Source organism: Myodes glareolus, chromosome 16, assembly GCF_982192425.1.
Source record: "Myodes glareolus chromosome 16, mMyoGla1.1, whole genome shotgun sequence".
In the NCBI taxonomy this organism is placed as follows: Eukaryota; Metazoa; Chordata; class Mammalia; order Rodentia; family Cricetidae; genus Myodes; species Myodes glareolus.
In genome coordinates, this window is record NC_142041.1 from 1507457 (window position 1) to 1795814 (window position 288358).

At 35.9% G+C, this 288358-nt stretch overlaps 1 protein-coding gene across 1 annotated transcript; it reads right to left on the minus strand.

Moving 5' to 3' along the window:
• Window positions 1-2210: 2210 nt before the first annotated feature.
• On the minus strand, window positions 2211-240606 carry Mmp16 (matrix metallopeptidase 16). Its single transcript, XM_048420470.3, has 10 exons — window positions 239854-240606; window positions 129938-130086; window positions 122906-123028; window positions 113368-113672; window positions 76537-76698; window positions 74421-74632; window positions 40206-40344; window positions 22164-22314; window positions 15109-15224; window positions 2211-11715 (listed from the first exon to the last, which is right to left on the minus strand). The coding sequence occupies exons 1-10, from the start codon at window positions 239983-239985 to the stop codon at window positions 11381-11383; spliced, it is 1824 nt and encodes a 607-aa protein (XP_048276427.1). The 5' UTR covers window positions 239986-240606; the 3' UTR covers window positions 2211-11380.
• Window positions 240607-288358: the final 47752 nt, after the last annotated feature.

Below are 288358 nucleotides of genomic sequence, written 5' to 3' on the forward strand. Positions count from 1 at the left end.
TGAACACCTTCCCACGCTCAACCAAATACTTTCAAGTATTTAAAAGAATATTTATTTTTGGTAGTGCAGTTCAATAACCTTGTTAGGGAAGATGCTTGTGCCAGGAATCAAGGGGAGTTGTAAAAGAAAAACTGAGATAGGCAAGAAGATGCAAGATAAAAAACATCTAAGAGAAATAGGAAAATAGAAATTTTCCACAGAAATGCTGTGGAAGTATATTGTAGTGCTCGTAAGAACTTATGAAGACAGGTGTGACCAGGGGTAAAGGAAGACCCAAGATAAACAAGATTTGATGGACAGGTACCTAAAAACATCTAATACCACAAATAAAATATAAAATTCAAGAAATACATCTCTTTTGAAAGAAAGAGAAAGATAGCGGTGAACTATTCCACAGTTGATTTCAGAAAACGGACAAATGAATCTTAATTAGTTCACAAGTGTGGAAATTTTTAATATGAATTTCACCACTCATTATAAACCTACAGCCCAGGAGATAGTGTAAAATAAAGATCAAGAACATTGTATAGACTTGAATAAACTCATAATATTTAGTGTCAAAAGTCGCCCATAATGGTAAGATTGGATTCTAATGTCTAGAATCCAATATCTGATGTTCGCTGACTATGAACCAGTAGAGCAGCGAGTTCTGAGGGTAGAAGAGGTAAGTAATATTTGTAGACTTACACAACTATCCAGGAGCTATCTGGAAAAAGTACTTACTAGTGGTTATGTAACTATTAGCCTTAAATACTATGAGTAAGTCAAACGGGGTGGGAAATAACAAGTAGTTATTTAATGTATTTAAACACTACAAGTAGTATTTAATGATAGAAATCTCACATACTTTAGAAGAAATTGATGCAATGGAGAGCTGAAGAAAACAGAAAGATTAACAGAAGAAAATAATTAAATACACAATTTATTTCTAGGATTAAGATAAGGAAAGAGAAAAAAAATGGAATGGAAGGGAAGTGGTAGGAGAGGTGGAGTCAGTTGTAAGGAGCTTCTGGTAACTAAAGTAACTAATATCTGAATGTAGCAGAAGATATCAACGTGACTTGAATCACGCAATTTAGTCTTTAAAAAATAGGTTTAGAAGATGAAAACATGTAAGTCATCTCAATAAACGCATTCTTACAATGTGCCAGGCACTTTACTAGATTCTTTATAGCATTATCAGGGTGTTACTTCTTCAAGAAGAATCCTTGTCACATGTGGATTAAAAGCATATAATTAGGTCGGTCATGGTGATAAATGAACATAAGCCCAGCAGCAGGAGGCTACAGCTGGAGGATTGAGAGGACAAGGTCAGTCTTGGAGTCGTTCTCCCTCTGCTCTCACCTCTCATTTTCTCCCTACGGGCTTGTACGTGCACATATAATTAATTTTTGGTATACAGATGGACAGTGAATGTCTTTTTACTTTACTCCCATTAAAATTATTATTCTTTGTAAAATTCAGATGGCCTTTATGATTTGGAGATAACTGATACATGCAAGAACTGGTTTTCAGAAAATGCTTAGTTCAGAAATTTTAAGGACTACTATTGACTGTTTCCCGAAGTCTATTTAGCTTATTTTTAATTTATTCAAATGTTTAATTCAAAAGAGCTTATTCTTAGTTTTATTTCAGGGAGTTGGTTGCCTGCCTTTCTTTAATATAATAAGATGACTAAAAGAAAGAGGACTGAGATAATTCTAGTCATGTGCTCAGCCCTGGGTTCAGACCACAGCACCAACAAAAAAAGAGAGAGTTCCACAAATGAATTTCTGCAAAAGACTTGGTATAAGACATAAAACAAAATTTAATTCAATTCACCTAGCCCGGGTGGGCATACAACGTTACGTAATAGCTCACACTTACTTCTTCAAATAGTTATTTTTCATACTTCTTGAGTCTCATAAAAAGTCATGTCTGTGCTCATGACCACTTGCCTGAAGTGTGTGTGGCACAGCAGTACTTTAGCGCTTCTCCTTGATCACAACTGTTTGCCTTCCACTAGTTGTATGGCAATCCTACAACTGATAGGGCCGCTTAAAGAAACTTGCTAATTCAGAAAAACATGCAAGAAACATTTTTCTAAATTACCTAAGCATTTTCAATTACCTTTTCTTAATTAGGAAGCCAAGGACCGTAAAGACTAAGGCTATTGATCAGATTCTACATGCTGGTCACAAATGAAAGCAAATCATGACTAAAACCACATGTCTATGAACGATTTTTCGGTTTTCTTATTTATTGACATTTTTTTTAAAATTACAGCACAATGAATTGATGGTCAATACAGAAGATGCAACAGTATAAAAAGCCTTTAAACCTTTCCTTAGGTTAAGACACTTACAGCAGACAAACACTGCCCCATCCAAACCCCTTCTGGAATGGAAACGAAATAAATATAAATTAATAAATACAAAACAAATAACTGCACAGCCCTTAACTCTTTGATTGCCATGGCACAAACCATGCTGATGATTCTAGCTTGTGACATTTGTATGGTTAAGGTTGCCGCAGCAGTCAAAGGGTTATAGCATTGTAAACATAAGTACATGGTGAAAATACTCAGTCATGTTACTGATCTATAGAAGGAGATTAATAGCATGACCCTTGACCTTTAATGAGGCCTCATTATAAGGAGTCAAGGAGATAATAGCTTGATGTGCTATTACACAAACTAGGCAATCGTTTTATTAACAATGTGCTATGAAGCTTTAATTGTACTAATAAAAGACAATTTGTGAAGAAACACTGTTCAATACACTGGTCAATAAAATCAATGAAAAAAATAATTGAAGCACCACAAAATTTTGCCTGATTATATCTGACAGTCATAATACACTTTAGCACCATTTATTTAGCCTTTTATTTGCACACAAACAAGCTTTGTGTTTGTCAGTAGAAGCAATCAGAAAAAAAAAATATGCCAAGGTTAAGATGGAATAAATGTGTATAATTCTGTGTGGGCAAAACCATAACATTCAACCCTGAAAATCCACTGAGAAAATAAATGTGTCATTCCATGCCTTGTACACAGAAACGTACATGTTATCAAAACTTTAGTGAGATAATGTAGAGTACAATGTAAGAAACTCAGAGTTATATTTTCATACTCCCTCGGTAACTGAAAACATTTTAGGCATTAAATAAAGGCTAAGACACAGTCAACCACAAGACAACTGTCTAAAATCCTAATTTCCTGGCCTTTCTCTCTGCTTCGTAGTCTAACGTTGTCTTATAAATTCTGTTTTACCTTTAATGTTTGATTCCTAATATCCACACTATACAAATGAGAGGTGATTTTCATAGGAAGCTATACAATGCTAGGTGTTTACCTATAAGACAATTTTCCTCTGCAATTGCTTATATTTCATTTGGACTCTGAAGGTTAAATGCCTGTGTAATATTTTAAAAAAATATGGTATTTATTTGATAAGTGATGAGTGCTTCTTTCTCTTAACCTGTCTAGTGAATATATATGTATAAATACAGACACATATATATCGTACACTATATATTTCCCAAAATACGTTACCAGATAGCTTATATAGATATCACATATCTATACTCATTGTCAGTTATATTGATTCACTATTGGAATCAAGATAACAACATGTATTGAATTCTAAAAACATCTTAAAGATAAATACCACACTGGTGAAGCAGGCAAATTTCTCAATGTCAACAATATTTGATTTGTTTAAAAAATTAGACTATGAACTGATTATATTTTATGTTTTTATTAAAAATTAATCTTGTTAAAAGTTTATATTAGCACAAAATTAAACCAGTAAACTCCAGCCATTTAATTTCCATAATATAAAACCAAAAAATATTTTATTAAAATTAGATACATGTTAGAAAAAAATTTTTAAAGATTTTTATGATTGAAGCAAATTTTTATGGGCAAGTCTCTAAATCCCCTGAAAACAGAGGTCCACCATAGAAATGCTGATATAGTCAAAAGCAATGCAGCAGAAGCCACTGCTATGACATACATTATTCTTTATTCTATCTATCTCTTTCTTATATATGCAATTTACCTCTAATGGGAAATAAAGATTCAAGGCTGTAAGCATGCGTTTCCTCCTAATGTACTTAAACACTACATCGTGATATTTACCATACTGTATATTTATATTTCATACATTCTCCCAAAATAAATTTTCATTGCTGTCTTTTCAACAGATAACAGCAATTATACTCAGCATTTCACTTCTTTTCAGGGGAAGAGCTCTATAAAAATATAAACCAATGCAGAAGTTTGGGATGCTATAAGGACTATGTTTTCCATGTAATTTATGATGGAAAATTCTGAGGAACAAAGACACATCTCCAGGGTTTCACCTTTATGTTCCTAAATTCTGGTTTTCACAAAGAGAACGAAAATAAAATCTAATTAAAAAACAATAAAATTGGGGAGAAAACAATGGTGACTGAAAGGAATCAAATAATGATCACAGAAAGGTGTGTGGAAAATGCTGACAATCATCCACTCTTGATTAGAATCCATGGTTGGTTGACTTTGAAATTTGTATCCATGACTATAGAAAGGAATAATATCATATATAATGAATATAGAATAGAATTTATATCATATGTAAAAGAAGAAAATGACTATGCAACATAAATTCCTAATTTAACACAGAAAGTCGAATTCACAAGAAGCAAGAAGTGAGGTGGTAATATTATGTCAGTGTAGTAAAAAAATTATATTAGATAACCCTTGCATTACTACTGAAACTATTCATTCGAAGTATGTTTTATACTAACAAGTGGGCTATTGGTATATAGAAAGGGAATGAGATCCAATTGGTATCACATGACAGCAAACATGCATTCTAGTGACTTCAAATAGACAGGGTACACAAGGCTCTATTCATCAGTATACTGCCAAGACAGCAACACACATTCATCCAACTCTTGCAAGTACAAGCAGCACCACAGCCTATCCCTTCCTGTCACACCTCACCACAGCATGTATCAAAGGCCTGTGCTGAAAACACTACGCTTGCAATCCAGTCTAGGTGCACAGCAAACGCTAGAAAGAGGTCCATATGCAACTCATATATATGGAAAAAAATGTTTTTTTTTTATATGAACAAATGCAGGTGAAAGAAACTGTAGAGAATGTCTTTGTAAGGTACAGCTTTGTTTTGTTTGTTTGCTTTATTCTAGCCCACCATCCTTCCTTTTCATTTTCTCAGTGAAATAATAGTGATATCTTACTTTGAAGCTAAGTGGCATAGTGGGAAAGTGTTATATTTATATTTTTCTTCCCTTCTTAAGGGCATAAATATCCAGCTCTGTGGCAGAGCGCATGGCAATGTCATGTGAGTCAGCACAACACTCCAACTCGTGATAGGTTTTCCTTCATAGCCCAGCGTGCCCTTTCATAGAAGGACACATAGAGCACACATCTGAATAATATAATTAGCTCTATGTTAATATAAGAAAATTACAAGACACACTCCTTTTTCCATTGAAAGACATAGAATCTCAGATCTCTCCACATATAAATGTTCTCCACATATAGCTTCTTCTGGTTATGATGTACTGATCCCAAGTACTGATTTTTTGCTCCATTTTCTTAAAAAAAAATCCCTACAAATGCCTGTGAAACCTTTGTTATGTCACTAAACTTTTTGTAGTCTTCTATCACTACCTACTATTTACTCTCAAGTAATGATGTATGTCATGTTCTGTCATTAGTTCATAGCCATGCTCAAACACGGAAAACTGCCACTTCTGGTTACTACCAGCAAATAGGTGGGAATTATGAAATATCACCAGGGATTTTCAGTGAATTTCTGTGACTATGTCAAGTCAGTCATCGTTCTAGGTTTTCTATACTATTGAATTCTATTTCAGAGTAGACATGTTGAAGGAGATATATAGTTAGATGTTATTAATCTGACCTCAAATATCTCAAAATCAACTCAAATGTAGACCAATAGCCAGACAAGAGAAATGGTGTGAGTGGTGCATTATAGACATGTAGATCAGACTAGAAACACTAAGGCAACTTTTGCTACTATGCCAAGTGTTCTGCGTTTTATGATTATTGAGGTAAGTTTCTATCCTAGAGAAATGGCTTTTCTCACAGGGTTCTAATGTCTTTCTGACTGGGGTTGCTTTTAACATTTTGGGTCTATGAGGCAATGGGTGAGTATCAGACACATTTACACAGTGACATCTACTGAGCACTGACTAAGTATATACATTGATACCACACTCATCAGTGGGGTAGGAGCTTGAAGTTTCATTTTTTTCTCTATTATTTTGATCTTGCTAAAATAAAACTTCCAGTTGTAATGTTACAGAGTGCTAAAGTATGACTTTATATTTAACAAAAGACTGGTTTTGACCTTCTTCACTGCCCACTCTACTTATAAAATGGAGTTTTCACATGAATGATGTGGTGCTATCCTTGGTTGTTAGTTTCTTTATTCTACTGAGTTTAGCCTTTAAAGGGTACTTGTTTAAACTTTATGGCATAGCTCTCCTTTCTTCTTAGACAACAAGAAACTCATTACTAGACTCTGACACTTATTTCCTGTGGTTCTTTTACATCTATTATGGAGGTGAATGCCACTGGACAGAAGGATAAGACTCTACCACATGAGTGGCTTGACCCCTTCTATGGTATCATAGCTTAGTAGATACTGTATTTGTACCTCTTTTCTATAGATCATCTGAATGTCAAACTGTGGTCTCAATGGTAGATTGTGCCTATGATAGCTTGGAATATGCTCTTAAAGTATCAAAAATTAAACATTTTGCTGTGATTACTGTAAACACTTCCTCACCATCCCCAGGCTTATTTCATTATATACTACAAGCTCACAGACTCAAAACTATCAGCAAATCACTGCCTTTATTTGTTTCTGGAAATAAATTCAAAATACCTAAAAATCTGATTATTTGTATGACTTTTGTGTAACATATCTATTCAAGTATAACAGCTATTCTTCTTCAGAGAGCACATTGAGTTCAATTAATATGGGCACACCAGTTACTCAGCTATAAGGTCCACATGACAGGAGTCAGAATTTGTGCCATATTAGAGATATTAACACAATATGGAGAACTTGAGAATATTACATTACTCTTCCTAGAATCCAGTATATACACCCTCTTTCAGATCTCAGCGGGCAGTAGAATCCAGGCAATGTTCTTTTAGCCACTACATTACATTGTAATCATTCACAGAAATGAAATACAAATAAATGTACAGTATGTGAAAAGCCAAATTATGTGTTGATAAAAGAGATTGTAGGCGGCTCAAGTAACAAAGGTAACATTTTCTTATTTCAGTAAAGCTGTCTCTATTTTTGAATACTTAGTAATTGTTTTTGGTGATTATTACTTACGAATTTATTACATTTGTTTGAGATAAGCCTAGCTCTCTGGTTAGGAACAGAGACTCTATTTGCTAGTAGAGTTCTACTACTACTGTTCTCTAATTGAGCTCTGTAGCCTTTGTCATGTCGGCGAACATCTGTCCTCACCTGTTGTGGTGGCCGTCTGCAGAAAACTTTGTTCTCAGATGGGTTAGCAGTTATCTAAAATTACAGCTTTCTTTACACACTGATGCAGAACTACTGCTTTATAAAACATTCCAACTGGCCACCTATCTTAATATTTTACTTCGTCTGATTAATAATGTATAGAGAAACAATATTTATCTGAAATTTTAAACTACAAATTCATTTTATGTAAAACCAGTACCATGTTTACAATTGTCTTCAATATTTGGTAAAGTAATAAAAATAATGAAGCAGATGAATTATTTATGAACATGAATATGTTTTCATTTCAGTTTTGGAAATAGTAGGTTTGAGCTGTTCATGTTACTCATTTAGAAATGACAGAAAAAGACTTGATTGATTGCATGTCTTCACTGATATTGAGCTGACATTATGTTTTTTATGCAGAGAACGTCCTTTTTAAAATTTCTAATTGCTATTTTCATATACTAGATTAATTCATCATTTTCATTTTCCTGCTTTCTTTAGCATTGCCACATTTCTCTTTTCTTTTCTTTTATTTCATTTTTTTTTGAAAACAAAACAAAACAAATCCCAAGTGTAAGAAAAGTCAGCAACCATATGGATATAGTGCCTGGCACACAATGAACAAAGGAACCCCAGTGTTTTTTTTTTTATTACATCATACTTAGTTCTTATCATTTATCATCTTATAAATGTCCTAGTCAAGATAGTAGACATATAAACCTGTTTTAAAAGTACATAGACTTCTCATATTCAAGGCAACACAACCCAAATCATATTCATAATGTTTGCCATAACTCAAGCAAAATGAAGATTCCTTCCTTTTCAACACTGTGATTGTTTTCGAGCCCTTAGGTACTTACAGTCTTGTGACGAATCAGGGTACTGTGGTGAATGAGTAAAGAGGCAAGAGATTGCTTATTCGACTTCTTTTTGATTTTAGAGAGAAAAAAAGGTTCAATGTACGTTGATGGAGTTTCTCAATGATTTGCACATGTCCCGAAATGTTACAGTTCCTCACTTCTATCATTAGAAAAAAGCATCCAGTCATTTTTTTTTTCTTGACATCAAGATCCTGAAAGGATTAAACCCTCTAACAAGCAAACACTGTATCAACAGGTTTATGTATACGGTCCGCCATGCTCTGCAGAAACTAACTATAATATTAGCATTATCTAGAAAGGAAGTTCTGAAGTAAAGATACAGGGCTGATCCTGGCCCTCCCCTTTCTTATTGACCCTTACATTCAAATCTTTGATGTCCTGTTGAAGTCCAAACTGCATTTCATAAGTGATACTACAAAGCCATTCCTCTTTTCAAACTGTTCTTTTTGTCTTAGCCTTACAGGATATATGCTCAGATTGTAGGAAACACCAGCTTGCAAGGCTTTTCAGCATGCCACCCATGATTAAAAAATATTTTCCCCAACCAAATCATAAACATGTAGTTTAACCAAAACGCATTCTAATTTTCATGCTATGTTGAGTATAAATATAAATTCAAGGCAGCCAAACTATCCATTTCCAAATAAGAATGTATACCTACACTCATTAAAAATCATCTGGAAATGTGTATTATTAGCAAATGAGTAAGAAATTTTCACTAGTATAAAATTCCTGCTTTATATAAAAGCCACACTGGCCATTCAAGTATTTGAGGTTTTTTTTTCCTATTTTTTTTTGTAATTTTTACTAAAATGATGAAATTAAGCTTGAAATTAAAGAAAAAAATTAAAAAAAATACCTCTACCTATAGGGCATATTCAGAGTGTGCATGTAGAGAGCAAAGTGTCCAACTGCAGATCCAATACCCAAACTCTCTCCACGTTAAGGAAACAGCTCTTGCTTACTAGGTCTTAGAGAGTAACAATCCAATGGAGAAGCGACACCAAATTTCCTTCAGTTTGTGCCAGTTTGCAAGTTAAAGGTCAAAGGGCAAAGACACAGAACAGGACTCTTCAGGGAAAATTTTCACAGAAGACAATGTTTAAGTTGTTGTTAATGACAGTCAACAGATCAATATCAAGTTCAAGGCAAGCTGTTCATTGTTTCAAAAGCTAATCCCCTCCAAAGCTGGCTTTCACACAAAGCCAATTGTCTGACTTGTGGGGTGCTTTCCTTCTGACCATCTCTAATAAGTTCACAGCCCAGTGGCTGCAAAGACTTTCACTGCAAGAAGCAGCTCCTAAAATCAATAGAGGTCTGTCAGTTGCTGACTTTTCTCTAGGAAAAAAATATTGATACAAACCTGCTCTGCAGGTCACATTAAAATGACAATACTGCTGTTAGGACAAATTACACTCAACAATGGAATGCTTTGGTGTCTCTTGGCTCTGTCAGTGATCAAATGGATGGCTAAATGCCAGAAGCCACACCAACCCTTTGAGAACTATGGCTGACATGCAATTGGTAATGCATTGGAAAGTATTCATGCAAACTCAGAGTCATTGTTTTAATTCTTTTTTAACCCCACAATGCTAACTGGATATTTTATGGCAAATTGAATTTTCATGCAATGGATTTTAAATAAAAAAATTCAGTGTGTCTGAAGAAGAAAAGGCTTAGTTTCTTCTAACCAATTATTCAAATAAAATTTCACTCTCATAAGATATAGTTAACAAAATATCTTTTTTTATTTGCCAGAAAAATTTTGGCAAGTCACATCACTGTTGTTTGTTATAAAAGTATTTATGGGCTGCTGTCAGTCATTAAAGAATTACATAGGGTTTAAGGTATGCTTTACACATCTGAACTTGTTGAACCTGTGATGGCTTCCACTGTTGGCCAGTTCTACCAATGTGACCAGACTGCAAGACTGATCCACATGACTCTTGAGCCTGGTCTGATAGTTCTCAAAGGGTTACACCGATGTACGACCAGAGTCGCATGTCTTTAAATAATAACCATCACTTAATGACGTCAGAGACACACTTGTTCCTGCTCTGCTTTCTGCTGAGTATTGCTGACAGACCAATGGAAGGCCTGGAACAAAGGCCTGACACAACGAAGAAGAACATCACAATGATGTTGGGTCAGGAGGCAAGAGGGGGTTCAGAAAGATTTCAAAACAATCAAAAGGTCCTGTTGGAAAACAGCTATGAGGGTGGCGGTGATGAAACGTTGTGGACATAGCTGAGGACAGCTGTAGAAAACGAAAAATGCATGTATTATTAAGGCTGTTACTATATTGCAGATATTTTGGCCCCTTGTTTGTTGGAAAATGGCTGTCCCAACAGTCTAGAGTCCTGCATGTCTGTTCCAGATCTCCCACCTGAAAAAAACGATGTGCAGGAGACTATCCATAGTGGTCACAGAGCTATCTTCTTTGGAGACAAAGCTGTTTTGGGTCTTCACACTTTCCTGAAAGTTCATTTATGAATTTTGTGTTGTTTTAAAACTCTTTCTTCTTTTGCTTTAAAGCAAGAACCTAATGGGTTTTCTGATTTGCTCTTTTTTTCTCTCTCTCGCTCTCTCTCTTTCTCTCTCTCTCTCTCTCCCAGAAATGGGCTCAGATTTCAGAAGGAAAAGTATTTTTTAAAAATTAAGAAGAAACTTTTCTTCTATATTTCCTCTTCTTCAGTTAATCCTGAAATTTTACTGGGCATTGAGCGTGCAGAGGAAAGGCCTACAACTGAATGACAAAGAAAGACAGAGGACTGAAGAACAGCGGATACTGTGCCTCATGGAAGCTTCTCCATGAATGTATTTCCACTCATGTGCAGGACCAGGAACCCTCTAGGTTTGGAAGGTCAGCCCCGAATCAGGCTGCCACAAGCCTGCTCCTAACTAGGAAACAGCATAACAGCTCTTGTCTTGAATCTCAAGTTACCACAAACTCCTGGAAAAGAAAGAGAAAAAGAAATCCCTACATCACACCCACTCTTGCATAGAGCGTTTACAGTACAGTATGTGGCGGGGTGTTCCTTTCCTCTTGAACTGGAACACAGTGTAAACCAATACAAGAAGGCATAAGGCCAAGATGCAGGGAATGACAATAGCTATGGCTTTCACAGTGCTGGCTGTGTTGTCCAGTTTGATGACAATGTCTACATCATCTGGTGGACTGAGTCCTTCTTTATCTCTGTCTGCTGGTCCATCACAGCCCATAAAATCTTTGAGGATGGATCTTGGATACCCAGGTTCTACTTTGAGTATCTGGTTGTTGAATTTCCAATACTCCTTTCCTTTGTAGAAATAGGTAAAGCCTGGGGAGAAAACATAGATACACAGATACTTCTTATTTGTGATTGTGTATATGCACATGTTAATGAAAGAGACTACTTCCTAAAATATGTGTTTTAAATCTTAAGTCCTTTCAATTTCTAAAGAAAAAAAAATAACAAAACCCCCAACCCTTAGTTCAACTGTATTACAAAGGCTCTAGGTGCTGCATTCCAGGAATTATACCTTTTCTCTCTATTTCTTTCTTTCATTCCTTCGTTCATTCCTTCTGTCCTTCTCCCCTTTCTCCCCTTCTTCCATGTGACTCTTTACACTTGAGAAAGGGTCTAAGTATGGCCTCCAAGCTGGGCTAGAACTCTCTATAGAGAGCATGATGACCTCAAATGTAGGGCAATTATTTCTCTTGCTCAGGCTTCCCAACACTTGCGTTGCAATTGTAAGCCATCAATCCTGGCTAGTATGTTGTAAAGTCTAAGAAATCTGTGCCTAAAATACATGGGTGGCAGGTTATCTATACTCATTCCTTATTGTGGACTGTAAAGAGGGTGTCATCCTTTTTTTTTTTTGGCTTATAGAAGTATTATCATGTAATTCACATTAGAATCATGATATAAACTTTTATCATGGAATTTTGAACTGCTTGAAAAATTAAACCATTGCTGATCCTCAAACTAAAACCGAGGAGGCTGTTTGATGTATAATAAACAAGATTCTTACCTATTCACACCTCAGGGCACGTTCTCAACATCTTTGTATAGGCATATTTTGTGCTCTTCCTAAACAAGAGGTTCCCCTTTGTTATTTGTAGAACTCATATCAAATGAGTGGATTGTAGGTATTTTATTTTGTCTATTGCAAGTTTAACAAGCAAGCATGTATTTGTAGCATGTATGCACTAACCTCATTTCTGGCTATAATTCATTTCTCCTTTGTCTTTTCTCCATTTGCTATTTTTATTTGTCATACCTACTTATCCTAAATTTGTGCTCCTAAGTACACCTTATGGAATTTTAAAATTTATTATTATTTTTTTAAGGAATAATGGGCAAATATATCACTATTTTATCTTAAAACAACTGAGTAATAATTCTAGTTCATCTATGAAGAGTTAAATAAGTTTCAAATAATTCAGTAATCTATGATGCAAAATATTGTGGTTAAAAAAATAGATGTTTTAAGTTCCTAACATACCTTGTGAATTTTCTTAAAAATGTTTTTCAATATTTTAAGATGTGTACCCAGTGAAGTTTCTGATTGTGCTACTTGGATTTGGTTCTTGTTTTTAGGTAAAACTAAAAACTAAAACAAACAAACAAACAAGCAAAAACACAAAACAGCAACAAGAACAACAACAAAAACTCCATAAAAATGCTGAAGTAATTTAAAAATATATTTAAAGAGTTACCTATTTTGAACAGGATGTTACAGCTTAAGCGTTCAAAATTATGATTGTTATTGTATGTTATTATTATGGAAGAGTCAAATTGTTAAAAGCACTGTTTTTATCTTTCTTAACTATTCCACTACTAAGAAGAATTAATCTCCTGATTTTATTTTTTGACAGATACTGAGGTTAAGAGGCAAATACATATGACTAGAACCAAATAAGACTTAAGCACTTTCCCACAGCTAGAGCTACAACACATGACTTTGCTTTGTAAACACCCCTGGGCAGATGGGGGTCAGTCCTGAGATAAAGTATTCTGCAAACTCAGGAAATTTTAGGTAGGACGTATAGGTCATCATTGGTTACTTCATATTGGAAATTATTTGGTTCAGTGCTGTAAAAGTTTGTAGTGGCTTTTAACTTGGAAGTAGAGTTATTCAGTCATAGCGACTGGCCAATGAAAGCAGGAGCATACAGACTCAATTTATCCTGCAAGGGAGCTAGTATCACTCTATTCAGCACGTATGGAGGAGAAGTGCTGAGGAACTGTCAAATAGCAGACTACGAGATGACCACATATGAATAATGCCAATGATTCATAATTAGATCTTCAAATTTGGTGATAGTATTGCTTATGGCTATAAATAGTAGAGTAATACCTACAAGTATCCTCATCTCTAGTTTTTAGCAAAGACTAATTACTATAAAGGGAATGAACAGCACAGCAGAGGTTGGAAGAGGCCTCCTTCCATAATGACCAGTCCAAAATTTTAATTTTACATTAACAAACTACAAACATGGGAATAGAGTTTACATTTCATGAATATATTATTAGGATAATAAAATTTCTCAGTAGAACTAAAAGAAGTAGTGTGAAATCTTTGTAACAGATATATGCCACATTTTGTTTGTGTTCTAATCATCTGTAATAATTTAGGTTTTTTATCTCCATTTATGAAATATCAGTTTAATAAATTTTCAAATGTTTCACTCACGTTTTAGCATTGCTGTTATATTCCTGTGTTATGCTTATGAGGAAAACTTTTAAGAAAGAAATCAATGAGAGTGCAATATAATTTTATATTGTTTTCATTTATATTTGTTTTGATTTTATTGGATCATTTTCTATTGTTTTATCCTCACAAAATAACAAGACATTTATAACAACAACTTACAAAGTAACTTGGAACATTTCTAGGTTAGACCCTCTGTTGCATTTTCTCCTCTTTCTTGTTTTCTTACATGATATTAATTAGTGTTAAAATAAGTTAATGGATAGACTGAATCTTTTGGTAGGACAATTAAAGAGATTTATGAAATATACTTGATTCATATAGCATCAGTCATATTTCATGGCTGATTAAAGGAAGAATTAAAATTAATACTTAGATATTAGATGTAACATGTTTCATCTAGTAACAAAATGAGAAAAACATTAAATTTGAAACACATATAAATTTATGGATTAAAATAAATGGAAGAAGATTTTTAGCAGCAGATTTTGAAAATGGTTAGTAAACTAGAGAAGTCATTTAATATCCTGTCTTCTTTGATTTATGAGTATCAAACATATATAAGGCTTATATGTTGTTTCTTATGATGACAGCCATGGTCTGACAGTGTTGAGGGGAGTCTTCAGCTAAGCATGGATTAGCAGAGAGTGCCATTGAAATTGGCTGAACTCAGGACATAGTCATTGGGACAAATTCCTGTCTCGCACACACTTGATGTATTTTCATTAATTTTCATAGCTATATATTTCACATTATTAAATAATAAACATTCCTCAGTAGTAAAGTACTACTTATACTTTCTTCTAGTTAACTTAAATAAATATAAATAAATTAAATTTGAAATTGCCCAGAGAGTAATATTAGACGTAAATTCTTAAGAAGAAAAAATATAAATAGAAATTATATAAATATATATAATTCATAGCTCTAGCATAATAATTTCAAATTATTTGATTTAACATAAAACAATGTGATATTAAAAAAGGAAACTCAGGAGATGAGTCTGTGCTGTGTACCATTTTCTTTGTGGACAAAAGCTCCCTGGGGTGATTCAGGGATTCCCTTCCAGATGGTGATGGGCTTGGGATAGCCCGGGTCCATGGTTTTCATTTCTTCACTATATCTCCAATATCTAAAATTGAACAAAAATAATAATACATATATGAAAAAATCACTCATGGAAGTATACATTTTCATAAACGTTTGCTGTATGTTTATATAGCTCTTATTAACTTAAAAACAGATTAAAATCACTGGAATACAATTTAACATAAAAATTATTCTCTGTCTTCTGCATTGTATTATTATCTATATCCTTCATATGGTAAAAGGAGTATTCAATCTTTTAAAGTTATTAATCATAGTAAGTGCATAAAGCTATTTAAGTAGACTTTTAATCCATAAGGTTGCAACCAACCATCATGTATGCACCTATACGTGTACAGATGGACACATATACATGCTGACTCTTGATGGTCCTAAAGATATAATCCTGACCAAAACAGACAAGATCTTGCTTTTATTAACACTGGAGTTTTAGACATATGATTATATATACAACAAATGAAATCACCAATGAAGACGTAAAATTGATAGCAGCTATTAACTGCCACGAATAGAACAAGGTATAAAATGTTACAAATATATAAAACATTAGAAAAACAAGTCCTTTGTGGAAAAAATTGATAGATGAGGCAAGAAATGCAAGGGGCAGCAACTATGGGAGGAACCAGTGAGGAAGCAGAAGAAAGAGGGAGCAGGAGTGAGGGAGCAGAAGAGAGGGGTCAGGTGAGAGGGGGCAAGAGAGGGGGAGCAGGAGAGGGGGAGAAAAAGAGAGGGAGCAGGAGAGGGGGAGAAAGAGAGAGGGAGCAGCAGTGAGGGAGCAGGAGAGGGGGGGGCAGGGAGGGAGCAAGCCTCAGTAGTGATCAGAGACTGTCTAGGAGTGAGTGATAAGATAGGAACTACTTAGGACTCTCTAATGGTTAACGTTAATTCTCAACTTGACAGACACTCTAACTAGATCTCTGGGCATTCTTAAGGGATGTAAATTTTTTAATCACTGTAATTGTTGTTGGTGTGTGTGAGTATTCTCTGAGGAGGGGACCCTGGGCAATATAAAATAAAGAATACAAGTTAAGAATTGCAGAGGTTGGCTCTCTTTTCTTTACCAGCAATGCAACGTGACCAGTTGCTTCAGCCACACAGCGCTTTTACTTTGCCTACACAGTGAATGAGTGAATTGTTAGACAAAATAAATCCCCTACTGAATTACTTCTGCCAGAGTGTTTTTTAATCACAGCAACAGGAAATGAAACTAGACATAATCTAAAGATCACCTTGAGTAAACATTTCATAGAATTTAAACTCATACACAATTGTTTTCTGCATTGAACCAAGAATAATTTGGGACATGGAAAATAAGGCACTAACTAATAGTGTGGATGTGAAGAACATATTTTTCCCCACATAATCAACATATAGATGGAAGAACATACCTTGCAATTGGTATAGGATTAAACTTTATTTAAGATTTTCATTTGCATGATGAATAATGGACCATCACACATGCGCTCATTTGCAGATGATATAAATGTAATTTAAAAGTGAATTGTAAAGGACTAAATTAGAGTTATGGGGATAATTTAAAGTCCTACAGACAAAACGATTACTTAATAACATCACTAAATGCTTAGAAATCAGATTAGTTTCCTGACAACCCTCAATATAACTATAGCTGCACTTTATACAAGGTATTATGCCTATAGAGTGAATTCCACAATGCATTACTTTATTACACTTAAATCCTTCAATGATCTCTCTTTATATTGTTCATTAAGTTCTCTGTGATAAAGTTCAAACTATGATCACAGCAACTATGGTGTCCAGTTGAATCAGTGGCACAGCACTGGCACCCAAGTCATCTTCCGTTGTTTTAATAACATAAAATTTAAATTTAAACTAACTCTTCAGTTTATAGCTCAGTAGGGTGTTGAGTCATGCTCTTGCTAGTACTTTTTTATACACCGCATGCCAATGACAATGATGCTGGCCACTCTTACTCTGTAATTTTCTTCAAATATTGGTGTTCATTTGTTTTAGTATAATTTTTCTTTCTCCTAAGTATTCCTAGAATGCTAATCCATGAATATTCATCCAAGCACCTATATCACAAGCCATGGAACATTCCTAGCAATTATATTTCCAAAAATTATTTAAGGAGTGCAAATTTTTATGACAAACTACATATAAGAATATAATTCTGGGTGAACTTGTCAAAATAAATAAACTTGGCTTCTCCTGGCAACGAATGGAAAATAGAATTGGAGATCATTTTGCAATTTGAAGAAGTGAATTTAGGATTAAATCCCTAGGTTGTCTGTTGTATGTCAGCTTTGATATATAGCTCACAATCTTGAATGGGATAGAACTGTTCAACCCTATCCACGATATCTTGCAAAAATTATGGCACTGATTAACACAGGTGCCCATTCTATTTTCATAGATATTTCTAACATCAGCAAAAAAGTCAAGCATTATTTTTTTTCTCATGAAAGCTAAACTTATGGGTTCATTAACAACTAAAAAGCATATTCAGACATTAATACTGTAAGTAAAACAGGTTAAGGGACTTTTTCCCAGCAAATTTTTTTTATTTTTGTTAAAAATTTCCACCTCAAAAGCTAGGTCTTTTCATAGAGAAATCTTGTTACCGTGTGAAAGTAACCTTTTGGACAGTTATTATAAAGATTATAAAGGTCATTATAGCCTTTTCATCTGCTCTGATAGTTATCTCTACTGCATAATACTGATTTTCATTAGACAAATAATTTTAAGAATTATTTATATTTATTTGTTTGTGTTTGTGTGACTGTATCTCTACTGCATCTCTACTGCAGTATTATGCAGTTATCTCTACTGCATAATACTGATTTTCATTAGACAAATAATTTTAAGAATTATTTATATTTATTTGTTTGTGTTTGTGTGACTGTATGTCGCATGTGTGTAGGGATCTGTGTAGTCCAAAAGGGGCATGAGGAACCCAGGAGATGGAGTTACAAGTACTTATGAACCATCTAATGTATACACTGAGAGCTAAGGTTAGAACTTTGAAATAGAAGAAAGCACCCTTCACCTCTGCACCATCTCCTCAGACTAACTAGGACATTAATCGAGAAAAGCATACTTAGTTAATACTTCAAAATGATTATTAACAGAAATCTTAATCAGTTTTCAGGCAACTTGTTGATCACACCCAAAGAAATAAGCTTTGCATGCAACACCATATAAAATTTATATTAAAAAATCCTTTCTATGCTAAGAAAAAGGAAAAAATACAAACTTTTGGAGAAATTTTATTTTCAATGATAAATTATGTGTTGCTGAAGTCCAAACTGAAATCCAGTTTTATCCAGATGTCATTTCACATGACAGTGACATTTCATCATCTCAGCATTCATGAATTTTGGTCTCAATGCAGGGAACAATTAACTATGAGTTTAAATTCTACTGAAATAATTAGTAAATAACTCAAGGTGATCTTTGGATTATAGATTTTCACTTTATATATAAATATTATCATTTTCCAATAATTTTATTTTATTAACAGTTCTGCAAAGTAGTAATAAGAAAGAAAGCATTATAAAAATGGATTCTGTTTCTTAAGAAGTAGTGTCTTAAGATACCTGCATGCAGATACTGTGAAATATTAATAACTCATCAATGGAAGGATAACGTTCCCTCCCAGTTTTCTTATTTAGTCTTTTCTCTTTTCCATAGCATTGTTAATGAGGTCCATATAATGCAAGTAAATTGTTCTACCTATAACATGAGTTGGAACTCTGTGCTGTATAGATAAAATAAGAAGTTGAATTTGTATTAATCTAATGTGAACTAAAAAAATTAATAGAAATGAAAATTCTAATTTCAGCTGAAAAATTAGTAGCTGGGCCAAAGTATGAGTCTCTGTTTTCACTGTCTATAAAGGGCCATAATATGAAAACAATCAAGGTTATTGGATTGTTTATAGCTTAATATTCACATCTTCCAAAGGAATATACATGTCATGGTTTAAAATAGAAGCGTTAGGTTAAAATAGGAACCTTATGGTCTTCCCTACTTTGATGTTTTATTATTTAGAATCCATCATTTATTATGTGTTAAAATTAATTTGGAACAAACTAATAGTGACTTGGTTAGGACCAATATGGTGGTCTTAGAGATGGTGGCATTAAATTTATTAAAAATGAATGGGCTGCCTCATATTTATGTCATCTCCACTGACATTTTAATTAGGTTAAGTAGTTGTATTGGCTTATGCCAATAATTCTTGCAATTAGGGAGCTGACCTGACAGGGTCATAGGTGTGTGTCTATTCTACATTGACTGAAGGTCAGAGTTGGAACTTCTGTTTCTTGAAGTTTATTGTCAACAGGTGTGGCTAATATTCAGACCTAGTATTTCAGGTTTTAAGAAGTAGATCTGTTTCTACTTCAAACAAAGGTCCCACCTTGATTTAGACCAGAGAGTTCTGCTCTCTCAAGTTAGTTGTCAACAGGTGTGGCTAATATTCAGACCTGGTATTTCAGGTATTAAGAAGTAGATCTGCTTACACCTCCAAGGAAAGGATAAGGATCCAACTTAGTTCTCACTGCCTTAAGGGAGTAGGAATAACAATGGATTCCACACAGGGAGTGGTTTGCCTAAAGAGTGTTTTGGTCTTGGCTGTGAGTGTTACTTGTCTTGTTCTGGTAACAGAATGTTTAACTATGAATGCAGCCCATAATCCTTTAACTGGTCTCTTCACTCCTTGTATCATGTTGATGCAATTTTATCTTACTCCTACCTTTTAGGGTGGGGGGGGTATTTAAGCTAATGGAAATTAAATGTAGGCAATTTTTAATATTCACTGGCACTCCCTCCAGATAATATCCTATGCTTCCGTTTGTTATTTTTCACTTGACTCTTCCTTTTCTTTACTTATTTTTCTAATTCCCATGCCTCTACTCAGTTAAGTGACATCTTTGTGGAAGCTGGTCTCTAACACTGATCAAAGATTTCAAGTTCAAAGTCAACCTAGGCCAATAGGGAGAACCTTTTTCAAACAAAAACAACAAAATAAAAAACTATGCTGTCAATCTGCAGATTCACTGTTATAATTATTCTATTCCAACAAAGTTCCTCATCTATTTCATTCACATCAGCTTTTGCTCTGTGGAGTGCTATCTACTTTCTTTGACTGTAGTTTACATATCTTTGACGGATCATTTTGTTAGTGAAAGACTCTAAATGCATTTCTGAGGCCTCTCAGCTCTAAAGACATTTTTTGAAGCCTTTTAACATTTGGAAATGGGACAGTCACCCACACACACATGCTGGACTGCTCATCCTCCTGTGTCCTTGTGAATAATCTTCAAATATAACTCCATTCTGGGAATTGAGGCAAAGACAATCCATAGATGTTGACTCAGTTCCTGATGTATTGATTTAGTCCCTGAAACAAGGTCAGGATGGCCCACAGTTGCTCCCCCTTATCTAATCTGATCATGCAGCTATTCTCCTGCCCTGGAATAGACCAATCACTGCTAGTAACCCTTTGAATAAGCCAATCCAATAAGTTGAATAACAATCTTCAGGTTCCCCCCTTGTGTCTGTGGCTTTTTGCTTTAAAAGATGGGCTGTAACAACTATTGGACATCCTTCATATCCTGAACCTGAAGGGTCCTGTCATGACAGAATAAAAATCCTCTTGCTTTTGCATCAATTGTGGTTATGTGAGTGGTATCTGGAGCAATTCCTCCCTGATGTTTGGACTTCTAGTCCAACATTAGTGATTCATTTAGAAATATTTTAGGAAAGCCCTGAATTTATTATAGTGAATTGTAAAGTAGGATATTTTGCAACAAAAATTAATCCATATGAAAGTTAAAAACACAATGCATCTATAAATGGACATTTTTATCCATAGAAACCAAATATCAAATCTTATCTTTTTTCAAGTAAAGTTAAATGTTTAAACTCTCTTTCAAGTAAAGTTTGTAAATTTTAAAATAAAATTTATAGTCTAAGTTATTTTTCTCCTAAAGTAGTGGACATACTCTAGGATTATTTTATGTAATAACAGTAAAGTAAATTTTGATGCTGAGATGGAATTTCAAGTCCTATTTCTATATCTGTGTATATTTAATAAATTTACTTATAAAAAATGTACAATGGCATATTATGGTCCTTTATAGACAGTGAAAACAGAGACTCACATTTTGGCCAAGCTACTAATAATTCAGCTGAAATTAGAATTTTCATTTCTATTAATTTTTTTGTAGCTAACATTAGATTAATACAAATTCAACTTCTTATTTTATCTATACAGCATAGAGTACCAACTCATGTCATAGGTAGAACAATTTACTTGCATCCTATGGACCTCATTAACAATGCTATGGAAAAGAAAAAAAGACTAAATAAGAAAACTGGGAGGGAATGTTATACTTCCATTGACGAGTTATTAATATTTCACAGTATCTGCATGTGGGTATCTTAAGACATTACTTCTTAAAAAAACAGAACCCATTTTTTATAACATCTCATTCTTATTTCTACTTTGCAGCACTGCTAATAAAATAAAATTATTGAAAAATGTTAATATTTATATGTAAAGCGAAAAAATACTCTGAATGTAAAACTAAACTAATTTGTGTTAATAATTATTCCTTCTAAAAAATAAGTAGCTACAGAAAATCTATATCAAGGATATATGATGCATGTATTTATGTGTTTACACATATATTTATTTAGAGCTTACATAGCATGTTAGAATCACGGGTAAAGGAACAATGTAGTTTATTGGACATGTCTATATTCATAAGTGAGTTATATTAGATGAATGTAGCCAATGAAAATTCATCTTAAAAATATTATATAAAATACACTGTCAATCTTTCTGGATAACTCATGTGTTCACGCACATACGTGTCTTTATTTATAGCAATATCAATCATTGAGTGTAGACCTGACTTTACAAATCACTAAGTACTGCTAATGTGTGTGTCTGCAGTGTGTCACACATACTGACCTGTCGCCTTTGAAGAAATAGGTTTTGCCAACATCTTCCCACCAAATGGCAGAATCAATACCGTGAGGGGGAATTCCATTCCCAAGGGTAACCAAATCATGAGGGTAACCTGGTTGAAGAGTTGTATCCTTGAACACCCAGTATTTGTTACCTGTATGAAATAAGTGTAGGTACAGAATGTGTTAGTGAAACATCAATTGCAAGGTACTTGTCAGCATAATGCATGTAAGCTACTATGCAAGAGATCCTGGAAATAAGTCAATCATAGTCACACCCAGAATATTGACATTCTTGCTTAAATATCAATGGCATGAACAAATATAATGAATAAGTACCTAAATAATCTAAATACACAAGTTAATCTAAACATAAAATAGAACAGCTAATTAATAATACAAATTTGTGAGTTAATTTAAAATTAAATTATATTGTAGCCATAAAGAAACAGTTCTAAGTCAAAGATTCTTCCCCTGGGTTCTCAAAAGCCTTACTTATATGGCCTGCTAGCTCTTTCCTGTGGTTTGAACATACTGTAGGACTAATTGAGTTTTGGTGATACCATCTACTCTTTGTGAACATTTCCTTTTAATTTGTAATTTAATACAGATTTATTTAGTCTAATGAAGTCTTACACGCGTTTATGTGAACTATAAAACTTATAAGGGCACCTAAGTGGAGGGGAATTTTAACCCTAAACTGTTCAAAATTGTTGAGTATAATCACACACACACAAAGCAGGCAGAGTTCAATCAATTGCATTGGTGTTTGGAAATTGTCTATAGACAGCACATATCTAATACATCACTGCTCTTGGCACACTGCACACATCACTTACTCCCCAGGATGCCATACCCTGTAACCATTACTTCACAAAAAGTTGATTTCAACCTGACATTTAACTGAAAGTTTCACTTTGAGGGTCATCGATAATTCCAGTTAAATGATTCCTCAGTGTGGTGATTTGAATGAGAATAGCTTCCATAGACTAATATATTTGTTTGTTTAGTCCCCAGGGGGTAGATTTTTGGAAAAAGTATTATCAGGATTAGGAGGTGTGACCTTGTAGGAGTAACTGTGGCCTTTTTGGAGGAAGTATGTCAGTTGGGTGGACTTTAAGTTTTAAAAACCCTTGTCAGACCCAGTAGCTCTCTACATTTTGCTGGAGGATCAGAATTTAAAGCTCTCAGCTATTTCTCCAGCCTGCCTGAATGCTACCATGCTCCCTGTCATGATGATAACGAAGGAAGGCCCTGAAAGTGCAAGGCCCCAGTTAAATGCTTTCCTTTATAAGATTTGCATTGTTGATGGGGTCTTTGCATTACAATAGAACATAACTAATATATTCAATCTTATCTGTAGATTAAATTCACCAACTAAAGTAGCTTCTTCCTGAAGCAATTAGGACGCCATTTTATCTTGTTCCTTTTTCCTCTCTAGCTGTTATTTTCTGAACTCGATTTATTTTGTATTTCTTTTGTACTCATCAGTACATTAATTATTTCTCTTTTCTTACTATAATTCTGGCTTATGCTTTCAACACCGGGATCTAGGTTTGCTATTTTGAAGGTTTTGAGGTCTTTGGGAGATAGGGTCTGGTTGGCTGAAATAGGTCACTAAAGGCAGCCCTGCTAGTCTGATCACATCCACAATTAAGAAGAGCAGAGAGAGAGATGAATGCATACGTCCTCTCCTGTACTCAGCCTTCTCTCTATCCTTATGCAGTCCTAAATCAAAACCCAGACAATAGTGTTTCAGGGGAATCCAGGTTGGGTAAACTTGACAATTAATATTGACCACTATCTTCTTATTAATCTTATTCAGACAGCTGTCATGAAGCTTATTCAGATGATCACAACATAACTGTGTTCACTATCTTTTCATATTGATTGTGTCATTACAGTCAACTGATTTCTCAGTCACTAAAATTTATCCCTTGAAGGCCACTCTAATTATCAGTAACACAAAGCCTTGCTTTTGTTTCTTCTAAAAAAGCCTTGCTTTTGTCTTTTTTTTTTTTTCATATGCTCCCTCTACACTAAAACAAGGATGAGGAGGAGGCAAAGACTCAGGAACGCAGCTGAACTGAAAGAGAAAAAATGACAGAGTAAAGCAGAGCTGAGCCGCGAATGAATGCAATACCAGGTGCTCACTAGAGAGAGGTTGAGCAAATGCAGTTCCTGGTTGTGAGTTATCACATCTTCTCCCTCTTAAACTCAGTTAATCCATTTCACCTTTACTTTTAACTGAACGAGACATCTCTTTATGAACTTTGTGCCTCCAAATTCTATATGAAGTATGACATGCATTTGAGCCTCCAAATCTTGGAATCAGAGTCCTGGCTTTTAGCCAACATACCATGCTGTCTTCTAGCCAGATTCCTTAGTGACTTGACGACAACTTTGTAGCTTGTTCTATTTCAAATCTCTTTCCTTTCCAGTTTGCCTCTAGCTTGTCTTCCTTCCGTTCATTTTTCTTAAGGCAATTGGAAAAATTCTTCTAGACTTTATTACCCAGTTTTGTGTCTTTAAAATTTTTACCTGTTTCTTTTTTCTAATTGCTCACAAGGTAGAATTCTAATGCACATATGTGACATTTCAAGGCTCCTTTCAGCATCATTTGCTTACTTCACCTGCATTCAATTTATTCACCATTGAGATAAAGTGAGGTAATCCCTTCAGTATATATTTGGGTTATTTATGTTGAAGCACCCTTCCTCCATAGCATGGTTTGCTTATATTGCCCGAGTGTCTAGGCCTTATCCTTACCATGATACTACCTAAATGATATGTTTGCTATTAGCTTTGCGTCTTGTTAGCAAACCTGGAAGATGGATCTTATCACCAATAGCATGTCTGAGCAAACAGTCATGGCTCACTACTATGATAAAAGACTATGCAGATGCTATATTTAATGGTGTGTTGGGAAATGTCATCATAGAATCCATGCTTTTTCCAGGTTCTTTTATGTCTGGAAATTTTAACGTAGGTGCTTTGCTAATGTCCAGATCAAATCTTTGACAGAGTAATGAGGTTAAAAATGGAAAGAACTGTTTCAAAGCTCAAGTCTTCTTTAATCCACATCTCTTTCACCACTAAAACAGAACATGTTAAAACAAAAGAGGAAAACTTTTAAAAGGTCCAGCCTCCTCACCTATGTGTAGCACTTCCTACGTCCTTTCCCTTCATCCTGATTCTAATTAGGAGCGGACATGTGGCTACAGTGCCCTCCGTGTCAGCTACCGAGAGTGTCTTTGGTCAACTGAGCGCTACTGTGACTTTCTAGTAGAACATTCTATACTTTATAATGTATATCTCGGCAGTTTTGAACTTTACTCCTTTCATGACACTTCTTCACTGTTTTCCCATATTCACAGTGGTTGATCACACAGAATGACGTGTTCAGAGAAGCTTAAGAAAGCTTACATGTTGGCTGTATGTCTCAAGAGAGAATAACAAAATGTTGATGATTTTATATAAAATTCTTACTATTCTACTAGAATCTTTCTTGTATTTTGTGATTACATGTGATATATATGTATATTTATATGTATGTAAGATGTGTGTGCATGCACATGTGATTACTTATTCAAATATGTGATTTTGGTGGCCACATTCTAAGACCCATAGGACAACCTCAGGTGTTGGTGGAATTATTCAGCCACAGATAAGGCTGCACTTTCGAGCTCTAAAGGCAGGCACCTGAGGACAGGCCCTCAGGCACAAAGCGTCCTGCGTGGCCTACATGCGCACATACATGGTTACATCCACATGACTTAGCTAAACCCTTGCGCGCATGCGTGAGTCGTCCGCTATCTGCATCATCAGTGTGATGTAGTCACGCCAAACCCTGTGTGCATGTGCTAGGCAGCTTTTAAAAGCTCGGTGTGCCATCTTTGCGCACTGCACACTGCACACACTGTTTCCCAGGCCTGTACGTACCCACCTCTAATAAACTCCTAAGTGGGTTTGTTGGTGTTCTCTGTCTCCTTCTCACTTGCGCCAGGTAATTTCAGTTGGTCCCACCTTTCACCTTGTCTGAGACAGTCTCTGTGTGCCTCTGTGTATGCTCAGTTATTTAGCCTGTGAAATTTCAGGGTTTTCCTGATCTCCTTTCCCGTCCCTCTCAGAGCATTTGTGTTACAGGTCTCTGCTTATAGCAGCAGGTTTTGCATGGATTCCGAGGATCAAAATTCAGGTCCTTACACAATGGACTTTTGAGACTGGGGAAGACAGCTCAGTGAGCAACGTTTCTAAATCTACATGATGGAAATGCTTTTTGATTGGACCAATAGTTTCCATCATACATATGGAAATAACCAGTCCTTCACTTTGAATGGGTAAGACTTTATATAGAAGATCATGACTCAGTTTTTCTGTTAGGAAAAACCAAGGAATGAATAAAGTAAAACAAAAACCTTAACAGCACTTGTCAGGTTACAGGATGAAATCCCAGGAGTTATACACCAAAAACATTATGGGGATACCATGACTTTGCCTGCTAGGTATTGTGATCTAGAATCAAGGAAATATCAATTGACAATGAGTGGCAGTACTTACATTTTCTGTGTGTTTATTAAGGATTTACAACACAATTCCTTCTGCATCTTAATGAGTTAGGATTTTCACATGACAAAACCTAAGTGACTTGGTCTATTTTATAGTTTGTATTTGATGATTTATATTCAACTCTCTTTGTTTTATAGACAAGAGGAGTAGCTTTTTGCTTATGCTGTCATCAGGGGGCCCTACTTTCAGAGACACTATCACCTAGGATGCAGAATCAAAGCTTTTGCTGGATTTGAAATGAAAGTGGCAGGTTCTGGTAGAAGTGGAAAAAGTGTTCTTAGTGACACTGTATTAGAGGAATGCAGATGAGAATATCAAGTCAGAATAAAGACAGAGAGGTTTGGTAAGTAAAAACGATAACCAGAAATAAGGGGAGAGAAGACCTTACAGATTAGAACCCGTTACGATCTGCTAGTTAACAGTCTGTGATAGTCACTGACATAGCAGATGCAGGTTTGCTGTAGAAGCAACACACAAGGTTCCAACCCCTATCGTGCCTATAGACTACATACATGCATGCAATAATAATAACAACTTGAGAGTAGAGGGAACATGGGGCAAGATTGAGAGAAGGTAACTATCAGAGGGTGCAGGGAGGAAAGGGAAGGATGGTAATGCAATTCTATTTTACTTGACAACATATTTAAAAACAAGACCAAATCTAAAAGAGACAAGTAACCACTGGAATCATAGGATCCATTAAGAAGAAAGCAGACAGGATGTAGTATCATCGTTGAAGCAGAGATAAGAATACAAATTGAGGAGTGACTTGTTTCCATAACACAAAAGTCTTAAAGCCGACACGGTCAAATGTGTCTTTAGTTACAGCATTCTGGAGACAGAGACGGGTTGATTTCTGAAAGTCTGACGCCAGTCTGCTCTTTCTAGTGAGTTCTAGGAGAGCCAAGGTTACTTAGTGAAATTCTGTTTTCAAAAATTAAAAATAGAACAAACAGGACATTACACATTTGTGAATCATTTAATAAATATTATATATTAGGTTTAGCATATATATATATTAATTGAAAAAATGTTAAAGGGTTAAAATGTTGTCAATAAGGCTTTTTTTTTTTGGTTTAGTAGGTGTAGGCTTGGTTAGTGAAGCATTTAGCAGGTTTGAAGTAGATGAGGACAGTGACAGATCCACCAAATACAAGCTGTGAGATCATGGGTAAGTCACTATGTATAATTAACCATAACACATAATATAATATATATAATATAATATAAACCATAAACTGATACTTCTTATTCAGAGTTTTGTAAATAATTAGATTTTTTTCTTTTTTTAAATTGATTTTATTGAGCTATACATTATTCTCCGTTCCCCTCTCTTCCTCTCCCCTCCCCTTCAACCTTCTCCGACAGTCCCATGCTCCCAATTTACTCAGGAGATCTTGTCTTTTTCTACTTCCCCTGTAGATTAGATCCATGTATGTCTATCTTAGGGTCCTCATTTTGACTAAGTTCTCTGGGATTGTGAATTGTAGGTTAGTTTTCTTTGCTTTATGTCAAAAAGTCACTTATGACTGAGTACATATGATATTTGTCTTTCTGGGTCTGGGTTACCTCACTCAATATGATGTTCCTAGATCCATCAATATATATGTTATTGCTTATTATTTAGGATATGGTTTAATTTTATTTTTCTCAACAATATGTCAGAAGTTCATGAGTAAACAACTAAACTTTGAAAGTCAAAAAATTCTTTAAAGGATTTATTTTTAATCCTTTAAATTTTTTTTTGTAGATTCTATATATTTTAAAATTCTAGGTCATTGTGTTAGCCACTGGAGTGAGAAGCTCAGGTCTTTCTTGAGGAGAACTTTTCCTACCAGATGAGCAGGTCCCTCATGGATGCTTAATATGCTTTTTTGACAATCCTTCTGACCTCCTAATCCAGTGTTATTCATAGGAAATGTAAATAAAAGGATGCGATGAAAGTTTTTGAAAGTGAGGAAAGATTTTAGACAAGCAGGTAATACTGATGTTAGAACACTGCACTTTGAGTTATAAATAAAATTAACAATAATTTAAAATTATAGATTTTTGAAAAATAATAAGGTTAAATACATAATATCACTGGAAAGTTTAAGTTATCAACTATCAAATTTTATTGTACACATGTTCCTGAGAAAGGCCAATAAAACAAGGAGATTTAAAATATTAGTATGATATGCGTCATTGTATTTTAGACTAAGGTCAGAAAATTGTTATTGTGTATTTTTATTATAGTCACCATTTAAATGAAAATTTGTCACAAAATAAAAAATTCTAGAATTCAGCTCATATTTATCATTAAAATAATGCTATTCACATGCTTGACATGTGTTTTTCACGTAGCAAGGCTCCTGAAAACATAGTGCAACTTTGTTTCTCATTATCTCTCGTAGACAAATAAATGGTGACTGCAGCCAAATACTTGCTTATAGTAGATTTCTTTTATTCACTGTATGTGTAAGAAACAGGTCACTTTGATCTCAAATGAACTTCATTAGAATTTTTAAAACTCCCAAGAACAATAATTTTTGAGTACCATTAAAAAAGTGTTGGTTCATTCGAAAAAAAGTAAATATGCGAAGAACAGAAACTATTCTGAAATAAGCAAGCTTGGGCCATTTTCTGGTTTGGTCTATTTTAGAAATTTCTATATCTTCTCATTTGCTACAAATCTTTTTAATGTTATTCTTCTCAAATGTTATGAGCCTCTTTTTGTCTTGTTTCATTCTGTAAATGCTATTTTTCTGCCTTTGGAAATGAAATTGTCAAACACAGTAGGAAATACTGCTTATAGATATAAAGTGATAGCAAAATTGGAAATCGAGACAAATTTTTAAATTCTTGAGTTTGACAATGGCTTGTTCCTCATTTAAAAATTTACTTTCTTCTTGGGGGATATTTTACCAGTTCTATTTTCTACATAGATTATTTTTCATATTATTATCTCATAACCACTCAGTCAAGCTGCCTTGTAATTGAATGTAAACATCTGCCATGATTATGTTCCTCAAATGAGATCCTATGAGATCAGATGTATCAGCGGATAGTGACACACACAAATTTCTAGAATCACAACAGGGGAAAGTACTGCACACTTCATGGCACATTTCGTTTCTTATATTTTTGGACTAAAGAAGCCTTCTTATGAGCCCAGCGAAGGAGAAGAACTCACATTAACTGCCAAATGTAAGGTAAAGGAATAAGGTGAGGACATTGATCTAGACCCAACAATTACACATGTAACCCAGTCATTGCGCATATAACAAATACCTGCTGAGAACAGCGTGTTATACATCCACCCTCATACCCAGCTCACACTCACTTGTAGTTTACCGTGTGAAGCATAACGGCAAGTTGAGTGAGACTTTATGCAATGACTTCCTTTTATTTTATTTACTTTTAGCTATGTATATGAATGTGTGAGGGTCTGTGAATGAGGCAGACAGTACAGCAGAGTGACCAGGACAGCTGAGGGGATCGTGAGCTTCCTGATATGAGCACTAGGAAATAAGCTCTGGTCCTCTGCTAAAACAAGCACTCCACCATGGAGCTCTCTCTAATCTCTGAAATGACTTCATTTTTGTAAAGGGAGAGAACATCTATACATTTAGTAGATTTTAAGTACTAAATTTTAAATCATTTAAATTTAAATCAATCATACAAATTTTAAATCACTTAAAGTGTCATCAACTTCTGTGTTCCTTCATTTCACATAGTCTTAAGGATTCTTATTAAAAATAAGCAAAACTAAGCTAGGTGTGGAGGGCCGCAACCACATTCTCCATTGCTTCAAGGGACAAAGGTAGAGATTGACCTCTGTGACCTCAAGGTGTGGTGGTACACGCCTTTAGTCCTGATGCCTGGGAGGCAGAGGCAGATTGACCTCTGTGACCTCAAGGTGTGGTAGTACACGCCTTTGGTCCCAATGCCTGGGAGGCAGAGACAGGCAGATCTCTGTGAGTTCAAGGTGTTGTAGCACACGCCTTTAATCCCAGCGCATGTGCTTGGTAACTTACTACTACTGCTGCGTCCCTGCCTACTTCCGAGGCATCATCTGGGATAATGGGCAGTGGACCAATCCAAGAGTGACATGTCAGAAGCGAGGACTGTTTTCTTTATAAGGGCTGGGTTCCCCTCATTCTGGGTCTCCGCCATGTAAGCTTATGCTCTCCCTCTCAAGACGCATTAAAGCTTTACTGCAGAAGAATCCTAAGTGCCCCGCGTCGTTCTTGCGGGCGAGATGGTAGGGCGGGGCAACTGGTGCCGAAGCCCGGGACACCGGGGGACCCTGACAACTGCTCGCACCGCCGGAGACCCCTTGGGCACAAGGAGGATTCAGAACTGCAGGTTGTTTGCTCAGAGAGGTATGACTATTCTTGGACTTTTCGGTTTTGGGCTTGACTTGTCTCCACCTTGGAAAGGTTTCGTAGAGGCCTTGGTACTTCTTAGCAGTTCTCTTATCACTTTGAAATTGCTTAGAAGATAAATCCTGCCAGGCAGTTGTTGCAGACGGACAAAATGTATTGGAGGAAGTCCAGGATAGCATATCAGAAACTGAGTGCAGTGAGAGGTTAGGCGCGCACGCAAGTAAAGAAAATCAGGAAAAAGGACCCCCCAGTGGTTCTAAGAATGGGGGAGATTGAAAAGAAAATAAGGAAAAAGGACCCCCCGGTGGTTCAAAGAATGGGGGAGACTGATTTACAAGGTCAAAAGCTTTCTGATACCAACAATAAGAAAAAAGGACAGATATATGTTATGTTGTTTGTGTTGTCTCTTGTGTACTGGACAGGAGAAAGATATTTAAATTTAGGAACTGGTAAGGAAATAATGTTTTGGAAAAGAGGTTCTGTTTTCGTTTCCACAGAAAATGAGAGCCTAAGGGTGTACTTGGGATTTATGTGGTTTGAATCACCGAGACCTCCTGAAATGTTGTAGTAAATACCCCTAAGAATGCAACGGCCCAATTCAGCAGGAAGTAGCCAGAGAGACTAACAACGCCCAAATTCCCTAAAAGATTGTTTAAGTGAGGTCCTTTCAATGGTTGCAGAGCAGCAAGCCTGCTTTTCTGAGTTCTGCTTTACTCCGTGCACCAGTTTGGACTCGGAATGAATGCAGCTGCGGCTGGAGGTCGGCTGGAGCGGAGCTTTGCTAGGTGGCTATGGTGGGGGGCACGTTGCACTGGCTCAGTCGGTGCCTGGCCTGGAGGGTGTCAAAGAAGTACCGAGAATGAGAGAGGTGCCACAAGCTGCCAAGCCAGAAGGCTTGCAATGTGCCTGAAACTGTGAGGGGCTCTGAGGCTGGAGTGGCTTCTGTTCTGCTTGGCTGAGCTGAGCTGTGCTGATCCTAGGTAACAAAGGCAGACCAATAGCCTGGGGCAATGGGCGGGGTGAACAATGCCAGCTACTAGCCCGAGAGATTTTCCATCTGAATAAGGAGCTGAAGAGATAGCTTAGGGGTTAAGAATGCTGTGTGCTCTTCCAAGGGTTGTGAGTTCAATTCCCCAGCGACCACATGGCAGCTTACAACTATTTGGTTTTAAATCTAATGTTTCAGGATCCACAGGGAGGTAGATGCAAAAAGCTCTTAGATTTTTAAGGTGATTGGGTCATTGGCTAAATCTGTGACTGTGGCAAAAAAGCCCATAGTTTCCAACACGCCTCTGGTAGACTTCTTGATGCAGCTGGAGAATTGCGCCCCTGCGATCCCAGATGCAATGACTGATTATTAAGCAATTGTCTAGTTATCTTCTAGGTAATTGGACTGGAAAACTTGATGAGAAAGTAGCAAGGATGACCCTCTAAACAATGACAAGGGCATGGCCTATACCGATACCAGTTCTTGTTAAAAACAAAAAAGGGGGAATAATAAAGGAGTTGCCTCCAACGCCAAAAATGGCCATTGCCATGGCTCTGTTCACTATAAATTTTTTTAAATTTGGATGATAATGGCCAAAATGCTGCAACACGACATTGTTCGGATCCGCAGCGGCCCAAAGATTTGGTTAAGTGGAAAGACGTCCTTTCTAATGAATAGAAAGGCCCGGATCCCATTTTATTGAGATCCAGGGGAGCTGTTTGTGTCTTCCCACAGGATCAAGAAAGCCCATTCTGGCTGCCAGAGCGATTGACCCAAACAGTGAAGAGTGATCCACAACACACGGATTCGCCTGAGGATCTGGCTGCTGTTCCTCCTGCCATTTTGCGGATGGATGACAGAGTACCGATGGAAGACACTCAGCTTTCCCGAAGCTGTTACCAGTCAGCCATAGGATGGCGGTGTTTCCTCGATTTTTTACAACCAATAAGACTCTGCACCCCCCCACCCCGTACCGTCCTAGAGATGATTTATAAGCTTGGCCGTAGGATTCCAGTCCTGGGTCGTGTCTTTCATTCCCCTACTTCAAAGAATGGGTGAGGGTGGAAATGTTTTTGAAACAGTCCTATGCTATGGAATAGTGTTTCTCCTCTGGATGGTCTGCTGACTCAAATCCCAAAGTCTTAGGGACAAAGTGGTTATTGCACAAGCGCTGGCTGCCCTGGAACAGGAGCCTCTACTGATGTGTGGTTATCCATGCTGAAGCAGTAAGGTTTATGCCAACCAGCTCCTGCACCCCTAGGACAGTGGTCCATTGCACAGGGTGGAGTGCTTGGCTTAGCTAGCCCTGAAGGTTGTCGAGCTGAAGAGCATTGCACAGAGAATGGCCCTCTCTGAGAGATATGTCGTCCTGCATAAGGGTTTCCTGTCGTATATTCCCTTTCCCAGAAAAATGGCAGAGGGCAGGCCGGATAGGTTCCAGGTGTCATGAACCTAGGGGCAGATTCCGTGCAAGCCCATTGTAATGTTTTCGCTCTGGGAAGTGTGACCTCTATCTTTGCCTTCTGAGGGAGTTGCCTTTCTGCAAAGAAGTAAAAAAAGGGGGATATGTGGAGGGTCGCAACCACATTCTCCATTGCTTCAAGGGACAAAGGTAGAGATTGACCTCTGTGACCTCAAGGTGTGGTGGTACACGCCTTTAGTCCTGATGCCTGGGAGGCAGAGGCAGATTGACCTCTGTGACCTCAAGGTGTGGTGGTACACGCCTTTAGTCCTGATGCCTGGGAGGCAGAGGCAGATTGACCTCTGTGACCTCAAGGTGTGGTAGTACACGCCTTTGGTCCCAATGCCTGGGAGGCAGAGACAGGCAGATCTCTGTGAGTTCAAGGTGTTGTAGCACACGCCTTTAATCCCAGCGCATGTGCTTGGTAACTTACTACTACTGCTGCGTCCCTGCCTACTTCCGAGGCATCATCTGGGATAATGGGCAGTGGACCAATCCAAGAGTGACACGTCAGAAGCGAGGACTGTTTTCTTTATAAGGGCTGGGTTCCCCTCATTCTGGGTCTCCGCCATGTAAGCTTATGCTCTCCCTCTCAAGACGCATTAAAGCTTTACTGCAGAAGAATCCTAAGTGCCCCGCGTCATTCTTGCTGGCGAGGCCGAGCGCGGGACAGCTAGGGAAAGTAGTAAAAATAGGATAGCAATAACAATGAAATACAACCTGGAGAGATTGTGAAAAATGAGGTTGCTGACATATTTAATAATGATTACCAATACAGATTATTATTAGCAAACACATTAAAATCATTTCAAGAGAGTAATACATAACATTAAATTATGATTATACATTGGTTTTAATATAGCTTTGGTATATTAATTCCTCACTGTAAAAAGAGTCTTGATACGAGGATGCAAGTCAACACAGGAAGTTGCTAAGATAGAAGAAACTGCTGTGAGCAGCGCTTACTTGGTTATCATTACCAAGTAATCACTCCTTATCCAGTAGTGAACTATAAGGAGAAATGCATTATGTTGATGTTTACATTTAACATGTTCTAGAATAATAAAGGAATTAATTCTAATACCTGTGACCCAGCATATGTGAATCTATGGAACAAATAAAGTGATAGTTTTGCTCCTTTACAGAATAATATAGTATATGTTATATCACAACATAATAAATTACAAGTAATAGCGTGCATCTAAAGTACATAATTTGTTATATATATTATATATAACATAATATAATATATTATATTTATATATATATATATATATATATATATATATATCAAAATATCAAATAACTAAAATACTAATCATTTTATCCTCCTGGACTTCCACAGGCTTGCCTGCGTTCTGCCCCACTTCCACCGAATCTCATCTGTAATCCATGTATTGATCTTGATGGAAGTTTTGCCCACGGTCTGTTAGTTTTTATTGAGCTTTATAAAATTAAATTGTCAGAATTCTTTGTATGTTCTGGGAACACAGAAGAAATATACACACGAGGCACACTGTTTTCTTTTGTACTTTAAGCTGTCTTTAAAAGAAAAAAAAATGAAATTCTTTGTGGATTATGACTTAGTCATTCTGTCAAATTCCTAAACTAAAGTCACAGGTGTCTCCAATACTTGTCTAGAACATTCAGAGAGTCCCCTGGTTTCAGCATGGGGTGAGGCCATTGTGACTCCAGATATGTTCAAGGTATATATCAGAGTTTATCTGATTTGTGCATAGCTTGGCACGGTTTAGGCAGTGTTTGTTGGAAGGTCCTTTTTTATCCCGTACTGCAATTTTTCTGTATCTTTCAAAGAAATCTCTGAAGAAAAAGATTACTTTTAGATATATATTTGGGCCTGTTTTCTGAACTAGCTGTTCTCTTTTAGTGGTATCTACTTTTTTTTTTCTTCATACTGGTGATTTACTGTCTTCAACTGTTGTTGTAAAATATGACTCAAATTGAAGTAATAATCTCACAGACTCTTTGTATAACGAGTCTTTTGTGTATGGATTTTAGAGTTAGCTCAACCCACTAGTACATATAATACAATGAAGCCTGTACAAGTTTAAGTGGAACAGCAATGGACCTGTAGCAAAATGTGATTAGACTTCACACCACAACAATATTGATTATTTCACCATGAATAAACATACCTAAAATTTCTGTACTTTTGTTTAGTAGAGTTTTGTAATATTTATGTGCTACATGTTTTGCAATCAACACAGAAATATTTAAACTTTTAGATGATAAGGCCTTTTTTCTTTGCTAATGTGTAGTAGAAAACAATTTCTTGCTTTGCACTACTTTTTTTTAAATGACTGCCTTTACTGTAAAACACATTTGCAAAGGCATTTGCATACTAGATCTTCTCTGATCATAGTGCAGTAACTCATCATCCTAGCAAAGAGGCTTATCTACTGTTTACCTTCAGTTGCTTCCTGTTTAGTTTTCCTGTTCCTTTTAGCCATGAGATGGATTATATGAAGAGCAGGTGTCTGACCTTCTTCGTATCACACCACGGGAGTTGGGTTGTAGGCTACTGAGCTTTTACCTAGCCTTTCCCCTCTTTTTTAGGATTTTCCTGCCCTCATCCCAAATACCATGAGACTAAGATAGACTAGGTTGTTAGTTTAAAAATATTAGAGTCTCAGTCGTTTCATTATTATTCAAGATATATAAACAAAATTGACACGTCTGCATTCTTGCCGTCTTACAATATTCACTCACCAATTTGAGAAACTTTTGGTTGCCTGCGTCTTACATCTACATAGGCACAAACAGGTCTTTGAATAAAGTTTTCTTTGTTTTGCTGCAATATGATTGTTTTTTATTTGCAACCCTTGCCATTTACACTAGATAGAGGTTTTAAGAACATGATATGTAGGAGGTGGGCATTGTTATTTACTATATTTTATGCTCCATATTTTTGTACCTGTAACTATTATTGAATTTTATTTCAGATCAATTTCATGGTAAATCTTGATCACTTCAGGTCCTATCTTAAATACTGATAAGGCAGAAACAGCTCAGTGATTAATTTTAGCAATTAACCCTCCAAATCACCACATCCCCCTCAACCAGGCAATTATTGGATATCTTCTTGAGTATGAATATGTGGCCAGAGGCAGAAGGTACTGTCAGTCTTTATCACTGCCACCCTTCTTTGAATTTCTACTGGACTTTAATTAAGACTTAAAGGCATTATTTTATTTAAATGTTGATTGACCAGTGACTATGCAACCAGTACTGTTACATGAACAGAAAATCCAAGGGTGATAAAATATAAACAGAATTCATCTTCATGCAATTTATGTTTGAAAGTTTTAGAGTTTTAGGTTACTTAATCTTTACAAGTACAATGTGTTGTCTAGAAGGTAATTCAAATATGCATTGTGATAGACTACAACTTCTTCACCAAGATTTTTTTAATGTTTGATTGTTTTACTTAAATTTTATTTTCTTTTATTTGGGAGTGAAGTTTGCAAGGGCAGAGGGTGGATATAAAGGGACAGGGAGATGAAAGGGATCCAGACGCATATTGTGAAATCCATAAACAATAAAACATTGAATAAAATGATGGTGGTTGCAAGAGCAGTCTGGGGGTGTGCTTTTTATATGTAAGGAGAAAGAAAAGGGGTGAACCCTTCCACAGGAAAGTGAAGAAAGGCAAAGTGAACAGAAGCGACACAGCCTGAGCTGTGGTTCTCACACTACTGTTTAAGAGGTAGCTTCCCCTTAGGCAGTGTAGTAATTAACTTCATCATTACCAAAAGCTATACTTTGATCCTGAGGATAATCACTTGCTTATTAAGGTAAGGACAAAGTAGAGTGTGAGAGAGGAAAGTTTCCCTCTAGGAACTATGCCTTCAATATTTACAACCTCCAGGTCCTGTTTGGGTGATCTCAGAGGTCACTGAGCCTTTCAATTCCACCTCCTATTTTACTGAAAACACTGAAAAAAAATCAACTTTGCAACACCTTAGGCTTTAAAAATGCCAAATGGCAAAGTAGAGCTATCAGGGAAGGTGTTGAGGCACAATAAGATTGGAACCTAATTCTGGTCTGAGTGGAGACATGACCTTCTGATAAATTCCAAATATTAGAACATTGTACAATATTGTCTGCTCTCTTAAGAGTTAATCCGGGTAAACCTGCCTGTCAATCACCGGGCCAAGCCACCACCTTTCTGGAGGGATGATTCACGTAAAATCATGCAACGAGATGGGAGGAATAATTATCCAGTTAATGAAATAATGCACTTGCTCTTCCTGGAACACTTTCCCATGCATCCCGGGAAGAGATTTCACAGACAGAAATGTGATCCATCTGTTTTTCTGAGTACCCTGTTTTTTCCAGAGTTACTCAGAAAAAAATAACTTTTCCTTTACAAAGTTTCTTTTTCTTTTTCTTTTTCTTTTTGATACTGGCCAAAGCCTCCAATGCTTTCCCGATGATACCCCGTGCCTTCTTACTCTTTTTGTCTAAAAACTACTGCTTCTGCTTCAATCATTTTACTCTGTGACCTGCTTTCTGACATGTGGTTGCTCAATGGTCTCCATTGCTTTGCTCCTCTCAGTGTCTAACAAAATTTGCTTAAGCTTCCTTCTCAGTATCTCTCTAAGCTATTTTATTAACAAGACTTAGAACTCCATCAGGAACACCAAGTTAACTGGTAACAGTGGTGTGCGTCGTTGGTTCACAGTGGGATAATGCATGCATATTTCAGGTACACCTGCTATCAACTAGCAGGAGGGCAATGATATTAAAAATAATCACAGCAGTGGCAGAAGCTATAACAAGCATATACTGACAACGTTCATGTGCCAAGTACTTCATATGAGGTAATAATTTAGCAGTCTTAATAATCCTGAGATAGGGAATAGAATGCATTCTATTCACCGATAAGTAAGTGAAGTAAGCTGAGACAAGGTATACTTCCAAGTTCATGAAGTTAATAGAAATGTATAAAGAGCAGCATAATACCAGACCCCCCCATCACTGTATAACTTTCCTACCATTCTTTCTATTTTAATCAGGAGATGATCCGCAAAGGAAAAGAATTCAAGCATACATGTTGGAGGGAAGGGACTACTTGTTGGTTCCCAGCCGCTTAGCCCCAAAATAATCACACAGAAACTGTATTAATTAAATTACTGCTTGGCCCATTAGCTCTAGATTCTTATTGACTAACTCTTGCATCTTAGTTTAACCCATTTCTGTTAATCTGTGTATTGCCATGTGGCTGTGGCTTACTGGCTAAAATTCTATCTGTCTTCAGAGAGGGCTACATGGCTTCTCTCTCACTCCACCTCCTTTCTCTCAGAATTCAGTTTACTCTTCCCTACCTAGCTCTGTTCTATTCTATCAGGCCAAATCAGTTTCTTTATTCGTTAACCAATAAAAGCAACACATAGACAGAAGGACCTCCCACACCACATACACTAATTTTATAGAGTGTATAAAATGCACATATTGCTATCAGACTTTTCACTATGCTCTTCATTAAATCAAAGTTCATTTCAACCCTTAAAATAATTCCAGTTTCTCCTTAAGATTCTCTTTGGTCTCTCAAGCTGCATCCTGTTTTTAGTTTACGTTCAGCTCTTGCAGACCCATGGATCACACACCAATTATGATTTTTCCAGAGTCCAGGGTTCACCTATAGTTCAGATGGGTCCTCTTAAATCTGTCAGTTCTCCAGCAGTCTGTCTTATCTCTGTGCCCCTGACCTAAACTTAAAGTTATCCATTCTTGAGTTTTAAAGATACTTGAACTATTCACTTTGAAGAGAATCTAGTTTTGCATGGTAGATACTTGACCATATTTGTGAGATTAAACACTCAACAGTGAGATAAACAATTAACAATTAAGTCAATACCAGAATACTGATCTTTGGTTGAATTTCCTAGTCATGACCTTTTCTCACCCTTATGGTTAATTTCTTAGTTTGTTATTTACATAAACACAGTAAAACATCAAAGATTATATACTCTGAGTTATAAAACACACTTCACCACAAAACGCAGTAAGCAACTTCAAATACTGCAGAAATAAATGAACAGGGGAGGCATAGTTATTTCATTTCCTTCCACTTTTCCCTTCCTTCCTTCCTCCCTCCCTTCCTTCTTTCCTTCCTTCTTTTCATCCTTTCTTTCTTTCCTTCCTACCTTTCATCTTTCTTTCACTTATTCATTCTTTCTCCCTCCCCTTTATCCCTCCTTCCCTTTCTTCCCTTCTTCCTTTCTTTGACAAGGTCTTACTATGATTCTCAGCCTACATTAGTCACAAACCACTGAGTTCCAACCATTCTTTGGCTTCAACCCCAGTCTCCCAAGTAGCTGGGGTCATAGGCATGTACTAGTCCTGCCCTACCCCTTACTTTTAGTTTGTGTTATATATAATCAAAATCTAAATTCCTACAGAGAAGGATATCACTAAATTTCAACTTGCACATCAACATTCAGCAAATGAAAGTATAAATTACAAAATTAAACATTATACTTATTTTGTTTCACATATATTTTATTTTATATACATTGTACTTCATGAAATCAGTTATATAATCTTAACCTTCATTTATTTTCTTCCTTTTACTTCATAGGGCCCTGATCAAGCTGATCAATATGAAACAGAACCCATCTGAGAAAACATGCTTACCTTTAAAAAAGACAAAATTTCCATCACTGTTTTCATAAACTGCATCAATACTGGGGGGTAAGCCCCGCCAGAAGTAAGTAATTTGCATGGGGTATCCATCCATCACCCTGTTGTTTCTCACTCGCCAAAACCACTGGTCCTGCAAAGCAAATAAAAGCAATGCTCAGCATTTCCACAGGCCTGGCAGCACTGGAGGGGCAATCATGCATTGCAGAGTTTTAAAGCTAAGTATAGGATTCTTATTTTCTTTCACCATGGAAAGCTAGCTAGGAAATCCCACCATCTTTAAACAATAGTGTGTGAATAAATACAGTGTCACAATACTCCAGGTTTTTCATTTGTCATTATCTTAGGACTTTCAAGATGGAGAATAAGGAGGACAGATAATATGCTGCTTGGTGGTGGGAGGTGGGCTATGATTACAGCTAATGCATGTGCATTTGATATGCATAGTTGCACTTCTACCCACACACAGAATCTCCATGCTCTAGATACTGAGACTTGAATAGAAGGGTCGTATCTCTTTGGATGCCCATGTTATAGTTGCTGTCTGTGTAATGATTGATCATCGAATGTGTCTCAAATTGGTCAGTAATGGTAGTTCTACATAAGCAAATTTATCTTGAAAATAATTACCACAGAAGATTCTACTTAGGCTAATTTTCTCTTCTACCTGCTTTTGCAAAGTGCTTAACTTGACTCAGTTTTAAATCAGGTCTCATATCTATTCTTAGTTTCGTGAATAACAGGACTTGGCTTGCCATAGCTGTTTATGAAGTTAATGAGTTATTAATTAGACTGAGCACAATGTATTTTCATATAAATCATTAATACTGGACATAAAAAGCAAAATGTAACAGAAATCTATGAAAAGTGATATATCTAGTGGTACTGAATTATTTCCAATTGAACATTTCAGAAAAAGATTATTCAAAGAGTTTTGATAGTAGAAAACGGTTATAATTTGAAAATTGTTTTCAATTCAAGAATATTTTACCTTATTTTACATTTCATTATATTTCAAATACCCACACATATAACAGAAACTATTTCACTTGAAATCAAATATGTTTACTATACAGACAAGTGCATATCACAAGTTATCTTTGATTTCAATTTCTGCCCCTCTCCCATCTGAGACACCTGTGAATCGCTTGGTAGAATGTTCACCAAACATCTGGATGAAAACAGCACAGTCTCTCTGTGCTTCTTAGGATGGATTCAGGTGTTGGCACACATTTCAGGGGGAATTATTTGACACCATGCACTATGATAATATGATGCTTGTCTCATTGCAACTTTTTCTTGTTCTAGCTATTATTGGTTATTTTCTCTACAGATGAATTATTTAGAAGCAAACAGCAAAATCATTTCTGACTCTCAATTCACATCCTATTGTTTTCCTGTCTTTTAATAAGTTTGTTACCTTGGTTAAGACACTAGTCCTCGAGTGACTTACCAACTGGTATCTAAACGTCAGTATGATTAACTTACTAGATACAGAGGGATACCTGAGGCATGGGGACACACCAACTCTCATATTGATGGTTTAAATTGTTATTTCCTCCAAATCAAAACTTTCTATAATAAAGATAAAAGGGAAGCTTTATAGACTGAAGAAGTTGTGTGTCTTTCCCCAAGGTTATATAATCATAAACACATTCTGAGGAGGAGGAAAATCTTCAGTAGAGCTGGCTGAAAATGGGAGGGAGCTCTAGGGAAGTAGCTTTTGTTCAATGTCAATCACATGGGTGATACACCTGTCTCTGAGCCACCTGTGTTTCTGTAAGTAACCACAATAAACTCATTGGTTTTCTGAACTAGAATTACGTAAAACAAATTTGTTGCTCCTGTTTTTGTGTTTTAACCTGCTGTTGGTACTTTATTTGGGATGAATGGATATTTATTTACATATACCAGGAAAAGTTACACAGCAATCTAACCTACTCCAAGAGGCCATGGTATACATAATAGACAAACTTCTCAGTATTTTTCTTTTACCAAATCACCATGAAAATGATACAAGCCATTGGCATAGTAAAAGTTTGTGATAAACAAGGAGAAAATGTTTTCTTTAGGATCCTAATGGATTAATGTAGCAAAAATTTATTTGAGAAACAGGATTTTAAAAAAACATAAGGATTATAAATAGTATGTAAAAGAAAAAGAGAGAAAGAGAGTGAGCGCGCGCGAGAGAGAGGCAGAGAGAGAGAGAAAGAAAGAAAGGAAACGATAAGAAGAGGTTTGTGAATATAGGAAAAGAAATGCAACCTGACATAATCAATGAAGCAGAAGCTGGAACTTTCCTGTGATACTATCTATCTTAGTTGAAAAGCTCTGATTTTATGATTTGTAGAAATAGTGTTTTTCATATATCCCTAGTTGGAGTATAACATTGCACAACATCTATGAAATCAACACAATTGCATATGTCAACATTATATATGTATTGTTTGTTTTATCCCGAGTGTCTTCTCTAGAAATTTACCTGAAATCAAGATAGAGTTTCTCCAATGGACAACTATAGTGCAATATGACACAATATAAATTCATACAACAGAGTTTGATTTTTAGGATCTGTTATTGAATTTCATCTGTGATATGAAAGTATGTGTGAAGGATGATAATAAAAGATCCTCATGTGTATTTACACAGTACATAGAATTATATGTTCATATATATAAAATATAGATATTGCTTATATTTGCTTTTATATACAAATGCATCTAAAGAAAATAGACACTAATTGATTAAGTGTAGATTATTAGGTGTCTTCGTTCTTTGTGATTTTTGGAAATTTCCATAAACACATCTTAAAAACACTTCATCACTAAAAATCTGAAAAGTTATAGGCAATACACAGGCCATGAAATGACACAATGTTTGCAAATGAATGTAATGGATAACCATTGTAACGAGTAAACAGAAGTTTATCAAATCTCCATTAACTTGATTTAGTAATTGGATGCTATAACTAATGTCACTGCCGACATCTTTGTTCATAAAAAGACATACACGTTATATACATATTTGTGGGGTGGTTGGGTCTTGTGTGGTCTCAGTATGCTAACTATGTAACCATGGGTGACTAGAATTCATTATACATACCAGGCTGATGTCAAAGACGCTGCTTGGCCAAGGACAAATATATTTTATACCATATAATTAAATTAGTACATATCCCATTTGATCTTAATAAATAAATGCTAGAAACAAAATCACACATAGTGATAGTGCACAAGTAAGAGCATGAGATTTCACATTAGTTTGTTCTGTTTAGGTTACTGCCTGTAGAGAAGTCTACAGGGTATTGCAGTGTTTAAAGAAAGAGAAGAAATCTACAACGAGTTAGTTAGATATATTGGTCTTCAATATTGGAAGGAAAAATTAAGATGATAACTTGGTGAAGAAAAAGAAAGCTGTAAGGGATGTATAATTATACGTGCCTTGCAAAAGCAATGGACTTCTGGGAAGTTTGTGCTATTATGTCCTGGTAGCTGACATAAGCTGCCTTTTGGTATATAAACATTAGGGGACAGCCTAATGTCAAAAAAAAAATAACATTAGTACAGGCTTCCTACTAAGACAGTCGTGAACGTATGCAATGATTTTGCTATTTAGAATTTAACACCTCACCAATGCAAGATCAACCAGAGGAAATTCTGGGATAAAGATGCAGCGGTCCATCTCTCCTGGGTAAGCTCTTTGCATAGTGACTACACTGTTGAAAAATGATCACAGTAAAGACCCACTATAGTAGCAGAAGGAAATGACATGTCATTGAGGTAATTGTCAAAACATGTTTAAATCAATAATTCTTAAATTTTTCTAAAGACCTTGGAAGAGGTCAGATTTTAGAGTTGATATTTAAATTTAGAAGGTGAAATTCTTCAATAAATAAAATGCATATAGGTATTTGTAAGTAAAGGAGGTAAGATTTCCGAATATTTTGCTTACTACTTTTTCAAAATGATGTAGTAACTTGTGCAGCTGGAAAATGTTTCAAAAATCCTTTGGTTTTATTTTAGTTTATTCTGGACACTTAAAGGTTAAATGACCTTGAGAGAACAATAATCAAGTTTATATGGCAAAACAAAAAACCCAGGATAGCCAAAACAATCCTATACAATAAAAGTACTTCTGGAGGTATTACCATCCCTGACTTCAAACTCTGTTACAGAGCTACAGTAATGAAAACTGCTTGGTATTGGCACAAAAAACAGAGAAGCTGACCAATGGAATCGAATCAAAGACCCAGATATTAATCCACAAACTTATGAACACACGATTTTCGACAAACAGGGTAAATACACTCTTTAAAATATATATTCAATTTGAAAGACCAAAGTTAATTTCAAAATATCCTACACTTGTCTGTATAAACATGGGGGCTACTTTGTTTATTTATATGATGGATTAGACACTAAAACTCTAATTAACCCAATTAAAAAATGGGGTACTGAACTGAACAGAGAATTCACAACAGATGAACTTTGAATGACCAAAAGGCACTTAAGGTCATGCTCTACCTCCTTAGCGATCAGGCAAATGCAAATCAAAACAACTATGAGATACCATCTTACACCTGTCAGAATAGCCAAACTCAAAAACACCAATGATAGCCTATGCTGGAGAGAATGTGGAGTGAGGGGAACACTCATCCATTGTTGTTGGGAATACAAACTTGTGCAGCCACTGTGGAAATCAGTGTGGCAGTTTCTCAGGAAACTGGGAGTCAACCTCCCCCAGGACCCAGCAATTCCACTCTTGGGAATATACCCAAGAGATGCCCTATCATACTACAAAAGTATTTGTTCAACTATGTTCATAGCTGTACTATTTGTAATAGCCAGAACAAGGAAACAACCTAGGTGTCCCTCAATAGAAGAATGGTTAAAAACGGTGTGGAACATATACACATTAGAGTTTTACTCAGCGATAAAAAACAATGACATCTTGAATTTTGCATGCAAATGGATGGAAATAGAAAACGCTTTACTGAGTGAGGTAACCCAGACCCAAAAAGAGGAATATGGTATGTACTCACTCATAAGTGGATTTAGCCATAGTTAAAGGTCTTTGAGCCTATAATTCGTGATCCTAGAAACGCTAAATAAAAAGGTGAACCTGAAGAAAATCATATGGTTATCCTCCTGGATATTGGAAGTAGACAAGATTGCCAGGCAAACTTGGGTGCACGGGGGTTGGGGGGTCGAAGTAAGGGGAGAATGTTAGAGAGAAGGGAGAGGGGGAGGATTGGGGATGGCTTGGGGGAATGGGATGGGGGGAGAGAATGGATATGGGAGCAGGGAAGTATATATCTCAACTAAGGGAGCCATTTTAGGGTTTGCAAGAGACTTGATTCTGGAGGGGTTCCCAGGCCCAAGGAGAGGTCCCCAGATTGTTCCCTGGGCAGCAGAGAAGAGGGTGTCTCTACTGGCCTTGGCCCATAACCATACTGATGAATATTTTGCATATCATCATAGAACCTTCATCTGGCGATGGATGGAGATAGAGACAGAGATACATATTGGAACACTGGACTTAACTCCCTAGGTCCAAATGAGAAGCAGAAGGAGGGAGAACATGAGCAAGACAGGCAGGACCAGAGGGAACCTTCATCTGATAATAGATGGAGATAGAGACGAAGACCCACATTGGAGCCTTGGACCCCCAAGGTCCAAATGAGGAGCAGAAGGAGGGAGACCATGAAAAAGGAAATCAGGACAGCGAGGGGTGCATTCACCCTCTGATACAAGGGGACTGATCTAATGAGAGCTCACCAAGGCCAGCTGGACTGGGACTGAACGAGCATGTAAGCAAACCCGAGTCTCTGAATGTGACTGACATGGGGGCTGACTGAGAAGTCATTGACAATGGCACTGGGTCTTGTTTTGTCTGCATGTACTGGCCTTTTGGGATCCTAGTCTGGTTGGATGCTCACCTTCCTAGACCTGGAGGGAGAGGGGAGGAACGTGAACTTCCCACAGGGCAGGAAACCCTGACTGCTCTTAGGACTGGAAAGGGAGGAGGAGAGGGAGTGGGGGAGGAGGCAGAGAGGAAGTGGGGGGAATGGGAGGGTATGGGGAGGAGGGGAGGAAGTGGAAATTTTTATAAACAAATAAATAAATAAATTGGAAAAAAATATAAAAAAATAACAAAAAAATGGGGGCTGCTTCCCACTGAATATAAGATGCCACAAACAGTTGTTATTAGAAGAGAATTATAGCTCTTTCATTTTTTTACCTAAAGAAAAAATTTACATTTTTCACAAATACTGTTTAGTATGTACCTATTTTTCAAGGTATGCAAGACAATGGGTTCTAAGTAAAACTTTTTAAATTAATTCATTTACTTATTTTACATCCTGGTCACTGTTTCCTCTCTCTCCTCTTCTCCCAGTCCCTCACCCCATCTCCCTTCTGCCAACCCACACCTTCTGTTTCACAGAAACGTCTGTCAGCTATTCTAGGACTGTAGGCTGAAGACAGATGCCTATACATTGCATTGGAACCTTGTTTACTGTCCAGGTAGCCAGTTATCTTTGTTATTTTTATAGTTTTTGAAGTTGTTTGCTTTGAAGTTTCTGCTTATTCAGATAATACTATATCCTTCTCAGGTCTTTGATAGAGTTGAAGATTAGATAGTTGTACTTATAGTTTACCTTGTTATCAAATTCAAAACATTAATAAGAGATGCAAAATTTTAATGTTGTGAAATATAAAGGATTCAATGTTTTGTCTATGAAAATGTTTTAAAGTCTAAAAAGGTATTTTAGGATGGCAATACAAATATGAGAGAGAGTAGTTTAGGTATAAAACTTTGTACTCACTAAGATAGCATAGAAAATGCAGTACTTTCTCCAAATTTGTCAAGTGCAAATGGACTGAACATTGTGAATGTAATTCTTAGCTGATAATTGTCCCTATTGCATATGAATTTACTATGTTAGAGTTAGACTTTTCTTTTCTCTTTAGACAATACATGATAGTTGTTCTTATTGTAAATGGCCTTACTGTGTTTCAGTTAAAATCCTTTCTTTTATTTATAAAAAACAGGGAGGGGATGTTTTGGATATTTGTTTAGACTGTGAAGATTTGTATTTGCCATGGTGCCTTCTGATTGGTTTAATAAACAGTTGAATGGCCAATAGCCAGGCAGGAAGAAGTTAAGAAGCACTTCTGGGCAGAGAGAAAGAAGCAGGGAGGAGAAATCTAGACCTGTGATCTCACCAGTAGTTTCAGAGCATGTCAGATGCATTGTACTAAGGAGAGGTAACAAAGGCACACGGCAGAATGTAGATTAAAAAACAATGGGTTGAGGCTGGAGAGATGGCTCAGTGGTTAAGAGCACTAAGCTGCTCTTCCAGAGGACCTGGATTCAATTTCCAGCACCTATGTGACAGTTCAAAGCTACCTGTAACTTCAGTTTCAGGCATCTAACAACCTCACAGATACATACGCAGGGAAATAAATAGATAAATATCATTTAAAAATATGGGTTAATTAAGTTATAAGAGATAGTTGGGAAAAAGCTAAGTAGAAACTTTCCTAATTAACATTGAGTATCATGGTTATTATCTGTGAGCTATGTATCTGTACTAGAAAGACTCATTACAATACCCCAACCCTGCAGCCTGATCACTCATGTCCTATCCCGACCCGCCCTTAGTCCACTCATTTCCCCTTCTCCCTCACCCTCCTTGTTACCTAGTCTTTCTTGGTTTTTAGATTGTTGAATAGTTATCTTTTATTTTATAGCTAATATCAACTCACGAGTGAGTACACATCATGTTTGTCTTTCTCAGTCTAGGTTATGTTCAGAACAATTTTGTCTAGTTCCATCCATTTGCCTACAAATTTCCTAGTGTTCTTCCTTTTTTAAACAGCTGTGTAAATAGACCACATTTTCTTTATCCATTCCTCAGTTGAGGGACATCTAGGTTATTTCTAGCCTTGAGTTAATGGGTCCTTTGGTAGATTGACTCTCAGCTTTCTGAGAAATTGCCACAGTGACTTCCAAAGTAGCTGTACAAGTTTGTACCCTCAGCAGGAGGGGAGGAGTGTTCTCCTTGCTCCACATTCTTTCCATCATGAGCGGTCACTTGTGTTTTTGATTTTAACCATTTTGACAGGTTTAAGATGGGATCTCAGAGTGGAGCATAGGCACTAAGATCAACAATTAATAAATGGGAACTTGTGAAATTGAGAAGCTTCTGTAAGCTAAAGAACACAGTCAAAAGCTAACCAGGACTATAGCAAGAGACTGTCTCAAAAGCTCTACAATGTAAGATAGAATTTCGGAGTCATTTTGATTTGCATTTCTTAGATGATGAAGGATGCTGAACATCTTCTTAAATATTTCTCAGCCCTTTGAGATAGCTATTGATAATTCTGTATTTAGGTCTGTACCTCCCTCTCTATTGGATTATTTTGTTTGTTGATACATTGTTTCTGTGTTCTTTACATATTTTTTGAAAGCAGCCCTTTGTCAGATTAGATGTTGAACAAGACTTTTCCCATCCTATAGGCTGCTGTTTTGTCCTTACTCCCATTAGCATCCTCTAGTTCTTACCATTCTGGGCAAAGTGCCAAGACCCTGTCATGTTGTGGGGGTTGCAGATGTTAAAAGACTCATCACAGAACATAGGAAGCATCTGAGGCATGAGACAACACTAGAGAGTTTATTTTCACTTTGGCCATGAACCGGTCATATTCTTCCTCTACAGACCTCACTGTAACACAGGAAGAACTACTCTGAGTTGGAAGTTTTCAAAATGAAAGAGAACATGTGCTTTGAGAACAATATATTCAACAGAAATAAAGGGTCAAGTCTCCACTTCATTGAGATAGTGCAGAGGCAAAGAGGAGAGAAGTTGATAGGGGGTGGGCAAGCAGGAATGGCCCTGGGAAAGAGTTTATATTTTCAGTGAAAGAAATGCAAAGTTACTTGTCAACAACTGATGTGTTAAAGGGTTATGTCGAATTAGAAATTTGTTCCCAAGAGATATGGGCAGCTGGGGCAGAGAATTCCCCAGAAGAGCAATACAAGACACCCTGAAAGATTCCTAAGTGAGGTTGTTTCAGAGGCCACTGGCAGTTGTTACCATAACAGCAAAGACTACCTCTTATTACCATTGTCTAATTGCTTTATGCTAATATGCTCTTGAGAACATTCCTTCAGCTCCTACTGTTCCACTCAGCTTTGTTTACTTAAAAACAGAGTTCAAAAGGTAATTGCCCTCCCTTACACTCCAAGGGAGTCTTCAACAAACAGCTTGATGGCAAAGCTGTTTCTACCATGATGCCTGTGGGAAATCAGATGACCTCAGTGTTGGAAAATGGAAAGTCCTGTGATACCTCTTCACAAACAATAATGAGTTGGAACCACTATTTCCTACTGCTGTAGGAGAATCATTCTAATTCTAATCATTCTGCTCAGTAATGGAACCTTGGGTCATCATGGTGGGGCAAGGAGATGGTAACTCACTATGTAGCAGCCAAGCTGCTATTGACTGTACGGCTGTGGCCCAAGCTGCCACACACTCCTGCCATCATCTTAAATCAGACGTTAAAGTACACCTCTACACTTGGCAATTTTTGGAAATTGTTTGAGAGACTAGTAATCTAATGACTGAAAAATGAATGAAGTAAGAATGAAGAATGAAGAAATGAATGAAGTACAGAGAAGCTGAGCACACCAACAGGAATCATTTGTATGTAAAACAGATACTTGGCTAGAATATTTATAGATTATGAGAAACATTAGCAACCGGTGATAATGAGGAAGGATGGTATTGGCTTGACTTTCATTGGTAAAATTTTTAAAAAATAAACCTTTCAATTTTTGAATTATAATATAATTATATTATTTGTCTATTCTCTTTTCTTCCTACAAAACCTTCCATTAATCTCCTAATTCCTTGTTCTCTCTCAAATTCAAGGCCGCATTGTTATATTTGTTGTTACACATGTACATATGTGTTCCCATACACACACACACACATATATTCATAAACACACAAACACAAACAGCTCAGTTTGTATAGTGTTGTTTATATGTATTGCCAGGGACCACAGATGTGACTCCATTCTATCAAGGTCAGAAAGCTTGAGCTTTTCTGCTGTTTCAAAATTGTTGACAACAGGTGTGGCTACAAACAAGAGATCCTGCCCTCGGGTGTGGTTAATTAGTATTTTGAGTATAGAGGTGGATCATCTACAGATTGACCAAAAGCCTGAGAATTCAGGTCTATTCTTGCTCCTTCAAAGAGAATGGCAAGAAGTTTCAGGGAGTGGCTGCCTGCAGGATACTTTGTCTAAGGGTGTGGTCATTACATGTCCTGTCCAAACAACAGAGAACTTGACTTAGGATACTTTGTGTATTCTTTATATCATGCTAATGAAGCCTGTTGCTTCCACCCTCCCCTTTTGGAGTGGGGTATATAAGCAGGTGGAAAATAAACTCACGTAATTTCAGTATTCACACAACTTCCCTCCCGGTGCTGTTCTGTGTTTCTGTCCTTTATTTCTATCATATCTCTGTCCTTTTGTTTAATAATTCTAATCTTCACACTCCTATCCTGGAATGTGTGAATCCCGTCAAGGTTGGGCCCCAACAATGTATATATCTTCAGGGATGAGTATTGGTTCTGGATAACCAACTGCCTTGATCTTCCCTGGGGAAGACTCCTTCTCCCACTTGTAGTATTCCTTATTTGCCTCTAGTCTTTTCTCTAAAGTGGAGACCCCCTGAGCTGTCTCCCTTCAGTATTATCATTGTTTCCTTCTATTGATTTCATTCTTCTAAGGGTATTAGAGAAAATAAAATTGGCATGTATTATACATCAGACAGATAGAGATGAGGAACAATAACAACAACCACAAAAATTCTCTCAGGATGATGGTGAATATACTTTCCCAGGAAAGAAAAATATGACATGAAGGCTGGATGAAATCAAGCACGTATAGTAGGGGAGTGTGTGCTAGGGCAGTGCAGGTAAGTGAGAAGTCAGAACAATTGTAGAAGCAATGGTGGCACATAAATGGGAGGTAGAACAGAAAGCAGGTAGCTTGATGGGGCATGGGCCAGTGGCATAATCAATATACCAGAACAGCTAATGAAACATGTATTGAAATAAGGTAGGGAAGAGGAGAAGAAAGGTAAAAAGCACAGTGAAGACAGCTGTAGAATAAGAACCATCCAGGAGAACTATACAAGAAGGCATCTAAGTCTAAAGATGGAAACAGAAAACTCTAGGTTTAGGAGGAAAAGAGTCTGTTAAGTACTGAAGGAGAAAAACACTTGGGTTAGGTTACGTTTTAAATGGTCAATAATGAAAGACATGTGTGCTCTAAAATGAAAGTTAAGTTATCCAAATATTTCAGATAATAAAGAATATGTCAAATTATGCTCCAGTTGCTAGAAAGGAAATGAGTTCTTGCAACACCTTTATATAGGTGGGAAAATTTCTCCTTGCTTAATCATGTACATAATTTCAAATGCCTAACTATGCTTATTTGTAACTTTCATATTTGAAGTTATGATTAGAAGTTTGGGTCTAATTGTGCATATAAAATCTGTCTGTATTTTTGTGACAGTTAAAATTTACATAGAAATGTTAGTATGGTAAACTACTTCTTACTTTGCTTATATACAGAGAAATGGAATCCAAACCCACTTTCTTGGCAAGAAGCAGCCAGAGATCTTCTATGCTGAACCATCTCTTTAGTCATGAAAAGAACTACTTTCCTTTAATTTTCTGAGTATTCCTTCCACACAAAATTAAATAAATCAATGTAAAAACCATTCTGCGTTCAGACAATGGCTTTTCCCATTCAATATCTAAGGCTCAAGTTTCTTTAGCTTCAGGTTACAATTAGATCATTACTTTTGTAAGAGAACTGAATTTGAGGTTACTGATGCATGGCATGAGTGAATTAATGATTCATGTTCTTGTCTATTAGCCTTCTAACGTGTTCAAACTCATTAGTATCTCTCTCTCTCTCCCTTTCTCTCTCTCTCCTTTTCTCTCTCTCTCTCTCTCTCTCTCTCTCTCTCTCTCTGCCCAGAGTGTTGGTTGGTTGCTAATTTGTACTTTGTTTGAGATAGTGTTTCTCTCTCTTTATGTCTCTGCTGTGTGCATCAGATCAGCTGATCTATGAGGCTTTAGATATTCTCCTGCCTCTTCCTACCTCCAAGGAGAGGCGCTGGGATTACAGATATACTGCTATTTTTGGCTCTTACATGGGATTGAAAAAGCAAAATTAACATCTTCATGCAAGAACTTTAAGCACTGAATCAATCATTTAAAAATTCATAGTTCACAATTAAAAATTACTTTCACAGTAAGTACATGTTGCCATCTTAATGTTTGGTGGAACTTTCCAAAATGTGAATTATAATGTTTAAATCCAAAGTTGAAAACAACATATGAGTGAATGAATGTAAAGAAAGTACAAGGTAATATTGAAATAGATATATGAGCTAAATATATATTATATGATTTGATCTTATGCAAAATTAACTTTGTTACCAAATATTATTCTCATTAATTTATGAATGTGTGTCTGAATTCAGTCGGACAGACTATACTACAGAAAAACAATAGCGTGTCTAGAAAATGCCACAATTAGAAGCTTCTCCCTCTCTTTCCTTTGTTGAATGCATTCTTTATTCTAGCATCTTCATAAAGGACACAGTGAACATTATTGTCCTAGCTGTTTTCTACTATACTTAAAAATTATTTTAAAAGCATGTCTTCAGAAATTTTAAGAAACATTATTTAATCCCAGTCTCTAGATCTGTACCTTTTAAATGATGTCTACTAGCCACACGTGTCTACTACTTGTAAAGAAACTGCATGTCGTGGGAATGCCATCTCTCATTTCTACCAGACACACCGCAAATGCTAAACACACAAAGGCGTTTGTGGGAAGAACACCACTGCAGCAGTTCTATTAAACAATACTGCTCTAGAAAATTGTATTCTCTTATCCATTGAGTCATATTATGCCACCCTCTTTTTAAGTTCCAATATTACTAAAATGCAATAATTCATAAATGGACTAGTGATCAAGATGTGTGGGAAAACATTGAATGAGACACATCTTTGCGCTACTATTTGTAGAATCTTTGGCAGTACATGAGTGAACAGGAGTTTGTGCCATTGTTACAAAACTCTGCTACTACAGTCTGCCTAAATGAATATGGTGGTAACAGTCTCTACTACAGGCTTAGGCAACACAGTTTTAATTCCCAGAGGCTTTGTTTGTTTGTTTGTTCTCCTAAGGGTTGGGAGCTAAATATTCCAGGTCATTTCAGCTAAATGTCTACCTGGAGTGTTTTCCACAACAATTCTGAAACACTGCTTCCAACATGTGGTTTATAAGATATCATTTCTTCTACCATGATCTCCCTGAACCACTAATATTCAATTAGTTTTTATTTAGGTAAATGTTCCTCCAGGTTAAAGGCTTGGATCCTAGATATTGCCTTTATTTGAAATGTTTTAAAGATGAGAATCAGTGTAAAATCTTTGATCATTATTGATATGCCTTAGAAGAAAACATTGGGACCCTATGCTTTTCCTCTTATTTCACTTTTTCCAGCATGGATCTTAATGTCCAGGACCAATAAGACATATAGTGACATCTCCAAAATACTGAGTCAAAATTAGTCTTTCCCCTCATAAGCTGATTGTTAGATGTAGGTAACATTATCACAATAATAGAAAGTTGACTGCTATAAGATCCTTTTTCATGCATATCTACTTTTAGTTTTTATCAGATCACCCTGCATTATTAAAACTATTGCATTCATTATTGTCTTACTTAGCAATATTTAATTTCTGACTGTATCCTTTCCCTGAATAAAGCTAATTTAGAAGAGCTCACTACAATAGCAAAGGCAAGCACCTTATAAATATGTTTTGTAGAAATAAATCAATAAATGCAGTGTGTACAAAAATGGAAATTAAAGCTATTCACAGCAGAAATCTGCCTTTTTTGAAATACAAAACCATTTTAAATTAAAAACATACTTTCTTCAGTTTTTAAATTTGATCTTTGCCATTTATTTTTACCCAACTTAAAGTTGGAAATAAAATGAATACAAAATTATGGGTTATAAAACAAGTTTTCTTTGATGAATGCTAAATGAAAGGCTAGTCTATGCCTGAGTAGACTGGCTTTCTACAGCAATAACTCATACACGTGGTAGGAGGCATTTGATGGTGAGACTGGGGATTCATTTTGATCTACTGAAGAGTAAGAGAATGTTTGTATCATAAGTGAAAATGGATATTTTGGAAATGATCAAGTTAGATTGCACACTATCAAGAAAAAAAGCATTAAAATAGATTTGGGGCAGAGGAATTCTTTAATAATTAATGGAGTGAATGCATTGAAACGTTTGCACATGATAGCAAGTGTGCTATTTGACTCTATGCAAACTGTAACAGTTGAATAGGGTTATCAAAAAGCTGATGGTTTTCAGGATTAAATTAACAATGTCTATTCAGAAGAAGCGTTCTTATTAAAATTTTCCTTATAATACAGATTCTTCTTGAGGATACATAACACATTTTCATACTTTAGAGATAATTGAGCTTCTGTGAATTGACATCACAGTTTTAGCTTTGCCCCATAATCTTCTGTGAGTTTGGACTGTTGGCTGATTGCTTTTAAGGCAGAATGAATTACAACAATTTAGTCTATAAACTCTGGGATCAAACATTGGCACATTCTGCTTTCCACTACAGGGAAGGAGAGCTCTTCTGAACCACCCTCTGCTTCCTACCTTCCACCCCATCTTCTGACATCCCCTCCTTTGACATAATCTCTTCTTTTGCTTATTTTTCATTATTTTTAGTTCAAATGCAAACACATGTAATTGCTTTAAAGTGGTATCTCATATACAAATGATTTTATGAAAGAATAGGAAGAAGTAAATTTAAAAGAAATGAAAAAGCATTCACACTGTGATAACACTGGTAAGAAGCGAAATGACTGTTCTATCAGTCAGCATTTCAACTGTAAAGTGCTCATGGTGTGCAATAAGCTACAACTAAGCAAAACAAATTATTCGAGCCTGCTGGACACTCAGCAATGAGTAAACTAAAGAGAGTGATTTGCCCTCCTCAAGTATCAGCCAATAGCCAACAGTTCAGAGGTAAAGGATAAGGCCTATTGGGCATCTCCTTCCTTCATGTCTATTGCTGATGGCCTTTCTTGTGTGGGACCAGTGCAGGAAACACGTTTAGTGAATTAATTATTGTAATATGTTATGGAATCCAGAGAAGGACATTAAAGTCCCTCACTTTATATTTCTCATCCACTCTTCCAGAAAACTCTGCGAGCCATAAAGAGGGTGGTATAAAGGTCTGGTTAGGTATGAACTTCTCTGCAACATAGGAAGCTCTGACCCTCTGCACTAACTACTACAACTGTTCCTTGTAAGGAGAGACTTCTTTAATTAAGGCTGGGAGTGGTTTCTTTTATGACTATAAGCATATAAAAATACAAAAATGAGACTTACAGAGTTTATCATGAATGATTAGATAGTGGGTCTCATTATAGATGGTTGTGAGTCACTGTGTGGTTGTTGGGAATTGAACTCAGAACCTCTGAGCAGCCAGTGCTCTCAACCACTGAGCTATCTCTTCAGGCCCTCTCTGCACGTCTTCCTGTGGACATTGCTGTGCTTGGATTTTCTTGCTTCCTGTTTCATGAATTTTCCCCTTATAATAAATAAAATACAATTGTTTTAACCTTAGATAGCCTGTTTATTTCAACCAGCGGGTTACTGAACAAAGTTTCCAGTACCATATATGAGATATGTTCTTATGAGTTGGCCAGAGAGGGTACAAGAGCAACTCCACACACAGACACAATAATACGAGTTCTTGTCCATTCTTTTGCTGCTCACCAGAACTAGAGAATACGACTATATTATGGAAGACACCTCACACCATGCTTGTAAGATACAGAGATCAAAAACTGTAACAGAGCTGGGAAATCCCTTCCCTGTTAGCTAGCACTGAAATGTTATGCAGTGTTGAGTGAACTGTTGAGGGAGAAAAGACATCATTTGTCTTCTCCAGCCGTGAACCCTATGAAGCAGAAGACCTACCTGCCAGGAAAGATAAGCCTAGCTGTGCAGCATGAGGTGGTCCATGCTTATCTTCCTCTTGTTTTTATTTTTTTTCTTTTAAGAATCGAATTTAGTCTTGCACATGCCAAGCATAGACTCTGCCAGTGACCCTCATCATAATCTCTGTCTGAACTAACATCTTGAAATGCAACACAATTATGATTTGCAGTAAATTAATATCCTTTGGTATCCATATTTTGTAATTTTCCTTGTTTATAAATTAAATTTAATGCAAATATTTTAAAAACAATTAAGTTTGAATGTTCATGTAATTGTTGCTTTACAATAGTCCAACTACACATTTTAAGGTACAGATCAATTGAACCCTTACATGGATAGGAAGTGTACACATGTTGTGGGTTCAAGCCTTGTTTAAGGATTGACTGGATTAGAGCTGGAAATGAAATACAAAATTAAAATGCATTTTAACTTTTTCTTTTTATGTATATATTAAGAATTTCAACAAGAGTACAAATGTTTCCTGTTTGAAATGTGTAAAGGCTTTTATGAAAACAAACTTTACAGGCTATTGCAGAGTTTTCACCAAGTGACTCACATTAATATGAGGTGCTATAACACATATTTAGTATAAGGCTTGGTTGGAGATGAAAGCAGAGCAGATTACTGGCAATAACAGAAAGGACTCATCATTTCACATGTAAAATAACCACATAGCGTGGGTTCTTGGGGGAAGCACCATGGTAATATTTTTATGTAGGATGCTCATGTGTGAGCCCAGAAATAACTCCATTATAGCAGCATTTCCTACATATTTCAACAGTCTTTGAAAACAGAAAGTGAGTGCTAGATTATGGAAGATTCACTCATGAATATTGCTACTGAAGAAATTGATCGAAGGTATTTTTGTGTTGTTCATTTGCAGGCTAATTCATAAAATAGTTAACTATAATCACACAAACTTATTGGAAGGAATTACAAGAGTGAAACCCAGTAATTATGGCTGCTGTTAACCCTTCACCATTCTTTGAAGAGTCAAGGCAACCTACAGCTTTGTTTTCAAAAGCATTTACTGACTAGAATTACAAAATTCAAGGCAAGGAAAAAATACTGCACTTTTTCTTCTCTTGCTAAATTCTAGCCACTATTTAGTTTATATGGAATAGTTCTAAGCAGATCTCATTTATGGAAACATAAAATAGCCGACAAAGTATTTCTGGTCCTGTAATTTGCAGCTTCCAGAGAAATGAGAGTTAGCTATTGATGATCAGCACATCTCAGAAGTAGCATGGTTTTGTTTCCTCAAGCAAACACTTTACAAACATGATTCCAAGCTGATAGGTCAGCAATAGGGAAGTGTGTGCACTGATTTTCTTGGTCTCTTGAAAGTCCATTAGAGTCCCTCAAACTGTAATGGCCATTAATCAGTTTTACTTGGTTGCTATGCTAAGCTTTTGCGGGTGCCAAGAAGAAAAAGGCCTTTAAGGAATGTCAGTTCCTCCAGAATCTGCTTGTCAAGGGATTTCAGTTTTCTTCCTATGGCTTTCCAAACACTTATAAAGGTTTACTTTTCCTTACTGGTAATTTCCACATTATGAATTCATACAGTTTATAACGGTAACTCAGGGTGGAGTGTGCGGTTAGGAAGTTAGAGGCAGAGTTGATTGGGTATCAGAATAAAAGATTTTACAGTACATTCATGCTTTCCCACTGCTGATTTCAGTGTTGTGAAAAAAGGATGCAATTTTCTAAAAGTCATTTTTAAAGCTCTATTATTTTTGCTTTGAAAATATACTGAAAAAATTCAATTTTATTGCTATAATGTCCATAGATAAACTGAAATATACAGATGGATTTCTTAAAATATCTGGTCCCTACTAACAATAGATATCAAAAAACAAGGTAAGGATCCCTAGGAGCCTTGAATTCTTAGTGTTGAAACTGGGCTCTAGCATTGAGCTTACGTGATGAGGTCATGTTCTTCACATCTGAGGCTCCAATTGCTGAGACATCAGAGAGTGAAAGGGTATTTGAGAGCTTCTTTCATTCCATTCACACAATTACAGTGAACATGGGCATGCTATAGTTAGGCTGCGGCTTGCTCTTGTAGTCCCCAGTAAAGCTAGTTAAGAGAGTCATGTCGTGATGGAGACTTTAACTGGGATGAATGTATTTCAAGGCAGTGGAGTTGATTCTTGCAAGAGTAGGTTCGTCCCTCTCCCTGGATCATGTCTGCTTACCCAGTGACAGCTTATCAGAGGAAGCTACCCTACCCTGAACTACCTGGACTAGACCACATTAAATAAAACTATTTTATTTAAAAATTGTGATTTCAGGTGTTCATTAATGCTATAAAACACAGACTCAGGTGAGAATAGTTACAGATTTTCCAAACTGTTAAAATATCCAGAAAATTCAAAGTATCTATCCAATTTAAAAATATTTGAATGGCATTTAACAACAGAGAATCTCTCTTGACTAATTATTGAATATTGTTTTCTGAAGTGACTTTGTCCTCTCATAAATGACATTCTCCAAGCTGAAGGACATCTCTGAAACTTGAATCTCTGCCTGATTATCTAATGAGCAAGTAATGGTGTCCCTGAGAATGTCTTCCTGAATACCCTCATCAGGTTGCTAGCTGAGCTCTCAAAAGACTTCAAAACCCATGGTTATTGAAATGTTGTTATTAAATAATCACCTCTTCTCCACTGTCAAACCTAGGTTGCCTGGAAGGAGTAGAAACTAGAGTGGACTGTAAGCATGAACATGACAAGACCAAGCAGAATGGGCTTAAGCTTTAAGTATACAACAATGCTTTACTATCTGCACCTCTCAATAAAAATGATGCTTGCTTACCCTGATGCGCAATGCTCACTTAAAAGGCCAACAACACATTATCTACATTTCTTAAATAGAATCAGTTTTAAGAAAGAAAACTGTTCCGTGAGTTTGGTGCAAACTTATTTGACAGACAACTTCACTTGAATTTATATGAGGAATTTTATGATTGACTCATATATTTGCATATTTTATTTACTTTAAACATATTGTACCTATTAATATTTCACTACATATCATACACAGTATATAAATATATATACATACTTATCTATTAAAATATATATTTTTTGTATTCATGTGATATATTGTTTGTATTTATATAATACACATCATGCTATACAATACTATTGTATTACAAATACACATGAGATTTTATGAAGAGGTACTAATGAGGGGTAACAGCCCTGACTGTGGGCTGTTTCTCTAGACCCTAGGATGCTATTGTAGAAGAAATTTTCTATGAACTGAATTGTCATGCTGAAATTGAAAACAAAAACAAAATCTGAAAAATAAAATAAGCTGAAAAAACTTTAAGTTTGGGTGATACATGTACAGATCTGTGATAATAATCTGTAAAACCAGTTTTCTAAAATCTACTTCAAATTTTTTTCTTGATTTTATTATATTATAAACACCAGTACATCGGCAGTCAAATTTTTAATTTGAGCATTAATAGCAATTGCATTACTTCCACAAACTCTAGCATGATATTTCTGCTCCTTTGATTCCCTAGAAAATTATTGCTATTTTTAGTTTCTGTCTTTAGGGGTTTTAAGAACAAGCACAAGAAACAGACATAGGCCCTAGGTTTCTGGGCATTACCTGAGTGCTTGGGTGTGTAACGTGCATCAGCGTAAGTGTTGTTTACAGACACAGCTGCTGTCAGAGAGGATCCTGGCCTGGAATATGGATACCCAAGTGATTCCTAAACACGCAGCCCTTATGTGGAAGTCACATGCCTTCAAGAGAGCTGTCTAAATATAGCTATCTTCATGGTGTGATTTCCTTTTGCTTTCAGGCATTAGGTTTCCTCTCCAGACTCATCCATCAGTGGGAATTCGAGAAAATCTTCTAATGCTGTAAGTTCTGATAGTTAACACTGGAAGGAATCTTACTTAACTGTATCTAGTGAAGAGAGAGGATGCCTTGGACATTTGAATGTGAAGATGCTGCCTCTGTAGAATAAATTCCAATCAAAGTCAGACCTATCCATGCCCAGCTCTGCTTTCTTAATATGTTTCTAATTCTACTCTGCACATACACAGAAGGCATCCCTTACAGTGGAAGACTCAGGAATGTGATGTCACCTGATGTAGCCTTTGTGGTGATTCCTTGTGCAAAGACAATCTTTTAATAACTTTTTGGGAAAATGTTTATAAGGAATCAGAAAAAAACCATTATTTCCATTGAAACAAAATTATTAAAATGAAAAATAATGTATGTTAAATAAGAATGTTGATCCTGTTAATAATTTGACAAAAATTAAAAAGCCTCCTCCTCCCTTTGCATCTCCTCCATGTCATTATCCTCTTCCTCTTCTTCCTCTTTCTCCTTCTTCTCCCTGCTTCCTTTTCTCTATCCCTTTCCACTCCTTGTTTGATGAGGTATATTTATGCCATTTACTCTAAATTCAAAATCAATATTCTTTTGTCTTATCCTGTTTAGTAGCTGGCACTACAAACATTAACAAACACAAAGAAAGATCCTTTCTGTCTATAGATTCATGCTATTTCACATTTTTGCTCTTCCATAAAACCACAGTTTAGCTAATATCAGACTGGGGAAATTATAACCTTCTGTAACACCTGTCCTCTCTTGTCTCTACAGGCACATACACTTATAAATACACACACACACACACACACACACACACATACACACATACCACATACATGTGTGTGTTTGCACACACAAACACATAAACATAATTAAAAATAAAATAAATCTAAAAGTTAATAAATACATTTGGTACATGGACCCAATTTCTCTGGTTCCCCAGCACACAGCTGATAAAAAATGGTAAACAGATCTGAAAGTCTCCAGAACTCAGTGCTGTTCAGACTCAAAGAGCCAATATTAGTATTATAACATATTAATATATATTAATGACATAGATATTAAAAATAAGTTTCAAAGGTAGAATGTAGATCTGACACTGAGCTGAAAAACACTGGTAACCTGGATTATGACTAGTGTTTAGACCTAACCAAATTATGAGAAGAAGGGTACAGGATTCTAGAATCCCAATCATGTCATTACTGATGAAAGGCATTAGGGTCCTGCTACAACGAAGGGGGTGTTTCTGAGATTATTACCAATTCTGACACCAAAAGCAAATTTGAGGAATTCAGAACCTTCCTAGGTTTGATATTTTCCTAGGATTGAACCAAGAACTCACTGAACTCTGCTGCATCCATGTTTTATTAAAGTATACATATTTTTTAAAAAGGAAGGGACACAGCCTTCAACAGAGGCAATTCCTCGCATCCTTATTGAATGGGTTTTAAAAACACACCCAGAATGGCTGGGTGGTGGTGCACACCTTTAATCCCAGCACTTGGGAGGAAGAGGCAGGCAGATCTCTGTGAGTTTGAGGCCAGCCTGGTCTACAGAGCTAGTTCCAGGACAGTCAGGACAGTTAGGGTTTTTACACACACACACACACACACACACACACACACACACACACACACACACAATAAATAAATAAATAAATAAATAAATAAACAAACACACACACAGAGCAATAACTTTTGGGTTCTTATTCATCAAGGTCACATTTTGTTTCTATTCAACCTACATCATTTGCTTTCAAATGTACCATTAGTGCTTATTTGTCCCATGAAAACGGAAACACTTTAAAGGAAAGAGTCCTGAGATGGAGGTCATTGAAATCCTCCTTTGAGGACTCACAGGCTGACTCTTTGTCACATATTTGTTCAGTATCCAGAACTATTCACTCCTATTGTCACCCACCTACCTAAGCACAGCAGTGACTCAAGACTAATCAAACAGATAAATGAATGTAACAACGAACAAGGGACTATGTTCATATACACTGAAATCCCAAGTTTTCAGCTTGTAAAAACATGTTTTTTTTGTTTGTTTTTGTTTTTTCTCAGTCCATTCTAAGTTAGATTATTGTTTTGATTGCCTGCTCTCTGGTTCACCTTATTGATTCAGGTTCATGAACTACATAAAGACAAGGCCCATAGAAAACTTCAGATTTAGCTAAAGAGTTGAAATGGATCAACTCATAACCCTGGTTCAAAGCCTCGGTAGTTGCAGATTTTGTCACCTGGCTAGCTTTCCCCAATCCTTACCACCAGGGTCAGTTCTCCAACACTATCCTTGCTAGTTCACCCTTTACAGTGATGAGCAAGGGGCAGTTCTCTTGTTTTCAAGCCCTCAGATTTGGCTCCTCCACACCTATAACAGCAGGGCCAGCTCTATTGTGTTGCCCAGCCAAACTACAGGGGCCTCTCTCCTGAGTGCTGCAGCTGGTGAGGGGCAGGGACAGCTCTTCCACTCATATGACCTCCTGGCCAGCTTTCCCATCTGCCACAGGCAGTGAAGGGCATAAAGCGGGGAGGGAATCTCTCCTTGATCACACCACTATATGGCTGATGAGGAGTGGGACCCGATTTCCCATGTTCACATTCTCATTCTCATTCTCTGGGCTGGTTCCCCTATGCCTTGATCAGATATCAGTAGATGTCAATAGAGTCAGCTCTACTGGGCTGCCCAGGTAAAGTGTAGGGCCCATTTCCCAAGTGTCGTAGCGAGTAAGGGAGAGGATCAACTTCTTTTCCCATCACAGGAGGTATGGGTAAGAGGGGAAGGGTAATTTCTCCCCTTGCACCACATGGTGGATGAGGGGGTGTGGCCAACTATCCCACTCTCATACCCTCAGGACCAGCTTACCCATGCCTTAGCAAATAGTTAGCTCTACTACATTGCCCATGAGAAGAGCAGGGCCTCCTTTCTTCAGTGCTTCAGCTAGCTGGTACAGGGGAGGATCAGTTTCTTTGTCTGTTTCAGGTGATGAGGGACAAGGAATAGGGGTTATCTCTCCCTTGCCATGCCACTGTATGAAAGACAGGTACTGGAGACAGCTCTCCCATGATCACAACTTTGGAGTTGGCTCACCAACACCTCCACGAAGACTGTCTGATTTACTGTTCTGCCCAGGTGAGGTGCAGGGCCTGCTCTCCTGCTCTTATGACCTTAGGGCTAGTACTCTGAACAGCCTCAGGCATGCCAACATATAGTAGATGAAGGGAAGGCTCAGATCTCTCACCCTCAAGCTCTAGGGGCAGCTCATCTCATCCAGCTAGCTGTGTCCTATTCCCTGCCAATAGTGTCAGCTCTGCTGTGCTGCTCAGACAAGGTACATGGCCTGTTCTGTGTGTTGTGGCTAGTAAAGGGAAGGGTGAGCTCCCTCATCAGCTGGAGACTTTAGAGGAAAGTGGGGAGTGCTTCTTTCCCTCACCCATGCCACCACATGGTAGATGAAAGTGGAGCAACCTGATCTCCCATTCTCATACCCTCAGGGCCAGCATGCCCATTACCCTGTGCACAGGGTCAGTTCTATTGTGCTGCCCAAGTGAGTGGTCTGACCCTTTCTCCTGAGTGCTTCAGCCTGTGAGGGGCAAGACCAGTTCTCCCTAGTGTTGCAGTCAATGAGTGGACGGCGCCAATTCTGTACAGCCCTATCCTCTGTCTTTGGTGGTATCAGAAGCCATGGACATCAACAAGACCATGAACCTAGACATGGGCCCCCACAGTAGCTCAGATTCAGACATCTCCATGGTCCCGGGTGGCAATAAAGCCACTCTCCCTGCCTGCTCCTTACTGCTTTCACCTCTTCAGATATGCCTCTGTCTACAGGACATTTTGTCGCTCCCATATCACACCATACATTTGCTCACCATAATAGTGCATGCCTGCCAAGCATCACAAAGCACCAAGTAGGTCCATGTTTTCTCTCTGAGCTAGAGATAGACGAACCCATACCTGCATATGGGTCCTTTTGTCCAACTCAGTCTGTCTTGGTCCTGGGAAGGGCCATGCTTCCTCCCAGACCTGCATGTGGGTCCCTTTGTCCCACTCAGTCCACCATTTTCATCACTCTTTCTACTAACGTCTAGTAACTTCTGACATGTAGAATAAAGCCTTAAGTTTTCAACATGGTATGCAAGATCATTTATGAAGCACTCTTGGCTTCACTTTTCAGTTCCAGTGAATTGGACTCTACAGAATACCATACTGTCTTCTCAATGTACCATCACTTCTTAACCTCAGCTTGACTGATGCTAACTGTTCTGACAGGTGCAGATAAAATAGCCTCCACAGACACATTTCTTGATGTATGTCCTTCTGTTGTACATTGTACCTTAGCTATTGACATACTGTCAACTGGGCTGTTATCTACCCCAGGGACAGAACAGGTATTAACAAGGATAAAAAGAGCAGCTCCAAGTCTCTAATGATTATTTCATGGACAGCCAACACTTTCTTGAAAAAAAAAAAGAGTGAAAAATCAAATTCATAATAGTGCATAGTAATCATGAGCTTCGGGAGGTCATGTGAAGTTGTCAGAGAATCATTTCAGACAGTTTAAGTTTAATATTGTGTTTTACCCTAGATTAAAACTGGTATTGATTAGAATCACAGTGCCACCATAAATAGCTACAATAACAGCAATTGTAGCAACTACTTGAGCATTTGATATATTAGATATGTAGGTGGTGTACCGTGTGCTACTTTTTGATGAGCTAACAAACTGCATGTAAGCCCTTCTTACATTGCAGAGTTTAATGGTACTCTTTGGATATATTTTCAAATTATCTTTTCATCCTGCATGATATTACAACACCATGCTGTAAACAGAATAAATTCTTACCTTGGTTTTGAAAACAACAGAAAGACTGATTATACCAAAATATTTGGTTAGATTGAGACACAGAAAGCTATTGTCAATTTTGACTGAACTTGAGTGGGTATAAAATCAAATTTACTTGGAATTTTTCCTAAATTGTATTATTGAAATACATCACCATGATTTTGTCCAAGGTAACTTAGTCATAGTCTAAGGGAAAAATGACAATAAATAGATTAATAGCTTCTGCCTTTTGATACTATTTGGAAAATCACATCACTTTATCATTATTTAACCTATTACAACTCTCAAGGTTATTAAGCTGTTTTATATCACTAAATTTTGGGTCATTATATATGCAAAATATTCTGAAACAGTATATATGTAAAATGGTTTCACAATCCCATGATGCTAAGATTTGCCTTTCTCTTTCTGAAATCTTTCATGTGCCTTGAAAAGGCATGCATTTTAAATAATGAGATATGTAACAGTTTCTGTTTTACCATTTCATCATATTGTAAGTGAATCTCATTATTTGATACTTTTTTTATAATTACCCTTACCGCTAAGACTCACATATATTCCCACCTGTTGATGTATTAAAATTTCCTGTGCTGTTACTGTGCTACTATATAATGCAGGTTTTCTTGTAAGTTTATTCTACCAAGAAAGCATTAATGAATATTATTATCCAAAATATAAGGAAATGTATCCACTTTTATTATTTTCCAGGTGAATTATCACATTGTTGGTTATTAATTTGAAAATATACAAATTCTTCTGTCTGTTAAAACACATACTATCACATATCATACTACATGACTGCTACTGTCATTTCTTAGTTAGAAATTGAGGTTCCTTATTTAAGAAAACACTTTACAATTTATTTTTCTTAGGTGCAGTATCTAATTTTCAAATTGTACAATAAGGTTCAGCTAACTCCAAAACTGGGTATTAGTCTTGAGATATATAAAACCACAAATAAATCCTTAAAATAATTCTATTTTCAAAATAGGATAAAATAATACATTTTTTTCTTGAAAAAGTATGTAGGACAGAGAAAAATACAAACTAAAAGGAATAAAACCCTGAAAAAAATTGCTATTGTTTTTTTCTTTCATGTTTAGGAATTGAACACAAATTCTTTTGTGTTCAGCAAGCATGATACCACTAAGCTTGTTCTGAGCCTCCACAGCTCCAATTTTGTAATCAGGAGATAACTGTTCTCATTTGGTTATAATATTTAGGCATTGTACTTTATTGCTTTTGCTTTTGGTATGGTCTTGCACATATAAAAGAACTAATGCACATGCATATATGTGTATTTACAACACAGATGTATAAACACCTAAGGTGCAGGTTTGAACTTTCATATTCCTGACAATCTAATTTTCCTCCCTAAATATTGTGTTTAGTCTATGCTCTATCCATTTCAGTTATTGCCTTCCTATATATCCAGGTAACTATAGTGCATCTCAATGTTTTGTTCTGAAACAGCAGAGTTAAAATATTGATCTATAACACACACACACATATATATATGATCTCTATATTTATATGTATGATCTATAACTCATATATACATACATATCTATCTATCTATCTATCCTCAATATTTAAAATTACACTGCATTAATCTAATTAGAATTCCCAGTGATGGTCATTTGGATAGTGTCCAGTATGTCATCACTTCAGACAATGCAGTAGCAAATTATATGGGTTTAGCCATGAAGTACTCATGAGTGAAATAACGAAAAAACACGGATGGCTGGTTTTATTTGTTAAAAATTTGTTTGGGGTTATTTTTACATAATAAACTTTCACTTGTATTCTTAGAAAGGTGTGTATACTCATCAATAAATTTATTTCTAGATATTTTCTTTTACTACCATTAAAAATATTGATTTGTCTTAAACATCCTTGATTTCAAACCACACAATAAAAGAAATGTACCCAGGGCTGACAAGTTGGTTTCCTAGTATGGGTGCTTGCCATCAAGTTTTATGACCAAAGCCAGATCTTCTGGACCCATGTAGTGGAAGGAGAGAACTGAGCCCACAAGTTATTATGTGTCCTCTACATGCACATCATGACCTACTGGTGACTACACATACACACACATATAAATATACCCACATACACATCACACAATGAATTCAATAAAAAGTAGTAAACCCTGTAGTATTTGTTGAGTATAAAAGAAAAGTAATAAGAATGTAAATAGTACCTTCAATGGTGAGCTCTTTAGAGTTCTAAGAGTATGTATTGAAACAACCTTCTGAGGCCTTTTGTTCTTATATAAGGTGTTGTATATGTATGAGAACACATGTAAAACACTGAAGAAAGTATCTAGTGACTCATGGGTACTAAATGGGTGTAACATATATTAGTATTTCATTATGGGAGGTGTATGACGTTTTTATAAATAAAAGAAACTTAGAAAAACCTGTGAGAATCAATTGGGCTAAAATATTATTTTCTTTTATTCATTTTGAGTTTTATAATTTACCTAAATTACCTGACCATAAAAACCTAGAGTTCAGGAATTTTACAAAATCATGGACATTTAGAAAGAGCGGTAGAAACTGCCAGTTACCCACTAAGTATCTAGTCCTTCTCTTTCAATCTACTGACATCTGAATCTTATTTGAGAGAACAATTTGCAGAATTTTCAAATCTTGCTTATGAGGCATCTCTATATAAGTAGCAACATAACAGCTGTAGCCATGGAAAGAAAGCTGAGCATTTCTGTCTCCCCGCCCCCCGTACAGTTGCTACATATTCATCTGACATTTTCTTGTTCTGTTTAAAACATGAAATATCTGTGGGCAAAGCGTTCATCCTGACACATTGAGAGCTAAAAACCATCAATCATGATGTGTAGGGAATTGATGATTGATAGCGCTTGGAATGAAAGTTTGGCAGAAGACTTATACAATTTAAATTACCTTGTCTACATATCAATTAAAAATTTGAAGAGTAAGGACTCCCCTTCTCCTATCCCATTAGAATTACAATTATTACTTGCAAAATAATGTGGGAGAGTAATTATTTTCCAATATTGTCTTTCCATGCCAGCACATTGTAATCTTTCTCTTATTTAATTCATTTTAATTTACATAATAAAAGTTTTTTTTAATATCCCACATAATAATCTCATTTAAAGAAAAAATATGATGTGCTAATTGCAAAAACTATTCTAAGTATCGGGAATAGAATAATGAATAAGAATATTGAGAACCCTCCTCATGGAATTCAAATTCAGGGAACACAGTAATAAGCAAAACTGCCATTCAGTAAATAAATATTTAGTGAATGCCACAATTATTTCAGGCATTTCTACTTAAATTGAATTTTATGACTGTTTTAATTATGCTAAGGATAGTTTCCTATTTATTCAGTCTAAGTGGTAGTATGGTATTCATATAAAGCTACTATGTTTCTAGCTGTCTTTCTAAATTTTGTGTATTTAAATGAATTTCCATTGATTTTCATAGAAATTTTTAGGAAGCTACATAATTTAGCGATGATTATAGCTTTATTCATACTGGATTCTAAATAAGTATCTACATGACCACCTCATTAAGATTAAAAAAATATACTCTAAAATTTTTTAAAAGATCTGATTGAATTTTTTAAAATAACTGAACAGTTGCAATGATGATTACAACACAGTTAATTTACATTTAAAGTGGACACAAAACAGTAAAATGTAACTCTTGCTTTCCAGAAATATAAGTAATTTTGTTGAGCATTTCTTTTTCTTTTAATCATGGTGACAGATTACCTGAGAGCAAAATAGGAAGGAAGCTTAATCTGAGGTCACAGTGTCCCAACCATGTTGACAAAACCAAGTCTTTTTACATTAATGATGTGGCATGTTTTTCATCTTCCAGCTTCAAACATTACCTCTACTCTTTCATTTTTTAAACATAATTTAATATTTAATAATTGAAATTTGCTTCATATAACATCATCCAATTCTTCCTGATAGTTTCTTTCCCACTAAAATAAAGACAAATCATTCAATATTTTCCTGTTAAAGCCTAGGGCATAAGTCATTTTCACTGAACAACTAGGTCTCGCTATTTTTACCTCAGTAATGGTACCTAGCATCATCAGTGATCAGGCCCAGGGAATGACAATGCTTTACATGGTATTATTTTTTTTCTTCATTTTTCAGTGTTTTTGTCTGATCTTCACTGCTTACCTTATGTAACTTCATAGTTCTCAAAGATTATAAAGCTGCAGGTTTAACTTTCTGAAGCAAGTATCAATATAGAATACATGTGCACACACATACACACATTAGTATGGAATCCACATGCACACACATGTATACACATATATGCACTACCTAGTTGAACCATGGTTCTAGCATTATTCACTGTCAATGAGAAGATGACATTGAATCCTATGAGAGTAGCAAACAGAAAAAACCACACCTATTGCAATGGAAGAACTCTTTCTATCAAGAAACATATTTACCTAAAGTTACTACCTTTTGTACAAATCTAGATCTTCCATTTTTTAATTAAAAATATACATATAAAATTTAAGAATATTAATGCCCATTAAGATCTTTAAAACAACATGAAAAATAGGACAGCAGAAACACCTGCATGTAATCTAGAGAACCACCTGAGTGTGATCCCTGGAATAAGCACGAATCATATTATTTTATTGTTTTTCATACCTATGGTATGAATTGCCTTCAGCTTGATTAAGTTGCTACACTGAGATTCCTGCTTGTTAGTGGTGACCATTGCGGTATGAATTAACTAACTGTGACTCTGAGCAAGGCTATCATCTACTTAAAAGTATGCAACAAAGACAAATCATTAGAGACAATGCACTATAAAGATGCACAGAATAGGCATACAAGCAATTCGAACAATCTTAGCAGAGCAGTCAGGATCTGAGTTTTCTGCAGAGACATTGGGTTAGAAAAAGAATAGAAGCTGGGGCTTCACGGGACAAATCTCCAGACACTGAAACTAAGGGAGTAGATAGGAGACGTTAATAGATATTGTGGTCTTTGATTTGTTTAGATGCTTTATTAAATAAAAGTAAAATATCATGCTACTTAAGAGTAGGATCGAACAATAATATATTTCTAAATATATTTTACAGGACAATAAACAGGGTAGAATATGAAAAAGCATGTGCTTACAGAGAGAATATTTATTTACTTATTTGAAAATTTATTTTATTCAGTGTACATTGGTGTGAGGGTGTCAGATCCCTTGGAACTAGAGTTGCAGACAGTTGTGAGGTGACAGGTGGGTGCTGGGAATTGAACCGGATCCTCAGGAAGAACAGTCAGTGCTTTTAACTGCTGAACCATTTCTCAGGAAATGGTTTAAACAGGAGTTTTAAAGAGACTGGAAGAGACTTTCAAGCACAGATGCTAGGTATAAAGAGGACAAAGACACTGATGTAAAGATGAAGGTCATCTAGATTAAATAGGCAAAGCGTAGAGGGAGAAATTAACAGACCAGCTATCACTCACAAAGCAGAATTTGGCTGCCATGGGTACCCACAACACCCCTTCAAAGAGTTACAGCCCTCTCTATTTGTTGCTCTTCTTATCACTATGGGAGACAGCTGACGGAAGCAACTGGAGGGAGGAAGGCAAATTTTGGCTTGCGGCTTCAGGGAACGCAATCCATCATGGTGAGATGAAATGCCACTGCGGCTTTCTTCATGGCTGTGAGAGATTCACAGTAGTAGACGATAGCTCATTCACTTTATGACTGACCAGGAGGAAATTACATAGTTGGAACCAGAAGCGAATACTACCTTCCAGGTTCACCTCTACTCATATTTGGCTAGCTAGACCACAGCCATAAGGTGTACACAACCTCCCAAAGCAATATGTCACCTGGCAACACATTGAAACTCAAGAGCCTGTTCAGGGGACATTTCACCTGCACACCATAGTACCCTCTCACCTGACTCTTCCCCTCAGAAACTTGAATGCAAGCTCTATGAAATAAGAATCTAACCTCTTTTATGTACTGTTAAATTGTCAGCACCGAAAACAACACAAACTGGCATCACAAAAAATTCCCGTCAACATTTATCACTTCAAAATATAAATGTAAAATTGAAATATAAAGTTCAATTTTGTATCGGAACATTTGCTGGTCATCCAGATAACAGAATTGAAAAGCTGAGTTGGATGCACAATGGTTTGAAATCAAATACACCTAGTTCAACAGCTCTTTACAGTTACTGAATGAGAATAAATGGCTCAAGTTTTCTGGATTTCTGTCTCTAGTTAGAAAGAATGCTATTCAGTTGTTTCTGTAGGGTTTAGATATGGTGGATATGTACCAGTATCCACCCAGGCACATATGGATTACCCAATCTATAATCTGTAATGGCCATTAACTAAGAATGGGTAATCTTCCATCGTGTCTTCAACTAAATCTGTTCACACCTGAATTATAATACTAAGGACGGGACATTATATTAGATAATAATATAAAATGCCCAATTTTTTCAGTGGATAGAGCTGTCTGCTATCTGCTTATTCAATATCTTGGAAAATTCTGCTATTAAAACTAACTCAAAATGCTAAGTGAGTAAAATTTCCATTTGTATTAAACTCTAGTACTATCTCTTAGTATCGATGTTGTAAATGCAGTGTTTGTTTTAATGGTATTTACATTAACATTTACCTTCTTTTTCAGTTATACAATCTGTGAACAGATGAGAAAGTTTGTTTGTATGCACATATTTTTGGTATCTAATAGACTATCTTAAGCATACATGCTTGTCCTATGACAAAGCAAAAAATATGGAAGCTATAATGTGTGTAGTATTAGGAAAGTTGTTATTAAGAAGAATATAATGCCTTTCATATAATGTTATATTTAAGAAAATTCCAGATTTATATTAGGAACTGTTTCGTTAAGTAGTTTGATAAGTTTGATATATATTAAATTAGGAAAGAAAGTTGAGCTATAACTTTTATGATATCAAAAGTAGTTACTACTGCCTTGCATTATAGAGTCTAAACTATGAGTTTTTCCTTATACTCCTGATTCCAGACACAAGTATCCATAGGACTTTTTTTTTTTTTTTTTTTTTTTGCTAGTCCACTGCACTCTCTGCGTAGCACAGTGTGCAGGACAAAGAAGAGGTTGATTTGATTGCAGATAAGTAGGTATCACACTCTTCTGCAAATACTAGTCTGTTTATACAGACAGAAATAATAAAGAATGCAGCCAGGGTGGATTTCACAGTATATTCTTAGATAATAGTGACACTACGAAAATTTAATTTTATCAAGGTATCATATTGCAATGTGGAAACTTTGCAATAAAGTTTCCTAAGGCAGTAAAATCAAAATCCTAGTCATATAAAATAAACAAATTGCTGTATTTTGTTTTCATTTTCTTCCCAATTGGTTGCTGTGACTCAGCTGCAGAGCAATTGTGAATTATGAAGAGTAACTTTGGGATTCATCACCCAAGAGCAATGGTAGACACACACACACATACAGATGCATGCATACATACATAATAAAGTAAATCTTTTCTTTACCAATTGCATCAAGATTATTAACATACTTGAACTTGAATAGAGGCATCTAGTTAAGTAGCACAAGACATTTATAGAATGTACAATTATTCATGTTAGAGAAAATGATATTTTTAGAGAAAGCATGCCTGCCTTATGCATATAATAACAAACCCTGATTCTATTTTCAAATATAGGAAATAAAATGTTTTGTCTTCTAAAATTATATAAAAGCTATATTTTTAAAATATATCTTTCTTTACCAATTAAGAGAGTCTGTATAAGCAGGATACTATTTCACTAAGTATTAATTCATGTCCACCAAAAATAAGAACACATTATTCTATTTTATTAGATAATGTTGGTCAAACATAGCTATTTTAAAATTCCAATATAACACTGAAATTTTAGCAAAGGCAGTAACAGCAAAATATTAGTCATAAAGAATGAATAAATTGTTACATTTTCTTTTTAATTGGTTGCTACAGTTTAGACTCAGAGGAACTGTGAATGGGAAGCAGGAAGTCCCTCCACCACTCCTGCGCAGACCACCGAAGCAGCAACATGTAAGCTGACATCTGAAAAAGGTACCAAGCCATATGGCTAACACAGACAAGAATTATGGGTTACCGTGAGATGTAAGAATTAGTTAATAAGAAGGCTAAGCTAATGGGTCAATCAGTTTATAATCTTATGGAGTCCTGTGTGTGATTTTCTTTGTGGCTTGCCGGTTGTGGGGTACCGGGCAGGAACAGATACCCCAACAAGACGGCCCTCAAGCTACAGAATTATGGAGAGCAACTTTGGGAATCATCGACCAATAGCCATGGCAGACATACACACAAATGTGTGCATGAACACATGATTAAACTTTTTCATTACCAACTGAATCTAAACTCATTAACATACTTAAAATTATAGTCATTCATAAATATTGGTATTGCAGTATTATAATAACTTTATAACTTTGTATTCCAGGATTGTCTTATTCTTTTCCTTCTGAATTTATTTTTATTTAATATATATTATTACTTACAGTTGTGCAAAATAAATCACATAATTCTGAGATTTTCATGCATATATAAATTCACTTTTTTTAAGTAGTATAAATTTACTACTTATTTTCTCTTCATGAACGGTTCATTGGTGTTATTGAGAATAGAAGTACTTGATCGAGTACATTTTTTAATTCTCAATAAGTAATTTTATAGCTTATAACCAAAGATATAAATTAAGTAGTCTGCTAAGGAAAAACAACAAGTGCCATCAAGTGGAAACCATGGGGCTATAGTGATTTAACTAAGGTGGATGACAGTAGACCCCAAACAAAATGACAAAAGGAATAAAAACAAATGAAAACAATGACAACCCCACCCTCTCACAACAACAACAACAACAACAACAACAAGAAAACAAAGCAACCAAGCAAAGTAGTAATTGTCAGCTGAAATTCCAGAGACATTTTAAGATTTGTATAGTAAGACATCCCAGCAACAGCACGCTGGGAAGTAGCTGAGCGGGCAAGCAAATCACCGCTATTAGATCCCATTCATGATTTAAATTCTGCTATTTTATCTCTTCATAACATGCAGTACTTTTTCAACCTCACATTTCCAGGCATTTCAGCTCCTGCTGACATAAGTGCTTTCCCAAAATAGAATGCCACAGCAATCTTCTGTGAGACATCGACGCCCATTTGTGCACGTACTTTTTAGGATACATTTTTTTTTTTTGAACCTCTTAACTGTGAGAGGGCCTGGAAGGTAGGCTCAGAATGAATGAGACCTTGTTTTCTGAAACGACACTAGACATTTTATCTCTGCTTAAAAAAAATAAACATAGTCTCCTACCTTAAAAACAAACATCTCCCGTCGAAGAATAGCTAGAGTGTTGAAGTTCCCATCACAGATGTTGGGTTTGGCTCCTGGATAGGAAGGCCTGCCAGTGGGAGGCCGGGGAGGTTTTGGCCTGTCATTTTTCCTTGGGTCAACCGGAGGAACAGATCGGTGAGGGGGCACTGTCGGCAGAGGTCTTGTAGGTGGAGGGATCTTGTCAGGAGGACCTTTTGAAAACATGAGGACAGGGCTTGGCTCACTTAAAACTGGAATAGCGCTGAAAGGTACACTACAGAGAACAAGTGCTGATCAGCAGAGGGCACAAACTAAGAGGTCGTTGAGATCGTATATCTTTGAAAACCCAAACTCTCAAATCCTCCCAAGCGCCAGCAAGAGTGTCTCAGTCATGAGGCTGGAGTCCAGCTCCTAGTACTATGATTTCTTTGTTAATTTTTAGTTAGTTTTATTTTAACCCAGTCACTGTTGGAATGTTGCTCTCAAAACCAGTACGGAAGTAGGTTTTTCATGAAGAAAAAAAAAATACAAGTATGAGAATAAATACTGAACTAATAACTAGGAGCTTCATTCAAGGGGAAACTGGACTTTGACAGATGCTGATTCTACGAAAATATTTCCAAAGATAAACACTAGCAAATCAAAGGTTATTCTACCGTATGTCGCCAGCTACCTATTATAAATTTTTACTGATTTCACTATTTTATTTTAATGAAATGTCTTGAAAAATAGTTTAGTGTTTCATTTAAATACTGAATCTAAAGTGTCCATTGATTAACATACAACAGGTGAAATATTAATGTAAGGTATTTCTGAATAAAGGCTTCCAAATCAAGCCAAAGTTTACTCATGTAATTTGCAACAGATGTTAGCCATCATTCCTCAAGGGACTGATGTGTTTTCTCTTTAATAAATAGAGTTGTTCACACTTAATATTTAGATATGGGATGGATAATCTTTCACAGCCATTCAGTCTAGACTACTAATTCTTGAAGTAATGGGAAAGAGACGTCTTTGATTTAACCACGTGGGAGGAATTTCTGATGACAGACACAGGCAATGGATAACTCTGTCAATATCAAAACTCTTTGGATTTGTGTCTCTGACACATATCAGTATATCCAATCCAATCTCAAATTTACTTTAATCCTAAAAGAATGTTTATGACTACATTATTAAAATTGAAAACTAATGTATGCAAAACAAATTAATGCTCATGAATTACACTGTTTAAAATGTAAATCATCCCTTCTGGATAGAGACTGTTGACAGACTGATAGCACACACTTACCGTCGTGAAAATGAAAGTTTTCTTTCCTTAGTCTTGCAAAGAATACCTGCTATCGGTAAATTATGAATGTCAAAATCTTAATAATATGTGAAATGAATGTCTTTACAAAGGTCATGGGTTGTACTCAGGAAGATATGGTCACAGTAAATATGCATGATAACCTCCCCTTTTTCTTAATTTGCATTTTCTGAATAAACCCTATAAGTAAAAATGCTACCAAACCAGAAGTGCAGTTTAGAATATTAGAAATGTAATCCATGCAATCTGTTGATAAAAACTTAGCAACTTATTTGCTTTCCTTCCCTTGTTGCTGACTTTCATCCTGACTAAATAATTATACCTTTGAGTTAAATACATTTTTATGTTGAATAACTTATTTTCTTGATCTTCAAAGTTAACTTGTCTTAGAATTAACAGGAATTTTAAACACTAATTCCAGTTGTCAGTAGATACGAAAGTTTCCTTATATTATGTGTATTATGTGACATTTTATACTTTTAACTACTTTTATGAGTTTATATATTTATTTTAATGTAATGCTACCTAAATTTTACATGTTTATATTATTAGAGACTTATATGAGTTTCCACTAAACACAACAAGAAAGCTCCATCAGTGATTAAGTCTTTCTAGCAATCTATATATTAAGATTTGGGGGACTTGCCAATACAACTTGACTTGTGGAATTTTGCCACTACAACAGAACACTTTTCTTCTATCTTTCTCTGTGTTATATGCTTAAAGACTCTACCTCCAAGGAAAACAAAATGCACATGACTTCCTGTTGCCACATACAATGAGGAATGCAGGAACAGTTGAACCTACCATATATTTTCTGGATGCCCTGCAAATCATCATTAGGAAGCTTGAAGTTGTCCGTTTCCATGTACTGGTAAAATGGCGCCATGATAGCAGTGGGGTCATTGGAATGCTCCAGCCCGAGAGCATGACCCAGCTCATGAACTGCTACCAGGAACAAATCATTTCCTGCCAAATGAGGAGAAGAGAGGTTAAGACTATTGCAAGTGATAGCCAAGGAATGGAAAACGGCAACTTAGTGTTTTCAGTACATTAACCCAGAAAAATAAAAGGACCTTTACTCCAATGGTCAGTTTGATTTTTAACACTGGCTTTTCTACTGGCAAGTATTTGCTTTAAAATATTGAGATGGATGATAGTCATGGTGAAATTACAGATGCTTAGAGAGTAGAATTTTTAAAAAAAGGACCAGCAATATCAAACCCCAGTATCTCTGGTGTTAAAGGATCTTTCCAATTATAAGGTAAAATACATAACTTTTCATGTTCTAACCACTACATTTAACACAATTTTTGCAATAATACCAAGTAGAGCAAATGTACAAACCCCACTTTACATAAGAAACCAACAAGGAACAGAGGATTTGCTTGTCTGGAACAGAAGACCCGGCAGATATATTGTTATAAATTAGACCCATGTTATTGTGACTCCTTTATGAGTTCTAATATCTTGCTACCCAAGAATAAAGTAACACTGTAACTTAAAACATCAATTTATTAGCCAGCACACTGATTACAGTTGTAGCATTAGTTTAATAAATACTAATTCTAATCAATGCATAGATTATCTGAACAAAATGCATTTACTTTGCAACTTTGATCTCTCACTGAGAATTTTCACTTAGGTGAACTTGTATAATTTATTCCATAAAATGTAAATTCAAGAGAAGTAATATTCTGGTCATTCGACTTTCTCCTACTTTCTTTCATTTTCCTCCTTTGTCCTCTTCATTTTCATCCTTCTTTAATTTTTTTATTTTATGTTTAAAGACAGATCTCACTATGTATCCCACGGCCCACTCTCAACTCATGGGCTTCCTGTCTCAGTCTCTAAAGTGCTAGGATTCATATATGTAACTTGGCTTTCCAAGGATTGCATTTACCATGGAACTGATTAAAGATATTGGAGAGGAAGAGCAACACTTTCCTTGGAGGACTTGTTTTGAATGAAGAAAATTTCAATAAACATAACTTTCAGAAAAAAACCTTAAAAACTCTTTTACACAATTTAAAACAATTTATTGAGCCCCCTCTGAGAATTATATATTTTTGACACAAGTAGGAAAATAAGAAGAATATTTGCATTCCAGAGTAGTGTGTCTCAGAATGAAAGAGGTCAAGTGGCCAATTCTCATTTAGTATTGCCACACTGAGGAAGAAGGAGCCACTGAATGGTTTTTAATAAAACATCAGTTTATTTCTAAAAGTATTGAATAGAGACTGGTGTCAAAATTTCAAGGCGTTTTTAAAACAAAAACGATAATGAATGTTTTCAAACTTAAGGAACTTATCTTCTTTTCTTATAAAATTAACTAATAATAAAAATTAAGTTATGAGAGAAAAAATTAACTACATAGTAACTACAATGGAAAAATACTATATATCTTTACTAGATGCTTAGTCTTCCGTAGATTTTTCAAAGAGTTTACCCACACTTTCTTATTTCATTTAGTAAACTTTACGTGATTTGATCACTTATTGTTATTTCCATTTTAGTAAATATGAAAAGGACTAGTGATAGTTTATAAGAATTTCAGTGTCATACAGTAAAATAAGCATGCAGATGTCTCTCAGGCCACTTGCTGAGTGCTTACTTTGAATCACTAAAGTAAACCACATGCATACAGCCATATCAGCATTCCTAAGCTTTACAATGTGGCAATGTGAAGGCAGCCTCATTCACAAAGTGATTAATTATTGCACAATGGTTTAGTTATATTTCCTGTGTGTTAGGTTCTTTCGTAGGCTTTGACAATGAATACTGAACAAAATAGACAAGAAACAAACCAGCAAACAAACTATTTACTTCGCAGCATTTATGTTGAGGTGGAGAAGAGTAGATTGAAATAAGGTAAACAAGGAAAGAATATAGGACAAGAATGACACGAACAATATCAAAGCACAGAAATAATGAGGTTAAAGAGAAAAATTTAGAGCAAATATGGCATTGTAGATAACAATAGTGGAATGCCTGCTAGTCTAAAGAAGATGGCACTGAACATTTCTGGGCAGACAAGGAACACGATTTCATTTCAATTGGACAGAGTCACTCTGTGAATTACTCTATAGCATCAGTTGCAAGACACAAGAAACAGTGTGGGAGCTGTTGCAGAGCAATCACCTCTAAGATAAAACATTTCATAGGAAAGTTCTTTCAGATTCAGAATCTTCTTAAAGCAAGTTGAAGCATCCAGCTCGCAAGCAATTTCATTAAGACTCAGGAATTTAGCAACTCAATGTTTTCAGGAAATCCTTGGTCAGATTCATTAGTCCTTTCTCTCCCCAAGCTTATATAGTAGTGAGAATTGCTTAGAGACACTTAGACTAGGAGAACTACCTAGAAGATGCTCAGACCAGCTGAGATACCTGCAACAAACAGAGTAACCAAGCTGCCTAGAAAAGACTATGACCAACCAAACTGCCCGAAAGAGACACCCTTCAATCTGTCAACGTGCCTGAAAGTTATGGAATGAAGTCTTGTTTACAGCCTCCAAGGGTCATGACCTATGCTGGGATGGTCTTTTGTCAATGCTACTGTTTTAAAGTTATTTCTTCTTTTCTAAGAAACTTCCTCAAAATCACTGGTTCACCAAACTACACTTTGGGAATATTGTTCCTTTGATCTGTAGTCGACTTCCTTTCTGGAATGAGTAGCTTTTGTTCAAGTCTCACAAGGGTCTATTCACACAACAGAAAGTGATACGGAGATAAAAACAGAAAGAAAAGAGGATGACACATACCACGATTCTAGTACTTCTAGAGGAACATGGAGGAGAAAACTGACATTGTGGCCAAAAAAAAAAGAATATAGAGATTAAGACAGTTTTAAGGACTGTAAAAGAAAGTACAGTACAGTTAAACTCCATTCTCTGTTGTTAATCAAAATTAACATGTAGATAATGTTGACTAGCAAGGGAATATTAATGACGGTTTATTCATAATTTCTCTGATAAAATTTTCAGAAAAGATGAGAGAAGGAGTGAGGGAAAGAAAGACACACACAGAGAGAGAGATAGAGAGATAGATAGATAGAGAGAGAGAGAGAGCAATTTATGTAATCAGAGGACAGGCAGAAAGGAGTGTCCTGTAATACAACAGGAGTGTGGAGAGGTGAGAGGTTTGGATGAGTAGTCTTCAAATATAGACATTATAATCAGTTTATAGAAAGTTAAAGAAAAAACAAAGAACTTGACTGATGACAATGACAAAGAATTAATGCAAGGGATACAGAGATAAAAATATGGGCTGTGGCAGAATAGATAACTTTTCTTATCTGCTTTTATTTAAGTCTACCATTTAATACCATTTAATACTATTTAAGTCATTTCCCCATTGTCTACCAGTAAATCCCGGATCCTTGGAGATAAAACCAAGAATACTGGCACACAAGTCTCTGTCCTGACATTCCAAAAATACCTCTTCTCTTCTTTGAACGTTTTCAAGTTAGAGAAATATAAGCTTGTTCTTGTTTGGTTGAAAGTGAGACCCCAGCCCCCTGACACCCCTATATCCAAGGAGTCTGGGATGATTGGAAGTGTCACTCCAGTCCCTGGCATCCATCCTTGGGGCGCCAATGGAGCACCAATGGAGCAGAAAGCTCCATCTCGGGCCCCCTCTCCTGTCAGTTGCCTTGGGCTGGACTCCAGAAAGCCTGCCAAGCCCTGACCCATCACCAGGGAGGGTCAGGACCACTCCCACAGGCTATTTAGGCTCGTGCATGAAATAGGAAGACTTGGTTTCAGGTTTTGCATGTGCCCTCCCTCTCTGTTTTTTCTCCAACATGCTCCCAGTCACCTGAGAGCATGGCGTTTATTAAACTTGGGCATTTTTGATTTGGTCTTATCCAGCTTAACTGGAGTTATTTTGCATTGGTGGCAAGGCTCTTCTTATAATTTTTTCTTAACAGATGGAGGTTTCCCACCGAAAAGGTCTGTTTTTCCCACGGGCCCAGGGCTCAGAGCCGCATGCTGGAAAATGTCCTTCCCGCATGTCCTCAATGCCAGGCAAGATCATCTTCACTCAGTGAGTTCCCCTTTTTTGCTTATGGCAGAGGGTTCCGGGGGTAACTTATTCGCTTTGCAGGTTCGCTGAAGTCGTGGTCTGCGCCAAAAGCTTGACCCATGTGGCGAAAACCTGGGGCTTTCGATGAGGTGAAGATTGCATGGCCAGGGACGTCTGCCATTCAATTTTCACAGCCCCAGTTTCGGCTCAAGGATTGTCCTGGCGGATAAGCTGTGATAGACTTGAGCCACACAATTGGCATAGATTTTAAAATGGGTTTCTTGAAATTCCAAGCCAATTCCTGAACCGCCCTTTGGCGGCCTTTTACAAAAAAACAAAACAAAACAACAACAACAACAAAAAACTTTTAAATTGGGGCTATCTAATGTAAATTGACAATTCTCCAAAAGCCCGCTTTCCTAAATGCACACTTCCTCAGCCTTGCTCGCTCCCTTCTCCCTGCTTCTCTAAGCTATTCGCCATTGGTCTCACTCTGGGCCCCTCCCCCTCTAGTTGTTTGTTCTGCTTCCCTGACAGGATTAACAACATGGGGATTTTAAATTGGTCAGCTGACACAGGTTTCTAAAAGTGCTTTATTTGTCTGTCTGTTAGAATAATGTTGCCACAGTATGTCTGTATGAATGTGTAAACATGTTTTCGCGATGAACTTGATTTATATTTCTGTGTGCATGTGTGCTTGTTTAAGATCAATAAAACTTCAATCTCCAGATTACAGCAGCTCTCGAAAAATACAAACACACGGGTAGTAGCCATTTTAATTTCTCCTCCATCTTTGGTAATGGTACCCACATGTGCTAGTCTGCCACCTTTGGTAAGGGTACCCTCATGTGCTAGTCTGCCATCTTTGGTAAGGGTACCCACGTGCGCTAACATTCTTTGACTTATTAAACTTTTACTTTTAATCTTCTTACATTTACTAGCATTGATAAACTGTAACTTATCGGATCAAACACATGCCTAAATTTAGCTTATATGCCCAGTTTAAATACAGCTAATGGTATCTAGTTCTCAAGTGCGTTTTCAGATCTGAGGGTATGGCATTTTAACAAAAGACCTAACACAGACATGCCAGCGTCCACAGCACCCTTTAGCTCCTTCAAGAAGACAGAAGACCTTCTGCCTCCAGGCAAAGCCTTTGGGTTTGGAAAAGCAACACACACAGCAAAAAGTGGCCTTTCACCTCTTCAGCTTCCTGGATGCTTCACTCAGGGAATTGATCTTCTCATCTGGCCAAGACAGGCAGATTAATATTCCCCCCACAGAAAAACTATTTGGGCCTCTTGTACTCAGCAGCTAACAGCAAGCACTGCTTCTAAGGCTGGTGTTCTCCAAAGGCCAAAGAGAGGACTTAGGATTGCCTGCACAGCTAAAAAAGCTGTATCATATATTTTTTTTTTTTGCACATTTATCCCTTCCAAATCTGTCTAATGGCATTTGAAGGTACTCATAGCTCATTACTTTATTTGTGAAGTGTCCTGCTAAAATACAGACAGGTAGGCCTCTTTTTAAGATTTTTCTAACAATTCTGTCTTTAGGGTCTCTGTTAAACTGTCTCCTTTCTGGAATGTCCTTTCCCCTATAAGGTGTTGAATCCTCATTTCTTTAGAATTGCTCTCTATCGCAGAATAAATTTTCCTTTTCTATGAAGTTTTGCTCTCAGGTCAGAGAGCCTTATGGTCTGCTGTTTCCGTCACACTCCCACAGCACCAATGCAACGCTCCACACACTCTATGATGGTTATAGTTTATTTTTACTGTCTGCTCACATATTTTCTGCATATTTCGAGTAAAGACTGATATTGAGTATGACTTATCTGAGTTTCGATAATTCCGAAGGCATTGGCTGCCCCAAAGCAGATATTTGATATCTGAGTCAGTTTAAAAGAACAGAACACATCTGGCAGTAGAAAACTAATTTGTAATATAGTATTAAAAATAGGGATATAAATTTCACCTAACTGTGGTTTGAAATCCTCTAGATATTCTGCAAAGAACTAGTAGGTAAAAATAACTCTAGGATCCTTCCCCCTCCATCCAGGCTTAGGAAGGTGAGCATCCAAACAGACCAGGCTTCCACAAATTCAGTTCATGCAGTAGAATCAAAACCCAGTGCCTTTGTCCTTGGCTTCTCAGTCAGCCTTCATTGCCAGCCACATTCAGAGTGTCCAGTTTGATCATCTGCAGGGAACCCTGACGGCTCTTAGGACTAGAGATGGACGGGGAGGTGGGCAGGGGGAGGGAAAAGGGAGGCGGGGAGGAGGTGGAAATTTTTAATAAATAAATAAATAAATTATAAAAAATAAAATTAGGTTTCAACCCTTCAAAAAATAACTCTATGAGAAAATAAGAAAGCATTTCTTAGAGAAAGCTTAAGACAGTAGAACAATAGTACCTACTATTTCTTTTTTCTCAGTGAATAGCAGTAAAAGTTTATGTTTCCAGATAACATATAGGAGACACAGAAGAACAGACAACTATATGTTATGGACAGGTTACATTTCTTGATAGGAGTCACAAAGATGACAGAGAACAAGGAATGAGAGAAAAATGTCTGCATGGTCAGGAAAGAGGAAATCACGTAGACTTTAAAAACGGAAATCACGTAGACTGGGAAAGTATTGGAACCCTTCAGAGGGTGTTAGAGTTCAAGAAGCAGAAAGAAAAACAGAGAGACATTCCTGAAGTGGATGGGAGTGTGTTTGCAAGTATGCAGTTTTGAGAAACTCTGAAAAATTATGCCATCAATAAATATGTCCAGGCAAGAAAAAGGCATTGAAGAAAAAAACCCATAATTTTTAGACGGAAAATATCTAACTTCAACTGCAAACACCTTTATAATTAAAAAAAAATCACAAAATCTGAAAACAAAGTTGTTTCTCCAAATAACATTTTCTGGCCAGTGGTAGACCGGGTTCCAAGCATACCTAACCAGGGCAAAATAGAGGAATTTTGGCTTGAATGCTCTATTAGTGGGCTGAAAGTCAAAGAAAACTCTCCCCATGGGTGTAACTTTTAAGTAAACGAAGATAAAAGAAAAACAAAAAACATAAGAGCAGCAAAAATCAAGGCAGCCAATCTACGAGCAGAAATCCCAAAAGATGACAATAACTCTTCCAGCAAACAGCTGGTTAAATGTGAGCCCAGGGATAGGACAGTGAGGTCCATGTGGCTTTGGATTCTCTGTCTTCATGTGGCAAGACAGACACAGCCTCTTAGGCAGAAGTCCCAATACCTGCCTTGTCTTTTTTTTTTTCTCTAAAAGGAAAAAAAAATATTCAATCTTCAGTGGTTTTCACCTTGTGTATCAACTTTCCTTCAGTAGAAAAAGCAATACCAGGAGCCTGGTGCCTAAGTAAACATGTGGGACCCAACCATTCTGTACTTGGGTGGATGAAAACTGCTTTCAGCCATCCACTAAGCTGTTGACTACTGGCCTAGCTAAATTATAAAAAAGACTTCAGATCTCACAGGGAAAGAGTCTCCTGGTCACTTTTTTTTTCTTAGCTTGTAAAAGGAATAAAATAAAATAAAACAACTACACTAAACAGCAAATAGGTCATAATGGCCAAAATGAAGTGATTTCAGGAATAGGTCATGAAGTTATTCAGGTTTTCCGCCAGCCTGATTTTTAGGGATAGAACTAGAGGAATTCCTCACAGAATGAGGAAATAAGGTTTTAGAAGAAAGTTAACAGAATTATGATATGAACTTCTGACCTGCTCTACAAGCATGATGCTTTAATCAGAAACATTGGCCAAGTCTACCCAGTCATTACCATTCTGCTGATGATTGACAATAATGTAATTAAACATCACTGGCAGCTTCACAATCATCTAAAAGGGAAAGTTGTTAACTACAGTACCACCCTGTGATTTGAGTTCTGCGAGGAACAAAAGTTGTTGGCACATAATGAGGTTTAGGTAATCAGAATGCAGCAGACCTCTTCTTCGGCAGTGTCCCATTCTCTCACGTTATTTAGGCTTTTCAATTGTAACATATCTTATCGTATCAACAAACAGGCAACAAAGGAGAAATCAGCCTTTCTGTTCTCAGTTCAGAAATAGCACTTGCTGCTCTTGCGAGATTTTGAGTTTTGTGTGTGTCTTTCAATTGTGTCTCTAATTCCTTTCCTTTTGTGTATTCCAACACCATATGGAATGCTAAACTGAGTATTATAAGGGATCATGCATTGTTTGTAATTTTCCTGTCATAATTATGTCTATATTTTATCCTAAGTTATTGTAAAACTTCATGCATTTTTAGAAGTTGTTTTCACCAATGACATGTCCTGGATATAAGTGACTGATTATAAAGAACTTCATCCATACAAATTCGTGGAAAACGCACATCTATAAGCTTTATTAAACATTGTAGTACCAGCATCATCGGACCTCTTTTTCTGTTTTATTCCATTACTTGATGCTGCATTCTCTTCAATTGTAAGCAAGAACCTGAGGTTTAAATTTCTCATTTCCTAGCTTATACTTTTGCGTTTTGATCACCTATGTGCAGTTTAATAAACATAATATCTCTGGTACTTGAGTTTCATACATTTGGCATGTTTTTGCATATTTTTATAAAATACGGAAACTCAGAACTTCTTCTTTATACTATTTTACATATCTTTTTAAAAATATTTATTTGTTTGCTTGTTTATTCTATATGCAGTATTCTGTCTGCTTGTATGCCTGCAGACCAGAAGCGGGCGCCAGACCTCATTACAGATGGTTATGAGCCACCATGTGGTTGCTGAGAATTGAACTCAGGACCGTTGGAAGAGCAGGCAGTGCTCTTAACCACTGAGCCATCTCTCCAGCCCGCTATTTTACATATCTTATTTGTCCATTTGTGGTTATTTGTCTTTAAAAGCAAATTCCAGCTATCTTCTCTGTGAGGCCTTCTCCGAAACCCAGCTCAGTTCTCCTGCTCTGCTTCTCTGTTTCTCTCATGTTTGTAAAAAATGTAACAACTTTGTTATAAAACTTTGATACTTCCTGATGTTTTAATATTTACCTGTGACTTAAATGACTTATGGACAGGAATAGATTGAATTTTTTTTAAATATTTACGTTTAAAATACTAAATTACATTTAAGATACTGAACGGAAGTTTAAAAGCTCATCACTGCGTTTTGATAAACAGAACATTTCTCAGTGCTTAGCGTACGGATATGACAGAATGTGTTTCTTAATCTTGAGTGACTACATTCACAGCTAGTTTCTTCAGTCAAAAGCTAAAATTAGTAATTATTTGTTCAAGGTAGAGTACCAAACACTCTATTTGTATTTTCTCATCTATTTGCCAACATAGTATATCTTATGACTAGGAATTTAAAATAAAGAAACTGAGGTTTTAGTAGATTGTTAGTTACAAAAATTACATCAAGTAATAGAAACATGAATTTCTCATGCAGACATGCATCACGATTATGAGTTTGGAATGTTGGAAATATGTATTTCATTTTTTTTCCTAGGTCCTACAAAAAGAAAAAACAAAGAGCCAGACTATCATATCATCTACTTAGAGAATACTGCTGGCATGTAATAGCTCCTTCTAAAAGTCTGTAGTAATAGTATTTGTTTCCTTTATTTAATCAAAGCTAAATTATTTTCAAATTTAACATGTATTTCAGACTGCCTACTCTCCTATGACAGAAGGCTAGAAACTGGACAGTTTGAAAATTAGAGGCTTGTTTTTTTTTTTTTTAACAGATTGTGAGTGATAAATATGAGATTAGAGAGGTGGCATGATTGGTTGTGGACAGGGCGCTCCTCCTGGCTTATGCACTGTGACCTTCTCTCTGAGTCAGCACAGCTTGGGGAACCAGGCAAACAAAAGCTTAATATGTTATCAATCAAAGACACTCACCTCAACAAGTAGATCCTGTACTTAACTTCTCATCTAATGCCATCTACTTTCCAGGGTTTCTAGATACAACTTAGACATTGGGAGCTATAGCTTCATCATGTGAATTTTGTTAGTGAAGCTTTCACTACTATGACATAATACATCACAGAGTCATATAATAGAAACAGGATTTAATTTGGCTCATGGTTTCAGTGCAGAGTTCTCTACCTGGTTGATTCAGGGCCTTTAGTGATGCAGAACATTGTGGTAATGGAGAAATATGGCAGAGGTTATTCCTTTCATAAAGGAAGAAGTAGAGGAGGACAAGTAGGAGGACGGTGAGGAGGAAGAGGACGAGAAGGGTGGGAGGGTGAGGTGAAAGTACAGTGGGTGGAGGGTATGTTGCTTTCTCTTTTCATTAAGTCTACAAGTCTGGTTGCAATGAGATTTTTTTTTTCTACAGTAATGGAACCCATTAACAGGAATAAAGGGTCAGTGTATGGGTTTTACTTAAAAAATATTTCGGAGCATTTTCTAAAAAAAAAGGCGCCATCTGAATGACATTTTTTTTCAAAATCTGCTACAAGTATGTACTAATTAGGCAAAATTGAACATTGAGCATTAAGATACGAGGTAAACAAATCACCACCTAATAAATCTTCTTCCAAAAATCAGTAAAAAGGTTTAAAAACTTATACAAATAATAAAACTGAAGGTATTAAGATTTTTTATTTTCTTTTTTCCCCTTTTTTATTACTTAAAAAAAAACTAATCCAAATTCCCACTCTCTCCCCTTCTCCCAGTCCTCTCCCTCTCCCTCCACAGACCTCCCCCCTCCAACCCGAAGGGAGTGCCATGGCCATGCACCCCGCCCTGTGGAAAGACCAAGGCCCAGCCAGTGTAATGTAAAGCAATATAATTAGAGCAACTAAGGTCTAAGTTGGGTTTTTTTTTAGTGGAAAGCTTATGAAACATTTGGATAATGAAGGCTAAATTAGGATAATTATTCATTTAGGCTACAGTATGGTTATGAAGTTTGTAGTCAATTATCTCTGTATTGTCTTAGTTCAGAAAAATCTTGCTAGAAAAGAAGAAAGATATTGTTAATTGGAGCTCAGTACTGAAATAAACACAGGTTGTGTTTTTCCCCTCAGCTGAGTTTAGGTAAGCTTCTAGGAACAGTCTCAGTTAAATGTGCCATCTTATTTATTCATGGCAGGTTATTTGTGCTTGTCTTTCCCCAGGGCAAAAAAAAATTTTGTCTGATTGGCAAAGACCATCATAAAGGCTTACTCACCACTTCTCTGTGGCTAGTACAAAGAAAATCAATATTCATAGTTATGCAGACAACAATAATCATATAATAACTCACAAAAGCTACTTCTCAGGAACTGATTTGCATTATTTTATATATCATTACTTGAATAATACAAAGTATTATCTGATTAGCAATCCTGCTAATGTGTACTATAACTTCCAAAACAGCAACCACAAAATAACACGGTTTAAAAGCTATTAATGACCTAGCATACACAAGGAAATGTTTATATTAGCAAACTCTTAATAAGCAATTTATTATAATACATGAATGATTTTTATGTGTTGCAGAAAATATGGGTGTCATAGATGCCAAAGAGAATGATAGGATTTTTGTTTTCCCCTTAGTCTATCTATCTATCTATCTATCTATCTATCTATCTATCTATCTATCTATCTATCTAGGACCTTTCTATGTAGTTCAACTGGCTTTGAAGTCACTTTGTTAAGGAGACTGGCCTCAAACTTGCATTAAACATTCTGCCTCTACTTTCTCAATTCTAGGATTCCAGGCACATACTCTCATGCCTAGCTGAGGACTTTTATTCTTAGTTAAGGAACTGAGAGATTAGTTCAATGAGTAATGACTTCTTAGGAGCACATTAGACTCTCAGAGAAACTGACACTCTGGAAATTCTCACACGACACTTAAACACATTTGCACCCAATGATTAGAGTTATTTGACCCTCTCTTGGTCCAGTGACAAATCAGACATGAAGTTCTTTAACTTCTTTTTGTTACAATTATTTATTTGTGTGTGTGTGCAAGTACACATAAATGCTACAATGCACATTTAAAGGTTAGAGTAGTCAGTTCTCTCTTTCATTCCCATAAATCTCAGGATTAAACACATTTTATTGAACCTGGCAACAAACAACTTTACTGATTAGCTATCTTGACAGTCAAAAGGTGTAACTTTTTAAAGCATACATTATTTTATGGGTATGTGATGTGGGATTCTCCTCTGTATGCCATGAATATATTTTATTACCATTGGTTAATAAAGAAGCTGTTTGGGCCAGTGGCTTAGCAGAGTAAAGCCAGGCAGGAAATCTGAACAGAGATATATAGAGAGAGTAGATGGAGTTAGTCAGACATCGATCAGCCACCAAAGAAACAAGACATGGAGAAAAATGAGGTAATGCCATGGCCACGTGGCAATTCCACAGACTAATAAAATGGGTTAATTTAAGATGTTAGAACTAGCTAGAAATATGCCTGAGTCATCGGCCAAAGAGTGTTATAATTAATAAAGTTTTTGTGTGATTATTCAGGTTTGAGTGGTTGGGAAATGAAAAAGCAGTCTCCACTTACAGGCATAAGTGTTTCACCTGGAAGGGTGTCTATGCAGTCCAGGTGTGCGGTGCCCAGAGACATCATAAGAGGGCACTGCATCCTCGAGAGTTGTAGTTTTAGATAGTTGTGAGTCATTATGTGGTAACAAGAAATTGAACCTCTGGAAAGCAACCACTGATCTGAATCTCTAAGACTCTCTTCAGGCCCAAACATTTAGCTTTTGAGATGAAAAAGCAAGTAAAAAAAAAAAAAAAAGAAAAAGTAATTTCCACAGTACTTCTCAGATCATAGTAAATATTGAGAAAATATCTGAGAGTCAAATGGTAATACTGCACTGTAATTGAACCTCAGTATAAGATACGGTTAGAGAGTTTATACAGCTAAAGGCATTAGAAACTCACAGCTTCTAAGAAAGAGAGAGTCAGTTTTCTTCAAAGATGTGGTCTCTAGGAAGTTTCCTATGCTACGCTGGATGGTTCCATACCCAAGCACATATAGGGACTGAATGGTATCAAAATGTGTTGCATACATGTATAAGATTCTCGAAGATCAAATTTTGTCTCAGTAAGTCAAAATTCTTAAGGAATAAGGACTGAAATGAAGAAGGGAACAATAAAAGCAAAAATAATTAAGTGACAGAATAATGAAAACATTTAAAAAAAACTTTCACATTTAAAATGACTTACTGAAAACTCCTTATTGACCAAACTTCATGTAGAATTGTCTCATTTCACACTTGTTATTGCCAAAAACCGCAAAATGTCACTTAGATTTTTCAATAACTTTTCAAAAATAAACATACTTGATTTTTGAAAGTCATTTGAAGAATTACAGAATTATGGTATAGTGACAATTGGAAAATTCTGCCCACTTAAGAAGTGAACATTTCAGTCAGGTAGCACACCTTAATTAAACACCAAATTAAAGGTGCACACCTTTAATTCCGGTATCAGACCCATATACCTTTCTTTTGTGTAAAAAGCTCATGAGTCAAGAAAGAGGTACTTAATGTAACAAAGTATATGTGAGAACTAATTTTCTATCTATAGATATAAGCAAGTGAATGAAACAGCATATAACCTTCTTTCTGTTATTTCCTTATCTCCAGCCATAATTCAGCTAAGCATAAATTGGTGCAGAAATGCCAATTTCAGATACTATGTGAAGATGATGTGATATATTCATTTTTGTTTGTTTTTGTTTTTCAAGACAGGGTTTCTCTGTAGCTTTGGAGCCTGTACTGGAATTAGCTCTTGTAGACCAGGCTGTCCTCAAACTCATAAAGATCTGTCTTTTCCTCCTGAATGCCGGAATTAATTCACTGAGAAAATTTTGCACACTATTTCTGGATTTTGGAATAGGATGTGGTGTCACTAAGTGCCTCCCTTATCTGTCTTTAGAACATTGAAACTGAAACAGCAGGATAAAAATGGAAATGAAAGATTTCTTTTTAAAAAATAATAGATGTACTTAAACTTTAAGTTGTGATTTATACAACAAATTATGTACCTAAATCTCCAAATAAAATAACAAAATACCTTGCTCGTTCCTAAATAAACAAGCATGAAAAGCCAAAATTGTAGCTTGGGATTTGGCAGAATATTCTCTTGGCAGCACAGTTAAGGATTTCAAGTGTTCTGAATAATGTTTACTTTCTAGGATTCATGACTTGGAAGGAAAGTATAGCTTAAATGTCTATATATGTGTGTGTGTGTGTGTATAGATGTATGTATATCTATATCTACATATTGTCAATTTTTGAGTGATGTTCATGTGCATTTTAAGTAATAAATGAAGCATCTATGTTTCATGATTTTCACAGACTTTATTAAAATATCTCTCTAATATAATAACATTACTGTAAACTTGAACATTTTCTCCTACAACGTAATAAATTAAAAATCCATTTGAGAAGTACTGACTAAGAAATAAAAAAGTCATAGACACCAGGACTTAATGGTTTCTCTTCACCTTTACCAGTTCAATTTCAAGAGACCTGATGTTGGGAAGCAGTTTTCTCATTTGGACAAAATGGAATAAAATTAGCATGCATGGGTTTCTCACTATGCCTCAGAAATGAATTCTCACAAAAATCTCTTCATGTAGCTATGTTTACCCATGTACAATACTCAAATGAATATAAGTTTAGAGTAAATAACTCAAGCTGAAAAATAATATATCGAGATGTTTTTGCCCACCCTGGTGTCATTGAAAATACAGATTTTCATTTTCCTTTGTACATGACTCAATTTATTATAGGTAGTACACACAACACAGAAAGTAGGGTAAGGTCTATCATATAAACTCAACTTGAAGTCATAAATGTAACCACATAAGGAAGGAAAACTTGCTGATGCTCAATGCAATAGTACTTTCTTTAATACTTGCTCCTGGATCATTGGTTTCCATGAGTTTTCATAACACGGAGCAAAGGTGTGTGTTCTACAGCATCCCTACCAAGAATGCAACACGGTTAGTGGATAGGTGTTTGATTACAGACAATATCTGCAGCCCATTTTGGAGGGACAGCTGACAAAGCAGCATATTCATTAACATAGACATTTATACAAAACCTTCAGAGTGTTTCTTACTAGTTTTAAAAAGCCACTAAAATTAGCCATAGTCTAGTTCAAATTCTGCTCTCCAAACCACCTTCTAGTATCTCTGAACATGTAACTTACTTCTCAACAGTTCTTCTAAGACAAAAATCTTAATTTTTATCTGTTTCTTCATGTTTACACCATAATATAGTAAGACTATTATGCATGTAGCTCCACATGTCTATATATACGTTTTAGTATCTGTTGTGTGATCAAAGATGGTCCAGTCCCCTTTAAAGAAGAAAAAGTGAACTACATGTATTTATTATGTAACAGCATGTTGGTGCTTTTGAGACATCTGTATTTCTCAGAGGGAGAATTTCCCTCTGAAACATCCTTGAAAATTTTAAAATGCTCCTTCTGTCCTTTCCCTGTTTTATTTTCTTAGTTAACTTGATAGCAAAATGCTACTTACCAGAAGCTACCTGTAGAGAAACAGGGTGTTTGTCTGTGTGTGTGTGTGTGTGTGTGTGTGTGTGTGTGTGACTAAATCATACAAACTGATTTTTTTAATGTGGAAAATAACAGATTTTGTTTGTAATGGAATTGAGTTTTTGTGCTTGAGAAGGTGGGAACTATTTTAGGTATAAGTTTTCATTCATTTTTTGTATAAACTACAATGGTAATGAATTTATTTCTAAATATGAAATCAGTTTAAATGAAATGTCATTATTTCATAATTTCAAGGATTAGAAATATGAGGGAAGCTTAAAATGTGCTGCTTACATTAATAATCTATGGATATTTTAGTGATATCTGTAGGGCAGAGTTATCAAAATATTTGAGTAGTTCCATTAAGCCCCAGTCAGGATTCTGATGAGACTTGTTCCTGGAAGACCTCTGCCCTAGCTCATTCTTTGATATGTTGCTTAGGCAACCTTTACCATGATATAGGACTCCGTCCACAGAGATTGATTTAAAAAAAGATTGCCTAAGTCGGAAATTGTCATTTGTGGCTTTATTTAATAGAGTGAATTACTATTGTCTCTTTTATTTTCTTTAGAGAGGAACGATGTTATCCAGTGTACAGTGAGGCAGAGGAAATTACCTAGGGTGCCATGACTAAGGTTTGAACACGGGTGGTCATCTTTGAGGATGGTTCATTGGGTATCAATAATATCGAATGGAGTATTAACGGAGACGTTTCTTTGTTTTATGAAGACACTAGGTGTCCACACTAATTACATTACAATTCAAAGTTGCTGTTCTCTCAACATTTGATCTAAAAGAAAGATGATAAACTAGCCTTAGGGAAGAAGGCTAATTTTTCAGTACCAAGTATAATTTTCCTCCCTATGAGTGTGCCTCAAGTACTACTGGAAAACAGTTATACTTCATAATTAGTTGTTCAATTCAGTCTTCATTCATGAAACCATATACACCCAAAAACAAAAAAAATGGTCTCAGTAAGTTCTATCATCTATCTATCTATCTATCTATCTATCTATCTATCTATCTATGTATATCTATCTATCTAAAATCTATATATCCATCTATCATCTGTCTATCTATATATCCATGTATCATCTGTCTATCTATCTATATATCTATCTATCATCTATCTATCTCTATATACAGATATAGATACTTGTGCATACACATGTATATGGATATATGTGTATGTATATATCAAAAGAAGAGGCAATTAGCATGAGGGCAGAAAGACATGAGTAGGATCTCAAGAAAAGCTGATTGGGGTTGAAGGTAGAAAATAGGAGGGGTAATGCGATATACATGTATTTCAATTTAAAATGTTTTAAAAGCAAAAGAAACAAGCACAAAGATATTAAATAAGTAACAAAAACTCTTGTTAATAAGGAACAAACCAAGAATACAAATGCTACTGCATTTTCTTTGAAATCAGTGTTTCCCTCTCTCATTCAGTACTTTAATTTTTAACATGTTCTACAATAATCTATAATTATCTAAGCTGATTCCCCATAATTCTGGAAAATTTTCAATGCCTTTGCACAGAAGAAAGACTCTTACTGAGCTATCTTGCTGTTAAATTTAATATTTTTTTTCAAGTATAAAATCATAACATTCAGAATCTGAAACTTTTCAACATAACTTAGAAAAAAGTTAGGGAACATCTGATTTGCTCAGTTCTGAAGTAAAATATTTCTTTTCTTAGAGTTGCTTTCCTGAGAACAGTGCAGAGACACAGAAAACCAATTAGCTTTGTCTGGCACCATGGGAATCTACATGGACCTAGCCTGTCACTTTTCTCACAGAGACGGAAGAAAGAGGAACTAGGAATAACCAAGAAGCAGAGACAAGATAGCCCAGGACCTCAGCAAAATACCATAAGCTACTTTCCTAAAATATGTAAGATATATACAAATATATATGTGATCATATATAAAATTTGTGTTATATTATATATAATCAAATATGTGTTATATATAATCAATAAACTATGCCTAGTAACATATTTCTATATGCATATATCAGTACCTGGATTAGTCATAATCATAGGAGTTTCCTCCGGCAGCAAATGGGAAAGGATACAGAGATCCATAGCTAGACATTATGCAGAGACTGTAAGATTTGGGACACTCCACCCTAAATGGAATGTCTCCATCAAATCTGTCCTCTCAGGCACAAGAAACTCCACAGTTGAGGAGGCACAAAAACAGTAGAGCCAGAGTGTACGGAGGAGACTAAGAATACAAGGTCCTCTAAATCAACAAGATCAAGGCATATATAAACTTACAGAGATTGGGGCAGCATGCATAGTGTCTCTAAGGGCCTTAGAGCTGAAAGAAGAGGACAGGGGCCACTGTCCCTAACGTAGGCGTTACCTACAATTGACAACCACTTCCAAATGAAAATTTAGTTTCCTCTAAGGTAATCTGACTGAGGAAACAAATAATGGCCGTAATTTTACTCAAATTTTGTTACATAATGGTAACATTTACAAAAAAATAAAAAGTAAACATACCTCATATCAAATAAAATCCTCCAGGGAGTCAAACTGACAAGAAATTTGATGATGTTAGCTATGTCTTGTTTGGGAGGTTATGAAAGATGCAATTTCTAATTTTATTGTATTAACAAAATATTGAAAGGAAAAATACTGACATTTTACTTGCATGGCTATAAAAATTGTTCTATTCCTCAGTTCAATATAAGGGGAAAGTATAAGAGCTGAATATCCACTTTTTAAATGGTTGTGAGAATTAAATAAAATTTGAAGTAGCTCTAAAAATAATGCTGGCAAGGATAGGGAAAAATGGAACAGTTATTCACTGCTAGTGGGAGTGCAAACTGGTGAAGCCTTTATGCAAATCATTACCGAAGTTCTCCCCAAACAGAGAAGCAGACACATCACAAAATCCAGCAATACCAATCAGTCATATTCCCAAAGGGCTCTATATTCTACCTGGAGATATTTGGCATTCACGTTCACTGTTGTTCTATTTACAATATTCAGGAAATTAAAAGTTTTGATCAGGTGATAAGTTGAAAATGAAAACATAGTACATATGCACAATCCTGTGTTATGGATCTGTAAAGGAATAGAATTTATGAAATCCACAGGTAAGGAGCTGGAGCTGGAAACAACTATTTTGAGTTCATTAATATAGACCCAGAATGACAGATAATACATGCTTTCTCCTTTCTCTCTCTCTCTCTCTCTCTCTCTCTCTCTCTCTCTCTCTCTCTCTCATGTGTGAATTACAGCTTTGAATCTTTAGATAGGTGTTTTGAAATCATCTTTTCACTTCTTTTGCAGAGAAGACAGCAAACTATTGAAGACTCTAACAATCTAAACAAACTATTCAATCATTTCCTCTACATCTTCTTAAGTGCACTCTTAACAAATTCTAATAATTACTCAGACATTATTCTCTCGAGAGACAATATTACTCTTTATGAAGTAATATATGTCATAAAAAATATTCTTGACACTCACCCTTCTTTTCATTCTACCAAGTTTCCTAGCTAAATATGTCATCCTGTAAATGCTTTATCACCCACACTACAGACATCTAGATCTAATGCTGATAATGTATGTAGTCTTATTCTGATGACTTGTCATGAAATATTAATATTGACAGCTTTATTACGGGTTAATCTTTAGTCTGCTCATATCTGGATGATTATATGAATAGGATTTTCCCAAAGTAAGCTTTTCTATCATAAAAAGAAATAAAGGTTTTCCTTTTCAACAATGAGTGTACAGCTTATCGCACCATGATTTCACTGATTCTTTATACAAGTCTCTCTTCCTTTGAATCCTTTTAAAGTTCTTTTATTAATCTTTATTGTCCCTTACAAATTTCTAATCAGAGTGCATTTCAATCAACTGAATTCCACTACATGCATTTATTCATCAAACAAAAGTCTACTGAGAATCGGATTCAACACACAGCCCTGATTATCAATGAGCTTAGTCTGACACAGCAGAGTTATAAACAGGAAAAAAAAAGCACGAAGAGCTAAAACAGAGATGCCAACCCCATTATCATAAAGAAGCACAATGTCCTCAGTCAGCTAAGTTCCAGGATCAGTCTACAGTTCTCAGAACAAGAGGGTGCAAGAAAATTATGAGACAATTGCACCGCCTAAGATAAAGACTTAAATGAACCAGTGAGGTCTCAGATGAGGAAACAAATCATTTTTCATGACTTTGTAGAAGGACGGAGTCTTGTCATTTGAAATTAGTAGCAGGTTGACCAGAGACAACCTAATGAACATACCAACTTAAGAAATACTGAGACTGATTGCAGAATGCCATGGTGCCAAATGTACAAACTAGCAAAGACAGAGGGGGGGAGAGCTATAAGAACAATTAATTGTGAAAAAAAAGACCATAGAAATATGCCAAATGCAATTTAACAGCTTTGGTTGAGACCTAGTTTCTGCTCTGGACAATGAGGTGGACATTGATAGATTAAAAGATGACAACTATCACGTACAGGAACACAGTAAATTTTCTTTTGAAATTATACTCTGAGAATCCTATGGGGGCAGTAAATGGAATCTGGATTTGAAGCTCAAAAGAAAAACTAAAACAAATGTAGGCTTTTTAAAATTATTATTATAGGAGTCATTTAGGTCATAGCAATAGATAAAAAGATAACCAAAGGGGGAAATAATAGAGAAAAGCATTTGGGAGAATGATAAATAATATGAAAGACCTTCAAAGAAGTCAGATGGAAACTTCATACAGTGTAAGCTCCAGTGTATTTGAGTGTGTGTGTGTGTGTGTGTGTGTGTGTGTGTGTGTAGAAAGTTGCGTAATGCCATGCCTTAAAGATGGCGCTGGTTTCCGCCTTCCACCTTCCCGTCGGTGAGTGCTCTTGGTTGTGAACAACTCCATATATAGCTAATGCTAAGGATCTGGCTTGCTTCCGCGTTTCTGGACCTATCTGCATTTCCCACGTAGTTTGCTGGGGTTGGCTACCCAGAGGTTATTTAAGCTATGGGCTGGCTTTTCCCGGGGCGAGAGGTCAGAAGATTGTTCAAAGGTCCTGAATAAACTGCAGTTAGAAGAGTCCGGTGTTGCGTCTTCCTTGCTGGCAAGGTAGGCGTGACATGTGTGAAATAAGTCAAGCCCAGAGTCACAAATCCAAATGTTTTACAGTATTGACCAGTGAGGACCCACAGAGTTCCAAACCATTAGAAGCTATTGCCAGGACTATCGGTTATCCTCGAGGACTTAGGCATAAGACCCAAAGGATGGAGATAGAATAAACTAGAGTCATTTAACATAAAGATGTTAAACTCATACTGTCTTCCTCAATAGCCTTTATAGTACTGGAAAATGCTAGGCATGCTACTGGAGAAGATCAATCATCGATGTTTACCCAGATGTGCACCCTTTGGCCTACAGTAATGACTGCCCTGGTAAAATATACTCATTGGTGAAACTATGGCATGTTTATTGTGGGAGTAAGTACCCATGTTCTGATTGTATTTAAATCCATCGATATAAAATGAAACCCATTCTTGGCACCTTTACCAGGCCAAGAACTTATGGCTAAACAAGTCATAAGGTCTAGGAGAAACCTACTACTATGCTTTTAAGTGGATATAGTATGAAGCTAAAATGCAATTACTTATACTTATACACTTAGCTTCATACATCTCTCAACAGTCTGCAGAGAAATTTACTCTGTAGTAGATGACAATTAAGACAGAGACAACTTGTCATGAGAAAAATAGACTGGAATGTTCAGCCCAGAAGAGAACCTTTCCTTTCCCAAGGTTCAAGAATTATTGCAGAATAGGAGGATAAGTGTAAGAGTTGTTGACATTAGAAGACTACAAGGAAATAGTGTCTTTGACGTCTAGAAACTGTTGGGCAGCTGCACATACAAACTCAGAGTGACAGAATTTTAAAGACCTGGGGAAGCTAAAGGAAGAAAAATGTCTCAGATTGAAGAGGTGAGGTAGGTATAAAGTTCCATTCCTAGCTGAGGAGTTATTGGCAGTTCATAGCAGCTGGAGAAGCAAAGTCAGTTTTCTCTAAGTTTGTAAGTTCCTTGTAAGTCAGGGATGATAAAGGAGAAGGCCACGTTGTGTAGGTAGTGTAGAAAAGTAAATGTGGGAGGAATTTGGAGAGTGGATGAGTATAATCAAAACACACTGTATAAAACTAACTTAGAACTACTATATGAACAAAAACAAGAAAGGGGAAAGTATAAAAGAAAGAAAACAGATCCAGTCAGTCATTATTTAGAGGAGTATGGAAGGCGTTTCTCTTATTTTTCTATGGCTATCACAAAGTACCGTGACCAAGGCAACTAACTTATCAAAGACAGCATTTACTTTGGGCAATCATGGCTCTAAAGGGGAGTAGAATCCATTGCCATCAAAGATGTTCATTACCTGAATGATGTCTGAGTAATAGCTGAAAGCTTACATGCTGAAAGAACAAACACAAGACAGAGAGAAATCCAATATGAATGGCATGGGTTTTGAGATCCCAAATTCTATGCTCACTAACACACATTCAATAATGTCACATGTAAGAATTTTTCCCAAACAATTCTACAAACTGTGGGAGAAAAATTCAATATATTAGCCTAGGAGAGACATTTAAACAAGGGGAAGAGTTCATGAAAAACCATGTACAGCAGTTGAAATAGCAGAACAGTGTATCATTAGACTGCAGGGAATTTACAAAGAACTACACATTTGAGAACGAAATCCAAGAAAAATATAATATCAAGAAAAAAATGTCCTTGAAAATGTTTTGAGTGATAATCACAATTACTGACAAAGGAGAGAAAGATTTCAGTTGAAGGAGGGAGGGAGGCACAGTCACATATATATGGGTCCTACTAACTGGATGAGTTCGCTATAAAAAACAGACTCAAAATTTGGAGAAAGTGGGAGATGTGTTGGGCAGGGTAGGGGCAACTTGAGGAGGACAGTCCAGGATATTCATGATGAAGAAACACTATAATTATGTATGAAATTAAAAATAATAATAAAATTACAAGAGACATAGAGGTAGGCCATTAGAGAATGGCCTCTTGTTACTGCCATACCCACTAATCTTTGTATTGTACTAAACATTCTCTGTCTTTTCAGAAAACAAAAATGAGGGATAAATTAGGAGAGTTCAAGCATCTTAAGGTGTGGCTGCCTTATTTATTTGTTTCCATGTTTTTTAATTGGATTTCATGAATAATTTTAATTAAGCTATATCATCATTGTAAAATATATATGAAATATATTGTATATTCTTGAAAATACATATCTGCTGACTATTACATAATGAAAGTATATTCAAGTATCCCTTGGTTAAAAATGTAGTAAGACGGCTAGGAAGATGGTTCAATAGCTAAGAGAAATCGCTGCTCTTCCAGAGGTCATGAGTTGGATTCCCAGCACCCATGTGATTTCTAGCAATGGTATATAGCTACTGTTCCATTGAGATCTAGTGACCTCTTGTGGCCACTATGGGCACTACATATATATGATGCACGAATGTGCAGGCAACACACACACACATTTAATTACATACATGGATACATACATGGATACATACATACATAAGCTTAACAGAAGCAATGATGATTGTAATTCAGCTACTTTGGATCCTTTGTGGTGACTATGCCTGTAGAGGAGCTGTTATCATTCTACTCTAAACAAACAATAGGATGCTTATTGCTAAACATGAAACAGAAATCTGTATGTTCTATTTGTTCAGAAGATTTAAACAAATATGTTGAAGTTTTCATCTATAGTTTTTCAAAAGACTTGTTCAACATCAGTGTAGTGTATAATTTTATTTTATTATTTATTCTTCTCCCATACATCTACATCACAGTCTAATAGCAACAAACTATTTTCTTATTGAAACACATTGGACCCTTGCAAGGTTGTCAAGCAGAATGACACTATGAACTATTGCTCTACATTTTTGTATCAAGCAAGTACACATAGTGTGCATGTGTGTGTGCACAAACACACACACACAAGTGAAATGACTGTAAAATTGTAAAATAGGATTAGAAAAGCTCATAGTATTTCATCTACACGATGTCCAGTAATGCAAAAACTCTATGAAGAATTATTACGAATAGCAGCCAAGAGGCCCATTAAGGAAGATCAAACCCAGGATAGGCCACACGGTGAGTAATGGGAATGCCTGAACTATAGAGGGAGACCTTGTTGCAAAAGATTTTTTTCAAGTCTTTAAACAATACATTATGTGATTTTGTTCAGATATTAAAAACATTTATCCCAGAAGACAAATGGTGTTTCTTTTTCACACTTTCAATAAGTCTTTAACAATGAATTACAATTTCTTCTTGTTGTTTTGCTTCATCTTAGCATATCTTTCCATATTTATTTATCAAAAATATTTAATTTCAAGGCAAATTAAATACAAAGAAAATACTGATGGAATAACATACCAAATCTAGTAAAATCTAAGGATGATATAAATTGTGTAATTTGCTTAAACAAAGAGATTAATATTAGTATATTATTTTTCAAAGTTAATACTGGAAATAAGAAGACTAATATTTAGCATCGTTAATAAATTTAAAGAAAATTGCAACCATACTTACGCTCTTCCAATAAAAATTTCCTTTAGAAAACAGTGCAATGTAAAATAACTTTACACATAAAGAGAATCTAAAGTTATATATTTTATGTATTTAATTTTTTAAAGAAAAGCACACTTTTATTGAGGTAAGACACATGCCTATATAATATGCCATTGTTAGAGTAAATACTTTGACCATGAGACTTCTAAGGCAGTTGACTTCTAGAGAATTGAAAGGCAAAGGGAAAGGAAAGCATTACAAGCTGTTTTCTGTTACAGAAGATACATTCGCTCTTGACAGAAACACTGAAGTCAGAGTACTGGATACTGGATCTTTCCCACCCTCTGAGGGGAATAATCAAGTACTTTTGTCACAAAAATAGAAACTATTTTTGTATAGAAACAAGTACCAAATAGTTTGGTACTTGGTACTTTGTTATTATGGTGTAACCTGTGAAAATTGGATAAATAGAGAATCCTACCTCAATAGCCCATGGGACAATAAAAGACCTGGTGTTGTATCTGATGTTCCCCCAAAGTCACACCTTCCCTGGAGAGCCGGTGTTATGCTTTGAGAATGGACTGGGTAAGGTGCATTTTAGACTAATCCTAGGCGTTAGCCCATATTGTTGACAACTGACGAGGGGTCTCTCCTGTTAGTTTAAGACTCTGTCATTTAATTCCTTTGTAGACACTATCAAATCAAGTGGATTTTGTTTGTTTGTATGTTTTTCACTACAACAAACATCTGCTTTTAGTAGTCTGATTTCAGAAAGCACTGGAGCTGAGATGATGTGAGAAACTCATTGCCCATAGTAAGGCCGAGGGCTGGGGCGTCTTTCTATTTCAGTCAAGTCTGCAGTGGACCTGGGAGTGCTGGGCACGGCAGCTTCAACCTTGAAGGGGCTCAGTTTTTAAACAAACCAGCCAACTGACTTCTGATTCTCATCTTGAGTGTTCCCCCATCCCACCACCTCCTAAAACCAGCCTTCTGTCTTTGTGATAAAATAAGTTATTAATAAAAACTGCACACAGATTAAACCTGTCTGTCTTAAGAAACGCTCCTTTTAACCGTCTTTGACATGATTAGTTTTGCTATATTATTCTTGAATATTTTCTATTTTCATCACTAATTGGATTTTTTTAGGTTGCAAAAATAGCAAAAAAATGAATGCAAAGAGACAAGAAGATCATTGAAGGACACATTGGGAGTGATCTATGGGGACCTAGAAGAGGAAAATGAGGGAAAATATATCATATTTCATTGTATGCATGTAAGAAATTCTCAAAGAATAAGTTTTCAAATTCAGTAGATACCTGAATATAGACACAGATATAATTTAAATATATTATTGGGAAATCAAAAAAGTTATGTGTCTTAATGCTAATTAAAGTTTATTAAATTATAGACACTTGGAAGGTCAAATAAATCTAACCTCTGCTTCTACTATGAATGTAATTTTATCGGATTAGTTTTGTGAAACATTGAATGTATATCTAAAGTCTTTGAAATATTTAAATATATTTTTCAAACTTCTTAACTTTCTAAGCATACTTCATAACATTTTGATGGGAAAGATTTGTTGCTACAAGAACTCAGAAATCCAATTATCTCACATCAAAGAATTTTAAGAAATAAAATAGATGAATTATAATCTGTTACACCAGGCTCTTGACATAAAAAAATTTAGGATTTTGTTCTATATACTAAAATAGGGAAAACCGAGAACTTTGAATGTGCAGGAAGATATGCCCTTTGAAAAGTCACCAAAGTAAATGAACACATGAATGAAACCTGGCTACTAGCTCCTCCTAACTTTTTAAAAAACAATCATTAACAACACAGAATAAATGCACTGCAACTCTGAAGAACTAATAACTGGCAACAGAGTTCCACAGAGAGTGGAAGAGGAGATTCCTGAGAGCCCAGGGACAGGGAAGCATCCTCCAGACCCTTCCTTGTCAAAGACAACAGTCTGTTTTCTTCCTGCTTGCAAATGATTCCAGGAGAAAATGGAGATCCACAATTCATATTCATATCTGCTTGATGATTTCTTTCCACCTACTAAAAATAATCCAGAATAACTTTCCAAAAGAAGCAAAGGCAGAAAACAGCTGATATTAAAAGAGTATATAAAACAATTTTAGACACAAATTATATGCCTTTCAAAGTAACACATTATGAAATAGAAAAAAATATATTTTTATATAATCAGGTTGCTCAAGGTGAAAAATAGAAAAACTTATTTTAATATGCAACTGACTAGTTTTGAATGGTTAACATTCTGTGCTCTGCTTCCATGTTGGAGTAATAACAATCCTTATACCATGGAAGCATGAATTTCATCACAGTACCTCGCTGTAGCATTTGTCAAGGAATCTAACAGTCCTTGGCATTCAGCAGTACTGTGAATATGGTGACTTCTTACTCTTGCTAAAACTCACAGTCATTAATATCAAGATCAATGAATTTGATACTCATACATAGTGGGGAAGTGTAAACTGGTCACCTATTTATTATACCTTCTCTAGCAACATGTGAATATAAAATATTGAATAATGTGAATATTAAAAGATCCACATTAATTAGTCAAATAATTTTATGATTCTGTTTAAAAGAAATAGCATCAAACAGCATTCTATGCACAAATAAATTAATTATAGAAAACAGTGATTTGCTAATAATAATAATAATTAAATATAGTGGGAAAATAATTTATTCTACACTTAAAGATGTTCCCATAGTAAGTGTGGTGGTACATACCTATAGTTTTAACTATTTGGAAGCTGAGTTAGGAAGACAAAAATTTTAAAGCCAACTTGATTTCAACCGTGAAGTCAAAAAAACACATTTTCTCAAAAGTAAACAAGCAAGAAAAAAACAAAACAAAATTTATTTCTCGATGGGATAGGAAATTGTGGGAAATGTATTCAGAGAAATGGGTTGGCATTTTAAAACCAAAAACAATACACTAAGAATTACATATATACCCAGAAATACATCACTAATGAGTTATTCAGTACTATATTAATATCACAGCACTTAAGGTAATGAACATATACAGAAAGTTTTGGCTCACTGTTTTGGATGTGGAAGTTTTCAGTACAATCATCCCATTGCTTTGGAATGTTCTCGTGGAAACATGTGAAAGAAAAAATCACTCATTTCCTTTTTGGGTAAAAACAGAGGAAAGGGCACTAATGTTCTAAGACACCATCCATGACCTTATTCACAAGGAACTGAAGGCCAAACACCAATACCTACGCCTTAAAGGACGCATCATCTTTCAATACATTTTCCCTGCTGAGCAAGTTTTAAACACATGGACATTGGAAGGTATGGACTTCACTAGTAATTAAGATATCACTAGAGGATATTGGTCAAACATATTAGAACTTGTGGTGGCTAACACAAAGTGGAAGTATTCAAAATAATTTCAAAGTTAAGTTCTAATTTCCCAGATATTTGGAAGGAAAATGTATCCTTCTCATATTATTAAAATGAAAGAAACTATATTTCAGTTAAATATTTGCTCTAAATGGGTTCAAATATTTTAAAAATATTTTTCAAATATTTCAAAAATTTTCAAATATTTTAAAAATTAGCTCTCTATACTACTATACATTAGTATGTGTTTTAACATAGCAACTCAAAAGGAAAAAAAAAACTAAAGTTAGGTAAGAATCACTAGGGCAATCTGGGCAGCCATGGTGAGAAGGACAATTAAAACAAAGAATTTGAAGTTGCTTAGAGTAATGAAAGTTCATTATTTTTTAAATGTTGTTTAGAAAAATTCAATAGTATTATTCATACTGTAATAAGAAATGCAGATTTTACAATGAATGATAAAAATGAAATTTATTTAAAACGTTGAACAAAATGCTAAGAGAAATATAAAGAATAGTGAATTTCCAAATTCTACAACGTGAAGTACCAAAGATGTCATTCACTACCAAATGAATTATAATAGTATTGACTATTTAGGCATGCCATTTTGCAAAGGTGACCTCCACAAGACAGCAAATCAGTGAGCTAAAACTTGTTTGACTATTCAAAACTATACTGACTAATATATCTAAAAATAAAAATATGATCAAGAAGGGTTTATTCATGGTGAAATTGTATTAATTCCACTTCATGGTAGGAAGAGTAACAATTATATCTTTGTAACATGTGAAATTCTTAAGTTTGTCATTGGTATTATGTCTCTAAAATTAAATCTCAAATTATATCTTACATAGTTTTAATTCTAAATTTTCTCATATGTAAACTTAGCATTTTATGTACTTTAACAGATATTTTTAATTTCATAGTATTACAATTATTTCAAGTCCAATATTATGCTGAAAAATATCAAAATTAGGAATTATTCAAATTTTCCTTTTTATTAGAATTGACATTTCACTAAAATTCCAACTGTGCTATTTGTAATAAGAACTGGCATTAGAAAAAAACCAAAAACTTAATGTCTAAGAAAAATTTATGAAAATGAAACATGAGATCTCTCTTCACACCAAAGTAAAGATACATATCAACTTTTAATGCAAAATTCTTTCTTTTTATTATATTGTATATGTCACTTGAGAATTTACTCATTCATTCTAAAATATATACCTTTCAAACAGAAACTTATTCATTAATTAAACATATTTATTTATTAAGCAGTTTAACTGCAGTTTCTCCTTCCTCCTCTTTTCTATCCCTGCTGCAGGAGTACATTCTGCTCCTTCATCCCATCTCCTCACCTCTCTCACACCCTGAAATCCACTCCTCCTCTGTGTCTGGTTAGACACAGTCTGGATACTGTATGTTATTGTGTTGTATTTAAATTGTTTGATGGCTGAGGAAGGAGAAAAACTGCTAAAATATATTCGATTATAAATGCTGATATATATTGAAAACGCCTTTTCAAATTTAAAGTCAAAAGGTAGTTACACTTTGGAGAAGAGGTTTTTCTTTTGTTTCCACAGATAATGAGAAGCTCTAGATTCATTCTGGGTTAAGAAAAATCAGGTTTGATCAAGAAAGACTCTCAGAGAAATCTCTGACAGGAGCAGATGGCCCAGATGTCTGAGTTCTACATCCAGAACAGATTCAAGACTGCTGCATGAGATGATCAAGCCTCACAGAATACTCCAGTCAGGACTATATCATAATTCTAAGTTTTCTTTAGGTCCCCATAAGATTATTAGTGCTCCCAATCAGCAGGAAGTAGTCTGGAAAACTATGCCCACATTCCTCAAAAAATGGATTATGGATGTTTGCCTTTGTTTAGAATGTTGGTTACAAGTTGTTATGAATAATGGTCAGAAAAAAAGCTCAACAAAGGAGATTCAATCCAGAGTTCTTGTTTAAAAAAAATGTGTGTGGGGGGGTGTGGAGTGCTGTGGGCCAATGGTCTGTAGCCTGTCATTTGTATTTTAAATAAACTCTGAGTAGATTCTGAATTTCTGAATAGAAAATTTCTGAACAGAAAAGGTCAGGCTTCCCATAGGTATCAACAAAGCATGGAATACCAAGTTCAAGTAGGACTAGGTTCCTCCCCTTGTGTTAAGCCTGGGTAACCCAGCCCTGTATGAGGATTACGTTCCAGAAGCCAGTTAAAGGGTTGGGGACAGGCTCTGCTTCAATCACTAGAAGTCCTACAAGTAAATTAAACTCCACAACTGTCACATATATGTAGAGAGCCTAGTTTGGTCCCATGCATGCTCAGAGGTCCAGAGTCTGTGAGCTCCTATGAGTCTAGGTTAGTATTTTCACGACATATAATTTGATACTATGAAAAATATAAGCAAGTACAAATACAAAACTTTACATTTTCCCCATTTTTTCAAAGCTTTTATGTTAGAACATAATTTCATAGCTTTAATGTTAGATCATTGTATTAGAACAATGATTACTATCACGTGAGTTGAGATATGGTTTTTGACTTAGTGTTAAATATATACTGGGGATCTCCTTTTTTAAGACTCAGTTTCTTTTCTTTCATGTTTCTGCTTCTCTATTTTGGGAACGATGTGTGAACCTCAAGCCAGCCAGACATCATATCCACCTGAAGCCAAGATCATCTACATGACTGCTTAAGTTTTATGTTAATCAGGTTAAATTTTCTGTTATACCATTTATGGGTTACTCTGATTACTGTTAGCATGTTTTTTTTCTCCCCCTCTAGGCATAACTTCTGTGTGAAAGGCCTTTCCCCGGGTCTTAAGATACATGGTCCCCTTCCTGTATTCTTTTCATCATTTCAATTTTACCATTTTGCTATTGTTAACTATACAAATCTTGGCAAGTTAACACACTTTTAAAGCCTGAGTTACTTTACAAAATAGAAGTAATAATATTATTTTATGAATTTATTATAAAAATTAATGTACACAATTCATTGAGAATAATATTTGAAACATGAAATACAAAAATTAAGTTAATCATTACTTTTGAATAACTATTTTCTTCTTTAAGAATCTTTAACTAAGATTGTTGATAACTAGCAAAAAGGGTACATTATCACTTTTTTATTTCTCTTTTTTGTTTTGTGTCTGTATGATTCTGTGTGCCACATTCATCATGGAAAAAGAACAATTATTTGGAATTTGTCATTTCTCTCTAGTGTGTGAGTCTTGACATTCAAATTTGAGTACACATAAGCCTGGGGGTAAGCACCGTCATCAGCTAAGCTATATTTCTAGCTTTACCCATACACCTGATTTTTGAAAGCACGTATCTCACTGGCTTAGAACATGGCAGGTACTTTAAGTTGACCAGCTTGGGACAAGCAGAGATTTAACTGTCTGCATTCCTAGATCTGGTAGTTTCTGTTTGTGCTTTCAAGACAAGAGTTTTACTGACTGAACTGTCTCCTTAGTCTGACAGTTTTGTTCTCTGCTTTATCAAAAGCAAAAATAAGTCTCTCTATAGATTAAAACTAGGTCTATTTCTGTCACTTTCCAGATATATACATATAGATATAAGTATCTATCTATCTATCTGTCTGTCTGTCTGTCTGTCTGTCTGTCTGTCTGTCTATCTGTCTGTCTGTCTATCTGTCTATCTATCTATCTATCTATCTATCTATCTATCTATCTATCTATCTATCTATCCAATCAGGATGGTACTTATGGCAATACATTTTTAATGTCAACTGAAGAAGAGGGATAGATATCAGTAAAAGGAATATTGGGGCAAGATCCATTTTGTTTAAACTTGATATGTTTTACTAAAACAAAAGTTCATAAGATACATAATGCTGTGAAAATAAAGGTCAAAATTGTGGTAGAAGTTTACTTGCATTCTTGATGTTTTTGAAAGTATTGGGAACAAACCTGGAGTCTTATGTTTGCTGACCAAGTGTGTTCGATGGAGCTATCAGTTTTGGTCTTTTATCAATAAGAACATAAACTATTAAGTTATTGTAGTAAGGAAACTTTTTGTTACTTTAGTCATGATACATGGCTAAATTGAATAAATACTTTGTTTTCTTGATGATTACCTAGATTTAAGGATAATGATCCAGTTGAATTTCATGGAAGTAAATTATGTGTTAAAATGATAGTATTTAAATGAAGATTTATTATAATTTAGTAATTTAGTCATATAATCAGAGTGTATCTAAAAATTCAACTTTTCTGTACATAGATCATTAAATGTCTGTTTCTGAACATATGAGCTTTCTGAAATGATCTGAAATGCCAAGGCCCTAGGATTGAAATGTAGTTCATTGAACTTGCACAGAAATATTAAATATGATATTTAAAGCTCCTCATGAAGAAATGTATCTTTCCCAACTCTTGAATTAATGATGGTATCCACGTCAACTTTGGAAGATATATTGATGTTGCTTGATTCTCTGTGTTTCTCTATCTTTGATGAAATGTTTGCACAGAGCATTTGTGCCTTATCTTGCAAACACAATGTAAAATTCTTTGTTTATGCATGGACATCTCAGTTTTATTTGCCTCAATTATTGATTGTCATCTTGCCTGTCTTAATGTTCAAGATCCATTCCTATACCTTATTAATGTTGACAGGAATTAAAATTTTTCAAATATAATTGTTTCAATTCATCTGTTATTCTGATTTTTATGAAGACCTAAATATAAAAAATCACCTCAATACTGCATGATTATCATATAATGCAACATAATTGAATGGTTTTTAAAAACTAATGTTTGGTGTGGGAAGTCCTTCTGTACATGTGTGGCTTTTATTGGCTAATGAATAAATAAGCTGGCTTGGCCTGTGATAGGGCAGAATAGAGCTTGTTTGGAAAAATTAGGCTGAATGCTGGAGAAAAAAAGGCGAGGTCATGAGATGCCATGGAGTCGTCAGAGCAGAAAGATGCAAGTTGCCAGCCAGAGCCTTACTGATAGGTCACAAGCCTCATGGTAAAATATAAAGTAATAGAAATGAGTTAATTTAAGATGAGTGAACTAGAAATATGCATAAGCTAATAGGCCAAGCAGGGTTGTAATTAATACATTTTCTATGTGATTATTTTGGTTCTAGGTGGCCAGGAACAAGCAAGCGACCTTCCTACAACAAACATTTATTTAACTTTGCTTTAGATCTAGTAAGATGAAGTAAACATAATAAAATGAGTTATATTCTAGGAATGAAGAAGCCACTCTAGTAAATAAAGATACAACGTCCTTCTTGAATATGATGCCTAATTACTTTAAAGATAGACTCCTCGTGTTTTACTAAAAGCATGTTTAAAATGTATGTGGTAGTAAGTTAATTTAAGAATTTTGCATCTCAGTAAGTTCAGTAAGTACTCCGGTGTTAGGATTCGTTAAGGTCGTTTAGCATATAGTCACAGCAATTCTTTTTGTAATAAACAGAAACCAAAGGACAGACAACATAAATAATAATCACTCAGACTGTGGACTGAATAGTAAGCATCTTCAGATGTACTCTCTTGTCACCTGACACTTTCTTCATTAAAGATCAGCGTGGAAAAACATCCAGTCTCCTGAGAAACCCTATGTAGCAGCAGTCGCTGCAAGGTAAACATAAAGGCTGATACAGCACAAGAAAATTTAATGTTTTGGTTTGCCTCTGGTAAGAAACATGTGTCTCTGTGCCCCATTATACCATTCAATGGCTCTCTGTGGTCAATATGAAGATCCATATGGAGACACCCACATAGGTATTCTCATACAAGAAGGTAAACTCATGAGAGTGTAGGTCTGAAGGTGAAGTTATTCATTTCATATTTAATAACAATATATTTAAAATGTTTGGTTTTCAGTGAAATTATCATATCTTTTCCACTTCATATTTGTTAGATAGTGCTGATCATCTTATGCATGTCTCTTCACACTAGACAGTGAACTTACAAACAATAATCTATTACTGTTACACACACTCCTGCACACATACACACAGTGATGGACATCATCTCAGGCTTTTTTAATGTCAGACAAGTATTTCATCCTTGACGCTTGAAATGTACTTTCATGTTAACAGTATTATAACATAGATCACAATGAAATTCTTCCTGTTTCAGGATAATTTTCTGAATATACTTATATATCATTTTATAGAAATGGCTATTTTTCTCTCGTAGGTGACCGATTCAAAATCTTATTGTGCTAGACACCTGCTTATACAGAAGCAATTGGTATGATGTTTTTTAACGTGGACAATTCTACCTAAACTTTTATTATTGTATCATGTCTTAGAGAAGAATAAGTTGTTATTACTCAAAATAGACTTTAACATTCTGCTAAAGTTAAATTTTCTCACTTACACCAAGGCAATAAATGCTTTTAAAAATCTTGCCTAGCAAAATATTTTCTGTTTAGAATTACTATGTCCGTACTCAACATTTTCACGAATGAAAACTCAATATAAATTTAAAAATGACAACATGTTTTATTAAAGATGCATTCATATGTAAATGTCCTTTTATGCTTTAATAAAATTATTGTATAATTCCATTAGTGTTAATTAGCTTGACCTTTAAAAGGCATTGTGACAATAAGCAAATTGGTCAAGGAGTAGGCAACAATAATCTGTAGTTACTGGCAGTCTGCGACAGTCTTTATCTCTTCTCAGGTAGACAGAATTCAAATTGCCTTCATTAGAGGGGCAATATGCCGTGCAAAATGAGCAAGGCACTTATCAAGAGGCTCTTTCATTTGCATATTTTTGCTGCAAAACCAAGCAACAGTGTTTTCTAGCTGCTCAAGAGCTGTGAATGCAAGGAAGAAAACCACCCAGGTAAACAAGCCAGGACCAGATTAAAGGAAAGACAAAGTTTATCAATAGGGATGTCAGAATTGTGCCTTTTGTTAATCTGTGCTGCAAAGGACAACCTTGTTGGCTTTTAGAAACTAGGATGTAAACTGGATGAATGCTTCTCACATCTACCAATACCACGAGCAAAGTTGGAGGCTGTTCTTATAAGAAACGATCAATACTTCAGACTGACACTGCCTAGCTTCTAGCTTTTGCTGCTTAAGATTCTGAATTTCAATTAAGCAGTAAATCGTTATGGAATTATATTTTCAGATGCCAATTAACATGCCCTTAATCCCTAGCAATTCTGAAACACTGTTATTTTGCAGAATTTTTCCTATAGCATTCTTTCCAGAGCAAGAGTCTTAACTGACCGGTAGAGATATTTTTTTCTAAATTTATGACCAGATATCAAATAATTATATTGCTTAAGATTACAGCTGGAGCTTTATATTACAAGAATATTATGATTATACTTTAAGTTACAATCCACAGTACAAATCAAGAAAAATAGATTGTATTCTTGAAAACATCTGGTCAAACATGTCTTGACCTAGCTATAACTATTAGGTAATGCTGTATTTGAGATTTTTTTTCCACTGACACATTTCTTGGAAAACTTTTTAAATCAAATGAAACACTTAAGCATTTATATTACTGGTCCCAGTTAGGTCAGTGTAAACATTTTTCTTTCCTGTATAATCAAATCCTCATTTTTTTTTTGTCAGTAAACTTGTTTATTTATAGATGTCTGTCTGCTACCTAGTAGAGCAGAGACCTAAAGCTAAGTGCTGCTTTTATTGAGGATCTCAGTAATTTAAGAGAAAATATAGACAGCTTGAAAGACATAATCTTTATGCAATATTTACATAATTTAAATTTATGAGGACACAAACTAAATAAATGCAACTGGTAACATTCAACTGTGACTGCCAATGTTTCGGTATTAGAAATGGAGTGCTATAAATAAGTAAAACATATTCTACACACAGCATACATTGAAAACATTTCGACTTCCAGTGTTCACAGTCTACAACATAAATTTCATAGTACAAATTGAAACAAATTTGTTTCAGGCTATTTGAGATAATGATAAGTTAACCAACATTTAAATACAAATATGTTTGACTCTAAAGCTTTGACTTTCCATCCTCCATAAAAGTTCTATGACTTTCACTCATTAGCTTCAGAAAACTTACTAATAAGGTAAGACTAATTTAGCAATAAAATACAGAACTATTAACTTGAAAGTTCGAGTTAGTATCACATATTTTATTTTGGTAAGCATTAAGATTAATTTGTACTTTGAAACTGATGATTCGTTTTACATTTAGCTTTACAAAATTTACACTATTCATGACTTTACTAACCTCTATGTATCATAAAAAGAGCAAGGTAATTAACAAAATCCATCTTCTAAATGTTCTCATGAACTAACAAAACTTAATTTTATGATTAAGATTAATTCATCAAAGAGAATTAAGAGTTTTATTAGTCAATCAATTAGTTGTTATCAAAGCAATACACATTGTAGTGAGCACCATTTACAAGAGCAAGGAAGGAAAATTATTTAGGGTTAAATTATAAGAATGAAGAATTTGAACACTAAGGTTATGTGTCTGAAAATGCACATTTGTGTACAAGGAGAACTCATTCTTGGATTGGATTTTCTAGCAGTTACACTGCTGTTGGGCATCAGAACATAATGACGGCAATTAGACAACGAAGAGACATGTTTTGAAAGAATACAAGAAGTTAGCTTATGAGAAAATATAGATAGTATTAAGATAATTAATTACATTGTCATGTCAGAGCCTAATTAAATAGATGAAAGACAAAAGAGGAGGAAAAAGGGTTATAAACAAGAAGGGTGATAGTGTAATTGTGATAATAGGACTGAAGATAATACAAAATACACAGTGTAGCATACTATGTATGTTAGAGTATATTTCACGAGGGAAAACGACAAAAGGTATATATGATGACTATCTCAGGAATTTAAGGATAAACTATAAATTATTTTTAAAAAGTAATGATTTACAAAAGCAATGCAATTTTGTGTTTACACTTATACCTATTACTTCAAGAATACATACATAACTAAACAAAGTAGTAATTTTGATCAATTATTCTCTCAATATAAAAAAGCCTTAAACACTAATTTTATACTTTTGTAAGCAATATATAGACTCTCTGCCTTAAGTTTATCAATTAAAAATTATTTAAGCATCTTCAAATAAAACAGAGATCATTAATCTTGGAAAGAAATGATGCACTCACCATCATGATTGGGATTTCCCAGTGTCCATGGCTCATCAGAATCAAAATGAGTATCTCCTCCAATTCCTGGTCCCGGGAAATAGGCATGTGCCAAAAATCCTCCCTCCCCATCAAAGGGGGAACTGTCTCCATGAAAACCAGATGCAAAAATGATGGTTATATCCACATCACGTTTGCCATTTTCTAGTTCACTGTAGGGAACTTCTTCAAATGTTAATGGAGTTACATTCTGCCACACATCAAAGGCACGGCGAATTGCTCTCCTGGTCTCAGGGTCTCCAACTTTTGGAGTTACGTTCTTTATACTGAAAATGGAAAAGACAATGATCAGTGTGGCTTCTTGGGTGCAATTTAAAATACTGTAATTTTTTCACCTCTTTAGGTCAAAATTATCAATGAAAATGACTGTATTATAGAGCAATGGAATTCATTCACTTTTAGTGACTTTATAGACATTGTTCATTACACAAGGCTATTTCATTATCATCAAGGGGGCATTCATGTGCCAAGGCTATTAGGGAGAAGATCTGCGTAGGATGGCTAGTGGGAAGCAGGATGACAGATCAACCAGCTTTCCAAGTGATCAAACGGGTGCAGGAGCTTTGAGCTGACACAAAAATACCAATTTCCTTTTTATTTCCCTCATTGAAGATGTATATCACTGTAATTAGCCAATCAAATACTATCTTTATCCTTTGATCTGTGAAAACAAACACAGCATGAAGCAAGTTTTAATTTTTTTTTAACAAAGGCCCATTTATTGTGGTATCTGATATTCTTCTCTGCTTAACTGAGCCTTTTTAGTTAAAAAGTAAAGTAACTAAAATAGCTACTTACAACAAAGGTTTACAAATTTTGTGAATTTAAATGGAACCAGGAGTAAATGAAAATTTTATCTAGACATTATCAGCTTCACCCTCATCTAACATTAATATAAGTTGATGAAGCAAATTACTATTTTTGATTCATTTAACCCTACTCATATATATATAATATTTTATATATATGATATATATGTAATTTCCTGATATTTTCTATCAAATACAATATAAATGAACTGAGAACATATAATTTTATGGTACAGAATGCGGCTACAGTTTAAAATTAACAGATGAATGCTACAGGGTTCAAAGGTTTGAAAATTTTTCAATCAGTAATATTCTCCACATAAAATTACATAAAATAAAAGCTTTAATATAAAAAGTGCTATGGTGGTCAATAGAATATAGCTTCCTTTACAGTCATCAGAGGTGATTGGCAGAGCTGCAATCTACAATGACAGTGATGTAGCCAAAATATGCCATTTAAACTGCATGCCTTTGTTAATATCGGACTAAAATTTACTGTTCTTTTTCAGATTTATTTTTCAACATTAAAAACTTTTCACAATGTACTTTCTTGTAGAAAAAGTAACATTCTGATTATATATAACTAACTTGTTTATAATCATTACAAATGCCATAATAATAATGACCTTATTTGGGCATTGTGAGTGTGAGAAATACTCAATAAACCTTATTTGATCCCACCAACAATACATGGAGATGAGTATTAATACATACCTCACAAAAATGTTACAATTTGCATGAATTTAAAGGAACCTTCCTCGTGAGAGAGATGAGAATATTCTGACAAGCTTTTTCCTAAATACCCTGAGAGTCTATTGTTGTGAAATCCGTATACCCCATACATCTAAAACTAAGCATTTTTCCTTTATAATACATAGTCCAGGCCTTACTGGACTGGACTTACTGGACTTACTGGACTTACTGGACTATTAATTTACATTTTAATATGTCGATGAATATTATTTTTTCTATACAAAAAAGCAGAGCAAAGTTGGGAAGCAAGGAGTGATCCAGGAAGCCACAAGTCGTAAAAGGCCTTGGAGTGCAGATCTTCTAGCAGATTCCAAAAGTCAAAAAGTAGCTGGCATAGTCTGGGCAGCAAAAAAGTTAGTATCAGAGGAGTTATTTTTTTATTTTGATTTCAATTTTATTAATTATTCTCATAACTGAGGTGAATGCTTAACTTTCAGAACAAATCTCTAGCATGAACTATTGACAGAACCTTTGTTATGTAGCATTAAAATCATTTTGCTCATAATTTTTAAAAATGCTCTCTCCCTTCACATCTTATATGTTGCTTTGAGTGGAGGAAGAACAAATGGACATTAGGAATGACTCTTGATGTTGGTCTTCTGCCACAAATAAATGACTTGATTCACAACAAGGAACATATACAGTGGCAGAGAAAATGCTAAAATGGAAGATTGTAAGAACTTTTGCAAACCCACAGATGGAAGATAGTGGAGCTAAGATCAGCTGGTGTGAGTAGAGACGGGATGCATTTTTGAGGGGAAACACACAACTAGATTTCACATTAGTGAAAGGATGGGTAGAAGAAACTGTTTTCTGCCTGCTCAAGGATGGTAGTGTGTTGGTTTGAGCAAGTCTTGTCCGCCATTCAGCATACTGTCCTATGTTACATTGTAAGAAGGAGGAAGTATTTCCTCGGAAGCATCAGAGTCTTCACAGCTTGTTAGAACTCATTTCCCATCTTGATGCAGCAGAGGCATGCCAAGTGAAGGCATCATTCTTAATCTTGTGCAAATTAAATTACTAGTAACCATTTATCCTCTTTATACACCATGAAACTGCAAAACTGCTAAAGGCAGGCTATTTGGAAGGATTTCCTGCAGAATGAGTCCTTATCTAGATTCTAGACTATATTCCAAGAGCGCTTGTATGTCTTTGTAGTAAGACATAGGAAACTGAAAGAACCAAAACAATCATAACCTCAGGTAATAAGTGAGTGAGTAAGGAGGCCAACAAAAGATGCTAAATGATGCTCTACTGACAGGAGGAACCAAAGACAGTTAGCACTTCGTATCTAGACAGAGAAACAATCAGTAGCAGGTCAAATTAAATTTGCTCATTTAAAAAATAGAGCTGAAGTGAGGTGTCATAAAATGAACAGAAAAGAGAAGGTCATAAAATCAGAGAGGACTGACAGGGAGGTAATATTCTATAGAAGGAAAATCCTGGAAAGCCGTAAACATAGAAGCCTCTGATCGATTACAAATCTGATTATATCTTATGGAAAGTGGATGATAGGGCAACAGTGACAGGAAAAAATTCTTTTCCCGACTCACACAGAGGACAGACAGGAGCATGAGAAGACTGATGGTCTTGGAGATATAGAGAGTGTGTGTTACCACATATTCTGACAGAACTGTGAGTGGAGATTGGTGATTTAATGCGCAATGAAGACATGAATTTTATTTCAAGTAAATGGCAATCTTAAATGATGAAAACAAATGAAGTTATATTCATACGACTTTTAGGTAAGCATTCAGTGACAAAGCCGTGAGGACAATACAGACTAACACACACAGTCCATGCTTTAATTTGGAATATGTCAGTCACTGATCTCTAAAGCCACACACTGACGAGCTTCCAAAATAAGCTTCACCATCATATATGTGGAATTATTCATGAATAAATTTAAACCGTAGATGTGTACTTGAGAGCCATGTTGGGAGTTCAATATTGGAGACTCAAAAAGCAAGGCGTCACTGCAAGATTTTCTTCTTAATCACCCTTTATTTAGTTGATAAGTGAGATAACAGAGGCACAGAGAGATCATTGGGTTATGGCAGAAAAATACAGTGTGTAGCCTTAAAATGTTATATGTAATGCACAAATAACCAAATGTATATTTCATAAAATGAGGAATACTAAAAATTTTGACAACTGTGATGAAGCTAATTTAATTAAAATGCATTACTTGCCTATTTCCTTTTATAGATAAAGAGAACAATCATTTATTTAGAATGGATTTTATTTGCTCAAATACTTATCTGGCTATTTCATAGAGAATTTACCCTCTTCTCCAAATTTTATTTCTGATAACATTTGGAACTTTAATCTAAAAATTACACCAAGCCCAAGACAACCTTAAATGAATTAAAGTAAAATAATGTATAGATTTATAGCTATCAGAATAATTAGCACTGGTATCAAAATGGGTGAGCTAGCTTTGTTAACTATGAGGATTTAGGATTTCTACTTTTAGCATCATTATATATTGTGCCAGTTGATGTGATGATAATGACACATAGGAAATCGCTACTTTATTTTTTCTTATGGTGGCAAATCATTTTCAGATTTAGACTGCACTTTTACCATTGATATTGGAGGTAAGAACAAAGATAGATGTCTTGAAATTTAATTAAGATACAAAAACATTGTAATATTCTTTCCTCAAGATCATTTCAGTTGTGGGAATGTTAACTCATTATTGTGAGAGAAAGGACTTTTTTGACATAAACTATCAATAAATAGTCATTGTTTTCTAGGCTTATAGATAACTTCCAGGCTGTTTATTTATTGCATATAGTCTGTAGTCAAGAACTTTGTCATTACATGATCTCCATATTGGAGAATATACAGTCAAAAGGGAAAAAGTCAGCCATAGGAAAACATTCATACAACTTAAACTCTGGAATTATCAAACTAGTTATTCAAAACTCCTCATCAATATATCAGAATCTTAATAGAAATGTAGTTAACATAAAAATATATGAAATGTATGTGTGTGTGTGTGTGTGTGTGTGAACCAAGTGAAAGAAACTCTAAGAAATGAAGTAAAGGACAGGATAGAAATGAAATTATAAATAAAACAAATGAAGAATGCCTCTGATATTTTCATTATGGCCAAGAAAAAAATCCATGAATTAAATATTGCAGGAACTTTCTAACCTGCAAGGTACTGCAAATAAATAATAAAATCCAGAATATATAATCTGGGAACTATGTAAAAATATGTAAAGATTAAACCCAAAGGAAGAAGGGCAGATATAAAAATGTCAGAGAGTATTTTAGTATTAACAACAGAAATCAAGTGACAGATACATGAAACTCAGAGAGCATTTCTGTAGAGGAACAAAACAAACAATAATAGATTTCTCTTTATTAAAAAATGCAAGAAGAAAGTAGTACAGATGTTTAAAATGGTCAGACAATAAATAATAAAGTCACCAACCTAGAAATCAGCATCCAGTGAAATTAGCATTCAAAAGTGAAAAAATAAGTTGTTCAAAGAAAAACTAAGAAACTCTTGTCAGTGGGCTTTCCTGACAAGAAATTTAAGACTTCTTCAGAGATAAGATTAGAAATTCAGATCTACATAAAGAAAGGTACATCTTTTTTTAAATACCACAAAGCAAAAAAAAATTTTGTGACAAAAAAGATTTAAGCTAGCATTAAAATGAAATGCTTATGAATAACTCTTTTATATACAATATTTAGTATACATATGTACACACACACACACACACATATATATATATATACCATCTATATGAGAAAGAATAGAAAATTCTGATATAGAATAATATAGAAATAAATAGGAAAGCAGTCATGTTTGTGTATAGGAAAACTCAGTATCTTAAGGTTGTGGTTCTTTGTTCCTTGATTAGTAGACATAGCTAATCAAAATCATATCCAATTATTTGATAGATATAAACAGATGGATTTCAAAGTTCATGCTGAAATTTATGAAATCCAACATAAACAACACAATACTTAAAAAAGATACAAGCAACTAAAACTACTAGATATTATAGTGATTTTCAAGTTAGTAATTGAGATAATATGATGTTGATTTAGAACAAACAAGTCATGGATAGAATGGAAGAATAAATGCAGAGAGTGAGCAATGATCTGTGATCACTGAGTGAAAAGAATACAATTTGAAATATTCAGATTTTCTCAACTTCTAAGCAATATTGATGGGCATATATGAGTGACTACAGAAGCTGAGGAATGTGCCTCAATTGGTAGTGCTTAACTAGCATGCAAAGAGCCCTGGCTTTGTTCATCATTCCCAAATAAACATGCATTGTGCTGCACTCTCGTAATTTCATCACTCGGGAGGTTGGGAAAGAAATCAAATGATTAGAATACAAGACAAAGGATCATCTATATGTCCTTGATTTTGATATTGTATTTTCCATTTATTTATTTATTCATTTTGCAACCCCATAGCAGTTTTCCCTCTTTCTCTCCTCCCAGTCCCTCCATACCTCCTCCCTACCTCCATTCACCATTCACTACTCCTCAGTTTCTGTTCAGAAAAAGGCAGTCCTCCCACAGATATCAAAAACATGGCATTTGAGGTTGTAGGAAGACTAAGTACCTTGTCTTGTATCAAAGCTGAGCAAGGCAAACCACTATGAAGAATAGGGTACCAAGAGCCAGGAAAAGACTCAAAGATAGGGGGCTGGAGAGATGGCTCAGAGGTTGAGAGCATTGCCTGCTCTTCCAAAGGTCCTGAGTTCAATTCCCAGCAACCAGATGGTGGCTCACAATCATTTGTAATGGGGTCTGGTGCCATCTTCTGGACTGCAGGCATACACACAGACAGAATATTGTATACAATATTTTATATATATATATATATATATATATATATATAGAGAGAGAGAGAGAGAGAGAGAGAGAGAGAGAGAATGAAAGATAGTCCCTGTGCCCACTGTTAGAAGTCACACAAGAAGACCAGGCTACACAACTGTTAGGCATACACAGAGCACCTAGGTAAGGCCCATGAAGGCTCCCTGGTTGTCTTTGTGAACTCCTATGAGCCCAGGTTAGCTGAATCTATAAGTTTTATTATGATCTTTTTGACTCTTCTGGCTCCCACGATTCTTCCTCTCTCCTGCAGTATTCCCTGAGCTTGACTTAACGTTTGGCTGTGGTCCTCTGCATCTGTTTCCTCCAGTTGCTAGATGAAGCTTTTCTGATGACAACTGGATTTGGCAACAATCTCACTCAGAATGCACAATCAACAACAACAAGTCTATATTTCACCACCAGAGTCCAGCCATCCCCCTACAGCCAGTCATGATGGGATATATAACAACCAAGGAAGTGAATGAGTAGGATATTATTAGAATTCTAACAACTGCTCTTAAAAAGATCACAAAGACAATGGAAGGCAGATCACTAAACAAGAGAAAATGGTTGAAGGTATAACTTATCAAAGACTTAGAGAAAAACTGGTAAGTTTCTTCAACAAGAAAACCATGCAGTTATTAACCAGAAAATCTAAGGAGACACTTCACCAAAGAAAATATTCTGAAAGCATGTAAGTGCAGATGATGCTGAATCTTATGTTTCATTAAAGAAATCACACAAGTATGTTATATCCATAAACAATGAGAATCCCGCCACCGTGTCCTAGCTAGTTTAAGTCCATTTGACTAGCCAGATACATTTGGTAAGAGGGACTCTTAACTGAGAAAATACCTCCTAAGATCCAGTTCTAAGGAAGCCTGTTAGGCATGTTCTTAATTAGCAGCTTAATTGGCTGGGAAGGCCCAACCCGGTCCTTGGCGTGAACCCTAAGATTTCAGCCCTGAGCTCTAAGCAGCCTGAAGAAGACAGAGGGAGCATGGCAGCAAGCAGCCCTCCTCTGGGTACTCTGTATCATTCCTGTCTCCAGGTCCCATCCGAGTTGAGTTCCTTTGCTTTACTTCCTTCAATGGACTGTGACTAAAGATGATTAAGCTACCAGGTGGTAGTCATGCAATCTTTAATCCCAGCCCTCAGGTGGCAGAGGCAGGTGGATCTCTGTGAGTTTGGGGACAACCTGGTCTACAAGAGCTAGCTCCAGGACAGGCTCCAAAGCAACACAGAGAAACCCTGCCTCAAGAAACCAAAAACCAAAACAATGCTCACATCAATATTAAAAAAAAAATCAGTAATTACTGAGGGTTTAGAGAGAAGAGAGATGGAATAAATTGGTAAGACATGGGCTTTTTAGGGCACTGGTGCTTCATGTATAATATTATAGATGTAGACACATGACATCATACACCAGTCAAGCGAATAGAACCAGGCAGAGTTAATGGTAGTGTGGCTGAGAGTTCTCCATCGGCCGTCAAGAGTGACTCTGGATGGTCCTATTTACAAACGTGCCGCACTAAGGAAATCACTCCTGACAGCAGAAACTGTGCTGCTCAAGATTCGTTGTTCTAAAATTGATATGATAATGAAAGCTTATAATTATTTAAGATGGTCAAAATTCTTATTATTTTGTAATTGTTTGGAATTATGCTAGGGTTTATGAATAGAAGTGCAAAGTATAAGTGGCAGGAAATTTAATTTTTCAAACCCTTTATTTTATAATGGTGTATTAAGTTTCTAAATACCTCTATGTCAGCAAACCAGGAAGAGAATTGCTTTCAGTCTTGTATGAAGTATGCAAGAGCTTGTCAATCGTCTCCTACCTTTTCACTAAGCACTACTCGATAATGAAGCTCACAGGAGAAAGATGGACAACAGGCATGAATATTGCTGTTGCTGGGGAGATAGAAGCATTATTCCACATTGATTTCCAGGAATAATATTTAACTTTTTTTGAAAGCACAGAGAGTATAAGTGGAATGAAATGTTTCTGTAACTAAATGAATAACACACAAAAAATTTAAATGACAGTGAATACTAGCTTTATGGGAAGAGCCAGGGTTATTTTGTCTTTAATTTATCTGAAGAGTAGCTGACATAATTTATATAAAACAATCATCTAGTGTTATTCTATCTGGGAGGACAATATGAGATTATAAAGTAACTCTGACTGAGTTTTGACATCTACATAATCAAAATAAGTACAAATGCCATATTCTAGTTGTATGTAGAGAAAACCAAAACAAATCATTTCAATGCTACCTTTAAACACTTTATTAAGACCTATTTGTGAAAATAGCAAGAATTATATTTTTTCTCCTAATCATGTAATTTGATTGAGGTATTTTTTTGGCATACACTTTCCATGAAGTGTCTTTCATCTTCTAGCCTTTGGTTTAACAAGTTATTTCAAATAATCTTATGGGCCTTGGCTAAGAAGAGGCATTTCATTAAAAAGACTCCCTGATTTTCTAGATGGCTAGGCCAGTCCTGATGCTGTATGGGTATGTCCTGTTTCTGCCTTTTCATACACACATGGCATTTCTATAACTGCTAATCTCTCCTCTGCTACATATTCCCTAAGGATACATATGTATCCCTATGGATACATATAGGGTCCTCGTGGTTGATTTGTTACTCTCCAGGGTCTGAGCACTGCTCTTTGTTCAAAGTGGAACCCTTAAAGTAGTAGTAGTTCAGTGGGTTAAAAAAAAGCATAAAATTTCCAATTAAGTCATGGTAACATTAGGTTGTTTGTCATTCTACATCACTGAAGACAGCAAAGTAAAGATATCGAGTTCAATAATTACCACAGTAAAATCCAAATGTACAAGCAAAAACCAAGTGGTTGCAGTGTTATCAGTTATTTCAAAGGCATTTTGTTTAAAAGATAGACTTAAAGACTATGCTGTTTGCTTAATTTATAGACTATAAATACTTTTTCAAAGGACAATGCAACATCACTGATTACTTACACATAGTCCATGATCATAAAATAACACCTATCAAACAAAATGACAAAGCAATAGAAAAGAAACAAGGTTGCGGGCAGGGATGGGTGTTTGTACCTGTAAGTGATATGTTTGTGTTGCCATTTCTGTCCAGTTAGTGCGTAGCGCTTTCGACGAATGTTGAATTTGGAGCTGCCTCTTGTCTGGTCCGGGACACCACATCGAGGCTTCTTCATCCAACTGAAAAAAAAGTTGGTATTTTTCAGTAACTCTGCTTAATGATTTCAAAGGGAAAACAGACAGCAACCCATAGAGTGATGGGGAAATGGTCCATGTTCAATGTCCTCACAATTTGCATCTAAATTGATGCCATACATTTTTAGAAACAGTTAACACAATATGTTACTACGCAAAATTTTCAGTGTATTTACTTCCTCCAGTGTACTGTGAGATAGCTACAGAAAGAAGTTCCTTGAAATTTCTATATAGAATCCACTGTTGAAAAAGTATGTAACCTAGAGGATATCTTCACTTCAAGTCATCTATGAAACAACACTAGGGTATCATTGAATGGTAACGATCTGTGTGTTGTGCTATTGTTATTTTTAAGGTAAACTTTTCATTATAATTTCTGAGTGTAATAGTCTAATACCTTGTAATATATAACTATACTATTCCGCTATAATAACTCAATATGATAATCCATTAGAACATCTCACTATATTATGGTTAGCAAAGGGAACTAATTCTACAGTATAATTTTTTTTTTCTGAGATGGGGTTTATCTGCGTAACAGGTCTCCCTAGCTATCCTGGAACTCACTCTGTAGACCAGGCTGGCCTCAAACTCACAGGGATCCTCCTGAATCTGCCTCCAGAGTGCTGGGATTAAAACTGTGTGTCAATATGACTATCTTGAGTATTAAAATTTATCTCAAACTTTCAGCACGTTTTTGTATGGGATATGAGAAAACACTTTTGAGAAATAGCATTTTAAAATTTTATTTCATGTATATGAATGTTTTGCCTACATAGATGTCTCTGTACCATATGTGTGCTTGGTGCCCACAGGGTCAGAAGAGGGAATAGATCCCTTGGAACTGCAGTTACTATTGATTGTGATTCACCATAAAGATGCTTGAAATTGGACCCACGGCTTCTGGAAGAGCTGCCAGTGCTCTTAATTGCTGAACCATCTTTCCAGCAGCTCCACAGATTTTTATAACATAAAAGCAGAAGTCAAGCTGACTGGAAGTATTCGTTTTTACAATGTTTAATCCTGAATAGGTAGGTTGGCTTCCCAGGAGTTGGGGCTTAGGATGCATCCCGTTGGACTTGGAAAGGAAGTGATTTTCCTGATAATGAAGTTATTTAGAATAGAATGAGATTGGCTATATCTGATAACTGTGATGTCCCCATTTCTCTGAGTATAATAATAACAAAAATAGAAATAAACTTTTAATCTTTAAAAGTGTTACCTTTCTTATAAAGTAAGCAATTTCATTGCTGAATGTTGTTATTCTCATTCATGCATAGTATAAGAATAACTGTTTTGAACAAGTTATACGTGTAAAAAGTTAATTCACTTGCAAAAACAAATGTTTTTTAATTTTGAAGTCATTTTATAATAAAACTCTATCATTTAAAAAAATAACAAAAGCAAAGCAAGAGAAAAGTATACTAAAAATATGTAGATAAATTAATAAATAAATAAGAACCCCCACAAGTTACATTTAATATTAGAAAACAAATCAGGCATGCCTTACATAACGAGCTTGAATTTCTCAACTTGCTAAAATATATTTTATGCTAACTATAACATTGCCTATTCATTAAGGAATTTAAGTGAGCTTGTTTAAATAATAAATTAGTTAGCCATCTTATAATTTAAAAGAATTATTATACTATTAGACAATGTATTTAGTTTTTGGTGGAGAATAAATTCTACTATCTTTCTAATGTCAGTTCTAATGAACAAAATTGTAATAAAATATTCTATTCAAAGCATTATCAAATTTGTTACTTAGAAGTGGTTAATTATTTCAACATAATACAAGGATTACTGCAATTGGAATAATCACTTTAATTGCCTGAGAATTATAGATCAATTGTACCACATGCCTGTTTGCCAAAGGAGGGGGAGGAATTTTTAAATTTAAATTCAGATGAAGGACTAGAGTGACCAGGGTTGTGAGTATTTGCAGTTCTTGTAGAGGAACTGAGTTCAGTTCTTAGCACCCAGATCTAGCAGTTGACAACTGACTATAACTCAAGCTCCAAGGGTACTTTCTCTCATGTGCACATGCTCCCCAACACACACTCTCCCACACATATATAATTAAAATAAAATGCACATTTAAGATATGACCTGGGAAAAGAGGCACATGGCTATAATCAGCACTCAGGATGGGAAGGGAAGATGTATGAGAGCAAGAAGATTGTGGCTACATAGGATGTAGAAGGCATCCTTGAGGTTATGGAATTGCAATCTCAAATGAATAAACAAACATAAATAAATAACAGTGAACTGAATATATAAATGTGACCACAAAGAACTTAAAACTTAATAACATTTAGAGATGACAATCTCAAATGACAGAAAGGCGTTGTTTTAATAAGCCTGTAAGTTCGGTAAGTATTTTGTTCTTTTGTTGTTTAGAGATAGGCTCTATCGAGTGTAGATTGGTTTCAAATTTTTACGCGGGTGTTGAATCTAAACTCACATCATCACCATTGGACAAGGTTGTGGTCTGAACAAGAATGGCCTCCAAAGTTCATCTATTTGAATATTTGGTCTACAGTGGGTGGAAAACTTGGGTAGGGTAGGATGGTCTGGCCTTGTTGGCAGAGGTGTGTCCCTTGGAGAAAGTTTCAAGGTTTCAAAACTCCACAGCATTACCAGTTATCTCTCCACTTCTTGGTTGTGTCTCAATGTGAGGTCTCGGCTACTGCTTTACAGCAATTCTCTCTCCTGGTGCTAAGCTCCTTACTCTGACAGCCATGGACTCGTCATTGAAACCATACCATCCAATAGACTCTTTCTTTTATAAGTTGCCTTATTCACGATGTGTTGTAACAGTAATTGAAATGTAGCTAAGACAAACAGCAAACACACTAAATGAAGTTCAGTGTGCAGTTGCAGTTTTTCGTGACAAGGCTTCACTGTCTAGCTAGTATTTACATGAAACTCACTATGCAGGCGAAAATGGTGTCACACCTGTGCCAAATATCCTACCTCCACTTCTATATTCTTATAAGTGTGGACCATCATATCCTATAATCATGCAGTTTCAGCATCATTATCATTAAATGTTAATTGAATTAAAGAAAGCACAGAGCAATGTGTTTAAAGCATGATTAGGGGGCTTATGTTTCAAAGTATTTGATATGAGGAGACATAGCACCTCAATATTAACTATTTCATTAAAAAAAAACAGACAGAAGGCATACAAAGTCATGGGGCTTCTAGTTTTAGCAACAATAAGGTTTAAGTCCAAGCAATCTAGAGCAAAAGAGGGGCTTCATGAAAGAGATGGGGGAGAGACAAAATCAAAAAGGGTTAACGGTGCTTCTGGAATTTCATCTAGTAATAACTGTCAGGTTATTATCTGTTAAAAGCAAACATGTATTGTGAATTCAAATAATAAAAAATAGGTGTACCATTAATATTCAGTAAAAATAAAAATTAAAAAAACATAAGCAAATAAGCAAGGAAGCAAAAAGCAGGAAGAAATACTCATTTGGTTTTAAGATAAAGATGTCTATTTGATTGCTCTTAATCTCCAGTTCTGTATCACAGAAAGGCTACTGTATTTTATGAACTGACAGGCTCATTTCGCTTGATGTGGAATCTGAGCCAATGAACATCAGTGGAACACTGATGTCCTCTTCAACTCCATAATTTGCATACCCTCCCTCTAGACTACAAGAAAAAAAAAACTTATCTCCTCCACACTAGGAAATAATGAAACCCGGTATGATCCTCTGTCTTTCTCTAGCTGCTTTAGGTATTAGGAAATTAACCAACCTTTGAATGAGCAGTTAGTCAAAACTGGAGAAACAGATGACAACCTAAGTAGGATTCTACTTTCTTAATTTTTTAAATGATCAGTTTTACTTTGTTATGTGTGGAGCGGGTGGGCAGAGAAGAATGTTACAGTATGTGTGTGTTCCCATGAAGATAACTGATCTGGAGTTGGAGTTATATATGGTGTGAGCTACCTGAAGTACATCATGAACACTGAAATCAAATCTTCTGCAAGATCAATAAGCATTCTTAACCCTGATCTATCTCTCTGGACCCCTTTAAAAGATTGTTCCCTTTTTAAGTTCTGTTTAAGTTTCTTACCATTAATATCTAACAAGAAAAAGATATTTTTTCATTTTTCCTAACACTAGAACATGTAAAAAAAAAGGTATCCTGTTTTCCAAATCCTTAATTTACTTGCATTTTTAAATGTGTTTAAAATTCCAAGGAAATGAAACAAAAGCTAATAGTTCTTCATCAGGTAACAGTAGAATGTTGATACAAAGAGCAGGGAGATTCGGTGAAACAATTTTGTATAATATCCAGAAACAAGATGCAAGACCTGTTAGCAAAACCTACCTTCATTTGTGATAATGGATATTTATATTCTAAAAGAAATGCCTCATGTGTCTTTATGAATAGATACTTACAATGACTGGAGGTACTCAGAGCTGGGATTTTGAAATTCTATCCCCAATATTGATATGAGGGTTATGGATAGATAATTACAATGATTAGGGGTACTCAGGTCTAGAATTTTGAAATTCTATCCCCAATATTGATATGAGGCTTCTAACTGTTACAGAATGTGGTTAATTTTTTCATTGATTTTCATTTCACAAGGTCTGGACTAGCCATAAATAAGAAGATGAACCTGAGGAAGATTATTTAGCTATCCGCCAGGAGGTAGGAAATAGACAAGAGTCCCAGGTAACCTTTGGTGCATGGGGGCGGGAGGGTTGTTGGAAGGGGAGAGGGTTAGAGAGAAGAGAGTAGGGGAGGAATGGGTAAAGCTAGGTGGCCTGGGATGGGGGGAGGGAGGAAGGATGAATATGGGATCAGGGAAGAATATATTTCAACTAAGGGAGTCATTTTAGGGTTTACAGGAAACTTGATTATATATGGGATCCCAGGTCCAAGGAGAGATCCCCAGATTGTTCTCTGGACAGAGGAGAGGGTGCCTGAACCGGCCTTGACCCATAACCATACTGATGAATATTTTGCTTATCACCATAGATCCTTCATCTGGCGAAGGACGGCAATACAGACGGAGACCCACATTGGAGCACCAGACTGAGCCCCCCAAGGTCCAAATGAGGAGCAGAAGGAAAGAGAACGTGAGCACGGAAGGCAAGATCAGAGGGAACCTTCATCCGACGATGGATGGCGATACAGACGGAGACCCACATTGGAGCACCGGACTGAGCCCCCCAAGGTCCAAATGAGGAGCAGAAGGAGGAAGAACATGAAAAAGGAAATCAGGACTGCGAGGAATGCTCTCACCCACTGATACAAGGGGACGGATCTAATGAGAGTTTACCAAGGCCAGTTGGACTGGGACTGAACGAGGACGTGATCTAACCAGATTCTCGGAATTTGGCCGGATTCTCTGAATGTGGCTGGCCCGAAGTCTTTCTGAAAAGTCATTGACTATGACACTGGGACTTGTTTCCTCTGCATATACTGGATTTTGGGGATCCAGTCTGTTTGGATACTCACCTTCCTGTACCTGGAGGGAGGGGGGAGGAACTTGAACTTCCCACAGGGCAGGAAACCCTGACTGCCCTAAGGGACGAAGAGGGAGGAGGAGAGGTAGTGGGGGGAGTGGGAGGGTGTTGGGAAGAGGGGCGGAAATGGAAACTTTTATAATTTAATAAAATTACTTTCAAAAAAAAAACCTCAGGGACTTAAGATCTTAATTTTTAAAACCTACGTTGAAGTTTAATTTTAAAGTTTCAGTCCTATCAGATCCTGCCTTGGTGATACAGAGATACTATGACTAACAGTCTTAAGTGACCATTACAAAAGAAATAGAATTTTAGACTAAATATAGAATCAGAGTGAAGAATCAGAATTTGTTTGAGTCAAGATTTTTCATTTTTACCAAGAAACGTGCATGATACTTTTGACATATCCAGAAGGTAGCCTCCCCAAGCTTGATGCAAAAATGGCTGAGTTGTACAATCACCCTATATAAGCATTTGGCCTCTGATATTCCTCTCCTTTTCTAGGAAAATAAAGAAAAAACATATTTTCCCTATTGTGAAGGTTAATGCATGACCATCAAGTAACAGGGATATATTCACTTAGTGAGTGTCAGGGTGCTAAGAGGAAAAAAATATCAATCCCTTCTTTGTAATAGAGAACCATTAATTATGCTTCATGATATTACACAACCTTCTAGAAGCCTGTGTCCAATATACTATGCCAATGCATGCCATGAACACACAAAATTATGTTACCAAAAAGGTAGTAAATTTGTTTTTTGTAGTCTTTCACTAAGTTTACACCTGAAGAACCACTTGTTTAATCTACAGATGAAGAAATAATGGATAAAAAACCAAATTAGTAGCTGTTATTACAAGGCATGAATAAGTTCTTTCCAGTGAAAAATAGTATTTAATGTTTAGATTAATATTTAGATTGCTGTCACTATAGGTACCTAGCAAACTTATAATAGCCCATTTCTGAATTTTCCACACCAGAACAACATAAGAACATTATTTGTACTGTTTCTCTCTTTCAACTGTTCAAACACATGCATCTTATCCCATCCAACAAGATAATATTTTGCAGAGATGTGAACTCTCACAAACCACACAAAGCAGGTAACACTAATTGCTACTCCATACAGTGTCTTAAAACATGCATTTACTTTGTCTCCTGCTCATATTTTCTTTCCTGATACAAAATGTGTTAAAACAAGATGAGCAACCTGACGTTGTATGTGCATGATATTAGAAAAGCCTCAAAAGACTGGGGTTGGAAATAGGATACATTCCAAAGAAAAGTTTATAGGAGCAAAATATATCAATAGTGGTTGCTGAAGTCTGTGTAGTTTGGGCGACAATTTAACTAGGCTCAAGAGTCAATGAGAACAGGAATTGGGAGGACATTACTTACTCAATTGTGTTTCTGTCCACTTTTCCTGTCATGTTAATGCCATAGAATTGTTGCATGGCAGCTAGGGCCGATTGCATGGTCTCTGCAGAACGCAGCACAGACATTCTGGGATCAGTCGGTGGAAGGTAGCCGTATTTTTGTAACCAAACCTGTAATCACAAGCACAGTTCCTTTAGATCACCTTTACAATTTAACAATATTGTTATGGAACTTGATTGATCTCGACACTATATGGTAAATTTATTTGATATATTTGAAATAAACATTATATATTTTAGATTACCTTATGATTTCCAAAGTGGTTGTAGACATTTCTAACATATTTTACATGTGAATGAGTAAAAAGTGTGATTAATCACTACTTATGTATTGACTGTACATAATTTCTATACCTAATATGAAATAGATATACAAATAAGATTTCATGTGTCCTCCAGGAACCAAACTCTAAAATCATACTTTTCCAGAAGTCGGTCAAGACATCTTTGCAATAAGGAGTAAGAAATATGCATAGGATGTATCTAAAGAACTTTTTCTATGGACAATTAAGCAATGACTGAAGTTGGGATTGGTATCTTTACAGAGGACCTATGCTATTCATGGCATTTGCATAGAATATTCACGTAAACACTTTGCCCAACTGTAGCTGGATAGTCTCAAGAATGTATAACACTTTCATATGAAGAATAATTATTACTTAATGTAATTCATAATGTGAAATTGATAAATAATTTTCTATATTCTTAGATGTTTAGTTTCCTGATTCTCATCTCTTCCTCAGAGAAAAGACTTGGGAGGATTGTGAGAGAAAGAAGTTAGAGGAAAGGAAATGTTCTCATCTGAATTGAATCAAACGGTTAATCATTTGAAGTCACAGAAAACAAAACAACAATTAAGGGCGTTTGAGGAAAAGAATCCATCCCCACCAGGAGGACAGGCATACTTTCCCAGAGTCTCATGCCTTCACTTGTGTACAAGTGAAGTACAATCTTATGCCCATCCATATCCTAGCATGCGATCCCTTGCCTCAGTCTTCCCAGGGGTTCCAGGGTTTCTTTAACAGCAGTGAACTACTTGACAAAATGCTAAGTCTTATGTCATTGCAGCAGCACTTAGGGAAGTCATTCAGCTGGGTGTGTGTCTCTCCCTGAGGTGGTCTAGTTATCATGCACGTGATTATATGGGAGGGCAATTTTCTGTAATAACTGACATTATATAAGTTATAACTATTGCTGAGAAAATTCAGTTTCCAAGCATAACTATCCAATACAGACAATACATTTTATAAAAGATAATATTAAATATGTGGGATTTAAAATGTGAAAAGAAAAGGATAAGCTTCCATAGATTCTCAAAAATTTACACCCCTAAAATTACAATCTGTATGTATCACCAAATGATAAAAAAGCTATGTAAAATGGGCACTGCAGTGCAATCAGGACGGTGATTGGTAAAAGTCAATCTTGAAAAACAGCTACCTAAATGATAAAAGTGTGTCATGATGCCTCTCTTCTAATCTGTAATGAGCAGGCTGCCAGAGAAAGTCATTCAGTCACCTATTTAGCAGTGGTGAAATCAGAGAAAGACTCTGGTATTTTCTGAATGAAGGAGGCAGTCAATAATATTACTTAGTATGAAATTCAATATTTTAATTCAATTGCTAAAAAGACTTTAATAGTATACATGAGCAAAATATTTTAAGCTCAGTAAATTTTCTATAACAGCACATTTATGCCTCATGTCCTAGTGGTCTGTTGCTAGGTTACACTTTGGTGCTCAGCTACTGGCAATTTCATTTAGAAGAACAGTAAAGAGAAAACTATTCATAAGAAAACCCATGATTTATGTTAAAATATAGTAAATACAAAAATACATAAATATGAAGTGTATAATGAAAAATATGTTTTAGAAAAGGTACATTTGATTTGAATTATGCTTTAAGCTTTCCAAAACAAGTGATTTCAAATAATGTAAAAATGAAGTTTTGTATTCCTTGTTTATTCTCTTATATTTTACTATTTATCTTGAATTGCTGCTTTTCCTGATGGACAAATGAGTAATTCTTTTTAATTATAAAACATCATACAAGCTGTGAGACTTTCCATCTTACAATCAGCTTATTTTGAATGATATATCAGGATGTTGTCAGCAGAGAAGGAAATTTTTCTACAAAAAAATTTTGAAAAAAAATCTGCAAAGTAATATTTAAAGATTTACCTTACGTCAGGTTATTAATAGTTCCCAAGGGTAATAATATGGCATCTATTTTTGTATCTGTTTCATTAATCACACATGCTTACTTATAGGTGTATATAAATATATATGTATATATGGGCAGATATGTACATCACATTTAACAGCCTACAATACAGACAAGCATCCTCATATGCTGCCAATCCAAATGTATTCATCCCTTAAACTTTGATTTAAACTCCTGATACTCCTAGATCACTGATAAAAGCAAATTTGTCTCCAGAGATAAATTTTGTGACTTGGAATCTTTCCAGTACATATTCAGTGCCCAAATGCACATTATGGGTACTTAGGGAATATATTCTTCAAATGTGCATTTAAGGACAACATGAGGCTGAAGACAGAATATATAAAACTCAAAGCAAAATCCGTGATCAGTAAGTCATAGTATTTATGCTTTTTATTACTAAAATTGTGCCTGTTCAAGTGGAAATTTGCCTTAAAATAAGACAAGTTTGAACCACAAGAGGATTTTAAATAGCCTTGGGAAGCAGAGGCCAAAATAAAAGAATCATTCACTGCTTGAAAATTCTCCATATCTCAAAATATGGGGAATGTAAAATATTGCCAAACTGGGCCTCGGTGAATTGTTAAGCTTTATTTATTTTATCTTAATGTTGTCATTAGAAGAAGAGAATTTAAGGCCATTGAAAACATTAACAATAGGGAGGTTCATCAATGAAAACTGACCTGACTTCAATCTAGAAATTTTAGTTATTGTCACTAGAACAATCATAAACCTCAAAGGGATCAACGTGATCTCACTCTAACTGTACTCTCCATGTCATACCTTACCCATATATATTCCTACCTTTCATATACCATTTATTTCAAATATTTAGTGGTATATGTATTGGAAGCACAACCTAAAACAATGCTTCTCTCGACAGAGTGGGATCTTTCAAGTGATTGTTAAAAGAATAAATGACTGCCAAGAGGTATCACCCTCATTAATTTGTCCTATAAATAGGAAGTATAGTGGCATATTAGTTGTATTTTAATAAATAAAACTTGCCCGAAAGCCATTGCAAAGCAGCCACACTAGTCAGTGATACAGACCAGGCAATGTTGCACACACCTTTAACCCCACCAGACACACTAGTCTGCCATACTGGCCAGGCAGTGGTGGCATACATCTTTAAACCAAGAAGCCGCACTAGTTAACCACGGAGACTGAACAGTGGTGGTGCATACTTTAATCTCAGCAGTAGAGAGGAATATACAGCAGAATGAGACAGGAACTATTTTTTTTTTCAGTATGAAGATTTCATGAAGGTAAGAGTGGCTTTGCTGTTTTGTTTCTCTGATTTTTAGGTTGAACCCCTATCTGTCTCTGGGTTTTTATTATTCATTCTACATGTAAGCCATTTTTAAAGAAGTCATCAATAATATTTAATGTATTCATATCATGAAAAATCTACATTAACTAGTTCAGCTAGACATATAATTTTAAAGGTAGTATCTTAACTGAAGTTTTCAATATAAGAGGATGTAAGTAGGTCTCATAAAAATTTCCTTTAGTCTTTCATGATAATTCATCTCTTGAAGCTTCAGATTAAGGTAAGGAAAAATAAATCACAGATGCCAGATCAATTAAAATACTTTTCTTATGATAAGTTATAGTAATAGGTTAGGCAATAATGATAGCTCTGTATATTTCCAAATCGATCACATACCTTTAAACCAAAACCAAATGTTTATGTATGTTTTTGATAACTAAATTTATTAGTGTTGAGGAGTATATATTTTAAGAATTGGAAAAAAATCTTTGGAGGGTATATAAAAAGGAGTGGGTTTGGTATTTTATTTGACTTACAAAAATAACTTTTTAAAGTACCTTTTTATCACCTTGATAATGCAAAATACTTATTGGTTACTCCATATAAACCTTCCACATAAATATACTAAGTTCTCTTATAAATTAAAATTAACACCTGGGTGACTAACTCAATAGTTTATGATGTCATCAGCAAAACCACAAAATCTGCAGGATATTTCCTGAAATTCTATCATTCACAGCGCATAAGCAATGATAAAATTTACAGTTTGCATTTTGTAGCTATAAAATGGCTATAAACATGAATTTTAAGTGTCTAGTAATGAAAATATTAAAATGATGAATATGTCTTCACTCAGAATTGGTCAAGCTGAAAATTAATAGACTAAGTTAACAGGACAAAAATCGGCCTTTTTCTTTACTCAGAAATCCAAATGGTTCCATATCACATTTCCACCCCCTAACATGAATGAATCACTGTATTTTAATTCACACATAATATTCACTCCACTGAGAAATTACCATCTGTACAATGGATTACAAATCTGGAATTAAACAGAGGGATTGTGCTCTGGTTAGGTTTTTTTTTTATTTTTATTTTTTTTGTCAATCTGTCACAAATAGTGGTCATCTGAAAGGAGAAATCACAATGGAGAAATGTCACCCCACAGACTGGCCTATAGACAAGACTGTGGGGATATTTTATATTAATGATTGATGTGGAAGGGCACTATTCATTACAGGTTGTGCCATTCAGAGGCAGGTGGTCCCAGGAGGTATAAGAAAGCAAACTGAGCAAGACAGGGATATCAAGGCAGTAAGCAGTTCTTGTCCATGTTCTTTCTCTGTTCCTGCTTCCAGGGTCTTGCTTTTAGATCTGACTTTCCTTCACAGATTGTAAACTGTCAGAAGGCAATAAACATCACGACTATATATTTTATATCAAACTGAAACGTTCTCCTTCATGACAGAATCTAAAATGTATGTACGTTACAGTAGGGATAGTTTTCCTTTCTACATAGGTAAATTGCACTATGTACTTGGTTGCAATAGAATCCAGGCTCTTCAAACAGTAATGCCCAATCTTCAGTGACAAGGCTGGGTAGCTCACTTAATTGGAACTCTATATTCTGTTAGACATTGTTAGGGGAAGTTACAGAACTGTATCCTAATTGCTTTGTACCACCTTTCCTCAGTGTGTATAGATCCCTTATGATGTTTAGTGGGCACACTCCCACAATGCAACAATAAAAGAAAATTAATGTCCAACCAAAACACAAGCACCACCACCCAAAACAACAAAGAGGATGCATGCATTACCACAGGCTGACATTATATTATGGTCACCTCATCAATCATAAAAGCAAAAAACTTCCATGAAATCTATACTTTCATAGATGATGGAAAAGAAAGGTTAAACAATGTAGCATATGAATGTTCTAGAAAGCATATGAGTAGTATGAGTCATGTGCCTGAGGATCTCAGTTCCCATTTATGATCGGGAAGCAGAGCTAGGTTCACTATCTGTAAAAGGATGTCTGTCCTTTAGGACATACAGAGTGATTGTACAAAGGCTCCTCTTCAAATATAGGAGCATTTTCTATATTATAACCATTCAGTCATAGTTATATGAATATCTTATTGATGTGGGAGAATTGTCTGTAGTCTGTCAATCACATTTTAATAAAACACTGATTGGCCAGGCAGGCAGTATAGGCGGGAAAGAAGACAGGAAGTAGAGGTGGAGCAAAGAGACTGGGAGTATTCTGGGAAGCAGGAAGCTCCCTCCACCATTCCTGTCCAGACCACCGAAGAGGCAACATGTGAGCTGCCATGCTGAGAAAGGTACTGAGCCATGTGGCTAACATAGATAATGATAATGGATTAATATAAGTTACAAGGACTAATAAGAAGCCTGACCTAATGGGTCAATCAGTTTATAACCTTATGGAGTCCTGTGTGTGATTTTCTTTGGGATATGCCGGCTGTGGGGTACTGAGCGGGACAGAAACCCCAATAAGCCGGCCCTACATGTTACATCTTATAAAACCCAAAGAAGCAGCAAACTTCAATTTATAGGCTGTTTTGTCTTCACTGTGACCAGACTTCAGAGACACATTGTCTGTGTTCCATTAGCTGTCAAGAAGAAGAGAAGAAAAGTTCACAGGATAGATTTGTTGACATTGCCAGAATAAATAACCAAGATGAGGAGAAGAGAATAAGAGAAATGGGATAGAATAAGTTTATTCAATGTAAATAGAATTCATATAAGAAAATTTAACAATGAAATACACAATTTTATATAGTTTATTCAAAGATGGAAATGAGGCAGAAACCAAAGTCAAATGCTGCTTCCTTACTGGCTTGGTCCTGACTCATGTTTATCTAATTGTCTCATGGAGTCAAAGCCCACCTGCCTAGGAACTATAATGCCCCATGTGGTGGACCCGATCACACAAATTAGCAATGAAGGAAGTATTCCACAGGCATGCCCAGAGACCGATTGGATCAGGAAATCCCCTGAGATTCCTTCAGATATCACTGGGCTGTGTCAAGCTGATAGCTGAAGCTACCTAAAAGAGCCAGGAAAAGTGGGTTTGTATTCATAACAATTAGGGAAAATAAGAGACACAGAAGGATGCTTCCAACGTATCACAATCAACATGCACTTTCTTATTGTTCTTCATCTTGCATAGCAATTCCTTTACAAAGGATTAAGTTTGTCCTGAATGGTACTACTACTGTTGTACCTTGATCCATTGACACACATTGATGATTCCCATCAAATACTGCAACACATTACAGTTAGCTTCTATTTTTCCGCGTCGCAGCCATGACCTCCTGTTGCCCAACTGACATGAATGAGCCATTGCTTTAAATGTGGAAAAATGCACATAACTCAATATTTACATTTTAGCAGCTTCTAAGGTTAAATTTCACTGGCATGGACCCTGTTGTGCAGCCAGCACCATGATTCATCCCAGAGTTTTTCATTGTCTCAAATTGAATCTCTGCACTTATTGGACATTCTTCCTCTTATCTCTATTCCTAGCTACTTTTATTCTGTTCTCAATCTGTATGAATGTGATGATTCCTTATACCTCACCTAAGTGGAATGATGCAATATATACTCTTTGTGACCAAATTATTTCATGTAGGGCTATGTTTCAAAAGTCTGTCAATTAAGCAGCAGACAACCACTAAACACTAAATAATACCCTAGTGCAGGGATACTTCAAAATTTGCTTATCTACTGATCCATTAACGAATGTTATGAATTAAATGAATATCTGCATCCCTGCAAAATATGCTAGTCTTGGAATCCTAACTCAATGTGATTGTGTCATTGCAGTCTTTGGATTAGTAACCTTAGGAATGGCAATGAAGTTGTTCTATGGTCTTTCTTTTTATTTCTTTTTTTTAATTGATTTTTATTGAGCTCTACATTTTTCTCTGCTCCCCTGCCTGTCTCTCCCCTCCCCCTCTTATGCCCTGCTCCAAGGTCTCCATGCTCCCAATTTTCTCAAGAGATCTTGTCTTTTTCTACTTTCTACTTCCCATGTAGATTAGACCTATGTGAGTTTCTTTTAGTGTCTTCACTGTTGTCTAAGTTCTCTTGGATTGTGGTTTGTAGGCTGGTTTTTTTTTTTTTTTGCTTTATGTTTGTCTTTCTTTTTAAGATCTGAGCATACTATGAAAGGTTAGCAACATGCACTTGGAAGAGGGGCCCTCATTTTCAATCCAAACATCATGGCAATTGTTTCCCAGTCCCCTGAACAGTTTGCAACATGATTTATTAGCAGCTCACAGTATAATAATTTGATAAAATAGCTTGGGTTGACTAAAGCAATGGCTATTAGAATTAATTTTATTATACAAAGTGCACAAAATTTTAAATTCCTGCTAACTTTTCATTTCCAATTAAAATTTTAGAATCATGGATATTCTAATGGATGTAACATATAATTGTTTCTTAAAGCAAAGGTGGAGACTATATTGTTCATGTGATTATAATCTATCAGCAATTTCTCAATTTAGCCCTAAAGGTAAATTCCTTATTATGTCATGTAAGTGAAGAAAGAGACACTGTAAATTCTGTAACTTCTTCACATAGAACCTTCTTTTTATATTCCAAGCACACTGTCGTTTTTATGTATTTCTGATACAATTTAAATTCCCTCCTGCCTTGGGGCATTTCATTTACTTTCCTATATAAAAGATACAAAATATTTTTCTCCTCATCCTTTAAAATGAATTTCCATTTGAGCACTTCACAAGGAGTTTGTTAATAACTGGCACCATGTGAAATGGTTAATGGCATTAGTTATTCCTCTAAAGACCATCACATTGCCATTTTTATAAATGGATTTATTCTTTGTATGTTTTGTTGATATCTTTAGGCCCAAGAACTATATAGTTTCCTTGTATTCTGAGCTTGATAAGAGGAAATATGAGGTCTAGTTAAGTGGCAACTCTACATACTAATGCTTAACTGATATTACAATTAGCCATGCAAGTGGCATGCTGCCATTTTCTACCCCCTAATCAACTATAGCACACTCCTACATCCACACAGCTAAGCACTCAAAAGGAGGTTGATAAACCATGAGAATTTTTTAAAAAAATTATCACGTACACAGGCAGAGTGTTACTAACTTTCTGGTAAGATTTATGTAATGTGGAGAAAGGTAAATCAAGAGAGAGCCATTTTACCCACTATTGGGAAATTACTTTGCTAATAAAACATAGTATGTGTATACACATTCAACACTTCTGTAATAACAGCTACATACAATCATGACCAGTCGATAAAATATATTATTAAATCTACTGTAAATTTTATCATAAAATGCATTTTACTATTTTTAAATTAAATTACAGCCATTCTGATATTCTGTGTAAATGACATGCTCAGTACTAATATTCATTAAACAAACATGTGCTAATCTTTTTTATATATTAGCACACATAGTTATCAGCACAACTCTGAGATGTTGGTAATATATTTATTATTAGATGAACAAATATGGTATGTAGTGGCATTTCAATTGTATTTTAATAAATAAAGACTGCCTGAAAGTCTGAGAGTAAAATAGTCAGACTGCTCAGCCTATAGAGCAGGTAATGGTAACACATACCTTTAATCCCAGTAGCCACACTAGTTGCCATAGAATCAGGGCACTGCATGCCTTTAATCCCAGACTAGAAAAAATTATGAAACAGAACGAAACAGCTCCCAATACACAGCCTCATTCTAAGATTCCTAGACAAATGATCGCCATTTTTATCTGAGGTTGAGGTCAGAGCCAGTGGTTTTCAGATCTTCAGGTTGAATCCCAGGTTTTAACCCTGAACTTTTACTAATCGTGCTTCAATGGTAGGAAAGGGCAAGGAACATGATCAGGGCTATGGAGCAAATTATCACACAGGAAGATAATCTCCATTTAGCTGAGATGACAATACTTAGGAAAACAATGAGTGTCTGGAAACCCTGTTGCTTATTATCAAAGTTTTGGGGTCAAAAATCCATTGTCTTTGTTTTTACATGTCTCAATCTCATCACTATCAAGAGACCCAGTTTGTTGTACAGACAAAATAAAAATAAGAACAAATAAATGAAAGATAAATTTTACCTAGGTGCTTAGTCAGACACATATTCTAGCTGTAAAGATTTAGAAAGATGAAGTCATCAGTGCCCAAAAGGCTGAACATATGTCTACAAGTCTGCTAAAATACTTTTCTGTCCTTCACAAAGGTCTAGCATTCTGAATGCACCACAGGGATGCTCTGTGTCAAATCATCCAATAATTAATGAAAATACCAAGATTAATGTCCTCTAATGTACATCTTTGAGATGTCTCCACAGTAAAATTTTAAGATAATTTTAACAGTGATGAAGAGAATCATCATAACACATTCTCCTAATGTAGCTTCTAGACTACTGTACTTTGCATCTTTGAAAAGTCTACTTCCCAGCCTTTGGGAATTTCAAGACAAGATGATCTTACTAAGCAGTTGTCACATTACAAATCTATGCACATGAATTGCTACTGGAGATTTCCAGATATCTGGGGCAAAGTGTTTCACCACGAGAGGTAAGAGGAATAGTTTGATGGAATCCTGAATCTTTAAGAAACTGAAAGAAAAATACAATAGAGTGAAACTAGAAAGAAGTTTCATGGTCTACTCCTACATTAATTTGTACAATTGCAAAGTCAAAATATTACAAAAGCAGACAATTGTTTACTCTTTTACTAATTTTACACTCAAAAGCAAATTAGAAAAACACCATTCTCCCTGGTCTGTGGGAAATTAATTGAAGAGTATATTAATGAAAACATAGTGAAAAAGTAAATGCAGTTCCGGTGATAGCTCAAGCAAGTGTTAGATTAACTCATGATTTATTTTAGAGATGAATAAAGTAACTATGGATGCAATGAAGCCATCATTGTGGTTATTCAAAATTCTTACTTTGTGTATAGAGTTTGGAGTAGCACAACAGCAGGGCTATGATCCAGGGACAAACGTCAAGGTATCTGCTATTAAGTGCACAACACAGTCTTTAGGATCAAGGCAGCATGCCCATTGAACACACAATGAAAGTGAAAAATGGCAAGGCACCAACACTTCACAGGGCAGATTTCTGTCAGGGGGCTGAGTAGGAATGGACTGCTAAGCATCTCTGAAAGTACTTTAAATATAAATATATGAGAGCCTTGAAAGATTGCTAAACTTCAAATTTTCTGGATGACCTTGTACCTCGAGCAATCATTTACTGACACTTTAATATGACTGTATATTTCTGAGTACCTAATTAGCTGCCCTGGCTCTAGATTCTCTCAACCTTGACTTATTCTACTTAGTCCAGAAATAACAAGTTTCCTAAAAGATCATGCCCTTTATTCAACATACCTCCTCTTCACACCACGATTACTGTCATTAAGTATTAAAGTTGCTTAAATTATTGTATCTCTAAATATAACAAATTCAAGAAGTTCTATATGTCAAACTTTGGAAGGTCAAATTTCTTTCTGAAGAAAAAAAAACACTGTTCAGTCCCTTGGCTGATTTTGGATCATTGTTCATGTTGTCTACACCATCATTGTCCTGCATATACTACCATGCCTTGGCTGACATGTCCTACATTTCCCTCAAAATATAACATCCCTTCATGATAAAGGACTTGGAGAGAGGAGGAATACAAGGAATATACCCAAACATAATAAAGACAATATATAGCAACTCAACAGCCAACATCAAACTAAATGGAGAGAAACTCCCAGTGATTCCACTGAAATCAGAAACGAGACAAGGTTGTTCACTCTCTCCATATCTATTCAATATAATTCTAGAAGTCCTAGATAGAGCAATAAGACACCAAAAGGAGATCAAGGAGATAAAAATCAGAAGAGAAGCATTCATACTCAAATATTTGCTGGTGACATGACAGTTTATATAAGTGACCCCAAAAATTCTACCAAGAAACTTCTACCACTAATAAACACTTTCAGTAATATAACAGGATACAAGATTAACTACAAAAAATCAGTATTTTTCCTGTACACAGATGACAAAAGGGTTGGGAAAGAAATCTAGAAACATATCCCTTCACAATTACCACAAATATCATATCTTGGAGTAACTCTCACCAAACACGTGGATGACTTGTATGACAGAACTTTAAATCTCTGAAGAAAGAACTTGAAGAAGACACCAGAAAGTGGAAAGATCTCCCATGATCTTGGGTAGGTAGAATTAACTAAGTAAAAATGGCAGTCTTACCAAAAGTAATCTACAGATTCATGCAATGCCCATCAAGATTCCAGCAAAATTCTTCATCCTCGAAAGAATGGTACTCAACTTCATATGGAAAAGCAAAAAACTGAGACTAGCCAAAACAATCTTGTACAATAAAATAACTTCTGGAGGCATAACAATACCTGACCTCAAACTCTACTACAGAGCTACAGTATTAAAAACAGTCTGGTATTGGCATAAAAACAGACAAGAGGACCAATGGAACCAAATCAAAGACCTTGATATTAATCCACACACCTTCGAACACCTTATTTTTGACAAAGAAACAAAAAATATCAAATGGAAAAAAGGAAATCATATTTAACAAATGGTGATGGCATAACTGGATATCAACATATAGAAGAATGAAAATAGATCCATATCTATCATCATGCACAAAACTCAAGTCCAAATGGATCAAAGACCTCAACATAAAGCCAACCACACTGAACCTCATAGAAGAGAAAGTGGAAAGTACACTTGAATGCATTGGCACAGGAGGCCACTTCCTAAATATAATCCCAGCAGCACAGACACTGAGAGAAACAATTAATAAATGGGACCTTCTGAAACTGAAAAGCTTCTGTAGAGCAAAGGACACAGTCAACAAGACAAACCACCGCCTACAGAATTGGAAAAGATCTTCACTAACCCCACATCAGACAGAGGTCTGATTTCCAAAATATACAAAGAACTCTAGAAATTGGACACCAAAAGATCACATCATCCAATTAAAAAAAAAAAATGGAGTACAGGCCTAAACAGAGAACTTTCAACAGAGGAATCTAAAATGGCTGAAAGACACTTAAAAACATTCAATATCCTTAGTCATCAGAGAATTGCAAATCAAAACAACTCTGAGATTTCATCTTACACCTGTAAAAATGGCCAAGACCAAAAACACTAATGACAAATTATGCTGCCGAGGTTGTGGGGTAAAGGGAACACTCCTGCATTACTGGTGGGAATGCAAGCTGGTACAGTCCTTTTGGATGTCAGTGTAGCGATTTCTCAGAAAATTAGGTCTTCCTCAAGACCCAGTAATACCACTTTAGGGTATATATCCAAAGAATGCTTAATCATGCCAAAAGGACATATGCTCAACTATGATCATAGCAGCATTGTTTGTCATATCCAGAACCTGGAAATAAACTAAATGCCCCCTCCCGAAAAAATGGGTAAGGAAAATGTGGTACATTTACACAATGGAATACTACACAGCAGAAAAAATAACGACATCTTGAATTTTGCAGGAAAATGGATGGAGCTAGAAAACATCATTTTGAGTGAGGCAACCCAGACCCAGAAAGACAATTATCACATGTACTCACTCATAAATGGTTTTTAAACATAAAGCAAAGAAAACCAGCCCACAAATCACAATCCCAGAGAATCTAGACAACAATGAGAACTCTAAGAGAGACAAGATCTCCTGAGTAAATTGCTAGCATGGGGACCTTGGGAAAGGTCGAAGGGGAGCAGAGAGGCAGGGAGGGGAATTGAGAAAAATGTAGAGCTCAATAAAAATCAATTTAAAAAACAAAAGAAGTCTATGGGGGCCAGGGAATAGAATGTGGTTGTTTGAAAGAAAATTGCTCAAATAGGGAGGGGCACTTATTAGGAGGTGTGGCATTGGTGAAGTAGTATGGCCTTGTTAGAAGAAGTATATCTGTGGGGGTAGGCTTTGATGTTTCCTATGTTCAAGCTATGCTTTATTTCTGCTTTCTGTGGATTATCAAGATGTAGAAATTTCAGCTCCTTTACCAGTACCTTGCTTTAATAGACTAACCCTCTGAAAATGTAAACTAGTCCCAATTAATTTTTTTTTCTTTCATAGAACTGGCCATGATCATGGTGTCTCTTTATAGCAACAGAAACCCTAAGACAGGAAGTTTAGATCATCTATTTATTTATTTATTGACAAAGTATCTAAAATATTTATACTAACATAACAAAACAAACTATTTGCTTCTATGCTACTACATGATCGAAGAAGGACTTGCACAAATTTTGGGTCTGTATCTTTTCATGTATATATCCTTTGACCTGTATCCACTCATTACCATCCAATACAAATGGACCAATATGAAGAAACCCACACAAAATATTGTGATGTGAATATGTATACAAACCAATTTACTATATGTTTGCTGATATATACAAATTCTGTATGATGTAAGAAATTACTAAAAGCAGCTAACATAAGCAGTTAGAATTAATGGACAAAAAGACTGTAGAAGAAAAATCCCTTTTCAGTATTATAACTGCTTACATTTTTTTACATTCAAAATTATTTAATAAAAATATAATAGATTCTATAAACATGCCTTATAGTCATTACTGATTTTCAACTTACTCCATCAAAACATTGCTTTGCCCTCACATCTGTACTTGATCAAATATAGTATTCTTCCCTATGCATTACCAAGTATGGAAATAAGTAAATGCATTCAGTATTTCAATACAAAGTCAGTGTCTTGAAGGATGTTTGAGTGAGTGTGTTACCCTTTCCCATTCTGATGAGAAGTTTATCACTTCCTACTTAAGGCTCTGTGTGATCATCTGGTGATAAATGGAATAATTACAATTTTATGCATTTTTTTAAATGCCTTAGGAGGGGTTGGAGAGATGGCTCAGAGGTTAAGAACACTGACTGCTCTTCCAGAGGATCTTGAGTTCAATTCCCAGCAACCACATGGTGGCTCACAGCCATCTGTAATGTGATCTAGTGCCCTCTTCTGGCCAACGAGCATACAGAGAGACAGAACACTATATATAATAAATAAATAAATATAAAATAAATAAATAAATAAAATGCCTTAGGACCATTACAGAAATGGTCTTCATGGAATCATGATTGAAATCTTGCTTCAAAGTTAATCTTATGTACAAAAATGATTTCGGCAAAATGTCAGACAGTTTAATACATGCAGTCTACAATCTACAAAATTATACCTGAACTGATTAAAGATGATGAGCTCTGTATCTTAAAAGTAATATCAGCCCATCACTGTTAGCAACATAATCCTCCACCTCTCCACGCTCATTCATTTACGATTAATTTAATATGACATATTGGCTTAACAAATAAAGCAAACTTAGGTTTGCAATGGCTCATTTTTGTGATCATAATGTGTTTGAGAGTGCAATTTCAGGTTATCTGCCTCTCTGGGGCTCCAGAAATATCTCTCATATTTTCTACCCTATATTACTATCTAAATCTTGTCTCCATGGATACTTCACTCAGCCAGAGTACAGACTTAACTTTACTTGAATACTTTTCTGGCTCTCAGCAAAGGCAATCATCAGTCTCACGATAGTTATACAGGCAAAACAAACTAGCCCTGTTGTAAGGAGGGGTCACTTATTTGTTTCCCACCTGGCTGGATGCTCAGACCCAAAATAATCACACAGAAACAAATATAAATTAAATCACTGCTTGGCCCATTAGCTGTACCTTCTTATTAGCTAACTCTTATATCTTAATTTAAGACAGTAATCTCTGTATTGCCACGAGGCTGTGGCTTACCGGGTAAAGTTCTGGCATCTGTGTCCGGTGCGGTTACATGGCTTCTCCCTGACTCTGTCTCCTTTCTCCCAGCTTTCAGTATAGTTTTCCCCACCTAATTCTGTTCTACGCTATCAGGCTAAGCCAGTTTTCTTTATTCATTAATAGTATTCACAGCATACAGAGGGGAATCCCACATCATAGCCCACTGGCCAAACTCTAAGCTTGGAGTTATTGAAAATAGAATCTTTCTTATCCTCCTCAATCAGAAGTCTGCAATATGACTAGCGACTTAATGAACAGAGTCTAGACTCAATTTTTTTTTCTTCTTTAGCCTCAGCATAGGACATGTAGCTTATTTAGCTTTTAAGAAACAATTTCTCACAACTCAATTTGTATTTTAAACAATAAATTTTTAAAAAATACAATTAAACTGTATAAGATGATGTTTTGAAATATTTTATAAATTTTGGAAAGGCTAAATCAACTTGGTTAACATTAATTTCTTTAAATATTTGAATACTTTTACTGATTTACAAACAATGCTTACACTTATATTTCTGTTCTTAACTACAGGCTACTGTGCTTAACTGAAGTCAGGGTGTAGGCAAAGTGCAATAGTGCTCCTCAACTTACTGGTAGCTGAAAATTGGTAGCCTCTGATTTTCAACATTTTAAAAGAAAAAAAATATTTGGTGATATACCCAGTCTCACTACATTGAAGGAATTTCTTTTCGTATTTTTATCTTTTCCAGTGGGTATCAAGTAAAAACTGCTTCTTGGTTAAGGGAGGTGTTTGCATATGTTTTTTATTCTTTAACAATTGAAGTTTTAATTCAAAAATATTTCAGTTCAAGACCATGACTTGCCAATTCATAGCACCTTAATCATCTTGGCCTAAAATATCTCCTCAGACTTTTCTTGATGTTCCTAACTTTGGTACTGGAAGATAAGTTAGTTAATTTGGAGAATAAATGCTCTGACACTGTCTCATAATTAGATTTAGCGATATGTCTTTGGTAGAGGCATCTTAAAACTCCACTCTACTGTATGGGCTGCATGGGTTTTTAGTGGCACCAAACAGATTATTCCACTTATGATGAAATTTCTTAGATTATTTGCTTAAAGTGGCATCTGTCAGTTTATGATGCCAGTAAAGACATACTTCCCCTTTGTAATTGATGGGGATATCTAGAAATATATATTTAAAACATCTAAATATAGATTACTGAGGGAGTATTCATATCTCCATAGTGGATAGTTTCTGGTTACTTTATTCAATGTGTTTCAATATATTCCACAAACCACTTGTTACAGCATTCATACTGCTCCTGAAAAAAGTTAAACAAGATGGTACTATAGCATATAACCTTTAAACTTTTCAATCAGATATACTGAACCTTACAGAAGAAAAAGTGGGGAGTAGCCTTGAACTCACTGTCACACGAAAAGACTTCCTGAGCACATCGGTAGCATCCACACCAAAATCAACAATTAACAATTGGGATCTCATGAAAATGATGCGGTCCTGCACGGTAATGGACACTGTCATTTGGACAAAGCAGCAGTCTACAGAATGGGAAAAGACTTTTACCAATTACACATCTCCTACATGGATAACTTCCAAAATATATAAAGAAAACAAGAATCCAAATATCAAGGAAACAGATAACCCAATTTTAAATAGGGTACAAATCTAAACAGAGTTCAAAGGAAAGGTAACTGCAAATGAGTGAGAAATGAAATGTTAAAAGTCCTCGGTCATCACGGCAATGCAAATTAAGTCTATTTTGAGAATTCATCTCGCATTTGCCCAAATGGTTAATGTTCAGTAAAACAAGTGACAGCTCATGCTGTTTAGGATGTGGAGTTAGAGGAACACTAATGCGTTGTTGATGGAATGCATACTCATACATCCACTATGGACATCAGTGTGGAGGTTCCTCAAGAAGATGGGAATCTATCTACCTCATGATCCAACTATACCACTCTTGGTCATATGGCTAAACCATCCTTCACCCTACCATAGGGTGTTCTTGTTCAGGCATGTTCATTGCTGGTCTACTTATGATGTGCAGGAATTAGAAACAGCATAACTGTTTCTTAACTAAAGAGTAATAAAGAGAATATGGTACATTTATACAATGAAAGATGGCTCAGCAATTTAATAAAGAAAATATGGTACATTTATACAATGAAAGATTGCTCAGCAATTTAATAAAGAAAATATGGTACATTTATACAATGAAAGATGGCTCAGCAATTTAATAAAGAGAATATGGTACATTTATACAATGAAAGATGGCTCAGCAATTTAATAAAGAAAATATGGTACATTTATACAATGAAAGATGGCTCAGCAATTTAATAAAGAAAATATGGTACATTTATACAATGAAAGATTGCTCAGCAATTTAAAAAAATGATCTTGTAAAATTTACAGGCAACTGGATGGAACCATTACAAAAACAAAACAAAACAAAAACAAAAAATATCCAGAGTGAGGGGCCCAAACCCTGAAAGACAAAAATGGCATGTATTTGATTATATGTGGATATCAGATGTAAAGTCAGTGATAGACAAGCTACAAGTCATAGAAACTCAGAGGGTAGGTATAGAGGAACAGACTAAAAACAAATTGGTCTTGTTCGGAAAGTGAAATAAAACAGATAGTTATGAAAATGATTATGGGGTGGACTTGGGGAACATTAATTTTAATTAAAAGAGCTATAAATTTTAAGTTGAATCTCTTAAAAGTAAAACATACTTATCTTTTGAAAGACATCAAAATGAGTTACTTTTTTGTTTTATTTTTATGAGAAATTTCCAAGATAAAACTAGAGAGAAGTGTACATGAACCTAAATGCCCATATCACCTTCAACAATCATCAAGGCAGACCCAATCTACTGCATACATATAAAATCTCCTTCCTTATCCTTTCTCCCAATGCAATTGTGAAGCAAATCTCAGACCTCATTAGAAGCCTACCATTTCACTGAGAGTTCACTTCATTGACAACTTTCAAAATACACAAAACTTTTAAATAATCACATTTCTAGCATACCTTCCATTATCCAATCAGATTTAATATTTATTGCATTATTTTAGAACATACCTTGCTTTTATCAAAATAAAAAAACAATTCCTGTATGAGTTTCTAAATTCATCCAATTAGTTTTTTCTTTTGTATTATTCTAATTTCTTTTTAATAATAGAACTAGATTTCTATTATTTCTATATTCCCATATTTCTATTCAAAGAGACTGTCTTATTTCGTTTCTAGCTTATTCTAACTGCTTCTTCTTTATACTGTAGTTTAGCACATCCCCCTGCCACTGGCACTATACTTTTTTCTGTCTGTTTTATAGAGAATGGGTAGACCGCTGATATATATTGTATGCGGTTTTGATATCCACTACCTGGGAACATTTCCAATGAAGCATTCAAATGTGTTTGTTTTAAATATAATAATTATGGTTAAATATTCACAACAAAATACAAAGAAAATTGGATTCCTATAAAGGTAAATTAAAATGTCAATTTAACGCTAACACCATTGGAAAAAGGACCTTTAGTGATCTGTCACATATAAACTGTCTAAAGGTTTACAATGGTAAATTCTTATATACATTGAAAGGGGACATTTGTGATTTTTGAATAAACTTGGAATATTGAACGTCTATTTAATATTGATTCATTTTCTGAAATTCCACTAAATTACAAAATGAACTAATTCAGTAAGGAATGACTGAAGAGTCACACAGTTAGTGATCCACTTGACTTTCAAGACTCCAACCTAGGTCATTTGTATACTCAGATGAAGATGTGTCAGGATCAGAATACTAGGCCTAGAAAAACTGGAGGTGAGTAAAGAGATCAGAGACATAGGGTTGACCCTGAAGATATATAAAAGTAACACTGAACAGACTCAACAGACTGTATCAGAAATATATACATCTACACACACACATGTTTGCATGCAATAATAATCAGTGAAAAAAGAGTGAATGGACTGAGGAAATTCTGGAGGGGTATACCCAGGAGTTTGGAGGGAAGAAAGAAAAGGGAGAAACTTTGCAATTAAATTACAATTTCAAAAATACAGAAAGAAATAAAATAAGAGGGATCACTGGTTATGTGACTGGGGATGCAAGTTACTCAATAAATAATTGGATAAACAACTAGACTCCCTGTCTGTTCCCACCTAGCTCCTAGGCAACCTGGCTGGGACATTTAGTAAGCATTTCAGTGCCTTGGTTTTACATATGTGAGGAGATAGCCATGGAAAATGAGTCAATGGAAAAAAGTTCCAAACTAAGAATTCAGATCAAGCAATTATCACATTTAAAATCAGTCATTGGGAAAGCAGAGATGAAGAATATTTAAAAAATAACACAATGATCCTTTCCAATTAACACCCCCAGCGTACTAAAACTCTGTGAAAAATAAACAAAAAAGGAAAAGAATAGGAAAAGAAAAATGAGATAAAAATGGAAAATTGGCAAAAAATGTAATTAGAAGTTACAGTCAATAGAAAAAAGTCCTCTGGAAATATAAAATGATGCAAAAGCATGAATAATAATAAAACTATTTGAAAAGACTAAGATGAGCAACACAATTGGAAAATATGTTTTTAAAAAATAAACAGAAAGGGAAAATACATATGTTTACTTGTTTTGACCAGGACATGTCATGTATCACAGAGGTTTATATGAAGTTAAAGAGGTTTCTGAACAAGTAATTTTAAATGAATCACATTAGATCATCAATCCCACAACAGGTTTATGAGGTTTTTACTTGGTATCCACTTTGAGGATACATTTAAATTTTGCATACACTTATTTTCTCACGCCACCATGCTTGTATTTTATCTTAGTGCATTAGTTTTTTTCACATAGATTAGTCGTAGCATCCAGGTAGGTGACTGTCACCTCCTTCTTTAGAATTTTGGCGTCTTCACACTCTATGCAGCATGAAGTATTTTGAACTCAGCAAGCATGTAAATGCCATGAAAATTCCAGGTTGTTATGAGAGATTTTAAAAAACTATGTATGGCAATGAATATGAGAGAGATCATGATTTTGCAATAATCAGAAAATATTCTACCAGGCAAGAAGGAATAGTATCAGTCTGAAGATTGATAGATTTTGTTTAAATGTTAGGTGGAATCCAAGATCTGGAGCAGGACATAAAGACTGATAGTTAAAATGTGAAGGTGGAATCTAAGATCAGGAGCAGGACAGGGACGTAAACATCCCACTTTTATGTGACAAAGCACTTGTAAGTCCTTATTATAGCATTCAGCAGAGAAGCAAAGGGTACCCAAGGTAAAAAGGAGGAAGTACAACTTCCACTAAATGAACATGATTGGATCTTAACTCTGCAACTGTCTCCAAAGAATGCAGCACAACTATTTGAACTAATAGAAGAATGAATGAAACAAAATTTCAAAATGAAAATCAACATGTGGAACTTTTCTAAGAAAACAAAGCCAATCTCATCTCTAATAGCCTTGAGAAATCAAAATCCAGAAAGAAACAAAACATCAAAACAACAATCAAGAAAAAGGCTGGCAAGATGGCTCAGAGGGTAAAGGAACTTCTCAGTTCAAATCACAAAGTCCATATGGTAGAAGAAGCAAACCAACTCTTTCAGGTTATCCTCGAATCTCCACATGCATAATAGAGAAATGCCTGCATCCCTTTAATCAGCTAATGAAATACATGTAAAGTTATTTGAAAAAGTAAGAGTAAATTTAAAGAACCCCAATGAAAATCACAAAAACGCTCATGAAAGAAACTAAAGAGTAAGCGAAGATATGAAAACTATTTGTTGTATGATTAATAAATAATATCATTAAAATATTAAACCCAAATCTTCAGATTCAGTATATCTTCATCAAAATACAGCTTACATTGTTCAAAAGAACTCTAAAGAACAACTCAAAGACTGAAATAAGTAAAAGAAAATACTAAATAGTCAAAGCTATCCTGAACAAAAAGGTCAAAGTATTAAGAACTTTACAGCCTGACATTAAACATATCACAAAGCTGGAATAATAAAAATAGCATACTATCACCATGCAAACAGATGTGCAGACCAAGGGAACAAAACACAGAGCCAGGAAATAATTTTTCATTCTAACAATCAACTGAGTCTTAACAAAATGATACAATTACCCCAAAATTCACATTGCCACAACTAGGTATCTATGCAAAACAATTAAAATCAGTATGTTGGAGGGACACCAGCACCCATAAGTTTACTGCAGAACCATTCATAGGAGTCAAAAGGAAGAAACTATTTGTCTACAAAACATAATGGCGGTACATCTACACAGTGGGATAAAATGTTTCTTTGCAAACGAAAGCAATCTAGTTATTCCAAGATGGGGTTAACTGGACAGCACTGTATTCAGTGGAGTACACATGACTCCGTTCATTTGTGCGATCGAAAAATATCGATCTTGCAGAAATTGTTAGTTGTCAGGGGCTGAGGAGAGAGAGATGAAGGAATGGATGGAGAAATATTGATTAATGGGCAATAAATTATATTTAGGAGCAAGGATTTACAGTGTTTCAGTGCACAGTAGAATGTCTGTATAAACATAATGTTCTGTATAAACACTCCAAAACAATGAGAAATGAATTATAAACTAATGAAAAGTCATACTAAATGTGAATCCAAATATTAGCATCATGGGAGAAACGGCCTGAACGAAGATGAGGCCTTTGCTGAACTGGAAGTGTATACAGTAATGAGCTAAGCATTTAAAAAATGACTTCAAAGAGCTAGCATGTTGAAGTAAAGTGTGAATATCTGATGAGAGGTTTCACTATAAAGAAAACTTAGTTTGCTGTCATTCTGGACCTCAAAATTAGGCTATACACACATCGAAGAACATTAATACCTTCAGCTCATTGCCAAGAATTCAATGCACTAAAGAGGACACTGCATGTCATGAGTCAGGTAATTGATTAGGAGATGCATCATTGCATCTGCTGGACCCCGACAGCAATAATACAGATATCGACACTGTAAAGAGATGTTTAGGGTTCATTTTTTCTCACACCACAGGTGTTTTTTTTTTCAGTTTTCAAATTCACTGCACAAGAAAGAATCTTTTAGCTGGTTTATAAGAATGGTCATATGTGCTACTGAACAACCAGTGATTACAAATAAATATTGACGTTTTCGGAGCAAAATATTATTGAGCACCTAATTTAAGTTTTGTCTCCTGAAAGGCCAGAACAAATTGACCACACAAGAACAACACAAACAACTATCAAGTATTCTGACCTATAAATAATTTGTTGCTATGCTTCATTTGAGGCATTAGCACATCATCAGTACTTAAATTGTAGAATTGTATTTTCATGACATGTTAATGATGATCTGCAGGAGAAAACAAAAATAGAAAAGACTTCCATAGTCAAATATACATGTGGAATGCTGACATAAGTTGATGTTTCTTTCCAGAAAAATCTTACAGAGCTAATGCAAACTGAAATTCAGTCAGAGGCTTAAAGATGACAGATTTTGACAATATTATTTTTACTTCATGTATTTTCTTTCCCAGAATAGCATTAATGTCACTGAACTTGATCTGAAAGGCTCTCTGGTCTAGAGGATTAGACTCACCTCTGGTCTTCTTTGCTGTTTCCTGAGTGAGGTGTGAAGTAAATCCTAACACCTCAGATCATTAGAAACAAGTGACACCTGTTTAAATATCTGGATTACTCTAGTTTTATATTGAAGCATAGAGCAACTCTATTAAATAAAAATAAATTCTACCCTTCAGCAATATAGTTACAACTTGAACTGGCCATGGTGGCTCATATCTGTAATCCCAGCATTCTGAAACTAAACTACAGAGGTATTATGAGCTCAAGGATAGCCTGCAATGAAGAGTAAGACACTACCTCATTTAAAGTAACACTGGTGTTACTTTAAAGTAACACATGGTCTCTACAACTTGTTTAAAATGTATAAAAATGCAGAGAAAAGTGATTGAAGTATACAAAGCAACATTACACTTCCTATAGAATGTTTCCAAACTATAAAAGAGTGTGCACAATTTGCTGCCTCTGTATTTGTTTTGTTTTTAAAGTGTATAGTTTATCTGGTTTTGTTTAGCTAATTAGAAGTTATTACCATATTTATTATGATTTGGGAGGTACTTATTCTAAAACACATTTTTATTTAAATAAATATTTCAGCAATTGTAACAGTAGTTATCCAATAATTACAAAATATAGAAAGACAGAGAACTATATAGAAACAGATTCACTGGGAAATGTACAAGAACATGAATTCCATGCATACAATCTTAAGGAGGATTTCATTTATTTAGACTTAGCATTTCAACTTTTAATATCTGTGATTCACACATTCACATAAATAGTGACACATAAACATAATCCTAAACATATATAAACATATAATCCACATATTCCTACAACTAACCATGCTCGCAGACAAAATATTACCCTTTTAAAATTGCAACAAACACACACACACACCACACAGGTACACACATACAGGTACACACATACACATACTCAGAAGACTATACACTTTTGAAGTATGTATAAAGATATTTTAAATTTTTTTCACAAGTTATAAGGTGAAATATGCAACTTATATCATTAATCATTTTGATCACCATGTGTCATGCATAACTTTAACATTGATTAAGACCTCTCCTGCCAATGAACATCTAATTTGCTTCAAATGGGTCATCATTTCAAAACCCACTTTTAGAAGTTTTCTGCAGAATTTTGATCTTTCTCTTTTGAAAAATTCATGGAAGTGGCAAAGCAGAATTAACTGAATAAATATTTGCTGTTTCAAGGCTATGAAGTCTCTCCTCTTGAAAAACTGTGCAACTTTCATTTCTCCCATCAGCTCCTAGGCCACCCATTTCCCTGCACTAGTGTGTGTGTGTGTGTGTGTGTGTGTGTGTGAGAGAGAGAGAGAGAGAGAGAGAGAGAGAGAGAGAGAGAGCAAGATAGAGAGGGAGGGAGGGAGAGAGAGAGAGAGAGAGTGTGTGTATGCACACTCGCGCACACTTGTGGCCTCTACACCCATGTATGTACAGGTATGTGTTTCTCAGCACTTTCAGGGGCCACAGAAAGATGTCAGTTGGCCTCCAGCACTCTGAACACTGCTCCCTTGAGGCAGGTACCTCAGTGAACCTAAAGCTAGAGGTCGTCCTACCGCAGTGATCCTCCTGTATCTGAATTTCCCATTACTCATTCCCAAGACTACAATTACAGGCTCAATTGTGCATGCCCTCCTTCTTTTGTGAATGCTGGGTTCTGAACTCAGATCCTCATAATTGTGGAGTAAGAGCTGTTACACACCAAGCCATCTCTCCAGGTTCTTCCCTATGCCCCTGACAACAGTCTCAGTTACAATTGGGTTCTGTAAATTTCACAGGGAAAAGCATATCATCCCTTCCACCTGTCTTTCTTATGTCATTTCCAAGATAAAATGATGAGAACGTTAAAATTAAAACATGTGAACAGCACTGTCATTTTACCTGTCTATTTTCCAAGGGACAATTATTACATTTTCCATGAATTTATTTCTTTGTGTGTGGATGTGGGAAGTGGGCACGGGTTCATGTGTGTAGGTACACGTGGTCAGAAAAAAATTTGTGTGAGTCTATTTTTTTTTCTTCTACTAAGTGAGTTCTTATACTAAACACAAGTAGTCAGGCATGGTGGCAACTGTAATTACTTACTGAAGCATCTCAGTAGCCCCAGTAAATTTCAGGAATTTTTACAAAGCTACATTATTTTTAATGTTTTGATTTTTTTTATTCATCTAATTTTTTTTCTGACTTTGATATGTCTTTCATTTGTGCTCAAGGCAACTGCTATGGTTTATGTCGGGAAGGCCCACACAGGATCTAGTTATCTTGTGTTCTGCTCTAAGGAATTGTTTTGAAGCATTCTAAAGGCTTGAGCCTTTAAGACATGAGCCATGACAAGAGGAAATAGGTAACACTGAACTCTGGTTCTCTTTTGAGACACAATCTTGTGTAACACAGATTAGCCAGGAACTAGCTGAAAGCAAGGATGACATTGTACTCCTGATGGCCCGACGTCTACCCCTGAAGTGTTGAGACCACTGGCCTGTGTGACAAAATACTGTCTTATGTGGTATGGGGGTCAAACTCAAGGCTTCTTGTTAGCCATGACTCCGCCAGCTGGGCTACATCCATAATCTCATCTTTGCTTCTGGTCTACACTCCTCCCTTTCTGGACTAAGTCAGCCCTGCCACGCCTTGTCTGCCATATTTTACAGGATAAATCCCATCTTTAACTTGCTTTAGCCAAGTATTTTATGATATTGATGAGAAAAGTAACTAATTAATATATGAAATAACAAAAAAAGGTTTTTGACACATACATACATGCCAGTTTTCAAAAGCTTTAAACTCATTTTTTCATTAATTTCAAATTTTCATTAATTTCATTAATTTCAAAAGAAATTAAGAGTTGCTTTTGGAAATCTCAATTCTAATTTTCAATCTTCAAATAGATTCTTATTGACAATGTCCTTAATTGGGAAATTGATTTTGGTAGAATTCTTTCCTTAGACAGTTATCATGTATTCATATCCATTTTCTAAACTATATTACGGGGACTTTATGAATCAACAAGGTAAGAATTAGTACCATCTTCTGAACATCCATGAAGATATTTAGACACATGTATGACATCCCAGAACACTTAGTCGTAGACCTTAGGATTCCTATTTACTCCTAATTATAAAGGACTATGTCCAACTTCTAAGGTGCTCTATGAGACATCCCATGAAGATTAATATTACACTGATTTTTTAAAAATTAAAATCACATATTGAATTAGATTTTCCATTATTCACACACTAGTCTTGTTTGACTCCAAATTTGTTCTATTTGAATTTCTTTTCTTTATAGTTTATAGTTTTTGTAAAGGGTGCTTGTCAATGGCCAAGCCAGTTCTGTGACTCACTGTCTTCATAAAACCAAATTAAGATGTCTGGTAAGAGTTTGTCCCGGTATTTCTGCCATCAGAAAACAATTGTGAGAAAGGGGAAATGCATAATTACACATACAACACAAAATTACATTTTAATACAACAGTAGTAAATGGTTACTGGTTACTCAATATTTCACTGGAGATCATTTGGAGGCATGAAAATTACCATAAAAATAGTTACAGATTTTAGTCAAATTTGAAACTCCCAAATCTCAAAGGCTTACTAAAATGACAAAGGTAAGGTATTTCCATAAAACAGTGTTGTTCCGAACAAGAGAGAAAGGTCTATCGTGTTTATTGGGCCTATGTCAGATTCCCTCCTGACTGTTGGTTGACAGGTCACGATGGGGGATAGCTTGGGGGAATGGGATGTGGGGGGGAGGGAGGAAGGATGGATATGGGAGCAGGGAAGTATATATCTCAACTAAGGGAGCCATTTTAGGGTTTGCAAGCAACTTGATTCTAGGGGGTTCCCGGTACAAGGAGAGATCCCCAGATTGTTCCCTGGGCAGCAGAGGAATGGGTGCCTGAACTGGCCTTGGCCCATAACCATAATGATGAATATTTTGCACATCACCATAGAACCTTCATCTGGCGATGGATGGGGACAGAGACAGAGACCCACATTGGAACACAGGACTTAACTCCCTAGGTCCAAATGAGAAGCAAAAGAAGGGAGAACGTGAGCAAGGAAGTCAGGATCAGAGGGAACCTTCATCCGACGATAGATGACCCACATCTATCTCTATTGAGACAGAGACCCACACTGGAACACTGGATTGAGCCCTCAAGGTCTAAATGAGGAGCAGAAGGAGGGAAAACATGAGCAAGCAAGCCAGGACCGCGAGGGGGGCGTTCACCCACTGATACAAGGGGACTGATCGAAGGAGAGCTCACCAAGGCCAGCTGGACTGGGACTGAACGAGCATGTGAGCAAACCGGATTCTCTGAATGTGGCTGACATGGGGGCTGACTGAGAAGCCATTGATAATGGCACTGGGACTGCTTTAGTCTGCATGTACTGGCTTTTTGGGATACTAGTCTGGTTGGATGCTCACCTTCCTAGACCTGGAGGGAGGGGGGAGGAACTTGATCTTCCCACAGGGCAGGAAACTCTGACTGCTCTTAGGACTGGAGAGGGAGGAGAAGAGGGAGTGGGGGGAGTGGAGGGTATTGGGAGGAGGGGAGGAAGTGGAAATTTCTATAAATTACTAATAATAATTAAAAAAGAATAAATAAATAAATAAATAAACAAATAAATAAATTCTTCCATGCTCTGGATCATCCAAACATCTTCCCAAGAAAGCCCCATGCCTGTACCCCCTAGTGTGCTCTAGCCAGGCTTTCTAGTCTCTGCTTATTCTGACACATAATTTTGTTGTAGAGTTTACTCTTGCTCAAGCAAATCCAATGTCTTCAGTATACAGGAAAACTGGATTTCTGCTTCACAATTTATGTTTTCCCTCATTAGCAACACCTTAAAAACGGAAGCGAAGTACAGGAACCATTGTTGGCAACTGGAAAGGAAATTATCTAAACTGCCAGGAATTTAAAACATCATTGTCACTTTCAAAAAATGCTATATTTTCATATATATTATATTCCATTAAAATATATGAAGCATTTAGTAGCAAGAAGAAAATGGTGTACTACAATATCTGAATCAGCAATTATATTGTATGGAAAACAGAAATGGAAAGCAACAAAAAATACAGACATACAAAAGTGACTGATCATAAAAATGATTAAGCAGCACTAACCAAAGAAATTCAAATTAAATCAAAACATGTTTTCCTTTATAAACTGTGCAAGGATAGGAACACTGTTGTCTTTAGTAATAACAGGGGAACCCATACCAAGTTGCTATCAGAGCTGCAAAACTCCAAACTGGTTCCTGCTATGTAACAGTATTGGCATAAGATTTTTAACATCTTGCATTTGATTGACTTCTAGATTGGTATAAGAAGATGATAAGAGAACTAAGAAATAAATTGTGCAAATACTTTCATAAAGAACTATTTGAATAAATAAAATTTTAATGAAAAACCTTGAAACATGTATAACTAATGTGATATATATATATAACCTAATGTGTATTTATCTACGTATGTCTTGACAGGCATTTTGACTTCTGTAACTAGTGCAGCAATAAACATGTTTAAGGGTCACTGTAGTATGCTGGTTTATATTCCTTGGGTATCTGGTAAAAGTGTTAGTTTAATAATATGGAAATTCCAGTTTAAGTTGTTAGAACCCCCTACCCCAGCATTGTGAGTGACTGTACCAGTTTATACTTTTACCAAGAGTAGGCAAATATTCCTCTTCCTTCACACATTCAGCAGCATTTTTTTCCTTGATGATATACATTCTAACTGGAGTGGGAAAGTCTCTCAGAGCAGTGTGAATTGGCATTTGTCTGATAGCTAAGAATTATGAATACTATTATAATAGTTATTGGCCTCTGTGGAGTTTGAATGTGATTGGCCTCAACAGACTCAAATATTTGATGTTTAGGTACTAGCTGGGGAACTTTTTAGGAAAAATTGGGTAACATTTTTTGAGGAGGTGTATCATTGAAGGTTGGCTTTTAGGTTTTAAAAGCCCATAGTAGATCCTGCCTGGGTGGCTCTGTCCATGTGTATATTTTTCATTCTGTCTCTGTTTCTCTCTCTCTCTCTCTCTCTCTCTCTCTCTCTCTCTCTCTCTCTCGCTCTCTCTCTCTCGCTCTCTTCTGGCTCCAGAGTTATGTCTACCTTCCTACTCATCATTATGATGTTCATGGACTCACCCTCTTAAACTGTAATTAAGGCCACTACCATTTTTTTAATGAGCTGTTTTGCCTTGGTCACACAGACTAATACAATTCTCATCAATGTTCAATCTTTCTTTTGAGAACTATCCGTTAACTTCTTTGGCCCATTCATCCTTTATTGATTAGATGATGTGTGGACTTTATTATTGTGTCTTAATTTTTCAGTCCTTTATGTATTCTGGACAGTAATTCCTCTCTTTGATAAATAGTAGGTAGTTTTCTTTTCCAATTTTATAGACTGTCTTTTCACTTTGCTGATTATTTCCTTTGTTGCACAGAAGCTTTTTAATCACATGCAACCTCATTTGTCAATTCTTAGAATTGTTTCCTATGGCACCAGAGATCATTTTTAAAAACTCTTTGACCATATTTTTGTCATGAAATGTGTTTCCCAATTTCCTCTAGTATTTTCAAATCTTCAGGACTGGAATTAGGGTTCTAGGTCAACTTTCAGTTTATTTTTTTACATGGTGAGAGACATAGATCTGATTTTCTTTTCTGCATGTGTATATCCAGTTTCCCAACTCCCAGGTATGAAAAAGTTTTAATGTTGTTTTGGATACCTTGGTTGAAAATTAAATGGTGTTAGGTAGGAGATTTTATTTCTTGGTCAAACACTTTATTCCACTGCTGTAAATGCCCATTTTTTATTACTGACATATTTTGCTAATATGGCTTTGAAGTATAGTTTACAGTATAATTTGAGATCAGGAATTGTGATGCTTGCAGCATTTCCCTTTGTGACTATGACTGCTGGCAAAGATTGGGGACATAGCTTGTGGGATTTGAAATTAGTATAACTACAATTACTAAAATATTTTACAACTGAAAAATAGATATATCTATCTCTCTATCTATCCATATCCAAAATAATAAAGTACTTCCATTAAAAATATTTAGGTTTGAAACACTTTTAGTACCTTCTTAAAACATACAAAAAAGGTTCCATTTGTTCTTTCTTTGGACCTATGTCAGTTCTATAGAAAGAATATAGAATCAATAAAGATTAGAATAAAATTAATAGATTCTCTAATCATCCACTGTAATAACATGTTTATAACTTAAAACTAAAATAATGTCAGACAAAAGTCAATTATCAGCATATAAATATAGTTACTAGTTCCTAAATAAAATGGGTTTCATCCTATGTACTATAATTTAACTTTTCAATATTTTATTATATATGTTATTAATGTAGCATACAAAACTATTTAACTTCTCTTGACCCATAGCCCTTAGATAAAAAGCTTGGTGCCCTCAGAGAAAAGTAGCCTGGGACACACATTTCATCCACTCTAGAAAGGAAATCCCCTTTGAAGCAGAAAGCACAGGCCAGCAAAGCATGTTGCTCCTATAGTGTGAAGCTCCTCTTGCTAACCAATGCCCATGAGCACTGTGAACAACCTCAGCAAAGCTACTGAGGTCACCAGACTGCAAATACCAGAAGACTTACAAAAACAACTATGACACTCTTCTTGACAGGATCCTATGCTAAGCCTAAAATCACCAATGTTACCAACACAATTCTAGCTTCTATTTTTCAAAGTATGCAAAACTTACAAACATGTTCTGTGATAGACATAACTATTTAAAAAATCTTTTCTAAATGTCACATGCATGGGTATAACTTTATATTTTGACTTTTCATCTTCTCTAAAAATTCATTGGAACATTCAATACTTAGACACAATCATATTGGAAATCTGTATATAGCAAGATTATCTTAATATTCTGGGTTCATTTTGCTACATGGATATAAAACCATCAAAAGTGAGAAGAAACCAGAGATAGTCATGCCTGTTCTTTAAGTTTTTAGTCAAATTTCTACATGGGCAAGAAAATAAGTTTTGTCCGTGGTAATTTACACCTTTATTGAAGTTCAAAGCCAAGTAAAGTTTTCATACATTATTTCAAAATGGCTTCAGGAGAAACTCGAGGTTATTTCGGTATTAGTTACTTTTCTATTGCTATGATAAAACACCATGACTGAAGCAACTTACAGAAGGAGAGGATAATAGAAGCCTATTGCTCCAGAGCTATAAGAACAGCCATAGATAGGCATAGTGACCGGAGGAGCAAGCTGAGAGGACACATCTTAAACTGTGAGCATAAAACAGATATCATATTAGGTTATCTAAATCTGTCGGGGCAATGTCAGCAAAGAGCATGATTGAAATTCATTCTGAATGGTGATATATGAAAAAATCTAGAATTATAGCTGCACTTTTCTCTAATGTGGAAACTTCAAATGAAGCAAAGTTTATTTACCTTAGAAAAAACTCTTAATGTACGGTATACCAAATCATTTGGATCTTTGGAGTTTTAGGAAGTTTATTTTTTTGTGTTTTTGTTGTTTTAATTGTTTGATAAGTTACTATAATTGACATCAAATCTCAGTACTTCTTTTTATAGTCAGAGATGTAATTTGACATATATCAAGCACAACTTCAAAAAGGTTGGGCTAAACCCTTGAAAATAATAGGATTCAATTAAAAAGTGCCGAAAAAGAAGCCATCAATACAAGATACTCAGCATATCATTAAGTAGATACTTTATTCTCTCAGAATGAAATTTGCTTTCTCATTCAAAATCAAACATGTTCCTAAAGCATATACTCTCCATGATAAAACAGAAAGCAAAATAATGTTCACATAAGCAGTTACAAATACAGAAAGACATTTACTTAATTTAATTTATTGGACCCTGTCATTCTGTAGTCTGAATTTTACATAAGATCTATACTTTGAGTATGCCAGAGATCTAAAATGTGGAACCCATATTTACTTGCAAACTTAATAAAAGTTAAAGAAGCCTGGCAGGAGTATGGCATAATATAAATCAGGAGAACACACTGGCTTTTCTCAGCCATAATTCCAGGAAGAGACTTGGCCTGAGGAATGAGGAATCCAAGTTCTTTCTGCACTAATGGCTCAGGGTGTCATGTGTCTGCCCAACATTTTTTTTAAATAGTGGCTGCTTTTAATTTAATCATTTAACTACCTTTTCAGCCATGACCCTTTTTACCCAAAGTAGATCTTTTGTTTCCATCAAAAGATATGAGGACAAATATAGGAAACTTGGGCTTAGTCTTTAACCTTTCCTTACACACAATTAGAGCCAGTCCTTTTAACTCCAGTGATGCAATAAAGGGGACCAGCAATAAAGGAGGACAGGAAGGAAAGGTCGACATCTAATAGGAAAAAGGTGCTAGGAGGCGTTTCCAAATCCCAAAATACATCGTCCTGCAATTTATTACTCATTCTTGTTTAAGTGTCTTTCTTAAAGTAGCATAATAGTAAATGTATACCATTCCTGAAGTTATACATCAGTAAATAGATCTCAAATAACATTGGATGTGCTTGAACTATGACCCAAGCAGGATATCCAAGGTACCTAAACCCAATTAACCAAGAGGAAACTCTGCTTATGTGAATAGCTTCTTATTTTTGAGGGGTTGTCAATCTTTCCAGAATAGAAATACTAAGAATCATTGACATACAAAATAATGAGAAATGTGTTAAAACATAAGTTTATTTATTTCCAAATGAAAACATAGATATATAAATAATGTTTTCAAAGTCTGGCATAACTCCTTAGACTCCTCAGACTCCTCAGACTTGAGCATAGTAATATCTGATCAAACTGCTTGATTTATTCAGCTCTAATGAATTAGTTGTAAATAAACCAACAACTTTCTTTTTTTTATTTATTTTGTATACAATATTCTGTCTGTGTGTATGCCTCAGTCCAGAAGAGGACACCAGACCCCATTACAGATGGTTGTGAGCCACCATGTGGTTGCTGGGAATTGAACTCAGGACCTTTGGAAGAGCAGGCAGTGCTCTTAACCGCTGAGCCATCTCTCCAGCCCCAACCAACAACTTTTATATCATGAGCTAGACTTACTCGAGACAGGAGTTTCAGAAAAGTGCACGCAGAGATAGAATTGGAAAAGGTAATCCAAAACAGGTAAAACAGAGGAAACAGAACAGCCTGAGTACCAGTCAGTATGGAGGAGAGGTTGGAAATGTATACTTTAGAACCTGAAGATGTGAACTTAGTGCTCTATTGGTTGATGTGTGTGTGTGTGTGTGTGTGTGAGTGTGTGTGTGTGTGTGTGTGTGTGTGTGTGTGTGTAGATGTAATAAGCTTAGCATGGTCCTTGGCACACAGTGACTACTCATTAATCAATAAATGTCGATGACATTAGCTGGTTATAGCAGAATCATGATGGAAAAGATTCTCACCTTAAATGAACAGAGAGCATAGAAGTATGATCCTAAGACTTAGGTTGTATGCACTGTCCTTGAGTAGGACATTTGGGTAGTCAGTTGTAACTTACCTTTTACATAAAAGTCACAGCTGATCACATCCCATCGTCTACAAACGTTACTCTTTGTCTATCTCTCTCATAATTTCTCGCATTACATGGTTCTTAAGATAGCATTAGCATTAACATATAAAATTTAACATATGATTACTATATAAATTAATTATAAATGATTGCATAAGAATCTTGCTGCTAATTGTTAATCCAACTGAAGTTCTGTAAACTTGTTTTCCTGATAATATCATCTTCAATAAAAACTAAAACTTCTGAAAGAATGTCCAACTTAACAGGCAATTAAACTCTTTTTCTATCTAACTTTACAAATGGGCAGAGAAAGGCAGGGCAACAAGATTTTTTTCCTCAATACTGCAAAACTATCAATTAAATGATGTAAATTCATATGAATACATTTAGCTTTTCTAAATTTAATCTAAGGCTCTGAGTGTGCACAGTGCTAAATGTTTGCTGAATACATTGGGACTGTTAATGATGACATATACTTTGGTGTTCATTTGTTTAAAACAAACAAACAAACAAACAAAAAACTGTAAATGACTGTCCCAGAATCCAGAGAAGATGCCTAAATGTTTATTACCAGTTCTATATCTTGGGATTAATTTGTATACTTATTGCACATATTAATTTCTATAAGTAGCAAAGAATATGAAAGAATATATTATCTCAACAGCAACAACAACAACAAAAAGAGGCATCAATCAAACTAAAATAACAGGAGAAACATCAAAGTAACACACACTTCCTTTATCCTCGCAGACAGAAATTAATTAAATGTGATTAATTGTTCCAGAAAGTACACTCATTATCTACAGCAAAGCCAGGTGGCATATGTTACAGTTATCACAAGAAGGACTTCTGCTTTCTTTCTTTTACCTTTTTCTTTCTTTCTTTTGATATTTCAACAGTTTTAATGTAAATCTAATAGCACCAAATGTTTATATATGCACATGGGAAAGGCATAAATGGACATAATTTGATTTTTTACATAATATTTTTATTGATAATTTGAGAATTTCACAACATGAGCCTTGATTACACTTACTTGCAAGCCCTCCCAGATCGACACCAAAATCCTTGTGAATCCGAAGAAGAAGTAAAGAAAGAATTAGGAGGGAAGAAGAAGGAAGAGAAGGAGGAGAAGAAGACAGAAGTTGAAGAAAAAGAGGAAAAAAAAGCACAACTTGTATTGCTTATATTCTCATTGGAGCATGGTCAAATTCTTGATGGCCAGCCCATAAAGAAAAGAGAGTCCTTCCCCCACATAAACCCCCACTAGAAGTCACCAATTGTGGAGAGCTGCACTTCAGCATCCTTACCACAATTTTTAAGGGTTCACTTTGATAGCTTTCTGTCTAGGCTGTTACTCTTTTGGGTGTGTTAGGGTAGAGTTGGAGGTGGTAGGAGTTGTCACAGTAGCCTTCCATGCTCTTCTTTGTGAAGGGAGTTTCTGATGTCATCAATACCACTGCACACATAGCCTCCTTCCCCTGTGCAGTCAGTGGGAGCACGGGTCATGGACTTCCAATTCTTTCACTATATGTACGTGTGTGTGTGTGTGTGTGTGTGTGTGTGTGTGTAGGCAAACAATGCTCCAAACTGCTATGCCACGTGAGAGGGGAATGCCCAGATTTCAGTGATCATTCAACATGCTTTGAAGTTTCATTTCTGTCGCCCATTTTAACACATATGCATGCATAATTTATGCAATAAATATAGATGCTTAAGACTGCAATGTTTGTAATACCGAGTGAGAGAATACTGTGGTAAAATGGGAATTTGAAAATAAGTTAAAATGGCTCTTGTAATTTTGGAGTAGTTTACTATTTTAAGTGGTCAGCAAAAAACATGGAAGTTTCAACTTTCACCATTGCAGTGTATTTCTAGTATAATAAATATGAATCATGTTTATTTAGCATCAAAATAAAGGGTATGTGAAGCATGCTATGATAGTTGATGCCTTCTCTGCATTTTCTAAATATGGCAAAAGAATATAAAAAAAACCAAATGAGCAATAGCCAAATAAAAACATAGTCCTTATGATGTGAATAACACATTAGATTACAAAACCACTCAACTTTTTAATTAGAAATATTTAAGCATAATCATTTGCACAGCTATGACGAATTCATGAAAAAATAAACACAAAAAAATTGTTTGTAAGAAATGTAATTTTATTTTGCCCCCAAAATAAATACAACAACTAATAGGTTATGCTTCCACATCTTCTTAAAACATGAATTAAAATATTTGAGGATTTTTTATAAACAAGTTTTTTTCTTTTATAAAACTGACTTAGTTGGTTCAGATCCAATTCTCCTGATTTCTGTCCTGCATGCTCAACAACTCTGTCATCATATGATGATTTAAAACCACTCTGCTATCACAAGGTGTCTGAGAAACTCCAGCTGCTCACTCAAGATGCTCAATTTTAATGGTCAAAAGTATAGAAAAATAGTTCACAACATCATCTTGCCCTCAGAAAACAACATCACATAGAAGCTGCATATTTTTTAAGAAATTGGACTGTCAATCAAAGGAGGAAATTGTGAGAGTTTTTTGTGTGAAGCAATAAAAATACTGGAGCTCAAAGAGAAAGGGGATGGAGGCAAAGTCACAGGGACTGTTGGCAAGTTAAGAGCAATGTGGCAACTTGTGATTTTCTTCTTTCAAATACCATACAATTAGAACTAATGGCTGAATGCTAACCACTTTCCAGTACAAAGGGGTAATTAAAGTACAAATTCCACCCAATATTTTCGCCTATATGAGTTAGAACAATATTACTCAAATAAACTGGGAGGATTCCTCTATCCTGAAAATGATTTAGTTTGAAAATTAGCATTCCCTGCACAAGGGTGGCTTCAGGCTAGCTCCCTCTCCCTTGTCTCGTGCACATAGCCAGTGACACTGAGTATATGCTTACTTGGGTATTTAGACTTTTTTCATACAATAAATTGAACACTACCTTTGTCTTAATAGGAAGAATAGCTATGCACTAAGATCAACATTACACTGTTCCTTGAGTACCATAATACATTTTTTAGGATTTTTCAGAAGCTTTCTCATTTTATTTGTTTTGTGAAATGACAATCAAAGACAAAGTCAGTTGAAACTTTTAAAAATTACATGTACAGCATTGAATATCCATAAAATCTTTCCTAAGATTCAACTGTTACAAAGAACACATGAGTTGTAATCAAATTACAATCTCAACAGTTTGATGAAAAGGAAAAAATAATAACTGCAGATCTATGAATCTATGTGTGGCTCTTTGGAAGGAATTGAGACTACCTGTGTAGCATTTAACATGGCAAAATCAAGAAGAAAATGACTCTCATTTATTTTTATGATTATGATTGAGAAGAAATACTTTTCTATATTGAAGACCATCATATATATTAGTGGAATGACTAAAACAAGCTATATCATAGATGTTCCAGCTCACATTCTAAGAGGTATTTCAGTGGCAATTACTCAAAGTCTATATGCAATGTTATTAACTCTGGCCTTCATAATACACAATAGACCCCTTGTATTAACATCTTATCTGTTTCAATGACATTTTGTGGCACCTCTCATCGCATGTGGTTACATTGTTTGTATTTGTCTTCTTGTGCTTGGCTAATTACTCTAATATCATGTCCTCTAGTTTGCTGCATGTTATTTCAAAAGATAGAATTTAGACATACGTAACATCTCAGCTTAAACCATGCATCGACTGCTCTGTATTTTAGTTGATTCTATACTTTGACTGAAATAATCACACAGAAACAGTACCAATTAAATAACAACTTAGCCCATTAGCTCTAGCTTCTTATTGGCTAACTCTTACATCTCAATTTAACCCATTTCTATTAATCTGTATATCACCACGAGTCATGGCCTACCAGCAAAGTTTGAGCTTTTCTACCTCCGGCCATGGATGCATGGCGTCCCTTGACTCTGCCTTCTTCCACCCAGCATTCAGTTTCGTCTCTCCCCACCTATCTAAGTTCTGCCCTATCAACAGGCCAAGACAGTTCCTTTATTCATTAAGCAACATATAGACAGAAAATCAACATATAGACAGAAGGACCTCGTACACCATTTCAACATTCTGTGGCTTGTTTCTTTGGCTGTGCAACATTTACTTTTATTCCTGTTGATTATATTTTTCTTAGTTACTGTGCTAAAGGGGTCACAGACAAAAGCTCTTTACTTAGATCAATACTTGGAGTTTTTTCTTATGTTTCTATTACTTTTTTTATCATTTTACACAGTATGTTTAAAGCTTTCATTCATATTGAGTTTATTTACTTCAATTATGTCAAAGATCTATCTATGTACATTTTATACACATAGATATGTAATTTTCTTGCACCATTTACTAAAGAATGCACTTTCCTCATTATATGTTTTAAGCATCTTTACTGAAGCTAACTGACGATAATATGTATATATGTATATATGTGTATATACACATATATATATATTTGTTCTCCATATCCTCCTTTTATTATACATATATTTACTGAATGTTTGAGTACTTTTGAATTCTTCAAAGTCCCACTGTCAAATATACTTATTTAGTTTGTGGTTTTGCTTTTCTATAGTTTCATGGGTTCTCTTTCTTAATGTTGAGCACTTGACACTTTTATCCTATAGAAAAATAAATAAATAAATAAACGATTTTGCAAATCTTGGTAAAACTGTTCTTTTTCAAATCAACTAAAGAATTTATACTCACAGAGAAACTCTAAGATCCTCTTGCTTGGATGCCTTTTCTGCCTAACTCACTAGTTGCTTTTTCACTACTGGACTGTTGGGCTTTGAAAGCAGAAATGGTAAAGACATTGCATCTCATGAATTTGGAATAATGACTCAAAACTTGTACATGCTCTACACAAATATCTTACTGTGCAAAAGAATAAGATATATTTAAATTTAATATAAAAACATTAAAAGACTACTGTTAATTCTAACACCTGGCTGTTATGAGAAGTATAATGGTATGACATAAAATCAATTTTTATAAAATAAAGGATATATGTTAAAAACTGTACTATAAATCTTTTGAAAACAGAAATATATTTTCCAACATTGAAAAACATGGATTTTTGTGCTACTTTTGCTCTGTTTTTTGTTGTCATTTGTTTTGTTTGGGCGCGTGGTTTATTTGTTATTGCTGTTTTGATTTTTGCTTTTGCTTTTGTTTTTGAAGATAAGGTGTAGTTCACACCTTCTCTGTTTGTCACTATAGTAACAGAGAGTTGCCTCATCCTGGAAACCTCAAACATTTATTGCTAAAGATTCAATCTTAGGAATTGAAAATAAATTTTACTGAAATATGAACCAGTATGTGAACATTTCAAATCCAATACCATTAGGAACTGCACAGTGTTAAATTAAGCAAAAGTCAACATATGTAATACTTCAGTGTTTGAATAAAATAACATGATATTAAAAACTAAATAATAATAAGATCATGAAATGAATAATACATTAGATTTTAAAAATATATTTCTAGTGAATAATGAAAGCTAGAATACATAATTGTAGTAGCACCTATCACTGAATTTACAAATTATTTCCCAACCTCAATGATTCTAAGGCAGAAATTTTAGACAAATTTTCTAGATTGGTTATCAAAGGATTATCAACAATATTCTCTATATTTATATTCAGGCATCAATTGTAGTTTTCAGGGAGATATTTTAAGCCAAATAATATTTTCTACAAAGTTCTGAATGTTCTCCTTATGTGGACACAGCAGTGCAAACACTTACCCAGCCTACTGGTTGCAGAACGTTAAAACGAAGATTCATAAATTGCAGAGGCAAAAGGACCACAGAAGTACACTACTATTTAAATTCCATGCAGGCACAGAGAACTCTTCATCTGAATGCCACATGCCAGCCTAAACTGATGGTTTAAATCATTTCGAACTAAAATAGCACTCCTAGATTTTAAGTGTACAATTTCATCTTGAGCAATGAGAATCATAGCAATGAAATCCTAAGTTTAAGTTTATGGCTGAAAAAAAAATTATTGTAGTTGGCCTCAAGTTAACTAGTGGGGAGCAGTTAATCCTAGCTTTGCTACATCAGGAAAATAAAATGCTGTAAATGACTGCAATTTGTTCCTATTGTTAGTCAGGAATTCTGTGGATTGTCTTCTTGCTTTGACTAGATAGTCATGTGTGATAGCAAAACTTGTGGTATATGTCTTGAGACCACCTATACACAAACGCTCTCTGATCTCAACAGTCAAGATTCAAGAGACTAACAAATGATTTTTCAGGATGTTACGCTCTGGAGAATGAAAACGTAGTGCTCTCAACTGTGTCATTTATCCCACCATCAGCCTTGACATTAAGTTTATAGAAAATGACACAGAATGAATGCTACCATGTCCGTAAATTATAGACTAGAAAGATAAAAGTATCCCCAAGATCATATAGGCTTGTTGAGACTTGGTATTTGGATTAAGTACCAAAACATACCCTAGTTTGTCTAGCCTGACCTAGGAAGACATTTGATAGGATAGATGTGTTTCGCTGAGATCTCCACTCTTATTCGTGGCCAGCAGAAAGTTGAAATGTTACTGTGGATGAAATAGACTGACACAATACCCACAGGTCCTCATTTCTCCCCCTCCATGGCTCTATTAGCAATTATTTTTTACAGAAGCCCGGCCATTCATAACACTAAAAACACGGAATTCATGCCATATATGTTCTCCTAATTTTGTTTCCAATCAGCATGATTCCACTTGGAAAATGCTGCAGTAGAATTTAAGAACAAGACAAAATGAGATAGCAAAAACTTAAAATTATAGCTGGGTCAAGAATACTCAAATTTGTTGTGAAATTATGTTCTTGCCTTCTGCTGATGTGGGCTTTTGTATGCTAATATTTGGAAGAGGGCCCAGATCCTTCAGTGAAGAGGAGAATCATTTAATAAGCAGGGACTTCGTGTGCGTAAGGATGCATGTGTGTGTGTACACGCATGTGCATGTGTGTGTGTGTATGTGTGTATGAGTGCACGCGTTTTTTAAAATAATGTTAAAATACCAAATAGTATCTTTGTTTGAGTTGGGCAACTTCTCATAGAGATGAATAATGACTGTTATCTAGGCAACAACCCCTGGGATGCCTGCTGAAGATAATGTGGAGCTCAACATCTTGGACTCTTAGAATTTTCTTCTTATGATCATTTATTTGAACCAAATGTCACCTCAAGGGAAAGTGCACATTCATGAGACAGCTGTAACTTATTGTTTCATCACCAAGTTCTAAATTACTCTAGAAATACTATTTTTTTAACTTTCTAAAATGTCTTAGCAATGAACCTTTAGCATTAAGTGGACGATATTCCCTTTGCTCACAATACGTGATTGCCACTGTCCCACAAATGATTCTCTCGGTTGAAATCAGCATTGTATTCTGTGAAATCTCAACTAAAAAAATCGGGCATCTAAACAGCAAAATTTCTCTTCTGAGGGATACACGTGTCAACCTTACTCCAATAAAACTTTCTGATAAGAAAACATAAAAACATAATGTTGTTATAGTCTATACAATTTTAAAATACATTTAAATTTTATTTATATATATTAAATTTAGGAGTTAAGAAAGGAATGGTTTGCTAAGATATCCTTTCAGAAGCCAAGTGAGGAAAACAGGCCAGGCTATCATTGTATAAAAATAGAAAACTTAGAAAAAACTAAAACTCCTCAAATCTCATCACAGTTTTACTTGCAGAGACTTAGTTGTGACTGAAGCTCACCAATGGATCTATATGTAGAGGCCACCTGCGACTCTGGGGCTTGTGGCTCAAACACTATTAAAAGATGTGTGATCTAGTATCAAGTGAAAACAACAGTTCCATGTGTCCATGTGGCACCATAATCATGTCTTTTCCTTCATAACAAGGAGATAAAGACAGAGTTATTATACCACCTTTTCTAATAATCTTTATTCTAAGAGGTCTTCAACATTTTTTAATGAATCATGCACTCTTTTAGAAAGTTTATAATCACTGTTTGAATTGGTCCTAACCAAATCCCTAGGCAGTCAGACATGTGAAAATTAAGACAGGGAACTTCTAAAGAACTTGACAAAATACTCACAGCTTTGGCTATTAATTTCCCAGCAATTCCTCTCTTGGGAATATACCCTAGAGATTCCCGAACATACTACAAAAGCGTTTGTTCAACTATGTTCATAGCAGCACTATTTGTAATAGCCAGAACCTGGAAACAGCCTAGGTGCCCCTCAATAGAAGAATGGTTAAAAAAGGTGTGGAACATATACACATTAGAGTTTTACTCAGCGGTAAAAAATAATGATATCTTGAATTTTGCATGCAAATGGATGGACATAGAAAACGCTTTACTGAGTGAGGTAAGCCAGACCCAAAAAGAGGAACAAGGTATGTATTCATTCATAAGTGGATTCTAACCATAATTAAAGGTCTTTGAGCCTAATATTCGTGATCCTAGAGAAGCTAAATAAGAAGACGAACCTGATGAAGATTATTTAGCTATCCGCCAGGAGGTAGGAAATAGTCAAGAGTCCCAGGTAACCTTGGGTGCATGGGGGGGTGGGAGGGTTGTTGGAAGGGGAGAGGGTTAGAGAGAAGGGAGTAGGGGAGGAATGGTGAAAGCTCGGTTGACCGGGATGGGGGGAAGGGAGGAAGGATGAATATGGGAGCAGGGAAGAATATATTTCAACTAAGGGAGTCATTTTAGGGTTTACAGGAAACTTGATTATATATGGGATCCCAGGTCCAAGGAGAGATCCCCAGATTGTTCTCTGGACAGAGGAGAGGGTGCCTGAACCGGCCTTGGCCCATAACCATACTGACGAATATTTTGCTTATCACCATAGATCCTTCATCTGGCGTTGGATGGCGATACAGACGGAGACCCACATTGGAGCACCAGACTGAGCCCCTCAAGATCCAAATGAGGAACAGAAGGACGAAGAAAATGACGAAGGACTGCGAGGGATGCTATCACCCACTGATACAAGGGGTCGGATCTAATGAGAGTTTACCAAGGCCAGTTGGACTGCGACTGAACGAGCACGTGATCCAACCAGATTCTCTGAAAGTGGCCGGATTCTCTGAATGTGGCTGGCCTGGAGTCTTTCTGAGAAGCCATTGACAATGACACTGGGACTAGTTTCCTCTGCATATACTGGATTTTTGGGATCCAGTCTGTTTGGATACTCACCTTCCTGGACCTGGAGGGAGGGGGGAGGAACTTGAACTTCCCACAGGGCAGGAAACCCTGACTGCCCTTAGGGACAAAGAGGGAGGAGGAGAAGGAGGGGGGGAGTGGGAGGGTGTTGGGAAGAGGGGCGTAAATGGAAACTTTTATAATTTAATAAAATTACTTTCAAAAAAAAAAAGAAAAAAAAAGAAAAAAATTATCTTCAGCATTTTATATTATAGAAAATATATGAAAGAAAGCTTTGGAATACACAGTATTATTATTAGTCATTATTTACCAAGGCCTAGTAGATATTTTTGATATCTTTTCAATGTATAAAAAATTAAATTCCTAGGTATATCATTTAAACATTTATCTTCAGACTTAATGAAACAACTTTAAACTTAGTATTTGCTTTTATATTAGAGATTTTCCCATACACCACTGTCCTTATTTCAAGACCTGCAACTGTATAAGATAGGCAGTCCTCATTATTAATATCCTGAGGAATTTCAAAGTGACAAAATGATGACCTTAGAGTTCATGATGTATGAAACACTCTATGTAGACAGATGTATGAATTGCAATGCATAAAAATAATGCATATAAATAATGCAACAAGCATATAAATAATGGTACCATAGTATTTTGATAGATGAGCATGTCTTTCTTAGGAAGCCTCTTTGGTGAGAGCAGAGAGAAAACTTTACCATTGAAACTGCTTCAGAGGAAGACAGAAAAGCCTTAATAGGCTTAAATGTGTTATGATAGTTACAACATGAGGAATATGAGAAACTCTGTCAACTAAAATGCTTCTATCATGGCTCCACCGGATTGCTGCATTCCTAACATTGTGTGCCTAAGTGGTTGCAAATATATTGTGTCCAGCAGAAGTGGTATTCCACAATGTCAAATGGTGGGGATGTGAAAGACAGAAACGACATAAGATTGGCAAGTTGTAACATTGGGAGAGATGATGCATATTATCAAAGTACACCAGTGTGGAGCACAGTGTGAATAAAATCAAATAGACCAAATAACTTTGAAAAGTTATTCTTATTAAACCTATATCCCTTTGCCACATAAATTTAGGAGACAAAACAGAATTAGTTCATTTTCAACTTCATCCTTCTTTTCTAATAGAAGAGAAAGGGAAAAAAGAAAAGAATGATTTGTTAACACATCTCTCTATAAAGCAAGGCTGAAAACAGACCTCACTGTTATTGTACAAAAGAAAGCAGGCTAGGTAAAAAATTCCAAAACCCCATTTTTGACATAAAGAAATTCCTACAAAGCTCTACTAAAAGAGAAATACAGACAAGACTAGCTCTAACATCAATAAATAGTGGGAGTTATAGAAGGTTTTATGAACCCAGAATAGTATCTGCCAATGAGTTAGTCATGTACTAACGACTGAAAACAGAGGCCTGTTTTCCATAGTAAAGAATAAAAGGAGGAATTTGTCTGTTGTTAGTCATGAAAACCATTCTGCTAAGAGACACTTGCTAAAGCTTATTCAGAATAATGTTTCTTTTACACAGAAGTCAATAAAACACATCAACTTGCACGGTTCAGCTATATCTAAAATATGAATGTATAAAATATTGCTTAACAGAAGCTAAAAAATTATAATTTCCTGAATTTTGTTTATCAAATTCAGTCTCAATCTGAGTGTGTTTTGTTCTTTAATGTTTGCCTCAAAACAGAATGGATATCCTTTTATTGAAACTATCACAGGATCAAAAAGAAAATCAAAGGAAGCTTCATTTCTGGCCACAAAGAATAGCAGCAATCAACTAATGGAGAATAAAGATGTTAAACATCTCTGAGAAGCTCAAAGCCATACTCTGATGGTTTAGTTCAGAGAATAAACCGTCATTTCCACGTTACTAACATGCATCTCTGAATGATTCAGAAAACAGAGCGGAAGACTTGCTTAATTTAATGGGAGTAAATTTCATAACGTATCATAAGATTTTTAATAGAATTTTACGGAAATAATTCAAGAATGAATATTCTACAGGAATGCTTTGCATTGCCAGGCACTTTTACTCATGTCACTTGGAGAGTCTTTAAAAAACATAAATTGTTATTATATGAATGTCACCAGGTGCACGTAAACCAGTGACAGCCACGATTCTCACGCCACAGGACCTGGGCTTGGGCATTCTCTGTCTTCTTCCTAGGGAAATTCTATCAGAAGAGAAAACTGACAGAAAAAAAAGCAACAAGATAGAAAAAAAAACAATTGAAACTTCTAATGAGAACATTTTCCTCCCATCACTAAATAGAAATTAGAAGTAAGTAAAAGACTGATAATGAAAAGAAAGAATCCTTGTACTAAATCTAGGTGGAATGGTTCAAATTTATGAACTTAGAAGAGACAAGTTCAAACATATGAATGTAAGACAGACTACATTTACATTATGTGCTCTCTTCTGGGTAGATATTTATCAATTCATCTGCAATAATCAGTTATGAAAACATGTAAAAATTGAGGCATGTTTGGTGGTCCCTGAATGCCTATGCCTCCTGCTCTCTCTTCCCACAGTGGTTAGGCATCCAAACATCTCAAAAATAAATATGCATTTAAATGAGCAAATCAGCTTGGAAAAGTAGTATAGCTTGGGTCCCTCCCCACACAAACTAAGTTAAAACTGGTGATTAAAGGAGTGGAATGTGCAGTAGAGAAAACTATCATCAAAGCTTAGTAACTTTTTAAAGTTCCCATACTATAATCAATACCACAGCAAGGCACTAACCTGGGTTTTATTCTTGTCAAACACACACACACACACACACACACAGACACATATGTTCACTCACGAGAGAGAGAGAAAAAAAATAGAAGGTGAAATAACAAGAATGCTGTACAAGGGAAAGTTGAGGTTACTTTAGCAGAAAACCATGACAATTCCATCCATCTTTACCTCAAACTCTACAATAACAGCAACAAAAAGGAAATAAAACAATAACAAAAAAAATGAAGTTAGCTAGGCAGAGGTGGGACAAACCTCTATTCCCAGCATTCAGGAGTTAGAGGAAGCTGGCTTTCTGAGTTCAAGACCAGCCTGATCTACACAGTAACTTCTAGGACATACAGGGCTACACAGAGAAATGCTGTCTCAAAATACTAAAACAAAGAAACAAAAAAATCATTTACAGTATACAATACAAAATCAATGATCCAATGATCAGGCAAATGATTTTATCATATTAAATATCAGGGAGAATTATAGGAACTTGTATAAATATAAGATAACAAATATTCACATGCATGGAAATAATGGGTATACAAATTCAACACAGAACTTCTTTTATTTTTTGAAATAGTGTCTCTTAGCCTAGAGTTGCCTTAAACTTGCTATATGGTGGAGAATGACAGTGAACTCCTCTCCCTCCTGTATCCAGCACACCAATGCACATATTATGTGTGCCTCCTTGTATGGAAATGGTAACTGAACAGATTAAACAGTATACCAGTTTGGAATAAGAAATGAATTGCAGAATCAAAAATATGAACTAAGCTGAATTCATTAAAAATCCTTGAATAAAGTGTGCACTAGAAAACGGAGACATTCCCTGGGTAGAAGCTGATGAGCTGCTGTTATTAAAGTGGTGCTATGTAGGATAAGTTAAACTTTAACATGACTCCTACCTACTATAAAGTTTACAATTCCATGGCCAATATAGAAGATTTAAAGTAGTAATTGGGGGAAATTTAATCAGCAATTCTATTTGTTTCTTTTTCAGTAAAAAATCACTTATCTAGAGTAAAACTAATCATTAAAGAAAAGAGGGGGGTTTGTACTAAAACATCTATTTAAATTAAGCAGCAAGACATGTATCAAAGTTTCACTCATGAAGAAACATGCCTGAGGCTGTATTCAGCCTTCACCAAAGAAGCACGAGCAGACATTATAGGCAAAAGCATATTAAGTCAGCAGATGCAAAAGAAGGAAAGCCGCAGTGCATGTAAAATGTCATTCAGTATGCCATGCTAGATAAGGAGAAGTAAGAATGGACAGAAAAGAATCCTAATTGATGGAGAGTATGAAGAATAAGAAAAAAACTTTCAAAGTCAGAGAGGCAAGAATGAGTATAATAGATTTTGGTCCAGTGAAAAAGGCTCTCTACTTGGATGCTGAATAACTGCCAATAGCATTAACTGTTCTGTATCCAACTTTAGACCAACAAAGGCTTCACAAAAGCTTATAATTTGTGATCCTAGAGAAGCTAAATAATAAGGTGAACCTAAAGAAAAACATATAGTTATCCTCCTGGATATCGGAAGCTGACAAAATTGCCAGGCAGGGGATGGGAGCACAGGGTAGGGGGTGAGGTAGGAATAAGGGGAGGTGGGGGGAGAGAAGGGAGAAGGGGAGGATAGGGAGAGCTAGAGGGAATGGGATGGTTGGGATGAAGGAGGAGTGGATGTGGGAGCAGGGAAGTATATATCTTAATTAGGGGAGCCATTTTAGGGTTGTCAAGAGAATTGACTTAAGAGGGGTTCCCAGGTGTCCAAGGAGATGTCCCCAGCTTGTTCCTTGAGCAGCAGAGAAGAGGGTGCCTGAACTGGCCTTGTCCTATAGCCACACAGATGAATATCTTGCATATCACCATAGAACCTTCATCTGGTGATGGATGGAGATAGAGACAGAGACCCACATTGGAGCACTGGACTGAGCTCCCAGGGTCCTAATGAGGAGCAGAAGGAGGGAGAACATGAGCAAGGAAGTCAGGACCGCGAGGGGTGCATTCACCCACTGAGACTCGGGACCGATCTAATGGGAGGTCACCAAGGCCAGTTGGAATGGGACTGATGGAGCATGTGATCAAACCGGACTCTCTGAATGTGGCTGACGGTGGAGGCTGACTGAGAAGCCAAGGACAATGGCGCTGTGCTTTGATTCTACTGCATGGATGGGCTTTGTGGGAGCCCTGTCTGTTTGAATGCTCACCTTCCTGGACCTGGGGGGAGTGGGGAGGACCTTGGACTTCCCACGGGGCAGGGAACTCTGACTGCTCTTTGGACTGTAGAAGGAGGGGGAGGAGGAGTAGGGGGAGGGGAGGGGAGGGGAAGGAAGTGGAAGGAAGGGAGGAGGTGAAAATTTTTAATTAAAAATAAATACATACATAAATAAATAAACACAAATGAAGATACAAAGAAAAGTTCAGATAACATTTATAATAAAATATCAGGAAAAGTATATTTCTGATTAACAGCATAGTAACATAACTAAAATATAACTAAACAGAAAGAATTCAGATGACAATTAATATGTTTTATCAAAAATTTAACTTATTCTCACAATATCGTTCAGTACATAATACAAATTAAATCAGCTTAAAATTCTAATAATACCTAGTTTTTATACTTTAGTCATAATGATGTATTAACGGAGTAAATATGGAGTAAAATAATAATGCAAATTATCTAACTTGACTTATTTGACTTATGTCAAATAGATTTGAAAAAGAATTGCTAACAAACGAGCAAGTAGATTTGAACAATAATTATGTGAGCTTGTGAATTAATTAAGACGCATGGTAAGCAGTGGGAAAGACATTTCTGATAGTGCTGTTCTTTAGGGAAATTGCCTTTTCTTTCATTAAAATTCTATTTTGCTCACCTCATCTGTTCCCTCAACTTTATGAAATATCTGTCAGATATTTTAGAAGAGGACTTGATTAAATAGAATTCCCAGAATACACATAATACTATTACTATTATAATCAGCAGTAACAATAGTGAATTATGTGATATTATATTTTAAGTATTTCATGAACATAGCCCAACAATCTCATAAAATATGTATAGTTCTGTACGTAGACTATGACGAACCACACCCTAAAACTTGATTGTATACAATGACTTCCATTCAAAGTGTATAAGCTAGTAAGGAAGAAAGAAAAGTAATCTTACGAGGAGAGACCTGAAAAACAAGCACCACTCAGCGTTCAAGGTACACACCACCATGTTTACTTTGTCTGACAGTACATGCCCTTGACATGATATGACAGGAAATATAGCCTTCTTTTGTTTCCCCATTATTACATCAAAAACACATATCCCTTATCTAATCAGAAAAAAACATTAGCAAATCCAATTGAGAAACATTTTAGAACAATATATGACATCTGTTATCTTGGCAAGATGATAAAATGCAAGGAATATCTGTCATTACTTCAAAGAGGAACCTATGGAGATCTAACAACTATAAATAATGCTGAATGATGGAGCAGGTCCTGGTAGGGAAATTTGTATTACATAAAAATTAATGTTATATAAATAAATCATAGAAATAAAAGTACTGTTATCATCCTGGGTACTTTAATGGTTATAGAGGCACCTAACTACTTTAAGATGTTAATAAAAAGCGAAGTCATTTGAGAATACATGAGAAATATCTGTACTATTAGTGTAGCTAACTTAAAGCTAGTATTTTATTTCTCTGTGTTTGATACATATGTGTGCTCATGTGTATCTGCATTTATATTTGTGTGTGTGGTGCCCACACAAGTATGTGCATATACATATGGATGGCATAGGTGAATATCAGATGAGACAGAGCTTCTCGCCAAACCTGGAGCTCATTGACTCAACCAAACTGTCTGGACAGACAGCCTCAGGGATCCTCTTGTCTGTAACCCTCCCCAGGAATGAAGCTACCCATGAATGTCATTATGCTAGGCTTTTATACAGTTGCTGGAAATAAAAACCCCATGTGTGGCATGCATTGAATATCTGACAGATATATCTCCTCAGCTGCCTAAATTATTCCTAAAATATTTAATTAGAAAACAGGAGCAGATCACCAAAAAGAAATAGGCATTATCATATTAAAGCTGAAAATGAAGTTTTTTTTTATATATAAGTATCTTGTCTGGATCACTAACAGAGGGTGAATTTGAACAATTATAGAACTTTTGGTACTATGAACAGAGCCTTCTTAAGTACCTTTAATATCTGCATTAAAACATTATACAAATTTTGCTCTCAAATTGACAGAATGAGAAATGTTAATTGCTAATGTTTTTCTAAGTGCCAAAAATAAACCAGAATTCCAGAATCATTAAACACTGCTAGACAGTAAGAGTCTAATTTTTCCCCCAGTAAAGCATGTTGTTTGGTGTGTCCTTGTCTGTCAGGGGTGGAATCCAATCATTTCGATCTCAATTTCTGCAGTCATGGCTTCAGGGAACTGCTCTGAAGATGCTGGACTCATTTTCTCCTGCTCTATCTTTTCATTTATCCAGAGGTCATTCTTATCACTCGTCTCTGTTGAACCTCAAGGTTGTCTCAGCTTATCTTTGCAATGTCTCTGCACCTGGTGTCCCTGATCTCATTAAAACAGTCCATCTCCTGTTTTCAGTTTGTGATGTTTTTCCTAGGCAGCATTTTGAAGTCCTTTAATTTTCCTTCAATACTTCTGTCATATATAGCTGATCATATTCTCAGCCAGGTATATATAACCAGTGTGTTTGAAGTATTTTCAACTTTTTGACTATATTATTTTTAATGGTGTGTGTACCTTGGCACACACAAGGACATGAAGGCAGGTGCCTAAAGAGGCCAGAGGCATTAATTCCCCTGGACATGGAGGTGTAGATAGAAGTGCTGGCATTTGAGCAATAAGTGCTCTTAGCTGCTGAACCAACTCTCGAGCTTCTCAAAATTCTTTTAACATATGCAAAAAGAATTCTTCCATTAATTAATAAAAACAAAAAATAAAAACTATGCTTTCATTTGTTCAAAATATTTTTTTTAAATTTATGATGTATTGCCTAATGAGAATTCATTTCTTTCTGTGAAATGAATAAATGAAATAATGTACCTCTGCTCTCAAGTCCAAAGTGGAATGGAAAAAGGAAATTTACATAACAATTTTCAATGTCAAGTGATCTAAATATGTGTTTATGTAACCAGATGCTTTTTTTCTTCTTCTTAAAATTAGATCTTGACTTGTGCATGAAACTGGTGAACCTCTAATCCTGATCCCAAGACATTTAGAATTCAGTAACTGTCCTGTATCTCACCACAGTGTGAGATACTCAAACCCATAGAAGATTAATACCCACAGGAATGGTGATAGTAGCCACTGAACCAGACTTGCAACACTTTCAGCTGGGAAATGATGTTGATGTTGGTACCCTTGAAGGCTCTCGGTACCTAGCAACAATCTGAGTATCCTACTGGAAAGGAGCCAGGACATACCCCCACCTCGAGCAGATCTTGGACACAGCATAGAACTTAAGTAAACAATGGTGTGGATGGAAGACTGGATGCTCTGGGAAGATGCTTGTGATGGTGAGAAGCAGGGGAACATTAAAGCTATAGGAAGCTAGACATACCACTGTATTCAAATTCTCTCCCTTCTCAAAACTCCGTGCATACACATCCATGCCTCAAGGTGCAAGCTTGGATTAAGCATCTTTTATTCACAAAGCATAATAGTTCTTTGACCAGTGAAAGAATGTTTATAGAAGATATATGAATTATTGAGCCCCTCTGGGATAGAAAGTAAAACCAAAACGTGGCGATCACCCCAGGAAGTCAGTCTATAAAATACTTGCATTATGGATGTTTTCATTATTTTTATTGTTGCTCAGAAAGTGCAAATGACCTGTGAGAGTCAAGAGCAAAAGAAAAGTGCAGAAAATAGTGACATGAAGCTGGCAGCTTGCCAAATACATTTTTATTTTCCTCAAATACTGTTAGATCATTTAAAGGTCATCGAAGTCTAAACTGTTCAAAACTCATAAGGAGGGAAGAGGATATAGTAACAAGGTGAATGCCACCAGATTCTGAGCTCAAAACATTGATTAATTGAAAATAAAAATAAACATCTACACAGAGATAAACATCCAGTGTTTTAAATTCGTCTACAATTAATAGTCTTTTAAATAAAGCGGATCCTTGGCCACGGCTTCACTTAACTCGCATCATTTTGGCGCCATTATTAGAGCACCGTTTGAAATCAAATACATAATTAGGTCTTTCATATTGGGTGACCAACTTCAAACTCACATCCTCTCTATGTCAAGCTCCTCTGTAAAGTCACAGAGATGAGAATGTGGTCAAAGAACAAAGCAACACAGTAACTACGGTCACTGACATAGCATCCTCTGACTTCTCCAACTGAAGCTAAGCTTCCCCATCTACTCACAGTGCTACTTCCTTGCTGCCCCCCAATAACAATGGTACACAAGGCTGTCCTGTCAGGATACATCCACAGAGATCCACTCTGAGCCCTTAAAGGTTTATGAAATGTGGGGCTCATTTATCAGTGATTGGAGTAATTCTAAGGCATCATAAAAAAAAATCCCTTTGGAACAGCACTGAACAAGTTTATGACGCCTGTCTCACAGAAATTAAATAATTTCTTTTCTGTTTGGTTACACTCAATCTTTCATTTTCTGGGAATTTCTTTACAGAATTTTTTGCCCATGATAGTTGGTATTTATTCAATATTATTTTTAAAGATTTGATTATTTTTAAATTGTATGTTTGTGCATGTTTAACTTGCATGTATTCCTGTGCACCACATATGGCACATACATGGAGGGCAGAAGAGGATGTCTGATCTGCAAATGGAGAATCTGTAAACTATCATGTCCATGCTGAATTTTAAGCCTGGTCCTCTGGACGAGCAGGCAGTACTCTTAACCACAGAGTTATTTCTCAAGCCTTATCCAGTATTAGTAAAAGAATTATTTATGGCCACTGTAACAACTGGTATTTAAAAGCTGATTTAAATATTAACTATATAAGCTCAAAATATCACATTTTACAACTGATGACAACGGGTTCTACAGAATCTCAAGAACCCATCCACAGTGTCATAGGACAAAGAACTCAAGGTGCAAACTTGATTGGATCTTGATGCAAAAAAGTGTGATGTTTACCATGTTATTTAATGTCCAGTAATATTTATGTGTGAAATAAAACAATTTTACAAGGAAGGCAAAACTTTGAAGTGCACTTTGCTTTGCTTTAAAGGAATCTTAAAATAATTGAGACTAATTATTATCAATTTGACTTTAACAATACATTTAATATATATGGCAAGTCTTCCCATATTTAACAATGATTGATCCATGGAAAATCCTCCTCAGATGGGTGTTTAATTCACCATATGGAAATGAATCCTGATAGATTCAAGAGTAAATGTGGGGGAAGAGATCATGGGTGTGTACATGTGCTTCTTTGTGTGCATGCCTATGTGGGGGTACATGAGAATAGACAGAGGTCAACTTTGGGTATCTTCCTCAGTACTCTCTACATTACCTCTTGAGACAGGTTTTGTTTTTTGCTTTTTGTTTTGGTTTTTTGTGCTGTACCATTTAGGCTTGATTGACAAGGCAATAAGCTTCAGAGATCTACCTGCCCCTCCCTCTACAGGTGGGATTATATGCCACTGCATAGGAATTTTATGTGGATGTCAACAGTCTGAACTCATGCTTACACTGACAATAGGGCCTCTATTGCTGTGAAAGGCACCATGACCATGGCAAATCTTCTAAAGGAAAACATTTAATTAAGGTGGCAGCTTACAGTTTCACAGGTTTGTCCAGTTGGGGAGCGTGTTGGCAAGCAGGCAGACATGGTACCGGAGAACATATTACATGCTGGTATGCAGACAATAGGAATTATACTTTCTCATTGGGTGTGGCTTGAGCACATATAAACCCTCAAAGCTCCGCTCCACAGTGTTATAATTCCTCCCACAGGACCACAGCTGCTCCAACAAAGCCATACCTCATAATAGTCTCTCTCTCTCTCTCTCTCTTTCTCTCTCTCGTGGTCATTTGCTTTTAAACCACCACATATTCTTTACCCCTGAAATATCTCGCTCGTTCTGTCAAATACATTTTGTACATTCATTTTCTCTCAGGTATATGGAAGTAACTACAGTTTAACTAAACAAATGAATATTACTTAATTTTTTATGAAATATGCCAAGTAAGGAAAGTTTTAGATAAATACTTGAGGACTGAATATTCCCTACAATCAGAAAATGCCCTGAGCATTTTCTTTCCATTTTGTTATTGGTGATTGATTAATAGTCTGAGGCCTTGAACCACTTTTGGCTCTCACATACCATGGGGAAAATCATTCCCAGAGAAAAATCACACTGTGGCCAGGGTTTCAAGCTACATAAAACCATGGCAAGATTCTCATCTCAGTCCTTTCTTCTGTTCTATGCTTATTTCAGTGTCTTGACTGTGATGAATCACCAAATTACCCTCAGAAAAGCAATACCCCATCAATAGGGAAAGTATTTTTATACAAAAAATTTACAACTGTTTGTTGTTCTTCTTCCTAAGAATAAAGACATATAAATTAATCCTCTGACTCTATCCCTCCTTCTGTCTCCCAGTCTCTCTTGTTCTCTCTCACAATTGCACACACACACACACACACACACACACACACACACCATCTTCACATCACAAAAAATGAAATTCATGCCCTCATTCTTACATCTCACCAACTACTGCTTTATCACACCCCTAGCAGCAATAAAAGAGACTGCATTTTATGGTTAATTTTTTTTTTTGCTGCAACTTTCTTTAATGGTATAAAACCAAATATGGTTTTATTCTTATTTCAGAACTTCTTTATGCAGTTCTAAGCATAATCTGTAATCTTTCAAAAATAAATAACTTTAGATTTATTACTAGTCTAACAAGTTCTTTTTATTTTATACTTTTTTACAATAATGACTACCATTCGTGCTGGGATATCTTTACTCAGCTTCCAGTGTTTAAAAGTCAGCAATTTTAACTTGATAAATATTATAATTGTCATTTTCTATCTTTTACCCAACTTGTAACTACAAGTTAATAAGGTTGGATTTGAAATTGTTTTACTGTTTTTAGTAAATTAATTAAAAAAGAAATTCACTTAAATCTGAACTTCATTGCTGGAGAGCTGGTTCAGCAGTTAAGAGTACTGACTCCTCTTTCAAAGGAGCCAAGTTAAATTTTCAGTACCCCACATGGTGACTCACAACTGTAACTTCAGTTCCAGGGGATTCAATGCCCTCTTCTCTCTTCCATGGGCACCAGGCATACAGAGACATGTATGTAGGTAAAATACTCATACATATAAACTAATAAAATAATGACAGAAAAAATTAAAATAATCTAAAATTCCCTCAACACACATTTGGAAGTCTTTAGAAGTCTAGACTATTTTAGGAAGCCTGCTATGTGTGTGTAATAAGAAATATTCACAGAGACCATACCTTAGAAATCTATACATGGAAAGAAAAGCATCACTTTCCAGGAATGAGAACAATTACATGTGCTCATATAGATTTGTATTTTGCCCATATGTTGTATTATATACCAACAGGAAACAAAATATAGCTATTAATTCTTTGTCATCCTTATTTGCATATTTCATATTCTTAATAAATACTGTAGCTTTCTAAGGAGACTGACTTTTTCAAAGGACTTTAACACAGACTCAATAATTTGACAGTAAATATCATTCTAATTTTATTTATAACTGACTGTTATGATTTTACTAGTAATCCATAAGCTCTTTCAGTTACAGTGTATGCAAGTCAATCAATATGTGTAAAATTGTGCATTTAAAATTTGTTAGTATAACAAAAGAAACAAAAACTCTAGCATGACACGTAGACAAACATAAGCATGGTGGGTATTTCTAGCTGAAGAGGGATGACTCAAAGTTAGTAAAACGTGGGGCTGGACCACGGTGGCTGTACTGTTGTTAACTTGTGATATGCCTGGGTTATAGACACACAGGGTGATTAAAGTGACTGTTTAATAATCTCCCAGAATTACAAAGAATAAAATTTAGAAAGCCAGAATTTCTGTGGAAAGAGAAGTCCAACTTTTTTCAGAATGGCTACTTCTCAACTCCAAAATAAAATGTTTCCCAGGAACGTGTACAGATGACTAGTGAGCAGTAAAGAAACGGGAAGGCAATTTAGGGAGGAGTATGTTGAAATCCCAAGGGTACTCACCCAGGAACACTCTCAACACATACTTTCCATCTCTCAATCCAACTGCTCTGTCCAGGTTTCCTGGGCTCACATTACTTCTGCCTTAATAAAATGTCATTCCTTGCCTGACTTCAAGAACAAGATGATTAAAATGCACCACTTAAGATCAGAGGCTAAAATGTGTTTTCAATTTCAATAACTATGAGTAGGCTACGAAAGTGAGTTGCTGGTATGTCAGTGGAGGCATACTAATTCCTGCCTAAGAGCCTCAGGTCTCTCCCTCCCTTGAAAAATAATTCTTTGCCTAGTCTCATTCTTCTCACCACATGCTACCATTGTGTTTCTATGATCTTTGTTCTAAAACACAGGAAATTACTAAGGAAAAGAGATTAAATGAGGCTGTACATGAACGATGCATGATTCCTAAACTTTTAGGCACACAGGAAGTTTGAAACGCTGGTTACATGAGAAGAGAGGAAGAAAACTTATCACTATAAAGCTACAATATCTTTTCAAGCCTAGACAAATGATTCTCTGGATGGCTACTTTTCTAATTCAGAAACTAAGAAATGCCAGTTCCTTTTACAGATAGAAAACATCGCAAGAAAGTTGAGATATTTTAGAGGAAACAAAAACATAGAAGGTCCTCATTATTAAAGAATAAATTAAAACATTTGGTTTTGTTCTAACACATTTAAGTTTCATAGCCATAACTGAGACATTTTATCTCTCATTTAAAACAGAACAATAATTTTGGAACAATTATAGGTTCTGAGGAACCTATAAGTGGAACTAAGCTATCTTCTTTTTTTCATTTTTGAATCTATCAACTCTATGTTACAGGTGACAGTGAAGCCTATGTTCAGCTATCTGCAGAGAGGCTTACTTCTCTGAAATTTGTCAGTATCTTCAGGAATCTATAGATTAATGCCATCTATAAATAAAACAGTCTGTGTATTTGACTCAAATTTCTTTTTTGTATATACCACCTTCTATTTATTGCTTTTCCTTTTGCTGAAAGAGTACATAAAAATCTCCCTGAAAAGTAAATCTTCATAAACAATACAACAATATTAAGTGTACTTCAGTTAACAGACACTCCCTATTAATTATCTATTCTTATTTATCCTATATAACTACAAATTTATATTCTTTGAAAACATTAGGATTATATGACTATGTTACAAATACAAAGTAATGAACAATTCTATGTGTGTTCATGCACACATTGTGTAATAAAATCCAGCTTTACAAAGGAGACATTGCTGTCTTGAAATGAATCTGGAAAGATGCATAAGTTCCCAATGGGACTACCTCAGTGTCAAAATTAGACAAACTTTCCTAAAGACATGGAAATAGATGTAGAAAACTGAGAATTATGATTTCTATTTACCGCTAAGAATGAGGTGTAGGTTGTTTTGTACTCATTTATCTTATTGTGAATCGATGCTCTCAAAAGACAAATGATCAAAAGCAATTTTACTATCAATGGCAGACAAAAGAAAAGAAGGAAAGAAGGAGAGAAGAAAGGGCAAGAGGAAAGAAGAAAAAAGGAAGGGGTGGGGAAGAAATTTACTAAAAAGAAGGAGTATAATTATGTTAAAAATAGAAACATAATTCCATTAAATGCTATGTATACATAAGGCCTTATGCTATGTATACATAAGGCCTTATTCTAATTATTTTAGGGAGGAGTAGAGACACTTGTGTTATGTCTTGACTCAAGTCTTTTAGACACAGAGTCTGTGTTTAGGAAAACTCTTCCCATTAGTGCTGTGTCAGTAAGAACAGAAACTGCTCAGTTTGACAACGATTCTTTAAGGGTTCATTCAGTCTCTAAATCTAGTATAAATAAAGTATAATTTAATAAATGGATTAAATGTTACCACTTTGTCCTGTCTCCAACTATATGAGCACTACTTAAATCTGGGATCATTAGTCTATATAGCTTAACAGGTTGTGGTGAAAAGTTATTTATCTATAAAATATACAAAATAAGGAGAAAAAAAGAAAAAGAAACATGCCCACAGTGGTATCCATGGAAACATATAGATCAGGAGAGTGCCTGAAGATTAGTTTTCTACATTTCTATAATGCAGTGCTATTGTATTTTTAAAAAGTACATTGAATATTTGTACTGAGAAGCACCACGAAATATTGCCCTCACTAAACAATGCATTCTCCATTTTTGAAAACATTACATGATAATGACTGTAAAACTACTTCTTTGTCTTGCCACTTAAGACACTTCAGCTTTTTTAATCTAAAAGTATATTTATCTCCAGATTCTATTGTCAATTGTGGAAAAATCTCTTAGTAGGCTATTAAAATAAGTATCTATTGATTTTTTCTACTTTGTAAAACCACGACTAAATGAGCATTCATGTTGCAATCAAAACACGATACTATCTCTTTATTGCTTAAAAGTCTTAAACGAGTTTGTTATAAATCCAAAGGAAAGTGTCCTTCTATATCTACCTAAGAAGAATGTAAACTATCATGGTCAAAATTTACTATGGCCAAACTCAACACTTCAACCAGAAATGAGATGTAATTTAGCAACTAGAGTACAGGATTAAAAGCTAGGAAAACATACCAGTACATGTCATGAACATGGCTACAGGATGAAACTAATCTTCATGTGCTGTGCTACTCATTTAACAGCTATTTTAACTACTGTCTACCAGAACACTCATTTCTAACAACCCAAAACTTAGCAAGCTGTTCTCAGGTGGGAGGCATTGCAGTCTTAAGTCATATTTTATTCAGATATACACATTGGCTTATTCTTACATTAGGGATCTCAGACAATAAATGAATTTCAAAAACCATCTTTTTACTCTAACACCATATTTACTTATTTACCTTTTTTTCGGAATGTTGAGAACTGAACCCATTAATAGGTATTGAATGATTCATTTTGCTTGTCCAATCAAGGCAAGAGTATACACTAAGTTCTGAAATGCTTATGGCATTTAATAATTTCTATTGAAAATATGCTTCGAATATTTTACGCATTTCTCACTATACTGACTAGATACACTGATTCTAATTTAAACCTTATTTTGATTTCCAAAGTGTCACTACAATAATTTTGCCATGATCAAGTGTACATAGTTATATTGCACTGTGGGTTGGATGAGTACTGATTTGCTTTATGCATTCCTATTAGAAAACATTTAAATGAAAGATATTCCATTTAAGATTCATATATTATTTCATGAACAGTCATCTTTAGGACAAAAACTTGTTATGTGTAACTCATCCTCTAAATTCATGAATAAATACTTTATAATTACCATCTCCAAACTCTCCTTTTATATTTATTTTTTAATTTTATTTTTTATTTTATTCATGTTTATTCTCTCTACTATACTTGAAAAACGTAATCAATGTTTTTCTTCTTTCCTATTTATCACATTTTCCACCTTTCCCTTCAGATAAAGCTCTTCCCCTTTGTCAAATTTTGATAAACCACTTGATTAAAAGGATACCAATAAGCCACCATTCTATCTCATATTAGTCTAAAACTTCACTTTTAATTCAGTATGTTTAACACACACACACACACATGAACACACACACACGCACACACTAGTGAAGGAAGACTACTATTATTTTGTAAAATGCAGTGAGCAAAAACGTTGTATTATTTACTTTTCAGAGCAATCCTGTGAGATTACAGAGTAACCTATCATTGTCTACTATTGTCCATGGGAAACAAACTTGAACACAATGTATACTCAAACTATGGACAACATCACTTTTTACATATTACTGTGCCTTTTACTATAAATGTCTTTCTGTCACAGTTTAACTGTAAATTTGACACATTGAAAAACATTAAAATTAAATTAGAAAAATTCAATAATAAACCACAATCAAATTTATCTGAAAGTGGTTCTATTAAAGCCATGAGATGACATAATGCCTACAGGATGAGTTGAAATGAGGTAACACGACTGTGAGGCAGATGAAGTATCAGATGACTGATGTGTTTCAGGTTGTCTGGTTGAATACCAAGAGCAGCCAGTCTTGATGACTGGCAATACTTGATACTTGAATAGTTTTTATTTATATTGGTGCTCAGTGCTTTTGAATAAACATTGTAATCAGAAGTTTCTGTGTCTTTCCTTATTACCTGCCAAAATGTTGTTTTAATTCTTTGACCACAAACGTGAGTTCAGGGTACTCATTCAATCTGTGCATTTTCACTAAGTTTTCTATTAAAGTGTAAAATATTTGAGACAACCAATTAAAAAGAAGGCTGGTGTGGGACAACTGTCTATATTCTGTCAGTTATATTTTAAATAAATGCTTGATCCAATTCAGTTTCCTGTTTTTCATTTCCACTTATTCAGAAGACAGAAGATGTATCCCATTTTCCTTCATGAACATTTCTCAACATCCTTCAGTGCGTCCTTGCACTTGACTATCAAGCATGTCACCACATCTATTTTACCAAGTTGTCCTTCTACCTGAATGGCTCTCCAAACCTTTTCATCAATCCCCCAGACATTTTGCACATCATTGAAAACATCACGTCAGAGTTACAGCATAAATTTACAGTGCCTGGCTTTAATCCCCCCATTGCAGCTTTGACATCTTAGCAATAGTGAATGACTTCCAGAATTCCAGGTTAATGTCTACATAAACTGTTGAGTTTATTTATGTAGAACAGACATCAGGAGAAGATGTAGGTGGCCTCTACAAATGGAGTTAAGTTGGTCAAGAAACTGAAGCAATGTGTTTTAATGAATCAAAAAATAAAATATCAATATTTTAATTTTATGGTAAACAGAATCAGAATGCCGAGAAACATTGTTTATCATGAACAGGAATTTGCTCTGTTCCTTCCTCTTCTAAGTACGTATTCTCTTCTGGGAAGAAATATTGGTGAAACCACTCTATAAACAATATGACTCGATCAACACTTTCTGAGCACAAGGAGGATAAGTTTGGTTTTGTTCATATACCATTTAAAGTTGCCACATAGCAACACTTCTTTATGGTTTAAAAAGTAGTGGAAATTCCAAATTCATTTGTTTATTCATGGTTTCCACCCACATATAATGCCTTATATGTGTACTTAACTAGAGTTTACAGTGTGAGATGCGACTAGTAATATTTCTATCTTTCATACCTCTTCACCTTTTTGGATAGGTATGTATTTTCACTGTGGCATTAGATATATTGCTTTCCCTTTCTTTATTTGATATTTTTTCTTTTTCCCTAAAGATGTATTCACTGGCTAATTGTCAAACCTGAACTGCCAGCATCATGAATTTTGCTTTGTTGACATTATTAAGTAAAATAAAGGCTCCCTGGGAAAAAAATATAGCAATACAGGAACAGTAGCACTATTAAGCGAGATGGTCCTAAATGACAAAGGGTTAGCAGCATATGAAAGTGGGTACACTAGACACTGGGATGGTGAGTTATGAGAAGGATAGAAGAGAATACTAAGCTAATTAAAATTATAAATAATTTAAAACTAATGAATTGTTTATGTACAAAGTTTTTCATTTAATATTTTCTAAATGTTGATAACTTGGGTACAGAAAACTTTTGAAAGCAAAACAACAGCTATGGGCATACCTCCAGGAAGTAGTCTGGTAAAGGTTACTTGGGGTATATGCAAGTACAATATAAAGATTAGTATGAACTTGGAAAGAACAGGGGTGAGTCATGTCTCACTGATTGTGTTTCAGGGTCTATCATAGTTCCAAAAATAGAGTTTAATTTCTTGATATCTTATCCAGTCCAATCCTATGCTTAATTCTCACCGAGAATACAAAACTTAAAAGACACTAATGGTTTTTGAATGAGGGTGACACATACTATACTGGAGAAAATGAGGACATTGGTTTTTTAAATATTTGCTATCAACTTCCTAATAAAAATGTTATTTAAGTCTTCAAGCACTGTCGTGTGTTTCCTAGTACGGGGGCATATAACAGGCTTAAGAGTGGAAACATATATCTACATGTTCTTAAAGTGAGAAAATAACTTTTAAAAACGCTTCCTTCTTGCAATTCATGGTTGTATTTGATTTGATTCTCAAAGATTTCTAAGAATCTGCATGGTAAAATGACTTTTCTGATGACAATATTCTTCATAAAACATTGAAGCATTTCTAGAACTTCAGCAAATATAGAAAGTAAACTGCTCCCTTTTGCAGTTATTAGGCAGAAAGGACACACTTGGAGGCTCCATTTGGGAAGAGCCTTTTACTTTTTTTGCAGAACTTGCATAAATCAGTATGTTAGTTGGCTCTGGTCAACATATTTGCAGTTATGAAACTGCAACTCTTGGCTGTGCATTTTAAATTTATAAGTTTCTAGGACTGTTCAGGCATTAAAAATACTTCATCAAAAATCATTTTAGTTAATTGGCAATTTTGGAGTAATTGAAATGTTTTAGAATTTAACAGGAACACCGACATGTGACTGTCTTCATACCTCGATACCACTTACAGTTAGAGAAAATGTATTGCAAAAATCAACACTCTGCTGTGCAGGATATTGCATTGTGATTTGCCACTGTCGCCACAGATAACATCCTAAGCCAAGTATGACAGAAAAATGCAATTTTCTGTGAAAAATTCAATTTTTAGTTCCTTTTTCTACATCTAGAGACACTGACATCAATTATTGGGGATATTTATCTTCTCCAATGTACCAGAGTACAGATGAACTGTTTTGATATGTTACTTAAATCACAGCTGAAATTACAGATGATCCCTGGCAGAGAGTTGTGTACACAAATTTTCACCCACCCTATATATATGTTTTCTATTTTTAAAATAACATGCTATATACCACATGACTACAAGAAAGAGAAATTTACCATTATGGAGTCCTGGTGTCAGCTCTAATATCAAGATTTCACTGGTGTTGGTTCTTTGGGGAAATTGGAGGAAAGCCTCTATCCAAGGCTTCTCTTCTTGACTTAAAGATGGCACTGCCTTTTCTTTTTCCAATCATCTTTCATATTCATATTTCTACATCCAAAATTTCTTTTCAAGGAGACATTAGTTGTACTGAATGACAGCTCATCCTAAGTAACTTTGTTTTAGTTTAATCAACTTCTTATGGGACCCTGTCTCTTAGCATAAGGTTAGATTCTTATGTTCTTACAGCAAAGGGTTTGGTGTGCATTTCGAGGGTTCAAGTCCAATTTTCAATTCTACCAGTTTAAGAGCTAGTGCAAACAAAACCTAGGCAAAAATATGTGAAATGGATTGCTGATAAACTTTTCCCTCATTGTGTGCCTCAAATATGGCACACATGTGTCATAATCTCCATATATGCATGATATTGTAGGTAGACTTAAGAAACAAGAGAAAAAAGATTATATTCAGTATCTAAAAGTATTTCACATTTTAGTGATTATTTTCTTTATTGTTTTGTTTGCCTGGGTTTTTGTTTGTTTGATTGATTTTCAGAAGCAAAGGAGAAGGAGAAAGGGAAATAACAAGCCTGAAGTTGGGTGGGTGAGGAGGTGGGAAGGATCTGGGAGGAGTTGGGGGATGGGAAAGTGTAGTCAGAATATATTGTATGAGAAAAAAAGTTTAAATAAATAAAAACATTTTACATTTCAATCATATTAGAAGTAGAAGTAAACACAAGGCGGTATCATTATGAACTGAGGACTTCCTAAGTACCCAGAACATACAGAGAACTGCCTCAGCTCTCAGTGTAAACCGCGGTGGCGAGGTTTAAGAGGAGGAACATGCTAAGATACTCAGACACTCAGTAACTCTCAGAAACTAAGTTGACCAACTACTTACTATTTGATCCAACCAAAATCCTTTGCTTAGAGAAAAGTCTGTAAGTTCACTGAAGGAAAGTTCAGTGTGAACATAATGAACGTCTTCGAGTATTCAGTTCCCAAACTCAATCATCAGGAAATCTGATACACAACTTGTGATTTCTAAATTTCAAATCAAAGACACTGAGTCCAGATCAGACCAGCAATTTAGCAGAGCTGTTGTCTCCATCATGGTTTCTGACATTGTATTTTCTCTGGGTTTTCCATTTTGCATTAAAAAAATAGTCTATCTACTATGAAAGTTAAAAACTATATGTGGCACTAAGAATGGGGAAGTGAATCAAGCAGAATCAAGTAGAGAATGTGCCACGCTGTAGCTGATAGCTTCTGTGGACTCCCATTAAAATTATCTCATTTTAGTTGTGGTAATACATCATCTCTAGCTATTCCATGAATACAGAAGATTTTACATTCTAGAAGCTAGTATTTTAGCCAGAACTCAAACAACACTCCATAGGACAATGTAGAAAACTGTAGGTATAAGCCTGAGTAAATCTTACAACTAGATTGTATGGCAGAACTCTTTTCAACTTTTTGAGGACACTTCAGACTGTGTTCAGTAGAGACTGCACCAGTCTACATGCCCACCACTGGAAGCGTCTCATGTTTTGTAAAGGAAGAACTCACTCAACTGACCTTTCTCAATGGGGCAGGTCTAGTATTCTTCAAGAGACAACTGTTAATTATGTAGAGAAACTGTGGATACTTCAAGACTTTAAACAGCTCTGCAACTTCCTTCTGCTCTACGCCTCAGAATACTAGAAATGTTGCTGTTATAATAAAATAAGAAAGAAAGAAAGAAAGAAAGAAAGAAAGAAAGAAAGGAAGGAAGGAAGAAAGGAAGGAAGGAAGGAAAGAAAAAGTGATAGAGACAGAAAGAATGAAAGACAGACAATTAGAGAAAGAAGAAAAGAAAGAGGGGGGAGAGAAAGAAAGAGGGAGAGAGACAGAGAGAGAGAGAGAGAGAGAGAGAGAGAGAGAGAGAGAGAGAGAGAAGGGAGGAACAAAAGGAGGGTGGAAACTCCTGTAACATTCCCAGATTCTCCTCAGAAAATCTTATGGAATATCATCATTGGGAGGAACTAGTAGACTAAATTCTTTATTTCTCTCCATATCTCTGATTCTACTGTCTCCAACTATATTAATTTAATTAACCAAAACCTACAATTGCTTAGATATGTTATTTTATGCACCTCACTCTGTATTGAAAAAAGAAAAGATCCAAAAGTTGATATTTCATACATTAACAAATACCAATGTCACAAATTGGTGTTAGATTACTTAATATAAATTTATCACTTAGACTTGAACAACAATGAACTTACTGCATGATCACTGAAGATTCAACTTTGGAATCTTAGCTAAAGTCCTCTTATGCCATTGTCCTTGTGACTGCATGACTTGTGACTGTGATCAGGCATCCTACAACCTTTACGGAAAATCTCCTTCTGGGGCATGTTTACTTGAGTGCTGTCTAGGAGTTCATCTGCTCAGTAGCTTTACAGAAGCTGGAAGGGAAATCTGCCTGTCAAAGGTGAACAACTGTTTAGCTTTTTAATGAGAGTGCAGAAAACACTCTCACACACACAAAAGGTGAACATATTGCAATTTTTTAAAGCAGTTTTATCATTCAGATATATCACCCATTCAGTTGTGCTGAATCACTAGCAATTATCTGCAAAGAGCTATTTCAGAACTCCTGAAAACCCTCCCATTTGAGATTTTCTTACAGAAAGTTTTAATATTTACTGAAAACCTAAATAGTCATCCTTAAAAGTACTAAATATCAGGCAATAGCCAAAAATAAGTGGACATACATTGGAGAAAGACTTAACAAATACTAGTATATAAAATAGGGTCAATTGGAGAGTGTTATCTGTCATTCCAAGATGTTTTCTTGTATGGCACGTGACTATAGATATCATAAAATGGGAAATCCTATAGACAGAGATAACATGCCATGCCAGAGTCCCATAATACTTTAGAAACATCAGTATTTGATTGTTATAATATTTGAAGCACATATATTGCCCTTACACATCTCAAAAAAAAGTGGAGTTCAGACAGGTTAGTAACTTGTCCCTTGTGTTTCTGCTAGTACTGGACAAGTCTTAAACTTGGTCTGTTTTCATTTGCTATGCTTTCTCTGTTTCCCCACAGCACTCCACAGAGACTCTTGACATTGCTTTGCTACAGGCACCATAGTGAAACCTCCCCACATCAGACTGAGGTTTGCTGGATAGTCTAGCATCCTAATCTGCATTACTTAAAATATCTAGTGCTAATCACAACACCAAGTTAATAGGGAATGCATAATAAATGCTCACTGGATACATGAAAATGAATACTGCTCAAGGCAAGCAAACTCTGTGAGCAAAGGTGTCCACATACGTGGCAGAAGGAAAGAATCAACTGCTACAACCTGTACTCTGATTCACAGACCGAATACAGACATGACTATAATAAAACATTTTAAGGGGAATAGTACTTTGCAGTTATTTGTATACTTTGGTCTTTAAGTACTAAAATAAGCACAAAGAAATGAGATAACACTAATATATGCAAATGTTTCCAGCTCATAATTTATTAATAAACACATACAAACTGAAAATAAACTAGGGGAAAGAATGAGACAATTCTGAAACTGATTCTAGAGCCCACAAGGTATTACTAATTATTGTAACTTACAAGCGTATCATCCTGGCTAATGTAGTAAATGAAGAAGTCAAAAGAAACTCCAATTTTTATGACATTTTATCAAGCTAAATTAACAAAAAGCATTATCTAAATAAAATAAACTTCATGTTAAAAATACTAATATTTCTAAAAAAACAAACAGAATCTCCATCAAAATAATAATCTATTCATGGTTAAAGAAACATGCCTATGCTTTGCCAAGCACAAGGTCATAGGAAGAGGTGTCAATGCCTATATAGTGTGACTCTTTGCTATGTTTTGCCTCACAACTCTGTGTATCTCCTGAAATAAAACTGTTGTATTAAATCTAGTGGATAAAATGGGTAAAACTGCGGTATACAGAGTAGATAACAGTTCAACTTCCTTTACATCTTAGAAATCAATGTCTATCCACAAGGCTTCTAGAAGACAAATTGTATACTCTGCCCAATACCTGGATTTTAAGCAATCATTTAGATTTTATATCATATTCTTAGATTTGAAATTTATGAACATGCAAATTTTGTGTTCATTCTAATATCAATATTTTTCCATGTATTTCTTTTTAAAATTTACACTCCAATATTCTTATTTGTTTTTTGATCATATTCAATATTCTTATATTGTCATCACTGATAGAAAAAAATTATCAGACAAGAAGTCACTGAATACCTGCCTCTGTTCTTAGTTACAGTTTCTACGCAAATGCAAACTCTTTCTCATGGGACCTTGGCGTATAATATCAAAACACTGACACTAAGACTCTACATTCAAGACTGATGACTTGGTTCAGGGTAACTGGCAGTCAGGTATCAATTTTATATATCAATTTTATACACACTGAACCTCACAAAGGATCCGAAATCTATTTGAAAGCATAGCAAGATTAATGACTTGGAAGTCAATGCATAGTTTGCGAAACCTTCATATACAGCATCTTGAACTTTTACAATAGCTTGCTTGCTACATTCTGTAGAAACAGAACTTGAGTGTTGTAAAGACCTTTGAGACAAGTGAGAGGCAGATATTGAAGTAATGAACCCTTTGTCTAAGTCAATGTAAAAATCAAATCCTTCATTTCATTGATTACATCTACAGCACCAAAACCAGAAAAAAATAACAATTTTTATAACTTTGATGCTTTCTGGTTTCTCTTCTCACCCCATCCAACTCAACGATTTTTAAAAATTATTTCTAAATAATTGATCATGTTTGTAGCAGTGGTTCCACACATTTCAATAACAATTGGAAACCCTAGCAAGCAAGTCAATCTACCTTGATGCATGTGGATGTGGGGTGTGTGTGTGTGGGGGGGGGGTGTGTGTGAAGGGCACCAGTGCAGTGTTGACTTTAATCATCTTACTATCACAGACATCCTCCTAAGGATTGAGGGAGTGTCATACAAAATAAGCCATATAACTAGCATTAGAATTTCCTTGTTATCTGCACCACAATTACAACACCTACCCTTTGGACAAGGGAACAGAATAGCATTTTTCAGTTTTGTTAGAATGCACAAAATGCCAACAAATATATGACTGTTCCTGAGTAAAGATCACAACCACTTGAATCGTATTGTTTTCATTTCTTTATCCAGGAAAACCATTATAAACAATGAAGCGGTTTATACAAACATGACAATGAAACAAATCATGCTGTGTGATAGAAAAAAACAAAACTAGGTATTCACTTCAGCAATCTTTAAATCCTGATAAAGCTACACCCAATGAAATGGAATAATTTGCAAAGAAAGGTTCGCAAAACCACTGTGAGGAATACTTGTGTTGCCATGAGAAACAAGAAAATGGTCAAAATCCAGGGGACAAAAATGTGAACTTAGGGTAAAAGGTTGACAAGAACCAAATTTCAAAATTGCAGAAGAATGAATGAATAGTGGTTTCTGGTGGAAGACAAGAGGAAGAATTCTGTAAGCACATGGCCGAGGAAAACTGGATCACACACATGAGTCAGTGAACTGAAAAGATGCTTAGGCTGATCTCATGACTTTTTTCCCAGAGACTAAGATTAGAACAACTACCATGACCTTAGAACTTCAGATAAATGAGATGAAGAAGAACTGTAATGAAACTCCAGAGCTGAGTCTCTGCTCAGCACATGGCTTCAAATAAATCATTCCACGAGCAAGCACACTGCTCTGAGTACCACTTGGTAAACAACCTGGATAAGGAAAGACCGAGTGCAGGTTCTCTGAGCTGGCCCTCTTGAGGAGCACACAGTTTCTGTCTGGATCAGTCTTTCATGGAACTATATACAAGTTATTGTACTTTAGCTACAAACTAAACTGAAAATAATTTAAAAACTGAGTAGTGCTGAAGATAAGGTTGGCTGTCTCATGTAGTCCACACCAGCACTCAGCCGCCAGACAATGCTAAGAGCCTTCAACAACTGCATTAAACAACACCCTATTTCCAAACACTCACTTCCTAAAAAGGTACTTGAAGCCATTCTTTCTCATGTTTCCCATATTTGAGAAGTTATTTTCTTTGAAACACTTTTTTTTTTCCTGAAACAAATATTTTAAAATCCAAACAAAAGAGTTTCTAGGGACTTAAAAATAATAGAAATCATAGATAAACATATTCAGATGGAATTCTAATCCTTAGAAGCCAACACTAACAAAAATTCATACTAGATTTTTTTTTAAGGAAAGTGAACAGCATTATACAGAGAAGCATGATATGATGTTGATAGGACAGGAAGCGTCAGAAACGCAGGAAGGACAGGAGGAGATCCATTACAGGCTCACATACATGAACCAGAAGAAAAAACTTCACATGAAGGGAAAAATCAAGAAAGGAAAATGTCAAGGAATCATCCAAGCACATTTAGCCACATAAAGATTATTAGCATTCTTGAAAGAAAAAGAAACTGAGAAACTTCAGGTGGAGACATTAGGTTGACTATTAGAGCCTATGAAATGAAGTGGATGAAATCAACTGCAAATTACACTTTCAAAACATTTTATTGTAAGAGCATTACAGAACTGAAATAGCATTTGGGCTGAACAATCCTATCGATGTCCTTCATAGTGTCTTTTGCAGACATAGAGGCTGAAGGATAAATAGATATAAGATGGATAGATGAAAGTCAGTGTGAATGTATAAAAGAAAGTAGAAATCATTCGTATGCAAATAAAAACAACATGATGAGGGAAAACTAATTTTATGATAATGGAGAAGAAATAATTGTGAATTAATCTTGATAAGGTTGCATGAATGGATAAGTATAAGGCATTGTTTTCATCTACTGCCTTCTTGGTACAAATGTCATGTACTCATCATCATCATCTTTTTCATCATCCACATCATTGACACAAACAATGTTGTTAATACTTACATCTTTAAAAGCAATTTTATAGAAAGGGAAGAAGTGCCAGACAGCAAGTTTGGATAGTACAAAAACAAACAAATGTTAGAAAGGCAAACGAACATCCAAGCAGGGCTTAGCATCTGTCTGATATCTGTGATGAGAAACTTAAAATAGACCAGTTGTTAAATCTGTGGGGGTTTTTTTTCATTATTGTTCAGGAAGTTAGATGCAAGCACAGGATCTATGGGAAGCTAAGTTCACTCACAATGTAGAGGTTTGGGTAATGAATATGATAACAGAAAAAGAGAAGTGTATGTCTGATGCAGTAATTTCATGGTCTCTTGCATCTTATCCAATCCTGGCACATTTTATGAGATTGGCTGTGACTGGTCTCCAGTTAGATTTCAAGTCCACATTTCACCTCTCCCTCAACTCTGACACCAGATACTGTCGACTTGTTGAGTTCCATGGCTGATCCTAAAGGTCAGGTGATCTATCATCTCTCTGCTTTTACAAACACCACTTCATGTCCCTTAGAGTTCTCCATTCCTTCTTTTCTTCTTCCCTTGTCAAACACATACTTGATCTTTCAAGTCTTGATACAGCTCTTAGCTCTTTGTGTATTTTGGAATCCCACTGGGCTTCTCTACGAATCTGAAAGTTTAAGCTTATGCCTGCCTTTACAGACACTGGTAAAAACACCTTGTAGATAGAGATCATCTTGTGGAAAATCTTGTCTCTCAGACCAAGTACCATGCTTGACACAAAGATAGCACCAGCAATGGACATTTTCACTAAAACAATATGAGAAGCATATGAGAAAGACTAAATGAAATATTTAATGGTGAGTAAGTACACTTAAAAAGAATGAAATTTCAATTAAAATTATACATTTATTTTCCCACTACGCTCTATGAATCTTATTATCAAAAGGAACAATAGCCGAGAATTTACAAAGGTAGATTAATTATATGATGAATGTGCATTCAATTTATGTGAATTATTCAAAATAAATATTATTTGGTTGATTCATAAGACTAAAATAAAAAGCCTTCCTTAATAAATTTTGAGATTAGCATTAATTACTTCAGTTGAGAATTATTAAAAGATGTAGAATAAGGGCGTCATCTCTAAGAGATTGGTTACTGTTTTTTGGATCTCTCTTATGATATCCAGTCCTTTCTGTTATTATTAAAGATCAACAAATCACAACTGGTTAATAAGCAACATATTACAATTGGTTAATAAGGTGCAATCTTTGTGCTAAGCTTGTTACTAGGTGTGAGAAACAGGAATTTCAATAAGACAACCTTGATCCACAAGGGATTTTCACCTGTGTTGGTGAAGGCACGCATAAGCTTCAGCTTCCTGTTAACTGGAGAAGCCCAGTGGGATTCAAAGATACCAAAAGAGCTAAGAGCTGCATCAAGACTTTAAAGATCAAGTATGTGTTTTACAAAGGAAGAAGGAAAGAATGGAGAAGTCATAGGGAAATGAAGAGGTGTTTGTAAAAGGGATGACAGAACACCTGATATTTAAGAACAGGCATGCAGCTCAACAAATCCAGGGGAATCTGGTATCAGACTTGTGAGTAATACTCACAGTTAAAAAAAAAAAATCAGTGAACAACATAATAGTAATTCCATAATTGTCATTGTTGATATTTATATATCAAGCATATTTTGTTCATTCAGGAAAATGGTAATCAAACCTTTTCCTTACCCCTGTGTGGTGGTTTGAATCAGAATGATCTTCAGAGTCTCATATTATTATTACTGGATTCTGGTTCTGCAGTTGGTGGAACTGTTTGAGGAAGTATGGCTTTCTTGGAGGAAGTACGTCACGAGTGGTGGGCTTTGAAGTTTTAATACCCTAAACCAGGCCCATTCTCACACTCTCTTCCAGGAGTTTGTAGATGAGATGTAAGATGAGATTGCCTACCTGCCTGCCTGCAGGCATGTTTCCAATGTGACGGTCATAGATTCACATGCAGAAACTCTAAGCAAACACCTAATATTGTATCTCTTTACAGAAATGGAACAGTAACTGTGACAGTCCCTAAACTATGATATCCTTATGCTAGACCTACAGAAAGCCAATCAATCACCAACAGTCTTTCTAAGTACTATGATCATAAAGATGTAACTGTTCATTCTTTAGTCTGTGTTTAAAATTATAATTTTAAGATTCTTTCCAAATATTTTAAGCCAAGTAAATGATATTCATAATTAGCTGAAAATGAACACTTTACAAAATCAAAATTAAGAAAAAAATCAAGTTCAAGACATTTGTAGATATGCACACAAAGGATCAAGCTATAGGCAATATCTTAAACAGTGGCAGCAACACTGAGGTATCAATTCTCAGCTTACAGTATACAACTATGCACTTTCTCATTTCCCTATAAAAGACAGAGAGGAAGGTGTGCATGTGGGTGTAGTAAAAGCATATTGCAACAGTCTGCCAATATTCTGTGGTTTGCTGTATTTTGAATTCAAGTATTATTCATTTCCCTCAGGGATAATTCTACAGTCTCTACAGAAGCTTAAATAAGATATAAAAGCAATTCTCTGTTTCCTGTTTTCAAATGTATTGCTTTATATTTATGCAAATTATCAGCTCAATTTCTTGGAAAATTTCAGAAAAAAATCTAACCCAAGGAACCGTTGAGAATGTAGAATACTGAAATTACCAGTGAAATCAGACAATGTTTGTAACAGAAAATTAAATGCATAAAGTATTATATGTGTGTGTCTGTGTGTAGTCATAATAAAACTTGTTTAGTAATTACCTGTCACAAACAGATATTAGTATTTGTCATTTCTACATTATAAATAATATAATTCCTAAACAATTTGTTAGTCCATCTTAAAAGATTAACTTAACTAAATGTTAATAGGTCAAAATTTGCCCATATTTAAAGATTACTTAACTAAATGTTAATAGGTCAAAATTTGTACTTTTATATTTATGATTATAAATAATTCAGTTGGATGCACAAATAAGAACAATATACTAAATAAAACTATTCTATTTAATTGTTGGATAAGCACTGTTTTGCTCTGTAAGGTTTATCCCTACACTTTTCTTATCTTTTAATTAAATATTATTAGATTTATAATATCTCATTCATATTACATGGCTTTACAGAATAAATAAGATCTAACATATGCAACACATTAATTATGTTTTAATCATAAAACAGTTTCTAAGATGCTCAAATTTTACATTTTTATTCTCATTTTGAAGCATTTGCATTTCTGTATACAACAAAAAGCAATGAAAGAGCCAGTGACTCAATACTAATTATTTGGGATATATCTCTCCTTTGTACTTAATTTGTGTATTTTCTTCAAATCCATTTAATAATGAATGTTCAATTCAAGCTATTCAGATAAAGTCTCAAAGCATCTGTAGATATAAATCTGCACCCAGGTGTGCTGTTAAACTAAAACACAATTAAGCTTCAGAGAAATGCTAATTAAGAGAATTAAAGATGGGGGTGGAGAGAAAGCTCAATGGTTAAGACCACTGGGTGTTCTTCCAGGACAACAGGGTTCAGTTTCCATCACCCACATGTTAGTTCACAGCTGTTTGTAACTCCAGCGGGTTATCCAGTACATCCCACAAACAAAGATCATAAAGCAGGCAACTCACCAATGTACTTAAAACAAAAATAAATAGATTTTTTTAAAAATTGTTTTTTAATCTCTTTAAAGTGGAATGTGTTTAAATGAGAATCACAGATGTTTTCCAGAGAGAGACTGAAAACATAACACATCATCTTTTCTTTCCTGATCTATTATAGCTGAGATTGCGCTCTAAATGTCTACATACGTTATTCTGAAAAATAGTGTTAGTTTAGAATTTAAGACATAGTATATAAATATTTTGGTAAACTTAGACATTATACAGGTATAAAGTATACAGTTGGAAACTTGGGAGGCTGGCTTTTAAGATTATTAACACCAAGAACTAGCTCTAGCATACTTAATCAAAACCTACAATCATACCTGTGGCCCACAGGCTTCAAGTATTCTCGGAATGATGTTTGGTTTGTTTTGGTTTGGTTTTGAAATACCAAATAAGGTCTTCCTTTCCATGGTATTAAGAGATTCTTGCACAATGATAGATCATATATTGGTATTTGAAGACTATTTCCCAGCACTGAAGTTTTATTACCATGGGTTATTAAAGAAGCTGTTTCATGCAATTGCTTATTAGAGTAAAGTCAGTCGGGAAATCCAGAGATATAAGGAGAAAGTAGGCAGAGTCAAAGAGATGCCATGAAGCTGCCAAAGGAGAAGGACACCAGCCACTAGCCAGAAACTTACCAGTAGGCCACAGCCTTGTAGTGATACAGAGATTAATATAAATGGGTTAATTTAAGATGTAAGAGTTAGCTGAAAATATGCCTAAACTATTGGCCAAACAGTGTTATAATTAATATAGTTTCTGTGTTAATATTTGGGTCTGAATGGCCAGGAAACAAATGAGCAGTCTCTGTCTACACAACACTACTAATTACATCAGATTTCTAAAAACGTAGGGAGTAATTTCAGTGACTAAGATTCTAATTCCAATTATTTATTTCTGAAATTAAGAAATATGGCAAGCAATATGGGTAAACATATTAACAGGAAAGACCTCAAGAGTTAAATACAAGCTGGGCAGTGGTGGTACATGCTTTTAATCCCAGCACTCAGAAGGCAGAGGCAGGCAGATCTCTGTGAGTTTGAGGCCAGCCTGGGCTACAAGAGCTAATTCCAGCCCGGGCTACAAGAGCTAATTCTAGGCTCCAAAGCAACACAGAGAAAGCCTGTCTCAAAAAAAAAAAAAAAAAAAAAAAAAAAAAAAAAAAAAAAAAAGAAGCTAAACATAACATGCTAAAGGAATTCTTGGAAAAGAAAAGGCAGAGAGTTAGTCACGAGCCAGAGGAAGAAGAAACAAGATGAGAATGCCTTACTGAGAAAAGGTACCAAGCTGTGTGGCTAAACATAGACAAGAATTATGTGTTAATTTAAGTTGTAAGAGCTAGTTAATAATAATCCAGAGCTAATAGACCAAACAGTTTATAATTAATGTAAGTAATATAACATATAATTGGCTAGTTTATAATTAATATAATGAATATAATATAACAATATATAATTAATATGTTTATAATTAATAAGTTTCTTTGGAACTAAATGGGTGCAGGACCCAGAGGGACAGAAACTTCTGTTCACAAATATGTTATTACTATTAAACTGTAGAAGAATAACAGGTATAGGGTTGACGATATACAAACTTCTAGATGTAGAAGCTACAAAAATTATAGATATATAACCAAAATATTAGAAGAAAACTGAGTTTCTAAAAAAAAATCTTTTAACAATATTGGCCTCTGACCTGTGAAACTTAAACCATTTTTTTAAAAGTGCTTTCATTCTAATAAATGTACTATTTGGATGTTTTTCCTTCTGCTAACAAAAGCAACCTTCACACAACGCTGCTCACTGATGTAATGAAGTCACTATCTCTGTGGACTGTCCACAGCTAGGAAAACGAATCACACCATTGTTCAAAGGATGCGATGATACTAACCACTCTGCATTTGAGCACTGAAAAAAAATGTTCAAACAAATGAGTGACAGTTGATAACCATAAGTCTCTGACCTTTTTTCAAGTTAAAAAGTAATGTATCAAAGCATCATCACATCTTGTCCATAAACAGAAGGATTGTAGTAAAATTACTTGATGGGCTGTTAAGTTAACACTACCATCAACTGTGTTAGTGAAAATCACTTGAAATGACAGTAAGCAGTGTGGTATCCTCTGATGTATATTGGAGCTGTTAATGCTAAAAAGCAAGGGATGTCATAACATCATGCCATGGCTGAGATTCTGTTGTTTATTTAATAGACATGTAACCATAGCTTTAAACATGTTCTATTGTTTCACGCTTATGTGGTGCACACTGAGTCTGTGTTTAGGTGCTCTGGGACGACAATATAAACAGTGTTTAGTTGCAAAAGCATGGTAAGAAGAACCATTCAGCTAGCTCCCCTTACAATGGCAGTCTTGACATCACAAAGATGTTAGATTAAAAGCCGTATAGGCAGAGGCATGATAAACCGCAGGTCTCCATATGCGCGGGGCAGCACTTCCCTGATTACAACCTGCTGTCTCTTGTGAATGTAAGGCAGACACACCAAGCACTTCTCAGAAGCAAATGATAATGATGATGGCCACAGAATGCATTGGTCGCCACTTTGCTCACCCATGTACATTTGATCGCCCTAGAGGTCATCATAATTCTGTATCAGGGCTTCCTAAACGGCTTCCACTGCACCCAACCTAGAACTGTTTGAATTCCCTCCTTGAATCCTTTGGACTCTTCTCACGCCACGGCTAATTATCTCTGGGTGCCTTATAGCTGTTGCTGATGTCTGTTTTCTGTGTCACAAATAAACATACCCCCTTTTTATACAGTCTGCTCATGAGGTTGGGACCTAAATATAAACCCTTTAGGGTAAATTTCTCCAATTCCTGCTAGTATGTAGGCTTTTTAATATACTCCTGGATTACTTTCCCCACAATACCAGTTAACATTTGCACTTGTAGTACCTTAAATATCTGACTGTCTCCCCAACAGACTATAAATTTTAGTATTGACAGGGTCTGGTTTTTATAGCTCCTAGCAATTTATCTTATTCCCAAGGCCTTTTAGACAGTTAAATTCAAGAGAGATTATTAGCTCATGGAAAGATTTCCATCTCCATAGTTTCAAACCATATCACATGATTTAGACAAGTGGTGGGATATTATTTTTGTTGTTTTTTCTTCATAACCCAATCACTCTATGAGACTGCCTTAATCTAGATAATACTCTTGATACTTTTGTTTCTTATACTGCTGTAAATGTCTTGCCATAAGTAGATCCTTCCACTAGCTTTGCTTTATGAATATACTCATAGGAAGAGAATATATAATAGAGCTTTTACTATTATTTAAATATGCAAACAAGAGGCATCAAGTAAACCACACGACAAATATCAATTGCCTTTTTATACTGTTTTAATAATACTGTTTTTTGGTTCTCTTCAAAGCCAAATTTATGCCCCTACAATACTGATTTTGATTGCTAGCTTCTTCCTCCTAGATTTTATGATTGGTCTCGTATTGTTAACTCACTCTTCTCCCATGAGAGCTTCGTTGTAATGATATATCATTTGTATTTTAATAAATAAAGCTTGCCTAAAGTTCACAGAGTAAAACAGTCACACTGATCAGCCTTACAGATCAGGCAGTGATGTCACACACTTTTAATTCCAGTAGCCATACCAGTTTGTCCTAGAATCTGGGCGGTAGTGATGCATATCTTTAATCACAGCACAAGAGAGGAATATAAGACAGGAGAAGGCAGCTCCCACACACAGTCTCTGAGATTCTTGAAGGCAGGATCGCCATTTCAGATTGAGGTAGAGGTAAGAGTCAGTGTCTGACTGTTTTGCTTTTCTGACCTTCAGGTTGAACCTCACTTCCTGTCTCTGGGTTTTTATTAGTCATGCGTGTTACAATTCATCATTGTTTCTAACATTCTCAAAAAGTCCTTAACTTTGCATTATGATTCATTCAAGGACCTCTTGTTAGTTTTCAGGGGCCTGATGAACTTTGTGCCACTTTTCTTCTTCAGGTAACCTATCCCAGGTCAGGGATGACTTATTCACCAATATTTCTTCCAGATGATTTATTCTTATGCCTCTTGTATTGTCTTTTGTTTTGGACTACACAAAGATATTAAATCAACAAGAGCCCCTGAATTTTCTATTAAAAGTTTCTTTCTATAACCATAGGATAAGGTTCACTTACCTAGTAATTGCCTAGCCTGTTTTGTCTTGGTTTGCAAACTTTGCATGTACATGTGACAGTACAGGTAAAATATTTCTTTATCTTAAATTGCTATTGAAAGTCACTTGTTGAGAATTCACTACAATAGTTCAAACTCCGAATATTCCAAATTAGGCCCCAAAGCATGTTTCCTTCACTCTTTTGGCAAACGTGATTCTCGTCTTATCTAAGCAAGGCAGAAACCTGAGACTCAGTGTTGACACCTCCCACTCCTTCAACATCTATACTTTGTCTCTCCAGTAGTAAAAATTTTGCTCATAACTTCCTTCTTTAATCCTTTGTTCTTCATTATCACTGTCATTTATTTCCACAAGCACAACAACCATAAAATATCCCCACATAAAATGCTGTACTATATAATAGTTTTATCTTTATCCACCAAGACTCCAATTCAATACTTACTCTCAACTACAATAAACACCACAATATCCCTGCTCATTTATGACTATGCAAAGGTTCCTCTGTTTACAAAATAATGGCAAGCCCATTAACTTTGTACTTTTTCCTTGTATATATTCCAGCCCCAGCCATCATACAGCTACTAGCATGACTCTAGCCTGTGACACTATCTTTCAGTCCTTTGTTTTCAGTACATTATTTACCAGTCTCCTCTGTATGTTACTCTTAACTACTGAAAAAGGTGTTGTGTAGCAGTTTCCTTTGTGATTACAATCATCTGTTTTGCAGAGAGGCTCCTTAAGGAACAGATGTTCTTAAGGCATGTGAAACATTCCATCATTCAGGAAAGTTTCTTAAGCTCAGAAAGTACACAATTGAAAGGTTTCAGGAAGACCCCGCAATCGCCCAGATTCACTGTAGTATGTAAGTTCTAAGATCTGGTGAGAGACATTTGCAAACAAACTCAGCTGCCTACAATAGCCTCAGACCGACTGAGAATCCTGAAAGATGCTGAGACCAGTCAAAACTCATATGAGAAGAAATAAGCAGAGCCACCTGAAAGAGGCTCAGATGAAATGAGCTGAGAGACTACCTACAATCTGCAGAGCTAACTGCAGGCTGCGGCGTGTACTCTAGGTTCCAGTTTGCACACATGTTTGCCTAGGCTTTTGGTGTTACACATATCTTTGAGTCATTCCAGCTACTATAATTTCTCACACACATATATTCCTATTAGTTCCATAAAATGTATTGGTTTACCAAGTTGAACTTTGATGATAATTATGTTTTTGTCTGTGAGATCCTAGTCCCTTTCTCCCTCTCTCTTTCATTCTCTACCCAGAAAGTGAATAAGTCTCCTCCACTATTAATTTTTATCATGATAATCTACCTCAGCATAGGTCTATAAGCAACAAGGCCAATGAAATTGAACTTGCGAAACAATGAAACAAAAATAAATCTGTTCTCTTTATAAACTGATGTTCAAATATATTATGGTACTGAAAAGCATAGTGGATAGCTGATGAAGACAACAGAAAAGTCATGGGAATGTGGCAGGTGAAATAATTCCTATGTTTTCCCAAGCATGTCAAATAGTGGCCAGGAAGGCACCATGATTATTGATTTATAGTGATCAGACAAATTTACAAATGTGAAATCTGCCACACAGAGACAGAAACTCTTACACTAAGGATCAGGTAGTGACACTCTATGATACTAAATGGGGAGAACAGTTTCTATGTAGCTCGATTATTTACAAAGATATTATGACAAGAATCTATGTCCTCTTGAAATTGAAAAGAATTTTGATGACACACCTCTGTTATCCCAATATCTGAGAGACTGAATAAAAGCTGAAACTTGTAATAATGAATTAAAAAAGGACAAGCGCTAAAGTTGGGCAGTAGATGCTGTAAAATTTGGTTTTAAAATTATTTTATGTCATATTGAGTTTATAATTAAAGAAGAAAAATACACTTTTAATACAAAACATTTTAAACACATGACTGCCATATTTTGAGAATGAGTGCTTATCAGACATACAGAGTGTAAATATTCTTTAGTTCTCATAGCTGTATTGCAAGGTAGGACTTAACACATTAATTTTACTGATGAGTACATGTAGACAGCAACATACTATTTTTTATTCCCTAAGGTTGTACATAACTAGTATTTTGAGATCTTTAAGGTAGATGCTGCATCTCAGTACCACTGGACAATTGGTGCTGCAGATGAAAACAGGTACCTGGGGAGCAGAAGACAAAACTTTTTAGGAAAGAATAACTCTAAAGTATTGGTTGCTTTGATAAAGAGATGAATGTTCAATAAGAAATCAAATTTATAAATTGAAGATAGATAAATTCTTTGAACCTCATTTAGTTCAATTATTATATAATTAAGTCACAGCATCAGTAGCCTTAATTTTTATTTGATGGGAGATTATGTATTCTCTTGAAAAAAAATTGGTCCCAGAGTAGTCAGTTGTTATAGATAGAGAAGAGATTTAAAAAATTAAACGTTAAAACAATGTACACAACAGAAATCACAGGACAGAATAAACAAATCCATAAGAGACAATGATCACCTTTAAGGCGTCAACAAAAAAGATTGCTATTGCTCTTATTTTCAAGTATTGTTAAAATCTAAATCTAGCATCTATATAACTTCAGCTTTGCTTTGGAGTTACTTAAAGAAAATGCGCAAATATGGTAACATATATTATGATTTAATACAGTTATGAAATTCACATGGGATCACTGCTGAAAAACCAAAACTTAAAAATCTACTAATGTTTATAAAACTCTTTTAGTTAATTTTCACTGTATTGCAATTATTAATATGTAGAGGTACTAGCTTTAACTCTTGATTGAACATTGGAAACTCTGAAAGACCCATGGGAAAGCGACATTGGAAAAGCAAAACGGTGTCCGTCCTGATGTCCACTTTACCAGCTCTCTGACATCCCAGGTGATGAAGGCTGAGCTTTGAAAACTATCTACAAAGCTTTAATGGTACAAGGTTTATTACAAGTGTAATTTTGCATAGAACATTAGTAATATTAAGTACATCACAGATCATTGTAAATATTTTTGTAAAGGAATTAACTGATTGTATGTGTGATTCCTGTGATCCAAGCTTCTTAGAAAGCTGAGGAAAGAGGATCAAAGTCTAAGGCCTATCTGGACTACAAAGAGAGCTCAGAGAAAGACTAGCAACAGTGTCTCAAAGCAAAATAAAAAATAACTGGGTTTGTAGTTCAAAGTAAAAGTACTGCCCTGGTATGTAAAAGGCACTGAGTTTAATCCCCTGTATAACACACACACACACACACAGAGAGAGAGAGAGAAAGAGAGAGAGAGAGAGAGAGAGAGAGAGAGAGAGAGAGAGAGAGAGAGAGAGAGTTCTACTCCCTAACACTACACAACATTACCCAGTGCATAAAAACTCAAGTTTATTATTCCTCCTCCTCATAACTTATTTAGCTGACAGTCAATCTAAGGTATTCCCCTCCCAAAATAACCTACTGTTTTCACTTTAGAGAAAACTCCATGTGCTGGTGATTGATAAATGAAAAGATGTCATTGAGCTGGCAAGTGACCCCATCTAATCAAAATAATTAACAATTCAAAATGTTTGTGAAAGTAACAAAATCCAATTAGTTAACTATTGTTCATTTTAGAAATAATGCAGCAATTTAAGTGGTGATTAAAGCAAGAGTGTTCTAAAATTAAATGTTAATTTATGGCTTTGAACAAGAGATATTAGCCATTCCTTGAAGTTAAAAATATTGAAAATGCACTTTAAGCTTACATTATTAATATTAAGGGTATACTACATATTTTAATTTTTTATTTACTATACCTATGCTCTATTAAATAGGTACATTTTTGCTTTAGATAAACAGAAGAAATGAAGAATTTTGAAGCAAATTGTCCAAGATTCCCTACTTTAATGGAAATGAGAAGAACTCGTAATAGGAAAACCTCCTTCTCTCTTAGCTTGAAGCATTTTTACATACTCCAAATCCTAATTGACAATGTCTAGCAAACAATTACTGTGTACAGGGCCCTTTACTGAATAACATCAGATCTACAAAAAAATATATATATATAAAGAGAAATGGAAAGATGATTTTAAAATACAATATAAGAACTAGAGCAAACACTCTCCCAACTGCTTTAGAGTCAATTAGCGGCATAAAAACAAAGTTTCCAAACTTGATATATAAAGAAATTTGCATTTTAGTGAATATTCTATAAGGATATTTTCTAAACTTCAACATTCTATTTTTTAAAATAAGAGATCTCAAAGGCATAACTCTATGCTTGGGTTTTCACACAAAATATTTTTTCTAGATAACCCATCCCAGCTTGGGTTACAGTTGCCTAAACAAACATCTGGAATTAAAATTCAAACTATCTATGATCTGCAGAAAAACATCATTGGATTCTGAATATATGTGTTTGATATGTTTGTGATTGCATGTATTTCTTTTTGGTGTATTTAGCATCTTATTTATATAAAGAAAAGCAAGAAAGACATATTCACATGATCATTAATCCCTATTTTCAGAGGTTTAGAGTCTGATGTATCTCTACATCATACAAAGTTGAGTGCATGCTTAAGGAGACATCATGAAGAATCAAATCTCATTCTAATGTGAATTTAGGGTTATCAGTTACTGAAGGTTCCGATCACTGCTATGTTCTCTCCTGCCTTTAAAGTTATCCTGTCTTCTTCAAAAACATTTTTATAAGAAATACTTTCAATTGATGATGATTGTTTGCCTGTTTTTAGAATCTATAATGTGGATTCAAAAAAACCTTAGAAAATATATAATAGAATGAATGAAAGATCACAACAATTTCAGATAAAAACTGCTATAGGCATTTGCAACCAGTTTGGGAAGATAAAAGGGAATGGAAATAAGAAAGTCAGAGACTGAATGCATCTGGTTTGACATGGAGCCAGTAAATTTTACTCTTAGACATCACTTTAAAAAAATAGTATACAGAGAACATATCATAAAACAGCAATGTAAGTATTTGGCTGGTGACCTTGGTGCTTCAAAAGGACAAAGTCTGAACAAAAGTTATTTTCTCTGATGTTCCTTTTTCTTAGTATTCTTTTCTTAGTTTCTTTTCACATCAAACAAACATGGCAGTGTTTGGAAAGAATTCACAAAAGCTTTCCAATCCTTAATCTGGTGTCATGAAACACATGTAGGCTAAAGAAGACACTAACCCTGGAAATTGTGTAATAATATTCTGGAGATGAATGAAGCACAGATGCTGTTGCCTCCCTTGCCTAGGATATATTTTCATATGCAGAAGGATGCTCTCATGAACTCTGTAATATGTTTTTTTCTCTAACAAGCCAAAAAACAGCACATAGTGTATACCAGAGATCAGAAAACACAAAATTCAGATAGAGACAGATATAATACACCATCTGAGTGCATTAAATTTTAAAGTTTGTATTGTTTATGTATTAATTTTATGGAATCCTTACTTATTAAGACAAGTCTGAATTTAAAAAAAAAACTCAAGAATCATAATTATTTTGACCTCTCAACTTTGCAATCTGGCATTCATTCATCTAACAGTTGCTCACTTAGCTTTTACTAGTTGATGAGAGCTATTCTGAGACAGAGATGAATAGGAGTAACGATTGGGATGGAGAGGTGGCTCAGCAGTTAAGAGCAGGCGCTGCTCTTCCAGAGAACCAGAATTCAAGTCCCAGAACCACATCAGGTGTTTCACAAAACCCTGTAACCCCAACTCTAGTGACATCCAATACCCCTGGCCTCTGTCAGCACATGCATTCTCAAGTGCACATACCCACAAAGATGCATAAATATAATTTAAAATAATAAAAAGAGATATTTCACAATAAATACTTTTTCTTAAAAAAAGAGTGATACTAAAATATCCACCTGGAAAATATCTGTAACGAAGATAATTATGACTTGAAGCAAGAACTTATTTCATTCATTCCTATTACTGTGGTTGGTTCCAACTGCCTTTAAAAAATACAACAAATTAGGCACTTTAAAACTGGTTGTAGTGACTCATCTGTATAATCCCCGTGCTTGAGAGGGTGAAGTAGGAAGATTTTCATGAGTCTGGGGACAGTGGAATATAGATTCAGACTTTGCATTATGACTAACAACTAGAAGCCTAAAATTTAACATTAGTGACTAAGTACCAGAAAATGATTTTAGTGAAAATGAACATCTAAGCTGGGTATGTTAGCTCTCACCTGTAACCCTGTACTTGAGCAGCTGAGGGGTGAAAACTGCCACACGTGTGAGGCCAGCACGTGTTTTATGGTGAGTTAGAGGCCAGTCTAACTACAGAATGAGAACTTGTCTCAAAGTCAAAAACAAACTCTCTGTATATTTACTTTATGATTACATAGGTATATTTTTATGAAATTTCCTAAAATATCATTATCCAATTTTCCACACACAGATAAGCCCAAACTCTTGGTATTTTGCAGGCATACACATGTTTCCAAAAGTGATCCTGCACACAATATAAGCAGAGAAACTGGCAGGGGTAATGCACAGGACATAGGGAATACTACCAACTGCAGCAGTTGTTACAGGGAGAAACAGTGTTTCAAGGCACAAACACCAGAATCTTGCACAGCCCTTAGAAATGTGCTGGGCTGTAGTGCCACCTGCCTTTAATCCCAGCACTCAGGAAGCAGAGGGAGGTGGATTTTTATCTTTGAGGCCAACCTTGCCTGAAGAGCAAGTTCCAGGGCACCTTGACTTAACTCCATAACTCATAGAATGGAATAAACAAGACTTCTGAAATCTGAAAACAGTCCTGGGAGCATGGAGGAAACACACCTGCAGAGGTCATTATGACTCACTACCGAAGTGATCCCTCTAAATATCACCACATACAAGCTCAGGATTAGTCACCCAATATTCAAGGACTTGATCATTAGAGAAAAAAAAATATGATAGCACAGTGCCAGTGAAGGTCTTAACAAAGTCAAAATGGGGTATGCGTTTCACACGCACAACACAATGACTAACAAACTAGCAATGGTTGCAGACATGTGCTTTGACGTTAATCTGGCACCACTGGCTGTCACATTCACCAGTTTTAAGACATTATGCAAGCAAATCTTCTGCATTCTGTGACCTCAATTTTCTCTTCTGTAGACTGGGTATATGCTAATGTGACTGTAATGTGCGAGCCAAAATCCAGAACATGCCCAAAACTTGAAGAACTGAGAAGCATTTCTGACTACAGATGGAACTGTCCAATCAGTAAATCCCTGATTCTGTGAAGTCATAACCTAAAGCACTTCTTGCCATGAGCATTAGAACTGAAGGGAACAAGATTGGGACACTGAGTATATACACAGGCAGTCATAACTAGAAGGTGGTAACATAGGCAGCATTTAATACAGTGTCTGGAACGTGGGCAAGGTATTTAGTAAACACTTGCTATTTTAAGAAACTGCCCAATTCTCTGACTAGTTGTTTTTCATCCGTATATATAAGAAAGGTCAACAACTCAGGGTTTCTCATTTTGGGGGCTAGGGTTATTAGTTTATGGGAATATGCCAACTCAATTGGCATAACTTTATTAAAATATATGTATACACATATAACTTATATGCATAATAAACAATTTATGTTAATAAAAATAAATTTTTTCTTAGTGTTTTTTAAATCTCCTTATTGCTATTTTTCTATCTTCCCACCCTCTTCTTCTATAGTTATCTCCCCATTCTCAAATCAAGCCATCCACTGTTTTCCATTACCTACTACATCTCAATTGTCACCTGTTACAGAAAGTCTCTAATCAATATAAGCTATTGTTGCTGCTCTCCCTTGCTTCAGAGAGATAGAAGTTAAGACCTTATTGATGAAGATACCATATACATTAAACACACGACTCAGAGAATCTGAGCAGGATATGATCTGAAAGCATTCTATGTAAGGGCCAACTTTCACTGTCCTGGTCAAATTGACAAGGGAAGAAAGAATCAATAGTCCTACCCAAATGTGCCACCTTAAAACCACACCAATGAAGAGCATGGCAAGGTAGCCCTAAATGTGCAATACTGGCACTTCTATCTTGGCAGTCACTAACAGCTTTCTACGGGACATAAGACCTGCTCAACAAGATGGAAATCTATCTGGTAATGGTAACCTATACAACTAACAGGATCGTAGAACAGGATGTACAACCACTATTATTCATAACTTCTTCCTACATATTTCCCTACACACACAGATAAGTGTGGCTCTCACCTCTTAACAAAGATGCTTCTCTATGAAAAGTATGTAGACCATAACAGAAAAACACAGCTTGTAAAAATGCAAAGATGTCATCTCAGGGTGGTCAACCCTAATGCCTACATCTACAAAACAATTACTGCAACTAAGGCACAGTATTCACTGGGAAGGAGAGCAGAGAGATTGTCAGATTCAATGAATGACATAACCTGCTCTGAGATTGTATCTCCTAGAAATGACAGGGAAACTTTGCCGATAAAGCCTCAACAAGACCTGAACAATGACAAAACCAACAAATATACCAGTATTAAAGGGGAAATCTCATGGGACCCAGTACCTCAACAAAGAGCAACAGGTTACTAAGGATTACTGAAAGACAGAGAAAGAGTCTTTCCCAAGGATGAGCCCCTTGGTAGGATTTCCAGTGTCAAGCGCTCAGCCTTGAAATCATATACATACAGGCAACACTATACATATTTATGAAGTTGTATTTTCTGTGTGTGTGTATGTGTGTGTGTGTGTGTGGGTGTGTGTGTGTGTGTGAGAGAGAGAGAGAGAGAGAGAGAGAGAGAGAGAGAGAGAGAGAGAAATAATAAAAACTGAATAGAAAAATCCCACAAATTTATGAAGAAATAAAATAGGCTTGAGGGCATATAAGAGGGAACAGAGGGAGGGAAGGAGGTGAGGAAATGATGTAATTATACTTTAATTTTTAAGTCACTATTAGTAAAATAGAAGAAAAAGTGATTGTTAAACATTTTGATGTGATTTAGTAAATTCTATGACATACCCTCTTCAATACATTTGCTAGGAAGAGTATAAGGAGGTAGATCCCTCTAAGCAGCCAAGTGCAGGCTGGGTGGGAGAGGATGTACTGCTTGTAATTGCCAAATTTACGTGTGGAACAAAAGAAGAACCACAGAATTACAGGCCAATAAACCTGAATTCAATTTAGAGAATGAAATGAAAAACACATGCAATTGTTCAGATAACAATCCTTGAGGAACTCTTATAGCAATGTTTCCCAAACCGAGATCAGCACATACGGAGAGAGAAGGCAGTATTTAAAAAGTATTCCTACCTCAATGAGACAGCACAGAGAAAAGCTGACAGTGGAGATGAATGGACAGAAGATTTAAAGCCAGTCCATGTGACTTATAATGTCTTTAATAAAAATCTAAGAGTTTTTCTTTCAGATTTAATTTACGACGATTATACAGTGGCAGGGGGCAGTTAGAACAGAGGAAACCTTTCATGGCTATCAGAGAAAATGCAAATCTTCATCTTATTTACTTACATTTTGAAACTGCGTTTGTATCTGATTCCAATTTAAGAAAACTATATTGCGAACAGATTAGTTTATTTTTTCATGGAAGACTTATTCTTTACACTAAATGAATATATATGATCTTACTTCCTGCTATTGGGTTTTCAATTGTTTACATATATTTAAAGTTAAAAAATTAAAGTTGTCCAAAGTACCATCAGTACCCAAGTTAATGCTCACATGGTATCTCTTGATTTTCTATTTGGAACATACTTGTAGGAAAGCAGGCAAAAAAGACTCACGGAAGTAAAAACCCATTTCCCCTTTCCTACTTCCTTTTCTCCCCCAAAGGATAGTTCAGGAAGGATCACCTCTTAAAAATTCCTGCCATGCAAAACACCAATATTCCTGCTGATTATAAACTCAAAAAGAGCTCTCTGGAATTCTGCTGCCACCTAAGAACTTGAGATTACAGACACATGGTCAAAACGGTCAATTCAATATAGTGATTATGATGTCAGTAAGTTGTTCATATAAAAATGCTGCCATAACACTTGGGATAGAAGATGGGGTAAAGTAAAAACCAGTCAAGTAAATCGCAGGAGACTAGACACTTCTCCAGAAAGCTATCCTCCTTCATCTCTGAGGAACCAGTCTATAAAGAAGTCAATAAATCTCAGTTCACATAACAAATATTAGAAATATATTCATTTATTTCCTATACCACGTTCATACCTATATTCCTAACGACACACCAAGGCTGAAAATCTAATATCTGTATGTCTTAAGCACTAGAAACAATATACAATATATAATAAAATATATATTCATATTACTTAAGCTTCTAGTATTTTCCTCTTAAATTAAACATGAAAATCTGACATGGAGGAGAACTCCAAGAGGCCTTTACATTGAAACTGTGAAAGAAATGTGGAGGCATGCAAGTTATTACTTAAGAAAATATTTTTTTAATTTTTGAATTCAACTACCATAACTGCAAACAAAAATTTGAATATATATACATTCTTTTATACCAAGGACATTGTAGGGATGATTGCATTGAACCTTATTTTCTGTTTGTTAAACTGTAAATTTTAACCTTCTATATTAAAACATTATCCAATAATTATCAAACATAAATACTAAACTCATTCCTCTAAGCCCTGACTGTCAGAAAAAGACACAGGTTGGGGGAGAAGGTAATGGGAAAAGAAAATATTGAAGAAGGATAATAATGAAATTAAAATAAAAATTTAGCAAATAAGATAAAGTAGGTCAAAATAAAAACAAAAGTTTCATATCAATAATACTTGAAACACTAAGGAGAGAAACCATGAGCCCTATTAATATCTGCATGCTTAAAGAAGGGAAATAGGAAGAGCAAAGCTTGACATTATAAGTGGTATTACATAAATATTAAATCTAATAAATCACCTCCTCTACTTGCACCAACCAGCATCATCCATGATTTAACTTTTGTTTGCATTTATTTCTTTATTTTGTTTGAGTATTTTGTGGGTGCATGTGCCATAGCATATGGATGGCTTCAGAAGATAACCTATAGGGGACTATTCTCTCCTTCTATCATGTGGAGATAAAAACTCAGTTTATCAGACTTAAAAGCAAGATATCTGACCATTAACCTATCTCAGTAGCCCATCATCCCTGACTGTATTCCCTTTATAGCCATCCTCTGCATCTTCCTGTTTGATAACTGCAGTAAGTCCTAGATGCAGGACCTACACACGAAAAGCCCTAGAGCGTAACTGTCTGCTCCTCTTCTTCAGTATGTCCTGGAAGCAGGCAAATATTTCTTTTATCTCAATATCTCTGTGAATTATTTGCGACAAAATTTAAAAGTAAGACAAAAATACTGGCATGTATAGAATGTTGATGGATTTCCATAAGGTCTCTTTGAATGATGTAGGAATATGCATGCTTACTATAAATCTTTCCCTTAAAAACAGTGAAATATATACACAGATATGACATGATGTGTATATAGTTAGGAATCTGTTTAGTTGTAACATTGCATATAAATTTAAACAAAGATAAAAGACACTTTTGTTTAAAATGGCAAGAGCTGAAATGACTGAACTACAGATACAACACAAAATTATCTTTGCTACTGAGAAAAGGAATATATTCTCATAAAGTGATTTGAAGGAACATGAATTTCTCTTTCTTTGAACTCAGAAATCTTTTATAAACAAACTTCCACTCTTGAACCTATTGCTTGACAAAAGCAGGTTTGTAAGAACCACAGTAGTGAATTTACACATGAATATTCAAATGCAAATACCTTTACCATTTCACACTATATTTTGTTAGAAGTGGGCAACAGTCCAAATAATAGAAGAATCATAACCACCCCTCGTTTACTACAATGATTTTTGACAACTGGCTAATGATTAATCTGTCTCGCACGTTCATGAATCTCACATGGACACTTATGTCTGAATTTCTAATTTTTATTGTGTTACATGAGGCTTTAACCCCCCCCCTTTGGAGAAAGTTTTCCTATTTTTTATTGTTTCACACTTTTAGTGAAGTATATAGTTAGTCCCAGCAAAAGCATATCTATAACTTCCTTATTAAAAAAAAATAGTGGGACCAGGGAGTCACCTCAGTCACTAAAGTGAGTGTTGGGGGAAAAAATATGTATTTCCCCATTTCTTCAACTCGAGGAAAGCCCAATCACTACTCAGGACAAACTTTCAGCTCTGGACTTGTCTCTGTCATATTAGCCACATTCGGTTCAATTTCTGTCTTTGTTACACAGTCTGTACACAAATGATGTCTCCGCTATCCTTTCCATCACATTTCATTCCGCAGCCATGATAGTTTTCTTCAGTCAGTCACAGCTCTTAAGCACGGAAATGATGCAATTCAAACGTACCCCGGTGTGGGGAAGAAAGTGTTGGACAAAGGAAAGTTGGGAAAGAATAATGCAAATGTCAGTGGGATTCCTAAGGAGGCAGAAGGGAAGGGAAAGGCAGACAAATGGCAAGAGCAAAAAGAACAGGCAAGAACAATTCACCTGCGTAGGACAGCAGTTGGTGGTGGCCTGTGTAATATGCCTCATCCCTTTCTGGGAACCCCACTTTTCTCTGCTCCTCATTCCCAAATGCAGGACTTTGACTTTTATGGAGCTCACACTTTCTGTAACGTTCAGGGATAGCTAGTGCCCTAATGTGGACTAATCCTAGATCTTCTCTTGGTTTTGATCAGTAAACTTGGCAGTCAGCACACACTGGTAAGGAAAGTAATTTTCTTCCAGCTAGAGGGCAAAGGAAAATATTTCAGCTGATAGGGGACCAACACCACACCAAGTAGAGACGGTGCATTAAGGGAATGAAGCCAGACAGTGAATGGAAGCAAAGCTGGGGGCTGAGAAAGAGATCTCTGTAGAGGCGAGAGGTTTACAAACTGTAGAGAAGTGTAGGTAGATCTGAGAGGAGTTGGAGGTAGATGAGAACAAAATACTTTGTATGAGATTATCAGAGAACTAATAAAAAATGAGAAAAAAAATGAGTTCCTTGCTTGCTTAGTCTACCTGGTCGGCAGTGTGGAAAACATACATAATTTACGACAAATCCCTCTGACACTCAAAGTGGGTCAAATGGCTTCTTGTTGCTTGATACCAGGAACCCTGAATGAAAATCTTGAATAAACAGCCCAACTTGTCTCAAGAAAAAAAGGAAAAATATTCTATCCATTCATTTAATCAAAAACCAGTTTTAACCTACCATCACTGGTAGAGACATGGAAACAAGGAAATAACTAATTCAGAAATTCAAACTCTAAGGAAACTACAAAGAAATGTTAACAGAAAAGTAAATATATGAAAAATAAACAAATGCTGTTGGTTAAAGCAGTAGGTGATATAATACTAAATTTCAACTTTTGTGATGTTGGTCTAACTAACTTTTCATCATCAACTTAGTGTTGAGTTAAACCTCTCTCCTACCTTTGGTATGAATTTAAAGATAATACACACTATATCTAGAATTATCTTGGATGAAATAAGTAAGCTTATAATTCTTTATGAATGTCATTCTTAATGAATGACAATTGAAAATAACTAGATATTCATTATCTTTTTTAAATGTTTTAAATTTTAATTAACTTTATTATTAAAAATAATATTATTAAAAATATTTTTTATTATTAAAAATTGCATATAAAATTTACCCTTAATTTAGAATAACACTGATATCCTATAATATTGAGATAATTACTTAACATGCTATATAAAAATAAAAAAGTAAATAAGGCAAAAGCATAAACTAAAGGAAAAACAGGGAAACAAAACTGATTATACATCACAATATACAAAACTATTCAAGAAAATCCACAGAAAGATTATCCAAGACAATATGATGACCAAGCAAGGAATTTAAAAAATATTATGTACAAATCTGTGATTTTTCTTTAAATAAATAAATGCATGTTAAATGCAGTAAAAGTCCCGATTCAGAAAAGCTACTGAAAGGAAAATGCCAATTACTTTAATATAGGAAGTTGAACTAGTGAGAAAAATAAAGCAAACATCTTGAAACATGGCCACAAAGATTTTTTAAATTAATGGATCTACATTCAGAAATAAGCTGAAGTAAGTATGAAAGCTAGTATATGATAATGTAGCAATCATTGGAAATGTCATAGAAAAAAATTGATGTCTCAAGTCTTCCCTTCTCATTTTTCCACATCCTTACCCACGAAGTCATCAATGACAAAGTATATATAAATACAACCACGTTCACTTCGGAGCTTGACCTTAACATGTGATAACTTTGCTTTATGCAAATGAATGTGGTTAAATAATAGTAATCTAGTTATAAGACTAAGACTTAAGGGACCTTTCTCTCCTTCTCTCTCTCTCTCTCTCTCTCTTCTCTCTCTCTCTCTCTCTCTCTCTCTCTCTCTCACACACACACACACACACACACACACATCTATTTGCCCTCTAGAGCTTTTATCATTAGCAAATAGGTAAGGAAGACTGTTCATATACATATATATGTACATATATTTATAAAAATATGACTAAAGAAACCCTGTGCCATGTGTTGACAGAGGTTTCTGTCCTGCCTGTTCTTGCAGCCATTCAATCCCAAAGAAACACTCAGAAACCTACATTAATTATAAATTGATTGGCCTATTAGCTCATGCTTCTTATTAATTAACTCTTACATCTTATATTACTCCATAATTCTTGTCTCTGTTAGCCACATGGCTTGGTACCTTTTTTTTTTTTATCAATGAGGCATTCTTATCTTGTTTCCTTTGCATCTGGGGGATTACTGCAGACTAAGCCTTTCCTCTTTCCAGGAATCTCCTATTCTTGTCATCCAGCCTATATTTCCTGCCTGGCATGTTATAATAATCAACATGTTTGTTATTAAACAAATACAAGTGACATATTTGCAGGGTACATGCCCATTGTCCCACAGCAATCTTGGACCATATTTCCATCTTTGAGATCAAACTTAACATCTGCCTTGCAGTACCAAATGTAAGAAGTTTTAGTTCTCCATAAAACCTAAGCAATATTTTATAATAGAAATACTCTTGTAAAAACCTACTTAACTGTTCATAAATTATCATATGATATTAATTTACAAGTATTAGGAAAAAATCATTTTAGTACATTGTTATATTGAACAGGATAGATCTTTATATATGTAATGTTCTTTTAAAAGAAGGAAGGGCTGGGTGGTGGTGGTTCATGCTTTAATCCCAGTATAAGAGAGGAAAAGGCAGAAAGATCTCTGTGAGTTCAAGGCCAGCCTGGTCTACAGAACAAGTTTGAGGACAGTCAGGGCTATGTAGAGAAACAAACAAAAAAGATGAGGGAAGAAGAAAGGAATGACAGGAGAAAGGAAGAAAGTAGTGAAGTGAAAAAGGAATAGTATGTGTATGTTTGTCTAGACAATTTCTCAGCTATCGCAATAATACAAAGAAGAGAAAACCAGGCTGAAAACATAAAAATGAAGTTCCAAGCCATGAGCATATGGCTCCTTTCAATCAATTATAAGATAATCGTCACTCGTACTGAAACCACGTTCTTACTGTTAATAGCAAAAGTGACTAATAGTCTGCTTAATATTAGGAGTTATCTTCTACCTCTCTTCTGCTACAGAAGATGAAATCTAGAATCACAGTCCATCTACCAATGAGAGAGTGATAGAATTCATATCCTTCTTCTCCTTCTGCTAGGAAGGAGGTGCTTCTCAAAAGTCCAAATTCCTTCATGTGTACTGAGTCAATTATTCAAGTTTTGTTTAGAATTGTGTTTCTTGGAACACAACATATGATCTAGTGTTGATGTGCTATTTAAAGGAAATTCAAATTGCTATTTTATTATTAATTCTTAGACTTTTGTACATGTAAAAGTTAATAGTACATACATTGTTTCCTCAATATGTAGCAAAAAGATGATTGACATTAATTTAAAATCTTCAATGAAATACAAATAAAGTATTCTTGCTGTTTCCTGAAAAGTCTTTTACATGAAGTTCATGATCATTAATAGCAATGACTACACTTGAAGTCATTAAACTAGAACAAGGTTATTATCCTCTTCAATTTCATCTTGATAACACAGACATGTTTTAGCTGTTTAATGCCAAGTCATGTAACATGAGGGGGCTTGTTTGTTTGTGTTTATGTCCTGCCTGGCCCCCCAGCTGTTTAGTCCCAGAGAAAAATCACACTGAGATCTCTACAAGTTATAAAGCTGATTGGCCCATTAGGTCAGGCTATTTACTAGCTAACTCTTACATCTTGATTAACCCATTTTTCTGATCTATTTTGGCCATGTGGCTCAATACCTTTTTCAGTGGGGCAGCTCACATCTTGCTGCTTCTATGATCTGGGCAGGAGAGGGAGTAATCAACTTCCTCCTCCCCAGAAATCTCCTGCTCTCCTTGCATCATTTCCACTTCCTGTTTGGTTTTCCTGCCTACACCTCCTGCCTGGCCAATCAGCGTTTATTTAAAACATGATTGACAGAATACAGACAATTCTCCCACACCAAAGTCAGAAGTGTTTGCATAAATGTTCCATTGGTGAATGAAGACAGAAAACACTCTTTATAGCTACCTCAAAAATATTGTTGAAATATGAGGAAAAGAGTCTCCAGTGCAGAAGTGCATAGCATAAACTAGTTGAGAGTAACCCAAGTAGTTACAAGCCTTGGTTATTTAATGTTAGAATATTTTAATATTCTTAATAAAGGAACTCAAATAAATGTGGGGTGCTATATTATGACTCAGGTAATGTATTCAGCTAAATAATAAAACTTAAAGAAATTAGAAAGCATGACTAGCCACTTAAACCTTTGGATCCAGGTGATTTAATCATTTGTTCCTAAGTGTAGGAACTGGTGCTCTTCACTTTCAGCATAACAATCGCAGATCATGGGACACAAAGGTGACCAAAACAAATGCAGCACTGTACTGTGGGAGACAGATTGGGTCTATTACACAACACCTGGACATCAGATCATGTGCAAGCCACTTTGTTGGCTCTGATATTCAAAATTTTCTCATATACTCTGAGCAAAGAGAGAAAATAATATTTCAGTCCCTTTAAAATTCTCTCCCTAAAAATATGCATTTGGCCTACAGGGCTCAAGAGAGAAGAAGGTCAAAGCACAAAGGCATAAGGAAGTGAAAAATATTAGAATCTGGTTATTTAACACCTATAGATCAAGTCTTAGTATTTAATGAGCATATCAATGTATTTTTAATAGTGATGTTTAGACTCTTCTGTGAGACTTTGTCGCCTAGAAATGACAGGGAAGCTATATCAATGATACCACAACACTATGTAGCCCAAGCAAGACCTGAACAATGACAATATCAATGTTATTGATATAGTAATGAGGAAGGGGTAACCTTAGGCACCCCCTTAGTTATCCAGTACAAAGTAGACAGTCCTGCAATCATATGCACACAAGCTACACTTAACATACTCAACAGGTTGTGTGTGTGTGTGTGTGTGTGTGTGTGTGTGTGTGTGTGTGTGTGTGTCTACATATACACACATGGACCAAAGTATCCTAAAACTCTTCCAGTGTATTCTAGGTTAAAATACTTTCATAAGTTGCTATGAAATCTGCCTTATTTCTCTCATTTCCTTGCAACTGCCTGTTGAGCTCACTAGGGGTTACACATAATACTATGTAATACTGCCTATGAAAATGCAGAATATGGAGCTTTTTAACATTGGGCTACAAAAAGTATTTTAGAAAATATAAAACAATGTTACTCTTCTTAAGTTCTATAATATTTAATTTTTGTAAAATATTTTAATAAGACAATATATCAATGACATTCTTAATGGAATGCTAAAGAATTATTTTAAGGTTTATCAGGTCTTTCTAACAATTTAAAACAGAAATAAACCATGTGTTGGAGTTATTTGGGTTTTAAAATACTTTGAAAAGTATAGAGGCCATCCCTATGATATATCACAGAATGCAGAAGTTAAATGTCACATATAAGGCTATTGAGAGGAGTGAACTTTGACATTTAGAGGTCTTGTTGACAAGTTATGGAATAATACAGCATGTAAAGATTGGGGAAACCTTGGCCCAAAAATCAGGCTGCATAAAAGAAAGAGAAGACTAGAGAATAACTTAAATACAGGACATTAGGGCAAATGATCAGAAGTTGTGACAGGGTATACAAAAGCTGTGTACAATGAGGTTGGTATCGAGCCTTGAAATTTACACCCATGTGGTAGGGAGTAGCAGCAACGCAGTTGAAAACACAAGATAAAATGTAGGGAGAAGAGATTAGTTTCTTGTTTATGAGGGTGATATATGAGAACACAAACTGAGAAGAGGGATATAACTAGAGATTAAAAAAATTGCAGTGGTCTTCCTCTAATGTAATAGCCATAGGAATTCATTATTCAACTAAAACCGAATGCTAATCAAAACCATATTCTACAGTTACGCATTTTAACCTTCAATCTATTCTTTTCCATGTCAATTTAGGCAACAGTACATATGAAATTACCACCTGTTATCATTATCTTGATTATTATATAGCAAAAACAATACTTTTAACATCTTATTGAGGTATGCTGAATACCCAGTAAGCCGTACATATTTAAAATGTGTAAATGGTAAGTTTTGGCATCCATGTGAAACAAACACTACAGTTAGATAAATTAAAATATTCTTCACCTTGAAAGTCTTTGAAAGTGTCTGCAATCTTTCCACCTAACCCAGCTCCCTAGCCCCTATACCCTCACCAGTCTGCTGTCTCTTGCCTTAGATTTGTGTCTTTTCTCTATAATTTTGTGGAATGGAGTCATGGAGTTTTGTCTTTTTGTCCCGCTGTGTTCACTCAACATTAATTATTTAAGGATTAATTCATGTTTTGCTACTTGTAACATTTCTTTCTTTTTTATCATTCTTTTAATCTTTGTGTTTATGGGGGCTGCTTATGAGAGGGGACCACACAAACTCCAGGGTACACGGGTGTAGGTTGAAAGACAACCTCTGTGCCAATCCTCATTGGCTCCCCTGCTTCAGACAAGGTCATGTGTTGCTTGCTGCTGAATATCAGCCATCTGGTCCATGGGATTCTGTAGCTTCTCCAGTCCCTACCTCTCATCTAATTGGAGTGCTGGGATTCTGTGTGCTATCATGCCCAGCTTTTACATTAGTTCTCAGGATAAAAACACAGATCTTCACATGTGTAGTGTGATCACTTCACCCTTTCCCCTCTGAAACATCTCCCCAGCCCTGGCCATTCCTGTTTTATTCTAGTGATATTCCATCTATGGACCCCCTAAAGTTTGCTGTTCCTGCTCACACAGGTGGATGTTCAGGTTGCCTTCTGGGTTTGGAATATTTTTGAATATTCTCTGTGATACTGAAAGGCCAAAAATAAAATTTAAGACTTTCTAAGCCTAAGTTAATTGTTCTCACTTCATTTTTGAGAGAAGTTTACAGTGTGGAATTCTATGCTAAATGTTTTTGTTTTACTTGGTTTTGTTTCCTTTTAGCATTTCAAGGTGTTCTTTATGATTTCTGGCAACAAATCTTTCTTCCTTTCTGGATTCCTCGCTGTGTAAAATATCGCCATGTCCATGTCTAATATGTTTTTTCTCTTGACAGTTTGTTTATACAATCTGTTGGGTTTACTTTGCGGATAGTCATCTTTGTGGCATGTGCCAGTTTGGGGTTCTTGGATCTATGAGTTTGCATAATTCCTATAAAGTCATTGAGAAAATGTCTTCTTTCTTTTCTTTTCTGTTTTGCTTGTTTCTCCCTTTAACAAACTTAAAATACATGTATATTATGATCCTGCATATTCTGCTCATCTTAAAATTGTCTGTTCTTGGTGATTCATATGCATATTCATTCTGTTATTGTGACCTAGTTTTTATTCAGTAATACCTAATGTGCTTCTAACCTTAATTTTATTTTTATTTTATTTTCAATCTACCTATCATAATTTTGATCTTTAGAAGTTCAAGTTACAATTCTTAAACAATATGTTCCACATGTCAGCTTTTTGAGCATAGATAATACAGTTGCAATTGCTTAATACTCATATTTCTAATTTTAACACCTATGTCATCTTCGAGATTGGCTTACAAACACTGAAATCTCTTTATGCAGAACTGCTCTTTTGTGTTTCCTTCCACACTTAAGAATTATGTGTACTACAGAGGAACTATTCGCATGTGTAGCTAGTATGAAAGTTAGAGTACACCATCACATGCCTTCCCTACTCACTATTCACTCTCCACCTTATATTTAGCGACAGAGTCTCTACCTAGAAATTGCTCATTCCGATAAACAGGTTGGTCAGTAAGCTCCAAGGATGTTCTTATTTCCACTTCCCTAACTCCAGATTTCAGATCTATATTGCCACAATCACTTTTTTTTATTGATTTTATTGAGCTCTACATTTTTCTCTGTTCTGTTCCCTGCTTCTTCCCTCCCCTTCAACCCTCTCCCATGGTGCCCATGCTCCCAATTTACTCAGATCTTGTCTTTTTCAACTTCCCATGTAGATTAGATCTATGTATCTCTCTCTTAGGGTCCTCATTGTTGTCTAGATTTTTAGGATTGTGATTTATAGGCCAGGTTTCTTTATTTTATGTTTAAAAATCACTTATGATAATTGTCTTTCTGGGTCTGGGTTACCTCACTCAATATGATGTTTTCTAGCTCCATCCATTTGCCTGCATATTTCAAGATGTTATTATTTTTCTCTGCTATGTTGTAGTCCATTGTGTAAATGTACCACATTTTCCTTATCCATTAAAAAAACGGAGGACAGACCTAAACAGAGAACTCTCAACAGAAGAATCTAAAATGGCTGAAAGACACTTAAGGAAATGCTTAGTCGTCACAGAAATGTAAATGAAAACAACTCTGAGATTCCAACTTACCCCTGTAAAAATAGCCAAGATCAAAAACACTGATGACAACTTATGCTGGAGATGTTGTGGGGTAAAGGGAACACTTGTGCATTGCTGGTGGAATTGTAAGCTGGTACAGCCTCTTTGGATATCTGTATGGCGATTCTCAGAAAATTAGGAAACAACCTTCCTCAAGACCCAGCAATACCACTTTTGGGTATATATCCAAAGGATGCTCAATCGTACTACAAGGACATGTGCTCAACCATTTTCATAGCAGCACTGTTTGTCATAGCCGGAACCCGGAAACAACCTAAATGCCACAATCACTTTTTAAGTGAGTGCTAGAGATCTGGTGTCAGGGTCTCATACTTATGTGGCCAACAATTAACTGAATGATCAATCTCTGTATCCCTATGCTTGAAAGTTTTTATTGGATGGCAAACATTTTGAGTTTTGCTATTTGGGATATCTTATTCCAACAAACACTACAGAGCTCCATTGTTGAGTCACTTAGAATGATCTGTTCCTTTCAGACCTCTAAGAATCACTAAACAGAAACACAGAGTGCTGCGTTCAATGCTAGTTATTTCCTACTTATTGTGGCAGGATAATTTGGGGTACTCTACAGATATCCTGTGAAAATGAGGATTTCCTGTCTGACTGGGGTAAGGGACCATGCACTATTGGCATTGCTTTGTAAGCACCAGTTATTACATCTTCCAACCTGTTTGACTGCTTTCTTCCTCCTTGGGTTGTGACTTCATAGGGAGATACAGCAAGTGCAAGGAGAGAAACCTTCTGAGACCATTCATGTTCTCACTTTCTGAAGTTATCACTTCTCTGGTATACTGACTGACCTGTGTGGACTCTAAGGCACCTTGGTCTCCTCAAACTTAGCTTCCTCTGTGTCACAGGGGACTGGGTTGGCTGAATCAAGGTTTTCCCTTTGGTCACTTTGTTGAAAACCGCTGTAGACAGAGCTCACCTAATGTGGTCCCAGCTCCCAGAGATGACACATTCTCTGCTAAGCATTAAGTTACTAAGAAACATGGTTACATTTATTTTGTACATTTTGAGAGGTATTTTGTAGTAAAAGGAATAAATCAGAAAAAAAATGCTATTTCATCTTTGTCCAATAGCCATTCTTAACTCTTTCATCTTACAAGTATCGTTATTATCTTTCCTATTCTGTATGTGAGTAACTGGGGAATGAGTCAATAACTCAACTCACTCAAGTTTACATTGTATAGTCAAAACATCTAAAGTTCTTACACACATGATACACTGCTCCAAAGGAGAGGCAAGAAAGATATGGAATAAATATTTAACACTGAGGATTTCACAAAGCCAGCTAGAGTTTCACCCTTGTAAGCTGGTTTAGACACATATCTTCCTTAAAAGAATAATGAATAAATGATATGATTCATGGAAGCTATACACAGTAACACATCATAAGACCTAAAAATGCTATTTGATATCTATTGGTCAGTCACCGACATAGATGCTGTATAAAATATATAGCACTGACAGAATATTAGGTCTGTCGACAAGATTTGAATATTTACTCTATTATTTTTGAGGTTTCTACTCTCTCTCTCTCTCTCTCTCTCTCTCTCTCTCTCTCTCTCTCTCTCTCTCTCTCTCCAGAAGAAGATACTTTATATTACAAATAAATACTTTGATATAGTAAATCTCACAGAAATGACCAAAAACTCATATACTATGACTGGCTGTAGGCCACACAGAAATTCACAGTCTCAGACACACACACTCTCCTAAAGGTCACCATAAAATTGACCTTTGATGAATTTTTTCTTTCATGTTTTCTACAATGGTCAATTCATTCCATCATAAAATATGGTTAAATTTTCATGACCTTTGAGTATCATATTTAATAGTAAGCTACATAACTACAAACAGTTGAGGAATAAGATTTCAATTTATCTAATATGATATGTAACTTCAGATTAGGCCTTAGAAAGGTTACAAATGTCTAATGATTAAATATTATAAAGGACATTTAACATTAAAACTGTATTGATCTGTAAATAATCACTGTTGAATCAAGCAATCAAATTGAGGACCTTCTAATCAATTTTATTCTAGGTAAGATTCTGCTTAGAATTGTCCCTCAAATTCATTATGCATATTAAATATCTACCTTTATATTGGAGTACCAAAAAATGCCATAAATGAAAGTGTACCCAACATTCCTTACAGGGAAATTATTTTTTTCTGAACTGACTTAGGAACCCGGGTTCCAGACATAGCCTCCCTGATTTGAGTCTAGGCTTCTCACCCAGACATTTTATTTCAATGTGTCTCTGTCAAGATCCTTACTCTCTCTGTGATTAACTCCTCATTGCATAGGGGAGAGAGTTGTGCTTATGCACAAGACTAGAGTGATGATGAAATATGCCGATGCAGGATATTTAAACACTTAGGGTTTCAGCATTCAATCTTTGTTACTTAACATTGTCTTTATGGTTAAATTTAAACATCTAAAGAAATCTGAGGTCTTCTCATTTTGCTAATTATCTAGATGTCTTTTTAATTCGATTAGAATGACAAAAGATGTCTGTTTCTGCACTTCTAGTCCTGAGAGTGACTTCAGGAAGTAAAACTCCCCCAACTCTCACTCTCAAGGATGACCTACTGCTAACCTTGTTTCCTTTTGTGCTGTCACTAAAGACTTGTGCTATCAATGAGCAATGAATATCACACACCTGTTACAAGCAAACTCTCCTCTAGAAGTCTTAAAATGCCCACAGAGAGAACAGCTATCCTTAATCTTGTAAAGAAGCTAAGCAGACAGTGATATAGAAAAAGTTGTTGGATTATTAATAATATTCAATCTACAAAAAATGTTTTACCAACAACTGACAATGTTCTGAACTGTTTAAGTTTGTTCTCAGTGTTATACAAGCAGTTGGTCATTCGCTATTTTCTGTGGCCTACTTGCAACTCTCTCATTTAATTCATGATGAAAAAAGGGGGAAGTAGACATTTGACTTCTCATAACATTTCCCAACCTGTAATACAGATTCTGAAAATTTCTGAAAAAAAAAAGAATTAGGTTTCTCAAGACACTAAATAGAGAAACAAATAGGCCCATGAGAAGAACCAGGCAAGCAAATGTCTAGAGAAGGAATGAATGAACAAAATATAGACACATAAAACAAACACAAATATCAATCATTACAAATCATTAACACAGAACAATCATTTAATTCTGACAAGTTCCCATAGAAAAACTCTTCCTGTGATATACACTGAGGCTGATTATATCAGTAATGTGCTAAGGCTTATGACTGTACTTCCCTCATGTCACATTAAGGTCACACAATCTGAAGACATGAAATGCCATTCATTATGGTATTCAGTTTTCCCTCAAAGAGAAAGCTTTATTTGTCCTTCTCTTGGGTGTAGCTGAAAAAAATACTAGAAAATCTATCTCATTAAATAATTTATATCCTTTCAATAATATCTCTCCTGAGAACATAGATTTTATATATATACATATATATATATAAAATATATGTCATTTCACTTACTTGACTAAAACACACTTTCTAAAACCTGAATGACATTTGTGAGTAGGTTACATTTTAATTAAATGTTGGTACTCCCTAATATGTTAGTGAATGTCTTCTTATTCATAACCTTCTTACCTATAATAATCATTCATATAAGGTATCTAACATTTTTTAAAGGAAAAGACTTCTGAAGTTTCTATTTAAATAAATTAGTTTCATAGTCTTGTGATTAACTTCTCAAATATCTTAAAAAACAATGGGCATAAACTATATTTCAAAATTTGTTTTCTTTGGAAAATATTTATTTGATATGATCCTAATAAATACTAAGAAAATAATACAAGTAGATATTAAATGACTAAATAATCTTTCTGTACTTTTAAAATTGAATTTTTGCTACAAACAATATAATAGGCATTATCTAATTAAATTCATCCTACCTCTACTCTAAGACCATGAGTCATTTGGTCTTAAGGTAACTGAAGACATATAGATTTTGTACTTTTCCACAACAAAAAAAGAATAATACATAAAGTAGTGTTGCATCATAACATTTTTTATCATAGTGGAGAGCTCAGCATACTTTTCCCCCCAAGGAAATGTTAATTTTCTTCTGAGTTCAAGAAATATGTAAATCTTGGTTTCAATTGACTGCCATTCAAGCCAGGTGAAAATCATAAATCATAAGCTATGTGTTCACTGGATTCTTCAAAAACCTTATCTATGAGTCATTTTGTGTCATCTGATTCCACCTAATTTCTTTGATTTTAAACCAAGTTCTTCTTAGCTATGTGAATCCTTAGTAGACAGCTCAATTGTGCCCTCTAGCCTCTTTTAATATAGTGCACCCAGAGGTCACATTTAATTGAAATTGTTATGTGGCTCACCAAACTGTGCACAAAAGTACATACAAAAATGCAGTAAGCCAGCGGTGTTGGTGGAGACACACCATGGCAGAGCATTCACTCAGAGCGCTAAATGACAGGAAATATCAATCAAGGATGATTTTATGAATGACCTCAGAGATCTACAAATAACTTTCCATAGCTAAAACAAGACAAGAGACATTTTGTTTCTTATATATTACTTACATAACTACTTAGCATTTATGATTTTACCTGAAATTTCTTCTTGACTATATTACCTGAATACTTCATGAAATAAATGCAACCTATTTCTCACAACCAATATAAAATAGGTGGTGAGAAAGATAAAACTAGCACTCAGAAGATGTTTTGAAATGATCTTCCTCAATAGGTAAAATGAAGGTACATCATGCATAGGCAAATAGGTGAGAGTAAGAGAAACAAATAAACAAACAAACCAATAATATTTGAGATGATACATACTAGCTAATAGATTGGTAGATAGACAGACAGACAGACTGGTGATAGGTGATAGATATATCAACTTTGAGAAGCATCCACAAAAAGACTCAGACAACCTAGTCTACCATTTTTTATAAACTATCACTTGTTTGTGATGAATATATTTTTGTAAAATAACATTGTCATGTTTCTAATACTTAATTTTAATTTTTTTGTCTTGGCAAAAGTCTGATTTAAACTTATTTTAAACTGGCATCATCTGATCAAGGGACAGTAAGGTAATTCATTGAAAATGAGGTGCCCTTTGTCGCTAGAGAGAGAAATGATGTAAGTTGAAATCATGCATAGCCCACCCAAGTCATGAATTTTAGAAAGAAAACGTGAAGCATCTACCTTTGTAACCTAATTTGTCCCCAAATTTAGTAGTAAGTATGGTGCAGGAAAATTGTCTGTATTCTGTCAATTATGTTTTAAATAAACACTGATTGGCCAGTAGCCAGGCAGGAAGTATAGGTGGGATAACCAGACAGGAAGTAGAGGCAGGTCAAGAACAGGAGAATTCTGAGAAGAGGGAAGCTCTCTCTGCAGTCCTGTCCAGACACAGAAGAAGCAGGATGTGACTATGATGCTGAAAAAGGTGGCTATCACAGAAAAGAATAATGGGCTAATATACGTTATAAGAGTTAATAAGAAGACTGAGCTAATGTGCCAATCAGTTTATAACTAATGTAGACCTATGTGTGATTTCTTTGGGACCTAATGACTGTGGGAACCTGGCAGGACAGATACCCCAACAACAAAAGTAGGAATGTCCCACCCTGACATTTCATGACTATATATACCACATGTTCTGAAGCACAAACTAAGTACTATAAATTTGGAAATGACATTTCTGTTAGTTTGGGTTGCTTTATTTTTTTCATTTTATCTGTTTTTGCTTTCTCTCTTTAATTTGGGAAATTCCCTAATAGAGCAACATAAGAGAAGGATTTATTTGGGTTCACAGCTGGAGAGTGAAATTTCCCTGAGGAAGAGAAGTCATGGCGGCAGGATCTTGTGACACTGGTGCTCAGTGCTTCCATTGCCCTTTTGATGGAGTCTGTATGTGGGTAATCACGGTAATCTAGAAAAATTCCTCACTGATATACCCAGAGGTTTTTCTCCAAGGCAATATTAGAGCTCGCCATGTCCAGGATGGTGACAAATCACTATCCCCATCATTAATCACAATTTAGTTTAATACTCACTCCTTAGGAGGCGCCAGTGAAGAAATTACTAGCCCATGTTCAAGGCAATGAGTGACAAAACCAGAACGGATGCCACTATCCTGTGACATCTACTCCATGGTCCAGTATACTCTATCAGGAATCACTTTGTCATTCTGATGGTGATGTGAAAATGATTTTGTTAGCTCCCTCTGTCTTTGTAGACAAGCTCTTTTTCCTGTTCATTTTTGTAACTTAGTATTCAAAGTTTGAATACAATTGGTCTATGTATTGACATTTAGTCCTATGTTTAGAGGGGAAGCACTTGGTCCTCAATTGACTAAAAATGCACAGGCCCTTTGAATTATAAAGTACTATTTGTTTTTCATGATCTTACTTCTACTTGGAACAGATTTCAGAAAACTCTGCTTTGTAATAGACGGTGTGAACTGAACTTGACATTCTATGATAGTAACAGATGACAAGACATAATGTGAGAATCACATTCTTGAGCTAAACTGTCTAAGAAAAAAACCACAGGAATAAAATGTACTGATGTTAATGTGATTGATTTTCAGTACATTATAGTACAAAAACAGAAAAGATACTTAAATGAAACCTTTCAGACCCGTTGACATGTTATAACCTGATAGACTATTATGTAATTTGTTGCCATTGTGTCAAAGTCCTCTGTATCAATACTGATTTACAACTAGTAAGAAAGATAAAGAGTATTGTGTTTAACCGTGCAAGAAAATGATTCCAACAATGTACATGCATACATGCATAGGGTATACAGTATTCATTCAATCATCAAAACAAGCTATAAATCAAATAGTGTCCTCATCTCTCAGATATGTGAGTTGCAACTTCCAGAGACTGAAGAGTACTCCCACAGACACAATGAGATAGAAGTCAGGAAATCCAGTCTCAGGATGCGTGTTCTTCGTAAGAACATTACTCCACAAAAGACAATGTAATAGACATAATTACATCCACAGATACTGAAATAAACTGTAGTGGGAAGTAATGAGAAAAGGAACTTGTACAATTAAAATTCACAGGCAATGGGGTCAGAACATTCCCAAAGGAACATGAGGAAATAAATCTTTCTCTTCCAACACTTAATAAATCCAACACATGGAGTCAGATTTTTAGTGGATAATCATTCTGGCCTGAAAATATTCTGAGCCATTTAGAAATCTTCAGAACATGTACATTGTGAGGAGCTGCAGAGGGCCTCAAAACGAAATAAATTCACATGTAACAGCACTAATCAAAATTTAGAAAAATTAGTAGTAATCTGAACAAGTTCATTCATTAAGATTTTCTACTTAGTAACTGCATATCCTGAATGAGAAATAGTAGAAACTTCAATACATCACTTTTAACGTGACTTTAAAGGAAACAAAACAGTTGTTGAATCTAACTTGATCTTTATTTTCTGGAAAGGTCTGAAAAAGAAAATCCAGCTGGACAGGGACCTACAAGTCTCAGTGTTCTTTGCTAGGTGATGTCAGGACAAGTATGTCTCCTGTGTCTGTATACCTTCCCGAAAGGATTCCTAAAGAACTCTAGATTTGGGCAAAACCTGTCTAGGCAACTTCCAGAGAGAATGTCAGAGACAAAGTGAAACACAGCAAGAAGCAGGAGGAGCTCTAGACTGCTAACTTCTGGTCCTTTGGTTATAGATTTTGGCCCTCTGAAACATGTGGAGTGTCTCATTCAGCCTACAATCTGACAGCAGATACACACATTTATGAATTAGTCACAGGAACGCGGTTGCAGGTCAGTCATCAGCTGCTCCTACTTATAGAATGCTGAGGGTAGAGATTGGATGAAGACAAGTTTTTATGAGTAAATGAAATAATGAGTCTTGAACACTTAAGCAAATAGAAACCAGGAAATAAGAATAAAGCATCTCAATATACAGAATTTTAGATCTATAAAACAGAAGCACTTCTATCTTTTAAAGCATCTCATAATCAATTATTGGCAATTTCCAATACAGCACACAGTTACCCAAATCAAACCTTGACTATTTAGATAGGTCAGATATGCCTGAAAACTCTGGTCAGATAACAACCAGTTATATAAACAAACTACAAGACAATTTAAGAAATAGTTTCATTCACAATGCATAACACTTTTAATGAATGATTTATATGGATCATAGAATCTTATTTCTTTGATTTAAGGTTTTACTATAAAGCTGCCTCTAAATGTTTTCCTTCTTTACAAACATGTATCATTGTTTAAAAATCAAACTAGAAATGCTCATATATATGGCATTCTATAAAAATTGATAAGGTATTGCCATCATGAACTATAATGTATTTCAAATTTTATAACAAAAAATGTGTGTACCCCAAAAATTAGCCCCAGAATCATGAAACTCTCCAGTTCCCAGTAATGATGTTAAGGATGAAATAATTTCAAGAGTGTAGGAGTTAAATCACAATTCCTTGTTAATAATTTACCTCAGAGCTAGAGTATCATCCAGTGACAGCAGTCTTTGATTTTCAGTTAATATTAGTCATGTTACTGCTTTGTAAGGTGGTGACTTAGACTATGACCACTTCAAGACTACAGAAGTAGTCTTGTATGACTACAGAGAGACCTTGGCGAATGAATGTTCACTTACAACTTAAGGAGGGGTTGAGAAATGGAGGGGATCCATGCATAGTACTACGTTCGATAGTATCTGCTTCTTGATTTAAAACATACTTTATTTGCTTATTGAAAAACTCAAAAATGTAGATTTATCATCAACTGCCATTAGAATATCTAAAAATATCTGGCACCCGTTCAGAAAGTCGAATCCTCTAAATGTTTATTTGCTTAAAAAAAAATCAAACAGGAAAGAATTAACATGAATACTTCTGTCCAACCCCTCCTACAGGGAAAAAATACAGGCTTTTTAACTTTAAATCATGACAAAACTATGGGACAAGCACAAATTAAGTTCTGCAATGTATAAGGCACTGCAATCTTAGTTGTCAGCATAAAGGCCATCTCTCCATAGCTCTGGTCCCACTTAATAACTTAGTGTGTTTACCAGAAAAAAAAAATCAGGATAAAAATCAGGATCCTCTGAGTCTCAAGCGCAATGGATGCTATTACTGCTTTTCTCTCTTTCTCTTTTTTTAAGAAATGATTGTCTTTGAATCAATGAAATTAAGCAATCTCAGTGTGTATGTTTTGCAACCAAGACTATAGAGCATATAGTCTTTTCTCTTGGAAATGAAATATTCTTCCCTTAACATTTCCTATTAGAAAAAAAAATATCTAGAAGAAACATCCAGTAAGCTTTCAACAGGCATAATCACTAGTCAAAAATGCCCTATTATTGTGTATAATATTTTGATTTTAATAACAGCTACCTGTATTATGTGTTTACTATGAGCTATAGTACTATATACATACATACATATGTACACACACATGTGCTTAGAAATCCAACTGAAGCAGTGCTAAACAGCTTACAAAGCTACCTGGAAATAATACAAACTGTGAAGCACAGTCTCCTATAAATCATTAGAAAATTCCCTTTGTGGTAAGTAAGCTTGCTAAGGTCTCAGAGGGCACATGACTCTTTAGTGCCAGCTAAATCTTTGCATTGTGCAATAAACATGGCTGGAATAACTTAAATATCCCCCCAAACGGGAGAGTGACTCTGTGAACTGCCCTTCACATAAATCTTGAGAGACAGAAAGAGATATTTGAAATTCAATATGAAATTATTTTTTTTACAAAAGTACCTCAACCTCTTTCAAGTAACAATATCTGGTTGAACAGACAGAGCTTCCAATAAAAGGAAATACATTCTAATCTATATTTAGTCTGCTAAAACAAACCTAACAATCATCAAAACACTGATGTCATTCAATCTTGTAAATGTAAGTTAGAGTTTCCCAAAGCAGGTAGCTATCCACACAGGCTCAAATTCCCACAGGAAACAAGATACCAGCCAGCACTTACTCTAAGTGCCTCCCCCTTACCCTATCCCCACAATCTCCTTTACCACCACATAGCAACAGCCCTTTCTGTATATAACATTATAAACAACTGCTTCCATTTTCATTCCTTCAGCTTTTGAATCAATCACTATTTTATTTCAATCAAATCATCTCTTGGTTTAAATGTTAACACAGCACTCATAGTGGCACGCCGTTCCGAAAGTTCAAATTTGCCATCAGGAAAAGTCTGAAAGCTTTCTCTCCCTTGATGTTGTTAAGTAGAAAAAAAAAAATCAAGCTGTGGGCTTCAAAGGGTTAAACTATTTTGGTTTCTAAATTGCTCCTTTGAAACGCATTTCTACTTAACATCTGCAAACTTCCTTAATTCCTGTGATGATGACTCTTACTCTTTCAACTCCTCTGCTTCTGCTCCATTAAATGGAGTCCAAAGGACAGTTCATAGAAGACTCCGCCTGCACACATGGCACTTATTATGAACACTTTGCTTATAAATCGGTTGCATGAAACATGCTCAAGCCCTGTGCAACAGGTCCTGCTATTGTGTAAACACAAGCTCCTGACACAACAGGAAGCTTTAGGACAGTAACCCAAGTATCACACCAACCAGTGCAGTTTCAGTCCTAATCCTTTTGAGATAGATGAAGCCATGATAGCTATTTAAGAGAAGTTTGTTTTACCTAGACCTTCCCACAGTCTCAACCTTATGTGTCATGCTAATGGAAGGAACTGTGTCAGAGCCCAGGTGTGCACGCCTTTCATTGATTTCCTGCACATGACTGGCTTTAGGGCTCAGTTGATGACAGGAAGTGCACTTTAGCAAAGGTCTGACAACTCCTTATCCTTAAGTTCCCTATTGTTTCTGCTGTCTGTTCCCAAAATCATCATAGTCAAACAAATGGCAATCTAAGACATCTAGGCTCTGTCATGTCAGCGTGAAATCAAAATAAAAACACACCTCCTGAACTATTAGATGGGACCACGTTTATTTCCAGTCCCCTGGGAAGGGAGAGAGTAGGCACTTAAGGCAATGGATTTCATGTGCTCTGTACAGTTAGATCTAGTTACAAGTGTATTAAGTTATGTCTAATAGAAAGACACTGTCTGCTCGAGTGTTTTATCACAAAGTGGTGTTATTAAGCATATCAAGTATTCCCATGCTCTCCTTGAAATCTTTGATTTTTATCCTCCCTTTGTTAGGCACAGACCACAAGAAGAAATATTGCAGGAACAATACCCAGGCGGCACATGATGCCAGCCATCAAGGCTGCTTCCCTAGCTCTGGATCCAGCAAAAACTCAAGCTTTCTTATAAAACTACACGCTGGCTCTAGATAGAGCTGTGCCTCTTCCCTGGCTAAGCAGTACCAGCACGCTACAATGAATCTCTGAGCGTGCAGCACCGTGCTTTGTGCAGCTGGGGATAACGGATTGTCGGTCTCCAGGCATCCATCACCTACAACACTGGCAAACTCAACATGGGTTTCGGTGGCTGGCTGCAAAGGAAACAATGTGCTCCGAGCTACAAGGACCGGCGAGCGAAGGAAAGGTTCCAGCGAGCAGTCAGGCAAGGGGAGAGGAAGAAAGCACTGTAGTCTTACCTCCACATTGAAATACTGCTCCGTTCCGCAGACCGTAGCACATAAAATCCAAAGCAAGGTTTGCAAGCAAAACACCCCTGAACGATGCACGAAATCCAACCTTCTTCCAGTGCTGAAGGCGAGTAAGATCATAGTGAACTGTGCCTCCACGGATGGACGAGCTCCCCTGCGTTTTCTCCCTCTTTCCCAATGCCCACTCCCTCGTTTCCTTTCAAAAAAAAATCCTCGGGTGGGTAGGGAGCTTGCAGGTTCACCCACCCTTTCAGGAGAGGAGATCAGTGCGGGGACTCGGCAGCCGGGGAGGAGCTGAGGAAAAGCAGGGTCAGCGGTGGCGAGCGTTCACCATCCTCTCCCTGCTGTCGCCCGGAACGTGGCGCCCAAGTTCAGCCGCGGTTCCCGACTCCCAGCGCCGCCGAATCGCAGCCGCCGCCTCCAGCCCGTGCGTCCTCCACCTCCTCCACCTCCTACGCCGCCGGTGCCCCCAGTTTCTGCGGGAAGGGCCTCCGCCGCTCCCAGCTCACTCTGCTGCTCCTTCCCTCCTCTCCGCTCCCCCTCCAGAATGTTCACCCGTAATCTACATAACTCCTCCTTCTCGGGGGTCTGCGAAGCTCTGGGGGCCCCGCGCGTGCACACTCTCCAACCACACGCGCGCGCACGCTCCGTCCTAGACACACACAAGCACACACACACACACACACACACACACACACACACACACACACACACACACACACACACACACACACACACACACACGAGTACACAAGGCCCGAAACACACGCAGGCGCGTTTCTTAAAGGAGACGGTTCCTAAAGGCTCCCTCTTGGCTACCGTGTGGAGCCCTGGATTAGGTACCGGGCCTTTGAGCAGGGCTCCAGTTGGTGATGAACTCTTTTTCCTTATTGCCTGCCCTCATCCAGAAGGTCGATTCACGCCTAGGATTCCCCCGGGAGGATCTATTCCTACATCTCCCCCACACCCACCCCCCTGCCCTCACATCTAAAAGCAAGTGCTCCCCTCCCCAACCAGTGCTTGGGTGGGGCTTGGGCTGTGGACCCTATAAGAAGCTAAGGAGCAGCCCAGGCCTGGTCTTGAAGAGTATTTGGCATCTTAGTTTGAGGTTTTCAAAGAGAACCCTGGTGCTGGAAATCAGAACAACACTCGGGTTCCTGTGAGTTGCTTGATGGTGTGGGCCAGGAACCAGGGCTGACCAAGTTTGTAAGATGGAGATGGCAAACCTGCTATTAAAACTTTGTTCGGGTCTCCTAATCCTGTGGCCTGATAACTCCCAGGATCCTTGTATTCTGCCTAATAGACTCGGGCAATCAGCACGGGATTTTAGTTAGGAGACCAGTCAACTACAGAATCGGCATGGCATGAACGTGCCCCCTTCAAATGAGTGGTGAACGCACTGTAAACGCTGAAACTCCAAAGACAGGCTCATTAACACATTTGAGAAAAGAGGTGAGGGCACTGGGGAGGAGGCAACTGCGGAGCAAGGGTGAGAGCCTAGGAAATGGGAAGCAGCTCCCCCACCCCGGGGGGTGAACGGGTGAATGGCTGACAAGGACCGGAGCAAGATACTGAGAGAAGTTCAAAGCGGGGTGGGGGAAGTCTGGAAGGAGACCAAAAAGCTGCAAGAACTGGAGGGAGGCTGCGGGCATGCCAGGCTGGCAAACAGGGCCAGGGGACTTCAGGAGGGGCTGCAGAGAGGTACCTGAACCGAGGCAATGTGAGGCAATGGACAAGGGAGGCAGCAATTACCAGCCCTTGGCAGGTGACTTTTGACTGAAGAGAAAGGGGGAAGGGAACAAGGCAGGCATCTGTTTGGGGGCAAGGCCAATAAATGTGCTTCTCCTTGGCAGCCAGTAGAGGGAAAGAGGAGCCCACGGGAGAGACAGGCAGCCAGAGCAGTGGGGAGCAGTGTTCCAGGTACGTGACAGCTGCCTAGGCAAAATGGAAAAGAGAAGTGACAAGATGCATTTCATGGTCAGCCAGTAAAGCAAGGAACCGAACACAAGAGGTCACAGTTAGTAAACAGATGGAAAATGTTGAAAAAAAAATAGTTTGCCAAGCATTGTGTTGGACGGAATCATTTGTATATGAAATCTGGTGGGTGGAATATGGGCTGAAGCCTAAAAGTTTCCTGCTATTGCTCTAATAGAACCTGTGGGAAATATTGAGTTGAAACGCAGGGAAACCTTTGTGACATTCGTGTGTGTGTGTGTGTGTGTGTGTGTGTGTGTGTGTGTGTGTGTGATGAAGACATTAAAATAACTATGTCACATATTGCACTCTGTTAGAATTTGAAGACGTTTCCAGTCATAGTATTTCATTTTATTTTCATAACATCCTTAAGGTGGGTGGACAGCTGGGTCTTGCTGGTCTCCAGCCCAGCTGAAAAAGAAAATTCCAGAACCCTAAGTTCCTGAGAGACCTTCTCAAGGATTTAAAGTGGTGAGCAACAGAGGAGGGCACCTGGTATTCTTCTTAGCCATCTGTGTGGCATGACTGACACACACATACATACACACATGTGCACACACACATGTACACACAAACACACATGTGCACACACACAGAATTATTTTACATGCCCATTCTATCTAACAAGATGCAAAGATGATGACAAAAAACATTTTGAGGTCTTCCTTGTCATCTAGCTTCTACTGAATCACCGAAACACATTCACAAGAGAACCACGTGAAGAAAGCTTCAAATTACGAAAGCCTTACTTAATGAGCCAGAATATGAGAGGACTGTTATCAAGAAAGTGAAAGAGAAGGTGCAGCCTGCTAGGTAGCAAGCATGGAGGTGTTTCTCTAAAGAAACTTGGAAAGGAGAAAGAGATGGGTGGTGGCTTACAAAAGAAAGTGAAGGTAGGCTTGCAATGATATATTAAGGGAAGAAATCAAATAAAAAGATAAAATTCCTACATATCTATAGAAGGGCATTTTAAAAATTATTCATGTGAGAATATCCATGGGTACAATTGCTTATAAAGAGATAATAACACAAAATTATAAAAGCAATCAATCTGGACAAATGGGATGAGCTCAGAAATCTATGTTTCCAAATAACAATCCTAAGGAAACAAAAGAAATATTCAAAATAGGAAATACTAAATTTAGGAACAGTAAAAATAATTGAGAAGTGAAATGTTGTACATTTATTAATCTGAATTATTGACATTCACCAGTGAACAGTGAAATGATTTGAGCTAGAAACAACTAACAGGTAAAATATTGTCTTATTTCAATAATGGAATTCAGGAAGCATAGTTCAATGAGAGAGATATTACCACACACTGTAAGAATTCAGGTAATTACATATGAAAGATAGTTTATAGTAGACTGGAATAAGCAACTGATATCCCACCAAGGTCTTTGGAGAAAGCATCACAAAGTAAGTGATTCCTAGAATCTTGGAAAGTATATTATATGGTAAGGAAATACGAAGATAAGAAATGAGAGGGCATTTCAGACCTGTTGGGCAGTGAATCAATGAATATGCAAGAAGGCATTTGTAGAGGCGCAGATGTTATGCAAAGGGCAATGCTGGAGCATGTTTGAGCAGTCAGGGGTAGAGGTCACTGGAATGAGGAGCAAGGAGAAACTGCTTTTCCCTGATGAAGTCCTTAGAGTTTGTTCATTGAATTTGTTTTGCCTTTGTGTAGTTTGTGGACTATGGAAACTCACACTCTCAAATTTCTATCTTGTTCTCCTAAAATAACATTGTAAACATTTTTCAGGCTTCACTAATAAGTCTGATATTAAAATACCTGATATGGACTCAGCTGAAAGCCTGCAGATAGATATTTCAGTGGTATTGTCAGAGGTTTGCATTTCATTTCTAGTCTATTGACGGTGCTTTCTTTTAAGATCCAGGGATACTGGAAACTTCCTGTCCTTATATCTACTAATATGTGAATTTGTTCATTAGTGGTCTTCTTAGACAGTAGGCTGATAACCTATCTAAAGTAAACTAAAATACCATCATCTTTCCCTTAAAGGTGCTAATGAAATCTTTCCTCACAATTCCAGTCTCTTGCTGTATATGCTTTTCGTCATAGGCCTTCAGAGAAATTTCAGGAAACTAATAATCCCATGATTACCTGATACGAAAAAAAAATAGAGGAGAGGAAACAAATAAGAAAGCCAAGAAAAAAAATGTAATGGCCCCTGGCAAAGGCCAATGGCAAAACAATGAAGTGGCAATTGGGAGAAATGGAGACTGAAACACTAAATAATACCTATATCCTTCCAGAGAACAATGGCAGCTAGAGAATCATAAAAAATTCAGTGACATGTTGGTGCTTGTAACTGCTTACAAGACAATAGAGATAAATTATATTCTTTATAAATTCCAGTGAGTCAGATTTTTAAGACCATAGCCTTAAAATGATTTTTTATAGTGTGGGAAGTTATTTCAACTGTTCTACCACACCAGTAAATGTACTTCCTTCCATCTTTGCATTAGTTATAAAGCTTTTAAATAAAGAAAAAAAATCCAATGCATACCAAATTAGTGTCAAGCCACAGGCATACCATTAATACAGAGGCACACATATGCAAATCAAATTTTGTTATTTAAACTTACTGTTTGAATAAAACTTTAAGGCTTGTGGGTTGTCCGAAATGAATACTTACTGATTCCATCAGCTCCCCTGGTGACTCAATCATGAGAAAACTGGGATGCTCTGTTGCAGAGTTTGCACACAGTAGACATTCTTTTCACAGAATCTACCACTGTAATATTGGTAACCACATATTTGAGTAATGTTGTTGGCTAATTCCAACCTGGGTAACCCTTACGGTACTGAAATGATGCTCATTTCCTCAGAAATATAATAACATGAGCTAAAGTTCTTTACATGACTGATTATTTTGGGTAGCATGGTATTCCTTGACAACACATACTGGGCAGAAAATGCTTTCTTACATGATAATTAAGAAAATTGGGATAAGGAGTTCAGTGGACAAGATCTTTACTGTAAAAACAAGAGGATTTGATATTAGCTGCCCAGTAGCCAAATAAATGCCACACATAGTTGATAACCCCAGCACAGAGAAATGGGAAGAAGTGATCTCTGGGACTCACTAGCCAATCAACATAACTGGAAGGAATAGACCCAGGTTCAATGAGAGATCTTGTCTCCAAAAATAAGGTGGAGAAAGAAGTGAAGAAGACATTGTGGCACTGATGTTTTGCATCCACATGTGCTTGCATGGAGGAACACACCAGAACATGTAAGTACATACTTAAGTACATGCACACACAAAACACATACACACGCTGAAAAGAAAAGAAAAATTGCTAATTGTATCATTGCCAGTGAAAAGAGCTTCCCCCCCCCACGATTCCTTGATTTATTCTTTATTTTCTGTTCCACTATTTTATGTTTCCCAAAGTTTTGGTCATTTATTTATTTATTAATAATTTAATTTATTTATTAATAATTTATTTTTTAAATAATAATTTATTAATTTTTCCTTCATTAATTCCTATAAATACCAACTACTAATCATACGAAAAGATAAATGTGAAGTTTATTAACATGAAGTAATTTAGATTGGCTAGGTTCTAAGATTGATGAGAAGAGAGTCTTGGACTTTAAAGTTGTTTTCATTTGTAATTTTTGTTGAAATAAAAATCTGACAGTAAAAAAAAACATTTAAAAACAACGTTAAGCAAAAATTAGCAAGTGTCTCAGATTGATCCCAGTTCCTCTTATTTTCTTGATCTTAGAGCACTTGTAGATCAGAGGTCTAAACCAGCTTAGTCTTGTGTGAATGCCTGAAGATAAGGGAAGAAATGAAGGAATGGACCTTATATCATTAGGCCAGTGGAGGAATTTCTGTTTTTATCTGCAAAGTGCCATCAAGACAAGGTCATTCCTCAAAAAGTACACTAACAGCTTTCATAGTGACTTTAATTTGACGACAGCACATACCAGGATTTGTGGGAGCTCATATTCTAATTCTAATTTTTAATCGTATTAAAAAGCAGCATATCCTAAAACAAGCTCACCACTTTTTGTTTATGCTGGTCTCACTTGTTTGTTTTTAGCTTCCTCATTTCAGCCTAGACCCACAACTTACCCAACCTTTGAATATACCTTTGACTTGTATGTTATGTCATGTTCAATACTGAATCAGAAGCCAGTAGCTACGGAATTATTTTGTCCATTGCAACTCTGATTCATTTTCCTACCTGCACTGAAGTTACCTGTTGTTCCTGTACATGCATGTTCTTGACACTTCATGGTTAACATTTGCAGCATTTCAGTCATAGTGTGTATTAAATATACTCAGTTTTGTTGCTGTTGATGTTACGGTCATTGTTTCCAGTTGCCTTGCATGCCAATCCATTGGAAAGTCTCCTTAGATAGTCTTGTTAACACCTCTATTCTTTACAAAAATTGGAGGAACATTTTTAAAATCTTCTTCCTAAATAATAATAATTCCTTAATAATGAAAGGATAGAAAATTGAGGCTCACCAACATTAAGAAAATTATGTAAATAGTTTGAAAAGAAAAAAAGTGTATATTTTTATTTGTTTCATATGGCTTATTTATATTCAAATAGCATTATAAATGACTTTAGACGTATAAGCAAATGCAATTAAAAAGCAACAACCCATGTGTCTTAGCTAGGGCGTCTATTGCTATGAAGAGACACCATGACCATGGCAACTCTTACAGAGAAAAACAATTAATGGGGTAGCTTACAGTTTCAGAGGTTTAGTCCTTTATCATCATGGTGGAACATGGTGGTATGTGAACAGACATGGCGCTAGATCTGAAAGTTCTACCTTTTGATTGGCAAGCAACTGGATGTGAACTGAGACACTGAGTATAGTCTCCACACAACTTCCTTCAACAAGACCACACCCACTTTCACAAAGTCACATTTCCTAATAACACGATTTTCTTTCAAACAACTACATCATGTTTCCTTGTTGTTTTAGCAGCGGTATGTAAACAACCTTCAAGTGTATTCTTGATGGCTAATTATGATTTCTAGTTATATCCTGGTTTTATAATACTATATCAGATGAGAAATGACAGTCATAATGGAGCTGGTTTATCCAGTACAAGAATTCAGAGTCCCTTTAGACATTTTTGTAGCACTGGGAAATTTAATCTAACTTCATTGTCTTTATAAAATGGGATTCCATGTTCATAAAGCAGTTGTGAGAATTCAATGAGATATTGATGTGCAGAAGATTCAGGAAATGTGTAAATATTAAACATCAGAGGTAATTGCAGCTGTATTATCTAATAAACATGATAAACAAGCCAATATTCATATAGCATGTGGGCAGGAAAGACCAACTGTGACTAGTTACTGATTAGAGTAAAAACATGTTGTGGAGAAAATAGTTGCTTGGTTATTAATTTGTATTAATACAAGTGATAAAATTTATTATCATTCAGCCAAAGAAAAGGATCTTTAACATAACAGATTTTAATATTTTTATGGAAATATAATTAGCTCCTTTTAAAATATTACATAAATTATTAACTGTATACTTTATTAGTTCACATGAAAAGAGAAGAAAATAGAAAACAGTACGGAAATTAGATTGACTTTCATTGACAGTCATAAAATCACAATGAAAATACATAGTGTAAAACTGAGAATTTTTCATTAAAATAAGAGTATTGGATTAAAATCTAAACTTGAGTTCATGAAACCTCTTATGAGCTGATTTCCAGCAATAATGAGAGAACAAGTATTCAAATGAAATACCCTTTTTTAATATGTTTTGGAAGAAAAATAAAAGTAAATTAAACCATATCAACACACTTAACATTAGATCAAGGATATAATAAAAAAAATAGCAAATATCCTTATTTCTAGTCTCTTTCAGTTTTCATTACACATTTTATCATTCTGAAATTATTTAATCTCCATTATTTTTAATTACTTCTGTAATAGAGTAGACAGAATTATTCTGTCCTTGTCTCAGTATTGAAGAACTCAAGATGGTAATTAAGGTATTGTCTTCCAAATTTCTTCCAACTTTTTGCCACTATGTTGAACAATGGCTGTTGTAATATCTTACAGATGAGCAAAGAGTTATTCCTCACATGTATTTATAACAATCTCTAAGAAAATTTCCTTGTAGAATATGTCAGCTTTCCAATGTTCTTTAAATGTTTCATTAAGCTATCTGCCTCCATTTATACTGAAGCTATACTTTTCTATTGTCTTTAGTTTAACAGATTAGTGACTCATTCATATTAGGTTATAAAAGTACCAGTGTCTACAACTCTAGCAATGCATAAAATTTTTATTCTTCTTGAAAATAGTAACTGTTGGTGTTGTTAACTCCTGAGTCTTTCTACAACTTATGCCATATTTGGTTAATCTCCATGGGAAGCCTGCCATGTTCTGAAGAAAAAAAGGATGAATGAGTTGGGGTAGACAGAGGTGCAAGGTAGAAACTGGGAGGAGAGAAAAGAGGAGAAACTTTGGTGAGCATGTAAGTAAAATAAATCAATAAAAAATATTAATGTTAAATTTAACATTAAGTAATTAATGTTAAAAAAGAGTAACAGATAGATAGACAGCTCATTTTGTAATCTGTGGTATAGGTGAAGACCTGATTCCAGAACTCACATAAAATATAGACATAGTGGCATATGCTTGTATTTCCAGTCATAGTTTGGTGTAGCAAGAATAATAAAAACCCAGAGACAAATACTGGGGTTAAACTTGAAGATCAGAAAAGCAAAGCAGTGCCAGGCAGTGGTGGCATATGCCTTTAATTCCAGCACTTGAAGGTCAAAGGTAGGTGGAGGATCTCTGTGATTCGAGACCAGCCTGGTCTACAAGAGCTAGTTCCAGGACAGACTCCAAAGCTACAGGAAACCCTGTCTTGAATAAACAAACAAACAAAAAAAAAGAAAATAAAGAAAAGCAAAACAACCAGAAACTGGCTCTTACTTCTACCTCAGATCAAAAAAAGGCAAGATCCTTTCTGTACAAATTTTGAAGACCCTACACACTCCATTGAGTTCCTCTCTCTTCTCCCTTATATTTCTCTCTCTGACTAGCCATATTGCTCCTGTCTCTACCTCCCTAGTGATTAAATTAAAGGCCCGTGATCCCAAGTGCTGTAATCACCTTTGTGTGAGCTCTGTTTCTCTTTTAGACACATTCAATCTTACTAGCCCAGGATGGCCTTGAACTAACAGAGATCCACCTGCCTCTGCCTTTTGAGTCCTAGGATTAAAGGTGTGTACCACCACTCCCTGGCCTGTATGGGTGACTTGTATGACTGCTTTGCACTCTGATCTTCAGATAATATTTATTAAGATACAAATAATATACCATTATAGTTAGGGATTGGGGAACAAGTAGATTTCCCCTCCGGTGATTTCTCTGGATAACCAGTCTAACCCACTTAGAGTAGTTCTAGGTCAAATAGAGATCCTGTCTTGAAGGAAAGGAGGAATTGAAGCTAAAAACAATACCAGAAATTGCTCTGTACCCTCCAACACAAATACACACATGCATGAACACATACACGCAATACACATAAAGCATCAGTCATTTCAAATAAGCTATGTCTTGAAACAAAGTCTTCAAATAATTATAAGTAATATAATCTAAGAACATAAAATTATATAAGAATTTAATATAAGAGCATAATTCAGTATCAGTAAATTATGTACTAATAATGAACTATTATTTATCTAATTTTGATGTATTATGTAACTGTTCTTAGGAACATTAAAACTTATTAATTTGAAGCTTGATATGTAGCCCAGTACTAAAAGTGTTTGCTTAGTATGTACAAAGCCTTGTTCCATGCCTGTCACTGAATCAGTTGTATTAGAAAAACAATTGACAAAATCCCTAGGGCCTATTTGGTGGAATGAGAGAAGCAACTCCTAAAAGTTATCTTCTGACCTCTGTGTGTGTGTCATGGCACACACACACACACACACACACATGCAAGCACACACATACCACACACTAAGTAAATAAAGATGTTTAAAAGATGTTTAGAGTTATCCTGGGCTATACAACAAGTTTAAACTCAGTCTGGGATGTCAGAAATGATACTGTGTTAAAAATTGAATAAAACAAACCAAAAACAAAGTCCCTCACTCACTCAAAATTGGAAACATGTTTTATTGTGTTACAAAAATCTAGTTGCCTAAATATTTATCCTCAAGCTTTTCTCAGTTGAAATGTTATCACATATTTCAAAAACGTTATTATCACACTAATCAAAAGAATCAGGAAATGTTATCAGACTTGATTTATAATCTTACAACAGTCAATGGAAAGGAAAAGTGCTACAACATGCAACTTAGTTTTTAATATTGTCACCATTTTAAAAAGTCGTAGCTGAAATATATGCATTTCATAAAGGAGCTTCAATGTAGTCATAATAAATATACATTTCTATTTCCCATACTTTAATACTTGTCATATTTTAAAGCTGTTATTCCATTTATGTCAAAATACATCCTACTCCCCACTTTTAAAAGATCTTGTTCAGATGTATGTATAGCATTTGTAAGATGAGATAACAGGATTAGCTTGATATTATTTCTATGAAATTTTGCCCAGTTTCTAAATTTTATTTAAAGTGGATGGAACCCAAATAATATAAAACTGGAGACTCAGTCACTCACTCTAAAGTACATACAGAACCATCACTTGTAGAGTGGAAAGGCTGCAGGTGTTTCATTTTGTGCTCTTACTCAGTGTAGGGAAAACTCATTTCAAGTTTGAGCTTCTATTATAAAAACACTATAGACTGGGTCACTGAACCAATAAACACATATTTTACAGTCTGGAGATTCTAAGGTTCAAGGTTAAGAAACTAGCAGATCCGGCGTCTCTTCCAGCCTACCTTTGCTTCCAGACTACCACTCTCTGCAATGTTATACACAGATTGGTGTGGGAAGTCCTTCTGTATATGCGTTACTTTTATTGGTTAATGAATAAAGAAACTGCCTTGGCCTGTGATAAGGTAGAGTAGAGCTAGGTGGGGAAAACTGAACTGAACGGTGGAAGAAAGAAAGCAGAGTAAGGAGCTGCCATGGAGCCACCAGAGGAGAAAGACGCAAGCTGACAGCTGGAACCTTGCCAATAGGCCACAAGCCTCATAGTAAAATATAAAATAATAGAAATGGGTTAATTTATGAGGTAAGTGTGAACCAGAAACATGCGTAAGCTAATAGGCCAAACAGTGTTGTAATTAATATAGTTTCTGTGTGATTATGTAAGTTCTGGGCAGCTGGGAACAAGCAAGCGGCCTCCTACAACAACAGACAGAAAGATAAATATTCCGTGTTGCCCTTGGTCTCACAGTGGTGCTAGTCTCATCCATGAGGACTTCATTCTGATAACCTAATTACTTCACAGGCCTACCTGCACACATCACTCCAGATTCAGGCTTCTATATACAAGTGGGAAAAGAGCCACAGATGGTCTGCGTCACCATTTCTAGAACGTCAACCAGCATGGTTTCAAGAATATCTAGAACTTTATAAGTTAAAATACTCAGGACGTTACTATCTGCATATTATCTCTGAGATTTGGGATAATTTGTCTGTGTTGAAATTATGCTGCTTTTTCATTTACATATATCATAGTAAATATACTTTGATTATTTTTTTAGCTGTTTTAGAGAAAATTGCCTTATACTTTTGGAAATAACACTATCTCTAATAAACACTTTAGTATATTTCCATTTCTACTTTCATAGCTGGAGAGATGGCTCATCATTTATGAGCACTTGTTGTTCTTCAAAATGACCCCAGTTATGTTCCCAGCACCCACAATGGGAGCCTCACAAACTTCTTTAACTCCAGCTCCAGGGGATTCCATGTCCTATTCTGATCTCCAGTGATGGCCCCCATAAAAATAGCATGCATGCACACATACCATACACATACATGCATACACACACACACACATACTAATATAAATTAAAATAAAATAAAATGAACAAATAAAAATGACATTTTCATTATTAATGATGAGCATGAAATCTTCATGAAAGGTGGATAATTTAGGAAATTCTACATGTTATATGTAACATTCACTGTAAAATATATGTTAACATTCATTGTAAAAGAAAAATATAAATATAATTAACATATAAATACACATAGGTGTATAAGTAAAAATATTATTCCTGATAACAAAAATCTTTTTTTTAAATTAATGTGCCTATTTTTTAAAAAACAATCTTTTCTCGTTTTACATACCAATTCCAACTCCCAATAGCTCCCTTCCTCTAGCTCTTTCCATCTTCGCCCCACCCCACCCCCATCCACTCCTCCAGAGAGTAAGGCTTCCCATGGGAAGTCAACAAAGTCTAGCACATTAGTATGAGGCAGGACCAAAGCCCTCCCACCTTATATCTAGGCTGAACTAGGCATCCCTCCAAAGACAATGGGTTTCAAAAAATCAGTTCAAGCACTCGGGATAAATCATGGTCTCACTGTCAGTCTGCCCCAGCCATAAAACTGTCACCCACATTCAGAGGGCCTAGTTCGGTTCTTTGCTTTTATCACCCACTGTCAGTCTGGAGTCAGTGAGCTCCCATTATCACTGCTGAGCTGTTTGTGTGGGTATTCCCATTATGGCCTTCACCCCTTTGCTCATATTATTGCTCTTCCTTCTCTTTGAATGGACTTTGGAAGCTCAACCCAGTGCTTTGCTGTGGTTCTCTGCATTTGTTTCTATCAGTTTCTGGATGAAGTTTCTATGATGAAAATTAAGGTAGTCACCACTCTGATTATAGGGGAAGACCAGTTCAGGCACCCTCTCAACTATTTCTTAGGGTCTTAGCTGGGGTCATCTTTGTACATTCCTGGGTAGTTCCCTAGTCCAGGCTTCTTGCTAGTCCCACAATGAATTTCTCAATCAAGTGGAGCGGGAGGGTATTGGGAGGAGGGGAGGAAGTGGAAAGAGTGTTTTCGGATACTTGAATAAACAAGTCTAATGGAAAAAAAAAAGATATCTCTTTCCTTACTCTCTCTCTATCCTCCACCTGACTCAGCCATCCTGTTTCCTCGTGTTCTCCTCCCTACCTCCCATTCTCTGTTCCTCCTCTCCTTCTGCCCTCCCTTTTCCACCCATCCTCATTCACCCAATATTCCCAGGATTTCTTGTCTATTTCCACTTCCCAGATGGATCAATGTATGTTTCTCTTAGGGTTCTCCTTGTTACCTAGGTTCTCGGGGATCCTGGCCTATAGGCTGGTTATCCTTCGCTTTATGTCTAATATCCACTTATGAGTGATTACATAGCACGTTTGTCTTGCAGCATCTGGGTTACCTCACTCAGGATGACTCTTTCTAGCTTCATCCATTTACGTGCAAATTTCAAGATGTCATTGTTTTTTACTGCTGCATAGAACTTCATTGTGTAAATGTACCAGATTTTCTTTAGCCATTCTTCAGTTGAGGGGAATCTAGGTTCTTTCCAGGCTCTGATTATTACAAATACCAAGGTCTTTGATTCATTAGGACCTGAGTTTTGTGCATGACAAAAGAAATGGATCCATTTGCTTTCTTCTACATGTTGACATTTAGTTATGCCAGCACTATTTGTTAAACATGCTTTCTTTTTACCATTGTATAATTTTATCTTCTATGTCAAAAATCACATGTTCATAGGTGTGTGGATTAATATCAGGGTCTTCAAGTTGATTCCATTGGTCTGCTTGTCTTTTTTTATGCCAATACCAAAATTGTCATTACTGTAGTTCTATAATAGAGCTTGATGTCATGGATGTTGATGCCTCCAAAGTTCCTTTATTGTACAGGATTGTTTTGGCTACCCTGGGTTCTTTATTTTTCCAAATGAATTTGAGTATTTTTTCAAGGTCTTTGAAGAATTCTGTTTGATTTTTGATGGGGATTGCATTGAATCTATAGACTGCTTTTGGTAGGATTACAATTTTTTTTATGTTGATCCTACCTATCCAGGAGCAGGGGAGATCTTTCCATTTTCTGATATCCTTTTCAATTCCATTCTTCAGATATTTAAAGTTCTTGTCATACAGGTCTTTCACTTCTTTGGCTAATGTTATCCCTAGATATTTTATGTTATTTGTGGCTACTGTAAAGGGTGATGTTTGTCTGATTTCTTTCTTAGCCCTTTTATCATTTGTACCATCTTGTATCCTGCCAAATTACTGAGGGTGTTAATCAGCTATAGGAGTCCCATCCTATAATTTTTGGGACACTTATATATATTATAAAATCATCAGTGTTTTGTGATGCTGTACAAGTGGTGCTTTAGTAATGTTTATTCTACATATGTGGGTACTCTTATATTTGGGGCAATGATATTCATGATTGAGATTCATCTTGATGGAATTTTCCTGTGATGAGCATGAAGTTTCTTTCTTCATCTCTTTTGATTGATTTTAATTTAAAGTCTATTTTTGTTATATTAGGATAACTATACCCACTTGTTTCTTAAGTCCATAATTGAAAACTCTTTTCTCAAACCTTTATGCTGAGGGAATGTCTGTCTTTGAGTTTGAGGTATGTTCCTTATATGCAGCAGAAGGTGAATCCTGTTTCCATATTCATTCTCTTAGCCTGTGTCTTTTTATAGGAGGATTGAGTCCATTGATATTAAGGAGATGTTAATGATTGCTAACTCCTGGGGTTTTGTTTTGTTTTGTATTGTTTTGTTTTGTTTTTGTAGTAGTGTTTGTGTGTTTCCCTTCTTTAGTGGTGTGAGGTTATCTGTTGCCTGTATTTTTGTGGGTGCAGCTAAATTCCTAGGGTTGGATTTTACTTCTAGTACTTTTTGTAAGACTGAGTTTGTGGATAAACATTGTTTAAATCTTATTTTCTTTGGGAATTTCTCGTGTTCTCCATCTATGGTGATGGAAAGCTTCGCTGGGTATAGTAGTCTGTGCTGGCATCTGTCGTCTCTTTGTCTGTAGCACATCTGTCCTGGACCTTCTTGCTGGCTGGTTTCCACTGAGAAGTTGAGTGTAATTCTAATAGATCTCCATTTATATTTTATTTGGCCTTTATCCTTTGCAGCTCTTAATATTCTTTTCTTATTCTGTATGCTTAGTATTTTGTTTATTATATGGTGAGGGTGCCATTGTTTATTTGTTTGTTTGTTTTGATCAAGTCTATTTGGTGTTCTGTAATCTTCTTGTAGCTTCATAGGCATGTCCTTCTTTAGTTTGGGAAAGATTGCTTCTATGATTTTGTTGAATATATTTTCTGTGCCTTTGATCTGGAGTTCTTCTCTGTCTTTTATCTCTACTATTAGGTTTGGTCTTTTTATGGTGTCCCAGATTTCCTGGATGTTTTATATTAAGAATTTGTTGAATTCAACATTTTCTTTGACCAATAAATCTATTTCCTCTATTTTATCTTCAAAGTCGAGATTCTTTCTTCAAACTCTTGTATTTTGTTGGTTAGGCTCGCATCTGTAATTTCTGTCTATTTACCTAGATTTTCTATTTACAGAATTCCTTTAGTTTGTGTTTTATTTATTGCACCTATTTCAGTTTTCACGTCTTGAACTGTTTGAAATGTTGGCTTCACCTGTTCATTTGTTTGTTTGTTTTTTCTTGGTTTTCTTGGCTTTCTTTAACAGATTTATTGCTTTCTTTCAATTTTTGTTTTGTCTTGTCCTCCATTTCCTTAAGGAAAACTTTTCATATTCCTTTTAAGTGTCTCTTTCATCTTCATAAAGTTATATTTAAGGTCATTTTCTTCCACTTCTTTTGGGTTAGGATGCTCAGATTTTCCTGTTCTATGCCCACTGGGTTCTGGTATTGCCATGTTGCCATTTAAGTTGTTGAATATATTCATACATTTTTGTCTACTTATCTTTTCCTCCAATTTGTGAACGTATTATCTTTATCTCTTGGTCCAATCCGTGCAGTTGGCACCTCTCTTAGACTGATCATTGCAGTTGCTGTCTGTATTTTAGGAATCTGCTCTTAGATTGCTCTGTGAAGTTGCTGTCTGTGTCTCAGGGTTCCTCTGGGTCCCAAAGAATGGGTGGGTTTGGGGGTGGAATTGAACTTGTAGATAATAGGGTCTGATTGATGGAGGTGTGTTAGAGCAGTCTGCCTTCAGGTGGCTTGCCTACTGGCCTACAAATGCAGCTGAGGCAGGTGGTAGAGAGGCCTGGGGTTTTGTCCTTGGGCCCTAGGGCCTAGAGACTGGGCTGTCCAGCTGGGGAACTGGTCACTCACCTCCTAGTCCACTCTGTGCAGTTGAAGTCTGTTTGATAACTCTCATCTTGAAGTCAATTATCTAGCATTGCTGCACATAGTATTTAAGCCAATCATTGAAGTTTTAATTATCAGTCTTCATCTACAAGGCATTTGCAGATAAAATGAAAACAATTAAAAATAACATACAATGTGTAATAGGTTAAAACTTTTTGGAAGAGGCAAATTAGATACAAACGTTGTTTAGAAGTTGTGTCGTCATTTGCATTATCTGATTGAAGCATAATTCCCCTTCAAACTAAAGAATAAAGTACAATGAGAACTACAGAAAAAAGGGGGTTGGATGAAAGCACAGAAAGGAAAAGAGAAGCAATGACAGATGGTTGTGGCTCCATAAAACTGACCTGTTAATAACTAACAATTGAAACAAACCAAACACTAGAAAGAATTTACTTCATAATCTGAAATTGTTCTACGTTCTACTAGGTGAAAAGCAACAGAGTACCAACCTGCAATTATAAAAAACCTGAGAGCTCAATTGAACACAGACTGAAGAATGAAAAATTAATAGGCAATAAGTCATGAGGAAGATAAAGGAATTGAAAAAGGACTAAAGCCATGGCAATACAACTGTGGCTTTCAACATCGGCACATACATGTGCTCACACACATAGGAGGATTTCAGTGACTTTAATCAGCGCTACCATCTGGAAAAGTACAATGTAATGGATCAATTCTTAATCTGAAGAACTATCAAGAGAACCATGGTGCCACATTAAAGTTCCATTATCATCAAGCAGTTTCTACAACAGCAACATATAAGAAGGTCATGGCAAATTGATTGTTGGCTCAAATTCTGACTCATTTTGATTCAAGAGTAGAAATCAACCCTGGCAAATATCTGTAAATTTAATTGATTTGAGAAAGGAGTAGATAAAGTGACACACTAAAGGGGTAACAGATGAATTAAAACAATACTTTGTAGGTAATGCACTAACGTAGAACACTATTCACTGTAGTGGAAAACAGTTAAATGATTTCAATACAAACTACATATCATGATCTTGTATTCTAGTTGAAAAGACAAAATTAAAGTATTTAATGAAGCAAGGTAAATGCAGAGAGGGAATTATGGGGATGTGGGAAATAACCTAGGAACGTAACCTAGGAACTTGATTGAGGAATCCAGATGGAGAATCAAGAATTCTATCATAGTTAGACAACATGTGATACCAAGTTCCCTGATGCAGAGTGGACATTCCCTTTATTAAGAGGCATTTTCTGTTAAAAATGCAACGAAATAATCCTAAGACCTCAAAGTAAATGAATTTGAGTAAGATCTCCTTACCTACCTCAGCATCTTCTGGGAATCTCACAAAGGAGATTATGAATTTCTATTTCAGTGAACATATCCAAACTTCTTCCATGTCTGAGTTTTATCTGTTGAATCCTGGCGTTGCCCTTTAGCAAACACCATGCTGTCTTACTTTAGGTTGCTTAGTGACACCTTGAAGATAAAAACTTCAAAGCACACCTGAGGGAGGGGAGAGATGGCTCAGCTGTTAAGAGTATTTAGGAATCATGAAGAGGACTTCGTTCAGGTCTCTGCGCCCACAAGGTGTCTTATAATTGTCTGTCACTAGGTGCTGGGGTTCATCACCCATTCTGCTGTTAACAGTCTCCTGCAGGTAAGTGGTAGACATAAACTAAACCTGGCAAACACACAAACACATAAATGAATGAATGAATGAATGAGTGAGTGAATAAATAAATAAATAAATAAATAGAATTAATCTCAAAACCACCAAAATATAAGATTTGGCTATTGTAAAGACAATGAAATGGGAATACTTTGGGTTAGTATAAAATTAATCTCACTCATTTGTAAAACTAACAAACATTGTTAATATTTCTAGTACTGATAAAGGATTATTTAATTTTGAATTTTTATTAAAATTTTACTCTTTTCACCCTGTCTTAAAAATGAAGCAAGACTATTTAATCTAATTAATTAATCTAAGACTAATTAATAATCTGACTATTGTCTATGTTCTTCATGTGTATCTGTGCTTTATTTTGTAAAATTCAGGAGTTATTTCAATGAATTCCCTTCATTCAAGTTTTGAATATTTTTGTATTCTGCTTGCTTTTCTCTTTATTCCAATATGTGTGCAAAGAACTGTCTTTACTTCTGACTTTAATGCCTTTCTTTTAATTGTTCTAAACAGTTCGGTTCTCTTTTATTTTCAGTGTATTTTTTTTTACAGTTTTCAAGCCCGACATTCTTACTCATAAAAGCTCTCTTTCATTTCACAATGCTTCTCATATGGTATTTATTGCTAACAAAACATCTGTATATTTTATTAAATGGACAGTTGAATATAAAGAATATGTTTTTACTGTTGGTCCTAACAAGTTAGAGTTTCTCAATATTCTGGATAGGTTTTCAAGCTTAAAACTGGTGAAAAGTGTAAATTTCTATTGATATAAATACCTTGTACATCAAAGAGAAAAATGCTACTATGGTCCATAAACTTTGCGTTTATTATTTTTCTTAGTTCCACGCAAAATTTATTTAATGAGCAGTTAATGCGTAGCTTACATAGAGGGATCAAGTGATTACAAATAAACAAGAATTTTATCCTGAGAAGTTACAGAGCCTATTTTCTTATATTTTTGTACAAAATATGTTTGTGCCTAATAAAAGGCATCTCCTTTATTTTCATATATGTGTCAAGGTCTCTTTCTACATAATTGTACTATTAAACACCTCATAAAAACAAAACACGTAGGAAAGAGGAATGAGAAAAACAAATGGAGTCATAAAATAAGGAAGGAGAAGGAGGAAGGATGAAAATAGAGAGTAATAGAGAGGAAGAGGAAATAAAATGCTAATGATGTTTGAAGAAGTCACATGGAAAATTATTTATAATATACATATGTATGCACACATACACAGAGTTATTTCACACACACAAAGTTACAGACTAACAAAAAACCATGGGAAATCTCTTAAGCTGTTTAACAGAAGATTCAGGGATACTCCCAAAACAATATATTATATCCATGGTTATCTGTTAGAAATTGATGGTAAGACCATGTTGCTGAAAACATTATGTACTTTGGACACAAGACATGGAGAACCCAACAGAAACTGACCTGAAAGCCTTTCTCTCAGTGTAGCTAAAAGCTGTATACAAGCTGCTAAGGTAGAGAAGCAATGAATAGCTCTATTCAGCTGTAAAAAAATACATGAACTAGAACAATGACTATCCCAGCAAGACAAACCCAACGGTGCAACCATGGTGTTTTTAACTTGGGGATAATCACATTCCTAAGTAAGTATAATTTCTGACTACATTCTAAATATTTACATTGACAGAAACTGTAGCTCTCATCCCCTAGGAAAGTTTTTTTGTTGCTATTGTTGATGTTTTTGTTGTTGTTGTTGTTGGTGGTGGTGGTAGTAGTGGAGGTGGTGCTGCTGGTGGTGGTAGTGTTAGTGTGTGTGTGTGTGTGTGTGTGTGTGTGTGTGTGTGTGTGTGTGAGTGTAGAATTCAAATGTTAACAAAGATCCACAACTGGTCAAAACACATAGAATAAGAGACCATAGAATACACACTCCAAACTGGTAGTTAAACCTCAGAGAATATAATGAAAGACCATGCAGAAAACAATGAAAGAAAGAGCAGAGGACCATAGGCACTCTCTTTTAGACATGACAGTGATACTATACCCATGGACACTTTTAAATAAACCTACATAATGGCAACACCATTTGCTTCAATCCAAAATACAACCTAAGAAGGAAAACTGGGAACAAGAGGGGCATTAAAGGGGAGGGGATGGGAGATGAGAACTTGAGAGAGCAGGATGATTGGGGTGGAATGGACAGAGTGGGAGAGAAATGAAAGAGAGATCTTGATAGAGAAAGACATTATGGAAATAGGGAGAAACCAGATGCTAGGAAAACTCCCAATAATCCTCAAGGATGACTCCAGCTAAGACTCCTAACAATCATCAAGAGGTTGCCTAAACTGGCCTTCCCCTGTGATCAAATTGGTGAACACCACAACTTTCATCATAGAGTCTTCATTCATTAACTGGTGAACTCAGATGCAGAGATCCACAACCAAGCACCAGGCGGAACTCTGGAAAACCAATCGAAGAGAGGGAGAAGGGAATATATGAGCAAAGGAGGTCAAGATCATGACGGAGATATCTACAGAGACAGTTGAAACAAACTCATGAAAACTCAGGAACTCTAGACTGACAGCTGTGGAGCCTCCATGCGATCAAACTATGCCCTCCAGATGTGAAAGACCGTAGTGAATCTTGGACAATATAAGAGGCCCCTGGCAGTAGAACCAGGTTCTATCCCGGTTACATGAACTAATTTGTTGGAGCTCATTGCCTATGGTGGGACGTCATGCAAGCCTTAATGCAGGGGAAAGGACCTGGTCCTACACAAACTTAATGTGTCAGACTTTGTTGAGTCCCCCATGGGGACCCTTACCTATTGGGAGGAGTTGCTGAGGGGTGGACTGGGGGCGATGTGAGTGGGGATGGTTGGAGGGATGAGAGGGAGAATTGTGGTTGTAATGTAAAATTAAATTAAAATAAATAAACAATGAAAAAAATCATATTTCTATTAACTTTGTTTTATAATAAAAATATTGATTCCACAGAATTCAGTAGTTTTTTGACCAATTATTGTTCATGTTCACTTACATATATATTCCATTGGACTGTTGGCATGCTTTATTGGAAACTACAGATGGGAAGATTTGGAGATGTGGAATACAAGAGTATATATGAAGAATTTATGTCAATTCTTTGATCATGAGATTTCTTTTTCTCTTGCTTCTCCTATATTGAAATAGGCTTTTATATTGGAGTAAGAAAACTAAATTTTCCAGTCAAGGAGACGGGTTATTCGAAGATAACCTATGAGTTATGTCTCTGTAATTACTTACATGTACTTCCATAACTCTGTATAGTTCTCTGTAACTATTTATATGGAAAAAAGCTTTGAAAAACTCAAATCTTTACTACTTACATTCTGTAATTTGTTGTCTACACTCTGCTCCTATTGCTCACATTCATGGTATATCTTATAAATTACTTGGTTAGAGACACATGTACTAAGAATATAGTTGCAAAAATAATTAGAAAGTAACAAAACATTTGTATTGGTAATTAAAACATTAAAATACACTAAACCCAGAAGTTTTCAACCTTCCTTATGCTATGACCTCTTAATACAGTTCTTTATATTGAGTTGACCTCCAAGCATAAAATTATTTTCATCGTTACTTCATAAACATAATTTTGATACTACCATTATTAACAGTAATATTAATTTTTCTGGAGATAGATGTTTGCCAATGGGGTTACCACCAACAGATTATGAACCACTACACTTGAATTTAGTAATAAAGCAGTGAAAATAAATCATGCTTTGTAACTGACAATAAATTATTGTAATGTGACACTTATGATGCATAAAACCCTGCTGCACATCTCAGAAAATATATCCTATATCCTATATCCTATAACCGTAACATCTTGATAGGGTTTTCTTTGAGTATATGTATATCACTGAACCACTACTACAATTAAATATGGTTAATAGTATTTATTATATTTCTCACTGAATATATGCTAATACATGTAAAACACCTATTTTTTTAATTTCAAACTTTGTTTAGTGTGTGTGTGTGTGTGTGTGTGTGTGTGTGTGTGCATGTGTGCGTGAGTGTGTGTGCATGGGTGTGAATCCCTGTGCAGCAGGACATGAGGGAAATCAGTTCTTTCCTCCACCCTTGTGAGTTCTGGGAACCGAAATCAGGTTGTCTGGATTAGTAACAGGAACCATTACCCACTAATATATTTCTATGGCTCTTATCATGTCCTAATTTAATTCAGACTACAATTTAAGATTCTTCAAACAACTGCAACAGTATTCTTTTAAATTCACCAGCATATACTAAGGAGGAGTGTTTATTTCTCTTGACACTGTACAGCTTCCAGACATTTCTCCAAGATTTGTTTCCATTCTTTTTAATTTAAAAATTTATAGTACTATTTCTAAGTGTACAAATTAAGTATTGGTCAAATGATATGCCCACTTGTGTCAATTCTATAAATAACAGCAACACACTTATTTGGAGGAACATTTGTTCATTAAATAAGAAATTTTAAAACAATTCACCAAAATAATCTGTGATTATATTTTATTGAAAAAAAAAGATTTATGGCTAGGGATGTTGCTAGTTGTAAAGTGCTCATGCAGCATGTACAAAAGCCTGAGTTCAATCCCTAACATCACACAAGGTGGCATGGTGGTACATGTCTATAATGTCAGCTGGTGGAGCAGAATCAGGATGACCAGGAGGTTAAAGTCACACTTTTCTACACAGGGAGTTTGAAGACATCCTGGGATTTATGAGAAATTATTTAAAAATAAGAATGTACTACAGATATAAATATTCTGTTTAATGATAATTTTATGTTGCTGGTATTATTAAGAAAACACTCAGAATGGTTTTAGTGTTTGCATGTCTGTGCATGATGTATTGGCTGACCTTTGTTTTGAACTCTCTAAGATTATTTGCATAAAGAGCAGACATGCAGGATATAGTGTCTCATTCTTGAAGTAAAGAGCAAATTTGCTTGCTCCTCAGCTTAATAATATAATGATTGCATGAGAATCAAGCACAGACTTACCTCTTCTTATGAAATATTCAAGTTTCCTGTATTTAGCATTCCTCTTCTGAAATCCACAGTATTTTGTCTGAATTACCTGGGCATCTTCACATATCTCCGTGGGAATGGAATTCACATTAAATCATGTGAAAATTCTAATATTCTGGGTTATATAGTCTTATATCTTATACAATCCCTGAAACTATATTGGAGTAACTAATTATCTTGTAATTAACCTGAAAAATCAGAGTCTTCATGATTTTTGAAAGATGTTTTGGTAATAAAGATAAGACACTATCAAAGACACCATTTTCTGAATAAAGAACTCTGTGATGACACTCTTGTCTCCTGGGCCATGGGAAGACCAGCTACCCCTGTAGCAGTGCCCAGGAGTTCTACCCTGAGAGGTGAGTAGGTGCTAGCCTGGGTGGCCAGCCCAGGAAGAGAGCACAGCCCCTCCCCCCTCAGCTTCTGCAGCAGGGTCTTCCTTGTTTCACCGGACCACTCCCTGCCCCCACTGCCGCTTCACTCTGGTCCCCTGGGCCCTGGGAAGGCCAGCTTTCCCAGCTGCAGTGCTGAGGAGCTCTATCCAGAGAGTGCTGAGGAGTTCTATCCAGAGCTTGCGGAGGAGTTTCATCCAGAGAGGTGGAGATGGGCAGGCGCCAATGAAAGAATTCCTCCAACAACCTGAAAGGCAACATGACATCTCCAGAATCCTGGGAGCACGAAATGAGAAAAATTGAACACCCTATTCCAGAAGAAATAGAAGAAACCGACTCTAAGCGGATATATATGAAAATAATAGAGGAACTTAAACAGGAGGTGAAAACCTGCCGTAAAGAAATGGAAGATAAGTATAACAAAAAGATTGAGGAAATGAGTAAAGAAATGGAAGAGAAATATACCAAATAGTTTGAAGAAATGAGTAAATCCGTAAATGAAATTCTGGGAAACCAAGAAAAAACAATCAAACAGGTAATGGAAACAGTTCAAGATTTGAAAACTGAAATGGAGTCAATGAAGAAATCACAAACCGAGGGCCAGCTGGCTATGGAAAATCTAGGTAAATGAACAGAGACTGCAGAAACAAGCATAACCAACAGAATACAAGAGATAGAAGAAAGAATCTCAGACTCTGAGGACACCATAGAGAAATTAAACGCTCTAACCAAGGAAAACAGCAAATCCAACAAATTCTCATCACAAAACATTCAGGAATTGTGGGACAAAATAAAAAAACCAAATCTAAGAATAATAGGGATTGAAGAAGGAGAAGAACCCAGAAAATATATTCAACAAAATTATAGAAGAAAACTTTCCCAATCTAAAGAATGATATTCCTATGAAGGTGCAAGAAGCATACAGAACACCGAATAGACTGGATCAGAAAAAAACATCCCCTCGCCATATAATAATCAAAACACAAAACATACAGATTAAAGAAAGAATATTAAGAGCTGCAAAGGAAAAAGGTCAAGTAAGTTATAAAGGTAAACCTATCAGGCTTACACCGGACTTCTCTATGGAAACCATGAAAGCCAGAAGATCCTGGATAGAGGTACTGCAGAAACTAAGAGACCATGGACGCAAGCCCAGACTACTATACCCAGCAAAGCTATCGTTCACTATCAACGGAGAAAACAAAATATTCCAGGATAAAAATAAATTTAAACAATTCGTAGCCACAAATCCAGCCTTACAGAAAGTAATAGAAGGAAAATCACAACCCAAGGAATCCAACATTGCCATCATTACCTACAATAACCCAGACATCTAGCAACCCTTCACAACCACAACTCAAAGAAGAGAAACACACAAACTCTACTACACACACACACAAAGTAATAACCGGAATCAACAACCACTGGTCATTAATATCACTTAATATTAATAGACTCAACTCACCTATAAAAAGGCACAGACTAAGAGATTGGATAAGAAAACAGGATCCAACATTCTGCTGTTTACAAGAAACACACCTCAAACACAAAGATAGACATCTACTCAGAGTAAAAGATTGGGAAAAGGTTTTCCAAGCAAACGGACCTAAGAAATAAGCTGGTGTGGCCATTCTAATATCTAACAAAATTGACTTCAAGCTAAAGTCAATCAGAAGAGATGGAGACAGACATTTCATACTCATAACAGGAACAATTCATCAGGAGGAAGTCTCAATCCTGAATATCTATGCCCCTAATATAAAAGCACCCACTTATGTAAAAGAAAAACTTTTAGAACTCAAGGCAGTCATCAAACCACACACACTAATAGTAGGAGACTTCAACATACCTCTCTCACCAAAGGACAGGTCAATCAAACAGAAACTCAACAGAGAAATAAGAGAATTACTAGAGGTACTGAATCAAATGGACTTAACAGATATCTATAGAACATTCCACCCAAATAGAAAAGAATATACCGTCTTCTCTGCAGCTCATGGAACCTTCTCAAAAATTGACCACATACTCGGTAACAAAACAAATTTCCACAGATACAAAAAAATTTTAGTAACCACCTGTGTCTTGTCAGATCACCACGGTATAAAGTTAGAATTCAATAACAATTCGAACACCAGAAAGCCTACAAATGCATGGAAGTGGAACAGTCAACTACTGAATCATCCCTGGGTCGAAGAAGAAATAAAGAAAGAAATTAAAGTCTTCCTTGAATTTAATGAAACTAAAGACACAACATACTCAAACCTATGGGACACAATGAAAGCAGTGCTAAGAGGAAAGATCATAGCACTAAGTGCCCATTTAAAGAAAACGGAGAAAGCACATATTGGAGTCTTAACAGCACACCTGAAAACTCTGGAAAAAAAAGAAGCAGACTCTCCCAGGAGGAGTAGAAGACTGGAAATAATCAAACTGAGGGCTGAAATCAATAAAATAGAAACACAGAAAGCAATCCAAAAAATCAACGAAACAAAAAGTTGGTTCTTGGAGAAAATCAACAAGATTGACAAACCCCTAGCCAAACTAATCAAAAGGCAGAGAGAGAACACTCAAATTAGTAAGATCAGAAATGAAAAGGGGGACATAACAACAGACACAGAGGAAATTCAGAGAATCATTAGATCTTACTACGAAATTTTATATGCCACAAAGTTGGAAGGTGTACAAGAAATGGATTGGTTTTTAGATAAATACCATTTACCAAAGTTAAATCAAGACCAGGTGAACAATCTAAATAGACCTGTTAGTCGCGAAGAATTAGAAGCTGTTATCAAAAACCTCCCGACCAAAAAAAGCCCAGGGCCAGATGGTTTCAATGCAGAATTCTACCAGAACTTCCAAGAAGAGCTGATACCTATACTCCTTAAGGTATTTCACAATATAGAAACAGAAGAGTCATTGCCAAACTCTTTTTATGAAGCTACAGTTACCCTGATACCAAAACCACATAAAGACACAACCAAGAAAGAGAATTACAGGCCAATCTCACTCATGAACATTGACGCAAAAATTCTCAACAAAATCCTGGCAAACCGATTTCAAGAACACATTAGAAAAATTATCCATTATGATCAAGTAGGCTTCATTCCAGAGATGCAGGACTGGTTCAACATACGCAAATCTATCAATGTAATCCATCATATAAATAAACTGAAAGAAAAAAACCATATGATCATTTCATTAGATGCTGAAAAAGCATTTGACAAAATCCAACATCCCTTTATGATAAAGGTGTTGAAGAGATTGGGGATACAAGGATCATACCTAAATATAATAAAAGCTATTTACAGCAAGCCAACAGCTAGCATCAAACTGAATGGAGAGAAACTCAACGCCATTTCATTGAAATCAGGAACAAGACAAGGCTGTCCACTCTCCCCATACCTCTTCAATATAGTGCTAGAAGTTCTAGCAATAGCAATACGACAACATAAGGGGATCAAGGGGATTCAAATTGGAAAAGAAGAAGTTAAACTCTCGTTATTTGCAGATGACATGATAGTATACATGAGCGACCCCAAAAACTCTACCAAAGAACTCCTACAGCTGATAAACACCTTTAATAATGTGGCAGGATACAAGATCAACTCCAAAAAATCAGTTGCCCTCCTATACACAAAGGATAAAGAAGCAGGGAGGGAAATCAGAGAAACTTCACCTTTCACGATAGCCACAAATAGCATAAGATATTTTGGGATAACTCTGACCAAGGAAATGAAAGACCTATTTGACAAGAACTTTAAGTCTTTGAAGAAAGAAATTGAGGAGGATACCAGAAAATGGAAAGATCTCCCTTGCTCTTGGATTGGGAGGATCAACATAGTAAAAATGGCAATTCTACCAAAAGCAATCTATAGATTCAATGCAATCCCCATCAAAATCCCATCAAACTTCTTCACAGACCTTGAGAGAACAATAATCAAGGTTATATGGCAAAACAAAAAACCCAGGATAGACAAAACAATCTTATATAATAAAGGAACTTCTGGAGGTATAACCATCCCTGACTTCAAACTCTATTACAGAGCTACAGGATTGAAAACAGCTTGGTACTGGCATAAGAACAGAGAAGTCGACCTATGGAATCGAATAGAAGATCTAGATATTAACCCACAAACCTATGAACACTTGATTTTCGACAAGGGGGCTAAAGGTATGTAATGAAAGAAGGAAAGCATCTTTAACAAATGGTGCTGGCATAATTGGATGTCAACCTGTAGAATGAAAGTAGATCCATATCTATCACCATGCACAAAAATCAAGTCCAAATGGGTTAAAGACCTCAACATTAATTGGACCACTTTGAACCAGATAGAAGAGAAAGTGGGAAATAGTCTACAAGATATAGTCACAGGAGGTCACTTCCTAAGTAGAACCCCAGTAGCACAGACAATAAGAGAATCAATGAATAAATGGGACCTCCTGAAACTGAGAAGCTTCTGTAAAGCAAAGGACACCGTCAGTAAGACAAAAAGGCTACCTTCTGACTGGGAGAAGATCTTCACCAACCCCTCATCAGATATAGGCCTGATCTCCAAAATATACAAAGAACTCAAGAAACTAGAAGATAAAACTCTAATTAACCCAATTTAAAAATGGGGTGCTGATCTGAACAGAGAATTCTCAACAGAAGAACTCCGAATGGCCAAAAGACACTTAAGGTCATGCTCATCATCCTTAGCGATCAGGGAAATGCAAATCAAATGAGATACCATTTTACACCGGTCAGGTTAGCTAAAGTCAAAACACCAATGATAGCCTATGCTGGAGAGGATGTGGAGAGAGGGGAACTCTCATCCATTGTTGGTGGGAATGCAAACTTGTGCAGCCACTGTGGAAATCAGTGTGGCGGTTTCTCAGGAAACTGGGAGTCAATCTCCCTCAAGACCCAGCAATTCCACTCTTGGGAATATACCCAAGAGATGCTCTATCATACCATAAAAGCATTTGTTCAACTATGTTCATAGCAGCACTATTTATAATAGCCAGAACCTGGAAACAACCTAGGTGCCCCTCAATAGAAGAATGGTTAAAGAAGGTGTGGAACATATATACACTAGAGTTTTACTCAGCGGTAAAAAACAATGACATCTTGAATTTTGCATGCAAATGGATGGAAATAGAAAATGCTTTACTGAGTGAGGTAAGCCAGACCCAAAAAAAGGAATATGGTATGTATTCACTCATAAGTGGATTCTAGCCATAATTAAAGGTCTTCGAGCCTATTATTCGAGATCCTAGAGAAGCTAAATAAGAAGGTGAACCTGAAGAAAATCAGGTACTTATCCTCCTGGAGATTGGAAATAGACATGAGTCCCAGGTAACCTCGGGTGCATGGGGTGGTGGGTGGGAGGGGTGTTGGAAGGGGAGAGGGTTAGAGAGAAGGGAGTAGGGGAGGAATCGGGAAAACTCGGGGGACTGAGATGGAGGGAGGGAGGAAGGATGGATATGGGATCAGGGAAGAATATATCTCAACTAAGGGAGGCATTTTAGGATTTACAAGTGACTTGATTATAAATGGGATCCCAGGTCCAAGGAGAGATCCCCAGATTGTTCTCTGGACAGAGGAGAGGGTGCCTGAACCAGCCTTGGCCTATAACCATACTGATGAAGATTTTGCTTATCACCATAGATCCTTCATCCGACGATGAATGGCGATACAGACGGAGACCCACATTGGAGCACCGGACTGAGCCCCCCATGGTCCAAATGAGGAGCAGAAGGAGGAAGAACATGAAAAAAAACCTCAGGACCGCGAGGGGTGCGATCACCACCCACTGATACAAGGGGACTGATCTAATGAGAGTTCACCAAGGCCTGTTGGACTGGGATTGAACGAGCATGTGATCTAACCAGATTTTCTGAATGTGGCCAGATTCTCTGAATGTGGCTGGCCCGGAGCCTTTCTGAAAAGCCATTGACAATGACACTGGGACTTGTTTCCTCTGCATATACTGGACTTTTGGGATCCAGTCTGTTTGGATACTCACCTTCCTGGACCTGGAGGGAGGGGGGAGGAACTTGAACTTCCTACAGGGCTGGAAGCCCTGACTCCTCTTAGGGATGGAGAGGGAGGAGGAGGGGGAGGGGAGGAGTGGGAGGGTGTTGGGAGGAGGGGCGGAAATGAAACTTTCATAATTTAATAAACTGTTATAAAAAAAGAACTCTGTGATATTAATGGTATTTTACAGGAAGTTCATAATCACACAGTACATGTATTATTTAATTTGGAAGCAATATGCAAACAGTGACTAACATCACATATACAGAAGGACATCCCACATCAGCAATATCCCTCTGTTTTGTTGTCCATTAAGAAGAAATGGAAAAAGTGATTGTGTGTTGACAACTGGAAAGTAGTCTCGGATAAAATTGCTTGAGATTGCCCTATGGTTGCTGTTTCTCCTATAGGTAAGAGTCAGATTAAAAGCAAGTGAAAAAACCAACAATATGGAAGTTATATATCCAAAATGCAGAAAGAATAACAAACAAAACTATCTTTACATCATAAAAAACAAACAAACAATAAGTGTCATCTACCATCCAGGGGAAATTTTAATACCCCTCAATACATCCCAAAGCAAAGCTACCTCAGTAAAGTCCAGGGCTGAGGTTTTCCATATTCTTAAGCCTGAGACATTGATATTTTGGTTGTTACAACTTGACAGTATAATCAGACAGAAACTATATTATTTAAATCACTGGTTGGCCAATCACTTAAGTGTATTACTAGCTAGGCCTTTTATTTTTTTTATTTTGATTTTTTATGTCTCCTACAGTTGATAAACACCTTTAGTAATGTGGCAGGATACAAGATCAACTCCAAAATACTACTTGTCCTCCTTTACACAAAGGATAAAGACGCAGAGAGGGAAATCAGGAAAGCATCACCTTTCACGATAGCCACAAATAACATAAAATATCTTGGAGTAACTCTAACCAAGGAAGTGAAAGATCTATTTGACAAGAACTTTAAGTCTTTGAAGAAAGAAATTGAAGAACTGCGATCGTACAGCCTCACAGTTCAGTTTTGCAATGACTGTCCATGGACACCTTTGCCGACTGCATCTGAGTACAGGTCTGCGGGAAGAGCTCTTCGGACTGGTAACTGGTATTATAGGATTGTGTCCCTTACTACCAGCGACAATGTAAAACTATTTAGGACAATGTATTCTCTGTAAAGAAACAGAGCTCATTACAGAATAAATAAGTATGATCACAAAAATGATGGAAAACACTGGACTTGATACAAGAAAGGCACAGTGGACATTAGAGATTTAGATCAAATCAGTAATCAAAACCATCATGGTGAAAGTCAGCAAGTGTCATGTGAATGACAAACTCCACGCCTGTCAGAACTAGAGTAGGTTCACTTCAACTGATTTCATCTTATTGTTGAGAAAGTTCTCCTTTATTGTCATGCATGGCACCTTGGGATTAATGAGGATTCCTAAATGACTGATTCGCAAATTTATTATTGATGCCCTGGTATAGGACTCAAGGATTCTTTTCTTTGTCCCTTCTAAGTAGTTCTCTCTCTGGCTTTTTAAGATATCTTCAACACTTGCCCTAGGAGTACTCAGGTAAGTACTGAAGGAGGCACTCTGTATAGGTTTGGAATTTCCTCTGTTTGAAGATATAAGTGCTGTATGCTGATCCTTGCTACCTTTGCTTCTTCAAATTCAAAGGTAATGCTCATCAATTTAGGAAATTTACTGTGTACAGATATGATTCATGGCTTTATGATACAACTTGGGAGTTCACTATAGACCATAAACTTATAGCAAGACTCCATCAGAATCATGATTTAGAAAAAAAACAACAAAAGAACATTTAAAAAGAAAAGGCAAACTGCACAAACAAACAAAACAATAAAATCCCCAGAGTCTGACCGCTTAGCTGCGTCAATAGAAAAATAACATAAAATATATAAACTATAAAAATAGGTGATTTATAGTTTGGCCAAAGCTGTGGCAATTCTCAACTATCACTGCCTTCCTATAGCAAAGTGACCATTTATAGAAAGCCAATAATAAAACCCAGGAAAACTATACATGTAGCCTTAGCAGTGAATTCCAGGGCATGGTTTTGGGAAGTCAGTGGCTACTACACCTCCTGAGGCCAGGCCAGAAGCTTCTGAGAATACAGCTGCTTCCACTCTTACTCTTACATTTCTGTGACTGGAAAAACAGTTTAAGCTTTCCTAACTTTAAGAGAGACTGTTCGCAATTGTTGTTAAACTCAGGTCTCATTTTTCCATCTTCCCCTTTAGAGACCTCAAGTTTTATGAAGTTAAATGTGAGTAAAATCAATGGTTTGTTGTTTTCTTTTTCTTTTTTTTATTTTGTTAAATTCAAGTTGCGAAATGTTTTACTGATATGAATTTCTTTGATTATGTCTGTAGTATTTATAGCTTTTTCATGTGTTTTGGAGTTCAGTCCCAACATACACATCTACCAAACACCTCACCTAAGGTACAGAGAAAATTGAGGAAGAAGAAGCAGACAGGTTGTAAAACCTAGAGGACTAGGGAGCTCTCTGAAAGTGTTTTTTCTATTTTCCTATGTGGTGGTTGTCACACCAAGTCCTGTCACCACTTTCTGTTTGTTCTAGTGATAAACTTTGTGCACCAGGCTTACATGAATCATTTTATGATACTTCTCACGGAGAGGAGTGACATGGACCCTATTTAGGCAGCAACCCCCATGCAGAGTGACCGTGCTCTGGCTTCTGATTTCTGTTCTCCTTGTTAGTGGAGACTCATGCTCAGCAGGGAAAGGAAGACAACTTTTTATTTCATGATTTACAAGCCCATACTTTTTTGTAGTCATAGTGTGAGTGTTTGTGTGTGTGTGTTGTTATCTACCTTTTTGTACCTTTCTGTCTGAGTTAGAACAAACAATATGCTATCTCGAGCTTTATATATATATATATATATACATATATGTATATATACAAATCAGGAAAGCATACTGTTTAAATATGTATACATATATAGATATATACAGATATAGATACAGATATAAATAACTTAGAGTTACTATAGTTGTAATTAAACTCCACTATCAAAGCTACTGGGCAAGGAAAATGTTTTGTTTTGCTTTTTTGGTTTTGTTTGTTTGTTTGCTTGCTTTTGTCTTTTAAGACAGGGTTTTTCTGTCGTTTTGGAGCCTGTCCTGAAACTAGCTCTTGTAGACCAGGCTGGTCTCGAACTCACAGAGATCCACCTGCCTCTGCCTCCCGAGTGCTGGGATTCAACTTAATCTTGCACATCACAGTTCATCATCAAAGGAAGTAAGGCCAGGAACTCAAAGAGGGAACTTGTAGCCAGGGACTGAAGAAGAAGCCACCAAGTATTGCTATCTATTGTCTTGTTTGCTCTTCATGACTTGCTCATCCTGCTTTCTTACAGAAACCAGAATCACCAGCTCAGGAATGGCACCATCCACAATGAACTGGGCTCTCTTCCGTTAATCTCTAATTGAAATTCCTCCTCTCAGATGACTTTAGCTTATGTCAAGTTGATACAAAACTATCTAACACAGTAACATACTAGTTTTCATTGGGAATATATATATATATATATATATATATATAAATACAGAAGTAGAGAATTCTGCAATAAAATCCAAACACTACTTAGTAGACATAATTAGCTTCTTGGTCAATAACAAAAAAGGGATATCAAAATATGTTTTATAGTGATAGAAAAGGAGTAGAAACAGTTATCATTTTCTATTTATTTTTGTTCTCATTATTGTCCAAATGGAAGCACAAGATGAGTGTGTGTGTGGTGATTCACAAGCCATAGCACATGTGTGGAGGTCATAGGACAGCTTTGTGGAGTCAGTCCTCCCATTAGAACCTTATGTGGATTCCAGTGACTGAACAATGTCTTTCAGGTTTGTGGGACTAGTACCTTTATTTCTAAGTATCTGGCCATCCATTAACTATTTAACACTATATTATCTTTTTTTAATATTTATTTATTTATTATGTATACAATATTCTTCTGTCTGTCTGTGTGCCTGTAGGACAGAAGAGGGCACTAGACCTCATTACAGATGGTTGTGAGCCACCATGTAGTTGCTGGGAATTGAACTCAGGACCTTTGGAAGAGTAGACAAAGCTCTTAACTGCTGAGCCATCTCTCCAGCCCCCAACACTATATTATCTTGAAAAATTTATAATTTACTAAAAATGGAAAAAAATATGGACAATTAAATAAAACTTGAGCCTTTTAGTAAATACATATTTTTTTATACCCTAAGCCTTTGGGATATCTGCCTGGGGGCCAGGTCTAGCAAATTCTCTTGTACTCAAGTTTGCATGTTTTGTGAAATTTTATGTATTTTATATTTGAGAACTCCTGTTGTTTCATGACCATATTTTCTGCAATATTAGCAACAAGATCACATTTTAACATAAAGAGAAACTTGCTAAAACTGTTGAGCCTACTTTTCTCTGCCTCATGAACCATGATTCAGATGGGGAAACAGGAAGCAGAATTTCTGATTGCTCCTGCTGCCCTAGGTTCTATAGTAGTGTCCTCCTCACTGGATACACAGACATCCAGCAAGATTTCAACAAAGCTGCATTTCTGTCTTCTGCCTTGACAGGAGATGATTTCAGAATGAAAAATTCATCTCTGTGTGACTACATGATACTTGTTCTCTACTCTAGATGCTTTACATATTTGTATTATGAACTTGTGCAGAGATTATAAATGATGCTGTTCTTAGCCTAGTCCCTAAACTAATCTGATATGATTTTCTATCTTGATGGGTACTTAGTGCTTTTGTCTACAATAATTATGTAATTTTTCATTTGCTCAGAAGTTTCACTTTTCTTTAGTATCTGGTAGTGTTTAACCTGCCAGCCTTGCAGGCTTTTTAATATTCCCCTAAGTAATTCATATGTGACACTCCTATTATATCCCCTTTTAATTTCAAATTATCAATTCTTAGATTTTCAAAAAAAAACCAAGTTGATTTGTTTTACATGAACCTTATATATGAGTACTGTGTAGAAGCCACAATAATGTGGGGACTGGAGAGAAGGCTCATTTGTTAAGAACATCTTTTGATGTGGTAGAAAATGCAGGATTGCTTCCCAGAACCTAAATGATGACTCATAACCATCTATAACTTCATTTCCTGTGATCCTCTTCTGTCCTCTCTGGGCACCAAGCACACACGTGATGCCTTTGCATACATGGAGACAAAAACATAATGCACTTAAAAAATAGATTTTAATAGCCTTTTTTCAGATTATTTTCATTTACATCAGATACTATCTTATACTTAGTATATGCATGGTATATCATGTAATAATTCACAATTATGTTTCCTTTATTTTATTTTCTATTATATTGGCTAGAACATTTAAATAATATTGAATGACAGTATGAAGAGAGGCATTCTGGTATTGTCCCTGATTATGCAGGAAAGCTATTTAGTCTGTAACTATTATTATAATGTTATTTTTAGGATTTTAAAAGAAGGCCCTTTCCTTTGACTTTTTTCTATTCTGATGAGTGATTTTTATCATAACTATATGTTCCATTAAAAATGTTCCTTTCCTCACTTATGAAGTCATCATTTCCTCTACTGTCCTGATCATGTAAGATAGAAAAACAAAAATAATCAATAGTGTTAGACACAGAAGAGACATTACTGAAGTCATCCTCTTTTGACTATAGAACTTTGATATCTGATACTTCTTTTTATCAGCTTTTGGTATCTGATACTGCTTTTGATCTACTTAAATATTTTCAACTTAAACTACATAAATTTGTACACATTTGTGGCATACTATGTGAAAGTTTCTTATGGGCATTTGTTGTATAATATACCAATTTAGGTAAACATATGCATAAAATATTTATTATTAAAATACTTTTTTCTCACTTTTTAAAATCATTAATGTTGTGGTCTGAATAAGACCTGTCCACTAAAGGTGGACACACAGATACTTGATCCCCAGTGGGTGGAGCTATTTGAGAAGGTTGTAGAGACTTTTAAGTAAGATTCTAAAGCAGGTTACTCCCAACGGGTATTGTGATATTCATAGCCTGGGCCCACTCTCTCTGCCTCCTGCAGAGGGATTCAATGTGCATGGCCATCTTCCTGTTCCTGCAGGCGTGCCTTTTCTGTCTCTTGCCATCTTTTCTCCCTGGGATAAGTCCAGTCCTCTAGAATGGTAAGCGAAAATAAATCCTTTCCCCTGGCTTACTTTTGTCAGGGTATTCCATCACAACAAAAAAGAAGCTGACACAATCACTGTAGTTACCTTACTATATGAGAGAAAGCAGCAGGTCTTATTTCCCCTTCCTGTAGCATTTCTCGAGTGCCTTTTGCTATCTGTCTCATAATAAAGTTTCAGAACATTGTCTTGCTTTTTCAATGTTTGTATGGAAATCGATGGCATCCCTCCTCTATGGCTACATACATTGATGGTTTTTGTTCTACTTTTCTTGGCCACTGCAATACCACGGTGTCTGTTTTGACAACATGGTGGACACAGTTGGTAATATTAAAGGTTTCTGACTCCCTGATGGTAATTTGCCTACTTGTGCAAATTACTGGGTGAAGACTATTGTAGTCCTCAATTATAATTTTTAGTTACCCATTTCTTCTTAGCATTCTATTAGTTTTCGTTTGGTGAGTTTTGACACTGGATCTAGTTATTTACATGTTTGAAACATGTTCCCATGTGTCTGACACTAAACTTTCTGAATTCTATTTCTATGGCATGGACATAAACCCTTCACCTTTTTGTGATCAGTGCTACCAGAATGTGCACACTTACCACAACTCCTTTTTAACCCAGCGGCGTCTTTTAAATTTCAGTGTACTCCTTACAGACAGGAAACAGTTTGTGTTCTCTCTTATTCATCTGAAACTCTTTACTTTGTAGTTGGACTGCCTAGTCAGCTTGTATTTCCTGTAATTATTTATATGGTTGGCCTTAATTAAATCCATCATTTAAAAATTTTTCTATTCAATTTATCTGTTCATTTTGGTGAAATAGCCTTATTGGGGTATGATTCTCATACCATACAATCCATTATTTAAAAAGCATAATTCAAATAATGGCTTTTAGTATATTCACAGAGAGGTGCATCCATTACCACAATCAATTTAAAAATAATTCCATTACTCTCAAAGAAATCTTGCTTCTTTTCCAATCCCACATCCAGTGCTCTCCACACCAGCCTAGACAAACAACAGTCTACACTCTGTCTCCAGAGATTTACTTATTCTGAATAACTTATATATGAAATTTTACAATATGGAGTCTTTCTGGAACAGCATCTTTCAGTTTGCTTTTGATTTCAATGTGAACTCCTATTGAAATGTCTCAGGAGCTTAATTACAGTTATTTATGACTAATATTCTAATATTTAGTATTCACCTATTTTATTTATTTATTTAACAATTGCCAGACATTCTGCTACTTCTACATTTGTCTTGTATGCATATTGTTTCTGTGTAGTTTTTGTGGGCTTTTTGCTACAGTCTGTTGTGTGATCCTCATTTCCCGGGGAGTAGTAGGTGAGAAGACAGGGAGGCAATGGCACACACTCTGGGAGATTCCAATACAGAAGCTCTTTATTTTAAACAGGTTTGGGAATTTTATGGGATTAGGGAAATTAAGCTGCTGCTGGAATGTTTCTGGTTGGTCTGTTTGAAACCGGCCATCATTGTTGTCATGTTGTGATTGGCTAGAAGCATCATTAGTTACTGTGCTTTTGGTCCGCTGACAGGTTGTCTTGGCCAATTTTGTTTACTCATTGTGAGTTTTCATGTTCTTGCTTGTGCTTACACTACTGCCCAGCCATATTTCACCTTTTTATTCTTTTATTTTTACTGGGTGAGTAGTGGGAGTTATGGATTTTCATAATCTCACCTCGAGGACTCCCAGCATTATGGGCTGTGCTTTTCTTAGGTTGGCCTGTCAGACAGGCTCATCTTTGACTACTAGTCCTTGAAAGATTGGGTCTTTGGAAGGTCCTAAGAAGTCAGAAGCAAGGGAAGATGTTTAGGAGAACTAGGGCTTTAAATGGCCTCCTGTATTTGCATTAGTCAAGCACAGACCACCTCCCTTGTAGGTTTTGATCTAGTGTGCCCCACAGTCATTAACACCTGCCATTGTCAGGGATTTTATGTGATACCCTACTTGGCCAAGAATGTAGTATAAGTTGTATGGGATTAACAAATTTTGATTCCATGGTTCCAATAAGCTATCTCTTAGTTGCTGTCCAGCCAAGGACTGGTTAGAAACTTGATATGGGGTTAAGCAAAGGGACTGAAATCAAGTATTATCAAGTAGTGAAAGGTTTGTATTTTTCATCTAATAAATTATTTTGTGGTTGTAAATTTATAATGGCTGTATGACAGTGAGCATTAATTAACTGTTGTGTGCTGAGGGCTGCATCTGTGTTCTATGAGGTGTTTAAGGCACTGGCTGTGGCTCTGGTTTGAATAAGACAGGCTGTAGTGGCTGCTCCTTCAGCTGACCAAATATCTCTATTTGACACCCATATTGGTTTGATTTGGTTCTGTGGAAGTACATAAGAATAACCTTGCCCTCTTGCTTACAGGGAGGCGGGGTATGGGAGTGAAGTTTCCCTGTGGAGGGAAACCCAGTGTTTATAAGCAGGGCTAAGGTCCTCATCACAGTTTTTTTTGAAGAGGACCTCCACCAACACTTTATGAGGATCATTTTTACTTTATGAGGAGACCTTGACCAGTTCTCCTTTTAGATAGAGGTTTATTCTTTCCACAATAGCCTTGCCTTAGAGATTATAGTGAACCCCTGTTGAGTGTTTGATTTTCCAGCTCTGTAAGAAGTCCTTAAAGGTTTGAGAGGCATATGCTGGACCATTGTCAGTTTTTATTGCCCAGGGAAGCCCCATAACCAGAAAGTCTGTCTTTAGTGCCTTGATAGCTTGTGTGGACTTTTCCCCTGTTTGGGTCAAAGCATACACAAAAGAGGAATGGGTGTCAATAATTACATGTATATATTTAAGCTTGCCAAAGGGGCCATAATGAGTGATGTCCATCTGTCAAAGTGCATTGAGAACCAGTCCTCAGGGGTTTACTAAACACCTTCCTTATTCAGAGGTCTCAATGGGGCCAATGGGGCACATGTGGTGAAAGTTCTAGTTAAATGTTTACAGCTGGGCAAGAGTAAATCAGGTAAAATCTTCCCCTCCGGCGAAGGAGCACCATTCATGATGGGTGCCAGGAGGAGCCTTTGAGGAGGGGCAGCAAAAGCAGCCAGAAGACATAGAGTGAGCGACAACAGCTGCATCTCAGTACTCACGCTCAGCTCCAGGATCAAACAAGTAGAAGTAGCTGCTGTCTGAGGAGAATGTTCCAATCCTGGAAGGGAAAGGAGACTCAACCCGAGTCCAATGGCCAGAGCCTTTCTGTGAAGAGACCAGACTCTGCCCTGATGACTCTTTAATAGGTGGTCACGTAACTGGATTAATTGAGAAAAGAGACTAGGGGAGAAAGTTCAACAGTCCTCGAAGAGTGGTTGGAACTCCGGGTAAAGCAAGAGAGCACTCAGACAATCCTGGAGAGTGGCCCCAGGCAAAAGTCAAGTAGTGTTTGAGGACCCAGTGTGCTGCTTGTAGTGAGGGACTTCTGCACTTTGTTAGGCTGTGGTCATATGCTCATACAGTGTCTCTGGTGAAAAGGACCTGTCATAGGGTCGATCCTTTATTGGGTCTACCTTCTGGGTGGTCAGCCTTTATGTGGATATATCGGAACAAACCGAGTCACGATGGAGAGTTCCTAACCAAGAAGACAAACATGGGAAAGAAAAGAAAATGTAGGGATAGGAAAGAAAGTCCCAACTCACCAAGGACTTAGAAAATAAAAGAAGGTATTGACTCACTGAATATAGCCGAAGACCGCGAACTCAAGATGCCAGCAGAGAGTCAGGATGGGCACAGCAGCCAGAGCAGCAAGCAAGAAAGAAAAATGCCCAAAAGAGGGTAAGGAGGACCCAAAGAGTGAGCAAAAGGAAAAGGTCCATCCACACTGGGTGCCAGTTGTTTGTGCGGGCTTGTTGCTGCTGCCTGTTTTGTGGTCCCTGTTTCCGTGGGTGAGGGGAGCAAGGGGAGAGAAGAGCTGAGGCAGTGGCACAGACTCCAGGAGATCCCACTCAAGGAGCTCTTTATTGTAAGCAGTTGGAGGTTTTATGAGGTTAGGGAAATTAAGATGCTGCAGGAACATTTCTGGTTGGTCCTTTTGAAACTGGCAGTCACTGCTGGCGTGTTGTGATTGGCTAGGAGCTCACATCATTAGTTACCATTTTTTTTTTGTTCACTGGCAGGTTGTCTTTGCCAATTTTGCTTACTCATTGTGAGTTTCCACGGGCCTGCTTGTTCTTGTGCTATTGCCCCGCCTCACTTCTGTGAACTTTTAGTCTTCTATAAATATTGTGCAAAAGTTTCCGTGTAACTGTGTATTTCCATTTCACTTGGGTGTACCTGGGAATGGAAGGGGTGAATCTCCATGTTTAACTAGCTAAGAGGCAGTCACACTGTTTCCCAAAGCAGTTGTAATTCATGTTCCCTTTAGCAGCAGTACAACTTCCCTACATCCCTGCTGACAGTCGCCACTGTTCACAAGTATCATCCTAGTGACATAAATAGTATCCTGTTTTTGTCTTGATGTGCATCTTTCATGACTAATGATATTGCAGTGATTGAAGTGTTTTTATATATTTGCAGACATGCTTTAGAGAAATGACCCTGAATTTCTGCCTTTTGTATTGAATCATCTTTCATTAATTCCTTTTCAAATATTCTGTGATTGTGCTATTAAGCGATTTAAATAATCTTTATTGAATCCCTTTCTCACAACGATTATTAGGCCATTTAACTTATCACAGTCTACCTCCAAATACTAGCTTTGTGTAGAGAAGATGTCAAAACCTTGTAGTTATCTTTCTCTCTATATATGTACTTTGCTTACATGGATGATTGGATACCACATGTGTGTTTGGTGCCCAAAGTGGCCAGAAGAACTATTCATATCCCCTGAAACTGAAGTTATGGTTTGTTGTTAGCATCTCTGACTCAAACTCAGGTCAACTTGGAGAACAGCCAGTGCTCTTAACCGCTAAGGCAGCTCTCTCACTGTCAAGCCTTTTACTTTTCAATTCTTGCTCCATTGAAAGTACGGTTTTCTCATGTATCTTAATTTACATAGGCCACAAATCCAAAAATATATTATTTTAAAATACTATTATATTAGTATGTGTGTGTTTGTTTATATAAATGTGTGTGCATACACACACACACACACACACACACACACACACACACACACACACATATATATATATATATATATATATATATATATTCAGCCCAGTTTCATTCTCAAATTTCCTGTAACTCTGCCCAATAGAAAAGAATTTTGAGATTTGAATTCTCTCAGAATTTTTTTAGCCAGAGAAGGACTTGCATGAGTTTTTGTGTGGTTGTATGTATTACTCTATATTTTCAAGGATGTCAAGATGTAATTCTACTATTCTGTTTGCATGATTCTTATGAGAAGTAGTCTTAATTTTTACCTGTCTTATTCATTATACAGCTTCTAATAGTTGCAGCAGCTTCCAGATTAGCATCATAGTATTTGCTTTTTATTGTTTCTTGTTTTTTTATCAGTGAGTTTTCTATTGCTGTGACTAAATAATATGGCCAAAACATTATTGTTTAGTATTAGTAGTAGTAGCAGTAGTAATAGTAGTAGTTTTTGAGGAAGGATTTCTCTGTGTATTTCTGGCCATCCTGGAACTTACTCTATAGTCCAGGCTGCCCACGAACTCTGGGATTCACCTGCCTCTGCCTCTTAAGTGTTGAAATTAAAAGCATGTGTTACCACACTCTGGTCAGAAAACTTATTTAAAAAATTGAACAAAACAAATCAAAACCACAACAAAAGTTTGATTGAGCTTACTATATCAGAAGACTGGACTCCAAGATGGCAGAAAAAAAGGCTTGGATGGCACCAGGAGCAGCAGAGAGTTCCCGTCTTCATCTGAAAGCAGGAGACTGAGATAATCACTGGGAACGGTGCCAGGTTTTTGAAACCACTAAGCCTGTTCCTAGTGGTACACCTCTTCCAAAAAGTCGTGCCTTCTAATATTTCCCAAACAGTATTACCAACTGGGGAATCAAGTGTCAACAGATGGAGTCTATGAGGGAAATTCTCTTTCAAATATCACATTCCCTTAGTTGAGTAACTTTTCCTTTGTTTCTGTTTGGAGTAAAATGCTTTTATGCTTCTTGTATCTGTTAAGTTGTAATTTTACCAAATTTGGGATATGGTAGACATTATTCCTTTAAGACATTTTGTCCCCTTTTCAATTTCTCTTCTTACATTTGTAATTATTTTTGTGTTTGGACATTTATTATTTTCCTATTTCTTTTATTTTTCTTCCATTTATTGAAAATAGATTATTTTCTCATAAAATATATCCTGAGCACAGGTTTTCCTCCCTCTATGCCTACCAGTTCCCTCAACCCCACTTCCATCTGGATCTACTCCTTTTCTGTCTCTCATTAGAAAATAACAGAATTCTAAGGGATTAAAAACTAAGCATGATCAAATAAAGTATTAATAAGATTAAACCAAAAAGCATCATATCCAAGTTGAGCAAGGTAAACCAACAGAAAGGAAAGAGCCTAAGGCACAAAAGTAAGAGACCTACTTGTTCAAACACGCAAGAGTCCCATTAAAATACTAAACTGAGAGGTGAAGTATATGTGCAGAGGACCTGTTGCAGACCTGTACACAAACTATGATTGCTACTTCAGTCTCTATGCTTATATTAGCTTTGCTCAGCTGACTTAGAGGGTCCTCTACTCCTGGTGTCCCCCATACGCTCTGGCTGTTATATTCTGTCCACCCCATCTTCTGTGGGATTCCCCTCCTTGTTTCCACCCGAGCCTCCCATTCCTGACACTACTACTCCATTCCCAGTCTACCCACAAAAAAACCCTATTCTATCCCCCTCCCAGGGAGATCCATGTGTCCTTCCTAGACCCTTCCTCTATATGTAACCTCTGTGGGTCTGCAATTTGTAGCTTGATTATCATTTACTTAATGGCTAATATAGACATGTAAGGAATACATTGCCATATTAATTTTTTGGGGTCCAAGTTACCTCACTCAGTATGAATTTTTCAGCTCCATCCATTCACCTGAAAATGATTTCACTTTTTAGGGATCTGAGTAACATTCCGTTGTGTAAATGCACCACATTGGCCTTACCCATTCTTCTGTAGAAGGACATCTAAGTTGTTTCCAGCTTTTTGCTATTATGAAAGAGCAGCACATTGGACAAGTGGCCTTGTTGTAATATGAAGCATCCTTTGGGTATTTGTGCAAGAATTGGCTTGATGTTGAAGCAGATAAAATCCTTCAAGTAAGTGAAATTCTGAGGAACTGCCATATGATTTTGGTAGTGGCTATATAACTTTACACTCCAAATAACAATGGATGAGTGCTCTCTTTATTCCATATCCCTGCCTGCCCTTGAATTATTCTGACAGGTATAAGATGGGATCTCAAAGTAGGTTTGAACAGCATTTCCCTGATGGCTAATAATGTTGAACATTTTTAAAGTATTTCTTAGCCATTTGCAATTCTGTGAGAATTCTCTGGTTATATATCTACCTTATTTTTCATTGTACTATTTGGTTTGTTCATATCAAGTTTCTTGTATTTTATATATATTTTGGTTATTAGTCTTTATCAGATTTGGAGTTGTTAAAAATCCTTGCCCAATTGACAGGTGTGCTGTCCTTTGGCTTACAGAAGTTTTACAATCTCATTTGATTCCATTTTTTAATTGTTGGTCTTAGTACATGTGCTACCAGTGTTCTGTTCAGGAAGCTATCGCCTAGGTCAATGAGTTCAAGGCTATTCCCTGCTTTCTGTATTAGGTTTGATATATATGATTTTATGTTGAGTTATTTGATCAATTTGGACCTGAATTTTGTGCAGTGACAAGTGTGGGTCTATTTACATTCTTCTATATGCAGTTATGCAGTATGATAGAACCATTTGAGGAAGATATTGTCTTTTTTCCATTGTGTATCTATGACTTCTTTATAAAACAAACAAGTGAACAAACCACATGTTCATAGGTGTGTGAATTTATGTCTGGGTCTTCAATTCAATTATGTTAATCAGTGTCTGTTTTTATGCCAATATAATGCTGTTTCTATTGTTATATCTCTGCAGCACAACTTGAAATTTGAAACATTGATACCACCAGCGATTCTTTTATTGTTTAGGATTGTTTTATCTGTTTGTATTCTTTTTGTACATTTCTACATGAAGGTGAGAATTCTCATTTTAATGTTTGTGAGGAATTTTGTTGAAATTATTATGATGTGAATTGAATCTGTAGATTGCTTTTGGTAGGATGGCCATTTTTACTATGATAATCCTACCAATCCAGGAGTATGGGAAATCTTTACATCTTCTGACATTTTCAATTACTTCCTTTAAAGACTCAATGTCTTTATCATGCATGTCTTTCACTTGCTTCATTAGGAAACAGACATTTTAAAATAAGTTTAAGCCCAATAATAAATTTTAAGTCTTCCTAATGCATGGAATGATGCCCCTAATATGAGCCACTCTACTCTAATTTGTAGAAAATAAAGTATAAGTATTCTCATTCTCTCATGTGATTACAAAGAACTGTTTGACCATGGCTTGTTATTGATTCACAGTTTGGATAATGTTTCCTTTCCTGTAACCAAACAATTACTTTACTCAGCATTCAATCAAATTCCTGGAAGCCTTTACTTCTAACCTGTTTGTTTTACTATGCCTCCAGCTTCTCTTTTATTTGATGTAATCATAATATTTGTCTCTTCCTCACAAACTCCAGCATCTGTTTTTTAGTTCCAGCAGAACTCTTGGCTCTCCGAGTCATCTCTCTGCATGTTTTCTGCAAAGTTTTCTCCCTGTCTCCCAACTTTTTCTCTTAGAGAAAAAACTGTGCTGCACTTCGTTACAAAGTCTCACCATTTCACTTTTTTTGTCCAGATAATTGAAATGACAAAACAAGTTCTGTTTCAGGTCCTCTGTCATGTTTGGTAATATAAGACCACATATTAGCTCTCAATCAATTTGCTCAAAGGCATAGGCCCATCTTTATATGCGCACTGTTATTTTCCTTGTTTGTACCTTGACACATCCAGTTAAACTCCATAGGCAATTCTCAGGGTCGGTTTGATCAGATTTCCAGTCTCATCCTACATTAGTCACTGGCATCAAAACTTTCTTTAAGAATAAAGCATAAACATGATTTACTCCCTATTATTTGTCAGTAAATGTTATCACTAAACCTTGCATGGGTCTGTATTAGTTCCTCTGTTTGTGTGCTATTGTTTAGCATGAGATTTTTGTGGGACTCCTAACAGTGGGAATGGAGATGTCTCTGACTCTTTTGTCTATTCTTAGGACCCCTTCATCCCACTAGGTCGCATTGCCTGGACTTGAAATGTGGGTTTGTGCTTAGTATTGTTGCATCTTCTCTAATATGATACACACTGACCATTACCACTCTCCCTTCACTCCTCCCCTCTCCCTGAAATCCATTGCTTCATTTCTCTTCGGAAAAGAGCAGGGTTTCCAGTGATATCAACTGGCATGGAAAAACAATATGCAATAACCACTTTAGTTACAGGATTGATTTTTTAGATTTTTATTTTACAGTTTTTTGAGGCAGGGTTTCTCTGTCTCTGTGTAGCTCTGGCTGCCCTAGAACTCTCTCTGTAGACCAGCCTGGCCACTAACTCAGAGATTTGCTTACCTTTTCCTCTATATTTTTGTTATTAAAGACATATGCCACCACTGCCTGGACAGATACAGCATTTTTAATCCAGTTGTTAAGGCTTACTAATATTCTTTTTGTACATATTTGTGTGTACCTGTGTATGATTATGTAAGGGTATGTATGCATATTGAAGTCAGATATCAGCCATCGGTATCATTCTCTGTTGTAAGAGGCCATCCCAGCCCTGCCGGACCACAGAATAATCACTCAGAAACTATATTATTTAAAGTACTGCTTGGCCTTAAGCTCATGAGCTCTTATATCTTTGATTAACCCATTTCTATTGTTTTATATTTTACCATGAGGCTTGTGGTTTACAGGCAAGGTTCTGGCATGTCTGTCTCAGGTCATGGCTACTTGACTTCTCCTGAAAGAGCAGAACAAGCAGCTTCCACCTACAATTCACTAGTTACAATCAACCTTGTTTAAAGAGACATGGTCTCTCACTTGACCTGCAGCTCACAGACTAGGCTAGACTTGTAGGCCAGAGAGTCAGGGACCCACTTTTCGTTGTCACTCCAACATTGGGATTGCTAGGAAAACACACACATACAAACACACACACACACACACACACACACACACACACACACACACACACACACCAGAGAACAAACTAAGTAGGACTCATAGGGGCAAACAGATATGAAAGCCTACATGAGTTTGTGCTAGGTCATCTGCATACACTTTATGGTTGTGTAGTTTGGTGTGTTTGGGGGAAGGTATCCTGACAGTGGGAGTTGGGGGTTTTTCTGGAGTGTTTTTCTGACTCTTTGAACCCCTTTCCTTCTACTAGGTTGCCTCATTCAGCTTTGATATGAGGGTTTGTACCTAGTATCATTGTATCCTTCTATGCTGAGATTGTTTTATACCAATGGGAGACCTGTTCTTTTCAGAAGGGAAACACTAGAGTGAATCTTGGGGAGAGGGGGAATGATGGGAGAAGACTGGGAGGAGTGGAAGGGGGGAGGAAAAACTGTGGTTGGGTTGCATTGTATGAGAGAATAAATTTTTAAAACACTATAATTATGAAACAATGAATATGCATAGCTCAATTGTCTCCAACCATAAATCTTTGTAAATATCGATTCTCAGCCCATATGATCCTATTTCACCTCACTCAATCGAAAACTATAATAACTAGATATATCTATATGCTTAAGTTTGTGGAGACAGAAAACAACTGTAATCTCTCTGTCTCTCTCTCTTTGTGTGTGTGTGTGTGTGTGTGTGTGTGTTGTTGTTGTTGTTGTTATTCTTGTTGTTGTCCCTGGTCTCCATATTTAAATTCTTGCTGAGGAGACAGCAGATCCTTCCCAGAACTCTCAACACAAAATAGCCATGAAGAAAAATTTGCCTTCACTGTGCCTACTCATGATAATACTCAGCCTACTAGGAGATATCAATGGACCGTCCTCACACTGAGAATCCTCAATAGTCCCATCCTGTGTCAATACTTTGTAAGTCAGTCATTGGAAATAATACATAAACAATGTCCTAAGTCCATAATTTACTACTACATGGATGACATTTTGCTATCTGATTCAAGCATAGATATTTTAGAAAGAATGTTTGAAGAAATAAAGAAAGTTTTGCCTAAATGGGGATTCCAAATTGATCCTGAAAAATAAAAAGAGGAGATTCTATCAATTATGTAGGTTATGAAATAGGTTTGTGGAAAATTAGAACACAAAAGGCAAAAATTCAGAGAGACCAATTGTGGACTCAATGATTTTCAAAGACTGTTAGGAGGCATTTCCAGTCTACAACCCACTGTTGGGATAATACCTGATCTAATAATTAATTTAACAGAACCTTAGATGGTGACAAAGACTTAAATAGTCCCAGGGAATTAACTAGGAAAGAATTAACTGTGCTTGAAGAGAAATTATAAGAGGCACATGTGGATCTGGTGGATTCAAATCATAATTGTTTTCTAGTCATATTGTCTTCCAGAATTTCCCCTACAGGAATTTTAATGCAGAAGGAAGATATTATCTTAGAATGGATCTTTTTACCACATTAACTGAATAAAAACATTTAGAACTTATTTGGAAAAGGTCTCTAAATTAATTATAAAAGAAAAAATTGAGACTTCATCAGTTAGCAAGAATAGACCCAGCAGAGATTATTCCCATACCTATTTTTGTCTCTATCATAACTTTCATTGAATTTATGTTTACATGAATAATGTTTACATTTTCCTCAATGAACAATAAAATTTCCTGCAATAATCTTTGAAATTTCCAGGAAGAATTTGGGGCCCCACAACAATTATTTCACCTATCTAAAATGACACCATGATGCTGATAGTACTACTTTAAGATTGGTTTTGGGTGCCAGCTGCTCAAAATGATTCCAACTTGGTCAGCTGAAATGGTATGCCTTCTTAAGTCCTTACGGCTAAAACTTCAAACAAGAACTACGGAAAAACCCTACCGACTACTCAGATACTATTTACAATTATACCAGACAGTAATCTTGAAACTTAACCATCATTTCAGTTTTACAGGCTCCCATAGAAATAATATTGCCCCATGACAGCTTGACGTAATTCTAGAAGATGATGCTCCCTCTCCCAACAAAGTTTGTCCTCAGGGTTAGGAACATCAATTAGGGATTGATTATAACTGGTATAGGGGTTGAGGTTGGGATGTAGTCTCAAGGATTTCCTTGGGAAAAAAGTAAAAGGAGTATATAAATATAATAAGATAGAAAGGTATATTTTTGAATCTATTTTTTAAATAAAACTATCAATTTTAAATTGTTTTTACTTTTGTATATTGGATGCAAATTTTATATATTGATTCAAATTTCAGATTAATTTTGTTAAAATATATTGTACATATGTTTCTAATCTTGTTCAGGGTTTTGTACCTATACAGATCATTTAATGATGTAATGCAAATTTCTAGTTCTTGAAAATTATCATTATCAACTGTTTATGAGAGTAAAAAATATAAGTTAGTAGTTAATCACCTAGTATAATCAACATTGTTGACACATTAGGTATATGTTCTAGGCCAAACAAAGATAAAATTTAGATAGAGAGGTCATCTTCAAACACTTCAGACATCTATAGAATATGCCATTTAAGATGCTTTAATATGAGGCATGTCCAGTCCTGGCAACACCAAGCTACTTCAGAGAAGATAATTTCTTCTCTGAAATTATCAAAGAGTTACTTTTTTTTGTGGCAAAAGTAAACTGCTGGGTAAAAGTATGTCTTGACTACTGACATTATGCTGTCCCA

Coding starts and splice junctions, on each gene's coding strand:
- Mmp16 (XM_048420470.3), bottom strand. CDS start 239,985: ATGATCTTACTCGCCTTCAGCACTGGAAGAAGGTTGGATTTCGTGCAT. Junction 113,673..122,905: donor CACAAACATATCACTTACAG/GTACAAACACCC, acceptor TTCCATTTTCAG/TATAAAGAACGTAACTCCAA. Junction 40,345..74,420: donor GGGAGATGTTTGTTTTTAAG/GTAGGAGACTAT, acceptor TTTGCTTTGCAG/GACCAGTGGTTTTGGCGAGT.